The 288,116-nt window shown below is 32.6% G+C and overlaps 6 protein-coding genes and 2 long non-coding RNA genes across 20 annotated transcripts; 4 read left to right on the top strand and 4 right to left on the bottom strand.

Moving 5' to 3' along the window:
* Positions 1-18,543: 18,543 nt before the first annotated feature.
* Positions 18,544-42,647, bottom strand: LOC127737896 (low-density lipoprotein receptor 2-like). 4 transcript variants are annotated; one of them, XM_052248856.1, is made up of 7 exons: positions 42,284-42,647; positions 40,428-40,562; positions 39,800-39,949; positions 35,905-36,078; positions 22,690-22,833; positions 19,373-19,390; positions 18,544-18,814 (listed from the first exon to the last, which is right to left on the bottom strand). In XM_052248856.1, the coding sequence occupies exons 1-7, from the start codon at positions 42,378-42,380 to the stop codon at positions 18,666-18,668; spliced, it is 867 nt and encodes a 288-aa protein (XP_052104816.1). In that variant the 5' UTR covers positions 42,381-42,647; the 3' UTR covers positions 18,544-18,665. The 4 variants fall into 4 exon arrangements, with proteins under 4 accessions (XP_052104816.1, XP_052104817.1, XP_052104818.1 ...); XM_052248857.1 differs by having other exon boundaries at positions 39,800-39,931; XM_052248859.1 differs by having other exon boundaries at positions 18,727-18,814; positions 19,362-19,390.
* A 7,001-nt stretch (positions 42,648-49,648) lies between these two features.
* On the bottom strand, positions 49,649-85,357 carry LOC127737895 (low-density lipoprotein receptor-related protein 8-like). Of its 6 annotated transcripts, none has more exons than XM_052248849.1 (15): positions 85,271-85,357; positions 83,253-83,349; positions 80,695-81,141; positions 79,309-79,431; positions 75,144-75,284; positions 74,359-74,508; positions 73,448-73,597; positions 70,554-70,586; positions 70,089-70,250; positions 68,817-68,846; positions 67,726-67,806; positions 65,020-65,139; positions 53,164-53,280; positions 52,091-52,216; positions 49,649-50,051 (listed from the first exon to the last, which is right to left on the bottom strand). In XM_052248849.1, the coding sequence occupies exons 2-15, from the start codon at positions 83,338-83,340 to the stop codon at positions 49,753-49,755; spliced, it is 2,067 nt and encodes a 688-aa protein (XP_052104809.1). In that variant the 5' UTR covers positions 83,341-83,349; positions 85,271-85,357; the 3' UTR covers positions 49,649-49,752. The 6 variants fall into 6 exon arrangements, with proteins under 6 accessions (XP_052104809.1, XP_052104810.1, XP_052104813.1 ...); XM_052248850.1 differs by having other exon boundaries at positions 73,565-73,597; XM_052248853.1 differs by lacking the exon at positions 74,359-74,508.
* Positions 85,358-108,368: 23,011 nt separating this feature from the next.
* Positions 108,369-115,083, bottom strand: LOC127737894 (uncharacterized). Its single transcript, XM_052248848.1, has 2 exons — positions 115,020-115,083; positions 108,369-112,385 (listed from the first exon to the last, which is right to left on the bottom strand). Exon 2 carries the CDS (start codon positions 112,382-112,384, stop codon positions 111,416-111,418), a length of 969 nt encoding a protein of 322 aa, XP_052104808.1. The 5' UTR covers position 112,385; positions 115,020-115,083; the 3' UTR covers positions 108,369-111,415.
* A 7-nt stretch (positions 115,084-115,090) lies between these two features.
* On the top strand, positions 115,091-148,282 carry LOC127737892 (uncharacterized). 2 transcript variants are annotated; one of them, XM_052248847.1, is made up of 4 exons: positions 115,091-115,150; positions 137,334-138,266; positions 140,808-140,969; positions 141,906-148,282. In XM_052248847.1, the coding sequence occupies exons 2-4, from the start codon at positions 137,410-137,412 to the stop codon at positions 142,060-142,062; spliced, it is 1,176 nt and encodes a 391-aa protein (XP_052104807.1). In that variant the 5' UTR covers positions 115,091-115,150; positions 137,334-137,409; the 3' UTR covers positions 142,063-148,282. The 2 variants fall into 2 exon arrangements, with proteins under 2 accessions (XP_052104807.1, XP_052104806.1); XM_052248846.1 differs by lacking the exon at positions 115,091-115,150 and adding an exon at positions 120,009-120,272.
* Positions 148,283-152,652: 4,370 nt separating this feature from the next.
* LOC127737880 (Na(+)/H(+) exchanger beta-like) lies at positions 152,653-255,737 on the top strand. Of its 3 annotated transcripts, none has more exons than XM_052248829.1 (25): positions 152,653-152,697; positions 182,529-182,601; positions 184,395-184,740; positions 197,731-197,776; positions 199,224-199,265; positions 200,047-200,118; positions 201,271-201,352; positions 202,501-202,528; positions 203,391-203,500; positions 205,611-205,686; positions 216,664-216,746; positions 218,337-218,448; positions 220,396-220,477; positions 221,154-221,249; positions 227,171-227,292; positions 229,201-229,283; positions 230,534-230,668; positions 231,336-231,425; positions 232,636-232,701; positions 235,726-235,835; positions 239,019-239,081; positions 240,674-240,759; positions 243,271-243,359; positions 245,243-245,275; positions 247,935-255,737. In XM_052248829.1, exons 3-25 carry the CDS (start codon positions 184,464-184,466, stop codon positions 248,535-248,537), a joined length of 2,586 nt encoding a protein of 861 aa, XP_052104789.1. In that variant the 5' UTR covers positions 152,653-152,697; positions 182,529-182,601; positions 184,395-184,463; the 3' UTR covers positions 248,538-255,737. The 3 variants fall into 3 exon arrangements, with proteins under 3 accessions (XP_052104789.1, XP_052104788.1, XP_052104791.1); XM_052248828.1 differs by lacking the exon at positions 245,243-245,275 and adding an exon at positions 243,954-243,989; XM_052248831.1 differs by lacking the exon at positions 245,243-245,275.
* LOC127737888 (uncharacterized) lies at positions 206,400-210,518 on the top strand. The gene is made up of 2 exons (XR_007999843.1): positions 206,400-206,558; positions 209,894-210,518. It is a non-coding gene; the product is annotated as an uncharacterized LOC127737888 (long non-coding RNA).
* Positions 255,738-265,766: 10,029 nt separating the features above from the next.
* Positions 265,767-277,091, bottom strand: LOC127737889 (uncharacterized). Its single transcript, XR_007999844.1, has 2 exons — positions 277,029-277,091; positions 265,767-266,324 (listed from the first exon to the last, which is right to left on the bottom strand). It is a non-coding gene; the product is annotated as an uncharacterized LOC127737889 (long non-coding RNA).
* A 292-nt stretch (positions 277,092-277,383) lies between these two features.
* Positions 277,384-284,897, top strand: LOC127737882 (uncharacterized). 2 transcript variants are annotated; one of them, XR_007999841.1, is made up of 5 exons: positions 277,384-277,719; positions 277,886-278,032; positions 278,371-278,623; positions 279,362-279,449; positions 279,910-284,897. XR_007999841.1 is itself a non-coding variant. In XM_052248833.1 (4 exons), the coding sequence occupies exons 1-4, from the start codon at positions 277,473-277,475 to the stop codon at positions 280,670-280,672; spliced, it is 1,410 nt and encodes a 469-aa protein (XP_052104793.1). In that variant the 5' UTR covers positions 277,392-277,472; the 3' UTR covers positions 280,673-282,559. The 2 variants fall into 2 exon arrangements, 1 of the variants encoding a protein (XP_052104793.1); XM_052248833.1 differs by lacking the exon at positions 279,362-279,449 and having other exon boundaries at positions 277,392-277,719; positions 279,910-282,559.
* Positions 284,898-288,116: the final 3,219 nt, after the last annotated feature.

Here is a 288,116-nt window from a genome sequence, read left to right as displayed (position 1 = left end):
TCCAAGAGTTCCAAGTGGTGAAGTTCGAATCATCCCTACAAAAAGTTTACGGACGCCATCACGATTTGGGTGACCGTTATGATAACTGTTTCACAGATGACGACAGACATGTTCCAACTGTCGTAACCACAATCCCGTCCTCTTAACATCGAATGTGACCTACCGAGTTAACTGATCACCGGGTTTGTACTTGCACGAGCAACACGACGGGTACCACAGGATCTGCTTACTCTTCCAGAACACTTGAGATCACCCCCGGGTTTTTAGGTGGCTTTCGTTTTCTATATTGTGTTTTGTGTACTGTTGTTTGTCTTATCTTCCTTTTTTCGTTTTTTGCCATGGCATCATCATTTTGTCAGTTTATTTTCGACTTATGAATTTGATTATCCCTTTACTATCTTTCGTCTCTCTGTTTTGTCCTCTCTTAATCTTTAAGTTAGCTAAATGTTGATAGGCTTTCTAAGCTTATCAAGACAGACGGTTTCACAACAAGTTGTTTTTTGTTTCATGGAATTGTTTTGTTCACCTCTTTTGTACTTTCTGGATTTTATCAATATATTTTGTTTTTTAATCATGCATATGCTTTTAGAGTCCAAAAACGGCTGAACTAGCATAAACTAGTTTGGATTTGACGATAAATCAAACATTGTACTCTAAGACCTAACCTTCTCACTGACTTGTCACGGGCAAGAACACAAAAGAAAGAAATATCAATCTAAATCATATATAAAAAAAGGATACTTTACAGGAATTACCAAATATCTCATAGTCCAGTTAGCTTCACTTATTGCAAGCACAAAATGTGATCGGGTTAAAATAAAGTTTTACCAATGTAACCCTCCCTTTACCTATCAAGGCCATATGCCGAAGTAAACACCACAATAAGAAACCTGCACAGTTCAGATACCAACAGGATGACCACTTACTTGAACCAGAAATTAAAAGACGGCACATAATTTTGGAATGCAGTCTCAAAATGTGGTCGCGATTACAGGAAGCTAGATAAGATATATAGCCACGGCTGTTGTTTGTATATATACAATGTATATATACATACATGTTGTCTCTGAAGAAAACAAACAAAAAATCAAAAGTAACACTTCCTTAATTGTTTTCTCGTCATAAAATTTAATTGAAATCGGCAAATTTGTTAGAGACCAGTAAGTATTTAAAATAATCAAAGCAGCTCATTGTTGAAGGCCGTACGGTGACCTATAGTTATTAATTTCTACGTCATTTGGTCTCTGGTGGATAGTCGTCTCATTGGCATTCATACACATCTACTTACTTTTATATTTAGAATGCGAACGTTTTCTACACAAGGAGTTAATTAACTTAGCTATATTTGGATTTGGCAAACCTTTTGGAATTTTGGATCCTCAATGCTCTTCAACTTTTTGCTTGATTTGGCTTTTAACTTTCTTGATTCGAGCGTCAATGATGAGTCTTTTGTGGACAAAACACGCGTCTGGCGTTCAAAATTATAAGCCTGATATCTTTATTTTTTAATCTTTACTACTAAAACAATGTATACTATGCTTACAATATTTCTTTTCTAACAGATAATAAAATTGTAATAGTAAATACGCAACCACAACAATTACGCACAGACGATTTTAAGCAAAGGGCGTCTCACCTAAACCCTTCCAAAAGTTGACTGTACGTGATACATGTGGGAGGACCTTAATAAATAAATGTGAGAAGGGGATACATAATTTGCAACATTGTTAAATAGTCCAACAAATTTCCTAAATACTATCATGACAAGAAAGAATATAATAGACCATTTTTAACCAATTTAGGGCCTATTTTTAGCATGATTGCAAGCTAAGACCAATATATAAAAACAAATATGTATTACTCATTCATGTATTAATTCCAGTTGCAAGACATGATAGTATGCATTAGATAACATGAACCTGGAGTACAATAACAAATCAGTAAAACTTTGGTTATCTCCCTTTGTACACCAATTTCGAGAAGTTCTATTAAATATCATATTATTCTTTGCCTTGCATGCATCGAGTCAGATATGAATTATTTTTGTTGTTAAGATTATTGTCTGTATTAAATATATGGATATGACAATCACCATCTCCTGTTGTGTGTATGATACTTGTATAGGTGCATTATCAGAATACAGATAATAAAGACATAAATATTATATAAAAGATTGCTCAAGAAGAACGTAATAATACAAGCCATATATGTGATAAGAACAACCTCTGTCACACATGTATGTTCTAATCAATACAAACTTACAGCTTTTATCTATGATATTGTCCATCATAGACGTTTCAGATCAGTGGGCATTAGAAAAGGTGAAACGGAGAAACGATCCTTCCTAAAACTGTCTTTAGCTAAAAAAAAATAAAATATAATAAAGGTATTGCAGTACAAAGCCATCACAAAAACGAAATACGACAAGAAGACGAACAAATCCACAAACCATTACATAGAAAACTAAAGATTGTACAACACGAACCCCACATAGATACAACACGAACCCCACACAGATAACTAAAGATTGTACAACACGAACCCCACATAGATAACTAAAGATTGTACAACACGAACCCCACATAGATAATTAAAGATTGTACAACACGAACCCCACATAGATAACCAAAGATTGTTTAACACGAACCCCACATAGATAACTAAAGATTGTACAATACGAACCCCACATAGATAACTAAAGATTGTACAACACGAACCCCACATAGATAACTAAAGATTGTACAACACGAACCCCACATAGATAACTAAAGATTGTACAACACGAACCCCACATAGATAACTAAAGATTGTACAACACGAACCCCACATAGATAACCAAAGATCGTACAACACGAACCCCACATAGATAAAGAAAGATTGTACAACACGAACCCCACCAAAAACCGGGTGTAAACTCAGATGCTCGGGAAAGGTACTAGTAAGCATATGGATAAATCTGCTTATTGCAACGTAAGCTTGTCCGGCAGTAAAGTTTCCTTGTAATGAAATGAACACTTCTATCAATAATTGTCCTTGGATTTGGCGGACGGTACAAGCCCAACAAAGTCTAATCGGAAATTGTTTTCTTGTGACTTGAACATTTTTCTTGGATTTTTAAAGTGAAAAAAGAAACTTCAAGTCTTTCAAAAGGTACACTATTTGGTGGAAAACGTGACAAGTTGTATTTACTCTGAAGACGGGCGTCTTTTCCAATATGCATATCTGCGAACTGAACTAATACTGCCACCGTAATTTGTTATTTGGCCCTTTAAAATATGAATCCAACAATTTGCCCTTGAACTCCATTTGATAGTCCATCTGAAACATCTAAGTTTCTTGTAAGCATTATCCTTGCTCCAATTTTCAGCTGAATAACTGGTTTTATACCTCCTATGAACCTCTGATCATCAGGTTTTTTTTTTGTTTCATACTCTCAGGTATGTTATTCTGAAGACAGTTCTGACAGTGTTTTTCATTGCATGAGTCACCTCTTGCATTAGTTGTATAGACATGCAACATTTCCCCATCTTCTTTTGTTGGTTCTGTTATTCTTGTTTCTAAAAAACTAGATCCTCGTTTATTTGTGACCCATCTCTAACTGTATTTAACATCTAGCGAATTCTGCGTCATCCCTTTGCCGTATTATTTAGGTTAACTCAAGTAATCTAAAGTTGTCCCAGAGATGAAAACAGAGGCTGGCATAGTCAGAAGAAGGTTGTTGAAAGACAAACTCTTGGCAAACAGGTGGGAGTTGGTACAGGTCCCCGAAAGCTAAAATACTTATCGCTGCAAAATCATTGTTTGACTGGAAAATTTCTTGAAGGCGTCTATGGATCTGAAGAAGGAGGTCACTTCCAACCATGGAAATTTCATCGATTATCATTAATTTGAGTTGAGAGAACTTGCATATGAGAAAGTTAGGTTTTTATTTACCGAGTCTCTGGTAGCTCTTTCCGTGCTGTCCAAGCAGGACAGAATGGACTGTTAACCCTTGGATATTATGAGCTTCTGTTCTTGTTGGTGCCATTAACAAAGCATTCATTGATGTTGGTTCCTCCCCTTCTTTTCGTAGAGTTCGTTATACCATTTGATGTAAAGCCTTAATAAGATGGGATTTGCCCGTTCCTGCACATCCTGAAATTAACAAACAGAGAGAAAGAGGGTGTTCACTTTTTAGTTTGGCAATAATAACATCTTTACACCAACTGAGAATCATTTGGAAGATAGTACGCTGTTCATCATTCAAGGAGCGAATGTGGCATCTGTATTCATCATCTGAAACAAATTGATTGAATATTTCATATGTCACTGGACAAGATTTTTACGAAGAAGCTGTTGGTACATGTGTTGATTCTTGTTGTGATGTTTCTAATTAATTAGTGTCTAAATGTTCAACTGCTATCTATTTCTCCATTTTCCTGTTGGTGTTGAAGGTCTCTCTAGATATAAAAAGAAGATGTGGTATGATTGTCAATGAGACAACTCTCCACAAGAGACCACATGACACAGAAACTAACAACTATAGATCACCGTACGGCCTTCAAGGCCTTCTCTAGGGCCATTTTCTAGGTAATCTTGCATAAAACAATCTATTAAATCATCATATTGCTGGAAAGCGTCTTTTGTAGTAAGAATTGACTGTTTATGGGCTTCATAACTTCCCTGGAAACTTTCCAAACAAATTTTAAGGTCAATTTCCATTCTCCATGGTATGAATAGAAACAGTTCTGTATAGAAGTAACTTTCAGGCTGGCGATCATTCAATACTGAACTTGTGAAAACGTATGACAAATTGTTTTCTCCTTTTCTTCATACTTAGTAAAAACTTCACCATGAGAGGTTGAAGGTCTAGTAGAATGCTTTCATCTTGATGTGGAGGGCTAGTATAGAATGATGTAAAAAGGAGCAAGATTGTAATGACGCACTGCATATTTCTCCTCCATCCCTGTCACAAAAACATTTTCTTCATCATCTTCCATATTGAAAGTAAATATTTTGGTTTAAGGAGATGGACACGTTCATGTAGCATACCAGTTGGAATCCAGAGAGTCTGGAAGTCAGATTTGTGAAGAGGTAAACCTAACAAGCGGTATACAGCTTCTTGAGCACTCACCGATCTTGCATCCTTGAAAGTTTTGGCACATTTTTTCGTCTGTTGTTTGATGCCCTGATCAGCTGTCTCATTACTTACAGCCTGAAGTAGTGTTCTAATATCTCTCTCGCTCTCTTCTTTAGTGAAAGAGGGACAAAAAAAACCAGAGGGACAGTCAAACTCATAGATCAAAAACAAACTGACAACGCCATGGCCAAAAATAAAAAGACAAACAGACAAACAACAACACAGATGACACAACATAGAAAACCAAAGACTAAGCAACACGAACCCCACAAAAAACTGGGGGTGATCTCAGGTGCTCCTGAAGGGTAAGCAGATCCTGCTCCACATGTGGCACCCATAGTGATATATGCAACAAAATATTGTATACATGCACAAGTCCATGTTTGCTCCCTATGCATGTAGTATGACAGTGTTGTAGTTATTTACGAGCACATCAGCTCGAGAACGTTGGTAAAAGATAGTTGTGTCCTTTATTGAGTTCAAGAGAGCTTTCTGGTACACATCATTGGGGATTTGACATTGCTCTGTTGACAATGTGTGTACATTATCTGTTTCTGACAAGAATTGTTTAACTGCAGTGATGATTGCCTGATATGTTGTTTCTTTCCTGAGATTTCTGCTCTGGTGACTCCTCTAGACCATCTTTAGATGGTTGTGACATAAGTGTTGTTGATGTTATTGGCTTGGGGAAATTAGATCTACATATCTTCCCTATTTTACGACAAGCTGTTGAATGAGTGTGACGTTGTAATTGGTTGACTAGAATGAACAATTTCTCATCTTTCTGATCTGAAGACGTAATGAGGAGCATTTTTTTTTAATTCATAATACAACGTATGCTTGGGGTGAATCCCTTGTTGAAATTCGATTCTACAAAAAATGTTTACTTCTCCTTACCATCTGACAAAATAAGATCTTTCATCAAGCAATCCAAACGATATTGGAAGTGACGTGTGTATTTGTTGGGATAGACCTCAGCAAGGAACATTTATTCTCCCATGTTATTCCTTGAATATCAGCTTCTGTAAAATTCACACCTTTTTTGAAACAAAAGCTTGTATAGTGTCCATTTTAAATCAGCAGCAGCTGATAGTGTTATGAACCATGTGAACATACCAAGTTGCTTGATGGCTGCTGACAACTTAAATTGTACGCTTTGCCAGTAAGGGGGAGTACCTCTAACTGGCTGAAGAAAGCGATATCCTGCATCTTTTGCAGGATCGATTGATCATTAATTCAGGATTTCTAACAGTGTTCACAGTTATTGGTGCTGCATCGACAGACCCTAGAGACGATTTCCTCAAAACTATGCTAATACTGTCCATTATTTTCCTAGTTTCAGTAATAGCTTGTGCAGCAAAAAGATATTCTATACCTGTCCCAAAGGTTTGGTTCTCATCCAGAATTATCTGTTGAAAATAATACTTCTTTGCACTCAATTTTATTGGACTTTTATAATTCCATCCAGACTTTCCAGTACAAAGGAGATGAGGGAAAGCATATTCATCAAAATGCTCATTCATGAGTACATGTATTGGTATCTTGCCTTCTCCGGGAAATATACTTAGTATCTTAGCAACAACAACAGCTTGGACTAAATACATGTATCAAATCTTACACCTCTTTACTCAGCTACAGGATCATCAGTGTAATCATCATTTTTATCAGTTAAGGCTTGACCATTTCTAAGTATAGACATAACCTGACTCTCAACTTCTGTTTCTGTATTTACAATGAAGACTTTATTTGTGTGTGCACTTGTTGATGGTAAATCTCTTATGTGTTCATTTGTTGATGGTGTATCTCTTATGTGTGCATTTGTGATGGTTTATCTCTTATGTGTGGACTTGTTGATGGTGTATCTCTTATGTGTGCATTTGTGATGGTTTATCTCTTATGTGTGCACTTGTTGATGGTGTATCTCTTATGTGTAAACTTATTGATGATGTATCTCTTATGTGTGGATTTGTTGATGGTGTATCTCTTATGTGTGGACTTGTTGATTGTGTATCTCTTATGTATGGACTTGTTGATGATGTATCTCTTATGTGTGCACTTGTTGATGGTGTATCTCTTATGTGTAAACTTGTTGATGGTGTATCTCTTATGTGTGGACTTGTTGATGGTGTATCTTGAGATATATTTCAATCATCTACTTTTCTGAGTCATGTTGTGCAGTTTCATTCTCTGTAATGTCTCCCTACATGTCCTTATCATCAGCCATGGTATCACTCACCCAATCTTCATTTAAGGTAGCACTTTGATAAAGATGGTTATTAGATTTTAGCCAACGAACAGCAGCTAATACAGCGTAGTGTCAAATTTATTGAAATGAGTAGTGACTTTTGTACGATATCATCCTTTTCAATCTCAGAGGAATTAGTCCTGTATCTGTAGTTACTACAGTGGGTGTACGGGGTAAAGAATTACATACACTATATTCAAGAATTGGAATATTAACCAGTGAACCCATTATTCCACTCTGTCTTCCCTTTGACAAGGCTAAAAGTTTCATGAATTGATATACATCTAGAATTAAATCTCTTTTCAAGTGATGATAAATTCTTAAGCTCTTCTGGTTGAGGAAGACACTCCATCAATTTACAATTTGCTTGTAGTGGAATTTTGTCATGTTTGATGTATGTTAAGCAAGTATTGCATACCCATTCCTTTTCTCGAACTGATTTTCTTCCAGTAGATAAACTCATCATAGATACCAGGATTGAAATTTTGTACGCCAGACACGCGTTTCATCTACAAAAGATTCATCATGGATGTTCGAATCAAAAAAGTTAAAAAGGCCAAATAAAGTACGGAGTTGAAGAGCATTGAGGACCCAAAGTTTCTAAAAGTTTTGCCAAATACAGCTAAGGTAATACATTTCTGTACAATGTCTGGTTTTGTTTTGGAATTTTTTGTTCTCGGACTAGTTGGACACTTCTTCGATAGACGTTTACAAAATGTGCAAATCTAGTAAGCATACTGCTGAATATCTACCAAATATTTCTTAGTTGCTACATCACAGGATACTTAAAGGGGTTTTCTTGTACTTATTTTTCTATTTCGATCTTTCAATTTATCTGTTGATTTTGAAACGTGATCTTTCTCCTGTCGTAGAGTTGACTAAATTTTGCTATTCTTTTCTGTAATGTTTTGTTGTTCTTCAACAGTGAGAGTGGATTTAATACACCATTTTCTACATAAGGAAATGCCTGTACAAAGTTATGAATATGACAGTTGTTTTCCATTCTTTTGATGTGTTTGAGCTTTTGATTTTGCCATTTGACAAGGGACTTTCCTTTTTGAAATGTCCTTGGAGCTCGGTATTTTTGTTATTTTACTTTTTTCTGGTTTCGTTTTCGCTTTCGATCTTTCAATTTATCTGTTGATTTTGAAACGTTATCTTTCTTCTGACGAAGAGCTGACTGAGTTTTTCTATTCTTTGCTGTAATGCTTTGTAGTTTTTCAACATGCAGAGTGGATATCTGGTCCTGTTTTCGCTTTCGATCTTTCAATTTATCTGTCGATTATGAAAGATCATCTTTCTTCTGCCGGAGAGTTGACCGAATTTGTGTATTCTTTGCTGTGATGTTTTGTAGTTTTTCAACAATTAGAGTGGATATCTGGTCTTGTTTTCGCTTTCGATCTTTCAATTTATCTGTTGATTTTGAAACATCATCCTTCTGTTGCCGGAGAGTTGACCGAATTTGTTTATTTTTGAAATGTCCTTGGTGTTCGGTATTTTTGTTATTTTACTTTTTTCTGGTTTCGTTTTCGCTTTTGATTTTTCAATTTATCTGTTGATTTTGAAACGTTATCTTTCTTCTGACGAAGAGCTGACTGAGTTTTTCTATTCTTTGCTGTAATGCTTTGTTGTTTTTCAACATGCAGAGTGGATATCTGGTCTTGTTTTCGCTTTCGATCTTTCAATTTATCTGTCGATTGTGAAAGATCATCTTTCTTCTGCCGGAGAGTTGACTGAATTTGTGTATTCTTTGCTGTGATGTTTTGTAGTTTTTCAACAATAAGAGTGGTTTTCTGGTCTTGATTTCGCTTTCGATCTTTCAATTTATCTGTTGATTTTGAAACATCATCTTTCTTCTGCCGGAGAGTTGACCGAATTTGTGTATTCTTTGCTGTAATGTTTTGTAGTTTTTCAACAATTAGATTGGATGTCTGGTCTTGTTTTCGCTTTCGATATTTCAATTTATCTGTCGATTATGAAAGATCATCTTTCTTCTGCCGGAGAGTTGACCGAATTTGTGTATTCTTTGCTGTGATGTTTTGTAGTTTTTCAACAATTAGAGTGGATATCTGGTCTTGTTTTCGCTTTCGATCTTTCAATTTATCTGTTGATTTTGAAACATCATCCTTCTGTTGCCGGAGAGTTGACCGAATTTGTTTATTTTTGAAATGTCCTTGGTGTTCGGTATTTTTGTTATTTTACTTTTTTCTGGTTTCGTTTTCGCTTTTGATTTTTCAATTTATCTGTTGATTTTGAAACGTTATCTTTCTTCTGACGAAGAGCTGACTGAGTTTTTCTATTCTTTGCTGTAATGCTTTGTTGTTTTTCAACATGCAGAGTGGATATCTGGTCTTGTTTTCGCTTTCGATCTTTCAATTTATCTGTCGATTGTGAAAGATCATCTTTCTTCTGCCGGAGAGTTGACTGAATTTGTGTATTCTTTGCTGTGATGTTTTGTAGTTTTTCAACAATAAGAGTGGTTTTCTGGTCTTGATTTCGCTTTCGATCTTTCAATTTATCTGTTGATTTTGAAACATCATCTTTCTTCTGCCGGAGAGTTGACCGAATTTGTGTATTCTTTGCTGTAATGTTTTGTAGTTTTTCAACAATTAGAGTGGATTTCTGGTCTTGTTTTCGCTTTCGATATTTCAATTTGTCTGTTGATTTTGAAAAAAGTAAAATCACGAAAATACTGAAACATCATCTTTCTTCTGCCGGAGAGTTGCCCGAATTTGTGTATTCTTTGCTGTAATGTTCTGTGGTTTTTCAACAATTAGAGTAGATTTCTGGTCTTGTTTTTGCTTTCTATCTTTCAATTTATCTGTTGATTTTGAAAGATCATCTTTCTTCTGCCGGAGAGTTGACCGAATTTGTGTATTCTTTGCTGTAATGTTTTGTAGTTTTTCAACAATTAGAGTGGATGTCTGGTCTTGTTTTCGCTTTCGATTTTTCAATTTATCTGTTGATTTTGAAAAAGTAAAATCACAAAAATACTGATACATCATCTTTCTTCTGCCGGAGAGTTGACCGAATTTGTTTATTCTTTGCTGTAATGTTCTGTAGTTTTTCAACAATTAGAGTGGATTTCTGGTCTTGTTTTCGCTTTCTATCTTTCAATTTATCTGTTGATTTTGAAACATCATCTTTCTTCTGTCGAAGAGTTGACTGAATTTGTGTATTCTTTTCTGTGAAAACTTGCAATTCTTGCAGACCAAGTGTTTCCTTCGTTTCCAGCCTACGTTTTCTTTATTGATCTTTCACCTAATTTCAATGCATCAAACCTTTTTCTGACTGAAGACTGAGTATTTTTGTTTGTTAACTGCAGTTTCTCATTTCAATATGGAGAAGTGTGTTCATCATATTGGTTTTTCTGAGTCTGTCTTTCTCCCTGATGACATTTTTGCTGTGGGGATCTGGATTTTCTCCAGGCGGTGTATCTACTGACTCCAATCCTATCAATTTGTGAAATATGTTGTCCTTGTGTTGAAGCCTCTTGTATTTGGTTTCCAGATGGAGAATTAGGATATGAATATTCATGATTCATAACTTTTTGTTCTTCAGTTATTTTCAAACATTATCGCTGTGCTTCAAAGAAAGAATCCATCTGCCTTCTTTTCAGAAACTGTCTTGTGTATCTAAAGTTGTTGAAAAGGCAACCGAATCTTGAACTGAGGAAGATACAGTGTCTTTTTTATGAACTTTGTCTATATGCTATTTTTTTTTTCTTCGTTTGAATACTTATTTGTTTTTATAGTGATTAAGATTATAACACTATGTTTACTGCTGTACCCCAATTTTTGACATTTTTACCTATTATGTCTGTTTGTTTTGCTTACATATTGTTGTCAATATAATGGAATGCTATATTACTGTCATATAAGTGAGAGGTATAGCTAGCTATAAAACCAGGTTTAATCGACCATTTTTTGCATAAGGAAATGCCTGTACCTAGTCAGGAATATGACAGTTGTTTTCCATTCGTTTGATATGTTTGAGCTTTAGATGTTTACCATTTGATAAGGGTACTTCCGTTTTGCATTTTCCTTGGAGTTTGGTATTTTTTATATTTTACTTTTTACTGTGTATTGTATTAATTGTCTGCGGTATTGAACTTTCTCCTGACAATGATTTTCCAACCGTATTCTGTTCTTTTTTAAGGATTTTCTGTGCATCTTCACTCGATGTTATTGCTGCTGAGAAAAAAACATTTCAAATGTTGGTAAATTTGATGAATTTGTCTTTCCGTTAAAGTTATATTCTTGCTTTCGGTAACTGTGAGGATTCATTCTGTCTTTGTTTTTGGTGTTATCCTGATCAGAATACAAGAGAAAGGAAATATTTTAGATAATTTATAATACCTGTGATTGAGCAACTTTGGAATTCAAGAGTGTCACTTGTCTTTTATGTCTTGAATGAGCAGTTCCTACTTCAACACATTGGTTTGGTGAATGAGTTGAATGCACACATCATTTTGTGTTGTCTCTATGGCAGCTGCTCCTTGAGCAGCTTGATGTTCAAATATTTTTTTCAGCACCCTATAAAAATAGATAGTTGTTCATTATAATATTGTTGATTTTAGCATGAGATTTAATGTCAAGGGAACAATAATGCAAAAACATTTTGATAGATGACGTATGTGCAAGCTTATGTCCAATGTAAGTTTATTGAATGTACTGGAAACACTCTTTGGTGGCATCAAGTTATTGTCACTCTAAAGCTAATAATTTTGTGTACACTTTTTTTTTGTGAGTGAGTAATTACACCATTGGTTAGATAATTTTGACTATGACTATGACTTAATATTTTGGCAGATACTGACATGAATTCATATCTTATTTTTTCATTGAAATGAAGATAATATATCTCTTTGAAATTAGATTTCTGCCTTTCCCTTTCCCTTTCCGTTTCAAATCTTTGAGAGATACTTTTTTCTCTTGAGCTTAGGCATGGCTTCAAATCATCTGAATGATAAAAATGGAAATAATAAAAGGATGAACTATAGTGAAAATCAGGAATCAGCAAGAATGTTTTATGCTATGAATGTAAAAAAAGGAAAAAGTTGTGGTCGTCAACTAACTTCCCCGCAATTTAAACCATTTTATCTTTCAGTTACAAAGACCTAGATATTTAGCCTACAGTTTGACATACCAAACATTTTTTTTCCTTTTGAAGAGGCAAACAAATCTTTATGAATTTTGGCATCTTGAGAACCAAGATCATGAGTATCATCAACTTTAGAAATTTTGACACCCTGAGAACCAAAATCATGAGTATCAACAACTTTAGGAATCTTGGCATCCTGAGAACCAAGATCATGAGTATCATCAACTTTAGGAAATTTAGCATCCTGAGAACCAAGATCATGAGTATCATCAACTTTAGGAATTTTGGCATCCTGAGAATCAAGATCATGAGTATCATCAACTTAGGAATTTTGACATCCTGAGAACCAAGATCATGAGTATCATCAACATTAAGAATTTTGGCATCCTGAGAACCAAGATCACGAGTATCATCAACTTAGGAATATTGGCATCCTGAGAAATAGATCATGAGTATCATCAACTTAGGAATCTTGGCACCCTGAGAACCAAAATCATGAGTATCATCTTGGCATTCTGAGAACCAAGATCATGAGTATCATCAACTTTAGGAATTTTGGCATCCCGAGAACCACTATCATGATTATCATCAACTTTAGGAATTTTGGCATCCTGAGAACCAAGATCATGAGTTTAATCAACTTTAGGAATTTTGGCATACTGAGAACAGAATCATGAGTATCATCAACTTTAGGAATTTTGGCATCCTGAGAACCAAGATCATGCGTATCATCAACTTAGGAATCTTGGCATCCTGAGAACCAAGATCATGAGTATCATCAATTTTAGGAATTGTGGCATCCTGAGAACCAAGATCATGAGTATCATCAACTTTAGGAATCTTGGTATCCTGAGAACCGACATCTTGGGGAAAAAGCAAAAGTAAACCATCTGTAATGTCTGCTTCAGATTAACATGCATCTAACCTTCTTTTGAGTGTGAAATTTTCTTTATTACATCTGCCATTTATTTTCTCGTTTCTTTCAATTTACTCTCTGATTTTTTCTATTTACACTCAGTGTCTCTTGTTTTGCTGTCACTTCTCATCAATTTCCGCATACAATGCTGTAATGTGTTCTTTATTTGTAAAGTCGTTTCAATCAACTCATCCAGAGAATAGTTTACAAACATAGCTTGTGCCAGAGGCATTTTTTTTGGACAGAACTCCTTTCAATTGATAGGTTTTTGCCATGAGTGTTTCTCGCATGGAATCTTACTTATTGAGTTGTTGTTGCATTTTTACCTGCAAATAAACTCTACAATTAAAATATCCCACAGCACTAAGATAACCATTGCTCACTTTGTACTAGGCTGTTTCCATGCTTCAAATGAAGGCCACAATCCAAAATACAAGTTTGATATTATTACTTTTGGAGAAATGACAGGGTCTTTTGGTGATAACATATCAGTAACTTATCACTGAACATTTGAAACAGTGTTGATTGGTCAAAAATAATTTATCAATTATGTATGTTCCTCTTATGTCATGGGATTAATTCAAATATTGTTAAAATCTCAATTTTTTTACAATAATTTGTAAGGGGTTTGGTGCATCCCTGTTCCCTTAATCTATGTTTGTCGCAGCGGGTGTGCATTATATCTGCCAATAGTTGGCGATTCTCTTGAATAATGTGGATGGCGCCAGAATTCAAACTGACCGCTGTAATATATCAATTGCTACTGTGAACGTGGAACAAGCTTATAACCATTCAATCTTTTGTAGTAAATAAATTAAGTAAGTGTGCGAGAGTGAAAACCATATTTCCAATGTATTGTCTTAGTGTTCTAATAAATGTGATGCTAAACTGTAAATTCACAAATTAGTATGTGCTTTTAATGTTGAAACCTCCACCCCCTTAAAGAATGTAGGTAGTGAACAGTTACAGAATTTACCAAATAGCCTACAATAAATACAGCATTACCCATATTGAAAGAAAGGATAAAAAAAACCTGAAGCTGGTTCTGGACACTAGGGGTGTACTACAATAGTTTTTTTATGCAAACTTACTACTGAATTTACAGTACTGATAATGCATACGAAGAGACAAGTTATAAAGACAACAAATAAGTCATCGTTATTTTAGCCATCTACTCACATGCTACAAGCTCTAATGGCAGAAATAATCAAGGCAAGATGACGATTTACATAGTTAATATAATAGAAGATACTATGAGTAAATGTTACCGCCACCACCACTGGGGAGGATCTCCTTATGAAGTGTACATATTTCTTCTTAAGAAGACATAACCATGCAAATTGACACTTTTCAATTATGAAATCAAATAGTTAAATTATTATTTAGAATTTAAAGTATTTACATTTACTCTTCATTCATTTTGTTGTGAAAAATATAAAATACTTGAATGATTATAAGATTTAGAATTTAATCATCCAATTACTCAATCACATGGACTCTGTCTTTTTCGATTTGCCAAGTATCACATTCAGCAAAACTTGAGTTTACTTTTGAAAAGAAAAAAACGATCGATGGAAAGAAATCATTGGAATTCCAAGTTACAAGTACACATGTTGCCTCAAATTTTACTTGGTGGCATATACATTGAAGACATGCATCACAAAAACAGATAGTGAATACAAAATAATTACCTTTTGCAACTATCTATCAGTAACTCATCAAGTTGCCTGGAAAAGTGTTTTCATAGCAAAAATCGTAAGCGGAGCCGAACCAAACTTAAACTCGATCTGTAACTCATCATAGTAGACTCACATACTAAAAATTAGTTCAATATGTGAAGGCGTTTAGAAAAAAAGTCCGTATAATTATTTGTTGCGGAATGACGGAATGACAGAATGACGGAATGACAGAATGACGGAGTGACGGAATGACGGAATGACTGACAAGGGTAAAACTATTTGGCCCCGACCACTAAGTGACGGGTCCATAAAAAAATGAAGAGAGCTTGCTTTATCTAATATTTAATTTCCGCTGTGTAGATGATGTCATTCCACTGAATATTTCAAAGATACTATGTTGACTGCATCTATCCCATTGAACTTGAAATAAAGGATACAACAGATTCAGAAAAGTCTGCCTCATTTCTTGAATTACATCAAGAAGTTGACAATGAAGGTCGGTTGAGAACAGAACTTTAAGACAACAGAGAGGATTTCAATTTTACAATTGTGAACTTTACATTTCTACGTGGTAACATTCCTGCAGCGGCTGCGTACGGGGTATATATCAGTTGATACGATATGCCAGGGCCTCAAAATTTCTTATCATGATGTCCTTAATGGGAGATTGCTACAATGGAGCTATTGCGACAAGAGTGTTAAGTGCAAAAGTTTAAGCCATCCCTTCGAAAGTTTTATGGACGTCATCATAGTTTGGATGACCGCTATGGAATATCTGTTTTACGTATGACTACGGATATGCTCCACTTGTCATAACCACAATCCAATCCGCATCTGCGCCTCGATTGTGACATTACCGAAAGTGACTTATTATAGGATTTTTACGTGCTTGAGCAACACGACGGGTGCCACATGTGGAGCAGGAACTGCGTACCCTTCCGGAGCACCTGAGTTTGCCCCCGATGTTTGGTTGGTTCGTCTTGCCCAGTCTTTACTTTTCTATTTGATGTTTAGTTATTGTTGTTTGTTCTCCTGTCGTTTTTATTTTACGGCCATGGTATTGTCTGTTTTTATTGAACTTATGATTTTGAATGCCCTCTTGGTATATATCTTGATAATTTGAAATAAAAGGGATGAACATTAACATCATACAAATAGAGTAGAGCATACATCCAGTTTTGTGGTAATGACTACTGTAAAAACAGTAACTATATATCATTTAAAGGGACGACTTGCCGTGGTTTCACAATTGAGCAGCTTTGTCAGTTTATCAAGTTTACTCTGATTAACAAAGATGAAATGCTGATGATTAATTAAATCCAACATGCAGTTTCTTGTATTTCAATTGGATGCTTATTTGAAAAAATGGTGCGACAAGCCAAATCTTGTTTTGGATGAAGAGTACACCTATATGTAGACAATCTAGGTTAAGAAACATTTCTTCTTTGGTCAAATAGTTTTTGCGTTAAATATTGTGAAATACCAAAATTTCAATTCAAATTTGAGTACCTTAACCATTTCCTTCAGACAATCACTTATTTGGGTTTGCCATACCCGCTCAATGTTGAAAATGAATGGTTTGAGTAAAATTTTGAATGTCAATAATGCAATTTTTGGACAATTTTTTTTTATTCTATCGTTAATATTCATCAGAAATTTATCAAACCATTTCCATGTTAGATGTATCAAGCTGTCCAAAACACATGTTATTTACCGTATGTCAAAATACTTACCATATGTTTAACTAATCCGACATTGCTCTAAGGTCTGGCGACCTTCAATTTTGTACTTTCCAACTTTGAATAAATAATAAGATTGACTTGATAAAAGGATTTGGCCATGCTTTAACCGCCATATAATTGTTTCAAATATTATTCAAACCTTGAGAGTTGTTTATCTTAATTCTTGAAATAGCAAATCAGGGGCGGATTCAGGCGGGGGCGTGCGCCCCCCCCCCCCCCCCCTAAAATTTGCAAAGCATGGATTGTCCTCAGCTTGATAAAGAATATTTCGATAATTTTACTTCAAAAAAAATTTCGCCTCGATCCCCCCCCCCCCCCCCCCCCCCCTAACCTAAAATCCTGGATCCGCCCCTGCAAATGATATATTAGTACCATTAATTCATGTGTCTGATTCAGTAATAAATAATCTAGTTTCTAAAGTCTAGCTATAGTTAATTCATACAAGGGAAATATTCTGGCTTTTGTTCACTTATATATATATTTATATATTTGAAGTGTAACAACCAAGGAGATGGAGCAACAACCGGACTACTTTTTTTTTAACTTTTCCTGTCAATTCAATTGCTAATTGCCAATATTACATAGGGTTATCACCATAAAGAGTTTTTATATTCCACATAAGAGATTGTTCATTGTCTCTACATATAGAGAACTATTAGAAAGTTTAAGTACATTACTTATTCATGTTCGTCGGCATCATTGTGTTATTTGTTTTGGCTCCGTTTGGTGATGTCGCCATGTTATCGACCGTTTAGTTGTCCCAACTAATGAGAAATTTCAATCATTAGAGTCTGCTTTCTCATTCAATGAAGAGATATACCAATAGATAGAGTAGAACAGATAGGGATATGGACGATTACAAACATTCATAATACATATACCTAATCTGAATCAGAAGATACTTGTGCAGTTAAGCCACCACAGACCAAAATATCACCTGCATTCTACCATTAGATCTTTTTAATACATTCCACAATATCGTTATAAAGATTTCTATAATAATGCAACATCTCTAGCCCTTTCAGTGGTCAAAATAGTTTTGTATGCTGACCCATTGGTAACAACATAATTATCAAAGCATCGAGTGTTCAAAACTTGTCAAATATTTCAGGCTTATAACTTAGTTTGTCAGATGCGCGTTTCGTTTATATATATGATAAGACTCTCCAGTGGCACTCGAATTAAATTAGTTGGAAAGCCAAATCACATTGACAATTGATAAATTCAGTAACAGGATGAAGTCAGTCATGTTGTTGCTCCATCTTCTTTGATGTCACACTTCAAAATTATAAGTGAGCCAAAGCCCGATTTTCCATCGTATAAATGGAATAATGCAAGACTACCTACTCTCCTATGTACCTACATACCTACAATCCATAATGCTATGTAACTGCCCCAAGTCATGAAACTCGTTCATGATCGTCTTACGACTATATTTTAGTGTTGGTGGTCCATGAAAGAAACATTGTGTTAATGACAGATCTTAAGACGTCTCTTTTAAAATTTACACTCTTTTTTAGACTCGGGATACTTTATAGCAAGCAGTGTTTAGAAAGTTCTCAATTTTAAACGATTACACGTTTCTCTCTAGCTTCCTTATCTGAATAATGTTTTTTGTGTCAGGTTGCGATCTCATTGACAAATTCCACTAAAATCTTTTATATTCATACACTTGTACTCATACACATTTTTATAAGCTTATAAATTCTATACATTATTTTTCCCTCAACAATTTCTTTTGAAATTTTAAGGTAAATCAAATATAAAAATTTAATATGCAAAGAGATGTTTTATTTGGGTTTTTTATCTCTATTTACTTTATTTGAATCTATTTTTTATTTCAGTACATTTTCTACTCTTTTCAGTGTTCGCTATTCTCAGTTTCTTTGTTTCCAATGACATCAAATAACCTAGGTCTATTTGCTGCTGACAGTTCTACTGGTCGTTTGTTTCTTGTTTCCCGTTTGTGTCTATGCAAGAGATCTTCAAATGACAACACTATTGTTTTGTCTGTAACATAAATTTGTTAAATAGTTTAACATGATAATTTCATTATCATTTACTTTTAAACTTTAATACACTATATCATGCCGCTCGATCTTTATTTGTATATAAATATGTGTGTTCTAAGAAATATGGTTTCTTTAAATGGAAAAAAAGTGGTGCAGTGTAACATGGATGATGGAGGGAATAAGCAGCTTTATATTATTATTCTGAAAAATATAGTTATACAGATAGCTCAGGCTCTCCAACTGTTTCGGTTCTCATATATCCCTACTTCGCTTTCAAATATTTGACTTCAAGCATTCCTTGTGATGGTAAATCAATAAAAACGCTTCTTACGCATGAAATTGTAAAGTGTTGTTTTCATTATTTTAATGGTTAAATTGAAGTTTTGCATATCAGAATTCTAAACTGTCTTGATGTGTGTCTGATCTGGAAAAGGCAACATCTTTAATAGGGGTTTAAATTAAAACTTTGTCATATTCTGATATTATGATCAATTTTGTACTTTCACATATTTGTATCTCTCGAGTAAAAATATCATACATCATACCTAAAACTTACCAGTTTTCGGAACATGGTCTGAAAAATATTTAATCTACAAAAGTAAGTTACATGCACATATTGTCACGTGTTCTTCTGAGAGTTTGTTTCGTGTTTGGAGTCTTTTAATCTGAGGGTATTTTCAATTAGGTCGACACATGATAATTTAAAAATAGGTAATGGTTTTAATTATTACAACACAAATGTATTATGTTCTTCACGCGGTATGTATTAATGCGCCGTTACAGCCGGTATGATAAAAAGTAAAATCACAAAAATACTGAACTCCGAGGAAAATTCAATCGGAAAGTCCCTAATCAAATGACAAAACACATCAAACGAATGAACAACAACTGTCATATTCCTGACTTGGTACAGGCATTTTAAAATGTAAAAAATGGTGGATTGAACCTGGTTTTATAACGCTAAAACTCTCACTTGTACGACAGTCTCATCAAATTCCGTTATATTTACAACGATGCGTGAACAAAACAGACATAATAAATAAAATAGTCAAAATATGGGTACAGCAGTCATCACTGTGTTACAATATCAAAACAAACAATCATTTACAAAAAAGCACAAAAGCATCTATCAAATTAAAAACCGCATTCATTGCTTCGCGTGTCTGACGTCAGAAAATGTAAACGTCACATGAGAAGAAATTTTGTCGTTCAATGTTTATTCAAAACAATTTTATAATTTCACATGGGGAATGTTGGTATACAGGGTTAAAAAATCAAAAGTTATGTTAGAATTAATTTCAGAAATAGACCGAGATTTAAAATTGTGCAGAAGTTCTTTAGAATTTTTAAGAATCCACATATGGTTAATACCACTACGCGAGTAAAATAAATTTGTCGTTTTAAAGTACACTAGTGCCATGGGACATGTTGGGAGAATGCCAAGCTTTGCAAGTAGAAAATCATAGCAAACACGTTCCAAGTCTTCAAAAACATAATGTTTAATCCATTTACTCGACTATTCTTTTGTATAAATTTGTAGGCGTCAGACCTTGTTTAGGTGGTATAAAGTTCAAGCTCAGCAATCCATTTTTTGTCTAAGTCAGAAACCTGTTGTTGATTGGTGGTTGTTTGTTGATGCGGTTCTTAAGTGTTTCTCGTTTCTCGTTTTTGTATATAGATTAGACAGTTGGTTTTCCTGTTTGAATTATTTTACACTAGTCATGTTGGCGTCCTTTATAGCTTGCTGTTCAGTGTTAGCCAAGGCTCCGTGTTGAAGGCCGTACTTTGACCTATAATTGTTTACTCTTTACACATTGTGACTTGGATGGAGAGTTGTCTCATTGGCACTCATACCACATCTTCTTATTTCTATTGTTTTCGAGGTTTTGCAAAATTGGGATGGAAATGCATGTCTAAACAGAAGGGGTTTAAAGCGCAATGAAACACGGTTGAACCTACAATTTTGCCATGGTAAATGCCTTTGGTGTTTTTAAATATGATTCATCCTCAGTTGTGATGTCATGTTATTCGTTTGTTGGTTTTTTGTTTTATTTTGCTGTTGGTTTAGGACTCTAGATGTTTGACACTTTGTTAGAGTTAAGCCTATTTGTGTTTTCCTATTCTTCATTATGATATACCAGTTCGTAAGGGTTCCGCGGGACCCAGTGTCTCGCCTACTTTTGCTGTTGTCTATGTTTTCAGTGTGATAGGGGAATGCACATAATAGATTTACAGTTAATGAAATAAAAATCCAGGATGGTGTATGAATCTCATAAATGTTTTAAAAACTTTAACTGCAGACTGTATGTAATGTTAACTGGAAGAAAAACTAAGTCCATTTATAAGTAATATACAGGAAAACAGGAAATAAATTTTTACAAAATTTCCTTCTAGATACTAGCTTTTGAACATAAACAAGCTTCTGTCCAAGTTTGGTACAAATCCGGGAGTTTAAGAGTTATTAAAATTTTTAAAACTTTAACCACAGAGTGAATTTAATGTTAACTGGCAGAAAAACTAAGTCCATTTATAAGTAAAATACGGATAAACAGGATTTTTGTTACAAAATTTACTTCTGGATACTATCTTATGATCATAAACAAGCTTCTGTCCAAGTTTGGTACAAATCCAGGATAGTTTAAGAAAGTTATAAAAAATTTTAAAACTTTAACCACAGAGTGAATGTAATGTTAACTGGCAGAAAAACTAATAGATATAAGAAGATGTGGTATGAGTGAAAATGAGACAACTCTCCATCCAAGTCAAAATTTATAAAAGTAAATCATTATAGGTCAAAGTACGGTCTTCAACACGGAGCCTTGGCTCACACCGAACAGCTTTTTGAGCTATAAAGGGCCCCAAAAATTTCTAGTGTAAAACCATTCAAACGGGAAAACCAACGGTCTAATCTATATAAAAAACGAGAAACGAGAAACACTTATGAACCACATCAACAAACGACAACTACTGAACATCATATTCCATTTATAAGTCCATTTATAAGTAAGATACGGATAAACAGGATTTTGTTTTTACAAAATTTACTTCTGGATACTATCTTATGATCATAAACAAGCTTCTGTCCAAGTTTGGTAGAAATCCAGGATAGTTTAAGAAAGTTATTAAAATTTGAAAAACTTTAACCACAGAGTGAATGTAATGTTAACTGGCAGAAAAACTAAGTCCATTTATAAGTAAAATGCGGATAAACAGGATTTTTTTTTTACAAAATTTACTTCTGGATACTATCTTATGATCATAAACAAGCTTCTGTCCAAGTTTGGTAGAAATCCAGGATAGTTGAAGAAAGTCATTAAAATTTCAAAAACTTTAACCACAGAATGTAGGATCGCTATGTCTCGCTTTTGCGACAAAAGTCGCAGGCTCGACAAAAAGCAACAACATAAAAAAGCTCAAGGTTAATTATACACACAGTTAAAGATTAACAAAAGGAGTAAGAAAGAAAAGCAATCATGGCAGATAGAAAATTTAGACCTAATTCACCAGATTGGCATTCGCGTGATGGCACATAACCTGTTATTTACTTTCCTAGACCTAGGCCAATGCATGTCGTCATTATAAAGGAAATACTAGATCTAAGATTCGATTTCTGTAGAATAAAACAGTATTTACCGAGACAAGATCCACAGCACTTATTTTTTAACCAAAATAATGCTTCTTCAGAAAAATTCAAATTTTAAAAAAAATACTGGACAATTACTTGTGATAAGGATTATTTCTATATAATAATTAAGATCAGCAACAAAATACGAGCACTCCTGGTAACAAAGGTTAGCCAAAAGACGGACCATTACAAATATTTCCGAGCTCCAATCGAAAGGGAGGGAGAATAGACAAAATAAACAATAGTACCTTGACAATCACTTTCATCAGAACCATCCAAACAGTCTACAATGCGATCACATTTCCATGCATTATACACACACTTCTTTCCATGATCACATGGGACCATCCCTGTAGCACACTGTTGGAGTAATACTGGTGCGTTAGTTGCAACTGTAACATAAAGTTTGATACAGTATTAAGACATCATTTCAACATATTACGTAAGTAAACTTTTCGTTGACTGTAAATGGTTAGGACTTTTCGAAAAAAAGCGGTATTCAGTTTTTTTTTTTGGTAATCAGACACACGTCGTTTCTAGTCTTTTTTGCAGGAAAGGGTACATATCTATTTTAGCATTTGTGTCTTATTTTTTTAAGGAAATTGAATATTTGAATATTTTTTTATTTATTAATAATCTTTTGAATGGTCATTCTTTTTGTTTTATATTTTACATACTGGGTATTTACAGTAAATGATCCCATCTTGGCTTGTTCAACCTTGATAACTCCAAAAACAACTGTAAACCCAGTGTGTATGGTCGGGTTAAGGATCACTATCAACTTGCACGAAACATTTAATGAGAAACTTGCTTTCACGTGCATGGTTTAAGGAAAAAGAGAACTTGCTACCAGAAACTTGTTTGATGCATAAATTATGAGATGTGGTATGATTTCAAATGAGAATATTAACAAGCAAACATATAATTATTCATAACTGTAGTAAATAATGGCACGCGGACACACGCTAATGAATCTACACAGCATAAGCGACAAACCCTGCAAATCAATATGAAAATAAGAAGATGTTTATTTTGAATACTTTAAGGGGACTCATGCTGGAACTTTCTCATATTAGCATTAAGACTGATATAGGTTAATATAAGACTGATTAACCGAAGGATTGCAATATCATGCAGACCTGTGTTGGCACATTGGAAACATATAATATATAAAACAAGTTACAATTGTATAAAGACCCGTAATGGAACTTCAGTATCTTTTGCAGAAATAATTCGACTACTGCTACTTAAAGGTTGTGTATATTTGATCAATGGGTAGATCAGTGATCAGTTTCACAAGAAATCTTACGACTAAATTTGATCGCAAGTCATGAACAAGTCAGTATACTTACGTTCAACTTTAGTCGTAAGATTTTTTGTGAAACTAATCACTGGAGTATGAGAGACAACTCTTACAAATGCGACATTAATGAAGGAAACTCTACAGTCACCAAGTGAAGGAAATAATTTTAATTTTCAAATCTTTTGCACTAGAAAAGGGGAACGGACAACCTATAGTTACATTTTAGCAACATATTATGGAATATAAGTGTGGTGTCGATTAGATTACTTTATATATATATGCTTTTTTATTAATTTTCCTTATTGTATGAGCAGCATCGGGTTCTAATGTTGGGATTCACGAGTCCAATTTCTTGAAGGGGAAAACATTGTCTCATTAATATATTTAGGACATTTTAAAAGTCTATCACTTTTTACAAAGCAAAAGTTCCTGTAAATTTTCGATACCCGCCCCCTTATAAAATTATTTGGAAATTGCCAGGAATCAATTGCTTTCAACTTCTCAGTTGCATAAATTGATTATAAATTTATTAAAATTCCCGGCTTCAGGAAGTACGTGATTTAATTACAAATCACCTCCCCAACTCACCATCTCAGTCGATATTTTCGAACTGCTCCGTGTTCCTTTGTTTCTTTACTAAGTGTCTTCAAGGATTTGTATATACAAATCCTTGGTGTCTTTAATAAATAACAGTGTATAAACCTTCTTTGTATTTTGTTTTTTTATCTTGCATGTATTGTTAAACGATAGAAAACAAAATCATAATGATAAACGAAAATTGTTTTTTTTTTTATTTTTTTTTTTTGCAAAATAGCTTTTTATCAACATTTTCCATGATAAATTTGCCTTCAAGTAATATGGTTTTATTTCGTTTTTTTTAGTGAATTTTCAAATAAGAAAGAAAACTACCCTTTTTAATATCGTGTTCAAATTCTATGTGATTGCATGAACACAACCACGTCATATAGGAAACAATGAATATTACATAAAATATTGCAATCAATATTACAAGTTTAAACTACCTGGAATCAATATCGAATTTTCTTCGTGTTGTGAAATATACCATTCAAAAGACACTGTCAATAAGAAGACATATTTTATTAAAGTAAGTATAATTTAACGGAATATGAAGATTATTGCATATATTAAAAATACACATTAAATAAACAATGAATACCGTCAAAACGGACATAAAGTGGGTTTCTTAATATTAACAGATTTAGAGATGATAAAAATGCACATCCCTTTTCTTAACTAGAATTATCAGAAAAATAATTGTTTATCAAATTTTACATTTATATAAATAAATATGGTTAAAAGGATATTCTATAGGCATTTGCTTGAATCCATATTCTGTCTGATAATTACAAAACTAATATTACTGCTTATTACTAAAATGTTAGGTCTTGTATTTGTTGGGAAAAAAAACAAAAGATAAATAAAACAGTATTATGTTTATCATTTTGAATATTAATCGTCAAGCATAAACAATCACATGTAATTAATTCTTTGTATATCTAAATAAGGTATCAAATACTGTAAATGTGTATAATCGTCTCTTTAAATAAACCGAGGTAGTTAATTAGTTCAAACGCATTGATGCAAATATGAGATAATTATATATCTTATGGTAATATACAACTATATCTCACATGAATAAAGTCTTCGCCTGGAATTTTGGTGATAATCTTTAAATACAAGTTCTGTCTTTATAGCCCCATAACATTCATGTGAGGTCAAAGAAGTATAATACAAAATACAGAACTCCAAGGTAAATTCAAACTTGAGGGGAAGTCAATACAAACTGACAAAATCAAACGTAATCAACCACATGAATCAACGGAACAAGTGGAAAAAACTGTCATATTCCTGACTGGGTACAGGCATTTTCCGAAGAAAATGATTGGTTAAACCTATAGCTAGCTTAACCTCCCACTTGGGCGAGAATTCAAACAGACATAATAGGTTAATGTGACAATAATTGGGATCCAGCAGCCAAAACTGAGTAAACATACATAACAACTGAATAAAAGTTCAAACAAGCGTTCACATGAATCCAACAAAGACGTCAACAAACAATGTGTTGTAGTTGATAGTAAATTGACAAAGACGCCGACAGAAAAAAGTAAAATAACAGAAATACCGAACTCCAAGGAAAATTCAAAACGGAAAGTCCATTATCAAATGGCAAAATCAAAAGCTCGAACACATCAAACGAATGGAAAACAACTGTCATATTCCCGACTTGGTACAGGCATTTCCTTGTGTAGAAAAATGTGGGTTAAACCTGGTTTTATAGCTAGCTAAACCTCTCACTTGAATGACAGTCGCATATAATTCCTTTATATTGACAACAATGTGTGAACAAAACAAACAGAAATAATAGGTATTGGGGTACAGCAGTCAACATTGTGTTATAATCTTAGAAACGTTTTTGTAGTCGAAAGTTAATTGAACAAGACGCCGATAATAAAGATTTTGTTGTTGAAAGTACACACCGTATATAGTATACACTTTCTCGATCAAGTACAAAACGTCAATGCCAATGTCATTAACATCTAAAAGTTAAATTTCGGTCTTCCAAAAATAGACGAATATCAATAAACCATGTGAATCTCAAAATCTCATTTAGTCAACACATGGAAGTAATACCGAAGTCAATATCACCGTCAACATAATACTTCCATGGTCTAAAAAAGTTGTGTAAGAATTAACAGGGACTATACAAAATCTGTTGTCAATATTAATGAAAATAAAACTTTGTAAAGGCGCGTCCTTTTCCTTACGGAAAAACACTAGTTCGTTACTAAAGAGACAACAACTGACGAGATTCATGGACCGTCCCCAAAGTAAACTTTGGACCCATTGGTGGTCTTGGGCTGTTTTCTGCTCTTTGGTCGGGTTGTTGTCTCTTTGACACATTCTCCATTTCCATTCTCAATTTTATTGTACAGAATATCAATGCAAAAAAGAATAAAGAAATTTTAGTCTTGTTACTAACTACAGATACGAAATTGATGTAAATCCCAAAAATATGCAACGATTAAACAACAACAGTATAATTATAATCTGTGTTAATACATGAAGCCAACACAGAAGTGTGTAGAACAACTACTGAACTTGATTTGCTTTATACTGTAAATTCAGAAACTATTGCGAGGTTTTTATTACTGCTAATAATGCGACTAGATGAGTATCGCACTAATAAAAACTCGCATTCTGATATCTGATACATATTTCTGCATGCACATTTTCCTGAAATCGCAATAATTAATCTGCAATTAAGTCCATTCTTCAAAAATCGCAATAATAAATACACGCAATAATTTCTGAATTTACAGAATTTATTTAAGATTATTGCCGTAAAAGATCATTAACAATGGGAAGGCAAAGTTTCCCGTTTATCATAATTTTTTTGGTAAAAATATTCAAATATCGATGTCCATAGAAGGACACTGATTACTCAAAACGTTGGATAAAGTTAGAGCTGGATGTGGATGATAAATAGTATCATTCAAAAAGTTTGTCAAATCTTACTGTTGAATGGAAATTGAAGATGATTTTTTTTTTATTTTAAAAGATATTTACCACACCCTTTGACCTTTTTTAAAAAAAATCACATCAAAGATACCAGGCTTACAATTTGGTCTACATATGTCTCATTCATGGCGCTCGAATCAAAACAGTTAGAAGGCCAAGTCAAATACGAAGTTGAAGAGCATAAAAAAAATATAGGCAATCTATGCATGGGAGTAGAAAACCCTTAATGTTTCGAACGATTCCATATTTTATAAACAGTAAATTTAAAGAAAATAAACATATCAATGATACTTCAAGTCATTAGTTAGTAAATGACTGTGATCGATGTTTTCTTGAGTATAAAATTTCCAAGGTTGTTCTGCAACAGCCACAAGTAAAATTAAGAATTCGATATCAAAGGGTACAATCGTAAATCACCATGACAATAACTGACGAAACAAAAAAATGTATTCTTTATATATTGTTATGTATTTTTGTATACGAAAAAAAAAGAAATAAAAGTTGCATGGAACTATATGTACAAATACTGACCATTCACAATTTTTTCACAGCATGAGATATGTAGCAGCATATATGTTGGCTGTGATGGGTGGCATTGAAAACCCATCAGCCGACGATTTGAAGATGATTATCGGAAGTGTCGGGATAGAGTCGGATAACGATAAGATAGACCTTGTAATATCTAAGTTAAAAGGAAAAAACATAGAAGATTTAGTTGTGAAAAGTAAGTATTTCGATCAACTAGCTTCAATTTTCTGCGACTGCGTATGTTTTTTTTTTTGTCTCTTGAATGTTCTCTGTCTACACTGGATGTAGGAGGATATACCTTTCGATATGATTTGTTTGGTAACACTTCCATGTGTATATTTCTGTTGTGATTTACTTTGGCGTTTGTCTACTATATGTTTATTTAAGAAATTATTTTCTTTTTAAATTTTATCGAATTCTAAGCTACTAACGCCTAAAATTGTTTACAATGACAGAAACAGTTCTGCAACATTTGACATACGATTTTAAATTGATAAAACCAATCTCATTTGAATTATATTAATATCGAAGTCAAAATGCGAAAGTTGATGAAAACTAGTGCAATTTCAATATTTAAGAGTCTGAATATTGTGTTTAAACTCACTAAAAGTACCAGACTTAAAAAGATTGTCCAACAATTGCAGTGCACTTATGGCCAACTAAAATTAATTGGTAGATTTTCATCCAGATTTTTGAAAACGTTTTTTGTAACGTGTTGTTCATATACAAGGATAATAAGCTTATATCATGTATATATAAGGAAATCTACATTATTTTCAAATTCTTAAATAAATATTTCTGATTGGCAACCACGGTTCTAAATGTAATGTAATAGAAACCTATTTTTAATAAATAGCAAAAAAACGTGGAGAATTGTCTCTTTTTGACTACCTACATCAAATTTATTTTTCTTTTAAGCTATGATTTGTAGTGCCCATAAAATGAAGCATATATGCATTAGTATGCAACACAAATATGAGTACAGAGTGAAATGAAAACTCAAACTGTGTTGAAAATACTAGGATTGATGCTTTGAAGATTCTTATGCAAGGTGCAAATATAATTACAATGTAAAACACAAACTGAACCAAAAAGAAGAAGTTGTTTAATGACTCTATTAAGGGGATGGGGACAGAGGGCGTTTGCTGTTTGTCAACAAAAACGACAGCCTTGGGGTAAATCTAAGGGCTTGCTATAATACATATTGTACGTTGGTCGACTCTTTGTACTCAATATACGGTCATAAATCGCACAAGTTCGTGCGTGTGTCAATTAATTAATTCCAGTCATGTTTTTGACTCTGGTTTTTGTACCAATGTGTTCCACGATTCTTGCGCTTTAGATATGGGTCATTTTCAAAAAATGTCGAATTTTGAAATTGCAAAATTGATTTAAAGTTACTTATTCAAATACCCTTGTCCTAAGCAAATCAAAACAAACAGTTCTTATAGAACAACATATAAAAAGATGCAATCTTGATAATGTTATACAAGAATATATTGAAACATTTTTTGATAGGTGGTGCAATATTTTGTCTCTCCTGTTACCATGTTCAAAAGAAATTTCGGGTTATTTAGAAAAGGTTTCGATAAGATTTTAAGCTTGTTTTTCGTAGCTAATAAGATGGTTTGCAAGAATAAAAACTTCTATATATATTCATTCTGTGAAATGATAGATTATTTGCCAATTTTCCATGTTGTACTGAAAAATGCCTCTAAAAATTGGTTTTCAAAGGTTATAAAAATAACCACCAGTAATGCAAGTCTAAGATAGCAATTCATAATGATCAGCATTTGTTCTCTCTTTCAAATAAACCCAACATCAAGTAAATCCCTCACACGTTGGTTTACTTTTGTCTTTATTTTATTGGTAACAGGAACGTACGTTAATGATATATCACTATATTAAGTTCTATCCTGTTACCGATAGCAGTATTGCACCTGCAAATGCTAAATTGCGAAGATTAAGACGTTATAACCTTTGGATGAGTTCAAACAACGAAACATTTCATTACAAAATGTATGTGTGCAACCGATATGTTATTATAAACCTTTTAAAGACGTTTCTGTCTACTATTGTCTATCCTGTTACTGTAACCATAGCAACCATAGTAACAGGATAGACATAACAGGATAGACAAATTTCTTCATTTTTGAATGCTGTTGTGAAATAACTACTCCCTTTGATGAAGTGATAATGTTTTTCTGTTGTGATTTTGGTTTCCAACACGTAATTGCACTTTTTGCAAGTATGATATTGGTGTAATTAATCAATATGTTGGTAACAGCATAGACATGACAAAAAAGTACCCACTATTTTTCTTTCACTAAATGTCTTGAAATTTCTTTTCTCTACACTGTTATACAAAAACGTTAAATGTTTAGGTTACTTTGCGCTTTTAAAATCAACACGGACTAGTTCAATATTCATAGGGAGAAAAATTTAACGGCTGACTTAAGTAGCGGTAACAGGATGGACATGAACTTCATGTACGCTGATTGAATTTAGTTTGTAGAAAAAATGTTACATATAATAATAAAGAAGCTACGATTTTTCGTTAGAGTTATTATTTACTTTCAAAAAAAAGTCCCTTTTGCAGATATCAAGGCGATCAGAAAATAGGAAAAAAATCATTTGAAATGTGTTACTTGGACACTGTACGCACATAAATTACGCAAAAATCGGACTTAAATATATTCTAATCTTATCAAAATACATCTAAATCGTGTTTATTATTAATGCTCTGACGCATAAATCCTACAAACTTTCATTTAAACACTTACAACTGCATTTTCCATTAGAAATACAAATTTTAGCATGGGTGTACTGAAAATTCGACATTTTTTGAAAATGACCCATATCATTCACAGTCCAAATTTCCTGACACAAATTCATTGTATAAATAAAAAAATCCACGGTTTTCTACCGAGTCACTGAAATTTGTGACGTACCGCGATTAGAACGGTTCTTAGACACCGCCTATTATTCGTAACCCGAATATGTCATGCCTTCGAGTAATCAATCTATATTCTCACAAGATAATGTTGTCATCATTGAGCAGCAGAATATGTCGACTTAATCATTTTGGTTATATTACTCCGGAAGAAATACGAAAACCGAAATTTGAAACAGGAAGTTTTGAATGAAACGAAATTATCGGCGGTTACCGGTAACGGAAATGAACAAAATCCGGAAATCGTAAATTTTTAAAAAGTGGGCGGGACGATTTCAGAGAGGCGGCCGGGGATGAAAATCTATCAATTAATTTACTTGGCCTATTACATTCTAGTATTATTAGTTGTTATTGGCTTTGACTGGCTTTCAGTAACTGTGAGTACACTCATATCTTTACTTTGTCTCGTAAGTCCTTTTGTTAGTAGTTTTTTGGGTGTTTTGTTTCGATCTAATGATTCAAGCCTCTTTCAACTGATTTGTTTTAAATGTTTTAATGCTTTGCTATAACCCGCTGTCCGGGGTTATGGGAGGTTGCGTGCCTGCAAACATATTTTATCCCGGAATATTTTATTGGCTGAAAGTATGACGAATGTTTCATTCCGTCACGTGCTTTCATTTTGTATCATAGCAACCCATATCGTATGAAAGTAACCCAAGATTATAGAATTATTAGCACCACCTACCGAATTAATTAACACTGTTTTTTCGGATTGTTCGTGTACTTCGTATAAACCGTTATGCTTTTAAGAAAAATGCAATATTTTTTATTTGGAAAAAGTAAATGTCAATACATCTTGTAAATGTGGATAATTCATTTCGAAGTTTTGTGTTTAAAGATATACTTTCAGATTCTAACTGTGGATAGCATATATGTTTTTTTCTCTAAGATCTGTAAATATAATAATTGGATTTTAGTTTAAACATATTTTATTGTTCAAAATGACAAATAGATCAGACACAAGTTTTACCGACTTCAAAGAATTGATGATGCTGTTGGTTTTGAAAATGTATACTAAATGAAAGGAAGTAGCCATAACATTTTAGCTAGAATTTCATTTCGATTAAATTTTCAAAAAGGACAGCATTCAATTCTATAATCAATTACAGGTCAAGATCTTCTTGCATCTGTATGTGGCGGGTCAGGATCTACTTGTATTCAGACAGGCACACCTCAAGTAAAAGGTATCTTTTATTTCATTAGCTCTTAATATAAAATGATTACAAAAAATTGAAAACAACAAATGAATAACCAAACTGGGAATTGAGACGTCAATACATGAAAAGCAAGCCAAACTAGACATCTATGGAAGAAACGGTCGTCCAGAATGCTCAATCGACCATACCAAGTATATTGATATATTAAACAGGAAGTTCTGAGTCAGTTATACATATCTATCTCTCATAAAGAGTTGAACAGCCCACGAAACACAGATCAATAATACTGACCGCTTTGTTATATAAACTTCTAAATTACCAGGCGCGTAGCTGCCTTTACGCAAAAAATCATTTGCTTGCACATTTTTTTCACAAAAAAAATAATTCTGAAATTAAATTACGAATGAGTAGGAAGACAGGTCAACCGGGCTAACTATCCAGCTGACACTCCAAGTCAGTATTGGAAGCGAGCCTTGTATTTCTCCTTTCTTGACTATTTCATTGAGGAACTCACAGCCTAGGACGTTTACTGGATAACTCCGATCGTTTTCAAGGCCAGAACCTTATACCTGCACGTTTGGAATCTTTGACAGCAGAGTGTATAGACAAACTATACGAAACATTTAGACACGACTTGACGGACAATCAAGAAACCTTCAACTCTGAGGTAAAGAGATGGCAGAGACGCTGGTCCAAATGTTATAGAGTAGCCCAAATCTCTGATGTCCTCTCTAGCAGTGACTAAAAAGGAACTATATCCTTCAATAGTTTGCAATAGTGTCAATCCTAGTTACAATGCCAGTAACTACATCAACTACTGAACGGTCATTTAGTGCATTATGGCGACTGAAAACTTATCCCCGTTCAACCATGGTATAGGACAGACTATCTTCGTTGGCGCTCATACATGTTCACAGAGAAATGAATATCGACACCGAGAGAGTTCTGCGATCATTTGCCTTGGCAAAAAAATAGATATATGGTCTTTGGATATTAACTTTACTTTAAGTCTTACATGCAGTATTAACATTTAGTAATACAGGCTCAATACAATAACCTTGAAAACATCTTAGATTTATATCCCTCACTTATAAGTCAAGACTTAAAAGTCGCCGTTTGATTTCGTATTCCCATTATCCGTTCGTCCAAAAGACTACTAATTCACCTTGGGTATCTGTGTCCCAAGTGACCTTCTACCGTTGTCGTAGAAACCCTTCCTTTGATTCGAAAATGACCTTAGTGAGAAACGCTACGGTCGGGTGTCTTGCAAGAAGCAGGACCTGCTTACCCTTTCGGAGCACTGGAGGTCGCCACATTTTTTTTTTTGGGGTTCGTGTTTTTTTTATCTGTATTTAGTTTTCAATATTGAATGTTTTTGTTTGTTCTTTTGTGTCTTATCTGTTCCCGGGTTGGTCATGTGTCCATTGATTGCCCTTCTATTGATAAACGCTTCGGTTGACTTGTCGACTGAAATTCCTGTTTTATAAAACTTATTCTATATTTGAAAACAACCATGTTAATAAGGAGTAATGTGAATTTCATAAGCATGGCATACCTGGAAAATGACCGAAAAATGATAATTTTCTGCATAAAAAGGTCCCAAAAAATTTTTCGCCTCGCTCCGCTCGGCTTACTAAGACTTATGCTTGCACTTTATTTTAGGCCAGCTACGCCCCTGATTACTTTCCTCTATGTATAATATCTGTATTTACAAAATACAATCGTTGTAAAGAATACATTTTATTGTGTATTTAGTTGGGGGAAAACGGCTGAAAAACCTAACTTAAAGGTTCGGCAATGAATTAAACATAGCATGATTGAACTTCCAGATGTATTGACCAATATGACGTTCACTGTTTTCATAGGGGTCAGTTGATACGAATGAGCAAGACGTCCAATTGGTGGTCGGTGAAAGAATTTAAAATTTGTATCAATGTGCTTTCAAATCAATATTGCTATGTTCAACAAATAATTTTTTATTCTTTTATTCATATAAATTTGTTCAAATATGTAAATCAACGTATACGGGGTAATGACACGAAGGCAGTACAAAGTATCCCGATGCTACACACAAAATAAAAGACATAATTTGAAAATATAGAATTTTGCAGGTAACAATTAAAAAAAACATATTGTTTCCCACAATTTCCGTATGAAATCGGGTCACTGTCCGGGAAATACATTTCGGCAATTAGTCTAGCTTTAGGAATTAATAATGATAATTTCTTGTTGTTACTTTTTGTGTGTAATTGTAGCCGGTACCTATCATATATGCAGTATATATAGAAGTGTTGGTGTAATTGTCAGTGGAACTACAAAGGACAAATACAATGGTTTAAATATAGTGTTTAATTAGTAAGACAAAACATCTACATACATATTACAAAATATATTATGCTGGTCAAGAGGATAGATGATATTATTTAAAAAATGCATTACCGGGTATTAGAATAATGCACGATATCTTTATTCCAGAATAAGATTTTGTTATTGAGATTGAAATAGTCAAAGAGATATATTATAAATGATAAATGATAAGCAGTTTTATACTTATTTTAGTAGTGTCTAGAGAAGACGAAGAAAAGCCTACTGTAGATGATGGTAATGACAGTGATGGGAGTGATGTCAGTTTTGGGTTGTTATTTGATTAAACATCAAGTAGACATTTTTACTTTGAAAAAAATGCGTAATATTCCTCCCCACAATGACTCAAAATTTATCAAATTTACAACATTTGATGTATTCATACGCAAATGTGAGTTTGTTTTTATATTAAAACTACATGCATATGCTAAAATCTTGGTTAAATTATATAAATATGACATCCTTCATATCGTTGTAAATGTATGAGCTTTCGGATGTTATAATGTTTATGCCCCCGCCGTAGCGTAGGGGGCATTAAGTTTTACCCTTGTCCGTCTGTACGTACGTACGTACGTCTCAAAATTGGTTTCCGTTCTCTAACTTTAGTTTGCTTCAACCAAATGTTATGAAACTTATTCACAATGCTTATTACCACAAAACACAGATCAAGTTTGAATTTTGGTGGCGTCACTTTTACTGTTCTAGAGTAATGCCCCTTTACAAATGGAAAATTGCTGAATTTATCGTTTCCGTTCTCTAACTTTAGTTTGCCTCAACCAAATGTTATGAATCTTATACACAATGCTTATTACTACAAAACACAGATCAAGTTTGAATTTTGGTGGCGTCACTTTTACTGTTCTAGAGTTATGCCTCTTTACAAATGGAAAAAATGCTGAATTTTTCGTTTCCAATCTCTAACTTAAGTTAGCCTCAACCAAATGTTATGAAACTTATACACAATGCTTATTACCACAAAACACAGACCAAGTTTGAATTTTGGTGGCGTCACTTTAACCATTCTAGAGTTATGCCCCTTTAGAAATGGAAAAATTGCAAAATTTTTATTTTCTTCTAAATATAAAGTAATTTTATTCAAATTGAAGTTATCTTCCTTTGTCCATGATTATAGTTGAATCAACCACAATCAATGCTTTATACAATGCAATGTTTAATTTTGACTTCCACTGATAAAACACAGATCAAGTTGTTTGCCTTCAAATATTGGCATGCTTGGGATTTTCTACTCTTTCCACAGTTAAAGAAGGACAGTAGATTTCATTAAGCTGAATTGAAAGTCGTTTCATACCTGACAAGGAGAAGCAACATACGTTTATAGACAAAATTTCCTCGTGTTGATATATCCACAAACTATTGCGGACCGGTGTTCTCGATGCATTCGCATTCAATGTTTACACCGGGATAAGGTCCGTTTGAGTTTGTTCTGATTTTTTTTTTAAATGTCATAGATGAGTTTATAGTATCTAATACAAAACACGCATAAAATGTTACGAAATGCATAATTCGTACAATGCTTTCTTATTCTAATTGTCACGGAATATTTATTGGAACAACAGTTTTATTAGACAATAATATCAGTACATTGGTATGCACTCACCTTGGCAATGATGTTCATCTGACCCGTCATTACAGTCAATGATATCGTCACATCTCCATGTATTTGGACAACATCTCTCACCATCAGCACACATAAAATCTCCCTTAGCACACAGTTTCTGAGCAGATGTTGTTGTTTTCGCCGTTGGGGTTGTAACAGTTGTTAGCGTGGTACCTAAAAATCGCTTATAAAGATGTAACTTTAAGTTACTTAAATAATAAATTATAACGAATCATATTGAATGCTTCGGTACAGATATGATTAATAGCACACTTTTCTTAAATTATCCATTGATAAATTTAGAAGTAATAAGGAAACAAACGCTCCAACTCCCTACATACACAATTCATTCATGTCTTGTCAGATTTACTTCAAACTTGCATAAATGATGACTAATAAAAAAAAATCTGAAAAAGCGAACCGTTTTTGCTGTAGGATTTTTCACTTATCATAGGTGGATTTTAGTTGATGTGTAGGGTTCTTGGGTATATGTGAGCTTAAAGGCTAGTGTTTTAACAGTTTTAGATAATTTATACATATTCTTGTAATAATGGTATGGTAATGGAATAATTAGTTATTGATTAGGTGTTCCAACTGTTTTGATTCGGGTGTCAATGATGAGTCTCACGAAGACGAAACCCGTCCCCAGGGCACAAGTTATAAACCTCTTATCTATGACAATTATTTTTTTATTGTTAAACTTTTTGAAATCGATGGACTATTATAAGCTTATTGGTAACAAAACGACTCATCAGAAAAAATAAATTAAAAGAAAGAGATGTGGTCGGAAATTGCGCATCTATAATTTTTATATTTGCATCTAAAAATTGCGTACTTTACAGTATTCCATCATGAAAGATAAAGTTTTCTCCTAGGGGACGAGTAACTGATTAAAGTGAGAAAAAAAACCGGACGATTATCATCTTTTAATATATATACCATCTTCGCTAGCCAAGGGTTACGATCCACTTCCCTCCTCTCCACCCTTGGCAGATTAAGCCAACATTTATAATAATGTTGCGCCATCTATCGGTAGATTAAAGTCACGCCCATTCCGAATACATTATTCTTGAACAATGGTAGCACTTGAACTCTTCAATTTGGAGGTAAACACACGGTAGCGTCTAGATTCTACACACTTGGTAAAGCAGGAAACGAAAATATACGTTGACATTCATGCATTTGTGCAAGAAACATACACAGAAACTTCTATTTGTTGATTAAAAACATTCAAATTGTCACTAAATATAGTCGTATGTTTAGGGATGTAAAGACTTGTTGCACAATACAACAATACAAGTTTTTAACGACCTTGACTGGCTATACAGCCCTTGCACGGTCGGCTCATATATAAGCACGTGGCAATTGTTTACATACACTTTCTACATTTACACGTGATCATGTTATAGGCGCTTTTTGATTGGATGCAGCGAGTTTCGACTGCAACCAATGAAAATCATTACCTTGTGTCTCCGAAATTCTATCTCAATCTGCCAAGGGTGGAGAGGAGGGAAGTGGATCGTAACCCTTGGCCAGCGAAGATGTATATATACTAGCCTAAACGACTCGTAAGGGGTTCCATGGAACCCTGTGTGTCTCGCCTACGATTGCTGCTGTCAGTGTAAAAGTGTAATGTTGACTTAAAAAGTGAGTCCATTTATTAGTAAAATACAGAATTGAAAAGAAAATTCAAACTTTTCTTAGGATGCTATTTCTTGGTCTCGAAGAAAAGCTTTTGTCCAAGTTTCATAATAATCCATGAAGGTTTACAAATGTATCATGTCAAAAAAAAATTAATCCCAGACTGTATGTAAATATTAACTGTAAAAACTAAGTCCATCTTATTCTATACAAAAAATACTGAAAATGAAAATATATTTTCAAAAGTTTGCTTCAGACATTATCTCCTAATCATTAAAAAGCTTCTGCCAAAGTTTCATAAAATTCTATAAAGGTTGACAAAGTAATTGATGTGTAACATACTTTAACCCTAGACTGTATCTACTTGTTAACCGTAAAAAAAACTAAGTCCATTTATCAGTAAAATACGGAAAAATGAAAATAAATATTTTCAAAATTTTGCTCTGGATACTATATTTTGGTCATAAAAAAGCTTCTGTATAAATTTTATAAAATTCCATGACGGCTTGACAAAATTATTGATGTCTAAAAAACTTTAACCACAGACTGAACCTAAATGTTGACGCCGCCGTTGCCGACGCCGACGACGGGATCTAGGATCGCTATGTCTCGATTACGCGACATAAATGTCGCAGGCTCGACAAAAACCTGAAAGGGAAAAGTGAGAAGTGCTTAGAAAATAAGAAAAACTTTAACACCAATTCATTTTGTGGTTAAGAAATTCATAATTGCTTGAAAAAGGGTCTTTCTTTTGATTTTTCACACGTACTTATTGAGTTTACTCTTAGTTGGTATAATGTATGGCAAAAATAATTATGAATGCTCGTCAAATTCTTCCTTTATTGAGTTTTAAATTGATTTAGGGTCGGGTGTCGCTGTCAATAAGACTTTAGACAGGTAGTATTTTAACATTGGCATTTTTTAATTCTTTTTAGTGGTAGCTACGACCTTCTTAAAGAATCGTGCATTGTTGTTATAGACCATACACTGATTATTGATGCATTACATAAATGTATATGTATGCTCAACTTAATATTAAAAAAATTCTGAAATCTTTATGCAGAAGTCAAAATGTTGTTCTTGAAGGTTTTCCTGGCTTTAGTTTAATTGCCGGGAAATGATCAGAATGCAGGATTTTGCAACTTTTATCTCAAAGCTTCTTGTGGCCTTCAACCACCAACCGTTAAACCCCTTCTGCGAGATCAGCAGTTCTATCTTATATAATAAAAATAACGGAGAGAATGTTCAATCAACTAAAGGGACTGCAGTCCTTTTACACAAATTATTATTTCTATGACGTATCATTTGCGTCAATTTTATTCTAGAAAGGTATCAATTGCAACAGAATATGGAATAAATTTTGAAAATCACTTTTATACAGTTTATTCTTATGTTGAGTTGTAACACCACTGCCCCAGGTTAGGGAGAGGGTGCGCGCTCACAAACATGTTTAACTAGCCACATTCTTTATATGCATGTCCCAAATCAGGAGCCTGTAGTTTAGTGGTTATCGTTGATTCATGACTGGCATATTTGTTTTTTGTAAATCGTTTTGTTATAAGCCGTTAGTTCTCGCAATTGAATTGTTTCACATTTTTTATGTGGTGGCCTTTTATAGCCGACTATACGGTATGGGTTATCTCATTGTTGAAGGCCGTACAGTTGCCTATAATTGCTTACATCTTTGGTGGATAGTTGTCTCATTGGCAATCATACCACATCTCCTTATTTTTATGTGTTTAGAAATAACGTGGCGTTGTACAACGATATACCGTACTGCTATCGTATATAAAGATAAACAGCGTATCCACTGTTTTCAATGGATCTCTATCATGTATATATGACAATGACCCACAGAGATTAGATTGTCAAATACTCCGAATGGCCTGTAAATGAAAGGCAACGGATTCGATGCGACTATTTCAGTTCATATGTTCGGAATTGGTCAATATTATATTTTTAATGAAAAGGATGTTGAAAGGAATGATCGGAAATGTGTCCGACAATCACTGTTCAAAGAATGAAGAAAACGGCAAGGAATCACCTCACAAAACTGTCTAACAAATTCAAGGTTTCTGAAAATTATATCTGAATTAAGAGACCAAATTTTATGAAAAGCGGTCGAAACTTTGACACATCGGAGACCTTTCTATACTGTATGGATTTAAGCAAAGCAAAGACTCGATAAAGAATACAGCTCGTCTGGATTGGGGTTTTTCTTTCGGCGGCAGAACATGACTATGCGATTGTATACCTTGACATTTCTGTTCGTCTGTATTATCATAGCAGTCAACAATACCATCACATCTCCACGAATCTGGGTAACATTTGTCATTATCAAACGTAAACTCTTCTTCACCACAATGAGACTTTTCACGTACCCAGGCTGTGTTAATTATCGAAACTAATATATATATATATATATTACAGCTTTTAGGAAATAACAAAATATTATTATTTAATTATTTGCTATTTAACAGGTGACTTAATGAAGTTGATATTAACAATTTCTCGGTGATGATTAGATAAAAATCTAAATGGAACATTGCAAAATCTTACAAAAAGAAAACTATTTGGTTTTGTATTAGTTCTATGACGATAGTCTATAAATCAGAGAATTTGAAAGGACGTTGAAATATAATTCATAACGTGGCATTTGCTTTTTAATAACAATCGACTACTAGTATGTATGTTTTCTTATTTTAAAAAAAAATACGAAATCTTGTTTCAGTTATAAATGTCATGCAGTAAGGAAGGAAGGAGCACTTTCAACAATATTACAATTATTATTTTGACCATAATTTTCTTGATGATTTTTTTTTTGTTTGTATTTTGTCATGTGCAAATCTACCTTATATCTCTCAACTAATTCTTCTGCTTACCATTGCATCCATATTCGTCACTCCTATCCATACATTCAGACTTCCCGTTACATCTCAGACTAATGGGTAAACAAAATGTTCCGGTCCATGAATTTTCATCACACTGAAACTCTGTGAGTGGGTTGCAGGACGATTCTGTCAGATAAAAGAGGCTAACATTTTCGCACCAGCATTTTAGGGATATATCTCAAATTAATAGTGCACATAGCGGTTTAAGCTAATAGAAAAGGGCAGATTGTAAGAATTGTAAATATACTCTACATAACTCAAAGTGAACTTTAACACAGTCTGAAATAAATGATTCCCTTATATTGAAAAGTTGAACTTGTTTGAAAAGAATTGTGTCCAAAAAGTAATTTAATAGTGTATGAAATTGAAAATTATATTACTTTGTAAGGATGCACAAGTGTTCATTTCCAAATGTAGAATCACTAATCCGGGGACGAATGAAAATTATTGGTACAGACTACAAAGTTATATATAAAGCCCGCCTTTTACGATTTACTGTATTAAAAGCACGAAAAGCGTAGCTTTGAGTCCGTTAGATATTTAAATAAGTCAGGCGTGGCTATATATGATTTGTTTTAGTAATGGGTTATGACGCACGTCAAAGGTGAAATACTGACCAATGCAGCTTAACTGTGCTTTTCATGAATTATATGTGTCAGTCAAACAGTGGTGAGCGCACTATGATATGTACAAAACGTCTCTTATTTTCAGAAAATGAACACATGGAGAACATGTTTTCAGTAGGATTTGTATTTCAAATAAATGTACATTTAAATGAATTCATGATTGTCGTGGGAGATACATTGAGATTTACAGACCCGAAAGTGATTTATGTGCTATTGAATAGTTTCCCTCTCCGAGAATTCTTGAGGGGGATAGATGCAAAATCTTATTCGATGTATACATGCTTTCAAAGCCTGAAAAAGACGTGTAGTTTTAGAGGAGTTGAGAATCTGTGATAAGATGGAAACATTTTTTAAATATTTTGTGAAGGTATTGTTTTTCCCTTCAAAACAGGAAAAAGATCGGTTAACTGATTGGTTGTTGATTGCGTTAGGTCCATCGACAAATATTTGAAGCATGCTCAATTCAAGAGATAGATTTTTGTAAATCGGTAGTAGTTGCTGAACATCTAGTGACATATATTTCTGGGGTATTCATTCTGATACGATAATACACTTGGCGGGGTCGCCCATAACAGAGAGAAAAACGATACGTGGTCTCGTTTAAACAATATTATTAGGTACGTGCGCCGTATTTATCTGTATTTAGATTTTGGTATTGTAGAAATTTGAAATTATTTGATAAAATAATTTATCAATATCGCCTCTTCGTTTATAGACCATGTTATTTCTTTTTGTAGCTTCCTTGTCGCACGTATTTGCCTCAAGTTTTGGGAACCGTGGTTTAATTCAGGGTTAGGTTTAGGAGTTGGACAAGTGTTGGGGTAGAGTTACTTTAAAGATCCCCCCTTTCCGAATTTATGTTTTTATAATTTGTTGAGTTTGCAATTTATGCATTTGTAAGAAATTTTAAAGTCATTTATATTACATTTTGTTTTATCTTTCATTATCTACTGGTCCGAGGAGGCGGAGCCAGACAATGCAATAACAACTTTTGAGATGGAAGTTAATGCACTCACCTAAGCTCCTCCCATTCCTTGCTTCACCTTTTATGACAAGCGTTCAACGGCGGGATTGTATAGTGATATATTAAGTTAATGCACTCCTCTAAAAATATAAGTGTTTACTCACTCGAAGATCAAAGGAAAAATTAGCATTCATGTTACAAACGACTTTATCAAAATAGAATAATAACATGATAATAATGATGGATGGCGGTCTTACCGTAATATGGCAAACGTAATGCTGTTGTAATTCCAACCAGGAGTACACAAAGTAGAGCTTTTGTTTTCCAGTGCATCCTAGAAGAACATTCCGACATTCAGTGCCCAGAAAAACAGTAAATAAACTACTTATGTGATGTTCAATAGGTTACTAAATTATGTTTGGTCATTAAGTAAGTATTTAAGCTTTTAAATAAATATGTACAAGTCTATGATTGAGACTATGCACAAATAATAATATCAAGTTTTCAGATAACACTAGGTGATAACTGTTTGTATGATGGTCAGTTTGTACAAAAGTTCAAAGATATACGAACAAATAAGGTGATGTTCGAAGATTATGTCTATGTTGGACAATGTTATTGTTTCAGAGTTCCGCTCTTTCTTTACTTGAAATGTATTTGGATGAATATTGCCATTTTTATATTTTGGTCAGTTCATTTTGTTTGTTATCCGGACCGGAGTTTTCTTCATCTAAAAAGTGAGCTTACTAGGTATAGGGCATACTATGTGTATACAATGCTGAATGCAGTGAATCATATCATGATTTTTGACAAGTTCGGTTGATTTGATCAGGCTCCATGAAAACGATTGAGTGGTTTTTTTTTTCATATTTTTAAAAGTTATCGTCACACATATTGATTGAGACTGAGGCACGATATGTATTGTCTTAGATATTGTGACACGATGTGTATTGGTCCTATAGATATTGTGACACGATATGTATTGGTCATAGATATTGTGACACGATATGTATTGGTCCTAAATATTGTGACACGATATGTATTGGTCCTAGATATTGTGATTTAAGCTAAAAAGGAGTAAGGTTGGGTGATCAAGGAGAATTGAAAAAAAACGGATCGTTTATCACTTACAAGAAAAGAAAAAAATGTGTGCAAATATAGATTCCACAGCATTATCGTTTATGATTCATATTTCTCCTCACAAAACATCACCCTATCAATTTTTGATTTTCAAATATTCCGACCTTGATCATCACTGAAGAAACATTGATTGTTGAAATGCGCATCTGGTGCAGTAAAACTGATACCATTAATGTTATTATTACCAATGGGTTGATACCTCTGCTGTCGGACAGTTAATCCAGGAGGGTATAACCCCGATAGCTCAGTGTTTCGGTACTGGTGTGAAAAATACGGATCTTGTTTTATTGAAATTTGCTGTTATAAATCTTAGAAATTTATACTAAATAAAGAAATATGTCTCCCTGGTCCATTGTTCTGATTCGTTGTCCGGGTTTGTCTATACATAACGGTCCTTGTTTGTTATATCAGCTGTTCCAAATTTGTAATATGTGTTATAGGTGTTCTATTTTTAAATGTTTTGACTTTAAGCATCCCTGAAGAGAAATTTATTGTGGCAATGCGCATCTGGTACAGTAAAATTGCTAACGTTAATGTGAGTAAAAATCACATAATGTTTGCTAACGTTTTCGTTCCTTTTGGCACCCCTTATTCGCCTGAGGAGTGCCAGGAGGAACGAAAATGTTAGTGAATATTATGTGATTTTTATTGAGATTTTTAATGTATGTATTACTAAATGTAGTCTATTGCGATTTTGTTCTTTTTATTAATATATCCGTGCACAGTGGAACTTACAGCTTTATTCTTACAATTATGATTTCGGCTCGTGGTCGCTTTCTTTCGTGATATTGGCCAATCAGAAAAGCAGGAATATTCAACTTCGTAAATGAATTTTGACAAATGAAGAATAGAGATCAAGACACAAACAACACATCGATTATCAAAAAATAGTCAACCGGTCGGCGAAAGTAAAAATTGAAAGATATTTAAAATATATAATGGAATAATGTCGTTTTATTATATTGTTATAATTCTACACAATTAAATTCTGTCCGTTAGCAGAGGCGGATTTAGATGGGGCCCAGGGGGCCCGGTCCCCATTTCTCTTAGGCAGTCAGTGGGCCCCCACTTATGAAAATTTCTGGATCCGCCACTGGTTAGAGCTGTAAAAAGTGCCGAAAAGGGATATAAAAATTAAGGTAAGGTACCGTTTTAAGTGGCTGTATTACCATTTTATTGATTTCAGTGGCGCACTTAAAAATTACTGTCCAATACCACTAATAATATTTCAACAGAAACAGTTAAATTTCCAAACAAATTCGTTGTATCTATGAAAGAATTGAGTTAAGGTTTTAAGTTATTAACGAAACCCCTGACTTTATAAGCTACCAGTTATACGTGATCATAATGGACCACATTCTATGAAATCCTAGGTGTCACTATAAACACGAGCATAGCGAAAAATAAGGTTTGGAAACGCGTACCCGTAACAAGAGGGCACAGGAACATCAACGTCCAAAGAGGAAATTATATCCATACCAAGAAAAAAAATCAATGCTGTTCATATTATATTTATGAGGGCCCCGCCGAATGGCGGACGCCCTATAGTGATCAGACTGTGGTCCGTCTGTCCGTCCGTCCGTAACAAATTGTGTCCGCTCTATATCTAGAGAACCGTTATGATTTCAAAGTTTATACTTGACATGTATTTTAACCAACAACAGAGGGTGTGTCATAATGTATGTACAACTTCCTAGGTCAAAGGTCAAGGACAAAAACTTTTATTTCAGTTGACAACGCCATGTCCTATGGTAAAGATCGTGTCCGCTCTTTATCTTGAGAACCATTACGATTTCAAAGTTTATACTTGACATGTATATTAACCAACAGAGGGTGTGTCATAATGTATGTACAACTTCCTAGGTCAAAGGTCAAGGTCAAAAAATTTGGTTTCAGTTGACAACCCCATGTACTATGGTATAGATCGTGTCCGCTCTATATCTTGAGAACTGTTATGATTTCAAAGTTTATACTTGACATGTATATAAACCAACACCAGAGGGTGTATCATAATTTATGTACAACTTCCTAGGTCAAAGGTCAAGGTCAAAAACTATGGTTTCAGTTGACAACCCCATGTCCTATGGTAAAGATACCAAAATATTCACAGCGGGGTCCACAGAGATGGCTCCTATCTCAATGATATCTAGTTTAAAGTCAGTTAGTTCCTGTAAGGTTACTTTAAAAATATTGTATTTGCAAAATAAATAAGACACAAGTAAAGTTCCAGTAAGTGTCTGCAGTATAAATATATAATTTATATATGGTTACGTTCTTTTCCTTATTAATCCAAGAAAATGCAAAAATGGTTAACAATGAAATGTTAGAAATATTGTTGTGATTCCGGTAAAATTGAAAAATGATAATTGAACTTTAAAATATCTAATGTTGTGATTAAATTTTCAAATTCAAAAATTTCTTTTTTCGACCTTATCTTACTGTTGTTTTTTTTTTTTCACTTCTATAAATTTGAAAACAAGTTCAATATAAAAAAAAATCGAGAATGCGATAAAGCGACAGTATCAAAATAAAAACAATGTCAACATACGGTCTTCATCTAAAAAGTAGTATGAACGGTATGTCAACATGCGGTCTTCATCAATTGAAAAAATAGTCTGTACAGTATGTGAACATAAATTCTTTGGCAATAGAAAAAAGTATGTGCATTATTAAGCGATAGAAACTAGTCTGTGCATATAAAAATAAGAAGAAGTGGTATGATTGCCAATGAGACAACTCTCCACAAGAGACCAAATGACATAGAAGTTTAAAGCTGGCATGTCAGTTAACTGCTAGTAGTCTGTTGTTATTTATGTATTATTGTCATTTTGTTTATTTTCTTTGGTTACATCTTCTGACATCAGACTCGGACTTCTCTTGAACTGAATTTTAATGTGCGTATTGTTATGCGTTTACTTTTCTACATTGGCTAGAGGTATAGGGGGAGGGTTGAGATCTCATAAACATGTTTAACCCCGCCGCATTTTTGCGCCTGTCCCAAGTCAGGAGCCTCTAGCCTTTGTTAGTCTTGTATTATTTTTAATTTTAGTTTCTTGTGTACAATTTGGAGTTTAGTATGGCGTTCATTATCACTGAACTAGTATATATATTTGTTTAGGGGCCAGCTGAAGGACGCCTCCGGGTGCGGGAATTTCTCGCTGCATTGAAGACCTGTTGGTGACCTTCTGCTGTTGTCTGTTCTATGGTCGGGTTGTTGTCTCTTTGACACATTCCCCATTTCCATTCTCAATTTTATTTTATAGGTCACCGTACGACCTTCAACAATGATCAAAACCTATACTGCATTAGTCAGCCCTATAAAAGGCCCCGAAATGACAAATGTATACAAAATAATGAACGAAAAACAAATATGATATAAAGCAAAAAACGACAACCACTGAATTACAGGCTCCTGACTTGGGACAGGCACATACAAAATGTGGCTGGGTTAAAATAGTTTGAAGACCTCCTATCCCCCCCCAGTCCTGGGACAGTGGTGTAACAGTACAACATAAGAACAAACTATAAAAGTATAAAAGTCGGTCAAAAAGGGCTTAAAAATTTGGTTTTGAAGTTTGGTTGTACCTGTAGAAAACTTATTTCAAACGGGATTGCACATCCTCATTTTTAGGGAGATGTTGTTTACCGAGCCCGGAAATTTAGAAACGATCCGGGTAAACTTACCGATCCTTTAAATAAACTTATTCTAAAAGGTTGCCAGTTCAACACTGTAATTAGATCTTTGAATAGTGTTTTTATTTGTATTAATATTGATTTTGTTATCAGTAAATTAAAATAAAATGAAATATTATATACATATGTACATTCATGGCTCTACAATCTGTCGATACCTGTATCTTGGCATTGCACAAGGTCATGTTTTTCTCCGACTTTTTATGACGTTTTAACTCTAAATCCATTGGATGTTGGATGTGTACTGATTGATATTTCAGTGTAAGATGCATGATTTTTTATTAGTTGTTAATGGCTTTGAACTAGCTGTCAGTAACTGCGAGTACTCTCAGATCTGTACGTAGTGTTATTTTGTTGTGGGGATGAATAAGTACCCATCAATATCCACTCTGTGTTTTTGTTAAGATGTATTTCTATTTGTATCCATCTGATGAGTTAAGCCTTTTCCAACTGATTTTAATAGCTTGTTCTTTATATGTTGTACCGTTACACGACTGTCCCAGGTTAGGGGGAGGGTTGGCGACTTCAAACGAGTTTAACCCTGCCACATTCTGCATGTGCCTGTCCCAAGTCAGGAGCCTGTAATTCAGGGGTTATCGTTTGTTGCTGTGTAACATATTTGTTTTTTTGTTCATTATTTTGTACATAAATTAGGCCGTTAGTTTTCTCGTTTGAATTGTTTTACATTTGTCATTTCAGGGCCTTTTATAGCTGACTATGCGGTGTGGTTTTTGCTCATTGTTGAAGGCCGTATGATGACCTATAGTTGTTAATTTCTCTGTCGTTTGGTCTCTTGTGGAGAGTTGTCTCATTTGCAATCATACCACATCTTCTAATTTTAATATTAACTCATCAGATCGATACAAAGCAGAAAGACAGAGCGGACGTGGTAGGGTATTTACAAGTCCACAATACAAAAAAGACACAGATCTGAGAGTATTCGCAGTTACTGACAGCTAGTTCAAAATCAATTACAACTAATAAAATAACTGAAGAACGGTAAAAGTGACGCTACCCAAATTTGAACTTGATCTGAGTTTTGTGGTAATAAGCATTGTGTGTAAGTCTCATAACATTTGGTTGAGGCTAACAGTAGAGAACAGAAACTAAAAATTCAGCAATTTTTCTATTTGTAAACACGCATAACTCTAGAACGGTTGTGTATAAGTTTTATAACATTTGGTTGTGACAAACTAAAGTTAGAGAACGGAAACGAAAAATTCACCAATTTTTATGTTTATAAAGGGACATAACTCAAGAATGGTAAAAGTGTGTCCACCATATTTCGTACTTAATCTGTATTATGTAGTAATAAGCATTGTGTATAAGTTTCATAACATTGAGTTGAGGTAAACTAAAGTTAGACAAGAGTGCACACGCTGAAATGTCTCGCCTTCTTTACTAATCACTGATATTGTGTTGATAGTCCTAAATATGAAGCTTTATTACAACTGTCACATAAACTTAACATTAACCAAGAAAACTAAACATTGACCAATGAACCATGAAAATGAGGTTAAGGTCAGATGAATCATGCCAGGCAGGCATGTACAGCTAACAATTCTTCCATTCAACAAATATAGTTGACCTATTGCATACAGTATACGAAAAACAGACCAAAACACAAAAACTTAACTATAACCACTGAACCATGAAAATGAGGTCAAGGTCAGATGACACCTGCCAGTTGGACATGTACACCTTACAGTCCTTCCATACACCGAATATACTTGACCTATTGCTTATAGTATCTGAGATATGGACTTGACCACCAAAACTTAACCTTGTTCACTGATCCATGAAATGAGGTCGAGGTCAAGTGAAAACTGTCTGACGGGCATGAGGACCTTGCAAGGTATGCACATACCAAATATAGTTATCTTACTACTTATAATAAGAGAGAATTTAACATTACAAAAAATGTTAACTTTTTTTTCAAGTAGTCACTGAACCATGAAAATGAGGTCAAGGACATTGGACATGTGACTGACGGAAACTTCGTAACATGAGGCATCCATATACAAAGTATGAAGCATCCAGGTCTTCCACCTTCTAAAATATAAAGCTTTTAAGAAGTTAGCTAACGCCGCCGCCGCCGCCGCCTCCGGATCACTATCCCTATGTCGAGACAAAAGTCGCAGGCTCGACAAAAACGGAAACAAAAAAATTGTACTTGATCTTAGTTTTGTGGTAATGAATATTGTGTATAGGTTTCATAATGTTTGGTTGGAGCAAACTTAAGTTACAGAATGGAAACTAAAAATTTTGCAATCTTTCGATTTATAAAGGGGCATAACTCAATAATGGTTAAAGTGACACTACCCAAATTCAGCTTGATCTGTGTTTTATCAGTGTAAGTCAAAATTAAACATTGCATTGTATAAAGCATTGATTGTAATTTATTCAACTATAATCATGGACAAAGGAAGATAACTCCAATTTTGAAAATTACTTGATATTTAGAAGAAAATAAAATTTTTGCAATTTTTCTATTTATAAAGGGCATAACTCTAGAACGGTTAAAGTGACGGCCACGCCACCAAAATTCAAACTTGATCTGTGTTTTGTGGTAATAAGCATTGTGTATAAGTTTCATAATATTTGGTTGAGGCAAACTCAAGTTAGAGAACGGAAACCAATTTTGGGACGTACGTACGTACGTACAGACGGACAAGGGTAAAACTTAATGCCCTCGCCGTATAAAAATTATTGATCTAACAAAAGTCCGTTAACGACCGGTTTTCTGGTTCATTTTTTCTGTTAATTATAGGCAAAAGGAAAAACAATAGTTTACTCAAATATTAATCTTTAATAGTAAGGTTTAGAGAAATCATGACGGTAGCAGAAATATTTAACTTGTGATTAGATCAAATCGGTTTAAATTAGTCTTTGATTAATGGGTTGGACTCTGTCTATGACGCCTCTCCATAGAATGCCTACTGGTCATAGCTAGGTTTCTCCGTCTCTCTACCAGCTGCCTCTGAAGTGATTCATGTCTTGCCTTCATAGCTCTCTGATGTCTCTTTACACCCTCACTCTTTTCTCGTCTTAGTGCCTCATGGATATTCCTCTTTACTTGGTCCATTTTCTTTAGAGCTTTCTGTGCAGTTGTCTGGTGATTTGGTGATCTTTTATTTCTGGATTTCAAATGAGTTAAGAGTCTCTGGAATCTCTTCAATGTCATTCTTCTGCCTAAAAAAATTGGTTATTACTATAATTATTTGTTCATGGTTTTGTCCAGCTAATTCCTGTATCTTAAGCTATTGTTGCCTCTTTATGTAGAATTGTCTTTGATGCATCCAGTACAGAATGTGTTGAATGTTTTCCTCGTGAACCATAACAATTAAATGTGTTGAAATATAGTGAAAATGGCATTGAGGCAGCATAGTATAGGAAAAGGATTCAAACATGATAAATTTCGGGTCCAGGACTTTAAAAAGAGGAAAGTGTTCTTAATATTGGTCGTCGAGCGTAAACTGGGGTAAGCAGTTCCATACATTTTTCATATCTAACACTTATTTTTTTAGGTTCCAAGTGTGGCGTGGTCAATTACATCAAAGATTTGATGTTAATCAGTTTAATTATCTTTCTCTTGATTAATGTGACAGTTTATACGGTACATGGGTTGCACAGTACAGTTGCAATAACATTTTAGAAGTTTATCAAAATAATCTAAGACCATAAAATAATTTTTAATCTAATTTAAGAACAGCTGTTTATAGCACGATCTTGTGAGAAACTTTATGTATTAGTCAGTTGTCATATAGACGAGAATGAAGTAACAGTTGTCATATAGATGAGAATGAAGTCAGTTGTCATATAGACGAGAATGAAGTCAGTTGTCATATAGACGAGAATGAAGTAACAGTTGTAATATAGATGAGAATGAAGTAACAAGTTAAATTGGAAATTATATTGTGAACCTATATACTTATATCATACATGTACTGCTATATGAATATCCATACGAATAAACATGTGAACATTAAACGGACTTCGTTACTAGTATATAGACAGTAGTGAGCTTATGGTGAAATATTCAATAGCTAGTTCCCTATATTAACGGGCAACAAGATGGATTACGATCCCGTGTACATAGTTCCGAGATAATGTATAGTCCCAAAACATACACAGAATAAAGCCCCGTTATACAAGATTAAGGTTCATTAAATTTGAGAAAATTTATGTTTTTTCTATTTCATGAGCGCATAACTGAGGTTGGTAGTATTTTGCTTACTTTTTATTACATAATAAATATGGGGAAATACAGATAAATATGAAGACACTATACCACAAAAGAGGTAAATCCATGGCCCAATTTGATAAAAATAGAATTCAGATATTTTGAATCGTTGGACATGTGAATAACAAATACGGATCCATTCTGCTCAAAAATCTAAATTTTCCACCTCCCATATGTTACTAGTATGCAAAGACATAGAAAAATAAATGTAGATGATGTGCTATATAACAATATAATAAAAGGGAGCTCTGCTATTTTTCTATATGTTATACAATATAAATTCCAATGTTAGAAATAACATTGGTTAACATACATCATAAAGTCTATTTGTTTCTTAATCAATCTAAACAGCGCTCACAAACGTGTAATCCTGCCACATTCTCCATGTGCCTGTCCCAAGTCAGAGACTTTTCACAAAAAATCTTACGATTAACTAAAATGTGTATGACTTACGAGTATTTTTACTCTAAGATTTTTTGTGAAAAGAGACTGTAATTCAGTAGTTGTCGTTGGTTCATCATCTGTCATTTTTGTTACAAATTAGGCAGTTAGTTTTGATGTTTGAATTTGTTAACATTTTTCATGTCAGAGCCTTTTATGACCGACTATACGGCATGGGTTTTTCTCATTGGTGCAGACCTATAATTGCTTTTATCTACGTAATTTTAACTCTAGTTGAAAGTTCTCTCATTGGCAATAATGCCACATCTCCTTATTTTCATATAAGGAGATATTTCAATCGGAGTTTTATAACAATTACATTATTCTATAAACTGGAAATTTACAGACCAAATATATTAATCAATTGTCATGTTTTAATGTCAAAATGTGTATACTGCACTTTGTTACTTTTGTCTGCATATGATTTAATAAATTGTGGTTTGTTGTTTTGTTGAGTCATATTTGAATATCTTTTTTAAATACTTTTAACAACTTTCTAAAAGGTAAACAAAAAAGAGCGAGATTTTATGTATTAACATTGACTTACTTGGGTTAGATCCACAGTTAGCTTCATCCGATTTATCAGAACAGTCTGTGAATCCATCGCATGATTCAGCTTTTAGTACACACATTGAACCGTCACTACATCTTTTTTGTGTGGATTTTGGACATCCTGTTCAAGAAAAAAAAAACATAAAATATAGGAGTTTTCATGTTAAATTGTTATAATATTCGAATTAGCTCTCGCCGCGATATAGCCTTTCTGTGCTAATGCGGCGTAAAGCAAACAACAACAATCAATCAATCGTATTCAATTAGAAATAAGAATGACACTTTATAAATTTGGTGCGTTCTAAGCGCTTTTCTCCCCTCCCCCTCACATACCAAGAAAGTAAAATATCGCCGTAGTCATCATATACTAGTTAAACATATATAGCGATTTGTATAAAAAAAAAAATTCCAGAGAAATTAGAAAATCCCAAAATTTTATAAACCTATAAATTTAATTTAAATCCCAAAATTTTATATATCTATAAATATAATTTACTGGACATTGGACCCATATTATATTTGATTACAGCCCTGAAACGGAACTGAAAACCATGAAAACTGCAAAAATACCAATTGCTTCGATATGAAATATTAGATATAATCTGCGACCTAACAAATTGAAGTGAAGATGTTTCCTTCTAAAGTTTTTTCCCCAAATATATTTATGAGATTTTTTTTTAAATCAGCAAAATTACAGAAAAAATTTAGATCTCGAAACTGTCTTTTGATCATAAAAAAAAGCTTCTGTCTTAGTTTTACAAATTTCCATGAACGTTTGACAAAGTTATTGATGTTAAAAAATATATTTAACCAGAGTCTTAACTGTCGATGCCGCAGAGAGACGATAGATTGCAGGATCGATCAGTCTCGCTTCCGTGATAAAATGTTACAGGCTCTACAAAAAGCATAACTTTAAAAAGAATAGTTTGGAATTTTAGGAGCATAATAATGGCTCCTATCACATTTCTACCCTTTTTGCATTAATTTTGACACACAGTACATTCAATTGTTCTGTGTAAATTACGCCATACGTTCGTCTTCTGATACCAGTTTTAAAACTGAACTTACCCGAACAACCATTCTCATCTTCACCATTGGGGCATTCTGGAATTCCATTACATTTACCGCTTTTAGCAAGACAGAAACTGTTAGGACACTTGAACTGTTTACTAGAGCAGGTTGCAGCTAAAAAGCATTATTATTCAAAATCATTTAAATGATACAGTAAAATAGCAAAGGTGTATTCTGTAGTTAAGAAAGTAAATAAATAAAAGTTATGTTTTCAGAATGTCAGAAGATCAACCAAGACATACGCATGTACAGAGGTCAAGTCCCGGTCAGTTGAATTATAATTATATCTATTGCACCCAACTCATGACAGTGGTTACAAAGCAACTTGTCGAAATCAATTTTATTTTGAACCAGTGGCCCACAGCTTCCACAATAAAATACATTATCTTTTGATGTTGATGTAACTGTGTCCTAAAACTATTTGTCATTATATAAATTACATTGTTTCAACTACAACCGCACGCCAATCTTTATCATAAAGAACAGTTGATTGGATAAAAGTGATGGATTGCCACGCCTACTAGTATATTAAACTGCGGTCCTATCAACTGACTTCAGATAGCTGTCAATATGGGAAAACATATTCCAAATGGATATATTTAGACATTTAGTTGGGAACTAGTATTCGATATTTGAAAAAAAAATATTGGTATCTCTAATTGTTTCAGTAGTTTCAGTATTAAAAGTGTTGAGTAACGTTGAACATGAAATTGTAGATTAAGTTTGTGAAAACGTGTACACCCCCTTTTTAAGTCATTCCATATAAAGAAATACAAAAAATCTGCAGGTTTTGTGATTTTATAAGAATTGCAAATATTTAACAAATTCAAATTCTCATACAGAATGATTTTTAAGTTCTTTTTTTTTCTCAACATTGGTTGCTGGAGAGAGAGAGAGAGAGAGAGAGAGAAAGGGGAAAGGGGGGGGGGGGGGGGGGGGGGGGTAGTAGGAGGGATGTCATCCCACATTTCCGAGAAAAAACAAAGGCTGAATACCGAAATCCCGAAAAATAAAGCATTCTTTCCCGAATCCTGAAAAATTATCATTGATTCCCGAGTCCCAATAAGTGTAAACCCCGAATTCCTGCAAAAATAAAGGCCCAACCCGACGTCCCGATAAGATCTGTTCTAGAGTTCAGTTTATATAAATTTTCAGAAATTAAAATCAAACAAAAATATTTAACACAAATTTGTCTTCAGACACGTAAATTGATATAGGTTACTAGCTGGTCTGGATTTTGATAGAAAATAGCCAATGAAATGCATAAAATATCTTATGTCATGGGTCACGCACGGACTGTCTTACTTTATAGGGATGCTTATGCGGCACATCAAAGATAAGGTTAATTTTTAACCAGACATTTACCAATTGTATATAAGAATGTACCACAAAACTTAGATTCACTTGAATACATTGACCTCTTATCTTGTCGACTTTGAAGACCTCACAGAAGAGACCTTGATGAAATTTGAAATTTCAACAACTCTTTAATTTTCACGGGAACGAAGATTTTGCAAGTACGTAGAAGTGATAAGATCATCAATGAAGTAATTTTGAAAATTAGACGCCAAGGTCGAAACTAGCTCTAGATAATAATGAAGAATGTGAACCGTCCCAAAGCAAGAAGGTATAATCATATACCCGAAGTTTTGTTCGTGGACATATGTTGTTGGTGGATAAAGTCGCATGGATTTAAGGGTTCGAGGTATGAATCATTTGAATAAAAATATTATCTATGTAGAATTTTTGCTGTCATTTCAACTTGATTCAAACTCAATTATTTATATTTTATTGTTTTATAATTTTTTTTTGAAATGTCCATCTACCGAGTACAGAAAACCTCCACAAATTTAATAAAATATGCAAATTGATAGATACAATATTTGGTTCCTTTCCATATTCAAAACATTTCGCATTATTTTAGAATTTTCATTGTGTTAGAGATAAATTTAATGATACATTTTGTAAGAAATTAAAATTCATTTTTTAGGGTGAAGAAGATATTATTTTTCCTTTATTGCACAAACCACCACTGGACTTGAGAGATTGACCTGTTAGTTACGGCTGAAAAAGAGTCAACGTTTATGAATCGACATGTCCAACGCTTGCAAGAGAAATGTCGGCAGTGTTTGTGAAAATAATTTTATCTTTTGTGAAAAATCATAATTCGCTGTTGTCCGATAATTCAACCTTACAGTGATTTACAGTTCATTTGCTTGCCATACAACTATTGTCAGCAAAATTATTGCACAGAGAGGAAGCATATCCTGTATTTCGGAACAGAAAAGGAGCTTAAAGTATTTACTGAAAAAGTGATAATTGTTAAAGCCCGTGAAATACATGTGTACATCAAATTAATTTTATCATGAAAATAGAAAATTGTGCACTCAGAATTGTGCATAGCAAATAGTGATGTTATCAGAACTTTTCATTTTTAAAGACAAATTTTCGAATGGTCTGAAATCAGAAAGCTGCATTAGCGATAACTTGAAATACAATTTTAGATTTTGTATTTTCTTTAAGAGCAATTTTAATGCATATTTTTTTGTGATATCAATAATAAATTTATGTAGAAAATACACAAATGAAAGAATTTGGCTAATGTAATAATTCTGTTTAAAATTGCAAATTGTTTTACTTTGAAAAAAATAGTTTTGGAAAGTCGGAATCTTCAAAAGTCTACTTGATACTAAGAAGTTACATACCTCTTTATCAGGCAAATGAAAATATTCATCCTTATTTTGATTGATTGTTAGCTTTAGTTGTTTTATTTGTCATTGTCGATATTTCATATTTGGTTTGCACGATTGCATTGCATAATTAAATAGCTGTTTCTTTTATGTTTTTTCTATTTGTTCTCGAAGGTTAATTTTAATTCCTTCATGTGACCTCATCATTCTACATTTGGGCGCCCACTAACATGTATAGCACTCATACCACATCTTCTTATATCTATATAGCCCCGTCTCATTATTTATGTGCCTGTCCCAAGTCAGGAGATTGTAATTCAGTGGTTGTGGTTTGTTGCTGTGTATCAGGTTTCTTATTATTTTGTTGTTTTGTATGATAATTCAGGCTTTTGTTTTCTCGCTTCGAATGCTTTACTTTTTTTTTTATGTTTGGGCCTTTTATGGCTTGCTATGCGGTATGGATTTTGCTTATCGGTGAAGGACGTACGATGACCTATAGTTACTGTAACATCTACGTTATTTGGTGCCTGGTGGAAAGTTGTCTCATTAGCAATCATACCACATCTCCTTATTTTATTTTGTACTTGTATCAAATCTTAAAATGATTGTTCAAAATTCTATAAGCTTTCTGAAAAGCTTTAAACTTGTATACAGCAAATAGTTAAATAAAATGCTTATACTAGGTGCAGATAATTATTTGAAATCGAATCCTTTCCCCCAAGGATTGTGAAAAAAATTGTTTTGCATTGGATGTTTATGTATTTCTCTCTTCCAATATTTCTTTAAAATCAAACAATTTTTGCGAAAATAAACCGCAATTCCTACATCCCAACATTTGTTGGCCGATGCGAGTCAAACATATTGTTGTGCGTTATAAATTACACCACAGACTTTCTTTATTCAAAGAATAAGTTCGAAAGTACATAATTATAACTCAATTATTTATATTTTATTGTTTTATCATTTTTTCACTCCCCCCCCCCCCCCCTTCCCCCCATGAAATTAATTATTCTTCTTCAAGAAATTTAGAATCAATAAAAATATTTTAAAAACGTGGCAAACTATTGTAAAAATTCACCATGATAAAGAGGGTTTATAATGTAATGTCTTTCGAATTCATATTAATTGAATTTGGTTAGCGATTCAAAATTTTGCAAAAACATATAAAATTTTGAGTTTTGTAACAAAATATGCCTTCATCAGCGATAGATAATAATTTAGATTGGGAAACAATATTTAAGAAAATGATAAAGACTGTTTAATAATCAGATTCCAGTAGGATTTTGCAACTTTGAGACATTTACCTTGCAAGTTAAAAAAAATACAGGGGAAATTGGTCGCATCTTTTTGCATCTAAAAACATCCGGCGAAAACAATATTTTTTTTTATCTTTCACATTTTTGTTTATAAAAGACATCGTGAGTTTTTAATAAAGATTGACATTTAAGACTAGTGTGTGAAATGCATTGCCTCTTTTACAAATATATATTCACGCACGTAGCGAAAATGTATACATTTCAATCGACAAAGAGAGGCAGTTTTTAATGACTTTTATGCAAAAGAAAACTTTCCTTTTATACACAATATTTTCAAGCAAGTACAATGTTATCTTACATTCATACAACTCCTCTGTTTTCATTTTGAAATGAAATTAATAGATTTCGTAAAATTTACGACTCCAGAATATCTTTCACAGTTGATTAGTATTTGTAACATCGTCACAAAATATATCATACTGGAATTTTCTTTCTTATCCAACGATTTTTTTTCCTTTTTTCGAAGAGGGACGCATTTTTTTAAAAATTCGTAAGGGTTCCGCGGAACCCAGTGTCTCGCCTACTTTTTCTGTTAATCGCAGGCTCAACAAAAATGAGGAAGTAAATCAATAAAAATATTCCTCTTGATACTATCTTTTGATTGTAAGAAGCTTCTGTCCAAGTTTGGTAAAATTCCAGGATAGTTTATGAATCTAATAAATGTTTAAAAACTTTAACTGCAGACTGAATGTAATGTTAACTGGAAGAAAACTAAATTTCCTTCTAGATACTAGCATTTGATCATAAACAAGCTTCTGTCCAAGTTTGGTACAAATCCAAAATAGTATAAGAAAGTTATTAAAATTTTAGAAACTTTAACCACAGAGTGAATATGTTGTTTCCTGGCAGAAAATTTTAGTCCATTTAAAAGTAAAATACGGAAAAAATGGATTTATTTTTTTACAAAATTTACTTCTAGATACTATCTTATGATCATAAACAAGCTTCTGTCCAAGTTTGGTACAAACCCAGGATAGTTTAAGAAAGTTATTAAAATTTTAAAAACTTTAAACCACAGAGTGAATGTAATATTTACCGGCAGAAAAACTAAGTCCATTTATAAGTGAAATACGGAAAAAATGGAATTTTATTTTTACAAAATTTACTTCTGGATACTATCTTATGATCATAAACAAGCTTCTGTCCAAGTTTGGTAGAAATCCAGGATAGTTTAAGAAAGTTATTAAAATTTCAAAAACTTTAACCACAGAGTGAATATTTGTGGACGCCGCCGACGACAACAACGACGACGACGACGGAATGTAGGATCGCTATGTCTCGCTTTTTCGACTAAAGTCTAAAATAGAATGTTTGACTGAATGTCTTGAAAAATGCATGGAATGGAAAAAGTAGTTTATTTCTACTGAAAATTATTTTTAATTTAATAAATTTATTTTCAAAATGTTTTCATTTAAGTTGTCCCGAGATGACGTTCAAAAGACGGCTGTCAATCATTCTAAGAAGGTGGGGGCAAACGGTCATTAGTATCCAATGAATGGTCCATTGTACAAAGTGTTGAAGAGCGGTGATGCTCAAACACATCGAATGACATTGTAATAAATGAATGACAATGGTGTATAAACAACAAAAGGTGCTACTACATAATCACGATTGTGTAGTCCTAATTCAAAATAAAGTTGAAATTGACAAGTAGCTTTGCAACCACTGTCATGATGATGGGATACTGTTTAACGATTAAGAATCTGAACTGTCAACTGCTATTTCATGTTTGAAAATACTAAATAATATTATTGAAATGTAGAATACTAACTTAACAAGTCTTCAAAGTTAAAAAAAAAGGTATAGTTTGTACTTGTCAAATACATTGAAAAACGATTTATTATACATGGACTCATTATTGCACTAAATTCAATGGCATATGTTCATTCTTCATAATTTACGACTGAAAGCTAATAATTTGCTGAAATAAACGCAAAGAATATATCTCTATTCTACAAAATTGTTATTTATTTATATTGACTGAGATTATCGCAATATTTCTATGGGTATTTCATTTTTGTCATTGCATTTGTTTTATATATTAAACATTTAAAATATGTCATTTCCTTCAACTCACATTTTGAATTTCAGTGTTTTCATTTTAATTTTAATTTATCTTATTGAATATTCTCTTCAGGCAGATGACAACATATCTTATTTTTGTTTGTCATGTGCGAATAAGAATCATGTGTTTGGCTTACTTTATTCTGCCTGCTTATTTTCCTTTACTCATCAAAAGCAGGTTTTACGAGATAAGAAGAGTACATGTAAACCATATTTTCCTTTACTCATCATAAGCAGGTTTTATGAGAAGAAGAGTACATGTAAACCATATTTTCCTTTTCTCATCGTAAGCAGGTTTTACGAGATAAGAAGAGTACATGTACTAGTAAACCATATTTTCCTTTACTCATCATAAGCAGGTTTTATGAGAAGAAGAGTACATGTAAACCATATTTTCCTTTTCTCATCGTAAGCAGGTTTTATGAGATAAGAAGAGTACATGTAAACCATATTTTCCTTTTCTCATCGTAAGCAGGTTTTACGAGATAAGAAGAGTACATGTAAACTATATTTTCCTTTACTCATCATAAGCAGGTTTTATGAGATAAGAAGAGTACATGTAAACAACATTTTCCTTTACTCATCATAAGCAGGTTTTATGAGAAGAAGAGTACATGTAAACCATATTTTCCTTTTCTCATCGTAAGCAGATTTTATGAGATAAGAAGAGTACATGTAAACCATCTTTTCCTTTTCTCATCGTAAGCAGGTTTTATGAAAAGAAGAGTACATGTAAACCATATTTTCCTTTTCTCATCGTAAGCAGGTTTTACGAGATAAGAAGAGTACATGTACTAGTAAACCATATTTTCCTTTACTCATCATAAGCAGGTTTTATGAGAAGAAGAGTACATGTAAACCATATTTTCCTTTTCTCATCGTAAGCAGGTTTTACGAGATAAGAAGAGTACATGTAAACCATATTTTCCTTTACTCATCATAAGCAGGTTTATGAGATAAGAAGAGTACATGTAAACCATATTTTCCTTTTCTCATCATAAGCAGGTTTTATGAGATAAGAAGAGTACATGTAAACCATATTTTCCTTTTCTCATCATAAGCAGGTTTATGAGATAAGAAGAGTACATGTAAACCATATTTTCTTTTCTCATCGTAAGCAGGTTTTATGAGAAGAAGAGTACATGTAAACCATATTTTCCTTTTCTCATCGTAAGCAGGTTTTACGAGATAAGAAGAGTACATGTATTTGTAAACCATATTTTCCTTTACTCATCATAAGCAGGTTTTATGAGAAGAAGAGTACATAATATGTAGGACTCAAATCTATGGTGGGTTCCAAATCTATGGCAGATTCCTAATCTATGGCATATGTGACGTTACAAACGTCAAAAAAATCAAATCTATGGCAGATTTTTGTTGTCTCCAAATCTATGGCAGATCTTGAAATTGCGTAATTTTCCGGGAAAAAGAGTAACATATAACGTCACAATTGAATAACGCCATATTACATAGTCGCCCCCGCTAACGATGGTATAACCCATAGATTTGAACACCATTCCAGATGCAGGTATTCCCTCTGCAACAATTTGCGGATTGTTCAAAGGAAGATGTGACCTATAATCCGGAAGAGGGACCAAATGTGATGTACCGGCCGAATCCCGCGATGAATAAGGGCGCTGGCGCTGTTTGTAGTACCGTATATTTTAGAAAAGGGAGTTATAGTAAATATTTTACCGTCTACAGCTGGCAAAGTTTATAAAATGAAAGACAACATTACCGGATACCAATTTGATTTCAATCGTCATCAAATAAAAAAGATGAATTAACGATGAAATAAATATTATGTGAAAATTCAAACTGTTCATTTTTATTTTTATTTATTTATTTTTTTATAAAAAAAAACTGCCTTCTTGTTTGTTAAGGGACTTACAGTGGCGGATCCAGAGGGGGGGGGGGGGGTTCCGAGGGTTGGAACCCCCCTTTTTTCTTGACGATCAATGCATTTGAATGGGGACATATAGTTGGAACCTCCCCCCCCCCCCCCCCCCCCTTTATCCTGGGTTGGGAACCCCCCTTTTAAAAATGGCTGGATCCGCCCCTGACTTACTAGTTGGTTTAATGTGAATGGATTAAACGGGTACCATGCACAGATTTAAGGTATATGAAATCATCATTTACGATTTTTTTTGGGTGCCATCACGATGAGGTTGACTATTATGGAATGTTTATTTCACAAATGTTTATAGACATGCTCCAGTTGTTGTACATTTCCACTGATTTAAGACAAGTCATTGGTCGTATATGTACTGCATTGTTTTCCATTTGCACAAAATTTGCCATAGATTTGAAAACAACAAAAATCCGCCATAGATTAAGAAATTACAAAACTTGCCATAGATTAGGATTGTAAAAAATCTGCCATAGATTTCGGATGGCATGACGTCATATTTGCCATAGATTAGGAATCTGCCATAGATTTGGAACCCACCATAGATTTGAGTCCTACACATGTAAACCATATTTTCCTTTACTCATCATAAGCAGGTTTTATGAGATAAGAAGAGTACATGTAAACCATATTTTCCTTTTCTCATCATAAGCAGGTTTATGAGATAAGAAGAGTACTTATCCCCGGCTTAGTATATTTCTAGGATTCTGATTGGTTAACGCACGTCGTTACAAAACCCATAGCCCCTGGGTGTTGCTAACCCATATCCCCGGACGTTGCTACCCATTACATCGGGGAATTTCACGCGCGTTTTCCTTAGTTCTATGGTTGTTCCTTATGAAATATCGAATTCTGTAGATTTTCCATGATGTCTGTATAATTAAATATTTAATCCACTAACGATTTTATCTTATTATATCAATTATTTGCACACATTTTAGTAAATCGTCACTATGCAGCCACATTGTCAATGAATGGTACTACTGACCTAGCTATGCAAATGACCCACGTTGACGTCACACCGTTTATGATGTAACTCTCACAACATTGCGCGCCAAATTCGACCCATTTCAGTTTCTCTGTCTCTAGTTTAAAAACGTCTTATATTTGTCTACCTGTAGGGTTCTACCAAAGGTAGTACCCTACACCCCGTTAAAAATATGTCAAATTCCCAAATTTCAATAAAAGATATTTAAAAAATGAAAAAAACGTTGCTTTCACGTTTAACTTTGTGGTCGAATTTCTCTAAAAATCGCCAGATTTAGACTAAGACCGGGGATAAATTCGTTATCTACGTTCATATCCGTAGATATGGATATTTTAACACCCTTCAGTACCCTGTACACCCTTCGGCTGCGCCTCAGGGTGTACTTGGATACTTCAGGGTGTTAAAATATCCATATCTACGGATATGAACGTAGATAACTTATAATGTAAACCATATTTTCCTTTTCTCATCGTAAGCAGGTTTTACGAGATAAGAAGAGTACATGTACTAGTAAACCATATTTTCCTTTACTCATCATAAGCAGGTTTTATGAGAAGAAGAGTACATGTAAACCATATTTTCCTTTTCTCATCGTAAGCAGGTTTTATGAGATAAGAAGAGTACATGTAAACCATATTTTCCTTTTCTCATCGTAAGCAGGTTTTACGAGATAAGAAGAGTACATGTAAACTTTATTTTCCTTTACTCATCATAAGCAGGTTTTATGAGATAAGAAGAGTACATGTAAACCATATTTTCCTTTACTCATCATAAGCAGGTTTTATGAGAAGAAGAGTACATGTAAACCATATTTTCCTTTTCTCATCGTAAGCAGATTTTATGAGATAAGAAGAGTACATGTAAACCATATTTTCCTTTTCTCATCGTAAGCAGGTTTTATGAGAAGAAGAGTACATGTAAACCATATTTTCCTTTTCTCATCGTAAGCAGGTTTTACGAGATAAGAAGAGTACATGTAAACCATATTTTCCTTTACTCATCATAAGCAGGTTTTATGAGATAAGAACAGTACATGTAAACCATATTTTCCTTTACTCATCATAAGCAGGTTTTACGAGATAAGAAGAGTACATGTAAACCATATTTTCCTTTTCTCATCATAAGCAGGTTTATGAGATAAGAAGAGTACATGTAAACCATATTTTCCTTTTCTCATCATAAGCAGGTTTTATGAGATAAGAAGAGTACATGTAAACCATATTTTCCTTTTCTCATCATAAGCAGGTTTTACGAGATAAGAAGAGTATATGTAAACCATATTTTCCTTTACTCATCATAAGCAGTTTTTAATAGATAAGAAGAGTACATGTAAACCATATTTTCCTTTTCTCATCGTAAGCAGGTTTTACGAGATAAGAAGAGTACATGTAAACCATATTTTCCTTTACTCATCATAAGCAGGTTTTATGAGATAAGAAGAGTACATGTAAACCATATTTTCCTTTACTCATCATAAGCAGGTTTTACGAGATAAGAAGAGTACATGTAAACCATATTTTCCTTTTCTCATCATAAGCAGGTTTTATGAGATAAGAAGAGTACATGTAAACCATATTTTCCTTTACTCATTATAAGCAGGTTTTACGAGATAAGAAGAGTACATGTAAACCATATTTTCCTTTTCTCATCATAAACAGGTTTTAATAGATAAGAAGAGTACATGTAAACCATATTTTCCTTTTCTCATCATAAGCAGTTTTTAATAGATAAGAAGAGTACATGTAAACCATATTTTCCTTTTCTCATCGTAAGCAGGTTTTACGAGATAAGAAGAGTACATGTAAACCATATTTTCCTTTACTCATCATAAGCAGGTTTTATGAGATAAGAAGAGTACATGTAAACCATATTTTCCTTTACTCATCATAAGCAGGTTTTACGAGATAAGAAGAGTACATGTAAACCATATTTTCCTTTTCTCATCATAAGCAGGTTTTTTGAGATAAGAAGAGTACATGTAAACCATATTTTCCTTTACTCATTATAAGCAGGTTTTACGAGATAAGAAGAGTACATGTAAACCATATTTTCCTTTTCTCATCATAAACAGGTTTTAATAGATAAGAAGAGTACATGTAAACCATATTTTCCTTTTCTCATCATAAGCAGGTTTTATGAGATAAGAAGAGTACATGTAAACCATATTTTCCTTTACTCATCATAAGCAGGTTTTATGAGATAAGAAGAGTACATGTAAACCATATTTTCCTTTTCTCATCATAAGCAGGTTTTACGAGATAAGAAGCGTACATGTAAACCATATTTTCCTTTACTCATCATAAGCAGTTTTTAATAGATAAGAAGAGTACATGTAAACCATATTTTCCTTTTCTCATCATAAGCAGGTTTTATGAGATAAGAAGAGTACATGTAAACCATATTTTCCTTTTCTTATCATAAGCAGGGTTAATTCTGTTACATATTCTAACATCAGACTCGGACTTCTTTTAAACTAAGTTTTACTGTGCGTATTGCTGTGCGTTTGTTTATTCCACATTGGCTAGAGATATAGAGGGGGGGGGGGTTGAGATCTCACAAAACATGTTTAACCCCGCCGCTTTTTTTAGCCTGTCAAAAGTCAGGAACCTATGGCCTTTGTTAGTCTTGTATGGTTTTTTTAATTTTAGTTTATTTATATGCTTTTAGTGTGACGTCCATTTTTGAAGAACTAGTACACATTTTTTTTAGGGGCCAGCTGAAATCCGCCTCCAGGTGCAGAATTTCCTCGCTGTGTTGACCCTTTAGTGGCCTTGGTCTGTTTTCTGCTCTTTGGTCGGGTTGTTGTCTCTTTGACACATTCCCCGTTTCCATTCTCGGTTTTATTTATGAGATGAAAAGAGTGTTAACCATATCTTATTAACTTACCTGCACAGTTGGCTTCATCGTCCCCAGCTGGACAATCCTGGTATCCGTCACACTTGGCTGAGTCAGAAATACATGTCAATCCGTCACTACATTTGCTTTTACCTGAAGGGCAATTGAATTCTGAAAAGAAAAACATGAGCCTTATTGTCTTTAATTGTTCTGTGACGAGACAATATGCAATAGAAAATTATATAGCAATGAACGATAAGTTTTACAGAATATGAGTTATCCCTTATTACCCTGTGGATACAAAACAAAGTAATGAAAATTAACAGTAGTATGTACAACTTGACCATATCATATTAAGTACTGTAAATTTAGAATTATACGTTCGATAAACTCATAAGTTATATTTGTCGTCAATTAGAATTTCTGAATCAGTTAATTTTAAAATATTACCATCAAAAATTAAAATGCGAGTTGAATTATTGCGATGTAAATCCTTTTCCATTATTTGCTTCAAGTAAACATCTCAATAACTTTTGTACATGACAGGTACACCCAATTCAAATCCTTAATGTTGTACATGACAGGTACACCCAATTCAAATCCTTAATGTTGTACATGACAAGTACACCCAATTCAAATCCTTAATGTTGTACATGACAAGTACACACAATTCAAATCCTTAATGTTGTACATGACAGGTACACCCAATTCAAATCCTTAATGTTGTACATGACAGGTACACACAATTCAAATCCTAAATGTTGTACATGACACGTACACCCAATTCAAATCCTTAATGTTGTACATGACAGGTACACCCAATTCAAATCCTTAATGTTGTACATGACAGGTACACCCAATTCAAATCCTAAATGTTGTATATGACACGTACACCCAATTCAAATCCTTAATGTTGTACATGACAGGTACACCCAATTCAAATCCTTAATGTTGTACATGACAGGTACACCCAATTCAAATCCTAAATGTTGTATATGACACGTACACCCAATTCAAATCCTTAATGTTGTACATGACAGGTACACCCAATTCAAATCCTAAATGTTGTATATGACACGTACACCCAATTCAAATCCTTAATGTTGTACATGACAGGTACACCCAATTCAAATCCTAAATGTTGTATATGACACGTACACCCAATTCAAATCCTTAATGTTGTACATGACAGGTACACCCAATTCAAATCCTAAATGTTGTATATGACACGTACACCCAATTCAAATCCTTAATGTTGTACATGACAGGTACACCCAATTCAAATCCTTAATGTTGTACATGACAGGTACACCCAATTCAAATCCTAAATGTTGTATATGACACGTACACCCAATTCAAATCCTTAATGTTGTACATGACAGGTACACCCAATTCAAATCCTAAATGTTGTATATGACACGTACACCCAATTCAAATCCTTAATGTTGTACATGACAGGTACACCCAATTCAAATCCTAAATGTTGTATATGACACGTACACCCAATTCAAATCCTTAATGTTGTACATGACAGGTACACCCAATTCAAATCCTAAATGTTGTATATGACACGTACACCCAATTCAAATCCTTAATGTTGTACATGACAGGTACACCCAATTCAAATCCTAAATGTTGTATATGACACGTACACCCAATTCAAATCCTTAATGTTGTACATGACAGGTACACCCAATTCAAATCCTAAATGTTGTATATGACACGTACACCCAATTCAAATCCTTAATGTTGTACATGACACGTACACCCAATTCAAATCCTTAATGTTGTACATGACAGGTACACCCAATTCAAATCCTAAATGTTGTATATGACACGTACACCCAATTCAAATCCTTAATGTTGTACATGACAGGTACACCCAATTCAAATCCTAAATGTTGTATATGACACGTACACCCAATTCAAATCCTTAATGTTGTACATGACAGGTACACCCAATTCAAATCCTAAATGTTGTATATGACACGTACACCCAATTCAAATCCTTAATGTTGTACATGACAGGTACACCCAATTCAAATCCTAAATGTTGTATATGACACGTACACCCAATTCAAATTCTAAATGTTGTACATGACAGGTACACCCAATTCAAATCATATATGCTGTGCATGACAGGTATATACCTAATTCAAATCCTAAAAGTCGTACATGACAAGTACACACAATTCAAATCCTAAATGTCATACATTTCAGGTACACCCAATTCAAATCCTTAATGTTGTACATGACAGGTACACCCAAATTCAAATCCTTAATGTTGTGCATAACCGGTACACCAAATTCAAATCCTAAATGTCGTACATGACAGGTACACCAATTCAATTGCTAAATGTTGTACATGACAGGTAAAATCAATTTAAATCCTAAATGTCGTACATGACAGCTAGGTACACCAAATTCAATTCGTAAATTTCGTACATGACAGGTACACCGAATTCAAATCCTTAATGTTGTACATGACAGGTACACCGAATTCAAATCCTACATGTTATACATGACAGGTACACCCAATTCAAACCCTAAATGTCGTACATGACAGGTACACCCAATTCAAATCTTAAATGTTATACATGACAGGAAAACCCAATTCAAATTCTAAATGTTATACATGACAGATACCCCCAATTTAAATCCTATATGTTGCATATGACAGGTACACCCAATTCAATTCCTAATAAATGTTGTACATGACAGGTACACCCAATTCAAATCCTATATATGTAAACCTACTTGAACACATTGTACTATCTTCATCAGATCCATCAACACAGTCTGCATAACCATTACATTTGTCTGCTTCAGATGTACAATCTATAACAACAATAAAAACAGTTGTGACATTGTATTACAGCCTAACACTGACATTGTAGTACAGCCCAACACTGCATGACATTGTATTACAGCCTAACACTGACATTGCATTACAGCCTAACACTGACTGAATCCCTTTTAAATACTAGCAGTGCAATCAGGTGTTCACATTCCACTAGTTGCATCCTTAGTGTTGCTCATTGTAAGTAAAGCTCAGGTAATAAGTTGGCATCACCAGCCATTAGCCAGTACTTTGGTATTGGGATGAAAATACGGATATTACTTTATTGAAATTTGCTGTTATAAAATTGTGGAAGTCATTTAAAATTGAGAAATTATCTTCCTCGTGCTTGGCTCTGATTCCTCGTCGAGTTTCACTTATCTTCTGATCTTTCTTTTTTTTGCTCTATCAGCTCTTCATCGTTTGTATTAGGTTTTGGATTTTCAAATAGTTTGGCTTCGAGAATTACTGAAGAGACATTGTCGAAATACACATCTGGTGCAGTAAAAATTGTACCGTTAAAAAAGATATTACTACCAGTGTGTCGATGATTCAGCTGGTGGACTATTATATAAATAACACATAGCTGAGAGGGTGATAGAGCAGATTGTTACCCAGAGAAAACATTGTCAACTGAGGCGAAGCCAAGGTTGACAATGTCTTTTCGAGGGGTAACATTGTTTTATTAAGCTCTTCAAAGTTTGTATTATAGGTTATGCAATTTCAAAACATTTGGCATCGAGCTTCACTGAAGAGACAGACCTTAATTGTCAAAATGCATCAGATGAAGAAAAATTGGTACTGTTATTGCATTCGGTGGTCATAATTTAGTTCAATATATAGTGGAACCTTGTGATGATCAGTGGCTGTTGTAATATCTTTCTCTACGTGCCTACGTAGGACGTCAGAATTCACAAAAAAATGTCATATCAGTTTTGAGTGTCTCGATACAATATTATTAGGTTGGAAAATCTTTGGAGTGCGTTTTTTTTAATACTAGTAGCCTTACCCGTTGGTGCTTGAGTAACTGGTGCATTAGCTGTAAAATAAAAAAAAAAAGAATTGTGAAATCATGTCAAATAACAATGATATAATCTTAAATTGTTACACCATTGTCCCAGGTTATATCTTACTATATAGTACGAGTTTTGCTCATTGTTGAAGGCCGGAAGGTGAACTGTAATTGTTCAGATCTTTGTCAAGGTTTTGAGATATAGTTGTCTCATTAACGATCATACCACATCTCCTTATTTTCAAATCTTAAGGCAAAGTATACGTAATTCGGATTTTTCTGAAATTTGGTATACAATTAGAACTTGTTCAGAACTGCATCCGACTATCGAAAATTATATGTGTATCATTTATACTACCAGAGATACAATCTATTAAAAACATTTGTGAAACAGATCTACAAATGTACAGAATGTACGTAAAAAGTTGCAAAACAATACAATACTTTAGATTATATCCACAGTGTGTTGTATAAAGATAATATGTTTTTGCTATGAACATTACCGTTTTAATGATATAAAATGTATGTTGAGTCACCAACTTTTACAGTAGAAATCAATTGGTATCACGTAAAGAATAAAAAAAGGCGTAAAAGGGACAAAAATAAGCGTAACGTCGCAATGGCGTCATGCTGCAAAGTCGTAGTTTTTTTGTTTAATATACACCACACAAACTTAAACAATTTACAGAAAAAAAATCAAAACCATTATATTTTCAATCTTTAAAATGAAAAAAAAAAATCTGTTATAACATATATTTTTTAATAAATTTCTGTGGAGGAAAATCGGGAAATCGCAATTTAGAATTTAGAAAAAATGGTATATGTTCGCCCCCTTTTAACGTACATTCTATAAATTCAAAGGTCTATTACATAAATGTTTAATTGATAGAATCTCTTAATAAGTATAAATGCTACATTTTCCGATTTTCATATGAAGTTCAACGAGTTCTAATGCTTACAAAATTTCATAAAAATCCAAAATACTGCCCAATTACATACACTTTCTTCTGTCAAATTTTGAGTAAAAAAATACAATTTAAATCAGTTCTATATATCATCTTGATATATAGTCAGTACTATTTATATGACAGAAAAACTAATAAAACTTAGTAAAAAAGATCAGATTTCGATTCGATTTAGTACAATAAGAATGGCTAATTAGATTCTTTTTTTTTGTGAAAATCATAATAATAAACTTTTGCATCTGCATTGCAGTTTACAAAATAATAAATACATATATCAACAACAAAATCAAGACAAATAACTCACTTGCACAATTTTTTTCATCAGATCCGTCATCACAGTCGCTGATATCGTCACACCTCCAGGAGTTGACAAAACACTGATTTGTGGTGTCACATTTAAATTCTCCGTCACTGCATCCACCTGGAGCACTAGTAGGTCCGGACGTTGGAACTGGCGTTGAATTGTCTAGAAACGAGTTTGTTTTTCTTTTATAAACATTTTAAATATGTTCCGACTGTGTTATTGCAATCCCATACAACATGTCATGTTATTGTATGATATTTATTGCATAGTTTTATAAATTATGTATACGCTGATTGTTAGGATATTTTTCATTCATAGTCAAAATTTCAATTCCGAGGCTTACCCATTTCAAGATATTTAAGTATCGGGAATGCAGAGAAATTTAATTAATAGGGTGAAGCAGTTAGAAGTAGTGAAATTGTCGTGATTTTAAAATGCCTAGTTAACGTATATAAATAAACTTACCTGGACCACTGGTTGGAACTGGAGTTGATTTGTCTGAAAATAGTGAACAGAGGTTTAAAGATACGACATTTCTCCCCTCGTAACAGTTCATTTTTCGAATTTTAACCGCAAGGCTTGCCGATAATTTATTTTGTTTTTAAAATTGTCCTTAAATAAAATATAGTTTCTTGTTGGTCACATGCGCTATATTTTTAACTGAAACTATCAAATTTTCTAATTGTAGAAACGGTTAATGTACCAAGTCAGTAACTGCAATAATTACAAAATATAGTTGATTTTTTACAACTACATTTTTAGCTTGATAAGTTCATATACAGTTCAAAGAGATCAAGAAAATAAAAAGGGGACAATAAAAATCCAAAAAGTCAAGAATATTGCCCCAAAAAAGAAAAACGACGAACAAACAAACGGTCACAAAACATTGCACAGAGACCTGCAGATTAAGCGAACGCCACAAACTCAGGTGTTTCGGAAAGGTCAGCAGGTCCTGCTCCACTAGTTACAACCGTCGTGTTCTAATTTTGGGGATACAATATTTATTTGGAGACACCCATTATTTTATCAATATAATGTTATCACGCTAGTAAATTTATACTCTCTCTTTTACACAAGTGAATAAAATGCAAACATAAAAGATAATTGCTCAACTCTTATTTTTGTAATATTTCTACATCTTCGGATGATGGAATTTCACCTTCAGATTTACCACTTCGTACCCAACATAGCTAAGATATTGATGAAATAACGGAGGATGAGATTAAAGACGTACTCAAATCTTTGGAAATTGGTAAAGCATCCGGTGAAGATTGTATCAGTCATCAAATGTTAAAATATACTGCTAATAGTGTGCGTGTACCTTTATCATATATATTCGATTGTTCAATGAGAACTTCAAACTGTCCAAGTTGCTGGAAAGTTGCTAATGTTTTAGCTTTTTAAAAAAAGGTGATAAATCGATGGTTTCAAACTATCGTCCTATTGCATTGTTAAGCTGTGTGGGTAAAGTTTTTGAAAGGATAGTTTATAAACATATTTTTAATATCATTTTTGAACACCAGCTATTGTATAAATTCCAGTCAGGTTTCGTTCCTTGTCATTCAACATTTCATCAAATGATTGAAATTTATCACAGAATTTGTTTAGCAACGGAAGACTAATTATTTGTATGATTTTTCGTGACATCTCGAAGGCTTTTGACCGACTTTGGCATAAAGGTCTACTGGCAAAAAATAAATCATATGGTATAAAAGGCAAATTATTGGGTTGGATTGAAAATTACTTAATAGGAAACAGAAAGTACTTCTGAAAAATTAAGAATCCACATTTGGAACATTAAAAGCAGGTGTGCCTCAAGGCTCAGTGCTTGGGTCCTTATTATTTCTTATGTTTATAAATGACATGGCAGATGAAATTCAATGTTTAGTTAGACTTTTTGCCGATGATGGTTCACTTATGTATTCTTCGAATAATGATAAAGATATAGAGAGGAGATTAAATATGGATCTAGAAACTTTAAACAATTGGTAAAAATAGTGGCTTAGAGATTTTAATCCTTAAAAAAAAACCAGAATATATGGTGTTTAAATTCCGTAAGGATTTCCAGCCTATTAATTTGAAATTTAATGGACAATTTATTAAAAAAAGTTTATGACCACAAACATTTGGGTGTTACGTTTTCTAACAACTGCAAGTGGTCATAGATAATATTTGCTGTAGTGCCACTAAACAGATTTTTGTTCTTAGGAAATTGAAATATATTCTTAGCAGAAACAATCTTAATAACATATATCTTGCATACATACTTCCACTTTTAGAATATGCATGCGAGCTATGGGATGGGTGCTATGTTGGAGATTTTGAAAAAAATTGAGCGCTTGCAGCTTGAGGCAGCCAGAATTATTACTGGACTTTCGCAATTTGCAAGAAAAGAATCCCTACTTTTTGAAACTGGATGGGAAACTTTGAGTTCTAGAAGAAATAGACGTAAATTATATTTATTTCATAAAATACACAATAATAATGTTCCAAAATATCTTATGGATTGTATCTCAGATTATGCAGATAATTATTATAATACTAGAAACCGTTCTCACTATAAGAGTACCGAGATGTAGATTGGACATATTTTCTAAATCATTTTTCCCTTCCTCAATTCGTGCATGGAATTTATTGCCTTTAGATATTAGATCTATTCAATCATCTCCAAATTTCAAAAACAAAAATACAATCCGGCGAAATGACATTTCATTTTTGGTACCTAAATATTACCTTATTGGAAATAGGATAGAAAACATATTGCATTCAAAATAACGGCACAGATGTAGTCCATTAAAAGCTGTTTTATACAGAGTTAATTTAGTAAATGACTCAAGCTCAAAGTCCACTCTACATAAATTTTAGAAATCAGTTCTTTGAAAATATCCAACAATTAGTTGTAATTTCCATAGAACATATTTTATTTGGATTGGGTCAAAACAAGTACTAAGGGAGCTACCATTTGATTTTGATAGGGAAGGGGGGTGGGCTAGGATGAAAAATTTTGTCCTGCATTTTTTTTTAGTTGTAATCTCTGTCCTGCCTTTTTATTTTTCACTCTATTCGGTCCTGCCTTTTTTATTAGTTTATCCTGACTTTTTTTTACATAAATTGTCATCCTGCCTTTTTATTTTGCCAAGTTGCTCATCCTGTCCTTTTTTTTACTCAAAACTCCTGTCCTGCCTTTTTTCAAATTTCATCCTAACCGCGCCCTTAAAAATCAAATGGTGGCTCCCTTATAACTATAATAGGAATTCAAATAATTATAAGTGCCGGAATTTAACAATATATACGTATTTGCCACAATCAAATATATCGCGCAAATCTAATTTTCAATTATATTAATTTTTTGTCTGTACCTCCACAGTTCTCCTCGTCAGACCCATCACTACAGTCCGTTACTTCATCACACTTCCAGGAGTTAACATAACATTCATCTGTAGTGTCACATTTAAACTCTCCTTCTGAACACTCACCTGGAACACTGGTTGGAGCTGGGGTTGATTTGTCTGAATGAAAAGTGAACAGAATGAGTTTAAAATGACATTACTCATGTCTTTTTCGTAATCATAGTAAAATGCCACAATTCTGCTACTGTAACCGTTTCTAAGGATGTTTAGATGTCATATCTTCAATTTAAAATACATAAAAATTGATTAGTGCAAGGCTGGTATTCGGAAGTAAAATACTACTCATTTGAACAGATTGGAAGAAAACACGTAAAATTTATAAAATCGGCGATTATATATTTGAAAGATACAAAACTATATACATATACATGAATACTTTGCGTAATGCAGTTACATCATGAATAAAATAAATCATATACTTCACATTTTTCAAGCATTAATATAGATTATCCGTGAATTGTGTCGCAAATAAGGTTATAGGAGTAATTTTGTCATCAACTTCTTTCCCTCAGAAATTCAACTTGATGATAAAGGCAATTGAAACAGTCACCATGTGGCTTGTATGCATGGAACTGCATCTACGAACTTATACCCCGTAAACTTGATTTTTTTTTAGATTCAGGAAGGGACTTCAAAATTTAAAACATGTACAAACATCAATTATCCAAGCCCATTGTCCTTTTTTTTAAATTTTCATTAAAGATACTTGAGTTACATAAACAGTTTGGCTCCACGTTGATATTCAGTTAAAAAAAATTTCGGGTTAAAAAAGTACGGGTTCATTATGGTTGAAAAATGTCAATTTCAATTTTTTAAATTTCTTTAATGTATGAAGTTTTGTAGACAACACCATTCATTACCTTCACAATTCGCCTCGTCAGACCCATCACTACAGTCCGTTACTTCATCACACTTCCAGGAGTTAACAAAACATTCCTCTGTAGTGTCACATTTAAACTCTCCTTCTGAACACTCACCTGGAACACTGGTTGGAGCTGGGGTTGATTTGGCTGAATAATTGTTAAATCATTTTTAATGTTCATTATCTGATTTATGTTGTTTTAAAGATGCCAAGTCACGCTTTATGAGTGTATAAGTAGTAGAAAATGGATGGAAATAAGCGCATTTATTTGCATTCTTTAAAAGTTTATATTGAGCTAGCTACGGGATAAATCATTTATGTTAAAATCATTATTCATAGTGTTTTAAGTAAACTATTTTAATTATCGTTTGTAGGTATATTTTCTTTGTACATAGTTCAGTCTCTGAGACTATTTTTTTTGTCTAAATACATGTATTATATTTAACATCTCCAATCAGACAGACGTGACTGCGTACTAATACTTCCCGTGGATCCAAACACTTACCGGCCCCTTTTCCAGAAGCACGAACAAAAAGATTGAAAAGTCATAGACGAATATACCCTCACAGTGCACCAAACTATTCAGTAAGTTAAAATTAACTATAGTTTTATAGCAACATTGGTAAAGAGAAGAGCGAATTGGTAATCCTCAAGATGCCAAAAATATCTTTCATGTATCAAAGCATAGTTCAGTAAAAATGATGTATAACCATGGTTGAACGAAAGATGATTCTACAACAATAGACCTTTAAGGAAAGAGATACTCTATCTATATATTTGTACCTTCACAGTTCTCTTCATCTGAATTATCACCACAGTCTTTAATGTCATCACACTTCCAGTCCTTAGGATAACATCCCTCGCCGTTATCACATGCTAGTTCATCAGAAGGACATGTCTCTGGAGTTGGGCTTGGATTCGGTTCTAAATTAAAAAGAAACAAAGAAATATAGCTTTGGTCGTGCCAACACAATTTTGAACGGATTGGATATGTTTTTTTTTTATTCATAACACAAAATTTAATGTTGCAAAAAGACACATGAAAATCAAAAGAATAACATGACATAGAAATTGCAAAAAGACACGTGAAAATCATAAGAATAACATGACATAGAAGTTGCAAAAAGACACATGAAAATCAAAAGAATAACATGACATAGAAGTTGCAAAAAGACACATGAAAATCAAAAGAATAACATGACATAGAAGTTGCAAAAAGACACATGAAAATCAAAAGAATAACATGACATATAAATTGCTTTTAATTCCGTAGCTTTGATTGGCTGAATCATTCAAAGAGTTATATTTTATTTCCGTATAAATGTACCATCTACGACTACACGTGCCCTCTGTCACAACGTTATAACAATGCATAGAAAAACAAACAAAAGATTTTTAAAACTCGTAATTTCATGGTGGAAATTTCTGTAATGTTTATTTACTTCTTTTTATGGGTAGTAAAATCGTTGAACGTACGCACATTTTAGTATGAAGAGTTCTTCATACAAAATGTGCTTCGCGAACCCAATAAAATGACAAATGTCATAGGAATTGTCCTAAATTTATGACATCATTTAAGGTGTCTTATGATGGTCTTTACTGTAGGATATATTTTATGATGATTATTTTGTAAACAATAACGGCCACTGTCAGTTTATTTAAGGAGAATCGTATATAGGCAAATATTTTTCCTAGAAATAGACTGCTTATGGACTATGATAATCCACTGGACTATTTGGATGAAATTAGCATTATACGCTTTTATCGATTATATTGAGGTGTCACTATGCTAGGACGGATTCGATAAACAGGTCACAGAAGACAAAGATTTGAACAATTACAGGTCACCGTACGGCATTTAACAATGAGCAAAACCCATACCATAAAGAAAGTTGACAAATATGAAACAATTTAAAAGAGAAAACCAACTAATATGCAAAAACAATAATCGAAAAATAAATATGACAGACAGAAACTCATTGCAACGACAACAGCTGTGTTACAAGCTCCTGCCCTAGGACAGGCACATAAAAGATGCGACATGGATTTACATATTTGTGAGCTTTATCAACCCTACCCCTTACTTGTGACAGGAATGGTGTGTAACAACACAACAACAATAACCAGCAATAAATAAGTAATAAATAAGTTATACTCTGACTCTAGGGTCTAAGCACACAATCAATTAGCAAAATGACCCCGGAACCGATCTAAGAGGACCATGTTCTCCCGGACTTAATGTCAATTATTATCCTATGTATTCACTTTTGTGAAGACCAAAGGGCGAGAGTGTAAACTACTATAGGTCATCGTACGGCCCTTCGACAATGGATAAAACCAATATCTTATATTAAGTTATAAAAAGGCACCGACATGAAAAAATGTGAACCAACTCAGAAGATAAAAACTACGATTTATGCTTAAACAAACTGTAACAGCACCATATGAGAACAAACTGTACAAGTCTGTTGGAAAGGACACGACTCTTCAGATTGACACGAAGCAAAATAAAAAACCGAATAAATAAAACAAAAACATATATATATCCTACTTTCATATATATAAGTTTTGTGAATATACATATTTCTACAAGTCTATTTAAAGATTTGTTCCATTATGTTCTATTTAATGATTACTAAATACGAATAAGATGAAATAATATCGTATTGACAAATATTTCAGCACAACAAGCTATCTTCTTCAGTGTCAATCTTATTTTTCAAAATGCATAATACAATCTGAAAAATCCTTTCATATATGTAACACAAGTAATATACATTTTTGACATTTATTCTTACTCGATGAATAATGTGTGTGCATCACAAAAAAAGACAAGATGATTTAAAAAAAACGTAACATTTGTTGGCAAAAACATGTTGTCAGAACATTTTTAATCGTACACATCGTGACATCGGAGCATAGTGAGGCAACTGGACCAGATGATATACCATCCTGTATACTAAAGACAGCAGCAGACCAACTTGCTCCAATTCTTACAGAACTGTACCAAGCATCCCTCAACACCGGAGAAGTCCCTCAAGATTGGAAAGATGCAAATGCAGTCCCTCTCTTCAAAAAGGATGAAAGACATTTAGCATCAAACTACAGACCTGTATCACTTACATCAATTACATGCAAGGTCCTAGAACACATTGTACACAGCAGCGTAATGGACCACTTTGACAAAAACAAAATCCTTACAAACGCACAACATGGATTCCGAAAACGACGATCTTGCGAATTCCAACTTATCATCACCATTCATGATATTGCATCGATATTAAAAAGTAACAGCGAAGTAGATATCATCCTACTAGATGTCGCAAAAGCGTTTGATAAAGTGCCACACCATCGCCTACTACATAAACTTGAGTATTACGGAGTAAACCCTAAAACAAACAAGTGGATAAGATCATTCCTACAAAACAGAAGGCAAAGCGTTATCATAGAGGGAGCTGTCTCTGAACAGGTACCACTACTCTCTGGTGTACCTCAAGGCACAGTTCTTGGACTTCTGCTGTTCCTAGCCTACATAAATGACATGCCAGAAACAGCAACAGCATCAGAGACCAAATTATTTGCGGACGACAGCCTCCTCTACAGAACAATAATCAACCAAGCAGAAAGCGACCTACTGCAGAAAGACCTAACGTCATTAGAGGACTGGGAAAATAAATGGCAAATGAGCTTCAATGCGAAAAAATGCATTGTAATCCAAATACAATCCAAGAACCGTCCAGTGATACCAACTTATTACAAACTACATGGACACACACTAGACACCATTGAAGCCAGCAATTACCTAGGATAACAATCAGCGATAACCTAACCTGGGACAGACATATTGACAATATAGTGGGTAAAGGCAACAAAACACTAGGCTTCATAAGACGGAACCTAAAAGATTGCACTAAAACGGTTAAAGCAGCAGCATATTCAACAATAGTAAGACCTTCAGTTGAATATGCATGCACGGTATGGGACCCAACAAAACAGACTAAAATAGAGGCAATTGAACAAGTGCAGAAAAGAGCAGCCAGATTTGTAAACAACAACTATACAGACCGCACACCTGGCTGTGTAACAAACATTGTAAAATCATTAAAATGGGAAAGCCTTGAAGACCGCAGGAAACAAAATAGGCTATGCATGTTGTTCAAAATACAACATGATCTAATCGACATAGATCGGCACCAATATCTGACGCCAAACGATAGCCGGACCAGAGGTAAAAACCGCTTCTATCAAGAAAGGGCCACAACAGACGCCTTCGGCCAATCCTTCTTTCCAAGGACCACCATGGACTGGAACCAACTGCCAACATCAGCGACAGCAGCAGACACAGTCGAAGGATTCAGAGCTGCCCTGAAGGCATTCTCTGCTAAAACCTAGACAGTAACATCCTGTACATAGTTTTATTTTGTATATATATATATAGAATGTTTTAAATGTAAATAGCCAAGAGAAAACTTTCTGTGTTGTCCGACACTGCGCAAAGTTTTCGCGGGACCTAATACATTCAGTTATTGAATCCGGTTCCTTACCTGGAAGAAGAAGAAGCGAAAGATCTGATTTAAATCCGATTTGCGAAGAATGGAGTTCCGTGTATAATATATGTATAATATGAACTTTCGAAGAATGCCTTTCCGTGTATAATATATGTATAAAGTGAACTTTCGAAAAATGGTCTTCCGTTGTAATATATGTATAAAGTGAACTTTCGAAGAATGGTCTTCAGTGTGTAATATATCTATAAAGTGAACTTTCGAACCTCGTATTCTCGAAAATTTTACAGATAGTCTGATTTGTTTAAATTTACATTTCACTTTCTCTCAGGATAAAAATAAAAAAATATCGACCTAAAAATATAACGAATTCTTATATAACTATTAAAAATATAGGTTTGAATCATTATCGAACTCGCATTCAAAATTTTTGTTTAACTCACTATCATCACATCCGCATTCGTCACTTCCGTCCAAACAATTGGCGATACCATTACATCTTTCATTTACAGGAATACATGTCGAACCCTTTTTACATTCAAATTCAGCTGCTACATCACACTGTCCTGGGTGACATTTTGGATATAAAGGAAAACAATGTTTTAAAAAGGAAACCAATGCTTTTAAAAATACGCATCAAACAAAACGTTCAACTGGAAGCCTTTATGTAAAGCAAAATATTGTCCTATGAAATATTTTCCCCCAAGACAATATTTCATGACTATGTATCATGAAATATTGTCATCTATGAAAAAATGCCCAGAGAAGGACAAATTCCCATTGTGAAATTTTGTCTGTATATAGACAATATTTCACAGATGATTACTATCAAATTTTGTCCTCTTAAAGGCAATTATATTTTGTGTGTATTGAGACAATGTTTCATAGACAGATTGTTATGAAATTTTGTCTCACGAAGGGGAGTTTATCAACATATATTATGTTGGATAATGATATTGTATTTGACTGATAATAACAAATAAACACAAATTTATATTTCAGTTACATTGTACTGCTGTTCCTCCAAAATACTATCGCAAAAAGATTTGTCAATATAGTATTTACAAATACTATTAGTACATTCAATTTTGAACATAAATAAGATAATGATGGGAGTTTTTAACGACCTTGACTGGCTATACAGCCCTCGCACGGTCGGCTCATAAATAAGTGAGTTTCGGTACATTACTTGTATGTATACAGTATAATGTAGTACAAAGGAACATACATTAGACAATTCTTTAATCTATACTTAACCATTTATAAAGCATCTATGCAAATTTGAAACTAGCTTATGTTAAAATAAATATTATTTTGAAATATAAAATACTTACTTTACAAAATAATTTCAGTAAGAAATCTAAAAATGTGCATACTGCATGCTTGTGTACTATTTTAATTTTGTAATAATTTGATTAAGAAATATTTCATAGACAGTATTTCACAGTATAATAATGTCACAATAGACAGTATTTCACTATGAAATATTATCATGGACAGTATTTCATAGTGAAATATTGTCATGGACAGAATTTCATAGTGAAATATTGTCCTGTAGGAGGTGAAAAAAATTTCATGGACAAGGACACTATTTCATTAAGAAAATAGTGTCCGCGGACAATATTTTATATGAAATTTTGTCCAACTGACAATATTTCATGGGGGACAATATTTTATGTTACATTTACTCCCCCTCCCCCCTTTCCAACTCATAACTAGTATAATTTTGTCTTATACGTGTGTTTGTGCATAGAGATTTAGAATATCAATATACGTCGGGAGTGTATTCATGCTTTAAAAACCAGAAGGGAAAGAACATGTGGTATTACCTTGATTGCAAGGAAACAACCATACTCCACTCTGTGAGTCTTTTGTGGCTATTCCAACGTTAACTACATTCAATGGATTTTTTTTATCTTTCCATTGCAAGATTTTAATTTTATCTCCATTTTTGACTTTGATCTTGTTGTTTTTCCAAGTTATTAGAAATTCGCTAAATTCGTCTTGATTTAAAACTGCACCATGAAATAACGCTTTTATTTTTCCATTTTTACCAGCTTGGATCATTGACACAGTGTTACCTGATCCCCCTAGAACAATTTTATACAAGGGATCGTTGGTATTGTCTGTTGACATTAAGGCGATTTCGGCATCATGACTGGCCTTGATCTTCAACTTAATTTTGATATTTTCCGAGTCGTCAATAGTTATACCATAGTCGGACAAGACTTTATAACCATCTGTCTTGTCTGTTGTAATGCTCATATCTGCACATGCTTCAAAATAGAAATACGCCTATTTGAATATAACATAAACTATTTGTACTTCTTTGGATCCCACTTAGCTTAGAACATTTCTATTATGTTTAAGTAGCTCTTCTTGTTCCTCTCATCAACTACACAGAATTAGTTGAAATTGGTTAAGCACATGAGAGATATATTTGATGAATGAACGTGCTAGGAAGTACATGAGATATATATTTGAATTGTTCGTGCTATGAAAAAAGAGGTTCTTTAAAGACATTTTATAATTTTGTAAGTGGATTGGAAATATAAAAATAAAAAGATGTGGTATGATCGCCAATGAGACAACTCTCCACAAGTGACCAAATGACACACCAAGCCTACAAATCTCAAGTAACATTAAACTTTATCACTCATGATTTAATTGATAAAAATAAAGGTAAAATTGTTATAGTATTTTTTTACTTTAATATTCCTCGATTAGTAACCGTCTGACATTAAGCAGTAGGCTATTTATCAGTAAAAAGCGGAAAAATGAAAATAAATATTTTCAAAAAATTTCTCTGGATACTGTATTTTGGTCATAAACAAGCTTCTGTCCAAATTTCACAAAATTCCATGTAGGTTGGCATAGTTATTGATGTCTAAAATAAACTTTAACCTCAGACTAAATCTGAATGTTAACTGTAAGAAGACTAAATCTGAATGTTAACTGTAAAAAGACTAAATCTGAATGTTAACTGTAAAAAAACTAAGTCCATTTATTGGTAAAATACGGAAAAATAAAAATAAATGTTTTCAAAATTTTGCTCTGGATACTGGATTTTGGTCATAAACAAGCTTTTGTCCAAATGTCATAAATTCCATATAGGTTTGAAAAAGTTATTGATGACTGAAAAAAAATTTAACCACAGACTGAACCTAAATGTTGACGACGCCGACGACGGATTCTAGGATCGCTATGTCTCGCTTTCGCGAAATAAATTTCGCAGGCTCGACAATAATGGAAATAGTTTAACACAATTACTTATTCCCTTTTGAAATTCCTGTTATTAGGTCACCACTCATTGTGGTATTTAATATCTAGTAAAAAGGTAAGTCATTGGTCAGAATACAAAATAAACCAAACAAATTGCTTTTTACCGACGTTTATTTTGACCAGTGCAGTTAAGTTGAATTATGAAAATTCACCATGATGATTTGTTTTAGACTCCTCAAAAACTGTTTAAAAGAGGAAAAATGAAAGTTATACGTTAACGTTTAAATCATGTTTCCTTTGTCGTAACATGGAAGTAATATTACTTCCATTACTTCCATGGTCGTAACCAGTGGTTCCTTGGGACATACAGATCAATTTGTAATCAAAACAATCAGTAGCAATAAGACAAAAAAATTGCTTATACAACGACAAATTGATTTACCAAAACTTTTTTCAACGTTTGTAATTTTTTTTTAGAAAAGACCATTGCTCTGATAATCCATTTCAATAATAGATGGAACACTAAGCGTAAGAAAAAGCTTTAAGGGTATAACAAGGACATTTTAAAGAAATTCATTTTGATTGTGACAAAAAAGGTAAACGACGAGAATGAAAAACAAATTAAAAAGAATCCCAAGACAATTTAAGGCACTAGAAACAAGACTCACTATCCACATTGTACAGTGTATAAACTTACTGATATTGTCAAATAGAAAGTCGACTTATAAAATATTTTTTTCTCCAATTAAATGGCCCATGAAGAGCAACGTAATTTAATACAATGAGTTTTTATAACTTGCATAACTTATAGGTTCAATTAACCGGGTGTACCATTGGTAACAACCTTTGTTGTAGTTGTGTTATATTTATTTAAACATGTTCACAAGTCACTAAAATAAACAATTTTTTTACATGTACTTATTTACTTACTGTCGTAATTTTTTTAAAGGGAGGATTTTCTATAATCAGAAAAAATGAGATTTTCTGTTTATAAGAAAAGTAGGATTCTACATTATAAGAAAAAAAAATAGAATAGTAAATGAGAATATACATGTATTTATTTGTTTTGGCTGTTAGAATGTGTAGTTTAAGCAAATTTCAGAGAATTCATGAAATAATCAAAGTGAAGTTATAGGAAGAGTAAATGATTTTAAACTAGTCTTACCCGATTGTCTTTTGTTGTATGGTATACGTAAAGATAGAGTTGTACCGAAAATACATAAAAGTACAAGCAGTTTTATTCTTCCAATCATTCTCAAAATCTGTAAAAATAAAAATTCAAATTAATTAAAAGTTGTAAACAAATAATCCGGTATAAGTTCAGATTATAACAGGTATTGCAAAACACTATACGGTAACCAATTACTGTATCGATAATACATTTCTACTGTGTGATTTAATTTTATTTTTACATATTGATCTATTAAATTTGACCCACAAAAAGCATATATTTGTCCGATGACTCGTTCAACTATAATCCAAAACCTTTTTTTCTTCTGCAATTGTTTAAGGTTCATGTGGACCCTTTGACTAAACTGGGTGAAAATTTACTCTGAATACAGACAAACCTGAGTATCTGGATAAATTTTAAGGCATATAATGCTCTAGATAAATGAAATTCTAATATATTTTCTCTTTAAGAAAATTAAAAACTTAACTGGATTTTGCAGTGCACTTTTTTTCATTCCTCCAGAAAGTGCCAAAATAAACAAAGTTGGGATAGAGATTTGAGAACATCCCTACAGTTAATAATTGAAGTGAACTGTATTGATTGACATAGACAATAGAGGGACAATAGATACCTAACAATAATTGATGATTTAAACTGTGTACCTGAGTGGACCATATCAAGTGAAACTCAACTGTTTGTTAATTTTATCATCTTCTGCAGGGACGAAAAAAAGTGCATAGCAAAATCCAGTTAAGTTTTAAATTTTCTAAAACATAAAATGCATTTGAATTTTATTTATCCAGGGCATGCTATGCCTTAAAACTTTTCCAGATGAACAGGTTAGTCTGTACTCGGAGTAAATTTTGAGGTGAAAACGCAGCCATTTTAGCCAAAGGGTCCACATGAACCTTAAGGTTCACCACAGCGGGTTGACAAAAATGGCAGTGTACTCTGAGCACCTTGAAAACATTTAAGGCATTACTGGATCTAGATATACAAAAGTTATAAGCAGTTGATGTATTACAGAATTCAAAAGCCGGTCACATTTTATTTCAAGTCTCCGGCAGATGGTAAAATAAACAAACACACGAGATTCTCTTGAAACGGACCACTCAGTTGCATACTTAAGGAGATTTCTAGTGTCCCTTTATTGTCCATGTTAATACTGAGATACCTAAGAGAAAATGAAGAATAAATACAGGTCCATCCATTATTACATAAGCGGAACTTCTCAAAAATCTTTCTCGACTTAGTTTGTTTTGGCACTTTCTTTAGGAACAATAATAAATGCACAGCAAAATCCAAGCAAGTTTATTTTTATTTTCTGAAACATGAAATTTGTTTATTTAAGTCCAACAAAGTCTTACGACTTTATAGGTACACTGGTTTGTCTCTCGATGTTTGTCTGTACTCAGAGCGAAATTTGATGCTGAAATTATCTATGATAAACCTTAAACTTCCACCCTGTATACAAATATTTTCAGAAATTTTCAGACTGTTAAAGAGTTAATTGGATGTATTATCTATAACTCGACTTGTGTGATCTAACACGTTACTGTTTCATGTAAAACAATATAAAATATATGTTGAAATATATCAAAACCATATCTCCGAAATTTTACATGTAATGCGCACAGTCAGATGTAATGCGCCGATGTTGGTAGACCAATAATATGTTTTTTGCCAATTCAGTCTTATAAGAAATGTACTGGTCAATTACAATTTCACAAATAATATAACAAGATTTCAGATTGAACAATGAAAAAGTGTAGTAAAAAGGTAAGACAAATATAATAGATGCAAATTTGAAACAATAACATAGTAAGTAATGCACAATAGTAACTGAACATTTGTTGATTTTGAAATATTGAATATAAGAAATTTATGTAGAAAATGAAAACAGTGGTAATATGGTTCTAAAATAGACGTTCACTTCCAATAGTTATAAAACATATTTCAAATACTGTTAGAGCATAAAGTTTTATGATTGTACATTCTACATATAAACTTACCTTTTGACTGTTCCAGTACTAAGTTTTTCCTTGAGTGGTGTTCAGTACGAAACACATACCTTTTTATAGTCTCCACCTTCGGACAATTTCTCGCCTGGTCAGTTATCGGCTTTTATTAATTTCATTAAGAATTTCTCGCTTGCTTGATTTAGTTTTGAATTGTAGATAAAAATCGTATCACATGTCCGTGAAAACAAAGGGGTATCTCGCGAACACGCACGTATTTTTGGCCAGTTACTTCAATTAAATTTGGTCACTACCAAACCTGAGTTAAAACTGACATGATTTTTATTCAAGTCAGATTTAATCAACCAGTAACAAAAATATTATCGTAAGATTTGGACGTAAGCAGTAGTTGATGACCACTACATTGTAATAGTGGTCAGATGAAGGCTTCAGACGTAAGCATTAGTTCATGACGATTGACGTGATTTCTATAGCTTTACTTAAAATTCATGTCGTTCCAAATAAATTTGGTAGTAAAATATGTAAGTAGTGTTTTGACCTGCGACATGTTAATAAAGGTAATATGGGAGTATACATAAAAAGTGCAACCTATATGTTGTGCAAAATTCTTTTTTTTGGAAAGATAATATCCGAGAAAAACTATTTTGTAACTGAAAGGGAAACTTACTGATAGAATTTTTAAACTTGATTTGTGACATTAATTCAAGAAATTAAGGAAAAACTAATCTCCATTATCCATCATTATGCTACACAAGAAACTAGATGAATTCACAGCACATTTAATGATAAAACTTGTCCTGTCAACGTTCCACCTAACAGAAGCTCCACTGGAAACTTTGTTATAAACAATGTCATAATACCTGTTGAATCTGTTCCTGTTGGAACAAATATTCTATACCATTTTTTCCGTTAGGAACATATACTGTAATATTTATTCCATTTGGAACTAATATTATGAAGGAACTTCTATTTCGTGACAGTCCGAGTATCGCCCTTCATAAAGCAAAATTCCTCAATCCTCAATCTTAAGGCCTGTTGGCAAGAATTTTCCCAATGTGCAGGTTTTTCTTTGGTGCGTTTTTCTCGGCGTATTTTCTTCTCTGTGCTTTAACTTCGGGTTTAATGTGCAGTCAATAAAAAAAAGAAGACTTAATGTGATTATAAAAAAGAAAAAAACTTAAGTTATTACCAAAAAATAAAATCATATTTCTTTGGAATCCTACAAGTAATTTGCATTTCTTCTTAAGGGCATACGATACAGTAGCAAGGGCAGATAATAAAGTTTTCAAAACTTTTCGTGTTGTTTTCGCGACGTTGTTAATCAGAACGGTGTAATTTCGCGATGTTTCTAATAAGAACGATTACATTTCGCGACGTCGCTTTAGATGTAGTCACATTTGCGGAAAATCCACTGACGTCATAATCCCGATTGCGCGAATTTGAAAAAAGTACCTGCAATGAAAATCGGCCAATTCACGAGAATTGTTATATTTATTCATTAATATGGAAGTCAACAATATTAACTTCGAATGGGAAAATAATCAAATCCACATTCTTAACTTTGTATGTCTGTTATTTCATATAGTTAATGAATAAGAGATATGAAAAACATAAGACGTCGATGAGAGAGAAACCCAACTACACAAAAAAAACCAAAACAATAAGTAATTTATATAGTAACTTCACCATTTGGCTCACAAAAAAACGTAATAAATAATGACAGCGCATCTTACTGTTCCTGACTTTGAAAAGGTACAATAAAGAGTTTAACGACATTTTTAGAATTTAACCCGTGGAATATATATGTGTATGAAGAAGAACTGTCAGTTAAAATGACACAGTTATAAGCCCCGTATTATAGCCCAAAAACAAAAACGCACCCGTTGATGTGCTAAGCATATCCTCTATGTACATATTGAGAGAGAAAAATCAGCACACAGGAATTAGGTATTTGACAGACCAGAGTTGCAACTCATTGATGTTAAGTTACTGAACAAATACGAAGTCTTTTTGTAAAGTAGTTTCTCAGATAAGAAACAAAATATTTGTTGGACCGGACAACTTGAACAATGTGGTTGCACTCACTCCTAGATTGAAGGTATAATACAGACAAGTAATTCAATGATTATATGTACCGTAATAAAAAAAAATACCCTGAAGACAAGCTTAGGTAACTTATCTATTAATACAGAATCATTAAATTTCATGCTCTTATATCGACTGCTGTATGAAATGTTATACTACACTGTAATGGACTAAGCTGACCCTAATTTAATGTGGGTATGATTTTGTGTTCATGTAATGCCTAGAGTAGGTCGTTAGTTTTCTTGTTTGAATTATTTCACATTTTCATGTCGGGGCTTTTTAAAGATGACTATACGGTGTGGCATTTTTTTTAAATTTTTTTTTTTTGTGTTGAAGGCCGTAGGGTTAGTGTTAATACCTTTTATAGCGTTTATCTTCGTCATTTGAACTATGGTTGATAGTTTTCTCTTTTGCAATCATACCAAATGTCCTTATTTTTATATCATCCCCCTTACTTTATAAATGTTGCACATTTTGTCATGTCGGGGCCTTTTGAATAATTAAAACTATGTTCAAGCTGTGTTGTCTACATGAATTGTATGACTAATGTCGGAAGTGCAGAGATGCAAATTAATTTTGTTTATTATATATATATATATCTGTTTTGTTACCGAACATTTCTTTTCTATAAGTAATCTACTAGAATACTTTTTCTATCCAAGTTTTGTAACAATTCATAAAGGTTTGGCAAATATGATGCTATTTACGAGGAGCCAGCTTTATTAATTTTCATGATTAATATCATTGGTTTAAAAACAACCACCTTGGCTCTACCACTGAAATATTGACAACGTAGTAGTGAACGGCGGGAAAGATTTCACGACGTTGTTGCGAATAAAACTTATTCCAACGTAGTTTGGCGCCTTATTGGCAAACGTCCCGTTTGCCAATAAAAATTAAGGTTTATTGCTTTTATTGAAAAAACAAGCACATGGACCCCCAGTTTTTTCTTTTGCAATCAATCAAGTTCTGTTTCGAGAACGCTCCGCCAAAATTTTAAGAAAAAAATCAACGATAGAATTTTTTCTACACTTCTGTGTAGACGCAAAAATATTGTCATCTTCTTTATTTTACTTGTATTAAAAGAATTTAGGATATAATTATTTATTTCAACCGTTAACTTGTTACAGCATGCTGATGCCATGGATCAAGGGAACATTTTACAAAAAAAACGGTTAAGTTATGACTGTTCGTTCAAAAGTATTGGTGCTTTCCTTAAAAGTCCTTATTTATGAAATTTCAGGGTTTTTCCTTCAAATATGCAAATTTCGAAACAAATTATCTCAAAAACTAAGTCATGAAGGTATATTTTTCTTTGCATATTTCAAAAGAACACATCAAAATTGACCTTCTACCAAAATTTCAAGAAAAAATCAACGAGGGATCTCTACTGTATCGTATGCCCTTAAATGAATGCTAACTCTGAAAAAAATATACTGATCCTTTGCGCTCCAGACGGCGGAATATTGTATCCAATACTACGTTAATCGTATATATCTCACAGTTAATATATTTCAATTACTATCACAAATATTATTCAGACAAAACTGTCACTTGTTTTTTTTTTCTCTCCCCCTACTGATGTCTGAGGAACAGGATGTTATTTGCAAGGAGGGTTCGACGTTGACATCTACTGCAAACGATTTGATTAGTGATTTTGAGATGAAGAACAGCAATTATACCGCTTTTTCTTTGTTTTAGAGACGATTTACTCTATCCCATGGCAAAGACTCTATCACCCTTCACGGAGACGCTTGCTCATGTGTGCGCTTTAATAAATACGGATGATTGTTATGTGCAAGACGACATAGTTTATTACTTTGAATTTGAAATTTAATAGACAGTAATAACAGAATATTCAGTATGAGAAATTAAATAACACATGTCTGCGAGAGTGATAGGGCAGATTGTTACCCCTCGAAAAGACATTGTCAACCTTGGCTTCGCCTCAGTTGACAATGTTTTCTCGGGGTAACAATCTGCCCTATCACCCTCTCAGCTATGTGTTATTTATATAATATCTTCCCCAAGTATACAACATTGTATGATATCTCCCCTTAGTAAACGATATCGTATTATATCTTCCCCTAGTATACAACATTGTTAGGTATCTTCCCCTAGTATACAGCATTGTTAGATATCTTCCCCTAGTATACAGCATTGTCAACATTGTTAGATATCTTCTCCTAGTATACAACATTACAAGATATCGAAGTTTTATTTTGAAAATTAACTTCTCATCAGTGTTCCTCGAAACCAAGTATGGAAATCCGACAGTTGGAGAGCAAAAAATCTTATTCACGTCAAAAAGGGAACCAAAACTATCCTAGGTATACCTAACCTCAGATATAATTTGTATGTACCCTTGACGATTAGGCGGTTTGTTTTCTTGTCCTATCTGTAGTTTTTATCTCAGAATGCGAGACACAGGAATTGCAATCCGGTGGTGGCGTCGGCGTAATCTATTTGTTTAAAGCTTTATATTTCAGAATTTAGAAGACCTGGATGCCTCGTACCTTGTTTACATATACCTTACGTTACGAAGTTTCCGCCTGTCATATGTCCATTGTTCTTGACCTCATTTTCATGGTTCAGTGACTGCTTGAAAAAAAACCAGTTTTTTTGTCAAGTGAATTACTCACTTATTCACGGCCGACACTCGGCTAACCGAGAGATTGGTCGGTTAATCTATATTGAGTATGCGGCTATATGGGCGGTTGGTCTGTTAATCGGGTCGGTTATACGTCTGTTAAGAGTAAAACGCACAATTTAAATGTTCAACTCTGTTAAATATACAGATTATAAGATTTGGCATATTATAAGAACCAAATAAAAAAAAGAAAAGTGTCTGACAAAATGATATCTATCATAGAACATTTTCCACCTGTCAAAACATTTCATAGTCTGCGCAAACTTCAGTAAAACTAAAAGGCGTCGCGCAAGTATGTGGTATTTATGCTTATACGCATAGCAATTGTTTTAATAAAAGGCGAAACAAACAATTTTAGATATCATTTAAAGGACACAAAATAGTACTTTGGTTCTAAAAAATAAATTGACATTAGTAAATATTTCATAATTGTAATATAACGTGAGTAATACCACGTTTTAGTGACTATTAGGGGAATAAAGTCTGTTAATGGGTTGGACAATTAAAATTGTGTCAGTTAAGAGTTATTTAGCCACGACAATAGTTTTGCTGCCTTTATAATTTCCCATTAAAAAAGTTAAGAATGAGATGTACTTGAGTAAAAAAAAATGACAATACGGTGCAACAGTATCCTTGTAGTAAGAGCATTTTTATTTTGACTTTCTTTGCATTTTATTGAAAGGTGTGTCACTGCAATATAGCGTGATATGGATTGGTCGCTGGAATATGCTTGAATTTATTATTAACGTTTTCAATCAGCCTTGATTTTTGTGTCTGTTCAAAGAAGCACGTTCAAAAATCCGACTGAAATTGTCTGTCTTATACAACACCGGGTACATATAACGTGTTGTCGTTCTCATATGGACATGATATTTGCCACTGGACGTTAAACCCTTATTCGTCAGCATCATCCAATTAGTTCTTTTGTTCTATTACTTAATCATATGTTGTTTACAAAACATTCTAAAGAAGTAAATGGAAAGAAGCGAATGCAGCTACATTTGATTATCTCAAGTTTTAATTCATTTTATTTCGTTTAGTTCCTTTCTACATAAGTGCAGAGAAGAACTGCAGTTGTGCGCTTGTAAAATTCTAGCATTTGTCACCAATTTGAGTACATTGCAATCCGCTACTGTTTCAACCACCCCCTCCCCCTGAAATTTTGTTTTGTTTGCACTTTACAATATTTACTGAGCCATCAGATTCAGCGGTTGACAGGAGGCCAATGTTTTATCGGACTCCAGTCTCAAATAACATAAAGTGATGTACAGTAAAAAAATTGCAAAGCATCTATATAGATATCGTTGTCTATACTATTAATTTAAAAATAAGGAGATGTGGAATAAATGCCAAAACTGTTTTAACAATCATCTTGGAGGGTCTAAATAGTAAAAAGGGGTGTTTCATGTCTGTATTCTTAAACAATTGTTATTTTTCTCTCTTTTTTAGCAATGCATCACTCTCTACTGTCCTTATCTATTATTCTATATTCTGCGTCTCCATCCAGATTCTCGTGTTTACCATGAGGATCCGGATTGAAGGTGTTGTTTATTTCTGTATTCTTTAAATTGTTATGTCACTTTTCTCTACATTTTATTTATTTTTCTCATTATTCTTTCTCTATTCTTTATATTTTAGCATCCCAATATATTTTACTTACTGATGTTTAGTTACATTACGACGTTTATCTCTGATATAAAAAAGCAGATGTGGTATGATTGCCAATGAGACAACTCTCTACAAGAGACCAAAATGACACAGAAATCAACAACTATAGGTCACCGTACGGCCTTCAACAATGAGCAAAGCCCATACCGCATAGTCAGCTATAAAAGGCCCCAAAATGACAATGTTAAACAATTCAAACGAGAAAACTAACGGACTTATCCTCCTCTAACCTGGGACAGTGGTATAACAGTACAACATAAGAACGAACTATAAAAATGATGTATATACTGGTTACTAATGTAGATGACAAATTGGTGTCATTCATAACAACGAAACAGAATTCACATGATATATGCGACCATTCTTGAATGAAATTAATATAACTTTAATATTACACTTTTTGAAACCATTTTTATCAATTTCCAATTTCCATTATCTAAATTTATGTTTCATTGTTCATGTGTTGTTTCCGTATATTTTAGCCACTCGTCTTGAGCCTACCCATTTGATCCGATAACTCCCCATAAAGCAATCAAATTATATTTTCATTGCCATTCATAACTCTTAACAGACCAAATAACAGACCGGGTTTTATACATCCGACCCATTAACAGACCAGGTTTTTAATAAAAATTGATTTATATCACCAAAATACAGATTTTCGTGTAGATTTTTCACACAATGATATTAATATGGTTAACAAACATAATGCCTGTCTTTTTTCGATGTTCAAAATATTGCATGCAAGTAAATTCAGCCAAGTTGTCATTGTGTGTACATTTTGTGTGTGTAAAATGTGTATAAATTTATTGATGAGTAACCCGCCTTTTCATTTTATTGATTGTTTATCGAAGCTAGAAAACAAAAATTACACCACTGGATTCAGTACATTGAATTGTTTTGTCAGACATGAATACATTTTATGATAAAAATATATTTAAAAAGTTATACAATGAAACATACTGAACTTGCAAGTATTTTCTCGATAACACCTGATTAACAGACTTTAGCCAACCCAATTAACAGACCAACCGCCGATATAGCCGCATACTCAATATAGATTAACCGACCAATCTCTCGGTTAGCCGAGTGACGGCCGTGTTATTATGAATAATAGGATAACTATATTTGGTGTATTGGTTCCTTGCAACGTCTTTATGTCTGTCAGGTAGGATTCACCTGACCTTCACCTCATTTCATGGATCAGTGATCAAAGTTATGGTTATGTGATCAAGTCCGTATCTCAGATACTATAAACAGGTCAACTATATGTGGTGAACGTAATGATTGTAAGGTGTACATGTCTGTCTGGCAGGTTTCATCTGACCTTGACCTCATTTTCATGGTTCATTGGACAATGCATGGTTTTTGTCGAGCCTGCGACTTCTGTCGCAGAAAGCTCGACATAGGGATAACTTCTTAAAAAGCTTTTTATTTTAATAGGTGGAAGACCTGGATGCTTCATACTTTGTATATAGATGCCTTATGTTATGAAGTTTCCGTCTGTCATATGTCCATTGTCCTTGACCTCATTTTCATGGTTCAGTGACTACTGAGGGAAAAAAAAGTTAAGATTTTTTGTAATGGTAATTTCTTTCTTATTATGAGTAATAGGATAACTATATTTAGTATGTGCGTACCTTGCAAGGTCTTCATGCCCGTCAGATAGTTTTCATCTGACCTCGACCTCATTTCATGGATCAGTGAACAAGGTTAAGTTTTCGTGGTCAAGTCCATATATCCGATACTATAAGCAATAGGTCTACTATATTTGGTGTATGGAATGATTGTAAGGTGTACATGTCCAACTGGCAGTTGTCATCTGACGTTGACCTCATTTTCACGGTTCAGTCGTCAAAGTTAAGTTTTTGTGTTTTGGTATTTTTTTCTAATACTATATGCAATAGGTCAACTATATTTTGTATGGAAATATTTTATGATGTACATGTCAACCTCACAGGTTTTATTTGATCTGACCTCATTTTCACGGTTCATTGTTCAGTGTTAAGTTTTTGTCGAGCCTGCGACTTTTGTCGCAGAAGGCTCGACATAGGGATAGTGATCCGGCGGCGGCGGCGGCGTTAGCTAACTTCTTAAAAGCTTTATATTTTAGAAGGTGGAAGATCTGGATGCTTCATACTTTGTATATGGATGCCTCATGTTACGAAGTTTCCGTCAGTCACATGTCCAATATCCTTGACCTCATTTTCATGGTTCAGTGACCACTTGAAAAAAAGTTAAGGTTTTTTGTAATGTTAAATTTTCTCTTATTATAAATAATAGGATAACTATATTTAGTATGTGCGTACCTTGCAAGGTCCTCATGCCCGTCAGAAAGTTTTCACTTGACCTCGACCTCATTTCATGGATCAGTGAACAAGGTTAAGTTTTGGTGGTCAAGTCCATATCTCAGATACTATAAGCAATAGGTCTAGTATATTCGGTGTATGGAAGGACTGTAAGGTGTACATGTCCAACTGGCAGGTGTCATCTGACCTTGACCTCATTTTCATGGTTCAGTGGTTATAGTTAAGTTTTTGTGTTTTGGTCTGTTTTTCTTATACTGTATGCAATAGGTCTACTATATTTGGTGTATGGAATGATTGTAAGGTATACATGTCTAGCTGGCAGGTGTCATTTGACCTTGACCTCATTTTTATAGTTCAGTGGTCAAAGTTAAGTTTTTGAGTTTTGGTCTTTTTTTCTAATACTATATGCAATAGTTCAACTATATTTGGTGTATGGAAATATTTTATGATCTATATGTCAGTCACGCAGGTTTTATTTGACCTTGACCTCATTTTCAAGGTTCATTGCTCAGTGTTAAGTTTTTGTGTTTTGGTCTGTTTTTCTTAAACTATAAGCAATAGGTCAACCATATTTGTTGTATGGAAGAATTGTTAGCTGTACATGCCTGCCTAGCATGGTTCATCTGACCTTGACCTCATTTTCATGGTTCATTGGTCAATGTTTAGCTTACTTGGTTAATGTTAAGTTTATGTGACAGTTGTAATAAAGCTTTATATTTAGGCCTATCAACATAATATCAATGATTAGTAAAGAAGGCGAGACATTTCAGCGTGTGCACTCTTGTTGTGTTTTTGTCTGTTTTTCTTAAACTATAAGCAATAGGTCAACTATTTGTGTTGTAGGGAATGATTGTAAGGTGTATATGTCTGTCTGGCAGGTATCATCTGACATTGACCTTATTTTCATGGTTCATTAGTCAATGTTAAGTTTTCATGGTTAAGTTTGTTTCTTAGATACTATAAGCAATCTGTCAACTATATTTAATGCATAGATTGATTGTAAGGTGTACATGTCTGTCTGGCATGGTTCATATGACCATGACCTCATTTTCATGGTTCATTTGTCAATGTTTAGTTTTCCTGGTTAAGTCTGTTTCTTAGAAACTATAAGCAATAGGTCAGCTATACTTGGTGTATTGAATGATTGTAATGTGTACATGTATTTCCCGTTGGTTTATCTGATCTTGACCTCATTTTCTTGGATAATGTTAAGTTTGTGTGATACTTGTAGTAAAGCTTTATATTTAGGACTATCAACATAAATTCAATGGTCAGTAAAGAAGGCGAGACATTTCAGCGTCTGCACTCTTTGTTGTGATTTGGTCTATTTCTCAGACATTATAAGCAATAGGTCAATTATATTTTGTCAATGGAATGATTGTAAGGTCTTCGTGTTTGTCTGGCTGGGTTCTTTTGACCTTGATTTCATTTTCATGGTTATTGGTCAATGATTGTTGGTTTTTGTCGATCCCGCGACATGGGGATAATGATCCGGCGGCGGCATTAACTAACTTCTTAAAAGCTTAATATTTCAGAAGGTGGAAGACCTGAATGCTTCATACTTTGTATATAGATATCTTATGATATGAAGTTTCCGTCTGTCACATGTCCATTGTCCTTGAACTCATTCTCATGGTTCAGTGGTAATAGTTTAGTTTTTGTGTTTTGGTCTGTCTTTCTAATACTGTATGCAATAGGTTAACTATATTTGGTGTATGGAAATATTTTACGATGTACATGTCAGTCTTGTAGGTTTTATTTGACCTTGACCTCATTTTCATGGTTCATTGCTCAATGTTAAGTTTTTGTGTTTTGGTCTGTTTTCTAATACTGTATGCAATTAGGTCAACTATATGTGGTGTATTGAAATATTTTACGATGTACATGGCAGTCTGGCAGGTTTTATTTGACCTTGACCTCATTTTCATGGTTCATTGCTCAATGTTAAGTTTTTGTGTTTTGGTCTGTTTTTCTAATACTGTATGCAATAGGTCAACTATATGTGGTGTATGGAATTATTCTACGATGTACATGATAGTCTGGCAGGTTTTATTTGACCTTGATCTCATTTTCACGGTTCATTGCTCAATGTTAAGTTTTTGTGTTTTGGTCTGTTTTTCTTAAACTTTAAGCAATAGGTCAACTATATTTGGTGTATGAAATGATTGTAAGTTGTATATGTCTGTCTGGCAAGTATCATCTGACCTTTACCTCATTTTCATGGTTCTTTGGTCAATGTTCAGTTTTCCTGGTTAACTTTTTTCTTAGATACTATAAGCAATAGGTCAACTATATTTGATGCATGAAATGATTTTAAGTTGAACATGTCTGTCGGGCAGGGTTTATCTTACCTTGACATCATTTTCATGTTTCATTGATCAATATAGAATTTCCATGGTTTGGTCTGTTTCTTTTATACTATAAGCAATAGGTCATCTATATTCTGTGTATGGAATGATTGTATTAAAGGTGTGCATGTATTTCCATTTTGGTTTATCTGACCTTGACCCCATTTTCTTGGATCATAAATATTAATGTGATACTTGTAGCAAAACTTTATATGTAGGACTATCAACATAAAATCAATGGTCAGTATAGTAGGTGAGACATTTCAGCGTGTGCACTCTTGTTCGTATTTTTGTCATTTTATCAGATACTTTAAGCAATAGGTTAACTATATTTGATTTATGAAATGTCTATCTGGCAGGGTTCATATGACCTTGAACTCATTTTCATGGTTCATTGGTCAATGTCAAGGTTTAATCTGTTTCTCAGGTACTATTAGTATATGACCACAATACTTGATGTATGGAATGATTGTAAGATGTATGTCAGTCTGGCATGGTTCATCTGACTGTGACCTCATATTCAAAGAACATTGAAAATGTTAAACTTATATGATACTTGTAGTAAAACCCCATACAGACTTTCAACATAAATTCAATGATAAGTAAAACAGGCGAGACAATTCAGTGTGTGCACTATTGTTAAAACCCCCGTTTAAAATTAGATAGATAATTATCTTACGTCAATGATTTGGTGATGATTTAGGGTAGGAAAATAGACATACACCAATCTGATATTTTATGATTCTTAATCACTTGATATGACTAATATTTTAACTAGAGTAACATGGCGGATGTCATTAGGGGAGCAGCATGCTGAATCTTCCGGAGCACTTGAGATCTCGACCTCGGTTTTCGGTAGGGTTCATGTTGATCAGTCTTATTTTTCGGAATTCCAGATAGTGTTTTATACTGTTGGTGGCTATTCGTCGTTTTTTTTTCTCGTCTGCGACGAAAGCGATACATAGGTGTTGCTTTCCCTTTGGTATCTTTTTCTCTTTTTTAGCTTATGTGCTAGTAAGTTTTTATTTTGTAATATATTAAGTTTTATGCAAGTACTTAACATATCTGCCCACTACCAGGATTTAAATGTTAATGAACTATTATCAAAAGTGATGTATTTATCTAAACTAAGGTTGTTGCTTACATTTACGTCCTCTGGTCTCTTGTGGATAATTATGATTGACAATAGTGTCACATCTCCTTATTTTTTTTTATATATTTTTTTTTTATGAAATTTTATTTTGTGTTCATTTGAACGATTCAACCGCTCATCTCCTCCAACAGTTAGATGTTTGTTTTGCAGTATGTTGGTATAATATAAATATGCATATTATCAGAATTATGTTTTTCTTGCATTGTTAAAAAAAGTTACAGGTAGGTGAACTAAGTTAATTTTTTTTAATAAATGAAATGATACTAATGGTGAGCATTTTGTTAGGATTTTTATGTTCATGATTTTTTTTGCAAGTACAAACTGTACAAATATAATTTGATACGCTATTTGTTATTTAATTTCAATGCATTATATTTGTACTTATATCAAAAGTTTGCATATTGTCAGGACTATCGTTATCTTAAGTTGTTGAAAAAATATGGTAAGGTGAATCATTTAATTATTTTTTAAATACACGACCACAAACAATGATGTACATTTTGTCAGGATTATAATGAATACTTTACAGAATGACAGATAGTTCAACATTCTCAATTTTTCTTCAAACTGTTGTTTTCAATTTTGGCTCCATTTTTTTATATTTAATGATTTAACCGTGTAGATCTAAGTATTACTTTATTTGAAAAAAATCGTTTTCTCGCATTCAAATTATGTGCAAATACCGAGATCTTATGTACAGTCAGGATAATTCCAATAACAGATTTGGAGATTTATTCCCCAAAATCTGTTATTTGAATTATCATGTCTGTGCATAGGATCTTAAGAATTTGCACATAAAGTGGTGCATATATTATTCACGCAAGTCCTACTGTTTTTTTTATTTACAATAATTTGTATATACAGAATGTTTGAATACAAGTTGTATGATGATATAAGTATAGATGATACTGTTAATTAATTATAGAAGTATATATGAACGAGTTTAACCCCGCCACATTCTGTATGCGCCTGTCCCAAGTCAGGAGCCTGTAATTCAGTGGTTGTCGTTTGTTGCTGTGTATCATATTTGTTTTTCGTTCATTATTTTGTACATAAATCAGGCCGTTAGTTTTCTCGTTTGAATTTTTTTACATTTGTCATTTCGGAGCCTTTTATAGCTGACTATGTGGTATGGGTTATGCTCATTGTTAAAGGCCGTACGGTGACCTATAGTTGTTAATTTCTGTCAACTGATCTCGTGTGGAGAGTTGTCTCATTTGCAATCATACCACATCTTCTTATTTTTATTAGTCCAGAATCAACTGACATTAAGTAACATACAGATAGTAAGGATTCTATATATTCCCCATTACACCACCTTGTTGTTTTGAGAATAGATTTGGTCTAAGGATTTCAATATAAATCATGTTCACAGTTGGGACTTTTATTTTCTTTTTTCACAACTGTGACATGATCAATAAGCTTATCAAATCTTTAAATGGTGGTGAATGAAATCTGAATATTTTCAGAAATTTCTAAAACTCTAGAAAAACATATTAAATGACTATAAACAAAAAGAATTAGATATGAATATATTATATTTCTGTTTATATAATGAACTCTTGACACTGTGTGATTAATTTGGAAACAGTCACCCAACTAAAAAAAAATAAGCTTTATCACCTAATAAAGCTTCCAGTTAGAAAAAAGCATTGTTGACCCTGACAGTGTTGGGGAAAAGTTTAGTGTAATGATAGAAAATTAAAAAAATAACAATAATGAGATATTGTAATGTCTTAAAAAATATGCCATCCAAAATTTTTTATAGGGCAGTTACATAGTATTGTGTATACACGATAATAGACGAATTGACGAAACCGGATGACGTATATTTTAATCTGACTTGTGAATGATATATTTTTTTAAAAGAACAAACTTTATAAATCGAATTTGTTACCTTATTTGTTGCGTCAAATAAACAAATATTTTGAACTTGAAGAAATTGATATAAAAAATACAAGTTATAACAGGAGACTGTACATGTAAGACTTACATGACGTAACATAAACTGGTAGATTCACTCTACTTTAACAGAAAATAAGTAAAACTAATAAAATTTAATGGATTAAACAAAAATAAACAAAGATGAATAATATTTTCGTTTTGGTGAAATGATCTTTCGATTTAATTTGGGTATGACTTTATCTGATTAAGTATTGATAGTTTCTTTTCAATAAACAAACCGTAAAAACCATTGAACCATTGTAGAATTGATCGTGATATTTTTTTCAAAGACAAACGTTACATTCTATTCTTTCAATTTTAACTGCCGTAAATGTGCTGATCAACTTTTTTTTATCTGAAAAGAAAATTAAATTTAAGGTCAATATGCATCTATCGTCCAACTATGATTGATATAACCTCTCTTACAAAAAAAAGACACGAAAAGACAGGAATCATTAAACAAAAAGTGTCAGAAATTAAACTGGCGACATACATATATATATAGTTGGAGAGAACACGTAACAAAAATTACCCCTTCCAAATAGTATTGGTATATGTTTTTCTGAAAATAAGATGTGGAATGATTGTCAATGAGAAAACTATCAACCAGAAATCAAAATGACGAGGATGTAAACAGCTAGTATAGTTCACCGAACATCAATGAGCAACACCCATACCATAAAAGGCACCAGTGTGATCGAAGTTGAAGAGCATTGAAAACCAAAAATTCCGCCAAATCTAGCTCAGGCTGTATATATGATATGTCTGATTGGTAGAAATTTAAAAAGAGGTATGGGTATAAACCTTTGAGACAAAAGTCCAATGATTCAAATATCCAAAAGACATCAACAGGTCAACACACATGTTTATCTATTGTAACAGAATGTGTAAAGACATACACTAGAATCTTCATTGATGAAGAACCGAAATATTGGAACTAATTGTTAACTTTTTGACCAACTCAGGAATTAGACCATTTACAATTAAGTATTTATTTCCAAACAGTTATGTTTGCAGTGTTGACAGGCATGGAAGACGAAAATAATGTGAATATTTTTATTATAATTTAATTCTGACAATTTAAAAACAAAATCAAAGTGTTTGCCGTTGTATGTTCTATCAAACAAATCATGATCATACAAAGCTAGGACCTATATATAACATAAGGAAGTGAGCAAATTACTACGAAGTAATGCATTTGGTAGTCTGGATACATCAACATTCTTAGTATTGGATTAAATCTAAATAAAGTGAAAATTACAGATTCATAAAACTAATTTATAACAAGAGAAACTCAGTATAGATTGTCGATGTAGATACAAGTATATGACTTTAGATTTCCCTCTGGCGAAAAACAATGTTCATGTAAATTGTAAATTAAAGAAAATAGGCCCCTTTTGTATAAAAAACTCACCTTTTGACGGTTTGTTTTGATAAACAACAAAGCGTGGTTACGAACTGTAACGTTTCTGACGACAGTATAGCCTATGGTAAATTTTCACTGTTGAAACCATCACGACTTCGTAACAATTTCAATTAAAGTGTGTTTTAGCTTGTTTTAACATGTACAATCATTTCAATTAAAGACAAATAAATATTTGTCTTCTTTATAACCTTATGTTCATACCACTACGCCACCTTTTTTACAGAAAAAAAGACAACTAAAACATTAACCAATGTTTGTAGATTAACTTGCTGATTGTATATTTTCTGCAGTGCTGCCGAATTTATCTAGTTCAAATTACAAATAAAATATCTCAATCTATACGAATAAAGATATGTCAATTAACACATAACATTTATAAAAATTGATACTCGAATTTGAATTTTGTGGCCTACCAGGAAAAACTATTAAAAGGATTTTGTCTATGCCAGGCGAAACAAGTGTAAAACCTCACTTTATATAAGAAAACTAAAAAAAAAAAAAATTCAAGAATGTTTGTATGTGGAAAATTGACTTAGCCAAAAGACTGCGGATATAAAAAAACATAACAAAACTTAGGAGACTAAACCTTGAGATTAACATACAATCTTCGACAAAATCTGTAACTACTGAATGCACAAAAAAGCAGAAAAATATAACAAGAGTGCACACGCTGAAATGTCTCGCCTTCTTTACTAATCATCGATATTATGTTGATAGTTCTAAATATAAAGCTTTACTACAACTATCACATAAACTTAACATGATCCAAGAAAATGAGGTCAAGGTCATATAAACCAAACAAGAAATACATGTACACCTTACAATCATTCAATACACTAAATATAGTTGACCTATTGCTTATAGTTTCTAAGATACAGACTTAACCAAGAAAACTAAACATTGACTAATGAACCATGAAAATGAGGTCAAGGTCAGATGAACCATGTCAGGCAGACATGTACAGCTTGCAATCCTTCCATACGACAAATATAGTTGACCTATTGCTTATAGTAATAGAAAAACAGACCAAAACACAAAAACTTAACTTTAACCACTGAACCATGAAAATGAGGTCAAGGTCAGATGACACCTGTCAGTTGGACATGTACACCTTACAGTCCTTCCATACACCGAATATGCTAAACCTATTGCTTCTAGTATCTGAGATATAGACTTGACCACCAAAACTTAACCTTGTTCACTGATCCATGAAATGAGGTCGAGGTCAAGTGAAAACTGTCTGACGGGCATTAGGACCTTGCAAGGTACGCACATACCAAATATAGTAATCCTATTACTCATTATAAGAGAGAAATTAACATTACAAAACTTTTTTTTCAAGTAGTCACTGAACCATGAAAATAAGGTCATGGACAATGGACATGTGACAGTCGGAAACTTCGTAACATAAGGCATCTATATACAAAGTATGAAGCATAAAGGTCTTCCACCTTCTAAAATAAAAAGCTTTTAAGAAGGTAGCTAACGCCGCCGCCGCCGCCGGGTCACTATCCCTATGTCGAACTTTATGCGACAAAAGTCGCAGGCTCGACAAAAACTATTTTGTAGATATAAGAAGATGTGGTATGAGTGCCAATGAGACAACTCTCCATCCATGTCAAAATTTATAAAAGTAAACAATTATAGGTCAAAGTACGGTCTTCAACATGGAGCCTTAGCTCACACCGAACAGCAAGCTATAAAGGGCCCCAAAAATTACTAGTGTAAAACCATTCAAACGGGAAAACCAACGGTCAAACTATAGAAAAAGCGAGAAACGAGAAACACTTATGAACCACATCAACAAACGACAACTACTGAACATCAGATTCCTGACTTAGGACAGGTGCAAACAAATGCAGCGGGTTTAAACGTTTTAATGGTACCAAACCTTCACCCTTTTTCTGAAACAATAGTGTAACATCACAACATAGAAATACACACTATAAAATATCAACTGAAATAGCTTAACTCAATCAAAGGACATATTAACACCAGTAAACATACAATGAACAAATAAATTTGACCTATGATACAATGTAAATACAAAATAAACTAAGGGAATAATAATAAAAGTAACATGTTATACCGCTATGAAATGTGAAACTATTTAAGAAAAACAATATGCTCGAACAAAAATATAAGCATTTGCAATAACTTTAAACACAGGTAAATGAAAATAATTTTGTTGATAGGTATACGTGTACAGTTCAAATAGAGAAAGGATATATTTTTTCAAAATAAATAATTTTGATGTTCATAGTACGAAGTGAAAATTTATAGTAATACCAAACACTTATCAAAGCTGGTATATAGACCAGATATAACCCTGAATAACACTAAATAACAAAAAAAGCATTACAATTAGTATCAACAGGTCAAATAAACAAGAAAGTACGATTTGAGAGTACTCGCAGTTACTGACAGCAAGTTAAAAGCCAAAAACAATTAATAATAAAAAATCATGCATCAGAGACTAAAATCAACTAAAACACATCCGAGGGATTTAGTATTTTAACGTCGTGGACAGTCAAAGAAGACATGACTTGTGCAATGCCAAAAATAAATGTATCGACAGGCAGTAGGATAGTTAGTTTAACCTCTTTATAGATCAAAATGAACGTGGGTGTGTCTTTATACATCCCGTTTGAAAAGAATACACATTTGGTTATGTTTTAATTTGCTGATGACAAAATCGATATTTAATGTAAACTATAATCAAAGATCTAATTACAACATTGGTAAGATAACTTTTACTAATAAGTTTGTTTAAAGGTTCGATGAGTTTACACGGATCACATAGTGATTTCCGCGCTTTAAGTACAATATTACCGTAAAATTTAGGATGTGAAATACCCTTTTTAATCAGTTTTCTACAGGTACAGCCAAATTTACTAATCAAATCTTTGTATCTATGAAAGAATTTAGTAAAAGTTTTAGGTAATTTATGGTAACGAAATCCCTGACTTAATAATTTACCAGTGATGCATTACGTTCGTTAAAATCTATGACATCACTACACACACGGGTATAACGAACGAGTTGGGATATATAAACACCGTATGATGGAGCCAAAGGAACATCGCCGTCTAAAAAAGGAAAATTAACAATAGGGAATGAAAAGTCGTCTCTTTTGTCGTAAATTTTCGTATGGAGTTTTCCTTTACAGATTGAAATGTCCAAATATAGAAAAGGACAACTACTGCTGTTTATGTTAGATTTAGTTAAAGTATGTTCTATTGGGTAAATTTCGGTAGTATATTTAGAGAACTCTGGATTATTTAACGAAAAAATATCATCTAGATAACGGAAGGTATTGTTGAATGTATCAACCAAATGTAACAATGACGTGTCTTTACTGAGTTTGGTCATAAACTGAGATTCATAGCAAAACAGGAATAAATCTGCTATTAAAGGGGCGCAGTTAGTGCCCATAGGAATACCTACTACTTGTCGATACACTTTATCGCCGAAACCTACATATATGTTGTCAAGGAGAAAATTTAAAGCTTCAATCATATCTTCACATTTCCAGTAAGTGTATCTAGCATTCTTTCCTTTTTCGTTACAGACTTTAAACGAGTTACAGCAAATAATTTTGTAATGAGATTTTTCAAAAGACCATTTGATTAAATATGAAAACATTTTCATGATAAGATTGTGTGGAAGTGTAGTATAGAGAGTAGAAAAATCATAACTGTCAACAGAATTAAAAGGACCATCAAAAGCATGTATTTTATCTAAAACCTCTAAAGAATTTTTAACACTCCAAAAATTATTAATACCATTATTTTTCATAATTGGTCTGCTTACCCGTGATATCATGATCAATTTTATGTTAAGAATTAAGAGCCACTGTGGATTGTCAACAGGGTCCGGGAAATTACAACTTTCAGTATCCCTTTATGTCATGTGTCCTTTCCAACCATAGTTATCCTTTGTCTGATAGATGATATAGTGAAATTTGGTCAAAATCAAGCCAGCGTTTACTCATTTTTTTATTTCAGTTTTGGCTTGAAATAAGGATAGTGATCCGGCGGCGGCGGCGTTAACTAACTTCTTAAAAGCTTAATACTTCAGAAGGTAGAAGACCTGGATGCTTCTTACTTGGTTTATAGATGCCTTATGATATGACATTTCCGTCTGTCATGTGTCCATTGTCCTTGACCTCATTTATATGGTTCAGTGACTAGTTGAAAAAAAAGTTTAGATTTTTTTGTAATGATAATTTTTCTCTTATTATGAGTAATAGGATTACTATATTTGGTATGTACGTACCTTGCAAGGTCCTTATGCCTGTCAGACAGTTTTCACTTGACCTCGACCTCATTTTATGGATCAGTGAACAAAGTTAAGTTTTCGTGGTCAAGTCCATATCTAAGATACTATAACCAATATGTCTACTATATTGTAAGGTGTACATGTCCAACTGACAGGTGCCATCTGACCTTGACCTGATTTTCATGGTTCAGTGGTAAAAGTTAAGTTTTTGTGTCTTGGTCTGTTTTTCTAATACTGTTTGCAATAGGTCAACTATATTTAGCGTATGGAAATATTTTACGATGTACATGTCAGTCTGGCAGGTTTTATTTGACCGTGACCTTATTTTCACGGTTCATTGATCAATGTTACGTCTAAATATAAAGTTTTACTACAAGTATCACATTTTATATTGACCAATGAACCATGAAAATGAGGTGACGGTCAGATGATACCTGCCAGATAAACATATACACCTTACAATCATTCCATACACCAAATATAATTGACGTATTGCTTAAAGTTTAAGAAAAACAGACCAAAACACAAACACTTAACACTGAGCAATGAACCGTGAAAATGAGGTCAAGGTCAAATAAAACCTGACAGACTGCCATTTACATAGTAAAATATTTCCATACACCAAATATAGTTGACCTATTGCATACAGTATTAGAAAAACAGAACAAAACACAATAACGAGGACTATCAACATAAATTCAATGGTGAGTATAGAAGGCGAGACATTTCAGCATGTGCATTCTGGTTTTTAACGAGGATGAAAAAGAACATAGATAGGTATAAGAAGATGTGGTATGAGTGCCAATGAGACAACTCTCCATCCAAGTCACAATTTGTAAAAGTAAACCATTATAGGTCAAAGTTCGGCCTTCAACACGGAGCCTTTGCTCACACTGAACAGCAAGCTATAAAGGGCCCCAAAAATGACTAGTGTAAAACATATGACCTTTTTGGGATACGAGAACATTAATACATGAAGACTCCGACATGATATACTGACCAATAAAAATGACATTGTGTAGATCAAATGACATTTCTGCTTATGACCTTACAAGATCTGCATGGAGGTTTATGTTTTAGAAAAACTTTTATAAGGATTTGTAAAAAAAATCAAAGTAAGTATTCTCATTTGCTTCTTGTGTTCTGGCTTTTTTCTTTTTAATGTTTAAAAATGTTAAAAATACCAAGTTATGGTAGGATGAAAGTATCGTCAAGGTTAGTTAATAACAGTCATCACATGTAGTCTCTGAAGGAATTCACATTCTGCTGACCTGAGATGTATATATGTGTACTACAATAAAGACTAGAAAATAACATCCTGTATGAATGACAACATGAACATGTCAGTTGATACCTGTGATACTTTACTCAATCAATTTGCAATTACTCCACCTAAACCATGATCATAACAATGTTTTCACTTTTCATTCTAAAGTTTTACAATAAACAATCTCGAGGTCCTCTTCCAGCCAGGTGTATGTCATATGACGTTTTGAAGAATGATCATCGTGAGTAGAATATAACCACTGGATCGTTTTATGAACTCCTGTATCAGACACAATAAAGTTTCAATTTTTATAAGTTCTCAGTTGTGCACCATTTTATATACTTAAAACTGGGTTCATGGCCGTACAGTGATCTGTAATTGTTCACATCTTGTCCATTTGGACTTTATGGATAGTTGTATCGTTGGCTATCATCCCAGATATTAATATTTTCATGCTGACCTTGCAGAAAGACATTTCAACCTTATTCAGCACACATCCTTAATTGGTTTGCAATAATACACGGATACATGTTTGTATTACTTTACCAAGTATCATTAATATCCTTCCTTCAGTAAAAATCATCATTAAAGGAGAATAACTCTATCAAGAGTAAACTGACAATTTCAGTCATGTTTGACATATTTGTAGATCTTATCCTGCTGATAATTTTTCCTTTTTAAAGTTTCTATTTATCTATTGTAGTTTTCAAGATAACAGGCAAAAAATGCATAAAACTGTTAAAAATTATCATTTAAGGGCAATAACTCAAATAACGAGTCAACTGTACATTTCGGCCATTATGGTTTATTTGTAGATCTTGTCTTGCTGATCATTTTTGCATTTTAAAGTGTCTGTCTATCTATTGTAGTTTTAAAGATATTAGGCAAAAAAGGAATTGATTGGTTAAAATCATCATTAAAAAGTAATAACTCTAATAAGGAGTCGACTGAAGATTTAGGCTATGTTGACTTACTTGTAGATTCTGATGAGCTGATAAACAAAACAACGTCAGCCAATCAGAAGACGCGTTACATCCAAAATTAAATTATAAGGCAATAACACAAAAAATTGGTATAAATCGTCATTAAAGGGCAATAGCTCTAATAAGGAGTCATTTGACAATATTTGTTATGTTGACTTATTTGTAGATCTGGTCTTGCTGATCATTTTTACTTTTTAAAGTTTCTGTCTATTTATTATAATTTTCGAGATAAAAGGCAAAAAATTTTAAAAATGGTAAAATTCTTCATGCAAGGTCAATTACTCCTATGAGAAGTCGTCTGACAGTTTTGACTTAAAATGAACAATAGGTAGAGCTCAACATTCTGAACATATTTGCCCCTGTAAGATTTTCTCTATATATAGTGATTTTCAAAATAAATGGCAAAACTTGCATTTTACCCCTGTGGGTAAACCAGTTACCCATTTGGTGATACAGGCACAACATGTGGTGGGGATAAATCAGTTACCCATTTGAGTATGTGGGGATAAACCAGTTACCCCTTTGAGTATGTGGGGATAAACCAGTTACCCCTTTGAGTATGTGGGGATAAACCAGTTACCCCTTTGACTATGTTAAGTTGACATTCTTGGTAAGTTTGTGACCTCAATCTTGCAAACAGACATTCCAACCTTGTTTGTGAAACATTCTCTTGTGGTGGGCAATAATAATACCATATATCATTAATATCCTTCAAGGTATTCAAAAGTTCTGCAATGGACAAAACTTGCAAATACAGGCCGACAATATAATGGTTTACCAAGGACATGAAGTAGCCAGAAAGGTACAAATGATGAAAAGATCACTTGGCACTTAGACATGTTTCATGAAATTCTCTTAAATTGTAGTACTATCAACAGATACTCTAACACAGATGTTTGACTATGTAAAAGGAATTTAGGTAGATTCAATTCACAGGAAGGCATACAGGTGATAATAATCTTCAACTTTGGGGTTTAAATTAAAAACCGACCTTTATTTGAACTGAAAGAATGAAAAGTATTTTGATTTTTTTATTTCTCTTGTTTACAGTTATAATAATAAAACAAGTAATAAACAATAGAAAACATTGTTTAAAAGCAAAATAACAACAAATTTATAAAAACTTGTTATATGGATGTGAAGTAAAATTAAACTTCAGATTTTCTTTAATATTTTTCAAAAGTGAACTTTAAATGTTTATCCTAGTGACATCAATTATCTAACATGAGACAGAGGATCATTATAGCAATTTCAAGAAACTTTTTTTAGAAGCATGAACCTGACTTGGGAACTTGGACTTGAAGCAAGTTATTTTCCTTGCTGAGCAGCCATACTGGTTTACACATGGCAAAACTGTAATAAGAAGAAACAGAAAACCACTGTAAGCTTTTAAAATATGCATTTTCCATCTTATAAAAAAACAGACTTTTCCAGGTTTATAATCCAGATATATTTGAGGCAAATAGATCATGTTAAGTAGCTCTGAAAGTCATTTAAACTAAAATATTACATATATTAATATTTACAGTGTTTAAAACACTTTCCTGCAAGAAAAATAGTGCTCCTAATTTTAGTCAGGTTCATGATTTCAAAAATAAGTTTTGTAAAGATTTTGAAATTTGTTTTCTAGAATACCCATTATATTGAAATCTGTTCTATTTGTGAACATTTTTGAATACCTGGGGGATCCAGAGAATACAATTAACATCATAGTAACTCAAAATGTGTTCTTGTAGTAACTAGTGTTCTAAAGGGGACATTATATTTTACTAACATTTCAGATATCTATGTTATTAGACAAAACAGGAATGTGTGTACAAATATCTGAATGACTAATCAAATATCTGTTCTTTCCAACTTAAAACTTCATATAAATATAGTCAATTAAAATATAACAGTCATTTAATCATTTTGATACCAATTTTCAAGTTAAAGAAAAAATTCTGTTCCTTTGAGTTCTTAGTAGACATGGTAGACACAGGGTATAAATTGCCTACATTGACCAAGAGATAAAAAAAAATTGTTGAAGAAATTTGTACAGCTGTAAATTTTTCATTAAAATACAACAACTTTTGAAAAGAAAAAACGTATAAAATCATGTAAATATAAAAAATGTCACAAAAAAATAACTTATTGAACAAAGGACTATTTAACATTTTTCTCAACAAGGTATGTTTTAAACAAATCTGAATTAGAAGAGAAATGAGATAATTCATTTCAATTATATAATAAGTTTACAGGAATACAAATTAATTATGACCATTTACTCTATTGAATATGTGTGCTAAAAAATATGTATAAATATAAAACAAATAACACAAAAAAATTACAGACATAAATATCACAAAATAGATGTACACAATAAATATAGTCTTTATAAAAAAAATATAGAAAAAATATAAATAAATTTGTACTAAAAAAATTTTTGGACATGCTTATTTATTTCATAAGATTTAAAAAAAGAATTATTGCACCTATATAGAAATATGATACAAAAGTCGGTTAAGACTTCAACTTTGAGATAATCAAAGTAAATTCATATTGAGTTATGTCCCTTTATCCCATAAAACATCATTATTTTTCACTTTTTCAGTTAGTCTGATGATTTTCATTTTTGACATGCATAAGTTTGTTAAAAGTATGAAGGTAAAATAGTCAGTCATTATGAAACTGATTTTTGACCTAACACTTGATTGATATTGCCAAATTGGACTTGATTTTATCAACATTAGTGATTGAATTTCATTTAACCATTTATCAATAAAAAAGTGACAAAATTATCAGGCAATGTTAACAATTATTTATTTATTGTGAAACATATAATGTATGTAATTGGTCATAAAAATGAAGTCCTTTTTTATAGAATAAATCTAAATTCTATAATATTCATACACATAACAATAATAATTACCCATAACATTTGAGCAAATATCATGAAACTTATTTTGGCATATGTATAGTATTTCTTCGACTATTCAAACCAAAAAGATTAATTATCATGTGAATCACAATAACTTTACAATATCTGTTCTATAACTTTATTAGAACAATAACATGTGACAAATGATACTTCTAAATACAGGTAAGTGTCAAAAATAAAGCACCAAAATAATTCTACTATACAACTGAATGTTGTTGTTCATTCAAAATGAAAGCAAATGACAAATCATATTTCTGACTAAAATGTGATTCTTTCTATGCTTTCATTTTGAATAAATTAAAAAAAAAGAAAGAACAGCATTAAACTTTGGATTTACAGATCTTAGAAATTATATTTGTTAACAGTTTGAATCTGAAAGATATTAGCTTTAACACAAAACTCATCAGACAATTTATAGCATTATGATAGCAGTATTATCTCAGGTGAAATCTGACAATTGTAAAATCTTAAAGGTAAATTCTTCAGCCAGTACATCAACAATCAATTTTTTTCTAAAATGATGTTGCATGAGTAAGATAGCAGAGCTATTTCTATTCTTGGTTGCTTATACATAAATTGGAACCCTATGATGGATTGAGATGATTTCTCTTGCAGTCATTTAATATGTCTGAAATGAAGACCTATTGTGAATATGTGAAAATAATGATTTAAAGCATTCTAAAAACCTTTAATAGGCATAAGTAAAAAAATATTTTCTGTTACAAATTTGTTCAAATGCATTATATTTAGTAAAAACTAAGTGCAATATATCTTAGATCAACTACAAACATTTTAAATGGTCCTAACTAAGATTATGTGTAATTTTTCATGTTAATTTGCTTATAATATGCAAAAATCTAATGGTTTATATTTAATTTATTCATAACCTTGATAGAATAAGAAAATTTAGAGCCTGACATTAAAGGGATGTAAATAATGTAAGTCTTATGAAAAATGGACAATCTGCACTGCTTTTGTTCAAACATTTTCCATGAAAAAAGTTACACTGAATACTTATAAATTTCCTGACTAAATCATATAATGTTCCTCCCTTCTTTTCTGATAACCCTTTAACAATATTTGAGACTGTGCACAACAACAAAAATTCATATGAACATGTAATGGTAGAATATTATATGATAAATTATCTTCCAGCTTTAGGAACAAGTGTCATTTTAGCTGAGCTTGCAAATATTTGAGACATCTGACCTTGAGATTTTCTAAGAATATGTTTAGCTTCAGTAGTTGTTGCTCTTGGTGGTGGTCTAGGAGATTTTCGCATTTTACTTCCTTCATGCATGAGCCGAGACATACGCCCTCCTTTATCAAGATTTGCCATTCCTGATGCCTCCTCTTTAACCCTTGGTTCTGGTCTTGGAGATGCTCGCTGGTGGCCATAATCATACTGTAGAGCTTTCATTGCATTTCCTTTTCCTTTCTCAGCATTTTCAGATGCTTCTGGTTTGACACGGGGCTCAGGTCTATCAGACAAGACACCAGATGCATACTTGTACTGATTCTTCATCATCCCTCTACCTTCCTTGCAAGCAATACCTGCAGCCTCTGGCTTGACTCTAGGAACTGCTCGAGCTGATGCAGGCAACTTTTTTGGATCATGCAGAAGACATTTCATATTATTTCCTTTGTGAGGTTCATAAGCACCCTCTGCTTCTGGCTTAATTCTAGGAGCAGCCCTTGCACTCATAGGAAGTTTGCCATACTGGGTAAACAGATTAGATGTTGATTGTCCACTATGACCTCCAGCAATCCCCATTGCTTCAGGACGCATTTTAGGGGCAGGTGCTGGATCCGGTCTAGGTGTTGCAGACCCATTTAATAAATTTGAGACAGTTCCATGCTGTCCAAGTTCATAGTTTCTCATACCTTCAGTTGATGGGCATTTTGGTTCAGGTCGTGGTGTTGGAGCAATTGGTCTTGGAGTCCCACTGCCAAACAGCTGAAGCGATCCTTTATTCTTATCAGCATACTCCTGTGCCTCTGGTTTTACTCTAGGTGGAGCTCTAGGTGTATTGTAATCACCATCTAAGTCAAATCCAGGGTAAGGACAAACCTTTACGTCTTCCCCGTTATCTGGAATGGATGAAAACTTCATTCTGAAAAAGAAAAATTTAATGCTTGATTAATTAGACAATATAAATGTATTTTTCACAGAAGAAAAAGTTTACTTTTGGTTAAAAAACTTCATACTCAAATATAAAGTAGTTATGAATTAATCATATCATTTTTTCCCTTGAAGTCTTTGCTATCCTTTACCCTGATTATTGTTAAAATTTGGTATTGCTCACAGACATCTTCTGCTACCCATCAGTTAGTAGATATATATCCACATTCCACCCTCCATTAGCTCAGTTGGTACAGTGGTGGCTTACTGTGCCTGGGTCCCAGTTTGAATCCCAGCTAGTACAGAAATTAATTTTGGATGGCAAATCATGCTCTCAGGTTACGAAATTGGTGCCCAACAAAAAAAAACCTGTGTTCAGAAGAAATACCTAGCCATACAAGTGATAAAGATGATCATAGTTATCGTCATAGTATAATGACTCTTGAGGTGGGGGAAGTGTAGGGGTGCTTTCCCCTACCTAGTAGATATATAACCACCCTCCATTAGTTGTGCTAGTGAAATACTCCTTTAGCTCAGTTGGTAGAGCATTGGCTTACTATGCCAGGGGTCCCGGGTTGGAATCCTGGCTGGTACAGTAATTTTTTTTTTTAAGGCAAATCATGCTTTCTAGTTACACATATGTGAACTGCAAAAAAAAAAAAACTAATTATAAGTCCTTTTATCAGCAAAATATGAAAAAATGAAGCAAACAAATTCTAAATTTTACTCTGGGTACTTTATAATCTTTTGATCAATAGGCTTCTGTCCAATTTTCATCAAATTCCATGAAGGTTTGACAATGTTATTGATGTCTTTAAAAACTTTAACCACAGATTGAACCTAAATGTTTACACCGCCAATGGAATGTAGGATCACTATGTCTCACTTCCGCAACTGTTGCAGGCTCGAAAAAAAAAGGATGATTGAAATATGTATGTCTGTTTATTTAATTCACATTAGCTAGAGGTTTAGGGGGAGGGTTAAAATCTTACAAAACATGTTCCACCCTGCCACATTTTTGCTCCTGTCACAAGTCAGGAACCTCTAGCCTTTGTTAGTCTTGTGTTTTTTAAAACTTTTGGTTCATTTGTATGTTTCGGAGTTTAGTGTGGCGTCCATTTCGCTGGACTAGTATATATTATTGTTTAGGGGCGAGCTGAAGCCTGCCTCTGAGGAGGGATTTTCTTTCTGCGTTGAAGACCAATTGGTGGCCTTGGGCTGTTTTCTGCTCTTTGGTCGGGTTGTATCTTTTACACTTTTCCCATTTCCATTCTCTATGCTATAGTATAGGAATTCTCATATAAGTTATGTAAGGAAAAAAACACCATACACTAAATCAGTCTGGAATCTACTATAATGTATACAGTTTGAAGTCTTTGTGGTCCAAAACAGATATTCAAAACATTATCTCTTTAATGAGCTTTTGAAAGACTTGTCAGGCTGTGTATCTTCAATACAAATTTAATTCCTGTTTAAAATATTATTCAGATGTGCCTGCTGAAAGACAATCGAGAACAGCTATCCATCGCTTTTCGGAGGTATCCTGTTCTTCTGATGATGTTTGTCCCCATAATTTCAGTTTTTGGATATCAGCTGCATAATTTCCACAAATTGGCTATGTAACTAACCGAAATCCACTCTACTACTGCCAAGGAAGAATGGATACTGCTCAAAGCTTTATGTATAGAGAAGCGAAAGTAAAATTTTCAAAATTTGCCTGTGTCAATATCTTAAGTTAAAAAAGTTATCCACTTTCAGGTTTAGTTGCAAAACTTCAAACAACAGTGTCAGTGCACCTGATAGATTTTTACTTCAGGCAGTGCAATAATTTAATAGTAAGAATACTTTATAAATATATCAGATGTATTTGATCTTTTGGTAGTGCCTTTGTAGGCTTAACTTGTTTCTTCTCCCATTTTCGGTTATTGTTCCAAGACCACAATAATTAATGCTTTTGATTTTGGAGGTGTGCACAACTACTTTAAAAGTATTTTTGTTGTTGAACTCTTTTCTACTAGCATTTTTTGCAAATCAAAAGAAAAAAGTGCAAAATCTAAATATGCAAAAATCAAAATTATGCATCTAATTATTATGGACAAAATGGTTCATTAAACAAATTAAACAAGAGTGCACATGTTGAAATGTCTCACCTGCTTTACTGACCATTGATACTGTTGAAAGTCCAAGATAAAGATTTTACTATGAGTATCACATAAACCTAACTTTTATAGGGATCCATCACAATGAGGTCAAGGTCAGATAAATCCTGCCAGACAGACATGTACACCTTACCATTAAGGCATTATTCTAAATACAGCTGACCTGTTGCTTATGGTAATTGAAAAACAGACCAACAGGCAACACGTAATTAATTGATTCCAGCCCATTTAGATATTTGACGGACTCTGGTAAACTTTTAAATGAAAGATGTCATTCCAAATTTATTTATGTTTTTGCCTATTGAGGCTATTCCCAGCCATTCTAAACATGTAAAGATGCATTGAAGCTTGATTATAGCTTGACATCAGACGAAAGGTAAAATCTAGGTTAAAAACAGTACAGGGGGGTCAATGATTCGTTTGAACTTGAAGTGGTAACTAATCATTAATGCAAGTAAGTACATTACTTTGTAAATTCTTGGGTCCACCGTCAAGTTTCTACGGTAAACAATCGCAGGATATAGTTCCGGTTTCGTCGTCACTTCCTTTTCCTGTTTAGCGGTCATTCCGATTTTCCAGTTGGGGCCTATCAGAACTGGTATGAATGTGTGGTAATTTTTCTTAACATAAGGAAATCTCACAAAACTGAATAGAAATCTTAACAACACAGGCACTGGTCTCTGTAAAAAATATATCTTCATTTTAGTAAAACGCTAACGGGCACCTGTCACTTGAAATTGTAGACAACTCGCCCCAAGACCAGCTCGTCTTCTACTGCCTCGCCACCACTTTTCTTACACTCAGCCCAAATTTTTAAAGAACTCTCGCCTCTGACAAATTTTTTATTTTTACCTGCCTTCCTTGCCTGTTCCAAAAATGGTGATCGTTCTGAAAAAAAAAAACTACAAACATTCCCCTCCGATAATTGAGAACAAAGTTGTCATAACAGTAGAAAAATCAATGAGGGTGGTAAAGGGTTATTTTCGTGCAACGTTTTTCGGCCTTTTTATTTCACGTGTTTTCGTGTTTTGACGCTTTATTTCTGGCTTTCTCGTTTTTGATTCAATGTGCATGCTTCGTGTTTCCCCTTATTTTTTTTTTCCGTGTTTCATGTCGGTACTCTTTATTTCTTGTGCTTGTCCCACATTTGATTAAAAAGTTAATCGAGACTAATTCAAAGTCAGCCCGGATATTGTTTTAAATTATGTATTAATGAACTGAATATTAATTGCTCTCTTCATTAATAGCTTATAAGTACTTAAATAACAGTATCAACAAGTTGAAATGGAGGAAAATTCAAAACAGATTGTTGAATGCATTACATACTTCTATAACAGCAGTGATAGCAGTAAACCGCCTTTAGCAAAAGAAAGGCAACGGGTAGAGGTTAGCATCTGAATACAAACCTGAATCGGAGTATGAATCCGACGAGGATGAAGCTATGCCAGTTACTGAAACTGACCTTCTCAATAGCAAACCTGATTGTCTTTCATTCATGCTTGGTTTTTCGGTCTAGAAGTGGAAGATGCATAAGTGTCTCCTCAAAATTTGATTGAATTTGAGGATTATTGTTACCTTGTAAGGCTTTTTAAACAAAACTGCCAATTGGTTCTGATCAAGTTTTGTGATGACTTTTGCTTAGTACATGGTCCCATCGTACATATTTTGACCAACTATGAGCGCACAAAATAATACCCCAAGATATGCAATCAAAAGTTTGTGGTTTCTTCTGAATATGCGAAGCAGGTACCATCGTGAGAATTCACGCTTATGTGTATTTATATATGTTATGATATCTTCTGAAACTTGTGAAATCTAATAGAACTTGATGTATATTGTGAGCCCATTTAATGGAAATAAAACATCTTCCATGTAATAGAGGATAGGAATGCCCTTTATTGTCAAGCGTCAAACGTCCGTTTTTCGCTACCATCAGTGTCAAATGAGCCATAATTTTTTATCGTCATTTGGCAAATCACATTTTGTAGCTACCATTAGCATCAAATGGATTAAAATGTCTATCGTTAACATTATTTTAACAAATATTTTCCGACATTTGTCATGTGGGTTACCCCATTCCTACCCTCGTAATAGTGCAGTCTTTGTAAAGTGTAGTTTTATTTGAATTTCTTTTATTTCCGTTGGCAAATTAAATTTAATCTGATTTTAAAGATCAGTTAAATTAATTGTACCATTACAATTTGTTGTGCTAGATGATAACTGTGTGTCATGAAAATTAAACAATGACATTTGCACCAAGATTCTCACTCCTAAAATTTACAATATCCTTCATAAATCTTCCTATGAAGTCAGTTATGTTTGAGAACAAGTGTATATAGTATAGTTTATTATTATCCATTGTTTTAGTTCAATGATTCTAAATGTTTTTATCTGAAATTTTCATAGATATCCTTGCAACATATATGAATTGAGATTGTCTCCCTTTGTCCAGTTAAGACTGGTGGTGAAATTTAATGTATGCATGTTTATATGTGTCTATGATTTAATAGTAAAAAAATCAACAATTACAAAGTGACTTTTTTTTCTGACACAGGTGTATCTGACTTCTATTGAACAGAAGCCTTCAGTTGACAGGTCACTTTTACCAAGTTCATAATGCTTCAGGCATTATATACCCATAGAAAGGTTAATGAAGAATTTTCCTTCCAAGGGTCTAAGTTATATGTTAATCTGTTTTGACTTTTGTAAATACTAAACAATAAGCTAAAATATTCAGATTGGTACAAGATAACTAAAAAGGACAGTAAAAGATCAGTAATATAAATAAAAGGCAATATTTCAATAACTTCAGACACCAACCTGAAGAAAAATTACCAAAAGATATTAATCTTGAAGGAAACAGTTTTCAGCAATAAATAGACATTTACATCATGTTCATGAGCTATGTATACAAAATGTCCAGCTCTAAATATAAGCTGTGAATAGATTGAAACAGTTTGCATTTTGTGTTTAATGATTTTTTAATACAAATATCATTTCAATATTATTTTCTTGATATGTAACTCATGGTTTTCAGTATTATGAAGCATTAAAGATGAGGTTAAGAATTCCACATTTTTAGGAGTGGCAAGAAGACAGTTCTGAAAAACTGATTAAACTTTATTTAAGTAAAGCCTTCTGTCACCATTTAAATGTTCTTTTCTAAACAAAATGAAGTATCTGTATATAGATTTAGATTTCTTACTTCATTTTTTTTTTTGGAGGGGGGGGGGGGGGGGGGAGGGGGAAGGGGTCGGGATGTGGGTAATGAGTTGATGAATTGTAGACTCAGTACCATTAAAGCTATATCAAGCTTCAATGGGACTATCTGTATAGAAAATGAGAGTCAAGGCTGGTTTTTATGAGTCCAGGACTCATGGACATCTCTTACTGAGAACCTTTGTACATGTAGCTAAATCAACTCATGGACAGGGGGTCACATTGTAGAACACATGGACTTCCCCTTTTGTTCAAATTTATCTGTTACTGTTATCTGCTTCTTTACAAAAATAAAAACAAGCCAGTAGAAAATATGATTTATTTCCCAATAAAATGCAACTTCAACATTTGTACACCATGAAATATAAAAGCTTTTTTTGTCTTCAAAAGTTAAAATTTTCACTGTTTAATCAAATATTTTCTTGTTCCTCATAACAAAACGAATAGAGAATGCAATCGTTGAAGCCTTCTGAGCTATTGTCAAGGTGAAATGCAGCTTTAAAAGTGTTTTTCTCGGACATATATTATTGATTATTTTCTATGAGTTTTCATCTAGTATATACATTCAACATATATCTTTATCCTTTCATTTCTGATGTATGTTTTTTACCTTGAGTGAGAGGATTGACTCCACCCCAACTGTTACATATGAGAATTTGTTTTGTAGACTTTCATACTTAATACACCACAGTATTACTGAATTTGGTTATTGAATAATATTGAATTATTAATTGTTTGTGAAGATCTGTATAAGTCTGGAGAGTCTGAAGAAGTTAATTGAGATACTTAACAGCATATAATTTGTCTTATTGTGTCAGACCGTGAGATAATTAGACAGTCCAGAAGTGATAAGAGTTTTTTTCCTGTTAAGATGGGAAGTTATAGATCATTAGATAGTCATGATAGTCCAGAAGAGTTTTCTTTAGTTAGGATGGACAATCAGACCATTAAACACTCTGAATAAGTAGACTTCTTGCTGAGGGACAGTTTAAAGTATTAAGCAGATCAAAGTGATAAGTGGCCAACATGAAAATGGACAATTAAGATTGTCATCTCTTTATAAAAAGATTATTGCATAATTGTTTTCTAATTACTTTTATATTTTATGTTGACATTGCTATTAATTTTTTTATTGATCCCCAGTTACATAAGATTTGACTTGTCTCTCCTTGGAACAAATTATTTATCTTGACATTGAACATTGAATATGCTAAAGATTGGATCTTATTATGTTATCAAGGTTATATATGTAGCATAGAATAGAGAATGGAAATTAGGAATTAGTTGAAGAGACAACAACCTGACCAAAGCCACCAATGGGTCTTCAACACAGCATTAAAATCCTTCACCGGAAGGCGGGCTTCAGCTGGCCACTAAACAATAATGTATACTAGTTCAGCGAAATGGACGCCACACTAATCATTGAAACATACACATGAACCAAAATTTAAAAAAAACATACAAGAAGTTTACTTTAAAGCAATTTATGTGTATCCTTACAGCTTTCACAAGTACAGTACAAATAAATTCAAGTTAACTGGTGAGAATTTTTAGCCCTTAGTATATTACTTTTAAGCAAGTGTAGTGTAATATATTTCCAACACCCAACTCCAATGATGACTTACTATCTCATTAATTAGATTTAGGAAAAATCAAACACCTGATAAATCAGACACACTAGTATGAAAATATTTTCATTTTGTAGCTGTGACTTGTGTAATAAGTAGTTTCTGATACAAAAAAGGCATATTGTTCCAGTTGCATACTTTTGACCTAAGAACAATGTATGGCTCCATGTCCATGATGTCACTTACAAAAAAACATGATCTTTTTTAAAAATCAGGAACAATTGTTCATGGATACCTGGAGCCTCTTGTTAAGAAGTGAGTAAGCCAGTAAGTACATTGCCCATTTGTACTTTACAAAAAACCTTTTTGCTCTATTAAGGTTATCATTAGATTTCTCATGTTTGAATTGTATTGAAATTTTATTTTTTTTATTTCTCTATACATAAAATTGAGAATGGAAATGGGGAATATGTCAAAGAGACAACAACCCGACCAAAGAGCAGACAACAGCCAAAGGCCAGCAATGGGTCTTCAATGCAGCATGAAAATCCTGCACCCGGAGGTGGTCCTCAGCTGGCCCCTAACTAAAATTGTGTGCTAGTTCAGTGAAAATGGACATCATACTAAACTCCAAAACATATAAATGAACTATTTCTATGAAGTGGTTGAATGACCACATTAATATGCGAATCACAATAGGTGATGACACTCCTATTTGTAGCAGACAAGATAAAAATAGCCACAGGGTATATATTTTTTCTCCATATTTAATTATTCACATTTAAATTTACAAATCTTGTTACAAATACGATCCATACAATATGTTTTGTACATGTACCTGAGTGAGTAATTCAATATCTTGTGTAGGATGTGAAAAAAAGACTGAAGTTTTTAATTACCTGGATATGTACATGCAATTGATTTCTTTTGCAGGTATGGTTAATTTATGTGTTTTATTTAAAAAAAGATATATATATTATATTTTCTACATAAAAAAATTGGTCACACACAGGAATATCTTAAAAATCTTTATTTTGTTACAAAAAGGGCAAGTCAGTAAAATAAATGTTTTGTCGATTGTACTTTTTCAGCTGTAAAAATTATTCGATGCACCATTAGTAGGGATACATTTGAAAGAGTTAAATGATTACTGTAGTTCAGAATTTTTTTCTCATATGAATCCTTTTTTTGTCACAATCTAGTTCCATTTATTCTGTGTTTATTGGTTTAGTTTGTGCAGTTATATTTGGACATTTAAATAATTTATAAAATGGTGGTTTCTGCCATGCCATTGATGAAATGTGTTGTCTTCTTTAATTACATTATTATTTCCTTTTATATGTATGTTAGTTTTGGTTGTTTTTGTTGGTTTTAAACCTATGATTATATATATCAATCAAATGTCACCATTGTTATCCTTTGAAGTTTGTATCAATTGATTGATGTTTGAATGGCAAAACTGGGCTTTACCAGTTCTTTTTGTGTTGTGAGAACATTTGTTCTCACACAGCATGCAACAACTCCAAAGCTAGCAAATTGATTTCAGTTTTCTTCATCTGTATAACTTCTTTAGAACACTGAACATTGCTTTTTTTAAAGCCAATCTTTCCATTACTGCTGTTAGGTACTTTGATTAATCCAACTGATGCATCTGTTTTTGAACCTTCATCAGCTTGAAAATATAAAATGAAATTTGGTCACAATATTGCAGTTATTCTCTCCAGATATTTTATATCACCTGAAGAAAATTAACAATTCTCTAATTCTGATATATCTGATGTTCTATTATCTCAATACATGTACATATTGTGCAGTTAACATATACTGTAAAACCGACCCGGTTTCATTTTGATTGAAACTGGACAGATATGATCATGCACTGCCATTGTCATGTAGCACAAGGAAGGTATTTTTTGCATTTTTCTTTTTATTTCTTCTCTCCTTGAATGAAATAGACCGTTAATTATTTCAGATAACTAAATATTTTCATAATGACATGAACATAATTAATGATAAAGTACATCACCCATGTGTTTATAGTGAAGTTCATTTAGGGGTTTGACCTCAAAATTTATTTATTTCCCTTTTGCAATCTTAAATGGACTTTCGTTTTTTATATAGATTAGATCGTTGGTTTTCCCGTTTGAATGGTTTTACACTAGTAATTTTTTGGGGCCCTTTATAGCTTACTGTTCGGTGTGAGCCAAGGATCCGTGTTGAAGACCATACTGTGACCTATAATGGTTTACTTTTATAAATTTTGACTTGGATGGAGAGTTGTCTCATTGGCACTCATACCACATCTTCTTATATCTATTTCAACATGATAATAAAAACTCATAATACTAGAGAAAAGAATCCATTGATAGTTCATGTAATTTCAAGGCTAAATTTGATGTTAGAGGAAAGAAAATTTACAAGATAATCCCTGACAATGGTACATCATGGAGCATCCATGAGTAAGGCAGTACATGATGTATCCAGGGTTTTGTTCATGTTTATATTTAAAAACGCCTATTATTCTTATACTTTTTGAACTAAGAAGAAGTTTTACAAGATTACGTATTTCTTCACATAGATTACAAATAGAACTGGGTAGATATCAAGGTATTCCCCGACACAGCAGAATATGTAATAAATGTACATCCAGTACCTGAGTACTGTTGAAGATAAGGCTCATTTTCTTTTTAATTGTACAAATTTTAAGATTGAAAGAGATGATATGTTGTCTAGCATTGCAAAAGTTAATACTTATTTTAATAATTTGAACAGTCAAAACAAAATCATTTGGCTTTTTAGTGTATAGAAAATGTTGATTTACTGAAAATAATATGTAATTTTATATACAAACATCTTCCTTAAGATTATTATATACAATGTACATAGTTTTTACATGTTTCAAATTTTGGCTGTATTTACAAATTTACTTATTGATTTAAGCATCAAACAAAATTTTACTAGCCTTTAAACAAAAATTGAAATGGAAGATATATAAGATATATACTGGTGTCAACTGCATTCAAGTTACCTATGTTGCTACCTTTTATGCTTTTGATAACGTAGGATAAATACATTTTCCAGATACATTTTTAGCATGATAGTCAGTCTTTAAGGTATCATTCCTTGGTGTAAGCTGCATTTACCCGGTAGTATATACTACACTGCTATCTTACTTGCTGCTGACACGGGAGGACTGTAAACATGCTGAATCTTCTAGACTTTATATATATCTGTCAGTCAGTCCCCTGGTGTCAGCTGCATTTAGGATATACCACACTGCTATCTTACTTACTGATGACACGGGAAGGACTGTAAACATGCTCAATCTTCTAGACTTTATATATATCTGTCAGTCAGTCCCCTGGTGTCAGCTGCATTTAGTATATACCACACTGCTATCTTACTTGCTGATGACATGGGAAGGACTGTAAACATGCTGAATCTTCTAGACTTTATACATATCTGACAGTCAGTCCCCCGGTGTCAGCTGCATTTAGGATATACCACACTGCTATCTTACTTGCTGCTGACATGGGAAGGACTGTAAACATGCTGAATCTTCTAGACTTTATATATATCTGTCAGTCAGTCCCCCGGTGTCAGCTGCATTTAGGATATACTACACTGCTATCTTACTTGCTGATGACACGGGAAGGACTGTAAACATGCTGAATCTTCTAGACTTTATATATATCTGTCAGTCAGTCCCCTGGTGTCAGCTGCATTTAGTATATACCACACTGCTATCTTACTTGCTGATGACACGGGAAGGACTGTAAACATGCTGAATCTTCTAGACTTTATATATATCTGTCAGTCAGTCCCCTGGTGTCAGCTGCATTTAGTATATACCGCACTGCTATCTTACTTGCTGATGACACGGGAAGGACTGTAAACATGCTGAATCTTCTAGACTTTATATATATCTGTCAGTCAGTCCCCTGGTGTCAGCTGCATTTAGTATATACCACACTGCTATCTTACTTGCTGCTGACACGGGAAGGACTGTAAACATGCTGAATCTTCTGAGCTAGACAACTTTATATATATCTTTTATTAACAAGTCTAATTGAAAAGAACGTTCAAACCTATGATTGCGTTTGATAAAAACCGCAATTTTTATACGTGTGCATGCAAAACAAATTTCTTGTTAGAGGGGTCTAAATACAGCACAAACAACATTTTCCAAAAGACCAAAAAAGTGAAAAAGTATATTTTAACAAAACGCATTATTAACTATATATTATTATTTTGTTTTTATCAATATTTATAATTACAGTATATAATTATAAACCTAATATCAACCACACTTGCATTGTGTATTATAAAAGCTTGAGCGGCTTAAATATTTATTTAAGAAAGTGTATATATCACATGATTTTATCGAATGTTATTTGTGTTATTCTCAAATTATAATGTTATTGTCATGTCAACTGTTTATGATAGTTTATGCCCTTTGGGATCCTTAATTGGAATAAAATATTCTTTTTATGCCCCCGCCGTAGTGGAGGGGACATTAAGTTTTACCCTTGTCCGTCTGTATGTACGTCCCAAAATTGGTTTCCGTTCTCTAACTTTAGTTTGCCTCAACCAAATGTTATGAAACTTATACACAATGCTTATTACCACAAAACACAGATCAAGTTTGAATTTTGGTGGCGTCACCTTTACTGTTCTAGAGTTATGCCCCTTTACAAATGGGAAAATTGCTGAATTTTTCGTTTCCGTTCTTTACATTTAGTTTACCTCAACCAAATATTATGAAACTTATGCACAATGCTAATTACCACAAAATACAGATCAAGTTTGAATTTTGGTGGTGTCACTTTTACTGTTCTAGAGATTACAAATGGAAAAATTGCTGAATTTTTCGTTTCTGTTCTCTAACTTAAGTTTGCCTCAAATAAATGTTATGAAACTTATAAACAAAGCTTATTACCACAAAAATCAGATCAAGTACAAATTGGGTAGTGTGACTTTTACAGTTCTTGAGTTATGTCCCTTTATAACGTTATATGCAAACGTGGGCATCATCAGTGTCCCATGGACACATTCCCCCTTTATTTTCTTCTTAAAATACTTGTTTCTTACATCTAACCTTCATGCTGAAAAGTAAGGACAATCTATACTTATATTTAGTGAAACAAAGTTGTAGAAATTCTTTTGATTCATATCATTTTTGACAATTTAAACAAGTAAAACATGACATTGAATTGCTAAACCTGCCCATTAAGTTTAAATCTGAAACAAATTCTGGTGAGTTCAGAAATTCTCGATAAAACTAATAGGATTGAAATAATATGAAATAACGATTTCCTGACAGATTTCCTGACACACACTGCAAGTATACAGCAATGCATGATTGTATCTGTTTTGTTTTAACAATATAATACAGATCGGTTCATTGTGCAGTGTGATTTGCCATATATATATAACTGTTTATAATCTAGAAATGGATCTTAGGTTTGATTACCCTGGTATTTAACATTATGCTGTTATGACATCAGATTTTTTTCTTACATGAATCAAGCCTTTCAGTAAGAGCTGATACTCTTTACTTTAGCTGTTCACCGATTTAAATCAAAACCCAATGTGATTTATATCACTAAAACATATATTCAAATTACAAAAGTCCAAAAGAAACTATAAACAATGCATGGATTTGGTATAATGTGTCAGCATTTTGTGTGTAGTTTAGATTAGACACCATCTTATTATCCATGGAGATGATATGACCGAAAACTTCCAAAGGTCATATAACCCTATATAATCATAAATATAAATATAAAAAGTAAATAAACAGACAAGCACATGCCATCATAACAAAACAATTTTTCTAGGTCTGTTTGGTTTCATTTTATAGATTAAAAAGATATGTTTGGAATCGTTTTTTCCTTTATAAGAATGATTATTTGTGGCAGGATCAGTCAACAAAATGGTTATTCCTGGTTATTCCTGGTGTCTCCCTTGTTTCACTTTTCAATGTTGACATTCTTTTCTTTTTAATGTACGAACCACATGCTGAACACATGAACAACCTTCTCTACTAAAGGTCAAATTAAAGGTTGCATGAATACAGATTCAAATGAGTTGAATTATTGAATTGCAAGCCAATAATACATCAGCAATGTCTATTTTAACTTATTATGACTAAATGGAACCAAACTGACTGCTAACAGTGAAAAATTATTTCTATATCCCGCTTTATAATTGACCAAAAAAAATCAGATCTTTATTTGTTGTCTTAGTTCGTAGCTAATGTCCATTAAACAATAGATTAGTACCACCTATTATATAGTAATATTATATAGTAAAACCCTTCATAAAATACATTGCAAAGTACCTTAAGCACCAGTCTACTTAAAAGATAATGAATCATATGACACACCCTTATGATATATATATCTTCAAGCAAGATTTGCATTATTCTATACAATCAGTAAATGTGATGATTACATTGTGTCTGATTGACATCTGTAATTAATTACATGTCAGTTTTTACTATGTCTTATGTTTTTGTCTACATAATAATTTACAATCAACTTGAAGGTATTTGTTTATTATTGTCTAGGACCAGGTGTATTTTAGAAAAGGTATAGTTCCTCTGTATTTCTGAAATATTCAAGTGGAGTTAAATCAGCTGCAGTTATATTTTTATATTTGATATTCTGCTTTAATAATGATATCTTGTCAGTAATGTTCCAGGTTTTTATTCCAAGAGTTGGAAGTCATTTTTACATTATATATAATGCCAGGTTCTATTTTTCTGAATATATATATATACAAAGTACAATGTATACTTTTTATCTTGGAAAGTAAATTTTTAATGGAAAAAAAATAAGCATTTATTAATAAGTTGCAACTATTAAGTCTAAACAAGCATATATATCTTGAAAAAAGTTTGATAAATACACAAACTTTCCAAATATTAATGCAACAGCTTGTGGTGATAATGTTTACATATATATTATGTCATGTCATCTTTGTGATAAAGTCATTTGTTTTCTTGTTTTTCATCTTGATAGTTGCTGTTAGCTGAAATAGGAACCCACTTTAACCCTTTCCTCCATAATGACGCCTTTTGACGCCACCCCCTTTACTCCATAATGACGCCTTTTGATGCCTCTGTGTAGTACCTCAGTTGAAACACTTTGACTACGAAATGTCTGTATCAGACTTAATAAAATTTGTATCCAATATGAAAAGGATATTCATAAGAATATCTGACTTGAATTTCATTGATGAAATATTTGTTTTCGCAATGCATTACTACTTTAAACTTGCTGATTTTTTTTATAAATAGCCGTAGTCATTTTTTGAAGTTCTTGTTGACAACCAAGTTTCAGAACACTGACATTGTCACGTTAACTACATTTATTGTTGGTTATTAATACCAACTGCTTATGAAATACCTAATAATCAATGTTTACGGTACAGTTTGCGTAAATAATGATTTTCCGTAAGACAAACTTTATTTTGAAACTCCGAGTGTTCACTGCCGCTTTTCCCTATTTGGAGTTGTACAAAAAAAGCATTTTTTTTTTAAACTTACGTTGAAATATCAGAAATTTAATGAACAACGCGGAGATATGCAGTCGAGTCCATACAATTCTTTTCTGACCCATTGAGTGAACAAATATAGCAACTTGCAAAATGTAAACATGTGTTTGGGGAATCCCATTATACGACTTCCGGCGAGTCATTAAGTGGGCGGGAACATACAAATTTTAATGACCACAAAAAAATTCATTCAACGTACAACGTTTTTGCTTATAGAAAGTGACATTTAAGTTTCAATCATAATTATTTTAAGTTCTTCAATTAAATTAACGAGAATAGCGAATTATGCAACAATATTCAGCATCCGTAAGTTGTGATTTTAAGCCCCGCCCACCAATAGAATATACCGTTTTTACAGTGATGTTTACACAAACAAAAAATGATGAATATTTTTTCCGCGATGTTTATTTCAACAATTATAAAAGCATATGGTTCCGTGAACAACTTTGTTTTAGTAGTAACAATTTGACTAACAAATTTCCAAGCCTGAACTTTGCGGTTCACTTCCCATTGTCAAAATATGTCAGACTAAAAGAACAGACATACGTGCATTATTCTCTTCACGATTTTCGCCGTATTTCGGGTTTCAGAGAATCAAAATGCGAGATAGAAGTAAAAATGTAGTTACTCATTTGATTAAAAGCTACCTTAGATTTAAGCAACCAACTGATCAGCACATCTTATTATTAATGTTTAGCAGAGGAACAAGAGTGATATTAAATAATATTAGTATCCTAAACTTTGATGAAAGAACATGTCATGTTCCTACATTGTATGTTGCAAATTTTTTTCAAGTTGATTTATGAGGAACTTGTTTTCTACATCCACTGGCTGTTACTGACTTATATTTTGTTAGTCTGGGAGAAAAAAAAAACCTATTAATAGTTATAATTGATTGGCTTTAAACTAGCTTTCATTAACTGTGTACTCTTAGATCAATACTCACTCACTCACTCACTCACATGTTTTGTCTTTTTATTTTTTTTATATGTACTTCTTGCCAATCTAATGAGTCAAGTCAGCCATTAAAGAGCAATAATTTCCTGTTTGGATGGATGCTTAGCACTCCTATTTACATCAATTCAAGCCATTCAAAGCAGACTTTTACATTTTATTCCTCTTTTTGTCTATTTGATTCACTGCCCAAGTTTGTGTTGCTCAGTCTTAAGTTTTCTATATTGTGTTTTGTATACTGTTGTTTGTCTTTTTTTCTTTTTCGTTGTTTACCATTGTGTTGTCAGTTATTTCGACTAATGCGTTTGAATGTCCCTTTGGTATCTTTTGCCTCTCTTTGGGGAGTAATGTGCACTCATAATCATAATTAACACAACCACATTATGTATGTTTCTGTCCAAAGTCAGAAGCCTATTATTCCGTGGTTGTTGTTGGTTGCTGTCTATCATCTTTTTGTTTACCCGTTTAGCATAAATTAGGCCGTTGGTTTTCTAGTGTGGATTGCTTCACATTTTGTCACAACATGCATAACAAGATGACCTTTTAATATTTACTGTTGGGGAGGGGGATCATATTTATTTATACATGTAGGAACAAAATAATTATTTTGGACTTAAATTGCAGGCAAACAATTTTTTTCATCAACAAAAATGCAGGCACATTTAATTATTTTATTAACTCAATGGATTTTTTCCCTCTAATTTTCATTGGAAGCAACTTTTATTTTCACTTCTGAAACCAGACTTTTCAAGACATTATGGACAATACTCTTATTTAAAAAAATAAACTCATGTGATCCCTTTAATACACACATAAACTATGAATGGTCATTGTCTTACATCCACATCATTTGGACTGATGAAAAGTCACATTGGCAATCTTACCACATTTCCTTATTTCATTATTGTATGCAAAACAGTCTACAGAAAGATCTTTAGAAGACTAGCATTGAGAAGAGATAAACAAATAAGGATTTATAAGGACCTCCTTCTGAATTTGCATGAAATATTTGCCACTGGACATGAACCAAACAACCAATCAATGTTATGGCTATCTATTGTAGATTTTGAAAGATATGCATATATGTATGATTCATGTTTTACAAATGAATGGAACCTTTCCTTCATCTTTTTTCTTTCAAATCTTCTGTGTATCTAAAAGAAGGAATGATGCAAAGAAAATACCTAACCCTGTCGAAGGGGTTAGCTGAATTCTTTCAAGTTAATGTATTGTTATTTCTGGAGGGGAAGGGGTTTGCCTTTATAGGAAAAAAACCTAAATTGAAATAATGTTTTTATTTTTTATAAATTCAAATTGTGATGAATGGCACAGCAGGATATCAACATAAGAAAAAGTTTAATACCCTTCTAGATTTCAGGATTGATGTTACATTTTCGAGGAGACTTTACAAAGAGAAACAGGCATATGCATTATCAGCATGTTAACAATAACAATGTCAGTGTTCCATTGAACACAACTAAAACCAGATGCAAAATGGTGTGCAAAAATGTAATAAAAAGAAACTATACCACATGCTATTATTTTCATATTGCCTTTTCAAACTGTGATATTTATCACTACTAGTATACAAAAAGGTCTTTGTTAAACAACTTCACAAACATCATAGATTTTCTTTTAGAAACAAGATATCTGATAACTAATAATGCATTTTCTAATTTGTTGGCCTAACCATCTACTTTTAAGTCTGATTCTTGGGCCTTATTTGGATGCTAGGAGCACACATATGTTAAATCTTTTTCAAGAGCAATGTTGTGATAAAAAGTTTCCATTTGTTATCCAAAATATCTAACTGTCAGCTGTTCATTTTTTTACTTATCATACAGGATTTCAGTTGGTTGCTATGAACAGAAACTGTTGCTAGGGGAAAATAATGTACAATATAATTTTCCATACTATATGAGTCATCTTGATTAACCTGTAAAAACCTTATTTTTAAATATTTTCACCAATTTTTTTTTTGTAAATTCAAAATTTAATCACAATTTTCTTTGGTTGCTACGGAAATACTTCTGTTGCTATGAGGAAAAAAATAGACAATTTTTAAAGAAAATAAAGTTTCCATTCAGATTATTTATGTACATTCAATTCTCTCATTGTTTTCTTAGACACGACAAAAATAACCCAATTCAGACTCAAAACATCACTGTTTGTACATCATTTTACCAACACGACCAAAATAACCCAATTCTAACTCAAAACAGCACTGCTTTTCATGACATTTGACCAACATGACCAAAACAACCCAATTCAAACTCAAAACAGCTCTGATTTTCATGACATTTGACCAACATGACCAAACAACCCAATTCAAACTCAAAACAGCTCTAGTTTTCATGACATTTGGCTGACCAACATGACCAAAATAACCCAATTCAAACTCAAAACAGTACTGATTTTCATGACATTTGGCTGACCAACACGACCCCAAAACAGCACTGATTATATGACATTTGTCTGACCAACACGACCAAAATAACCCAATTCAAACTCAAAACATCACTGTTTGTACATCATTTTACCAACACGACTAAAATAACCCAATTCAAACTCAAAACAGCACTGATTTTCATGACATTTGACCAACATGACCAAAACAACCCAATTCAAACTCAAAACAGCTCTGATTTTCATGAAATTTGACCAACATGACCAAAATAACCCAGTTCAAAATAAAAAAAAAGCACTGTTTCATGATATTTCAATAATTATTTCAGAAACAAGGAGGGGATTTTGGCAATCAAATTTAGAAATAAAAAAATCTGCACTTCCACTATAATCATGATAATAAAATTGTTTTTGAAAAACAAAACAAAAAAAACTGGGTCTGACTGTCCCTATTCGAGTTCTTTACAAATTCCTGGAGAATATTTCAAGCAAATTTTTGTGTCATGATTCTGTTTGGGATCCAAACATTTAAATGATGGTTATCAAAGTCAAGTGGGTAATAAGGTAGACAGCAAATGACACTTGGGTGAGGGAAACAAAATTTCAAGAAATTAGGATAAGACATGTATGAAGTTTTTCAAACTTTATAGTTTTTGCAATTCATTGTTTGCTCAAAACTCAGTCTTGCTCTACTGTAATTATATCTTCAAAACTTTTTTTTCCTTTCAAAATACCAGACTTGGCTTAAATGTTTTCACAAGTTTATAATACAGTTTGAAACCATCTCTTCAATCTGATCAACTTGTGAAAAGTGAAAAGTTTTAGCCATTGCTAGTGAAATGTTTGAAGCAAGTGCAGTGTCATTTAAAATTCTTTCCATCCAATTCTAGTGATTGACTTCTTCTTCTTTAGAATGTTGACAGATTATAGTCAATACCATGAAAAGTAGTTTAAAAGTACATGTAGTATAAAACACATTAAAAAATTTCATGGTGGCACATGCATTTATCTTGAACCCTGGATTCCTGTCTGTTTAAAATCAAATGCTTTTTACACAAGTGTATGTTACCTAGATGTACCATAAAAGGCAGGAGGGCTGCATGACTTTGATTTTTAACAGATTTTATATGAATGAAGTCCAGGTTAACTTTTAATGATTACAGTAGTTGTCGTCTGTTTATGTAGTTTATACATGTTTCTCGTTTCTCGTTTTTATATAGATTAGACCATTGGTTTTTCCGTTTGAATGGTTTTACACTAGTAATTTTTTGGGGCCCTTTATAGCTTGCTGTTCGGTGTGAGCCAATGCTCCGTGTTGAAGGCAGTACCTTGACCTATAATGGTTTACTTTTATAAATTGTAACTTGGATGGAGAGTTGTTTCATTGGCACTCATACCACATCTTCCTATATCTATTTACAAATAATACAAAACAAGCTTATATGTGTACATTTCAAAAGCTGTAGATAAAGGGTAGTATATATAATCAGATGAATAGTAATGACACCTCTTTGTTATTATCCAGTCTGACCAGGTCAGCAGGAGGTTGATTGTTGTATACAATCATATAAACACCTCAAAACATCACACTTATTAGTGAAGGTAGACTTTGGTACACATTGTTGTGTTCAATCGTGGGAAATGTAAGTTTTTCTCCTTAATTACAGTTGACAAACATGACATGATTAGATTTAAACCACATGCTAATTAATGATTCATTGTAGTTGATAGTACAAGTTAGATTTTATATCAAATTTTACGGACTTTACATTTGAAAGCAGAAGTGTGTATGTAAAGCTGTGCAGTTGTTACATGTACATTGTATTAAAAAAAACAAAAATCTGATGTTATAAATTGAAGATGGGTGGTTGTAACTGTTTTCATGTGCAAATTTTGAACAGAGTGTAATCTAAAGGTATAGTTTTTGGAGGTGTGATTATTGTTAAACAAAAATAAAAAATACTATCAACAAAGACGAGTATTTTAACCTAGGATCAGTTTCATTTCTTTTTACACTGTCAAATAAGTTGTTAACCTAAAAAAAATTATTAAAGGACTTATCAAATATTATTGTATTTTCATGTAAATATTTTACATTTAACAAATTTCAACTACTATGCTTCATAATCTAACTCCAGTTAAGATAGTTGTAGGTTTGGGAATAAACATGGACAATGAAATTATTTGATTTAATTTCTGTAGCAGTTACCTAATATATCCATGCTGAAAACCTTTCAACATTCATACTTTCAATATTAATATATTTGATTGCCATCAGAGACGGAGAACTGCTAATAAGAAGTCAGCTTGTTTTAAGTTTTTATATGAGGTTATTATGCGCCTGCCTAGGGGAGGGGGCAGTAAGTGTTACCCTTGTCCGTCCCTTCCGTACGTCCTCAAAATTGGTTTCCGTTCTCTAACTTTAGTTTGCCTCAACCAAATGTTATAAAACTTATACACAATGCTTATTACCGCAGAACACAGATCAAGTTAGAAATTGGGTGGTGTCACTTTTACTATCCATGAGTAAATATGCCCCTTTATAAACATAGAAATTGCTGAATTTTTAGTTTCTATTCTCTAACTTTAGTTTGCTTCAACCAAATGTTATAAAACTTATACACAATGCTTATTACCACAAAACACAGATCAAATTCCAAATTGGGTGGCATAACTTTTACCGTTCATGAGTTTTGCCCCTTTATAAACATAAAAATTGCTGAATTTTTCATTTCCGCTCTCTTACTTTAATTTGCCTCAACCAAATGTTATGAAACTTATATACAATATAAAATTGAGAATGGAAATGGGGAATGTGTCAAAGAGACAACAACCCGACCATAGAGCAGACAACAGCCGAAGGCCACCAATGGGTCTTCAATGCAGTGAGAAATTCCCGCACCCGGAGGCGTCCTTCAGCTGGCCCCTAAACAAATATGTATACTAGTTCAGTGATAATGGACGTCATACTAAACTCCAAATTATACATAAGAAACTAAAACTAAAAATGATACAAGACTAACAAAGGCCAGAGGCTCCTGACTTGGGACAGGCGCAAAAATGCGGCGGGGTTAAACATGTTTTTTGAGATCTCAACCCTCCCCCTATACCTCTAGCCAATGTAGAAAAAACAAATGTACAACAGTACGCACAGTAAAACTCAGTTTAAGAGAAGTCCGAGTCCAATGTCAGAATAGGAAACAAAAGGAAATAAACAAAATGACAATAATAAATAACAACAGACTACTAGCAGTTACTGACATGCCAGCTCCAGACCTCAATTAAACTGATTGAAAGATTATGTCTTCATCATATGAATATCAGGCACAATCCCTCCTGTTAGGGGTTTAGTATTGTACCATCATAAAATATATGAGAAGAACATAACCCTTGTCATGTTAACAACTGGTTTTAGAATAAATATGTTTAATTCCGATGCAAAGACCCTATAAGTGAATCAATATTAAAGCCAAAATATGCAATCTATAATGACCTGACAACAGTATCGTAACTATATCCCTTCTTAATAAGTCTGTTTAAAGGTTATGTTAGCTTTTGAGGTGAATACTGACATTTTTGTGCTTTGTAAAGAATATTACCATAAAAGATTGGATGTGAAATACCCAAACGTATAAGATGTCTGCATGTTGAGTTATATTTACTAATGATGTCCTTATACCAATGATAAAATTTAGTAAATGTTTTGACTTAAGTTTATGATATCGAAAACCCTGGTGTAATAATTTTTCAGTAATACATAAATTTCTCTTGCTAAAATCTAATACGTTGTTACATACACGAGCGAATCGTACAAGTTGAGATATATAAACACCATAAGATGGTGACAAGGGGAAGTCACCATCTAAAAATGGATAATTAACGATAGGAAATGAAAAATCATCTCTTTTATCATAAATTTTTGTATTAAGCTTCCCGTTAATGATATAGATATCAAGATCGAGGAAAGGACAGTGGTGATTGTTAGTATTAGCTTTATTTAAAGTAAGTTCAACAGGATAAATTTCTTTAGTATACATACTGAAGTCGTCATTATTGAGGGCAAATATATCATCCAAATATCTTACAATGCTTATTACCACAAAACACAGATCAAGTTTGTAATTGGATGGCTTGACTTTTACCGTTCATGAGTTATGCCCCTTTATAAACATAAAATTGCTGAATTTTTCGTTTCCGTTCTCTAATTTTAGTTTGCCTAACAGTGCTTGTTCAAAAATGGCATAAAAAGTATTAGGGTAGGCACTAAAAATTAGGGTAGGTAGGGTTAGCGGAAACACATGTATTATTTTTTTTGGCACCACAAAACACAGATCAAGTTTGAAATTGGGTGGCATCACTTTTACCGTTCTTACCGTTCTTGAGTTATGCCCCTTAATAAATTGAAAATTGCTAGATCTGTTTTTTCCGTTCTCTAACTTTATAAGTTTGCCTCAACCAAATGTTATGAAACTTATACACAATGCTTATAATCACAAAACGGTCTTAACTACATGAATCTTGCATTTGTATGTGGAAGTTGACTCATGCATATTAACAAGTGGGGGCATCTGTGGCCCAAAGACACATTCTCCATTTATTTTTTCATTGTATTATTTTTTTCTTCCAGGAAATATTTGATTACATGTGTACATTTCTTGTTCATAAAATTATGCAGTTTTGATAATAATAAGATTGCATTTCTTTCAAGCCAAGTTGTCTTTAAATTAACCATAGATGGTGTTTGCTGTTCTATTTAGGTCCATATAGTTTAATGCTTTTACCTTAAGTTTGATAGCTTTTATTCCAAACTTTTGGTACCCACCGTTACAAACTTTTCATTAATAGCTCCTCGGGATTCTGATCCCTCATTGGATTTCGGATCGTGATGCCCAGTATGTAATAAGTTACTTTAAAAGGTATGAAGAAACCACAAACAAACAAAAGTTTAAATGGTGGTCGAGTTATTAAAACTGTGCATCAATCAGTAAAAGTTTTGGAAACTTGAACCATACAATGTGTAATTCTATTCAAATATGATGCTTATCTTACAATTTATCCACCCTTGTATTCACAATTAAATGTTATTGTGTACATACACATATCAGATCAAGGATTTGTATACTCTACAAATCTTTGATAAGATACACCCATGAGAGGGTTAGCCTATTTGGGTGTATCTAATTTATACCAAGATATTATCATGGTTATTTCAAAATGATAGATTTCTAAAGTTTAGGAGGGTGGTATTTCAGCAATTTAACTTTGTTATGGTAAAGCATGACAATTGCAGGATATCCAATTACATTTAATGACATCTTCATTATTCTTGGTGTAAATATATTTACAAAATTTAAATTATATTTTATACACTGTCATGTTTGAATTGGGCTATCAGGAAAATAAAAGTAAATTCCACAATAATATAAAGTTAATACCTATTGATACTGATAAGAGTGAAAATATCATAAAAATTCTGTATGCATGAATGAAAATCATTATATCAATGAATGTAGTTTAAATGGTTGTATTTACTTGTAAACCTACAGCTTGTATACCTAAGGGGTATACCTTTATTCTTATGTACTATCAAAGAGAAAATTGATAGGTCAAAGGTGTTTAATTGAACTTTTTGTTAGACAGTTATTAAGGTATTGGCAATTTATTGCCATGATAGTTGATGTAATTAAGCAATGGTTTGTTTTTTAAATGATAACAGACAGCTTCTAGTGTCACACTAAGAGACATTAAGCTATTATCTTACAGGTGTAACATAAGGAAACTTTCAAGGTTTTAAGTGATCAAGTTTGTGTATTTTTTTTCAATTCATGGTTTCACACACAGACTTAGATTATATTTTGAATAATAAATTGATTGTTTGAAAACATTTTAGAATTTATTTACTAATTGTATTATACTGCTGTGAAGAAATCAGTTTTTAGTTTACACACTGTATCTAGTGTAAATAGATTGTAAATTTATATTTGATACATTAGCTACCATTATTAAATGTGTTTTTAACTAACAGGTAAAGTATTCAACCTCAAGTGTATTATTCATGAAGGAAACTAACTCTATCAGGTACAAAAAGATGTATTTAGTTCAAATGGGAAGGGAAACTTTTATGTTTAATTTTATATAATATTTGATATTGTTATGTTAAGGATATAATGTTCTCATCTTACTAGCGTTTGTACAAACATTGCAACGAACTTCAAAATAGTTATTCAGCTGATAATTGAAAAGTCTATATTTCATTTACCGGTAGGTTTACTTATTGTGTTTCGATGATTTTTTTATTAGTATATTAAGAATTGTAAGATTAACAGCAATATAAGAATCTTTCCCATATCTTGTCTTTGGTTGGTGTCTGCCTTAATTGTTTTTGTTTATTGCTTTTAGCATCAATCAGATCCTTGGCTTTCTCTTTTTGAATTGTTTTTCATTTTGTTATCTTGGGGCCTTACATAGTTTTCTATACTGTATGAGTTTTGCTTAGTATTAAAGGCTTTGTGATTAGCTGGAGTTGTTCACAACCTTGTCCATTGGTCTTTTATTAATAGTTGTTTTATTGGAAATTACCTTATACCTCATCTCCTTATTTAGGTTGTGGGTTTGATCTGAGGCTTTGTCAAACCAAAGACATTAAAATTGGTATTTGCTGCTTCTTCGCTGAGCATGCAGAATTTAGGAGTAAGAACAAAGACTGATCAGCCCAGAGTTAGGATAATGGTCTAGGTAGGGTGACATGTCTTCCTGAAGACGGCTACCTTGTGAAAAAGCACATTTAACATGTCGGAAATCCAGCTCAGTGTGTCGGTCTAGAACAAAGCAGAGTTTATATTCATATCACATCAACATGCTCACATCATGAATACGCATTTGATTTGCCACTGGACGTTATACAAATATCCATCCATCCATCTTATTTACATACAGATTTGTGGCTAAATTTTCCAGCTCCCAGGTATTAATGAAAAGCTTCTGTCTTGAAGTGACCAATACTAGTATTTTACAAAGAGTTTTCCTAATCATTTTACTTTCAAGAATGTAATTTACGAAAATTTCTATTTTCAGAGTTTAATTCATATAAAGTCATAAATGTGACCAGTAAGGCTACATATTTCCATTAATAACATTCTACACAGACAAGATGTCGGTGAGAGATGGTGTATTTACCCCTAGCCCTACGCCTCCAGCACATCCTAGGATCAGACCAGAGGCGTCAGAATATGCCCGAAAAAATAAAACCGGTTCTGAAGACTGGTATCATCATAACAATAGATATGAACAACCAAGAGCACAAGAACGAATAGTCTCAAATGAGGCTAGGAGTAATTTTGAAAAAAACAAAGGACATATGGATACTATTTTTACTTATGGTAATGGATCATCACAGATTGAAAATGGAACTAACGACATTCCAGTTCATGTCAGAAATGGTGGTAACTCTGAAGCAGAACAAAATGCATTAAAAGGGAGGGGGAGAATAGATCAGTTTTTTGATCAGGAAAATAATAGGAATTATTCTTCTCCACGTCCACAAGGAAGAGCTGTCACAGGAGATAGTGAGAAATTTGCCGAAATAAACAAAGGTTGTATGTCAGAATTCATGCAGGGTTATGCTGATCCTCCTGTAGAAAGAAAAGTTCATCCTCGTGGTGTAAAGGGTGAGGCTTCCGAAACTGCTGAAAATAATAAAGGTGGTGCTATGAGAAACTTGATAGAAAACTATGGTAACTTGAATGTCAATGATCAGCCTCAACCAAAGGTTAAAGGTTATGAAGCAGAGGAAAATGCTGAGAGGAATAAGGGATCTGTGAATAAAATCTTAAACACTTATATTTTAACACCTGGTACCCCTCCAGCACCAAAGGTGTATTATGAGGGACAGGCAATTCAGGAAAAATATCAGGGTAAAGGCATGGGACCAATGATCAGACAGGAAGGTGAAAGGTCAGTGAGGGAGCCAAAAATCAGCAAATTACATCAGCGATCAGAAGGTCCAGGGTGAGTTGGATTTTTTTGGGTGTTTTTTTTAGACAGGGATTGGTTCATTTACATTGGAAAGTAATTAAATACTTTCAATTACTTTTACAAAACTTTTTATTACATTACATTTTCAATTACACTGATTTTTGTCTCGCTTTGACGGAGTCAAAAAGCAAGACATAGGTATGCTGTTTCCGGCGGCGGCAGGGTCAACAATGTATTAGTTTGTGATTAGGTCTAGTTCATCTTGAACCACTAGTGGTAGGTCAGTGATATTTGGTCTGCAGTTGTATTAGCATTGGCACATCTCATTACCATGGAGATTGTTTGGCCCCGCCCCCTCAGTCAAGGTCTATTGACTTTGAAACGTTGCTTAGTTTACATGTATTAGTTTGTGATTAGGTCAGTTTATGGGGAACCACTAGTGGTAGGTCAATGATATTTGGTATGCAGTTGTATTAGCATTGGCACATCTCATTACCATGGAAATTATTTGGCCCCGCCCCCTCAGTCAAGGTCTATTGACTTTGAAACTTTGCTTAGTTTTCATGTATTAGTTTGTGATTAGGTCAGTTTATGGGGAACCACTAGTGGTAGGTTAATGATAATTGGTATGCAGTTGTATAAGCATTAGCACATCTCATTTCCATGGAGAATATTTGGTCCTTACCCCTCAGTCATGGTCTATTGACTTTGAAACTTTTACTTAGTTTACATGTATTAGTTTGTGATTAGGTCAGTTTAAGATGAACCACTAATGTTAAGTCAATGATATTCGGTATGCAAATGTATTGGCATTTGCAAGTTTCATTTCCATGGATTATATAGTCCCCACCCCTCATCATGGTTCATTGACTTTGAAACTTTTACATGTTTGTGTTTAGGTTTGTTGAAAGGGAACGACTTATGATAAGTCAATGGTATTTGGTATGCAGTTGTATTAGCATTGACACATCTCATTTCCATGGAGATTGTTTAGCCCTGTACCTTCAGTCATGGTTCATTGACTTTGAATATTTGCATAACTTACATGTAAAGTATTGCTATTTTAATTTCAACATATGCATTATCAAAATAACAAATAGGCGAGACATATCTCTGTGTTAACAGTTTATTTTTTATGTACTTTAACATGTTTAATATAAGTAATCAAGTTACACAATGCAACAGCAATTTTATAATGTTTGTATATATATCATTTTGTTATTTTGTATTTAAAAGTACACATTTTAACTGTTAAAAAATTGGAAATGTAAAAGAGTTTCCAACACATCAAGACAATTTTATTATCTACAAAGATTAGAAATTGAAAGTCACAAATTAGATTTATTGATTGTCAGATTTATTGTTATTTGGTATTGTCCAGTTGTAAATATGCCATGCATATTCAGGACAAGAACATTATACATCTAATAAGTAAGTTCTGGAAAGTGGATCACAGGGATGTAGGGTTTGAAATTTAAAGTGTATTTCTGGTACATAAAAAGAGATAACAAGAATTACATAAAATAATGCACAGTACAACAGACCACATTAACCTCCAACAACCAACTCCTCTGAAATTAAACAGAGACTAACAACACATTGCTCAGATACCCTGACTTTGTATAGACACAACATGTGGAGGGGTTAAACCAGTTTTATTTGCACCCCCCCCCCTTTCCTTTTTGCTTATCAAGACCATATGTAAAAAACTAAATCACAGAATAAATACCTCCACAGTGCATGTTGGATAATATTCATGTTATAATTTATTTGTTTAAAAAAATAAAAATAGTTATTTGATTTATTGAAACTTTATGAAATGCAATACGTTTATTTCTATAATGTTCTGACAGTGAGTCAGACAGCAACCAGCCACTAGACAAGTAAATTGACTTTTAATCAGCTTTTGACAATGGACAAACTAATGGTTTCTGTACAGACTTAAGCAATTACCGGTAACAAACATATAACAGTTACTTTACAGCCTCCAATAATCAATTAAACATCCAAATGTTACTTAATAATTGTAAATAGTATTTATCCTTTTAAGACAATGCAAGAATTCAAAAGCTACTAAACAACCAATTAATTTATTTAAAAGGTTACTAGATACAAGCTTCAACAACTAACCACAACACATCAACCAAACATCCAATGGTTATTGTACAGCTTTCAACAATTAACCAAACACCAAAGTTTAATACTGTGCAGTCCCATTAAGCAACTTAAGATCTATGGTTAAGTCTGTACAATCAGCAAAACATCTAAAGGGTTCTGTACAGCCTTTGACATCAACCCAATATTCAAGTGTTAGTAGTTGCTCAAGTAACTGTAGACTTCAACATTAACTTATCTAAGAGTTTCTAATGCAGCCTTCAACCAACAATCAACACATTCAAATTTGTTTATTTACATTTTGTACAGTGAACTGTAGGAGACTTTTTGTAGTTATGACAACTATCTATCTTTTTGCCCTTATTAAAACATGAAAAAGAGGGATCAGTTAATGATCAATATATACACAATTTCAATGGATCTTTTTATGACACTATGTCAATGATATTGCATTTACAGTTGGGATGAGGATCCACCAGCAGTAAGGATGAGACCAGAGGCTGAACAGATTGCTGCTAAATATAATGAAACACAGCTCGATAAAGTTGTCAGAGGAGAGGTGGCTCCACCTACAGTCAGAGATACTAAGGTCCCAAGACATCTGAAGGAAGCAGAGACTCCGTAAGTAATCTTGGTATAATATTTAATGTTCCCAACATTTCCTGTAGAGGGATTTTTCTTTTATAGCTTTTTCATCTATGGCGAGTATGCATTGCATTCAATGTTATATTGAATAACAATTACCAATCACATGTACTGGTAATCAAGTGATGTGTTAAGGATGTCAACAATATTTGATATGTGGATAGATTTTGAGGAAGATCTGTCCATATGGTATTTGAGTCATGTTAGCTATTACCAACACGTGGCATCCATCTTCATTGTTCAAACTTTTAAAAATCATCTTCCCTAGAAAATACTGTGCCAATTTGCACGAAAAACTTGGCCACCATCATCCTTAGGGCACTTGTTAAAATTATTGATTATGCCCTTCCATTACTGACCGACTGATGTTGACACACATTTAGCTCATTTTCCTGTAAAAATTGCTTATCTTTCTAAAGAAAGGTAGTAATACAACTATATATCCAACAGTGCTAAGTCAAGTTTTTTCCACCACCATACTCAATTAAAAGACTTAAAAATGATTGAAATTATGCACACAACTGTTCCCATTTTTCTACCTAAGATTTTGATCACTGTGATTAAAATGCATCTCCTCTGAAACCTTTTCAATTGGGTGCATTTTGAATATAAAATATTTAAAATTTTTGATAGAATTTTTTCCACGTCACATTTGCCTGCACTCTTGAATAACCTTCCTTAGGTAGGTTCAAGACCAAAAGCGTAGAAGCCCAAATTAAATGCAGCTAATTTAACCATTTCTGTTTGTTAAGAACCCTCCAAAATATCCTGATTTACACTATATGATTTTAAGCTGCTCAGGTACACTTTTTATGGAACTTCAATTCAAAATGTGATTCATTTTCATATATTATTACACAAATTACTGGTAACTTTGTACTTAACGATTTACGTTTTTTTTTTAAATTTCAGAAGACCACAGACATCACCATTAAGGACACGACCAGAAGCTATGGCTAACTATCAAAAACACAGAAGCTCGGAAATGGGGGCCATTTTAAGAATGGAATCAACGTCAGTAAACACACCAAGAAAGTATAACAGGAACATGCGTTCAGAGGACTGGTAAAGCTGATGGGTCTAGTCACAGTTCATATACTCAGACAGCTTAAGTTTGAAGTGCTTGCTTAAGATATGTTCAAATAGACATCTGATTTTATGTATAATTGTACATTTAGTTTTGATTTATTTTTACCACTGATGAACTATAAGAGAATTCAGTAAGCAGTTTTATTTGTATATTGTAGTCTTTTCACTTAAAATAAATTTTTTGAAATTGCTATAAAAAATGTTAATTTTCAAATTACAACTGCAGAAGTTATTCAGTTTCTTTGAAAATTTGTATGAGTTTTAATTATAAAAAAATAGCTTATTGACATATTGAACAACTTTTCACTTTTTTTTCTTACCGGTTGAATCAATGATATAAATGGATGATTAAGCATTCAAAAGTAAATGAACAGCAAAAGATGTATGAATTATTTGATTTATTATATATTTATAGATAAGTTTGCATTTTTTTAATATCAAAATGGAAGAGAATGCATAGTCCCTAAATATCTTTGATGAGTTTTATAGGTATACCTCTATGTTTTTCTATATAATCCCTCCACAGCCTATATCCAGTCAGCACTTTCAAAGACTTTTGATGAGTTTTATAGATGTACCTCTATGTTTTTCTATATAATCCCTCCACAGCCTATTGCCAGTCAGCACTTTCAAAGATTTTTTTACCCTGTTAAATTGAATTGTAATCATATTTCACAAACTTTTCATTATTAATTTGCATTGGAAAAAATGACATCATTGAATATTTGCATTGTAAGGACTTTTTCACTGAAATTTCAAAATCAGGAAATCTATACTCAAATATAATCTTATAACTGTATGTCTCTGTCATAGTATTCATCTTAGTCTGTTTTCAAATTATTAATTTACTTACCAAATTATAAATTTACTTACCAGGAGCAATGTTCAAAATAAAAAAGAAAAAATCAAGTTGAAAAGTGACATTTTATTGAACTGCAACATGTCAAATGTAGAGTAAAGGTCTGTCATCATCTTCCTCAACTGTGAATACTATGCCTTCTTATACATCACGTGCCTGTATATGTACCTATTATTTTTGGCTAAGTGGTGTATGTTGAAAGTTGTCTTGTTGGATATAATAAAACACTTAATGACTGGTTATTATTAGGGTTATAGCAAGTTTGCTGACCTTTGGAAATCAACTTTTGCCCTGGTCTGCATCAAGTTTCAGGGACAATGAAATTGCCATTACCCTCATAACAGTCAATAAGTGTATAATATTAAATTGCAAATGTCTGCCTTAATATTTTTTTTCAATTTTGGATATCTATCCTCAGTGGTATATGTATTTAAAATGAATCTGTTGTAATTTGTTTGGAATGGTTTTTGCATTATTAGTTAACCTGGTTTTCAAATCATGATTTACTGATTTGAAAGTATTAAATGAAAGGCTATACATTATGATATTTCAAATTATAATATATAAGGGATTTTTCTTATGACATGTCATTTCCACAAAAAGAATTATAGTAAATGAACTATGGTTAGTGACAAATGGTTAAGAATCCAAACTCTTACTCGTTTACATTAAACCTCAGAATTTTCCAAATCAATGTTTTTAAAATCATCATATTCTTCAATGTTTGACTTATATATTTTAGAAATAATATATATTTTTTTTATAAAAATGATTTTAAGCTTTAATCCCACCAGAAATTTGTGAACTATAAGTAAGAGATATTATCTGTTTACAATTGTTACTAGAAAACCCCACCATTTTATTTATATTTATAAGTACATAGCCAATATATACATGATATATTATAAATGTAACAAAGCTTGTCATCTCTGTATGAAGTCTAGTTAATAATTTGCCCCAGTGTTGGGGATATATGCACTGCATGCAATTGATAATATTGTTGTGCAAAATGCATTATAAAATTGTATCACTTGTTTATCGAGTCACAACTGTTAATTATTGTTGTTTTGAGTACGGACCTGGTCTAAGGATTTTTTATTTATTAATCAATGTATATTATGTTCCTAGTTGGGTCTTTTTTTTTCTTTTCTCACAATTGTAACACGATTAAGAAGCTTATCAAACATACAAATTGTGTTGAATGATGTTTTCTGAAATTTATAAGACTCTAAACAAACATATTTTAAATGACTATAAACAGACTGATATGAATATATTTATGTTTAATGATCTCTGGGCACTGTGTGATTATTTTGGAAACAGTCACCCAACTAAAAAAAAATATGCTTAAACACATAATAAAGCTTTGAGTTTGAAAAAAAAGCATGGTTGGCCCTGACAGTGTTGGAGAAAAGTCCAGTCAAATGATAGAAATTTAAAAAAAAATAATGATTATAATATGTACTTACTTTTAATTGTGTTGTATAATTTTTAAGAATTGAATGTATTTATTTGAAGTTTAATTCATTTGTAAAAACTGCTGTCCATTATTTTTTGTTGAGTATAAACCACTTGCCTGCCTTTATCAAAAATGTGATATGATCACTGTTTGTATGCACATTTTAAGTATGTTCAATACATCATACATTGTTAGTGCCTGTACACTCTAATTAATGAACAAAAAATGCATCCACATTATTTGGTCTCCGTTGGATAGTTGTCTCAATGGCTATCATACTATATCTTATTTCTATATTCATGTCTTAAATGAATTAATGTGATTTTATAAGATAATTATATAAATTACTCAAAAATGATAAAAAGTTGAATAATATATTCAATAATTAATTACAACTAGTGCTCACTATTAATTGTAAATTCCGCTAAAAAGGTTAAAACATCAGAAATGCTATAAAAAAGCTACCATCAAGTCATCTATGTATGAGTGCAATGGTGATATGAACAGTCCTATAGGCTTGGAATGACTTCAGCTAATATTCCAATATTACCTCTCTCTCCACTTTTTATATCATAGAGATTATAGTATGTTCTCTCCTATTGTGACTTAAAATTTATTCTGGATTCATGCTTATTTTACTGAATATGTTAATGTTTGGTTTGAAAAGAGCTGATTTTTTGTAAACAAATTTATTTTCAAAAGGCTGATGTAAATGAAAGATAAATTTGACAATTTTTGCTTTGATTAAAAATTTACTGTCTTACCATTTTAAGTGAATTTACTTTTGGTAGTAATTTAAGATTCAATATACCAACACTGTTCTTATACATATTTCAAGCCTGTAGAATGGTAAGTATGTGATATTTTTTCAATGCACTATTTACATTGATGACTTGTTTGTATCTCTCTCAAAGTAGTTTGTTTTAATGTTTTACCTATGGAACAGTTTGCTTGGATGATAAAAATTGTAATTTGATATAATTTTATACAGACTGTAAATAGAAGAGTAAAACACATACAATTAAGTCACAACAATTTTGTTTAGTGTAACCAATATTTTATTTTGAAAATAATAACGTAAACATTACAAAATGACAATTTTATTGGGATTGGAAAACAAGTGAATTTTCACTTTTACAAATTCCTCTCCCATATAATATAATAGTAGATGGATGGCATCAAAAATATTTGTTTAACTGAATAAGAAGCATTTGTTGACCAAATTCACAACTGAACTACAGTGCTATCAAACTACATAGGTGTAAATATAAATATAAATTAACGACAATTTAATTTATACATAATTATATATCTCAATACATGTATATGAAATTCACACGAATCTCTTTGTTTTAAGAATAAAATCTTGAATAATGAGAAAGTTATCAGAATTCTCAATGTCGGACATCAAAGGATTACCATACAGTAAGTTATGTATATTAGGCTGACATGACAAGTTACTCAGCATAAACTCTCTAAGTAATTGGTATTGCGGACAACGCAATAAAAAGTGTTCAGATGTTTCAATCTGTCTACATTTGCAAAAAGGATCAGTAACTAAATTTTTTCTATACAAATGTTCATTCAGACCACTGCTCTCAGTTCTAATTCTAGTGTACAAAATTTGTCCTAGTCTACTACCACTATAAAAATATTTTGGGACAACCCAACAATTTTGTTTCTTCTATTACATTACAGAATTACATTCTACAGTAGCAATTGTTTATTTTATTATTTATTAAATACATATGTATTTTTAAAAGGCATTACCAGTCTTTCAGATTAGAAATGCATTTATTTGTAGTAAAATAGATTTAGGAATCGAAGTGTCAACATTAGAAAAAACTTTAGACAGTGCCCAGTAAAAGGTAGTTTACTAGACTTAAGGTATAACTTTTACTAGTTAACAAAGACTGATTTATTTTTAGAAAAAGAATTCATGATTAATAAATTGAAAAGGATCTCAGAAATGTTTTAAGACTAGACATGATCTTGACATTGATCACATTCTTTAAAATTTTTATTTGTGACTTAATAATATAAGATATAAGATCATCACCAGGAGTTAATTTTCCCAAAATTTAGATTAAACAAGGATTTTAAAAGATAAAGGACTGAAATAAAAATTTTGCTTGTCATTAGAATTCAGGGATTTAAATCTTACTAGACCTATTCATTTTCTGTTGGACTGAAGATAGGACAATATCAATTCAAAACCTAATGTTTTTGGAGTAAAAACCCAAATCCAGGGTTAAGTTCAACAACTATAAAAAGAAGTATTTTATAAAATATGGTAGACTTATACAGAAATTTTTTTTTGAGCATGATGATTTGATATGAACACTAAGAGAAGTACAAATGTGTATAATGGCATGTACAAATATTCAAATATTCTGGGTTTTTTTATATGCATTTTTTTATTGTACATTATACTTATTTCTTGAATAGTTATGTTACCTATACATGTACTGTAATGAATATCATCCTGTTTTTCTTCTTCTGTGAACAAAGGAAAATTAAAACTGTTTATAGATCAGTTAAGTTACACTTAGACAGTTTTATGCATATTATGTAGTATCATCATTGTATGTCCTTATGAGGTTTAATCTCAGTTTTAACTTTTTTAAATCATTTATAAATTTTATGACACTTTATGATGAGTTATACTTAATATATAATGTTATCAAAATAATTCTATTTTTTAGGGGTACAATGAATGGCTTTGATGTTGACAAGAGTTATCTCCCATGCTAAAATTATTTAAATTTTTATAAGCTTTTTCATTTATGTTGAATAATAACACTTGGACCAAAATAAGCACAATTCGGTATGTGTTTTAAAGACCAAACTATTCTATGAACTTGTATTTGTATCAGTAGGAGAAAAAACAAAATCATAGTTTTGTTTTATTTGAAGGTTAAGCTTTCTCACGTTAATAAAAGAGTGAATGGAAGGACAAAATATATAACATGACTCCAGTAATATTTGATGTTTTATAAACTTCCAAAACAACATTAGAATATTTTGATAAAATGTCTATAGAGAGATCGGACTTGTCATGTCTTAACATGTCCAGGATTCTGGAAATGGTAATTTCAAATGTGGCACTGATTCCTTGACAAAAAATTTCTCCTATAAACAAATACATTAAAATCACTTTAAAAAATTAAAGATAATGCTAATAATAAATAAATCCTTTTCAAATATCATGACATATACCCTCACATTATCAAAAGGGTAAGTGTCCAGAATTAAACACTTGGGGCATGGGAGGCACTTTTTTAAGACCCCAACCAACCATAATATAAAACTTTCTTTCAAAATATTAAGGAAGATGCAACCACCCATAATTTATTAATTTGAGTACCTCCATGATAAATTTTAGAATAACCTTAATTAGAATTTTCTAGGAAAATTATGATTATGGAAAGAAATGCCACATGTTTAGAGAAATTCATTTTCTAGTTAAATTTCTATGGGCAGATAATGGTATAAATAATATATGTCTTCTGCATTAAATGCAAATTTTTGTTTGTTCAATAATAAAACATAAAATGTATTTTTAACTGTTAAAAGTTTTATTTCTCCTCATCTTTAATGTCAACCATGATCAAATTTATACGTCCAGTTTTCTACAATTAACTTATATATTTTACATATCATACATATATAAATTTTATTATCTATGCAAATTTTAAAAAGATATGTTTATACATTTTTTTAGAAAACAAATATTTTTGTTTTGTTCATTCCAGAACAGATTTATCCTCCATGTTGTGAATTGTTTTGTCAAATTGTTATCTGCCAATTTAGTTTTTGTATAAACAGATTTTTCATATGCAAAAAAAACAAAAATGAAATAAAAAAGATATGACAAACCGTCTTAATACTTCTTTTATCTGTTCAGTGGATAAATTGGTAATAGATACATGTGTATGCTTTGAAGTTCCTATCTGGATATAATGACCTAGAGTACAAGAACAAAATATATTTTCTATTGTCAAAGTAAATAAGAAGCAAAAGTAGTTTACCAAAACTCAAAATTTGAAAATTCATTTAAAATATACCAACCAGGAGAAAATAACTGAGGGAAATCACATGAACTCCAAATGGAGATACATGTAACATATCATGTGCATCTGCTATTATGGAATTGTTTGAAGAATTTTTTCACATTTTTCCTGACTTTGAAACTTAGTTATTTTCCAGCAAAATTCTTCCCCTTCATGTCATTGCAACTCCATTGTAAACATTTTACGTTCAGTAGTCACAAATATTGCAACCCGCCCATTTGAGACTTTAATCGTAAAATATTACAAAAGTACCATATGTACATAAGCTGAGAGCCAACCGTTTTATATGATGGATAATGTTAGTTTTTGTTTTAGTGTTTTTATCCTCCAGACAATTTATGTCAAATGATGGTGCCAATATTCACATACAGTGAGGTTTTGGGATAGTAATAGCCAGACAAATATTTCCTGACCAAATTTCAGCCAATGTCAGTCTATTCATAGCTGTTATAACCTTGACCTTTGAGTTATTGACCTTAAATTAATTTGCTGTCTTTCTCTTCAGAAGTAGCATTACCCATGCAAGTTTTGAAAAAAAAACTATTTCTGGCTCATAAGATATTGTTCAGAAACAAAACTCTACCAAAATTTGTTCTCTTCCCAAAGTACTTTATCAAACTATTTTTTTTAATGATGATTAACTATGTATTATCAGAAAACAAAAAATTTGCCCAGGTACAGTCTACTTAATGGCTGCTGTGAAATAGATTTTTGACCATGACCTCAAAATGTATTTATACACCACCTCTGTTCTCTTGGTAGTGTGCATGATCACCTTGAGTGTTGGAGGTTGTGGGTTTGATCCCCGGCTTGGTAAAACAAAAGATTTTAAGATTAGAATTTGCTGCTTCTCCACTAAGCACGAAGGCATTAAGGAGTAAGAGCAGACTGGTAGGCTAGGAGTCTGTATAATGTGTCCGAGTAGGGTGTCATGTCTCCCTGCAGACTGTTAACTTGTGAACTAGCACGTTCAAAATCCAGCTCACTGTGTTCGTCCAGTATAAAGAAGAGTTCATATTCATATCGCATTAATATGTTCTAATCCTATGCATTTAAATTGCTGCTGGACATTAAACAGTCATCCATCATCATCAAAATAAATAGGGTCTTTTCCAGCCAAAGGTGCATCATCCACCTACAATTGTAAAGATCTGAATTATAGCTCAAAGACTGATGTCTGGAAACAGGATGAGTCTATTATTTGACTTGACCTGGGAACTTCTGACCAAAAAAAATAAGAGGTGTTGTTCATTCCAAAGAGCATTTTCAATCTAAATTTTAGTGAATGTTGGACATACTTTTCTAAAAATTTCCTCTTGAAATCAAATTTTGACCCAATTTCAGTCTACCAATGCTGCTGTTCGATCCTGACTTAGTGTATGTCTCTGGTATCACCATAGAATAAATATAGCTAGATATTTTTTCACATATGTCTGGATATGTCTGGTGATAACTAGAAAAAATTAAGGACGTAAGGGAGCTACTGTTTGATTTTTATGTGGGGCTAGGATGCATTTTTGTCGAGCCTTCGACTTTAGTCGAAAAAGCGAGACATAGCGATCCTACATTCCGTCGGCGTCGTCGTCGTCGTTGGCGGCGTCCACAAATATTCACTCTGTGGTTAAAGTTTTTGAAATTTTAATAACTTTCTTAAACTATCCTGGATTTCTTCCAAACTTGGACAGAAGCTTGTTTATGATCATAAGATAGTATCCAGAAGTAAATTTTGTAAAAATAAAATTCCATTTTTTCCGTATTTTACTTATAAATGGACTTAGTTTTTCTGCCGGGAAATATTACATTCACTCTGTGGTTAAAGTTTTTAAAATTTTAATTACTTTCTTAAACTATCCTGGGTTTGTACCAAACTTGGACAGAAGCTTGTTTACAATCATAAGATAGTATCTAGAAGTAAATTTTGTAAAAAAATAAATCCATTTTTTCCGTATTTTACCTTTAAATGGACTTAGATTTTCTGCCAGGAAACAACACATTCGCTCTGTGGTTAAAGTTTTTAAAATTTGAAAAACTTTCTTATACTACTTTGGATTTGTACCAAACTTGGACAGAAGCTTGTTTATGATCAAAAGCTAGTATCTAGAAGGATGTTTTGTAAAAAAATAAATCCATTTTTTCCGTATTTTACTTTTAAATGGACTTAAATTTTCTGCCAGGAAACAACACATTCACTCTGTGGTTAAAGTTTTTAAAATTTTAATAACTTTCTTATACTATTTTGAATTTGTACCAAACTTGGACAGAAGCTTGTTTATGATCAAATGCTAGTATCTAGAAGGAAATTTTGTTTTCTTCCAGTTAACATTACATTCAGTCTGCAGTTAAAGTTTTTAAACATTTATTAGATTCATAAACTATCCTGGATTTTTACCAAACTTGGACAGAAGCTTCTTACAATCAAAAGATAATATCAAGAGGAATATTTTTATTGATTTACTTCCTCATTTTTGTTGAGCCTGCGATTAACAGAAAAAGTAGGCGAGACACTGGGTTCCGCGGAACCCTTACAAATTTTTTTTTAGTTGTAATCTCTGTCCTGCCTTTTTATTTTTCACTCTATTCGGTCCTGCCTTTTTTTTATTAGTGTATCCTGACTTTTTTTACATAAACTGTCATCCTGCCTTTTTTATACGCCCGTCAAAATCTTCTGTCCGTCTGTCCATCTGTCTGTCTGTCTGTCCGGCGTAAACATGTGGCACCGTAACTTTAGAACGACTTATCCAAATTTCATGAAACTTAACATAGTTGTTTCTTATAATGGTCAAACGATCTGTATACTTTTTGGTGAATATAAGATTAAAACTTTTTGAGTTACGCGTATACGGGACTTAGTAACTAAAACAGGTGTGTGTTTTTTTTCACATGTCGCGCCGTATCTCAAAAACAATTTATGATTATTGCTTAAAACTTTACACACTTCTTAGTTATATTAATCTAAAGATCTGTATACTTTTTGGTGATGATTCAAAATTTTATTTTTGAGTTATTGAGTATTTTGTAAAAAAAGGGGAGGGGTTTTTCACATGTCGCGCCGTATCTCAAAAACGATTTATTATTATGGCTTAAAATTTTACACACTTCTTAGTTATATTAATCTTAAGATCTGTAAACTTTTTGGTTTTGATTCAAAATTTTATTGTACAGATATTGATTTTTTTTTTTTAAAAAGGGGGGTTTTCACATGTTGCGCTGTATCTCAAAAACGATTTATGATTATTGCTTAAAATTTTACAAACTTCTTAGTTATATTAATCTAAAGATCTGTATACTTTTTGGTTTTGATTCAAAATTTTATTTTAGAGATATTGAGTTTTTTGTAAAAAAAAAAGGGGGGGGGTTTTCGCATGTCACGCCGTATGTCAGAAACTATTTATGATTATTGCATAAAAATTCACACACAAGACGACGGGCGTATCATGCGCTCATGGCGCAGCTGTTTATTATTTTTTTTGCCAAGTTGCTCATCCTGCTTTTTTTTTTTACTCAAAACTCCTGTCCTGCCTTTTTTTTTCAAATTTCATCCTAGCCCCCATAAAAATCAAATGGTAGCTCCCTAATTGGTGTGTGATGCGAAGTTCGAAAAATGTTTAAAATTTATCAATAACGATAATACAGGCAGATAACATGGTCTTCAGTTGTTTTATATTAAATACCTTGTATTCCTGGTACTCTACAGTGCAGATCAATGCTGGGAACAGTATGTCAATATATATGTTCCTGATCAAAGGAAAATAATTTTTGGTAGCAGCAAAAATACAACATAAATATTCGGGGAAAAACAAACTTTAACATAGTCATACTCTTTTCAAATAATAAGCATAATATACAAGAGACTACAAAATAAAATAAAAATCATAGCGAATGGACCCAGGGCAAACAGGTATAAGGGCGAACTGACCCCGGGCGAACAGGTATTAGGGCGAACGGACCCGGATTCCTTTCACAGAATCACTTGAATTGCACATTTTAAAAAAATATATCTTCAAAATTTTAAATTGATAGACCTTAAATTTATGTAACCAAACAAAAACCTCAGATAAGGGGCTCATTTATTCTATGACTAATATGTTAACGTGTAACAGTCCCAGATTTATTGTAGACTGGGGACATATAATTCGGAATTGATATTCCGATTTCGGTTTAGAATAGTATAATAATTCCTAAAAGGGGAGGCTACCCATACGAACTTCCAAACAAGAACGAAAGGTAAGTGCGAAAGGTTTGAAGTATATATTTTAGAACAACTTCGGCACTGGAAGTTACATGATTCTATCCTAAATTGACGTAGGTTCTTGAATTAATTTACGTACATGACAAAAATTGTACATTGTAATGGTCTTGAATAGGATGTGAAACTTTTGTCGAAGTTCCGCATTCTTTCTAACAAATTTAAGTCAATGTTTACTTGTCATACATTTATGCAATATAACATGAACAAGAGTTGTATTGTTTTAATTATTTGTTATCGATTTTTTACACTTCCTAGCGACAAGTTGCAAATTTAAATGCATTTTAGAAATGAAAACAAAAAATTATGGCTGTGTTTACAAATCCTTGGTTTACACCTCAAAACTCACACAAGGCATAACGTGCAGTTGGAAAAGTTTTAAGGCCTAGCATCCACTTGATATGTCATATTAAAGTTAAATGCATTTTGTGTTTCAGGAAGGTAAAACATCTTGGATTTTTATGGGCTTTTTTTCATCACTGCAGTATTAAGCTGCGGAACCATAACTCATATGGCCCTTATGATATTTTTTGATTTTTGCTGACCAGCACAATAAGGTACGAGAGTTCCCAATAATAGTATAAAGTATAAATTAACTCGAGCAGGTTTACAGTTTATTTATACTTTATACTGTTATGGGGAACTCTCGTACCTTATATAGCTGTTCAATAACATTTGGAACATTTGTTGCAGAGAACCTGATTTAGAGTTGTTGCCCATACAACACTTCCATCAATTAATAATCAAAATACGACGACACAACGAGCAAAATTGATCCATTCAGTTGATAGACGTCGAATTATATTAAAAGTGCCGGCACTTTAAAAAGAGGAATGTTTGCAGAAACAAGTCATACCTACTGACCCAAAGGAAATTAAATATTTAATAAATTAGAATTGAGATTCCTCCTAGAATTTAATCTGGGACATAATATATATTGACGTGACTTGACACTTGACATCTATCAAATACATTGTCGGGTCATTTTATAATTACCGATATGATACTGAAACAGAGATATATGTCAAATGCCCGTCTTAATCCAAAGAAGATATTATCTTACGTAAACTCTACTAAACTACTGAACCGGAGATGTGTCAAATTACGTATACGTATTTGCTATTATTTGACGATAATATACGGCCCTACATTGCCAATTCGAAACAGTTTTAAAATAATGATTGGAAATTTTCTTATATTTTATAACAATAATGTAAAAAATAATCAATACCAAAACAATAAAATGAACAATTATAAACAAGGAATTATTTGAATCTGGAATAATTTTGAATTCTGGAAAATTGATTAGAAATGTATGATGAAAACTAACCCAACTAAATAGGGTTAGCCATGCGTGCATGGCTAAGGTTAATTTTACTTTCACTATCATTTCAGTATGAACTAACTAACCCCCCTTAGCCATGCGCGCATGGCTAACCCTATTTAGTTGGGTTAGTTTTCATCATATATTTCTCATCAATTTTCCAGAATTCAAAATTATTCCAGATTCAAATAATTCCTTGTTTATACAGAAACTAACGTTTTTAAAAGAGAAAATGGCAATTGCGATTATAACTTTCTTTCCATTTTGATTCTATTTTATCATTATAATGAAACAATAAAAAACAAACTTTCACTAAAAAGTGCTAAAACATGTAAAATGTGGGTTTTTTTATGAACAGATTATAAAAGAAGAAAAATCTCTGTATCTGTATATATATATACATCAAAAATAAATAATTTGAGCTGCGTCATAGAAATCGACCTCATGCAAGTGCACATATACATGTACATTGATAAGAGTTAGACTTTGATTGATTTTGGAACATTGAAATATGAAGTTAAAGATGAATGTTTGTCTGTTTTGTAGGGTTGTTATATCGCCTCAAATTCAAACATTTACAGACTTTGCATAGAGAATTTTTTCAACCCGAAATAAGTAAACAGATGTATTGATATGCATTTGCATAATGTTGATTTCTATCAGACTCAGCTCATTTCATTAAATATTATTTGTGTTGATCACAAATTATTTTCTCAGTAGAAAATTATTATTTTAATTATTTTACATTTGATTACTGATCAAAGGTACCTGTTGTACAAAAAATGTTGTAGCGGTTGGGGCATTAAGTTTTACCCTTGTCCGTCATATGTATGTACATACGTCCGTACGTCCCAAAATTGGTTTTCGTTCCCTAACTTGAGTTTGCCTCAACCAAATGTTATGAAACTTATACACAATGCTTATTACCACAAAACACAGATCAAGTTTGAATTTTGGTGGTGTCACTTTAACCGTTCTAGAGTTATGCCCCTTTATAAATGGAAAAATTGCAAAATTTTTAGTTTCCGTTCTCTTATTTAAGTTTGCCTCAACCAAATGTTATGAAACTTATACACAATGCTTATTACCACAAAACACAGATGAAGTATGAATTTGGTGGCGTCACTTTAACTGTTCTAGAGTTATGCCCCTTTATAAATGGAAAAATTGCAAAATTTTTAGTTTCCGCTTTTTAACTTTAGTTTGCCTCAACCAAATGTTATGAAACTTATACACAATGCTTATTACCACAAAACACATATCAAGTTTGAATTTTGGTGGTGTTACTTTAACCGTTCTAGAGTTATGCCCCTTTATAAATGGAAAAATTGCAAAATTTTTAGTTTCCGTTCTCTAACTTAAGTTTGCCTCAACCAAATGTTATGAAACTTACACACAATGCTTATTACTACAAAACACAGATCAAGTTTGAATTTTGGTGGCGTCACTTTTACTGTTCTAGAGTTATGCCCCTTTATAAATGGAAAAATTGCAAAATTTTTATTTTCTTCTAAATTTCAGGTAATTTTTATACGACCGCAAAAATTAAAAATTTTTTGGTCGTATATTGGTATGACGTTGGCGTCGTCGTCGTCGTTGTCGTCGTCGTCCGAAGACACATTGGTTTTCGCACTCTAACTTTAGTGTAAGTCAATGGATCTCCATGAAATTTTACCATAAGGTTCAAGACCACGAAAGGAAGGTTGGGATTGATTTTGGGGGTTATGGTACCAACAGTTAAGGAATTAGGGGCCAAAAAGGGGCCAAAAATAAGCATTTTTGTAACTTCCAGACAATAACTTGTGTGTAAGTGTATGGATCTCTCTGACATTGTACCACAAGGTTCCATATCACAAAGGGAAGGCTGTAATTGATTTTGGGGGTAATTGCCTCAAAATTTTAGGAATTAGGGGCCAAAAAAGGGGCAAAAAACAAGCATTTTTCTAGTTTCATGACAATAACTTGTGTGTAAGTGTTTGGATATTTCTGAAATTGTACTACAAGGTTCCATATCACAAAGGGAAAGCTGGAATTGAGTTTGGGGGTAATTGCCCGAAACGTTTAGGAATTGGGGGCCAAAAAGGGGCCAAAAATAAGCATTTTTTCTAGTTTGCAGACAATAACTTGTGTTCAAGTGTATGGATCTCTCTGAAATTGTACTGCAAGGTACCATACCACAAAGGGAAGGCTGGGATTGAGTTTGGGGGTGATGAATCATAAGGGGTTCAAAAAATTTTGGGGGGGGGATTTTTTTTTTTTTTCTTTTTTTTTCTTTTTTTCCTTTTTTTTTTCTTTTAAAATTTTCCATTTTAAGTTGGTTATTTCTGATTTATATTTAAAAGCAAATAATAATGATATGGTAGGAGATACACACCAAACAGGATGTGTAAATTATTATATAATAAGTATTGTGCAATAGCAAGAAATTTTCAATTGCACAGTATTGCACAATAGCAAGAAATCTTCAATTGCACAGTATTGCGCAATAGCAAGAAATCTTCAATTGCACAGTATTGCACAATAGCAAGAAATATCCAATAGCACAATATTGCGCAATAGCAAGAAATTGTCAATTGTACAGTATTGCGCAATAGCAAGAAATATTCAATTGCACAGTATTGCGCAAAAGAAGATACTTCGTATAAATTGCTTATTTCTTGATCAATTTCAATGGGGTTTTATTCTTGAATTCTTGGGGTTCTTTAATATGCTGAATCTAACCGTGTATTAAGTTTTTGGATTTTGGGCCCCATTTTTAAATTGGTCCACATTGAGGTCCAAAGGGTCCAAAATTTAACTTTGTTTGATTTCATCAAAAATTTAATTATTGGGGTTCTTTGATATGCCGAATCTAACCGTGTATTTAGATCCTTAACTTTTGGTTCCGTTTTCAAATTGGTCTACATTCAGGTCCAAAGGGTCCAAAATTAAACTTAGTTTGATTTTAACAAAAATTGAATTTTTAGGGTTCTTTGATATGCTGAATCTAAACATGTGTATTTAGATTTTTGATTATGGGCCCAGTTTTCAAGTTGGTCCAATCGGGGTCCAAAATTAAACTTTGTTTGATTTCAACAAAAATTGAATATATGGGGTTCTTTGATATGCTGAATCTAACCATGTATTTAGATTTTTGATTTTTGGGCCCCGTTATCAACTTTGTCCATATTGAGGTCAAAAGGGTCAAAAATTAAACTTTGTTTGATTTCATCAAAAATTGAATTCTTGGGGTTCTTTGATATGCTGAATCTAACCATGTATTTAGATTTTGGATATTGGACCATAATAGGTGAATGTCCAATTTAAAATTTTTAAGTTCTTAGACCACATTCATTCTGTGTCAGAAACCTATGCTGTGTCAAATATTTAATCACAATCCAAATTCAGAGCTGTATCAAGCTTGAATGTTGTGTCCATACTTCAGACATGTGACAGAGTTGTCAAGCCACAACTGGAGATTTGGAAATTTTCAGCTGGAGTATGGGCTTCATAACTGGAGATTTTTTATCGACCTATTTATCGACGTACGCAATGGTTTTTTGTGTGTTTAAACTGCATATCTTCTTTTTTGTTTGTTAAAAGAACAATAATTCCATACCTTTCAACAACTCCATATCCATTTTTACTTGATAAAAATAGAAGATAAGGGGTTTCAAATATTTATTCATTATATATAATTCAAGATAAAGCGATCAGCCATCATACAGAGTTGGCAAAAAGTACCCCTGATTCAGCTACATTGTCAACTTTGGTACTACTACTGAACATGCTTGTAACAGAAGGTGTTAATTGATAGAGTTGTAGGCTTGCTGGTGGGTAGCTGTCCCCATAAGTTTGGTCAAATCATTAGGGCCACCACAGTCAGCTTTGCATGAAGTGTAGTAAGCATGGTCTTGACCCTTGGTACTGGATCTGCATCATTTGAAATCAGATCTCCAGGCAGAGTTGAATTTGGCTAGATACTTGGTCTTCTTTTATTTGCTGCTGGGGTATTTGGTGATATAAAAATACGGTTTGCATTTTGTCAAATTCTAAAATTTTAGAATAGTCCAAGACAACTGTACTTATATAGGTATTCCATTGGCTTGGATAGAAAACAAGCCATAAATATCATATTTGAGTTGATTTCATTTGTCTTTGAGGTTCAGTAAACGTTCCATGTTTTCAACAGCATCAAATTAAATTGTTGTTTATACAACTTGTACAATTTAATCCTTTGTCAGTATTTCACTTTTAATCAACCTTGCTTGTGTCTTAAACTAGCTAGTTGATCACTAGGTAATTGCCTATTATCTTTTATTTATTGTTGTATATACAGTTTAATCCTAAACACCTCAGGCTAATTTTACCTATTTTAACTTTTGACACAAAATCCATTACAGGAAACTTCCGTTTTTCTCGGACTTTTCCCATATCAATTTCGAGTTTCTCGGACTTTTTCTCTGTCCGTATCGATTTTGTAAACAAAAATGTCTAATGAAAATTTTACGAGGTTGACATTTTCAAAAAGCGGAAGATTTCAAATTTTAACGGGAGGGACGGAAGAGGGTCTGAAATGCGGGAGATTTTGACTCCCGCCGGAAGAATCACATGTATGATACTTGCCCCAACTGTTCAGGGTTCGACCTCTGCGGTCGTATCAAGCTGTGCCCTGCGGAGCATTTTATTAAAATTGGAGTTATCTTTCTTTGTCCATGATTATAGATCAATGCTTTATACAATGCAATGTTTAATTCTTACTTCCACTGATAAAACACAGATCAAGTTGAATTTGGGTAGTGTCACTTTAAGCATTATTGAGTTATGCCCTTTATAAATCGAAAGATTGCAAAATTTTTAGTTTCCATTCTGTAGCTTAAGTTTGCCCCAACAAAACATTATGAAACCTATACACAATATTCATTTCCACAAAACTAAGATCAAGTACAAATTTTTTGTTTCCGTTTTTTAACTTTAGTTTGCCTCATCCTGTTATGAAACTTATACACAAGGCTTATTACTACGTAATACAGATTAAGTATGAAATTTGGTGGCGACACTTTTACCATTCCTGAGTTATGTCCCTTTATAAACATAAAAATTGCTGAATTTTTCGTTTCCGTTCTCAAACTTTAGTTTGTCTCAACCAAATGTTATAAAACTTATACACAACTGTTCTAGAGTTATGCGTGTTTACAAATAGAAAAATTGCTGAATTTTTAATTTCTGTTCTCTCCTTTAGTTAGCCTCAAGCAAATGTTATGAGACTAACACAATGTTTATTACCACAAAACTCAGATCAAGTTCAAATTTGGGTAGCGTCACTTTTACCGTTCTTTAGTTATGTCCCTTTATATCTATATGATATGCAAGCGGGGGCATCATCTGTGTCCACATGTGGACACTATCCACATTTATTTATTTATTTCTTTTATTTTTGTTGTTACTTTTTGTCCAACAATTTGTATTTTTTATTGTTGTTGCAAGAATTCTTTTCATCTGTGAAAATTATGTTCATTGAGGAAACAAGTTATACTATAAAGTCTAAGCTACCCCCCCCCCCCCCCCCCCCCCCCCCCCCCCCCTCCTCCTTTTTCCATTTAATAAAACCTTTATTATTTATATGATACAAATTTGAAGAGTTATACTTATTTTATTTAACTTTGGGAATTTTATTGTTTTCAAAGAGTTTGGACTCCTGTGGTGTACCGGTAGTAAGGAAAAACCTACGAGATTCTAATCCCATTAGTATAATAGTCCCAGATATAAACTAGTGGAAGCTAGACCTTAAAACTTTTCCAACTGCACAGGTTTATCTGTTCTCAAAGTAGTTTTTGAGGCGTAAACACAGCAGTTTTTTGTCCATTTGTATAATGAACCTATATTCAGAAGGACAATCTGTCTGTCTCTGTATATATATATATACATGACGATGATGTATACGTCGAAGATACTTTTGACAATGAGAGAGTTCTTACACATGTATATGGATATGAAATATATATATGACAATAGATATCTAGTGTCACAACAAAAGGTGATTTAAAGATTGTAAATAAGTGGAAAGTATCAAATATAATTCAGGAGTTTATTAGTCCCGTACCGACGAAGTCGAAGGGGACTTTAGGTTTGCACTCCGTCTGTCTGTCTGTCCATCCGCCAGTCCGGCAAATCAGTTTTCCACACTTTCTTTCTTCGTGCTTGAAGATATTGATTTGATATTTGGTATATTGTTTTATCATGACAAGTTACAGATCAAGTTGGAATTTTGTTGCGGTCTGATAATTTTGTGCAGAGTTATGGTCCTCGGACTTTGAAAATTCACTCAAATATTCATTTTTCCGCACTTTTTTTTGTCATGCTTGAAGATATTGATTTAGTAATTGGTACATTGTTTTATCTTGACAAGTTACAGACCAAGTTCGAATTTTGTTCCGGTCTGATGATTTTGTGCAGAGTTATGGTCCTTGGACTTAGAAAATTCACTTAAATAATCAGTTTTCCACACTTTTTGTCATCATGCTTGAAGACATTGACATGATATTTGTTATATAGTTTACACCATGACAAGTTATAGATCAAGTTAGCATATTGTTCCAGTACAATTAAGTTTTAACCGGTAGCGGACTATGTATTGCCATGCAATACTCTCAGAATGCTTGTTTTACCATCTTTTGTAAAAAAAATGCCCATCAAAATCCCAAAAAAGACTCTTTCCTAAATACTAAATACAACATGTACATTTCACATTAACTCCAATTAAATGCACTGGTCTAAGCTCCCACTCTTTACTTTCCTATATATATATATGACAGGCGGTCAATACAGGATTGAATAGTGCAATAATTAAAAACCATTCAGTTAAAGCACTCCTCTAAAAATAAAAGGAGTTAACTCACTTGAAGATCAAAGGAAAAATAACCACACATGTTACAAGTAAATTTGTAAGAATTTATTTTTCATTTATAAGTAGAGGACTAATTGCCAATGGAAGACAATTTTTACCCATTTGAATTTTATGCAGAAACTATAATATGTTGAGATATCAGAAACCGTTAACAGCCAAAATGTACTACTAGTTCAGCATGGAAGAAATTCATTTACCCCATTTCTTAAAGAAGTTATTAGTCTTGAAAGACATCTTTTACCAATTTTTTTTTTTAATTTTAGGCAAAAAAATAATCTACAAAAATGCAAACATGACAAAAACCATTGAATGACTGCTAAAGAAGTTATAATGTATAAAATGCACTGCACAAGGCACTAAATCTCCTTAAGATTATAAATCAGTCAAGTCTTGTTTTTACAGGACAAAAAAGAATACCAAAAGATTTATAAGCTAATGCTTAAACCAGAAATACTGGCTTGACAGTTGACACATCAGATCAACACAAAACAAAAACAACTAACAAAAGGACTTAAGACACAAATTACAGATCTGAGATTTACTCGTAGTTACTGAAAGCTAATCCAAAGCCAATAACAAATAAAAAAATCATGTATCTAAGACTAAAATATCAATCAGTACACAACCAATGGATTTAGTATAAAGATGTCATTAACAGTCTGAGAAAAAACATGATCTTGTGCAATGCCAAAATATACATGTAGGTACACAAAATGTAGGACTGTAAATGTTCAAAGTTGCATACATTGTAGCAAGAATATTTTATAATAGTTATGATTTTATATATTTCTTTTATCAATAAAAGTATTATTCAAAGATTCAGTTGCAGTGAGGGACAGTGTCAAATAGATACATGTAGCCTTTTAGAAAAAGTTTATTTAAAGGATCCATCAGTTTACATCCATGGACTGTACATGTATATAAATTTACTAGTAAAAATAAGGACGTGCTATCCTGTTTGTAATAAGTTTTCTACAGGTACAGCCTTACTTCCAAACCAAGTCTTTGTATCTATGAAAGAATTTAGTTAAGGATTTATGTTATTTGTGGTAATGAAATCCCTGATTGTATTATGCTGTTTTTTTCTCTCCAAATTCTAAAAAAATGTCTGTTATGGATTGAGTGCTTACATTTGTAGTTAAAATGTAACTTTGAACATGGCTTCAGTTAACGTTGGAGACATTAAGATTTCCATGAAAAACAGAGGAAGCAAGTTTATGTTTATAGAACAAGCAAAATATACCTAAAGTTTATGATTACTAAGTACAAATGTAGCTGCCTTACAACTGAATAAAGGACCATACTAAGTCATTAATCTGTTAAACATTATGTGTTGCTAAACATTGATGTAATGTTTTTTCTTTAGTCGTATGTCTTATTTTTATGCCCCCACTGCAGCGGAGGGGTCACATTTAGTGTTACCCTTGTCGGTCTGTACATACCAAAATTACCACAAAACAGGGATCAATTTTGAATTTGGGTGGTGTCACTTTTACCTTTCCTAGAGTTATGCCCTTTACAAATGGAAAATTTGCTGAATTGTTAGTTTCCGTTTTCTAACTTAAGTTTGCCTCAACCAAATGTTATGAAACTTATACACAATGATTATTACCACAAAACTCAAATCATTTCGAATTGGATGGCGTCACTTTTACTGTTCTTGAGTAATGTCCCTTTATAACGTTATACATTGTATATGCAAGTGGGGGCATCATCTGTGTCCACTGGACACATTCTCCATTTATTGCATTTTGAATTGTCAGTTTTTATACGACCGCAAAAATTTTTTGCGGTCGTATATTGGTATGACGTTGGCGTCGTCGTCGTCCGGCGTCATCCAAAGACACATTGGTTTTCGCACTCTAACTTTAGTTTAAGTGAATGGATCTCTATGAAATTTACCATAAGGTTCAATACCACTAAAGAAGGTTGGGATTGATTTTGGGGGTTATGGTACCAACAGTTAAGGAATTAGGGGCCAAAAATAAGCATTTTTAAAACTTCCAGACATAACTTGTGTGTTAGTGTATGGATCTCTCTGACATTGTACCACAAGGTTTCCATATCACAAAGGGAATGCTGGGATTGAGTTTGGGTGTAATTGCCTCAAAATATTAGGAATTAGGGGCCAAAAAAGGGGGAAAAAACAAGCATTTTTCTAGTTTCCAGACAATAACTTGTGGTCAAGTGTATGATCTCTCTGAAATTGTACCACAAGGTTCCATATCACACAGGGAATGCTGGGATTGATTTTGGGGGTAATTGCCTCAAATTTTAGGAATTAGGGGCCAAAAAAGGGCCAAAAAACAAGCATTTTTCTAGTTTCATGACAATAACTTGTGTGTAAGTGTTTGGATATTTCTGAAATTGTACTACAAGGTTCCATATCACAAAGGGAAAGCTGGAATTGAGTTTGGGGGTAATTGCCCGAAATGTTTAGGAATTGGGGGCCAAAAAGGGGCCAAAAAACACATTTTTCTAGTTTCCAGACAATAACTTGTGTTCAAGTGTATGGATCTCTCTGAAATTGTACTGCAAGGTACCATACCACAAAGGGAAGGCTGGGATTGAGTTTGGGGGTGATGAGTCATAAGGGGGTTCAAAAAATTTGGGTGGGGGAGGATTTTTTTTTTTTTTCCTTTTTTTTCTTTTTTTCCTTTTTTTTTCTTTTAAAATTTTCCATTTAAAGTTGGTTATTTCTGATTTATATTTAAAAGCAAATAATAATGATATGGTAGGAGATACACACCAAACAGGATGTGTAAATTATTATATAATAAGTATTGTGCAATGGCAAGAAATTTTCATTTGAACAGTATTGCACAATAGCAAGAAATCTTCAATTGCACAGTATTGCGCAATAGCAAGAAATCTTCAATTGCACAGTATTGCGCAATAGCAAGAAATATCCAATAGCACCAATATTGCGCAATAGCAAGAAATTGTCAATAGTGCAGTATTGCGCAATAGCAAGAAATATTCAATTGCACAGTATTGTGCAAAAGAAGATACTTCGTATAAATTGCTTATTTCTTGACCAATTTCAATGGGGTTTTATTCTTGAATTCTTGGGGTTCTTTAATATGCTGAATCTAACCGTGTATTAAGTTAATGGATTTTGGGCCCCGTTTTTAAATTGGTCCACATTGAGGTCCAAAGGGTCCAAAATAAAACTTTGTTTGATTTCATCAAAAATTGAATTATTGGGGTTCTTTGATATGCCGAATCTAACTGTGTATTTAGATTCTTAATTTTTGGTTCCGTTTTCAAATTGGTCTACATTAAGGTCCAAAGGGTCCAAAATTAAACTAAGTTTGATTTTAACAAAAATTGAATTCTTAGGGTTCTTTGATATGCTGAAAATAAACATGTATTTAGATTTTTGATTATGGGCCCAGTTTTCAAGTTGGTCCAAATCGGGGTCCAAAATTAAACTTTGTTTGATTTCAACAAAAATTGAATATATGGGGTTCTTTGATATGCTGAATCTAACCATGTATTTAGATTTTTAATTTTTGGGCTCCGTTATCAACTTTGTCCACATTGAGGTCAAAAGGGTCCAAAATTAAACTTTGTTTGATTTCATCAAAAATTGAATTCTTGGGGTTCTTTGATATGCTGAATCTAACCATGTATTTAGATTTTGGATATTGGACCATAATAGGTAAATATCCAATTTAAAATTTTTAAGTTCTTAGACCACATTCATTCTGTGTCAGAAACCTATGCTGTGTCAAATATTTAATCACAATCCAAATTCAGAGCTGTATCAAGCTTGAATGTTGTGTCCATACTTGCCCCAACTGTTCAGGGTTCGACCTCTGCAGTCGTATCAAGCTGCGCCCTGCGGAGCATTTTATTTGCATTTGATTAAGAAATCAATAGATTTTAATTCTCTTATTGGTTATACTAATTATTCCAATGCTTAATTGATAACTTTTAATTTGCAAAGTTTTAATCAGACCCTGTATTTATGACTTCTTTATCATGTTTATGGTCAGATACAAAAATTTGAACTGTTTAATCTCTCTCCTGGGAGATGCACAGATTAGTAGGTCTAATTTTATTGTCTTTATTACTGACAGAACAAATTAGTGCAATTCCCATCAGTTTGACTGGTTTTTAGGTTGTGAATGGCATAGACAGAAGTGGAGACTTATAATATAATTATTTAATATTCATATGAAAATAAGAAGATGTGGTATGATTGCCAAGGAGACAACTCTCCACCAGAGACCTGAAATGCCTTCATTTTTTGTCTAGCATGCAATGAAAATCACCAAATATGAGTGATAGATATTTTGGGTATCCAAGTGGCAGTGATGCTGCTAACTAATTGTATAATTACATTTGTGGAGGAAGAAGAGCATAAACAATCTGTTTTGATGTATTTCCCATGTACATGATAATGTCAGTGAGAATTGATATCCTACAGCTAATACAGATTTCACAGTTTGTGTTTATTTAATTTTGCTAAAGTGATTTTATGTTTGTTACATTAAATCTTACATAACTTGGAAAATTACAAAGTATGCTTAATTAGTCAATACATTAGGGATTTCAAATCCCAGCATTTATGATGATAACACTGTCAGTGATCCAGGTTTAAATATAAACCACATCCAGCAAATGTCAAAGCTTAATAATTGTTATTTATAGAATGCTACATATGTATTTATATATAAATATGGTCACATTTACCTCTCTTGATATAAGACCCCGGACAAAATGTTTGTCACCATTATCTTCCCACATTGAAAGTTGAAAAAGTGTAAAATTAGGATAAGAAAAAAAAGGCGAATGTGTGAGACATTATTATGAGTCCATAACTTTTTAACTTTTTGACTAAAATGACACAACACCTACAGAAGGAACATATAACTACAGTTAATGAAAAGAATACTTTACAAATATAGTGAGTCCAGAGGGCGTTTCAAAAAAATTTGATACATGAAGAGCTCAGTTCATACATAAAAAAGAAACATCTTCTTGCTAATGATATGACTACCCACCTGGATCCAAGAATGTGGATGTAAGTAAGTTCAGGTCACCCTACAGCCTTCTACAAGGAGCAAAGCCTGTACAGCATAGACAGCTATAAAAGGCTGTGACATGACATAATTTGAAACAATTTAAAGGAGAATTATACAATCAGTCTATTTTATAACAAAACAATAAATCATTAAAAACAAATATGACAGAGATCAACAGATGATAAACTGCTGAATAACAGACTCCTGATGCTTGTGAGAGGTCAACCCTCTTTTTAACCTGGGACAGCTTTGAAACAGCATACATAACATACGAACAAACTTCAAAAAGATCAGTTGGAATTATCTTGACTTGTCAGATGTGCACCAAGCACAAAAACCAACATACAAAAAGACAAAAGACCCAAAATACTGATCTAAGAGTACTCACAGTTATATATATAATTAATTACAGCAAGTTCAAAGTCAATTACAGCTAATAAATAAATCAACTTCTCCGAGATTAAAAGATCACTCAGTACAGATACAATGGATTTAGCACTAAGGACATCAGAAACAGCCTTACAAAAGCATGACCTTGCGCAATACCAATATATAAGTACATTTTTGTGCAGACAGGACATAGTCCGACATACATGTAGGATCATAAGTTTTCAAATCTCTTAAGCTCATCTAGTATATGCTCAGCTTAGTTATATATTAACCTTCACCATGTCGGTACGGCCTCTACCCAAAATACCGTTTTTTGGCTTCAATGGCTCTCCATACTTTTAGAGATCAACTGTATGACATTCATTTCGAAGTTGATGAATGTCCCTTCAACCTAAGGCTATTTATTGTCATGTTTCTCAGGTTTATGGTGCATTTTGAGCTCAAATACGAACTTGGAAAATTGAAATGGGATAAAACTGGTTTTTCTGGAGGGGTGGGCTTCCCTTCGGTGTCTGAAATATGCAGTTAAGAAGCCTTAAACTTCCAGAAATAGTGTAAACCTGCAGAAATATAACTACTGATTGTGTTTATTATTGAAATTCACTTAGGGAACAACAACTTCCGGTTGCAGGTCCAGTTGAAGCCAAAAAAACGGGAAATTCCAGATTTCTTGTGCAAATAACCTTCTTTAGACTGCTGTAGCCAGATAAGTTTCACTATGACCTAAAATTTGTTGTGGTTGATGTGTTCATTGGGGTGCACTCTACATGCAGACTACAGTAGGACACATCTACATGTATCAGCATCCCTCAGTCTTCCAGGTTAAGTCAACTTAAGAAATAGGATGAAAATTGATGCTTTTTGCACCTAATGACCAACTTTGGGGCCGATTCCCGTCCACCCAACCCAATGTCGTCCCCAATCTTAGCTTAAATTGAATCAATATGCATCAGCAGCAAGGTATAGCTCATTTGCAAATAATTTGCATATTTTTGCAATTAAACGAAAATTAGACATTTTCTGAAAACTATTCAGCATACATGTAGTAAGAGTTTATTAAAAACAAAAGTAATGTTGGTATTGTAAAGAAACAATATTCAAAGATCCTACTACAGTGTTTAATTAAGAACTTTTAAGAATTAGTTTATTAAAAGTATCAATGAGTTATTATGGATCGTATCTTAACCTAGGGGCTCTATAAAAAACATCACTAAGAATTAGAATGTGATATCCCTTTGCAAAACAAATTATACAGGTACAGCCAAACTTCCAAACCAAATCTTTGTATCCATGCAGGTTTGGCAAAGTATTACCCAGTTGGGAAAACCTGGGTTTTCCTGTGTTGGGCAATACTCCTAGAAACGGGTAATACTGGGCAATATTGGGCAATATAATTTTTAAGTCTCCCAAACGAAGTTTCGGAAGACTTATTGTTTTTGCTCAGTTCTTATTATTAAGTCTCCCAAACGAAGTTTGGGAAGACTTATTGTTTTTGCTCAGTTATTATTATTATTATTCTTCTTCTTCCGCCGCTTTTAAATTTGAACTTGTCCGCACCGGTTCTCCAAAACCGCTTGTCAGATTAACTTAGGGTTTCACAATATGTTAGACTAACATGTCTAGTGGTGCAATCAGGGTTTTGTTTATGCAATGGGGTTTATAAAGGGGTACTTTGAGGGGCAAAAAGAAAAGAGGGTTTTACTATAGAACCCTATGGGATTTTATTTTTAAAAATTTTCAAATGATTATAAATTGAAAAGTGTTTGTGATAGACACAATCTTTTTAATTGAAAATGTTCTAAATGATAAAGCCCATTAAATGAAATACAGGGTTAGTCCCCAGGGATCACCCCACCCCCTGCCATTTAAGAAAGTTCTAATATCTTGTAAGTGGTCAAGATCCCCACCCCTAAACCATATATATTCTGGTTTGTCATGCTAAAATGGTTTGAATGATATACAGGGTTAGTCCCTAGGGGTCATCCCAACCCCCTGCCATTTGAGTAAGTTCTAATATCTTGTAAATGGTCGAGATCCCCACCCCTAAACAATATATATTCTGGGTTGTCATGATAAAGCACATCAAATGAAATACAGGGTTAGTCCCCAGGGGTCACCCCCACCCCCTGCCATTTAAGAAAGTTCTAATATCTTCTAAGTGGTCAAGATCCCACCCCTAAACCATATATATTCTGGTTTGTCATGCTAAGATGATTTGAATGATATACAGGGTTAGTCCCCAGGGGTCATCCCGACCCCCTGCCATTTGAGAAAGTTTTAATATCTTGTAAATGGTCAAGATCCCCACCCCTAAACCATATATATTCTGGTTTGTCATGATAAAGCACATCAAATGAAATACAGGGTTAGTCCCCAGGTGTCATCCCCACCCCCTGCCATTTAAGAAAGTTCTAATATCTTCTAAGTGGTCAAGATCCCCACCCCTAAACCATATATATTCTGGTTTGTCATGCTAAGATGGTTTGAATGATATACAGGGTTAGTCCCCAGGGGTCATCCCGACCCCCTGCCATTTGAGTAAGTTCTAATATCTTGTAAATGGTCGAGATCCCCACCCCTAAACAATATATATTCTGGTTTGTCATGATAAAGCACATCAAATGAAATACAGGGTTAGTCCCCAGGGGTCACCCCCTACCCCTGCCATTTAAGAAAGTTCTAATACCTTGTAAGTGTTCAAGATCCCCACCCCTAAACCATATATATTCTGGTTTGTCATGCTAAGATGGTTTGAATGATATACAGGGTTAGTCCCCAGGGGTCATCCCGATCCCCTGCCATTTGAGAAAGTTCTAATATCTTGTAAATGGTCGAGATTCCCACCCCTAAACCATATATATTCTGGTTTGTCATGATAAAGGACATCAAATGTTATACAGGGTTAGTCCCCGGGGGTCACCCCCACCCCCTGCCATTTAAGAAAGTTCTAATATCTTCTAAGTGGTCAAGATCCCACCCCTAAACCATATATATTCTGGTTTGTCATGCTAAGATGGTTTGAATGATGTACAGGGTTAGTCCCCAGGGGTCATCCCGACCCCCTGCCATTTGAGAAAGTTCTTATATCTTGTAAATGGTCGAGATCCCCACCCTTAAACCATATATATTCTGGTTTGTCATGATAAAGCACATCAAATGAAATACAGGGTTAGTCCCCAGGGGTCACCCCCACCCCCTGCCATTTAAGAAAGTTCTAATATCTTGTAAATGGTTGAGATCACCACCCCTGAACCATATATATTCCTATTTGTCATGTCTCGAACATTTGAATGTCGTATATGGTCAGTCCCCAGGGGTTCCCCCCACCCCCAATGTTCTAATATCTTGTAAATGGTTGAGATCCCCACCCCTAAACCATATATATTCCTGTTCGTCATGTAATGAACATTTGAATGACGTATAGGGCCAGTCCCCAGGGGTTCCTCCCCACCCCCAATGTTCTAGTATCTTGTAAATGGTTGAGATCCCCACCCCTAAACCATATATATTCTGGTTTATCATGCCAAGATGATTTGAATAATGTACAAGGTTAGTTCCCAGGCATCACTAATGCATATAACTTTACTGGACCAAACCAATTTTCACTGGACGTTGCCCAATGTCAGGCGACCCTGGGAATTACGAATTATGGGAGCTTCGTTTGGGAGACTTCATAACAGCATCCTGTTACAATCATTTCTTGTTATTATTCTTCTTCTTCTTCTTCTTCTTCTTCTTCCTCTTCCGCTGCTTTTAAATTTGAACTTGTCAGCACCCGTTCTCCAAAACCGCTTGTCAGATTAACTTAGGGTTTCACAATATGTTAGACTCACATGTCTAATGGTGCAATCAGGGTTTTTTGTTTGTGCAATGGGGTTTATAAAGGGGTACTTTGAGGGGCAAAAAGAAAAGAGTGTTTTACTATAGAACCCTATGGGATGTTATTTTTTAAAATTTTCAAATGATTTTAAATTGAAAAGTGTTTGTGATAGACACAATCTTTTTAATTGAAAATGTTCTAAATGATAAAGCCCATTAAATGAAATACAAGGTTAGTCCCCAGGGGCCACCCCCACCCCCTGCCATTTAAGAAAGTTCTAATACCTTGTAAGTGGTCAAGATCCCCACCCCTAAACCATATATATTTTGGTTTGTTATGCTAAGATGGTTTGAATGATATACAGGGTTAGTCCCCAGGGGTCATCCCGACCCCCTGTCATTTGAGAAAGTTCAAATATCTTGTAAATGGTCGAGATCCCTACCCCTAAACCATATATATTCTGGTTTGTCATGATAAAGCACATCAAATGAAATACAGGGTCAGTCCCCAGGGGTCACCCCCACCCCCTGCCATTTAAGAAAGTTCTAATATCTTCTAAGTGGTCAAGATCCCCACCCCTAAACCATATATATTCTGGTTTGTCATGATAAAGCACATCAAATGAAATACAGGGTTAGTCCCCAGGGGTCACCCCCACCCCCTGCCATTTAAGAAAGTTCTAATATCTTCTAAGTGGTCAAGATCCCCACCCCTAAACCATATATATTCTGGTTTGTCATGCTAAGATGGTTTGAATGATATACAGGGTTAGTCCCCAGGGGTCATCCCGACCCCCTGCCATTTGAGAAAGTTCTAATATCTTGTAAATGGTCGAGATCCCCACCCCTAAACCATATATATTCTGGTTTGTCATGATAAAGCACATCAAATGAAATACAGGGTTAGTCACCAGGGGTAACCCCCACACCCTGCCATTTAAGAAAGTTCTAATATCTTCTGAGTGGTCAAGATCCCCACCCCTAAACCATATATATTCTGGTTTGTCATGCTAAGATGGTTTGAATGATATACAGGGTTAGTCCCCAGGGGTCATCCCGACCCCCTGCCATTTGAGAAAGTTCTAATATCTTCTAAGTGGTCAAGATCCCCACCCCTAAACCATATATATTCTGGTTTGTCATGCGAAGATGGTTTGAATGATATACAGGGTTAGTCCCCAGGGGTCATCCCGACCCCCTGCCATTTGAGAAAGTTCTAATATCTTGTAAATGGTCGAGATCCCCACCCCTTAACCATATATATTCTGGTTTGTCATGATTAAGCACATCAAATGAAATACAGGGTTAGTCCCCAGGGGCCACCCCCTACCCCTGCCATTTAAGAAAGTTCTAAAATCTTGTAAATGGTCGAGATCCCCACCCCTTAACCATATATATTCTGGTTTGTCATGATAAAGCACATCAAATGAAATACAGGGTTAGTCCCCAGGGGTCACCCCCTACCCCTGCCATTTAAGAAAGTTCTAATATCTTGTAAGTGGTCAAGATCCCCACCCCTAAACCATATATATTCTGGTTTGTCATGCTAAGATGGTTTGAATGATATACAGGGTTAGTCCCCAGGGGTCACCCCACCCCCTGCCATTTAAGAAAGTTCTAATATCTTCTAAGTGGTCAAGATCCCCATCCCTAAACCATATATATTCTGGTTTTTATAAGACCGCAAAAAATTTTTGCGGTCGTATATTGGTATGACGTTGGGGTCGTCGTCGTCATCGTTGTCGTAGTCGTCCGAAGACACATTGGTTTTCGCACTCTAACTTTAGTTTAAGTGAATGGATCTCTTTGAAATTTTACCATAAGGTTCAATACCAAAAAAGGAAGGTGGGATTGATTTTGGGGGTTATGGTACCAACAGTTAAGGGATTAGGGGCCAAAAAGGGGCCAAAAATAAGCATTTTCTAGTTTCCAGACAATAACTGTGGAACGGTGTATGGATCTCTCTGAAATTATACTAAAAGTTTCCATACCACAAAGGGATAGTTAGGATTTGCTTTGGGGGGTTATGGCTCAAACCGTTTAGGAATTAGGGGCAAAAAAGGGGGAAAAACAAGGTTGTCCTGGTTAATGGACAAATACTTTAGTACAAAACATAATTTAAAGCAGTGTAAGGGAGATAAATCAAATACATCATTGAAATTATCTCCCTTACACTGCTTTTAAATTATGTATAAAGTAATGGTTAATGAACAATTAAGATAATTTAAAACAGTGTAAGGGAGGTAATCCAAATACAACGTTTTGGTTACTTCCCTTACACTGCTTTTAAATTATGTTTAAAGAAATGCATATTTATAAAGGAAGACCAGTAAAAATATCTGCAAATGTTGCATCTTTTTTTTTACAAAAAAATCCATATGAAAGATTTGACACTATATTTTAAATTCTATTATAAAATAGATTAAGTTAGCACTATGGTAAATTTAAATGGATAATTATGGTTGCAAACTCCATTGGAAATTTGAATTGAGATTATGACCATATCTTGAGGGAAAGAATTTTTTTGTGGGAAAAAAGGGGGAGGGGGGTAAAAAGAAATTTTGGGGAGTCAATTTTTTCTCATTTCAGATTTCAGAAATTAAAAAGAATTATTCTTCAAATATTTTTTTTTTTTCAAATTTCAAATATTGAAAAATTTCAAGAAGTAATCTTTAATTGCACAGTATGGCGCATTAGATTTGTAAAATCTTTGACCACATTTATTTATTTGTTATGCCGAATCTAACCGTGTATTTAGATTTTTAATTTTGGGTCCAGTTTTCAAATTGGTCTACATTAAGGTCCAAAGGGTCCAAAATTAAACTTTGTTTGATTTTAACAAAAATTGAATATATGGGGTTCTTTGGTATGCTGAATCTAAACATGTATTTAGATTTTTGATTTTTGGCCCAGTTTTGAAGTTGGTCCAAGTTGGGGTCCAAAATAAAACTTTGTTTGATTTCAACAAAAATTGAATATATGGGGTTCTTTGATATGCTGAATCTAACCATGTAATTAAATTTTTTATTTGTGGACCCCGCTATCAAATTGGTTCATATTGAGGTCAAAAGGGTCCAAAATAAAACTTTGTTTGATTTCATCATAAATTGAATTATTGGGGTTCTTTGATATGCCAAATCTAAACGTGTATTTAGATTTTTAATTTTGGGTCCTGTTTTTTAAATTGGTCTACATTAAGGTCCAAAGGGTCCAAAATTAAACTTAGTTTGATTATAACAAAAATTGAATTCTTGGGGTTCTTTGATATGCTGAATCTAAACATGTGTTTAGATTTTTGATTATGGGCCCAGTTTTTAAGTTGGTCCAAGTTGGGGTCCAAAATTAAACTTTGTTTGATTTCAACAAAAATTGAATATATGGGGTTCTTTGATATGCTGAATCTGAACATGTATTTATATTTTAGATTTTTGGCCAATTTTCAAGTTGGTCCAAATTGGGGTCCAAAATTAAACTTTGTTTGATTTTAACAAAAATTGAATATATGGGGTTCTTTAATATGCTGAATCTATCTATGTATTTAGATTTTTTATTTGTGGGCCCGCTATCAAATTGGGTCATATTGAGGTCAAAAGGGTCCAAAATTAAACTTTGTTTGATTTCATCAAAAATTGAATTATTGGGGTTCTTTGATATGCCAAATCTAACCGTGTTTTTAGATTTTTAATTTTGGGTCCTGTTTTTTAAATTGGTCTACATTAAGGTCCAAAGGGTCCAAAATTAAAGTTAGTTTGATTTTAACAAAAATTGAATTCTTGGGGTTCTTTGATATGCTGAATCTAAACATGTGTTTAGATTTTTGATTATGGGCCCAGTTTTCAAGTTTGTCCAAGTTGGGGTCCAAAATTAAACTGTTTGATTTCAACAAAAATTGAATATATGGGGTTCTTTGATATGCTGAATCTAACCATGTATTTTGATTTTGGACATTGGACCATAATAGGTAAATTAAAAAAAAATCAAGTTCTTAGACCACATTCTTTCTGTGTCAGAAACCTATGCTGTGTCAAATATTTAATCACAATCCAAATTCAGAGCTGTATCAAGCTTGAATGTTGTGTCCATACTTGCCCCAACTGTTCAGGGTTCGACCTCTGCGGTCGTATCAAGCTGCGCCCAGCGAAGCATTTTATTCATGCTAAGATGGTTTGAATGATATACAGGGTTAGTCCCCAGGGGTCATCCCGACCCCCTGCCATTTGAGAAAGTTCTAATATCTTGTAAATGGTCGAGATCCCCACCCCTAAACCATATATATTCTGGTTTGTCATGATAAAGCACATCAAATGAAATACAGGGTTAGTCCCATGGGGTCACCCCCACCCCTGCCATTTAAGAAAGTTCTTATATCTTCTGAGTGGTCAAGATCCCCACCCCTAAACCATATATATTCTGGTTTGTCATGCTAAGATGGTTTGAATGATATATAGGGTCAGTCCCCAGGGGTCATCCCGACCCCCTGCCATTTGAGAAAGTTCTAATATCTTGTAAATGGTCGAGATCCCCACCCCTAAACCATATATATTCTGGTTTGTCATGATAAAGCACATCAAATGAAATACAGGGTTAGTCCCCAGGGGCCACCCCGTACCCCTGCCATTTAAGAAAGTTCTAATATCTTGTAAATGGTCAAGATCCCCACCCCTAAACCATATATATTCTGGTTTGTCATGCTAAGATGGTTTGAATGATATACAGTGTTAGTCCCCAGGGGTCACCCCACCCCCTGCCATTTAAGAAAGTTCTAATATCTTCTAAGTGGTCAAGATCCCCACCCCTAAACCATATATATTTTGGTTTGTTATGCTAAGATGGTTTGAATGATATACAGGGTTAGTCCCCAGGGGTCATCCCGACCCCCTGTCATTTGAGAAAGTTCAAATATCTTGTAAATTGTCGAGATCCCTACCCCTAAACCATATATATTCTGGTTTGTCATGATAAAGCACATCAAATGAAATACAGGGTTAGTCCCCGGGGCCACCCCCTACCCCTGCTATTTAAGAAAGTTCTAATATCTTGTAAGTGGTCAAGATCCCCACCCCTAAACCATATATATTCTGGTTTGTCATGCTAAGATAGTTTGAATGATATACAGGGTTAGTCCCCAGGGGTCACCCCACCCCCTGCCATTTAAGAAAGTTCTAATATCTTCTAAGTGGTCAAGATCCCCACCCCTAAACCATATATAATCTGGTTTGTCATGTGAAGATTGTTTGAATGATATACAAGGTTAGTCCCCAGGGGTCATCCCGACCCCCTGCCATTTGAGAAAGTTCTAATATCTTGTAAATGGTTGAGATCCCCACCCCTAAACCATATATATTCCTACTTGTCATGTCTCGAACATTTGAATGACGTATACGGTCAGTCCCCAGGGGTTCCCCCCACCCCCAATGTTCTAATATCTTGTAAATGGTTGAGATCCCCACCCCTAAACCATATAAATTCCTGTTCGTCATTTAATGAACATTTGAATGACGTATAGGGTCAGTCCCCAGGGGTTCCTCCCCACCCCCAATGTTCTAGTATATTGTAAATGGTCGAGATCCCCACCCCTAAACCATATATATTCTGGTTTGACATGCCAAGATGATTTGAATGATATACAAGGTTAGTCCCCAGGCATCACAAATGCATATAACTTTACTGGACCAAACCAATTTTCACTGGACGTTGCCCAATGTCAGGCGACCCTGGGAATTACGAATTATGGGAGCTTTGTTTGGGAGACTTCGTAACAGCATCCTGTTACAATCATTTCTTGTTTAAGCTTATTTTTACACTGAGAATAGTAAAGACTTGTTGTAGTTTCATGGTATTATAGCTTAATAAATAAATTTTATACAGATAACAATTGAGAGTCATTTCTAGAGGATTGAAAATTCAATATCCAATTCCTTTTATCCAATAATTCTATTTAGACAGAATATTTTTATGTTTTGCACATTTCTGGTACCTTAATTTATTTCTTAGCTTTGTTTCAATAATCCAAACTTTGAAAAGATGTATTTTATTGCAGCGTTTAAGCAGAGACATATATACATGTCCCTGGTTTAAGTGAATTTTAAATTTTAATTAATATACGATCTTATTGCTAAATAAACAACCTAAGGGGACATATCATGAACACTTGTAGAAATTAAAAGGCTGATTATTGTTATATAAACAAACATGTGTTGTAATCTGAATAATTTCTTATTAATTAGTGATGTACATACAAGTATGCTAAAATTTAGTAATTTTTTTAGCAATGAACAAAAACTGTTTTCTTAAAAGTAATTTTCCTTACATATAATTGTTAATGTTATATATACATTGTATATTTAAAAAAAAATGAATTCTTTAGCTTTTATTGACTAATCTAGACAGAATGTCTTCATGTTTGTCTTGATGAAACAATACTTTCTCAGATTCATACACTTTATAATAAGTGACCCGTGCCCAAACAAGTGAACTTATAAATTAAAATACTATGTCTTATTTATACATGTATCTTTCATGTATGGCATTTATGATTTATCACTGAATCCTCTTTAAAATTCAGGCCAGTATTTTATATTACCCAGTATTACCCGGTAAAACCCAGTAAAACCCAGGGTTTACCCAATACTCATAAAACCCAAATTTTTGCCAACCCTTTATCTATGCGAGAATTTAGTAAAGTTTTCTGTAATTTAAATTTGTTGTAATGAAATCTCTGATTTAATAACTTACCTCTTACCACTTGTTCATTGAATTCTAAAATGTCACTAAGGGTATACATGTAACGAACAAATGTTTGTTAAAAAAGGAATATGGCCATAACTTGAGAAATGTGAAATAACAACTTTCTGGAAATATCATGCAGGCTGCTGATGAAAACGAATTGTATGCTTCATTGTACAACAATGATAATTGGAACATTTCACTGTATACAATTACATGCAAATTATGGAGTTTATAAATGTTTAACATTTCAGATTTAAAAAAAAAAGTGAGACATAAGGATTGTAGTTGACCACTAGATGTCTTTTGGTTATTTAATTTGTGACATGCTACATGTTTGTTGTCCAGCAGTTCAATTTATTAATGTTCCTCCCAGACCAGCAAAGTTAAGCTGATGACAAGTAAATTAATTTTCTAACATGTTTGGAAGGCACATCAATGGTGTTATTACATATGAGCCCTTTTGTCAATCTAAGCCTGTTTCTCATGTAATCACTAAGACTCAGACAATTAAATGTTATGTGATAAATGCTGTTTTGATGAGCTCACATAGATTGAATATGCAAGAATACCATTAAAGAGATTGATTAAATATCTTCATTCATCTATGTTTCCAAATGTAGAATATGAGCTGTCCCACACAGTAACTTTTCATCCTGAGGAATCTCCATGATGAATGGTTCCACAAGTAATATTTGTATTACTGATTAATTATTAATGAAGCATTTTTTAATACCTGAAAATTTTGTTTATTTCTCTATCTCTGTAAATATTTGATGAAATATGACTTATAGTTCTGTCTGTTGAATTATGTAAAAGTAGTCTGATGATTATATTTCTTCTTGCAGTCTGGGATTCTTGTGGGAGTCTGGTGTTAAAGTTTTTCATTGGATAGATCATTTATACACATGTATTTTTTCTAATCATGCTAATTGCATTTACAGACACATTTTTTTTAATAAAATGCTTAACCAAAAAATAAACTGAATTTTTGATTTGGATTAGTAGTACTTACAATGTATGTTTTCATTGCTAAAGAAAATCCTTTTACAGGGTAATTTAAATAAAATGATTTCATATCTTTAATGTATTTAGCTGATACTCAGTTGTTCTCTTATTGGTGTGGCCTGTTATCTATTTCTTGCATGATGAGATATTTCTCATATCACACTGCAGGGAGTGTGATATGAAAAAGTGATACGAAAACTGCATTAATTTGATTGGCTTATCCAGCATCATGAGACCATATTACGACATTTTCATTGGTTATTCATTAGGTCATTGATAACTTTCAAAGGTTAAAGACGATGTACAATGTCGTCCATGGAAACGGACATATGTGATTTCTTTAATAATATACAAATTAAAACACTCACACTTTTCACCTGAAAATCTTCTTTTTGACAAATTTTATTGCATTCTGAAGCATACAAAAAAAGTTTAAAAATGTCTGATGATAAAGTTTGACGCCGGAACAGGACATATGACGTCATGCTGGTATGTGCAAAAGACTAGATCAACAATTTGCAGAATTTTTACAATTTAACACGATGAGAGTGTTTACCATAAGTTAAACCATTGTGGTGACGTCAGCCTATTCATTTACCGTGGATTCTTTTTCTAGAATCAACGCTTCCTAAATCTGCCACTGAAATGGACTCACCAAATTATATTCAATTGTTTCCTTTGTGCGTCTAATTTCATTAAGTTTGAATTGGTTAATTTACTGATTTCTGTTCACTAATGGAATTAATTTAAAAACTTACCTTTAATTTTTGTAATTTGTATATGTCTTCACTGGGAATCGAACCCTTCATTGAAATCTGTTATGAATGACTGACATCAACACATCGACAAAACCTCTCGGCTACCAATGGGTTACAACTTAGATGTCTATTATATATATATAAATGAACATCGATCACACAGGGGTTGTACCTTTATATATACACAATGGGCAGTCGTATAGTATAAGTTGGTAGCCGCGAGGTTAACATGCTTAAAATCAACGAGTTAAAAGATAGGGATTTGTCGGTTTAGGTTCGAATCTCTGTATTATCTCTGTTGTCCCAATTCTGTTTTTTTTTCTAATTTTGCATGTTATAGTGGACATTTTGTTTTAATAATAGCGAGTTTTACCGTTAATTTTTGGATTATTATTGGCTATTTCACATGTTTGAAACAAAAATGATTACATTCTATTTGTCAAGAAAAAATCGTGATGTGCCTAGAGTGCTAGAAATTTCGGTAACATACTTATTATATATACTTTATATATGCTCTTTGGTCGGGTTGTTGTCTTTTTGACACATTCCCCATTTCCATTCTCAATTTTAATAGAAATAAGTTCGAATATGTCTTATTTTGTAAAAACAGATAATATTCAGATGCCTGATAATATAAAGATCTAAAGTGTTATATTTGTATTTTGTTAACCAATTAATTGTGATCTGAGATTTATCAATGCATCGTTAGACACGATAACATGGTTATTTAAACTCACTTACAATACCTCCTAATTAAGAAAAGGCTTTAATTTTGAAAAGAAATTAACACAATAGTTTAAGTTATAGATACAATGGATAAGCGTAGATTCATGAAAAACAAACCATTCGCCCTCCGGGCTCATGGTTTCTTTTTCAAGAATCCACGCTTATCCATTGTATCTATATAACAGAAATAGGTTTAAGAACTTGTGAGAATTGGATATTGCTAATGATATCAACTCTTGTTATTTAATTTAGATAGTATTAATAAACTTGCCAAAGGCTCGTATATTATTATATTGAAATTAAATAACTCGAGTTGATATCATGTGATATCCAATTCTAACTCGTTATGAAACCTATAATTATCAATCAGCAGTAAAAAATGTCAAATCAAAACAGCTAGTTCATTACCTTGTGCTATCACTTAATATTAAACCACTTAGAGGGTTTGATGGATAAGTGTCGAATTGAAGTTAATTTAATCTATCAATTATTGTAGGATTTCTGACTAATTAGTGATCGGTAATCAGCTTGAATAATTATGTGTCAGGGTTTCTAGTAACCCAAACAATTCAGTCCCTCGAGCTCCATGTAATCGATCTCTCCTACTTACTAAAGTTGCCTTCCTAGAGCAGCAAAATATAAAGACTGAAATATTCAGGTTAGGTTTCTAAGATAATTTAAAAAGCTGAATACTATATATGTGAACTATGAATGAAAGAATCAATAAATCAATGAATGACCAAACTTTTGAAAAAATGAAAAAAAACCCAATAAAACGAACAAACAAACAACTAACTAATGAACAAATGAAAGGATAAACACTTTATGTCAAAGTTGAAGAGAATATTAATATATACAATTACATCAGATATATCTACATCTAAACATCCCCATTTAAAATTGTATCATTTGACAAAAGCCTGTTAGCCCTTTGAAATGTAAGAAAACATATAAAAGTTTCTTTTTAAATCATTGAGGATTTGGCAATAGATTTTTCAATTGCTTCTCTCTTCTGCCACAATTCATGTAAGGAGAGATGTCGGCAGATAGGTGTTACTTTTGGTGTTACCTTTGGTTTTACAAATTTACAATAGCCTAAATATCTTATCCCCACTTCGCCACTTTTACCTAGGAAGGCTAGGATTACAAAAAAATGTATGGAGGAAGTTAAGGATGAAACCTTGTAATTAGCTAGTCATTGTCACCTGCCCTTGACATCATTTTCATGCTCCAGTGGTCAAGTTAAGTTTTCAGGATGGTCTTCCTCAGCATTTATGCATGAAAGGTCAACAATATTTGGTTTATGGATCCGTTTAGAGAAGAATATGTCTGTTGATGTATGTCATATAGCATTGACATCATTTTCAAACTTCAGTGTCAATCAGATCATGTTAAGTTTTTGTAAGAAGATCTTTTCCATAGTACCTATACAGGACAAGTCAACACTACTTGGTTTTGATGATGGATGGAGCAGTATTTATCCTTCTAACATGTTTCTGTCTTTTGGAGCAGTATTCATCCTTCTGACATGTTTCTGTCTTGTGGAGCAGTATTTATCATTCTGACATGTTTCTGTCTTATGGAGCAGAATTTATCCTTCTGACATGTTTCTGTCTTGTGGAGTAGTATTTATCCTTCTAGCATGTTTCTGTCTTGTGGAGCAGTATTTATCCTTCTGACATGTTTCTGTCTTGTGGAGCAGTATTTATCCTTCTGACATGTTTCTGTCTTTTGGAGCAGTATTTATCCTTCTGACATGTTTCTGTCTTGTGGAGCAGTATTTATCCTTCTGACATGTTTTTGTCTTGTGGAGCAGTATTTATCCTTCTGACATGTTTCTGTCTTGTGGATCATTATTTATCTATCTGACATGTTTCTGTCTTGTGGAGCAGTATTTATCCTTCTGACATGTTTCTGTCTTGTGGAGCAGTATTTATCCTTCTGACATGTTTCTGTCTTGTGGAGCAGTATTTATCCTTCTGACATGTTTCTGTCTTGTGGATCATTATTTATCCTTCTGACATGTTTCTGTCTTGTGGATCATTATTTATCTATCTGACATGTTTCTGTCTTGTGGAGCAGTATTTATCCTTCTGACATGTTTCTGTCTTGTGGAGCAGTATTTATCCTTCTGACATGTTTCTGTCTTGTGGGGCAGTATTTATCCTTCTGACATGTTTCTGTCTTGTGGATCATTATTTATCCTTCTGACATGTTTCTGTCTTGTGGATCATTATTTATCCTTGTGACATGTTTCTGTCTTGTGGTCAAGTTGTGGAGCAGTATTTATCCTTCTGACATGTTTCTGTCGTGTGTATTAATTCTATTGAACCTTATAATTTCTGTATTATTTATCAACATGAATGAGCTTATTTTCATTATAAGTTGTTAAGTTCTACGGTCTATACATTTGAAAAGAATAAGAGTGCATGATATGCTGGAAATATTTCCATGTGCACATTACAGATATTATTTGACTAGTGAGTTAAATAACCTAAGTTTGAGACTTCATTACCCTTTAAAAACAAATATTGCAGCAGGAGAGATATTCTTATGTGTCAGTCAACTCTTCTTCTTCACCAACATTGATTTGAAATCATTATGTAGTGTACATATTTTTTCAGATAATTACCTCCTTTTAAGCAAAATGATTTTGAGAAATTACAATATTGGAAAAGTCCTTACGACATATGTGCAAATTTTCACATATAGAATGTAATTTTGTTACCTTTAAAAATATTAGTAATTTCTACTGATTTACTGTTTTATCATATTTGATCTTATGGTTGTGTTTGTAATCTTTCTATGGTGTGCAGTTGCAAGCATTTATTGACATATTTTTAATGATGTTGATATACCTAAATTAGTATTTCTCTGCATAAATAAATATTGACTGTTTAAGGAAGAAGAACATACAGATTAGGATATCATCAAAGGTATTTATTCAAATTATTGGTAATTGATTGGTTGCCTTAAGTGAGATGATAATGCAGTAAAGATAATTGTGATGTGGTAAAAGCCATGTAGGTCTGAAATATTGAAATTTTCCTTTAGAGTGACCCAGCAGCTCTCTTGTGTATCATGTTATGTATGAATCTGTCAATTGCACTAAGTAGTTTATATTTGTTTCTATCTGCAGATGATTGGTTGTACAGATGAGGAAGCATTATTTGCTAACTGAATAAATGGAGTATTGATACTTGCAATAACAGGTCAGTAGGTTTTGTTTTTAAGGATCATATGATCACAAAAATTTAAGTTGAAAGTTGTTTTTGAATATGTTAAGGGTCGTCTGTTTGTCTATCTGAAAGAGCTGGTTAGAAATCTTTCCTCAAACTTTTCTTGGCTTCTATGAAAGGGAATGATTTTATATCAGGTCTGCAGCTTCATAATGTTGAGTTATAAACGTCAACGTTGACATCTGCCTTGCAGCCACTTACTGTTTGCCGATAATTTGAAATTTTACAACATGCATTGTGATAGGAAAACTTTTGTCACACTTTTGTTTTGCTTCTATGGAAGGTAATGATTTCATATTTGGTCTGCAACTTCATTTTGTTGATTTGTAGAGGGTAAGCAACAAAGGTGGATTTAGTGGGGGGTTGCATATTAAACCACTGAGCAATGTTTACATCTACTGTGCAGCTAGTTTATGTTTCCTTTTATAGTTTGAAATTTTAAAACACTCAATGTAAGCAAAATTCTCGTCAAACTTTTCTTGCCTTCTATGGAAGGAAATGATTATATATTTGTTCTACAGCTTGATAATGATGAGTTATAGTTTGTAGTGTGTAAGAAATTTGTACATCTGCACTGTAGCCACTTCCTGTTTGCCGATAGTTTGAAATTTTACAATACTGTAAATTCAGAAATTATTGCGTGCATTTATTATTGCAATTTTTTAAGAAAAGACAAAAATGCGAGATTAATTATTGCAATTATAGGAAAAACTGCATACAGATATATGTATCAGATATCAAAATGTGAGTTCTTATTATTGCAGTAATCACCCAGTCTTATTATTTGCAATAATAAAAACCTCGCAATAATTTCTGAATTTACTGTACTCATTGTACAAGGAATGTTCTTGTCTTCAGAGAAAGGGAATGATATGTAATTCTTCAATATACATGTTACCTCAATCAATTGCAATTTTTTATATGCCCCACCTACGATAGTAGAGGGGCATTATGTTTTTCGGTCCGTTCGTCAGTCCGTCCGTCCGTCTGTCCCGCTTCAGGTTAAAGTTTTTGGTCAAGGTAGTTTTTGATGAAGTTGAAGTCCAATCAACTTGAAACTTAGTACACATGTTCCCTATGATATTATCTTTCTAATTTTAATTCCATATTAGAGTTTTGACCCCAATTTCACGGTCCACTGAACATAGAAAATGATAGTGTTATATTATATATATATATATATATATATATATACAAGTCTAAATTGAAAACAACGTTCAAACCTATGATTGCGTTGGATAAAAACCGCAATTTTTATACGTGTGCATGCAAAACAAATTTCTTGGTAGAGGGGTCTAAATACAGCACAAACAACATTTTCCAAAAGACCAAAATGAGTGAAAAAGTATATTTTAACAAAACGCATTTGACTAGCAGGTCGAACAACTGATGTTCTTAAACCCTGCTGACTGCCATTGGCGATTGCCAAATAAACGGATCACAAGATGTAACAAAATAGATATATATATATACATATTTAAAATTTCAATAAAAACAGTGCAAGTACAAATATAAAAAAATATTAAGAAGAAAATGCAAATTTTTTGCTGTTAAAAATAGTTTACATCATTTCTACTGGTATCACTCCTGACAGAAGATATTCATGGTAAACATTTATAATATATGATATTAAGATAGGTTGTCTCTTTTATCATCATGTTTAAAACATGATATAAGCATGCTTGAAATAATATAAAATGATTTTAGATACACCAAAATATTTGCATTTTCTCCTATTTTATTTTCTATGTTAAATTTCATTTCAGACATATCCTAATATGTGAATGATTAAGTTGAAAGTTAGTTAGATTTAGAATACTACTAAGCCAACATTAATGATGGAGTTTACAAATATGTTACTGTCTTTGTTCTTCATTTGGACATTATGTTTCTCCATGTGTGATTGTAATACTGGAGGACGAGTGGCCCACCAACCCAAGTACAATACAGATAATAGTAGTACAAAAAGTAATGAGACACACCTCGATGGAAACAATACAGATCACCATCGTCATATTCATGGTGTAGAAATTGCTGAATGGAAATTTCAAGAGTTACGAGAGCCTTTCATTTTTACAATTGTTGTTTTATTAGCTGGACTCAGCAAAATTGGTAAGTAACCTTAGAAAGGGGGGGGGGGGGGGGGGAGAGAAAAAAGAAATGTTCGTTTATTTCATTTAATATGAAAATTATCATCAAAGAGACCTCCTAAAAATTACTTAATGTTATAGAATCTTAAGCAACGGATGGTACAATGTAGCTGCTTGAAGGGTTACAAAAGATTCTGGTACATTTATTGATCATGATTACTGTAAATTCAGAAATTATTGCGTGCATTAATAATTGGGATTCTGAAAAAATTACAAAAGTGTAATAGTAATTATTGGGATTTAAATTTTTTTTTACAAAAGTGTAATATTAATTACATTTGTTGTATTGCGATTTTAGAAAAAATCTGCATACATATTGAAAAACCTTGCAATAATTTCTGATTTTACAGTATGTCATGATGAGTGTCCAAGTATGGTACAGGAATCACATGTTTGTTTCCATAAGTAATTCAAAGTAAAAACTGCATCAAAATCAAACTTAAATTATAATTCCAAAATGTGGATTAACCCCCAAAGACACCTGAAGCTCAGAAATGGTAACATCTATGCAAAATCTGATGACATTTCACATGTCTGCAATTTACTCTTTATACCAAGAGATACTGATGCAATTATAAAGTATTAATGCTGATCTTTCATATTTCCATTTAATGTCATTGAAGCTTCCATGATTTGTTTGCATTAACAAAGAGTAATATTTCATACAATTCTAGAATATGCATTGGAAGACTTAAGTCTCCTGGATATTTATAAAAGGAGATGTTGGTTGATGGTTTGATTGATTGACAGTTGAGTGGCAATGTATACATATAGAAAGCAAGAGAAAGATCAGATCAGAATTGCATTCAACATTTTAATACCTGAATTACAATATATATCTTATTTGAGAAAAAAAAAATGGCCATTGCTTGTGGAGAAGTCCAGTTTTCATTTCAATTAAATTTACCACTATCAATTATACCTCTTAGCATCTTAGACACTGTATTTTTTAGGGTTAACAGTCTTCTTTAATTCTAGGATAGTTTCCTTTTTGTAACAGTTTACTTTACTATGTTTAAATAGTAAAAGTCTGCAATGAGTAAAAAAGGAGAGCCAATGAATTATTTGAGGGATGCCATCAGCAAATCATGCCAATAGACAATTGCTGAAAGAGTGTTGCATTATGGGAAGGTCACTGTTTTGTCTTTAACCTGAACACTGAGCATGAGCAACATAAGTTTAGAGGACAGAAATTTATTTTCTCAAAAAATCCATTCAAACAAAAAATATTCTAAAAATTATGGGAAAATGTTGTATTTTATTCAGGAAGGAAATGAGAGACCTTGTCAAAAAAATTTAATGATCAGAGATAAATATGATTATTAAATTGTTTATGTCAAAGATCTGTGAATGATATCTCTTATCTTAAGTACAATTCTGGGTTACCGGTATGTGCATTTTATGATCAAACCATATCTTTTTGCACATTTCCTGTCATTGACTGTGTGAGATTGTAGGACAAACAACTATATCGACTAAAGGAACTAATGAAAAACAACTGTCATATTCCGTACAGGCATTTTCTGAAGAAAATTTGGGGGTTAAACTTGGTTTTATAGCTAGCTAAATTTTACCTCGCATGAGAGATGTTTAAAGTTCCTTTATATTGACATTTTGGGTGAGTAACCCAAACAGACATCATTGGTCAATGTGACAGTAATTTGGATCCAGCAGCCAAAACTGTAAACATATAGCACAGATATACAATGAATTAACACAACTGACTAAAAAAATGCATACAAACATACAAAGAAATCTGACAAAAAAGTTATCGTAGTTGATAGTAAATCAGACATTTGTCTGCAGACAGCAAAAAAGTTTTTGTATTTTATGCCATACTATTTTGTCGAAGACAGATGAATTGCTCCATTTTGATCTCATTATAGAAGCTGACATTCCAAGCTTCTCCTTTTGTTATATACCTACTATATTTGCAAATGAATTAAATTTATTTCATGTGTGATCATGATAGATAGAACCATCCATGATATATTTCTTTTCTAAAATGGTTTCCGATTCTTTAACAAATTAGATTGGTCAAGTACATTGTAGTTGCATGATGTAAATGTTTATTTATGGTCTGTGAAATTGAGGTTAGGTTGACAAGAGCCTATTAAAATCCAGACAGGAAACCTTATGTAACAGCAAGTGAGGTATATGTTACACCACAATGTAGCAAATTGTTCTTAGCCTTAGATTGGAAAATTGAATTATTGATTTTATTTTGACCAATATTAAAGAAATGCTGAAGTCATTAGAGCTAGTTGTATATATATATATATATATATATATATTTCTATCATTCTATCATGCTATAGCATGGTGGACATCTGATGGCAATATAGACTTTAAAAATAAGAAAGATTATAATTATAAAGGTCACCATCAGACTGTTTTGGCAAGTATTCCCTTTTGGTAATATATTATGCTACAACAAATGTCAACAACAGTTAGTCATTTATAATAAAAGGTATAAAACCACTAATTCATAGCCCCATTGCTTTCTGTGTTAAATTCTGCAATTTCAAGCATAAATGGCTACTTTGTCTTAAGTTCAAATAAAGTGGCAGTTATTTCATATCAAAACTGTACCTTATGCTGACTTGTGCTGAAAAAATCAACAACAATTTAATTGCATATTAGAGCGTACTGGTTCCCGGAAGTTTGATAGTACAAAAACAGGAACTTCTGATCTGAACAACAGGCCAAATGAGCCCTCCTATTAAAATTTCATATACTTCTTTATTATTCAAATAAAACTTTCAACAAGGGTTTTACAGTGATCCCAAGTCCCCAAACTTTCATTTGATACTAAAACTACCCAAATATTCCCACTATTGACAAAAATACAGCTATGCGTAGGAACTATTTTGTTTAAAATATGTACTACTTTCTTGTATGTTCTTTCCGACTGGGCCTGAATTAGTGGTTCTATACCATAAAGCACTTGTTAAATTAACAAAGTAATAAGCTTCTTATACAAAATAATAAGTGTCTTGCAAATTCAATGTAAATTTTATGACAAATTTAATAGTCATGATAGTCGAAGTGGTACCCATGTGTTTGTTTAAAGCTTCTACTCTGTAATGAAAAGGTCATGTCTTTTGAAATTTTTTACTAACAATGTTTGGGAAACCCAAATATTGACTAATTTCATGATGAATCAGAATAGATGGCAAACATGGCAGCAGAAATGTCAGAAAGGTTCCCAGTAAACCCTATGGGAAATAGCATGTTTTGTGTCTTCATTAGGCATAGGTGTCCACATTGCTGGTGGAAATTTTGACTCACTGGTTAGGTGATAATTTTTTTTTTTTTTTTAAAGTTATATGTATAAGTAAATTTGTTTAATTTTGGAAATCATAATTTGTTTATAAAAAATCAAGGATTTATTTTATATATATATTTTTTTAAATTAATCTGCACAAACGTAGTGACTTTTCAACAGGTAAATTTCCCACAAACGTAATGCGTTTTGTCCCGCAAACATAACACGCTGGCTTACATAACATAGAAATCTTGTGTTTCAATGTGGGACTCATCAAATTAGTATGCAGGAAATGTTTAAGCTATGCTGGTAGTGAAGTGGGCATGTTTCGGTGGCAATATTTGAAATATAATTGTTTTTCTTATCTGGTAATGATAAAAAAAAAGGAATTTGTAGTGTAAAGTACCTAATGTAAAAGATGGTGGGCATCATGACAATACTCTGATTTTTTTGGATTTTTTTTTATTATAATTTTCAAAACTCCTGTGTATTTAATATTAATCAAATGGAATGCCTATTAATTATGGTGCCTCCTCATAGGATTGATGATTTAGAGACCCTCTATGAACAAAAATCCTCATTTTATACTGATTGGTTGACAAACATGGCTGCAGTGATGCTGCAAAAGTGTGTGATTATCAACTTTGGAAATCACCTTTGTATCCTTTTCTTGGAATCTATACAAGGCCAGTGTGGATCAATCTAATCCTGTAAGATATATATGGATGGTCTTACATAAACGTATCTAATTTTATTTTGTTTTAAGAAAAAACATGACGACTAAAGGCAATTTTTTATTTTGATTGATGCATTTTTGACTTTCTCCTCCCCCTTGAGCTCTGTTGGAAATCTTAGAAACATCTTAATCTGGCCATTGTAAACATGGCATGGAGAAAAAAATGTACTGTAGAAAATTCCTCTTTTCATTCCACCTGAAAAACCTAAACCATTCTCCCACCCTTATGGCCTTATAAGATGTAATTCTTAATTATGATTAAATTTAAAATGAAATGGAAATATTCTAAAAAATCCTGTTAAAAGTTAGGCTAAGAGCTTCCAAACTCCAGGAGACTGAACAGATTTAAAATGTAATTGTTCTTTGCATTCTCAATATTTTCTAAGCTTGATTGATATTTTATTTGTTCTTTTGGGTTTAAGAATTAATGGTGTAACATGCACTTTAATGGTATTGATAGTGTCATGCTATTTTAAAAGTTATTCTTAGAAGAACTTTTTGCCTGTAGCTAGAATAAAAGGTTAGACTTTCCCCTTGGGATATAATTGATATTTTAAAACTGTTGTTTTGATATAGTGTGTTATATAGGTTTTTCCAGGTATTTTCAAAAGTCTGGAAGGCATCAATGAAGTCTTCCTATTCATTACCATGTTCAGACTTCAGGTAATTCATATTCCGAGTTCTAACAGTGGTTTTAAGAAATGCACATACAACAGTTTCAAGGAAATTTAGAAAGATAGAATGAACAATAAACAATTCAAGGAATGTATGGGGAAAAAAGGAATTTTTTAACTCTTTGTGATATTCCTTGTTATAAAATGTGTTATCTCTATTTCTTTTATTCCTGAAATATCTTTTACAAAATCAATAGTCGAATAATATGCTGATAATAACTCAAGCAGCTACATTTATATGCCAATAAAGTCCTATAAAACAGATTCTTAGAATCATTCTTTTGTACTTTATTGTGGACAATGTAATCAGCTGTGGACATACAAATCATGTGTATTTATTATCTGCCAGTTAAAAGGAAATTTATATGGTTATAATTTAATAAAGATGGCTTGAAATCTTTAATTTGTTGAATTATTTAGAATCTCTTGGGGATGACTAATCTTAAGAATTCTTGTGACTTCATCAGAGCCTATGTAATTAACTAGACAATGAAGATAAAAGAATACCAGTAAAGATTCAGAGACAAACATCCATCTTAGTAAAATAAAAGACAAATTGTTTATAAGTTTAAAGCCCAGTTATCACTAGCGAAGTTAAGTTGATCAAAGTTTTCTTTGACTAGGTAAACTTGGTAAACTTAATTGGTCTAAGTCATTGGTTGTCACTACTATCAAAGTTGTCAATCAAAACTTGGTCAAAGATAAGAACAAAAACTGATCAGCATGACAAGATCTAAAAATGATTAAGACAGCATGGTCTATTAGTTTGACAACTGCTTATTGGAGTTATTGCCCTTTAATGACAATTTTTTGGTGTTTTTGTCTTAGATCTTAAAAAGGATAATAGATAGGTGGAAACTTAAATTAGCAAAAAGATCAGAAAGATAATATCTACAAATAGTTTACATTATCAGAATCGTATGTTGACTCCATATCAAAGTTCTTGCTCTTTAATGACAATTTATACCAATTATTTGCATGTTTGCCTATTGTTTAGAGAACTAAACACAAATAGATAGACACTTTAAATGGAAAAATTGATCAGCAAGACAGTATTTAAGTTTGCATGGCCTGAATCATCAGTCAACTCCCTTTAAGAGTTATTGCCCTTGAATGATGATTTTTTTTATCATGTTTTTGCCAATTATCTTGAAAACTATAATAGATAGATAGAAACTTTAAAAACCAAAAATGATCAGCAGGATAAGATCTACAAATTTGTCAAACAAGACTCAAAATTGTCAGTTAGCTCTTTATGGAGTTATTGCCCTTTAATGATTTTTACCAATAATTGCCATTGTTTTTGATGCAGGTGAGCGACAGGCTCTTTAGAGCCTCTAGTTGTTGTCTTACCTGCTACAAATGTTGTGTGGCAAGACATTGGTGTTACTTTTCATGCAAGATTTTGGTGTTACTTTTCATGCAAGACATTGGTGTTACTTTTCATGCAAGACATTGGTGTTACTTTTCATACAAGACATTGGTGTTACTTTTCATGCAACATATTGGTGTTACTTTTCATGCAACACATTGGTGTTACTTTTTTAATATTATGGCATAGTCTATTTCAGAATAAGTTATCATGATACTGCATTCTCTATATTGTTGCATTACAGTCGGTGCATATCTGTGGAATCCTGTATGAGGCTAGACTGTTTCTGCTGCCTTAGTCATGCTACTTGACTTCAAAATTTTACTAGAAAGTTTTCTAATTAAGTGAATCCATGTTGAAACTTATGATAGGATATTGATATTTGATAGGATAAGCTGTTACATCAAATCCACCTTTTTTAAATTGAAGAAGAGTGTGAGGCTCAGTTCCCATTCACACTCCTTTGGTAAAGGTTAAATTTGCTTGTAACTTCCTCAGTGACGTTTTGGTTACATGCTTGCCTTTGCCTACCAATGCAATGATACCATAAGTTTTCAGAGCATACTATTGGGCATACATGTGTTTTTATTAATTCTGATAAGATTTTTTATTACTGTTTTATTAATTCTTATTATATAAAAAATATTAGAATATGCTAATATGCTAATAAGCCCCTCTTTTAGAAATAACAATAAAACCTGTATGTTTTTTTTAGTAGGCTATGAAAGCTTATAGTCCATAGGTAGGCAAAATTTGTCTTTCTAAAACTGACCTGGTTAATGTAAAATGGTCAGTATGTTATATGCAGGAACTTTTTTGTAGAAAAAGCACTTCGATTTTTGTGAACATCAGAAAAAGTTAAGAATTTGCACATTTGATAACTGTCCCTAGGTGTTTGAAGTATGAAACTTAAGTAAAGAAAATAATTTTCAAGACATCACTGTCTTGAGACTTATTACCTTTTTACGAAATAAAAGGAGAGTTCCAGAATAGTTGTTGTTTCAATGTTGAGATTGAAAAAGTCGTATCTCATGATATATATATATCTTTTATAGATTTCTGACGTTATCACATGAAGTTTCTGTGTAAAATAAAATTGCACATGGCAAAAAGGTCGATCTCGGAAGTAAAGTATTAGTTAAGTTAATGTTTATGCTAACAATAACAGACTGTTTTTGGAATCCTATGATATATATCAACAAAACGTAAGACAACTGAGTATCTCCATTGATTAGAGAATACATACTGCAGAATATAATTAAATCATCATGGTTTGATCTTGTCTTTTAATGAGAAACCGAAGAAAATTTTATGGTATGTTCACTGTCTTTAGCAGATATTGTAACATGACAAATGGCAGCTTCTCACAAACATTAGCTATACAATTAGGAACTATTCAATGCAGGATGGTACTTTGGTGATGGTAAATTGTGGTTTTGCTGAATTTTATTTTATCTGGTCAAATTTTTGAATTAATACATGGTATGCAATTTGTCAAGATTCTGAACATTTAGGGCTAATAGTTTTGTGACTGGTTGTTGTTTAATACCAAGTGTATGTTATTACCTACTCCATAGATCTTTTTTTTGTAAATTTTACATCATGTACATACATGTATGAATATTGCTTAAAAATTCATACCAGAAAATATTTTCCAAAAAAATTGGGGGTAATTACAGTTTTGGTTTTTTGAGATGCAAGTTGTTGAAATTAATAGGTTCATATATATAGTTGTGAAATAATACAATTATACAGGGAAAATCATTAGAATTGGCAGATATTTTTACATTATAAGCATTTTCTGACTCATCAAATATTATTAGTTACTGATTGAGTTTGGTTTGTCCTGGTTTGTCCTGGTTTACATAGATTTGAACAAATTATGACGTTACAATATTTTACTCATTGCAAATAGGAATATATAGTTATCGCATTATTGCATTGACACATTTTATTTTTTGTTTTGTTTTGTTATTTCTAGGCATTTATTCATTTATCATAGTAAGCCTCAACTTCTGCAAACCTTCAGATATATTATTTTATCTGTCTGAAAATCAATTTGAATTTTATGATGTTGCATAAAATATTTTACTTTTACTGGTTACACACATGCACATGATGTAATTTTGCAATAAATTTCACAAAATATTCTGCCTTGAATCGCTTTTAAAAATTACTCATCTCTTTAACTTGATGTCAATCCACAAAGTAATGTCAAACAAACCTTTGAAAGAATTTGCACAATATGCTTGCATAATTAAACCAAAATATCAATATCTATATATAAAGCAATCCCATAAACCTCCTCAAATTTAGAATTTACAGATCATTTAGTTATGTTGTATTTTAATCTCAGTTTCGACTGAGCTGCGGAACTGTAGCTCATAAGTCCTCGTCAAAAAATATCATAAGGACCTATGAGCTACGGTTCCGCAGCTAAGTTTCAACCATGATTCTAAATTAAGATGATAACACCTCTGAAAAAATTGAGATTGGGATAAATAAAACCTGTTTATTTTCTACACAACATAATAAATCTTTTCCTTTGATAAGATGAATGTTAATTTTACCTATTCTGAGATGAATAATAAAAAACTCAAAGAACTCATAGAAATTATTGATGGAATGAAACATAAGGGACATTATTTTCCTGTCAATATTTATTATGCATACTCACTTCAACAGAAGATTAATAGTTTAGTTCTAAATAAGTTTTTTTCTCTCTCAGCATACTCGGGAAAATATTATATTCTCTCTTAAATGAATCCCCTGAAAAGAAAAAATAACACTTTAAGGTTTTTTTATGGTTTAGTATTAAATTTCCTCATGTCAATCTATGTTCCTTCCTGTAAATGTTGCTTCCCTGAAGACAGCATGTATGGACAATATTCACACTTGATTTATAGCAAACAACCCAGCCAATCTTTTTCCCCAAGCATAATCTATTGTAACAGATGGAAAGAAACTTTTTTATGGACCATTAATTGTTAGTAACTGAAGTAAACTAAATATGTTTTTCTGTGTGATATAAATTTACTTTTACTTACACTTTGCTCTACCTCTCTTCCAAAATTATTTTTTCTGACAATTAAGCTGAACCCATCCATGCATTCTTTCCTGCTCAGAAACAACTACTTAATGTGCACAATATATAAAGCCCCACCCTTTAGTCATGGTTTATTGACTTTGAAGCTTTTTATACGACCGCAAAAAATTTGAGTTCGTATAATGCTATCATGTCGTCATAGTCGGCCGAAGACACATTTGGTTTCTGGACAATAACTTAGGTTAAGTGAATGGATCTCTATGAAATTTTACCAGAAGGTTCAATACCACAAAAGGAAGGTTGGGATTGATTTTGGGGGTTATGGTACCAACAGTTTAGGAATAAGGGGCCAAAAAGGTGTCAAAAACAAGCATTTTTGTAGTTTCCGGACAATAACTTGTGTGTAAGTGTATGGATATCTCTGAAATTGTACCACAAGGTTACATATCACAAAGCACAAAGGAAAGGCTGGGATTGAGTTTGGGGGTAATTGCCCCAAACATTTAGAAATTAGGGGCCAAAAAGGGGCCAAAAACAAGCATTTTTATACGCCCGTTTACGGGACGTATTATGGTATACCGTTGTCCGTCTGTCCGTCCGTCTGTCCGTCCGTCTGTCCGTCATCAACAAGTCCGACATTAACTCAAAAATGCTTTAACCAATTTGCATAAAACTTTGGTGAATTGTTTATATCTATTGACGTAAGCTCCCTTTCGTTTTTTATAAAATTTAGATTTTTCGTTTTATATTATATTATATTTATATATAAAGTTATGGGGTTTTATTCATTAAAAAAAGGGGGATTTTCCAGTTTTCGGACAACAAGTCAAGAATGCTTTTACCAACATGCTAAAAATTGTGGTGAATTGTTAATATCTATTGACATGAGCTCCATTTTGATTTTTATAAATTTTAGATTTTATGTTTCTGAGTTACAGGGTTTTATTCATAAAAAAAAGGGGGGATTTTCCAGTTATCGGACAAAAACTCAAAAATGCTTTCAGCAATTCTTATGAAACTTTGGTGAATTGTTTGTATGTATTGATGTAAGCTCCCTTTAGAGTTTTATAAATTTTACATTTTACATTTCTGAGTTATGGGGTTTTATTCATTAAAAAAAGGGGTGATTTTCCAGTTTTCGGACAATAACTCAAAAATGCTGTCACCAATTCTCATGAAACTTTGGTGAACTGTTTGTATGTATTGATGTAAGCTCCCTTTAGAGTTTTATAAATTTTACATTTTACATTTCTGAGTTATGGGGTTTTATTCATTAAATAAAGGGGTGATTTTCCAGTTTTCGGACAATAACTCAAAAATGCTGTCACCAATTCTCATGAAACTTTGGTGAATTGTTTATATCTATTGATGTAAGCTCCCTTTTTATTTTAATAAATTTCTAATATGACATTGAGAATTAATTGAACTTTATTTGTTTATAGTCTGACAACAGATTTACTAAGTATTGCACAACAGCAAGAAATCCTTAATTGAACATAAATTCAATTCATATAACCAATTTCAAGTTCTTTGAATACATTTATTCAGAAACCGATAATATGTCAAATATTTAATTACAATCCAAATTCAGACCTGAATCATGCTTGAATATTGTGTCCATTTTTGCCCCAACTGTTCAGGGTTGGACCTCTGGGGGCGTATCTAGCTGGGCTCAGCGAAGCAGTTTATTCTCGTTTCCAGACAATTACTTGTGTTAAAGTTAATGGAACTCTCTGAAATTGTACATTTTTCCTAAAAAGAATATAATCATCAAAATTTTCAAAAAAAATTGGGGTGGGGGAGGGGGAGGGGGGAATTTTTTTTTCAAATTTTTTTTAAGGGGTTCATATTTTATTTCTTCAAAATTTTGGAACTACTAATTGTAATTGATTGACATTTGGTAGGCATTAGCACTTTTATTAGCATTGGCACATCAGATTTGCATGGAAATTATTTGTTCTAGCTGTCCCCTCAGTCATGGTTTGTTGACTTTTATACTTTTGCATAGTTTTCATTTAAAAGTTTGTGAACCACTGATCATGTTTATGGTATGTAAGTTATTGATATTTGGTATGCAGTTGTATAAGCATAAGCACATCTCATTCCATGGAGATTATATTGCCACTCCCCTCAGTTTAGGTTTATAATTTAGTTTGGAACTTTTTACATAGTTTACATGTTAAGATTTTTGATTAGGTGAATTTATAAAGCATTATGGCATATCTCATTTTCAGGGAGATTGCTTTAGCCCGCACCTTCAGTCATGGTTCATTAACTTTAATAAATGTTTTGCATATTTTATAATGCTGAAGTAATACAATTTTAATTTCAACATTCGTATTTTACTATCAAAATAACATACAGGCAAGACAAATCTCTGTCAACAGTTTATTTTATTGGAATGGTCTTTTTTCGTTAGCTGCTGAATGAATTTAAAGCAAACATAACCATGACAACAGGGAGGTTTCTTTAAAGGTTATTGTCAGGTGTTACTTTAGTGCCATAAACAAACAATAGTACAGCTACAGGTAGGTTACTTATAAACATTGAACTTATCTGAACAATAGTACAGCTACAGGTAGGAATTTATAAACTTTGAACTTATTTGATATGCGGTACCTCCTAAACATTTTTTTCTTTTGGAAAAAGACTAAAAGAAATCAAAATACTTGTGCAGTGGTGCTAGATTAAAGTCCTTGCCAATTGTGTGTAATATTGATAGTTAGATAATGATTAATAGCTATACCATTTCTCTGAACTTGTTTACAGGATTGTTTAGGGGCCAGCTGAAGTCCATATCTGGGTTAGGGACTTTGGTGGCCTTGGGCTGTTTTCTGCTCTTTGGTCAGGTTGTTGTCTCTTTGACACATTTGTCATTTCCCTGTTTCCATTCTCAATTCTATTAGTCTGATTGATTGCAGTGTAGATTTGATCTTATTATATCTTTTACCCCATGATAACATTATATATTTCACTGTATTACTATACCCACATGAGTGAAATTCAGAGAGTATATAGTGGAATCACTTTGTCTTGTCTTTGTAAACATTATTCAGATATACATATTGATCTAATGGTATTCATACTGGTGTTTGGCTCTTTAAACGTTGGATGCCTTGAAGGAAATTAATGATACTGTGTATAGTATTGTTGTTCGTTGCTAAATGAGGAATTATAGGTAAGGTTGAGATGTTTCCTTGTAAGGTCACATGTTTAAAATCAACAAAAAATGCTGTTTTTTTTCAAATATATACAAATGTCTGATTACTTTGAATGGCTTTAAGAATTAAAAGGATACTTGGTATAATTGTAGCCACCTTGAGTTTTAAGTAAGATTGGAATAACAATTTGCAAGTCTTCTTAATCTAGAACTTGAAAGGAATTTTTTGTTCATTACTTTCCAATGCTTTGAGGGATGTAAGTGATACTTGGTATTATTGTAGCCCACTTACACAGAGTGTGCCATGAGTAAGGTTGAAATATCTGTCTGCAAGCCCAAGGTCACAAACTTATTTCAAATAAAACCTCTCAAATTTAAATTCAAATATTTTCAAAGGCAACATCAGTTATGTTTAAATATACATTATTTTATTGCAAGATTGGAAGGGGGGTGTCATATATCATAGGCTTGTTCACAGTATGTCTAGTTGGTATTCTATGTGATGACATGCTGAGTTGCTTACATCCACATCCTTTGGTCTCTAGTGGATAATTGTCTCATTGGCAATCAATCCACATAGATCTCCTTAAAGAACATGCTAAAACAAAGTTCAGGCTCAGGTGAGATTTTATGACAATTTGAATAACATTAAATGTTGAATTAATTTTTTAAAACACTAATCTTTTCTCTTTCCAGGCTTCCATTATACAGACAAGCTATCTTCCCTTGTTCCAGAATCTTGGTAATTCTATAGCTATTAGACATCAAGTTAAGCTTGCTAAAACAATTCATCACATGTTTATCTTTAGAACCAAATAATCCCATTAGTGATAGTGCTTCTTTTGGCATTATTACGTGTTCTTTTGCATTTGTTCAGCATGAATAACAAACAAAGTGCTTAGGCAAATTTGATTTTAATCAGGAGCTTTGATTTATATTTATTAAAAAAAAAAACAATTGTAATGATTCTGGAACTAAAAAATATTACTTGGAAAGCTGAAATGTGTCAGGTTAGATTATGAAATGAAATGTAATTTAAATCAGAATACAAGGTTATCTTTCAGAGTTTTGTGAACTGTACATAAACATAATTCCTGGTCAGGAATATTTATAGTATTTTTTTAACACTTCTAGATTTGTCTGGGTTCAAAGGTCATCATACCAAATTGGTCAAACTATACTATACTGCTGCTATGTTAATTATTCTTTATTGTCTAGTTAAATAGATTTAGTTATGTCTAATGGCCTTGAGCTCAGTTTCATGATCCAGTGGAAAGGTTAAGTTTGTGTTCAGCAGAAGGTCTGTTCCTCAGTAACTTTGCATGATGGGTCAACAATGTTTGGTATGTGAATTGTTTGCCAGAAGAATATGTTCGTCTGACTTCTGTCTTATTACCTTGACCTCAACTTTACATTACAGGTTTCAGGTCAAGTTTTAAAAATGAGGTATGTTCCTCAGTAACTTTACATGAAATGATAACAATATTTGGTATGGGGATTGGTTGGAGGACTAAACATGTATATCTGTCTGACAAGATGCATATGGCCTTGACCTCAATTTCATGCTCTAGTGGTCAGATTAGTATGAGTTTGTTCCTAAGTTGAGTAACTATACATCATAAGTCAACAGTATTTGGTATGTGGATTGGTTATAAGGAGATTATGTTAGCCATGTCCATTCATTCTTTTTTGTCACCTTGTACTAATTTATGGTCAACAAGACTTTTTTTCTCACTTTTTATGCCCCACCTACGAAGTAGAGGGGCATTATGTTTTTCGGTCTGTGTGTCAGTTCGTTCGTCTGTCCGTTCGTCCGTTAGTCTGTCTGTTCCGTTTCAGGTTAAAGTTTTTGGTCAAGGTAGTTTTTGATGAAGTTGAAGTCATATCAACTTGAAACTTATTACCCATGAACCCTAAAATGTGATCTTTCTAATTTAAATGCCAAATTAGAGTTTTGACTCCAGTTTCACGGTCCACTGATCATAGAAAATGATAGTGCGAGTGGGGCATCCGTGTACTATGGACACATTCTTGTTTTTTTTATGTTTTCCTTCATTTGACTCAGTTACAGCCCTTGGGTTATACAATTTTAAAGGATGTGTCTGAGGGATCAGACATCCTGACAAACCTAGTGATAGTTATCTAACTAATATTCTGTGTTTATAAAAACTTGTATTTCTATTTTGTAGTTTACTAATTGTTATTGGAACTGCTTTTGGTGTTATATTTTTGTAAGTAAATAGATTATTATTACTTATGATTTGAGTCCAAATTGTTTGTCACAATTTGTAAACAAAATATTTTAAAATTACAATAAACTGATTATTGATAAACATAACAGAAAAGATATTACTGTTTCTAGTGAAGATATGGTATAGTAGCTCTATATAAAAATAGAGATGTGGTATGATTGCCAATGAAACAGCTACCATCATAAGATATTTCTGGAAAAGTGATGTACGAACATAAGAGACTATGATGCAATTTCCACTGAAACAGCTACCATCATCTATTATAGAAAAAAGTGTTAAAATATTCAGACTTTTACAGTAAATAAAAAGAAAATTTTCACAAATCAGGAATAATTTACTGTAAAAATATATCCCGTATAGAGGGTTATTTTCGGGGTGTAAATTTTTGCTTATTTTCACGGATAGAACGAAATCATCAAAATAAATTCCGCAAATTTAAAAGTGCACATGCAATGGTATTGTATAAAAGTTTTGAATTCACCAAAATAATAACCGCCAAAATATTTTGTATACCTTGTCATTGCAACTCCTCAAAGATGCATATGGTTCATTAAATATATCTATATGAAACTTTGTATATTGTTAGATCCTGATATGCAAAATATGCATGTATGTGGGATGTATTTGAGACAAAATAGAATAACACTGAAAAAAGTCCAAAGTTATATCAACTTATTTAATTCCCTGTATTTCTGTCACTAGCATACTCAACAAGGTCATTCAGTAGAAATAGCATTTTAATTGTTTTTTTGCCTTTCAGCTTGACTGGGATTTCTGAAAAATTGCCAGAATTTTTTACACCAGAAACCTTCTTCCATTTTCTTCTTCCACCGTATGTAATTTATTTACATGAATAAAAGTATAGTATAGTATAAGTGATTTGATTAAAGGATATTCTTAGATTATACAAGCAAAAATGGTTCTTATTCTCAACAACAAAAGTGATAAATAGATAAAAAGTTGCAATTGATGTTTTAAAATACTTGAGGGCCACCTAAAATTAAAAAAAAAAGAAATAAAATCAATATTTTGAAATACTCATGCGGTACTTCAGGCTTGCATTCACAGATAATTTTTCATATTTCATTATAACTTTATAAGGATAGGACATAAAGTTATACTTTTCATAATTTTCTACATATATGTAGAACAAAATTTCACAGTTACCAGTAATTGATGGACACTTTTGATACTTTTCCCACAGGGATAGTACAGAAAAGTCATAATTATTAATATTTTTATTGAGGGATAGAAAAAAGTATCAATTTATTTTTCACACTTTCTCCATAATATACTTTTTTAGTTACTATATTGAATAGAGATAATCTGTAAATATAGCAAAAATGGTTAGCAAAACAAGACCTACATTTTAGTCAACATGGCAGAAAACTCCAGTAAAGGAGAATTTGTTTATCGAATGAAGTTTTTACCCATTTTTGTGGGTTTTTTTACAGAAATTATAATAGAGAGAAACTGTAAATAGAAAAAACAATTAGCAGGACAAGATCTACAAATAAGTCAACATTGTGGAAATAATTAGTGTACACCTTATAGGAGTTATTGAATGATTTTATAAACTATATTAGATAAAGAGAAACTGTAGTTATCAAAAATTATCAGCAGAACAAGACCTACTAATTTATCAACACAGCTGAGAGACAGTCAACTCCTTATAGGAGTTATTGCCCTTGAAAGAAGATTTTTACTCATGTTTGGGACTTTAACTGAAACTATTGTAGATAGAGAGAAACAGTAAAAAGCAAAAATATTCAGCAGGACAATTTACCAAAAAGTTACATGACCAGAATCATTAGTCATCAGTTGACCCCTTTGAGGATGATTTTTACTTTTTTTTTGTTTTTGCCAGAAACATTTCATTGTTTTTTTTAATTGCACTGTATCAATTTTATGCAAAAATGCCAAAGGAGCCATATTATGATATTTATCTAACCTTTTTTTCATCTAATTGTTCACTTTTTTTCAGTATAATTTTAGAAGCTGCCTTCAGTTTATATGACAGAACATTTCTACATAACTTAGGAAGTATTCTCATATTTTCAGTAATAGTAAGTTATTTTTATTTTAATAGACACACACATGATTTCTTGCTTCTTTTTTTCAATGTTTAAATATAATAAAATATAATAATTAATTTATGTGGAAAATAAAGAAAATTATATGTTTATTGATTGATGCATGGTATTTTAATTATGTGCCATGGTCTCTGAACTAAGTTGGGCACATCAGTCAGACCCAAGCAGAGTTTAAGGGTTTATGATTGGTGGATGACGTGTCAAATATAATCAGGAACATGTACTGATGTGGCATCACTTTATTGAGACAACAAAAATAGGATAGTAGTCATTCACTTTGTGGCCCTGGACACAAAGTGTTACCCATATAAGAATAAGAAATCATCTGTCTTTATTTCAATCCTTATTCTAAAATCAAAAGGTTTTCCTGAATTTTTTTCTTATACCTGCAGTATTGATTTGATTTTCAGTACAATGATGACTAATAGATCAGTTTTGAGTTTCTTTCTGGTTGATCAACTTTTTTTCAGAATTATGCCCCTTTCATGTTTATAAAAAGTGTACTTGTTCAGACTTTTCAGCAAACCTGGTGTTAATTTTTGTAAATTAATGTAAAACGACAATTGACACATCTTGTTGCATGAAAATTGTACTTCCGTGGACTTTTGTTGGAATGCCTTTAGATCTGGAATTGAGTTATTGTACATAAGTGTGTAATGATGACTTATAGATGGAATTTACGTATTATTCCTGTTAACTAATTTTGAAATAGGATGGAGGCTTGGTCATTCTACCAATACAATTATTACAGCTTTAGTTGATATTTTGTGATATAACATGAAGAAAAATTGGTACTGTGGGTTGTAAGACACCAGTAGTATTCTTATGGGAAAATTTCAAAAATCAAAAGTTCATTTCTAATTAAAAATCAACTTTTGCATAAATTCTTCCTATCAGGAAGCTTTTTGTCTACAGAGAATATATGAAGCATACTAAGTTTACTTTATTATAACACATAAAATTGATAACAAGAATTACCAAAAATATTGAACCGAACAAGAGACCACAACAACAACCAATTCCTCCAAAAAAAAACCAACACTTGATCCAGGTAAAACACTGGTTAAATTATGTTTTCAGTATGTTAAGCATGCTTAAGATGCTTATTTTTATAATTACAGGGAACATGTTGTGCTGCTTTTACTATAGGTAAGAATAGAATGTATTAAGATAAGTTTTTTGAAGAAATTTCTTTTTTTAAAGTATGTAATACATTAATTATTATTTAAAAAGAAGAGGCAGAGTTTTCTATATAACAAAACTGTGAATTCACTATACTTAATTTCTATAAATGGATAAATACTAATTTTATCTTCTTTCTTATTTGCTGGAGACAAATAACAAATTAATGTAAATTAAAATACATATTTTTCACTCTGTTTTGTTAAAATTGATGTATCAATGGAACCAGCTTAGTGTGCTATCTTCATAACAGCTTAATTTTCAAACTGCACAAGTCTTTGTGAAAAAAAAAATTTAATGGTTTCATGGTGTTGCAATGCACTTATATTTTAATACACAAATTATAAGTGTCAGCATGTCTACATAATACACCAATTATAAGTGTCAGCATGTCTACATAATACACCAATTATAAGTGTCAGCATGTCTACATAATACACCAATTATAAGTGTCAGCATGTCTACATAATACACCAATTATAAGTGTCAGCATGTCTACATAATACAACAATTATAAGTGTCAGCATGTCTACATAATACACCAATTATAAGTGTCAGCATGTCTACATAATACACCAATTATAAGTGGCAGCATGTCTACATAATACACCAATTATAAGTGTCAGCATGCCTACATAATACACCAATTATAAGTGTCAGCATGTCTACAGGAAAATAGTTGTGAAATTAAAAGATGAGTAAAATTAAACTATAGTGGATAGTTGTCTCATTAGCAATCATAGTACATCTCCTTATTTTTATATTGAATGTATCCTTTAGATTAAATGCTAAAGAAAGTGAACACAGTATTTATATTATGTATTTTCAGGTTTATGTTTGATTGGTTTACATAAAGTAGGTGCCATGGAAGATATAGATGTAACACCTATACAGCTTTTAGTCTTTAGTTCTCTAATAGTAGCCGTAGACCCAGTTGCAGTAAGTATCAGAAGGGTATCACTTGTGGAGGAAGACGTTTTTGTCACATTATTCTTAATTACTAGTTCATATCTTGTTTGGACCAAACCAGTCAAGCATTAGAATACAAAATTTGAATTGATCCATGCTAAAGAGATGCAGAACAGTGTTAGCCACACATGTTGGTCACAATAGATACTAACTTTAACGTAATCTTACTCAATTTTTGAATGTGACTGTTTTTTTCAAGTCTTTGTTTAGTATCCTGTATGACATTCTTTTAGCTCAATAAACCAAAGCGTTCTTGTAAAACCTCCATTTGAAGTTTACAGAATAAAATTTTGAAAAATATATTATGTGCTTCTTTTTTCTTCAGAGTATGCATATAGTGCTCAATACCGCCAGGTTAGGAGACATCAGGATTTATTATAACAATAAAGGTTATTTTGAAGGAATTTATTGAAGTCTAAACTCAACTGACTCCCTAACAAACTGGATTAAGTCAGGAGGACTTAATGTCAAGTTTTTGAATGAAACACTGAGTTTACACATCAATAAATCTCTGTTAAAATAACCTTTTTAAGTTTGTAATACCATGGAAGTAATATTGAAAGGAATAACTACGTCGTCACTTCAAAAGTTTCATCTGCGTTACCGCCCATCTTTGGTAACTCGTTAATTGATTTAATATCTGGAAGTTGATTCTCCGCATGTGATCGATCAAATCACTGACACTTTTCGGTCATTTTCGTATTCACGGAAAACTACAAACAAACAAGTTTTTGTCGTATATACGTGCGAAGTAACCCGAATAGTCCATTCGTTACATTCCGTTGATGTACGCTGACGAATAGAGTCATTCGTTCAATTTTTATTTTAGTCCAATTTTCCTATTTCTGGTTAGTTCGATCTTAATAGTACCGACAGCTATCACATATGAAATTGGAGAACAAGGCTGGGTCATTTTCAATTTTAATATTTACAGACAGTTAAAAGGCCATTTCCGTAAGTTAAGAAGATGATTGTACAAAAAATACGTTTGGACTCCCTTTTATTAAATACGAATAAGTCTAAGTCTTTCGTGTATTAGTCAATTAAAATATCACAATTCTAAACGGTTCTATCCTTTAATTTATAGTTCTTGATACATAAAATAATTCGTGTAAAAATGAATTTGCCGTAAGACAGATAGCGTCAAGCTCATTTTGTCGGTTTGTTTTAATTTTTGCTGTACCTTGTTATATTAATACAAGTATTCCACAATAAACACTTCTTAAAAAAATATATGTTTACGAACATATTATCCCTATTTTAGCTGTCCAGTTTCAATAATGTAATCAATGACATTTATGACATATACATAAATTTAGAATACTTCTCGATAAACTTTGCACATTTCAACAGTAAAAAAATCTATGTCTAGATTTGTCTACATTATTTTGTTAAACATCATGTGAAACCTGATTGATTCATCAGTATTTAACTGTTTTACTCGGGATCGCTTTTAACCGGAAAATACTTTTGGAACAGTTTAAAACAAACGGTAAAAAGCAAAAATATGCTAAATTAAATACAATTTTCCATGCTAAACTGTTGCAGGTTGAACAATTCTCGTCCGTTTTTCAAGTTTTTTTACATCATACGACTTCTTTTTGAAGGTAGAGGTTTTATATGATACAGCGCCACCGTCTTATTAATAAACCTCGGATTTCACACAGGTGCTTTATAATTACCGGACTCGATAAAATCACGTGACTGATAAGAAATTCCAGATGCCATTTTACAACTGCGGTATCACAGATAGTAACCAAAGGGGTCTTGCCGCTGAGACTATAATTGGATAAAATCATATGACTTTAGTACAGAGCTCTGCAGGCTGTTAATACATGCTAATTAGTCGTTGTTATTCCTTTTAAATATTACTTCCATGGTAATACCAATAAAATGCACTAGAAATTATGTTCAGATAAAAACAATTTCATCAACACTTTCAGAACTATTTCCCCTGTGTAGGAACTTGTAATCATGACATCATGAAACAGAGTTATTCCTGTTTAAAGTTTTTGGTTTGCCCGGAATAATTGAGATCAGCAACATTTTCTCCAACAATTGATTAACTTATTTATTTCAGGTGTTAGCTGTATTTAATGAAGTTGGTGTAAATAGAGTTTTATACTTCCTTGTCTTTGGTGAATCCTTGTTAAATGGTTTGTATAGATAAATAACTTAAGGTGGCTCACCCCAATAAGGACCCCCGGTAGAATTTTTTTATTTTCACATATTTTGTAGATTTTTTTATGCTGAATCCAAAAATGCAAAGAAAAAAGGGGGTCACCAGGCTCGTTTTCCCCTCAAATGGAAGCGAAATGTGCGATTTTGACCCTATTTCCAAACTTTTACACCCTTTCAACAATAACGACTACATCAAATTCAAAGACTTTTAGAACCATGTCAGTATGATTATTATGTGAAAAAACAATTAAATTTGAAATGTAAACGTTCTTCTTGGTTGTTTTAGACTTAAAAATCCTTTTATTTTCAGATTTATGTCTAAATTTGGCATTTTTAAATTTCAGTTTAAGGCTAAAAATATTGGTTAAATCGATTTTTCGTAAAATTTCCCCGGTAGTTTTTTTTTTAAAACGGATATGTCAAAGCTATGAACTTTTCGAGCATTTTAAGGTAAAATAAAATGGGGGTCACCAGGCTTTTAAAAAAGTTACGAGCTTTTGTTTAACCCCTCTACCCCATGAGGTCTGATTTCAATGCACTCCATTAATTACTTTATTGTGATTTTTTTATTAATGTCTTTACATAAATAATGTTTGTAATTATATCAATTAACGAAATCTGAATATAAATGTGATGAACATTTTACTGTTTGTTATAAAAAAGCGAAATTTTGATTATTTTGGTGAAATACGGTAATTTTGTCTAGCGCGAGTTGCTTCCCTCTAATCTGGCGCCATAATCGGACAACAGAAATTTCAGGGTCGCCATTGCTGAGCAGCATACTGCACTGACAAATACGACCATGTGCATGAATAACAGACATAGTGGCGAATAGACAACGATGAAGGTAGAGTCATTACATAAGAAAACATAGATTTTAATATATTAGACAGCCAAATGTTATCAGTATCACGAAAAATACAAAGTGGGGGGTTATCTCAAAATACTCAATACTGTAGAAAATCACTGCGGCTGAAACCTTGCATGGGCTAAATTTCTGTTCTATGTATAATCGTTATGGCTGGTATCTTTTTTGTGTGTTTACTTGACCCTTAACCTGTTAAATGGCAAGTTGTGAACATGTATAGCCTGTTTTGAAAAAATATCCGTGTCAAAGAGGAGGGGATGGTCATTTTCAGCATCTCATGATCTGCGCTATCGTTAGCAACAAATGGAAGTTTTTAACGACCTTGACTGGCTATACAGCCCTTGCACGGTCGGTAGCCTCAAATGAGTCTTGATTTTATATCGTCATTCGTAAAATCTAATTTAGTAGCCACGTTAGGGAGCTACCATTTGATTTCTATGGGGGGCTAGGATGAAAAATGTTGACCTGCTTTTTTTTTATTTGTAATCTCTGTCCTGCCTTTTTATTTTTTTACTCTATTCGGTCCTGCCTTTTTTTTTACTAGTTTATCCTGAATTTTTTTACACAAATTGTCATCCTGAATTTTTTTTTTTACCTGTGTTGCTCATCCTGCCTTTTTTTTTTACTCCAAACTCCTGTCCTGCCTATTTTTTCAAATTTCATCCTAGCCCCCCCCCCCCCCCCCCCCCCCCCCCCCCCCCATAAAAATCAAATGGTAGCTCCCTTAGGGTCAAATGAAGTTAAATATTTATCGTTAGCGTCTATAATGACTAGTAAAACAGGTTGGGAACAAACCCTCTACATGGTGTTTATACCTGTATAGAGGAATAATCCTATAGAGGGATAAAAGAGGGGTATTTTTGTTTAAACTGGATTTAAAGCAAAAAAGGGCAGAATGGCATTTTCTAGTTATATTTGCTATAATCTATAGCACTATATATGCATCAATTATTGCACTTTACTGTATTCTGTATTTCTTTACCAAAAAATGGCCTGGGATGCCCAGTTTTCTGCTAAAGTGACAGAACTTGCAATCTACTGTATACCTATCTGAACACCTGATCAACAACAAAAGGGACATGCAGTTGACCTTTAAATTTTATGTTAAATCTAACAATAGAAATTCTGTTCAGTGAGGCATAACTGAGTGGAATTTACCTGATCATCACTGCTTTCAATTATGGTGTACAATAGATTGTATATTCAGTCAGTTTAGCAGTAAACTGGGCATGTGAAATGAAATTAAGTACATCAATTGGTGCATCAAATGTAGCAGGTTACTGCCATAATAAGTAGAAAATGCCATTCTGCCCTATTTTGCTTTAAATCCAGTCTAAACAAAAATTCCCCTCTATAGAAGGATTATTCCTCTATACAGGTTTAAACACCAGTGGTTGGAACCCCCCCTTTTTTTTGACGATCAATGCATTTGAATGGGGACATATAGTTGGAACCCCCCCCCCCCCCTTTATCCTGGGTTAGGAACCCCCCCCCTCCTTTTATAAATGGCTGGATCCACCCCTGAAAACCATATAGAGGGTTTGGTCCCAACCTGTAAAATGGGGTACCCCATAACTTCCCTCGGACAGGGGTTCATGATTACCACTCCCTATCCCCAACTGCCATTTCTCTTCCCTTTTACTCTAAAATTTTCTCCCCTAACTTCTACTTCCATCCCCCTTGCTCCCAGACAAAAAAATTGCTTAATATATTCCCCAGATTATTCATCCCCCCCCTCTTTTCGAATTCTTGTCCTTTCACCCAAAATCATGTTCACTCCAATTCACGTTCATCCCACCCTGAGTCTGTTTGTACCCTTCCTTTTATCTAAATCAGGCTTTTGTTAGTATAGTTCTATAACAATAAATTAAAATAAAGATATATTAAGTTTATTTTTATTTTTTAAAAATAAAGTGACTCACACGAGATCTAAGGTTTTTTTTCTATTTATAATCTTCATAAGATTTACTTCTACCAAATTGGTTACTTTTATTTTCACTCAGACCAGGCTAATTAACGGTAACGGACCTGCACATGATCCCTCATTCCCATGTTCCCTTATCCCTGTCCACCCGCTCAAGTAGAAGTTCAAGTGAACTCGGGGGCATTATTTTCTATTTCTGTTTTCTTTTTACTGATTTTGCTATTTTTCTTTTTTTTTTTTTTTATTGTCAATGTGCCTCCAAAAAAAAATAATTAAAATATCAGCATGAAAACGTTAAATAGTGAATATATAATGCGAAGGCATATATTATAGGACTACCCGCTCAAGGGGTTCGATTGTTTCGTTTGTTTTCTTGAGAATATATAAATGGCCTGATTTGTAAATTATAACCACTACAGTACGAGGCAATACATTTTATTGATGGATTCGTCTTGATCACAATTTGTTTACAATTAAACACCCTCCCCCCTGTCTCTCTTTTGTATAAAAAATTTCATAATGTCAAGTATCAGGTTTAAACATACACGTAGGGCTTATCTTGTTTACCAAATAACACATACATTTGAGTTGAAAAATTCTTTATTGTTTTGTGCTTAGTATTTTTAAACACAAAATTTGTATATCCCATATTCCAAACAGGTTACAAGACACCTCAGCATAATTTGGTTGAGGAGGAGTACAAATGTAGCTCAGCTGCATTTTAGAATTTTTAGGCATAGAAATAACTTGTCCCTGGCATCGAAACAGCATGCCCTGAAAAGTCTGTATTCAACATATATATAAAAACAAAATCACTATTTACACTTGCTGTGCATGTAATTTTATTTTGTTTGCTCATTATTGTTGCCACAAATTCTTCATTTTTTTACGCTGTAGTGGAGTGGGCATTAAGTTTTACCCTTGTCTGTCTGTACATATGTCCCAAAATTGGTGTCCGTTCTCTAACTTCAGTTTGCCTCAACCAAATGTTATGAAACTTATACACAATGCTTATTACCAACAAACACAGATCAAGTTTGAATTTTTTTTGGTGGTGTCTTTTTTACTGTTCTAGAGTTATGCCCCTTTACAAATGGAAAAATTGCTGAATTTTTTGTTTCTGTTCTCTAACTTTAGTTTGCCTCATCCAAATGTTATGAAACTTATACACATTACTTATTACAACAAAATTCAGATCAAGTAAAACTTTGGGTAGTGTCACTCTTACCGTTCTTTAGTTATGCTCCTTTATAACTTTATATGCAAGTGGGGGCATCATCTGTGTCCCATGGACACATTCCCCATTTATTTAAAATATGAACTACATTATGCTTTTAAATGTCAATCATGGTTGATTTTCTGACAGATTTACCCTGACATTTAATTTCAGGCTTCAAGTACATGTAAGAGGAAGGAGTGATTTGTTGTGAAAGATCCTGGAATGTTCAACTTTACTTGGAAACTATTGGCAAAGAACTGACAGAATTTACACGAGAAGCCAGTATCATCTTGTCTTGCAATTGGGAACTATATGTAAAGTGCAGAAACTTAAGAACAACATTAGAAGCCAAGATCAACAATACTTGGAACTACATGTATAATCAAAGTACTGTCAGAATCCATATGAGAGAACCCAAGATCATCTACACTTGGTGTCTATATGCAAAGTGTTGTCAGAATCCATTTAAGAAGCCAAGATCAACTATAATTTGGAACTATATGCTTTAGTGCTGTCAAAATCCATAAAAAAAAATCCAAGATCAAAAGGACCTACTTTACCTACCTGTCCCAATGACGAATACAGATTATTGAGTCTTATAAAAAACACTGATGAAGAATATTGATATAAAAATAATGAAAATATAGAGCTGATCAGCTAATGATTGTACATGTACATGATGTATACATGTCAACAATTACTAGTATATTGAAATTTACAATGCTAATAAATGTTTTATAAATTTGATCTCATAGACATTTTAGGAATAAAAATCAAAAATGTTTCAAAAAATGAATTTTAATAGAGCTTTTTTTGCTGTCTGTAGTGAATTTTGCTGCAAACACAATTCATGATATGCCAACTGCAATATATGCAGTTGTCTTTAATACAGAAGGTAGCTATGAGATTTGGAAATTTTGGAAATCATAATTCCAAGTGGCAGTTGTGGTAAATGCACATGCCTTTGTCTCATCTTTTACCTCACCAACCCCTGACCTAAATGGCCACTTGAATTATTTTACATCATTTGGCATTTGTTTTCCATCCATATGCTATTCAGTTTCTATTTCAAAAGTTATATTTTCTGGATAAAAGGAGAAATAAAATACAGTTTTGTTCAATGAGACAGCAACCAAACAAAACAACCAAAAGAATTATATATTGTCTGGGAAAACTTGTGTCTCACTATTAACTGACAACATTTTTACCTACTGTAAATTCAGAAATTATTGCGATTTTTGACGAATGGACTAAATTGCGAGTTTAATTATTGCGATTACAAAAAAAATCTGCATAAAGATCTATAATTCAGTTATCAGAATGCAAGTTCTTATTATTGCGATATTCACCCTGTCGCATTATTTGCATTAATAATAACCTCACAATAATTTCTAAATTAACAGTATCACAATAATCCAGATTAATTTTGTTTTGTAAATTTAGATATGCACTCAAATTAATACAGATTGCTACAAAGATCTCAAGCACATTTCATGGATCAGTGATCAAGGTTAAAGTTACCTGATTAGGGTTGTTTATCAGATACTGTTAGCAATACTAAGGTCATTTGACAATGTCATGTTTTTGTGTTTTTGTCTGTTTTTTCTAATACTAAAAGTACATGTAGTAGATAAACTATATGTATGCAATGATTCACAAATGTAAGGAGTACATGTCTGTCTGGCAATTGTCATTGACCACATTTGCATGGTTCGTTGGTCAATGGTAAGTCCTCTTTTAACATGCTACATTGTGTAATCAATGGGTTATTATATTTGGTGTATGGTATGATTATTAAATGTATATATTGAAATATTAAGTAAAAAGATGTGATATGATTGTAAATGAGACACTCCACAAGAGACCAAATGACACAGAAATAAACTAACTAAATGTCACCATACGACCTTCGACAATGAGTAAAACCTATACTGCATAGTTGGGTATAAAAGGCCTCCAAATGACAAATGTACAATTTAAAACAATTCAAATGAGAAAACTAATGGCATATTTATGTACAAAATAATGAATGAAAAACAAATAGGCCTGTCTTGCAGGGTCTATCTGAACTTAACCTTATGTTCATGGTTTTGTCTGTTACTGGCATACTATATACATGTTTAAAATATTTGGTTGATGGGGTGATTGTAACAGAGGCGGATTTAGGGGGAGGGCCCATTGGTTGATTATATAGGGAATCACTGAAGCATGACTGGAGCAAGCCTCTCTTAGGCAGTCACCCTCCCCCCTTTCATGAAAAATTCTGGCTCCGCCACTGTGTAAGGCTGGCTTGGATTGGTTAATCTGATCAATTTTCTGATACTTGTAGTGAAACTTTATCTTTAGGAATATCAACATAAAACCAATCATGAATGATGATTAGTAAAGCAGGTGAGACATTTCAGCTTGTGCACTCTTGTTAACACAAAAATTATATGGACTGTCGCTAGAAAATGAATGGACAATGCATGCTTGGTATGGACAAAATTCCTCCTTTTTACCATACGAGGCTGCGTATTTATCTCAGGTGAGGGTGGGGTAGGGGGCACTTCCTATATTCAAGGTGATGGGACGTGCCGCTGGAATAGGTCACCTCTTCAAGCTTGAAAATCTGTGAAAAGGTCGGGAAAACTATCAAAAATATATGATAAGGTCAATAAAGTTTCCATAACTTCTTCGTCTGTCATCTTTCTTGGTGTTCCCGGGTGTGATTTTATCAACCAAATTTTCTCTTTTGACACTTTAGTATTCTAGTCTTACATTACACTACATGAAACCCAAGCATTATAGGGAAAAGGTTACATTTTTACCTACGCAATATATGAAAAGGTATACATTTTTGAAATATAACTTTTTGAAAAAGGTGGGCCCCAGCGGCACCCCTTATCAATTAAGTATTGAAGTGCCCCCTCCTACCCCCCCCCCCCCCCCCCGGAGGTATTTATACATCCAGCTGTATGAACACCCTGCCATAGCAAGGGATTATCTGTCAGATTAGGGAAGTCATATTTCTATACCCTACGATATGAAAATAAGGAGATGTGGTATGATTGCCAATGAGACAACTATCCACCAAAGTTCAAATTTAAAAGTCAATATTAGCAGGTGTGGAAGAGGGGGGGGGGTCCTCATTCATTCTTTTTTTTTTTCTATTTGTATACGATATTTATTTATTTTGCAATACACATAACCAGTGTTCACACATCATTAAAAAAGTTGTCATGCATATTTCTTGCCGCAATGACACACTCCACTTTAATTTTTTTAAATCAAGAACTTTCCTTATTGGCTTCCCTTTTGAAAAAAAACGCATGTCAAAAAGTAAGACAGAAGTTAAAGTTTGCCAATATCACCGACTATTATAGCGTCCCTGTGTACTGGGCGGAGTTTTAAAATTACAATCCCAACTTTTCCTGAACCTAGTAAGTAGTATAGATTTTGTGTATATATAATGTCTTTAACTGGTAGTGTTTGGAACTGCCCGGTAGACTGCGGATGTGTGTCCTAGGCAAAATCCCGACTTGGTCAAGCCAAATATTTTGCGCCGCAAAGCATGTGGTATTGAGGGATAATAGCATATACCGATATATAAGGCCGGAATACTAGTAAGGTCCCGGTTGCTATTGACCAATGTTCATCTACATGATCAAAGGTTGAAAACTGCAAATTATTGAAATGTCCGGTTTTTTTTCTGCGTAAATCAAAAAATGTGTTGCTCGAGTTCCGTTAGTCTATTATAATAACTCATTCTTAATCAATTATTTTAGTTTTTACGCTGATATTTCCTCTTTCTTTTTTTAAAGCGAACTCTGTTGGCATATTGATAGATACAACAGAAAATAGAAAATTAACAAATAGCAAAATAAGTAAAAGGAAAATATTATAAATAGAAAACATTGGCTCCGAGGTCTCATGTTATAGTACTAGAGTTCCAAATTTCATAGAATCATGATAAGAGAAAATTTGTTGGATATTTTTGTGCCCATTATTTGATAAAGTATATAAATCTTTAAATAAAAATGTTATGTGTGACTGTCACGTATTTAGTCTTTGTTTGAAAATTGTAATGTCCAAAAAAAATTTGAAAATAAAAAATACTTAACTATTATCAAAATTTTGCAGTGTTAAAATATTTCCCATACTCCGGAATTGTTATGTTCAAAAATTTTTGGCAAATAAAAAATACGTAACTATATATATTATCAAAATTTTGCAGTGGGAAAATATTTCACATACTCCGGAATAAGATCCCAGCAATACTTGGAAATGAAGATATTTCAAGTAAAAAAGAGATTTATGACAGTAACAAAATGTTATAAAACGCCAAACGGATAAAATGGTTAAAAGCTCTTTAGAGCTTATGTTGACTCTGTTTGTACACTTTGCCGACTCTAAATAAAGCTTATTTATTATTTTTTATTTATTTATTATTTATAGCGTGCAGATGAACCCCGATGCCGTTATACTATAGCATACTATATGGATTTTACTTGTTTTTGAAAGCCGAAAGGTGACATGCAGTTTACATCGCTATCCTTTGTTTACGGTTAAACATTGCGTCATTGGCAAAATATTTTCATATATATACTACCTAATACATCTAAAAGACATCTTTTGATATATTCAACCAGTATTTGAATGAAAATAGGGTGCGAACGGATCCAAGGGGCGAACGTGTAGGGTGAGAATGTGTTTTTGGAGCGAACGCACCAGATACCGTCGTACAAGTCAATATTTATATTTCCTTTTTTTTAATGTTATGCTTTAATATATCATGTATAATTCTGTCCTTTTTATGTGAAAAATGAATAAACCACTCTGTAGTCCTGACCGTACGTATTTCCTGTTTGTGGCTTTTGTAGAACGTTTTGCATGGTTTGTTGACATTGGGAAAGGGTGCTTTCATACATGCCCGCGTTCCAATGTCGTCAAAACTATTTTTGAGAAAACCCCTCAAGGCGACCGTTTCCAAGGCGCTCGTCGTTAGTAACATGCGTTAAAATATGCGCACTGTTAAAGGGCCGAGCCACCTTAACTGTAAGCTCAGAAATTTTTTCTATATATAAATAAGAAGATGTGGCATGATTGCCAATGAGACAACAACTCTAAACAAGAGACCAAATGACACAGAAAGATTTTTTTATTGTGGACTTTGTGACAGAATAACTTTCTCCAAAATGATAACTTGCATTTGGAATTTTAAACTCCTCCTAAACCCCTGATCAGAATTTAATGAAACTCCTCAAAACCTTCATCTAATAATGCTATTGTAATAGAAAAACAAAAGATATAGGGTATCCATCCATGACACAAAATCAGTAAATGCACAACAAAAAAACATACAAAAAGCAAAGGCACAGTGCTTTTATTGCTGTTTTTCATCTCAAAGTCACAGTGAGACTTCAACACGGAGCTAAAAAAAACTCTCACCTCACTGCAATTTTAAGACGGCCCCTAGCACCGACTTAAGCTGAATTCTTTGCAAAAATAATTTAGATAGACTTTGTAAGATGTAACACCACCCAATCGGGCCCGATCGAAAAAGAACATACTGGAAAGTAGTACATATTTAAAACAAAATAGTTTCTACGCACAGGTGTAAATCTTAAACGATGTAGCATATATTTTAGTAATTAAGGTATCCGATGAAAGGTGAAGGACTGGTGATCCTTGTAGAACACTTAATTACTGATAATTTTGAATAATACAAAAATGTATGAATGAATTCTAAATTTGAGGGCATATATAGCCTGTTTCTCAGATATGAAGTGCCTGGTTTGGTGTATCAAAAATTCCGGTAACCAGTGCAGTACGGTCTGATGTATAAATACAAGTATATTGATCCCACTTCCATAAAATGTTTTGAAGAGAAAAATTTAACGTGGATAGGAATGAGGGCCAAAAATAGGTGGTGTTCGTCTTATTAAAATTTTAGTAAATAAACTGTCTTTAAATTGAGAGAACACATAAGAGAAGTTATCTAATGAATAAATACACCATAACTTTAAAAATACAGAATAGCATACATATCAAGCACAGGGAAACTTTCTATGGCCTCCTCACGGCAAGAGAAACAAACTCTGTTAATATAATAGAAAAAACAAAAGATATGGGGTATCCATCCATGACACAAAATCAGTAAATGCACAACAAAAAAGCATACACAAAGCAAAAGGAACTGCTTTTATTGCTGTTCTTCATCTCAAAGTCACAGTAAGACTTCAACACGGAGCAAAAAAACTCTCACCTCACTGCAAGTTTAAGATGGCCCCAAGCACCGGCTTAAGCTGAATTCTTTGCAAAAATAATTTAGATAGACTTTGTAAGATGTAACACCACCCAATCGGTCCCGGTCGAAAAAGAACATACTGGAAAGTAGTACATATTTAAAACAAAATAGTTCCTACGCACAGGTGTAAATGTGACATTATTTAAAATAAATATTTTTGGGGTTTTCCTTAGCAAATCCAGGAATTAATCATTGCTTTATCTGTAGGTACTCCTTTGGTATCTAACAGCTCCTTCTAAACCCCTTATTAGAATTTACCAAAACCTTCTCAAAATCTTCACCATATAATGCTTTTGTACAATTCTTATTTTGCTTATGATCTGAATTATGTTTTGGTGTTTCCCTTAGCAAATCATAGAATTATGCTTTATCTAGGGTACCCATTTTGTGTCTGCAACTCCTTTTAAACCCCTTACTAGAATTTATTGTAACTTTTTCAGAATCTTCACCATATAATGCCATTTTTCACCACCTATTATGTTTTGTTATCTGATCTGCGAAATATTTTTAGGGTTTTATTTACTAATCAGGAACTTTGCTACTGCTTTATAGTGGGCAGGGGTATCATATAGTGAGCTTTGCTTGTGGTACCTCTAATTTTATATATCGTAAGAAAAAAAAGAACGTATAAGAAATAGATTTTTTTTTACAGATGGTGTGACTGTAGTGTTGTACAATGTATTACAGTCTTATAACAGTATAGCTTTACAAGGTGGATCAATCACAGCTAAGGAGGTAAGGTGTAATTTGCATTACAGAATATTTTACTCATGTTCTTTGACGATCCTTATATTTTACAGAAATGAGTTGCAGTTCAAATCAGTTTTGCAGGAATGTACAATCTCATTAAATCAGCTGTTAGTTGTCTCTACAATACTTTCTGTAGTGTATCACAACATCAGATTTTAATCAGATTGCAGGAATGTATGCACTATGGAAGTATTGACAATGAACAAAGTGAAAAAAAACCCAACTAAACTGTAAACTAAAACAAACGGAAAAAAATAATAAAAATCAAAAGGGAAAAAATAATAGAACATAAAGGAAAATAAAAGATGTCAATTGACTAGGTATATGATCCTTTCAGATATATATATGATTTTAGTAGGGTTAAAAGTAAATGTCTGGGGATAAAAGTATTCAATTTACTTTCAAAGCTTTTGAGAAGATTCCTCCTATGCATAACTAAACCTATTTAAGGAATGACTGTAATATTTTTTCTGTCTATGAAGAAATAACATCAAAAATGTGGTGCACACTGAATAACCCGCGTAGCGGGTTATTTTAAAGTGTGCACCACATTTTTTATGTTATTTCGAATAGACAGAAAAAATATTACAGTCATTTCTTATAATTTAATTCTAAATTCCATTTTAAACCGGAGTAAACCATGAAAAAACGTTGATGACGTCACGGTCACATGACAAAATTATGTCTATGAGCTGATAAACAAAACAACGTCAGCCAATCAGAAGACGCGTTACATCCAAAATTAAATTATTATTAAAAAAAACAATGAATAACTAATCCAGTAAACAGAAAAATGATTATCATATCAAATAATAATAATACATAATAAGGATAATGGAAATTACCAAAAAATATTGGACAATACAACAGACTAACTCCAAATACCGATACCCTTGGAGAAAAAAATGTATGAACAACACATTGTACAGATAGCCTATACTCGTACAGATATAAAATGTGATGGGGTTAAAATAGTTTTACCTGTGAACAAAGTGTGCCACAAACTGATAAACTTGACTTTAGAAGGAGTCATTCACTGAAGGCATCTTAATCAAGTGGAAATATCATGCCACTATCCTATTTAGTTTGCATATGAATTTATGATGTGGATTCGTTATTATTCGTGGGCTACCAATTTTCGTGATTATAAGTTAACCACAAATTTAAATGTTTAATGAAGTACACATTTTCTATGTGATTGTATGCTGACTTTGGCAAATCCATGTAATCAAATATCATCGAACATACAATTAATCATCAATCAACGAAAATTGGTACCCACGAAAAATAAAATGAATCTTTACTATATGAATAGGTTATACATCTGTATTCAAAGAAGAACTTTTCACAAAAAAAAATTAGTGATGACTAGGTGAATTCAAAGAAAAACTTTTCACAAAAAAAAATTAGTGATGACCAGATGAACAGGTGAGTTGTGAGTTTGACAGCATTTGGCAGTAACAGTACCTCAATAAAACCAGGTGAAGGGTATACATCAATGAACTTTAATTACAACTTATTTATTATAATGCCGGTACAATAAGGCTATTATTGTTTGAAATATTTGTTTTCCAGGTGATATTAGGAATAGTGAAATTTTTAGTTGTATGTATTGGTGGTCTTGCTATAGGTGTAATATGTGGAATTCTATCATCGATACTTACCAGATTTACTGATAAAGTTAAAGGTTAGAGATGACCATTGTTAATTTGCAGTAACACAAACATATATATATAAAGAGTATGACAAATAATAAATGCTTTCTTTCAGTATACCATCTGTAAGACTTCCATGTTAGTTCAGAAAATGATGTAGGATGGTTGTGTAAAAGATAACAATTCAGTGATTGTTAAAAAAAATATTACAGATGAAAAATATTTTGTTCATTATCCTGATAGTTGCTGAATAAGGAAATCATTGAATTGAATAAGTTGCTGAACAAGGAAATCATTAAATTGAATAAGTTGCTGAATAAGGAAATCATTAAATTAAATAAGTTGCTGAATAAGGAAATCATTAAATTAAATAAGTTGCTGAATGAGTAAATTATTAAATTGAATAAGTTGCTGAACAAGGAAATCATTAAATTAAATAAGTTGCTGAATAAGGAAATCATTAAATTAAATAAGTTGCTGAATAAGGAAATCATTAAATTAAATAAGTTGCTGAATGAGGAAATCATTAAATTGAATAAGTTGCTGAACAAGGAAATCATTAAATTAAATAAGTTGCTGAATAAGGAAATCATTAAATTAAATAAGTTGCTGAATGAGGAAATCATTAAATTGAATAAGTTGCTGAACAAGGAAATCATTAAATTAAATAATTTGCTGAATAAGGAAATCATTAAATTAGATAAGTTGCTGAATAAGGAAATCATTAAATTAAATAAGTTGCTGAACAAGGAAATCATTAAATTAAATAAGTTGCTGAACAAGGAAATCATTAAATTAAATAAGTTGCTGAATAAGGAAATCATTAAATTAAATAAGTTGCTGAATGAGGAAATCATTAAATTGAATAAGTTGCTGAACAAGGAAATCATTAAATTAAATAAGTTGCTGAATAAGGAAATCATTAAATTAGATAAGTTGCTGAATAAGGAAATCATGAAATTAAATAAGTTGCTGAATAAGGAAATCATTAAATTAGATAAGTTGCTGAATAAGGAAATCATTAAATTAAATAAGTTGCTGAACAAGGAAATCTTTAAATTAAATAAATTGCTGAATAAGGAAATCATTAAACTAAATAAGTTGCTGAATAAGGAAATCATTAAATTAAATAAGTTGCTGAATAAGGAAATCATTAAATTAAATAAGTTGCTGAATGAGGAAATCATTAAATTGAATAAGTTGCTGAACAAGGAAATCATTAAATTAAATAAGTTGCTGAATAAGGAAATCATTAAATTAGATAAGTTGCTGAATAAGGAAATCATTAAATTAAATAAGTTGCTGAACAAGGAAATCATTAAATTAAATAAGTTGCTGAACAAGGAAATCATTAAATTAAATAAGTTGCTGAATAAGGAAATCATTAAATTAAATAAGTTGCTGAATGAGGAAATCATTAAATTAAATAGAAAGATACACACTTTACAACATGCTATAGGTTTCATGTTTAGTTATAAGAACCACAACTTTTGATATCAATATATATATAAAAGTAATCAAATTGATAAGAGATCATGCAAACCATGTCCATTATATCCTAGTAATAACATTGTCATTTTTGTCTCACCTGCAATGAATGTGTGTGAGATATTGGGTGTGCTAATCAATGGCTGACATAAACTATTTGTAAAGACTACATTTCAGAAAATAAAAGATCTGTATAATTCATATCTTGTCAATCTGACGTTCATCTGACTTTTACCTCATTGTCATGGTTCATTCATAATGTTAAGTTTATGTGATATCCTTGGTAAGACCTTGATTTTGAATACTGTCAACACAAAACTCAATCATGATCATTAAAGTAGATGAGACATTTCAGCTCTTGTTTGTCAAAAACCTCAGTTTAGTTAAATATTAAATGTACCTGGAGTTCTGGGATAACACTTATATTTTATGATAAGGTTGTAATACCAAAACCAAAGTTAATTTTAATTATTTTTATTTATCTGTTTCAGTTGTAGAACCTGTAGCCATTTTTGGTATGGCTTATTTAGCCTTCATTTTGGCAGAAATGTTCCATTTCTCAGGAATTATAAGGTAAACTAGATTTTCTGCAATACTTTCAAATTTTACTTGTTTCAACTTTTATTTTAAAAGTTCATTTTTCAGACCAATTGGCTTTAATAGATGATGAATATCTGCCATACAGACACTTTAATTTATAAACACATTTGTGATTTGGGTGTGAGCTTGCCCAATATGCTGGATATAACCTTTATTGGTTTTGATATATGGTTTTTCTGAGTCTGCTTGTGTATATCATGGTTGGATATTACCAAGGAATTTAAGTTTCACCATTTTCTTTTTAAACAGATTGTCATGAGATAATAAGAATCTACAGGTTATGTCATATCTCATCATTCAGTTAGCCTGCAGTACTAGTGTATGATTGGAGCATCTAGTAAATGTAACATGTTCTTCAAACTGTTCATACAATTAAATAGAAAAACTTTTTCAATAGTTTCCTCTATAATTTTCTAAGTGTATTGTGTTGGTTTGTATTACACATATTTTTGCCACTACAAATGAAATACACAAAATTTAGCATCTTACAAAGAATAGTGAATACACAAACTGTTCTGGCAATTTAAATGCTTACCAATGAAGAAAATGTAGATAGTAAGATATATATCCAACATACTGTTTATATGTTTAAGTAGTCTGCTTGTGTGAAACTTAAAACGGGTTTGTTTATTTACCTCTATGTTTGTAGCATAATAGCCTGTGGTTTAATACAAGTGGCATATGCCTTCAACAACTTAAACAGGAAGTCCTGCACAGCAATAAAATACTTTACCAGAGTAATGAGGTAATTATGTCATAGGTTCATGTTGCATCAAAATACTTCTCATTTTTATAGTCTTTTCAGAAAGCTTACAATCATCTGTAATCTTTTGATATACATGTTATAGCCTTGAAATTAATTGAATTAAAAAAGTACAAAAATACCTCAAATCAACATGACTAACTGGTGAAATGTATCAACAGACAATTGAGTAATGTTGGTATACCCCAATCAACCATAGCAAATTATTTAGAATATATTGTATGACTGACTAAATGGTGATGTATGTTTAAACTTTTCAATAGCAAACTCATTACATCTTTTTAGCAGTAGTTAATGTCAAAATATAAGACAGAGTTCATTTAATACCATATTAAAATCATAACATAAATTATGTTTTAATCCAAATTTCTTCTCATTAAAAAATGATTTACTCTATGTATTGTTTCTAATGGCCTCTTTGGCTTGCAAGTAGGTCATGAAATTTCCTCTTTTCTCTTCAACCATCTGGCAGTCATCTTAAGATTGTAAAATTTTGGAAGATAACGGAATAAAATATATGAGATGTTGTGTGAAAATGGGTCATTAACAGTATCGGACATATTCATCAATTGCTTACAAATCATTTAAAAATGACAATACAGATCTTTAAAAAACATTACTGTTAAACGATTGCTGTAGACTAGTATATATAATTTAAAGTTGACTATTGAATTGCAGAATTAATGGAGGTAACTTGCATCACTGTGATTATTTTGATGAGAGTACACTGTAATCAGAATGTAATTTAACCCTTGTTAGCTATTAACATCATTGTTGAAGGTTTTCATTTTATTTTGTGTTGGTTTTTTTAACAAGTTATCAAGAAAGCAATGCCATTGTTTTGTTATTTACGATTAGCATGTGAAAAAGTTGGTTTAGATGGGAAGCTTTTAGTAGTTTTTAGACTAATTTTTTATTGCAAATAAATTAATTGCCTGAAAGAAACTTAAAGATTTGTTTGGTATATTTTGGTTTATCAATTCCATTATAACATATGAAAATAAAAGAAGAATTTGTCTGAGGACACGAATGCCCCCCCCCCCCCCCTCAAGCTTTGCAATTTTCCAATTTAAAAAGGGCATAACTCTATAACAGAAAATGACTCACTGCCAAAATTGGAACTCTATCTGTGTGTTATGGTTCTTGAGTTTCATAAAATTTTGTTGATGCAAACTTAAGTTTGAGTGTGGAAACTGAACAATTTGTCATTTTCCAAGTTATAAAGGGGCAGTGACTTACTGTCCAAATTCAAACTCTGTCTGCAAGTTTTGGTTCTTAACATTGTGTGTAGGTTTCATAAAGTTTGAATGAGGAAAAGCTAAGTTTATAGAGTGTGGAAACGAAAATGGGACGTACGGAAGAACATACAGAAAGGCTGTCAAGAGTAACACTTATTGCCCCCTTCACCTAGTGGCGGGGGCATAAAAAAGAATTCATTTATGCATGACCTATGCATGTGCATTGCTTTTTTTTAGCATATCCATATAGATATATTTAGCTTGCAGTCTGTTAAAAATACAAACAAGGTAAAGGAAAACTATGTGTAGGTTAATAACATATATTCAATAAAGAATATTATTACTATTATTCCTACCACTCAAATTTATTTTAACTTCTAATAGTTACTGAATTATAGGTACACTTAAGGATTTAGTTTTTGTATGGTCTTCCAACCTTTACTAGTTAACTAATTACTGTTTACTCAAGGACTTAGATTTTGTATGGTTTTCAACCTTTGCTAGTTACATGTGTAGCTGATAAGTGGTTTACCAAAAGACTTAGTTATTGTATGCATATGGTTTTTCAACCTTTGCTAGTTAACTAATGAAAACATACTAAAAGACTTAGTTATTCTATGGTTTTTCAACCTTTGCTAGTTAACAGATTAGTGTATACTAAAGGACTTAGTTATTCTATGGTTTTTCAACCTTTGCTAGTTAACAGATTAGTGTATACTAAAAGACTTAGTTATTCTATGGTTTTTCAACCTTTGCTAGTTAACAGATTAGTGTATACTAAAAGACTTAGTTATTCTATGTTTTTTCAACCTTTGCTAGTTAACAGATTAGTGTATACTAAAGGACTTATTCTATGGTCTTCATGTCCATCAGAATTTTATTGCATAGTATTAACACATTATACATTATTATTCTATTTGTGAACTTAACTAGATACAAGATACTTTTTACATGACCTTATATTCATATATCAAGGTCACATGTGGACAAAAAATTTTGAAAATTTATTTATATTTTGCTTTTAGTTATTACCCATGATATATTGTGAAAGATCAGAAAGGAACCTATTGTGTAAATAATTCTTGTTATCTATAGTTTGAGCCAAGACTAAAATGTCATTTTTGTTGTTTTGCATTGCTTAATGTTGTGCTTTCCTGTTTTAATTATGACTTTTCTGTATGAAATCTATTGGGAAGTACAGTCATGGATATGAGTGTAAGATTTCATATCAGTATGCAGGTTAATGCTTCTTATGGTGTGAAGCTGTTAGTTTCATTCACGTCATCTTGAAATTACTACTTAACAAATATTGGTTCTGATTGGTTGCTGTATGATGTGGCTGGAACTCAATTGGCTAGAATGAGATACATGTATAGAATTTGGAACATGTCCCAGACATGAGAAGATACAGTATGGGTAATCAAGACCCAATCAACAATTATTGCTTCATATTGACATAATTTAGGATACTGTGAAGTGCTCTGTACCTTCTTAGAAGGTTAAACTTGTTATCAATAACTGCAAGCATTCTTTAATACAGTTTTTGTTTATTAATTGTTTGTTTGTTCTTATATTTATGTTATCAGACTGTTATTGAAATATTTTTGAAATGAATATCCGAGCCTTTTAAGAACTGAAAATTAAGAATATTGCCCGAATCACATAAAAAACTAAAATTTTCTCTTACAAAATGCAGGAACTAATTCTGTACAAAATCGAAATCAATAAATATTTGCCAGACTTTGCAGTTCAAAATGAATAAGCTGTCCTAGTACCTGCCAACAGGTGGAAATGAAGATTCAATCTGCAAAAATCCACCTAGATGCAGTGTCAAACAACACATAGTGGTATATATAAACATAAACATACCGCTGCAATTTCATAATTTTTAACTGATATAAAGATTCTTTAAAGTTTTCGAAAAAGTGATGGTTTACAGTTTGTGTTAATAGATTCAGGTCATTTTTGCAAAATTTATTTCTCAAAAGTGAGATATAGCAATCCTAGATTTCGTCGTCGGCGGCGTCAACATTTAGGTTCAGTCTTTGGTTAAAGTTTTTTTGGACATCAATAACTTTGTCAAACATACATGGAATTTTATGAAATTGGGACAGAAGCTTGTTTATGACCAAAATACAGTATTTATTTTCATTTTTCCGTATTTTACTAATAAATGGACTTAGTTTTTTTTTACAGTTAACTTCAGATTTTGTCTGAGGTTTTAAGTTTTTGAGTCATCAATAACTATGTCAAACCATCAAGGAATTTGATAAAATTTGGACAGAAGCTTGTTTATGACCAAAAGACAGTATCCAGAGCAAAATTTTACAAAAATTTATTTTCATTTTTCCGTATTTTACTGATAAATGGACTTAGTTTTGTCTCGCCTTGACGGAGTCAAAAAGCGAGACATAGGTATGCTGTTTCTGACGTCGGTGGCAGCGGTGACAACAATGTATTAGTTTGTGATTAGGTCTAGTCCATGGTGAACCACTAGTGGTAGGTCAATGATATTTGGTATGCAGTGTGTATTAGCATTGGCACATCTCAATACCATGGAGATTATTTGGCCCCGCCCCCTCAGTAAAGGTCTATTGACTTTGAAACTTTTCTTAGTTTACATGTACATGTATTAGTTTGTGATTAGGTCAGTTTATGGGGAACCACTTGTGGTAGGTCAATGATATTTGGTATGCAGTTGTATAAGCATTGGCACATCTCAATACCATGGAGATTATTTGGCCCTGCCCCCTCAATCAAGGTCTATTGACTTTGAAACTTTGCTTAGTTTACATGTATTAGTTTGTGATTAGGTTAGTTTATGGGGAACCACTAGTGATAGGTCAGTGATATTTGGTATGCAGTTGTATTAGCATTGGCACATCTCATTACCATGGAGATTATTTGGCCCTGCCCCCTCAGTCAAGGTCTATTGACCTCGAAACTTTGCTTAGTTTACATGTATTAGTTTGTGATTAGGTCAGTTTATGGGGAACCACTAGTGGTAGGTCAATGATATTTGGTATGCAGTTGTATAAGCATTAGCACATCTCATTTTCCATGGAGATTATTTGGTCCTTACCCCTCAGTCATGGTCTATTGACTTTGAAACTTTTGCTTAGTTTACATGTATTAGTTTGTGATTAGGTCAGTTTAAGATGAACCACTAATTTTAAGTCAATGATATTCGGTATGCAAATGTATTGGCATTTGCAAGGTTCATTTCCATGGAGTTATATAACTCCACACCCCTAATTATGGTTCATTGACTTTGAAACTTTTACATAGTTTACAAGTTAATGTTTGTGTTTAGGGTTGTTTAAAGGGAACGATTTATGAAAAGTCAATGGTATTTGGTTTGCAGTTGTATTAGCATTGGCACATCTCATTTCCATAGAGATTGTTTAGCCCTGTACCTTCAGTCATGGTTCATTGACTTTGAATATTTGCATAACTTACATGTTAAATTATTGCTATTTTAAGTTCAACATTTGCATTATCAAAATAACAAATAGGCAAGACATATCTCTGTGTTAACAGTTTATTTTACAGTTAACACTCAGGCTCAGTCTGAAGTTCAAGTTTTTCAGTCATCAATAACTTTGTCAAACCTTCATGGAATTTAATAAATTTGGACAGAAGCTTGTTTATGACAACAAGACGTATCCAGAGCAAAATTTTACAAATACCTGTTATTTATTTTCATTTTCCGTATTTTACTGATAAATGGACTTAGTTTTTTACAGTTAACACTCAGGCTCAGTCTGAAGTTAAAGTTTTCCGTCATAAATAACTTTGTCAAAGCTTCATGGACAGAAGCTTGTTTATGACCAAAATATAGTATCCAGAGCAAAGTTTTGGAAATATTTATTTTCATTTTTCCGTATTTTACTGACAAATGCACTTAGTTTTTTTTACAATTAACAAGTAGATACAGTCTGGGGTTAATGTTTGGTACACATCAATTACTTTGTCAAACCTTCATAGAGTTTTATGAAACTTTGGCAGTAGCTTTTTAATGATTAAGAGATAATGTCTGAAGAAAACCTTTGAAAATATATTTTTTTCATTTTTAGTATTTTTCTGATAGATGGACTTCATTTTTTACAGTTAACATTTACAGACAGTCTGGGATTAAATTTTTTTTAAATAATAAATTTGTAAACCTTCATGGATTGTTATGAAATTTGGACAGAAGCTCATCTTCAAGACCAAGAAATAGCATCTAAAGAAAAAGTTGGAATTTTTTTTGAAACTCTGTATTTTACTGATAAATGGACTCACTTTTTAAGTCAACTTTACACTTTTACACTGACAGCAGCAATTGCAGGCAAGACACAGGGTTCGCAGAACCCCTTATGAATTTTTATATTTCATCAGCACTTTAATTCTCATCTCTTCATATAGTACAAATTCTACATTTTGATGTTAGATTTGCCAAAAAATGCATCTTACATGTTAACATAGTACCTATATCTACATAAAGATAAATGTTTAATTATGTGAATTTTAAAATTTCTATATACATGTATTTACTTATTGTCATAAATGATGACACATGCATCAACTAAGGCAAGCTAATTATTTTTATTGGTAGCAAGTCTTGTCAGTAATCATTAAAAAATGGCAGTGTTTTTATTCAATATAAATACTTTATCATTACAGCTCAACAACAGAAATTATTATATTTATGTTCCTGGGACTGTTGTTAGTGAGAGATAACCATCGATGGGAGACAGGGTTTATTTTATGGACATTGTTTCTTTGTATAATCGTTCGATTCTTTTGTAAGTATAATCATGTTTATTTTGTTGACATCTGCAGGATCTTGGTAAAGTTTAAAGAGTAATGAGATTATTGTTATTCTTAGAAAAATAAAGAGATGTAGTATAATTATAGATAAGACAACTATCTGCCAAAGTTCAAATGAAGTGGATATAACCAATTATAGGCCACTGTGCTGGCCTTCAATAATCAGAAAAACCGATACTGTATAGTGGGCCAGAAAAGGCCCTGACATGAAAAATGTGAATCAATTCGAACAAGAAAACAAATGGCCTAATTTATAACAAAACAATTTACGAAAAACAAAAGGGAGAGACATGAGCCAAAGACAACCACTAACTACAGGCTCCCGACTTGGAACAGGCACATAAAGAATGTGGTGGGGGTTAAATTTGCTTGTGAGCACTCAACCCTCCTCTAACCTATAACAGTTGTGTAACAGCACAACATAAGAACAAACTGTAAAAATCAGTTGCAAATGTCTCAACTCAAAAGATCTTAACCAATCAATACCTTCCTTTACCAGCTGATTGTTTTAATAACCAAGTGTGGTTTGTTTGATCTCAGTTTTTCCTTTGTCAAAATTCTATTATGATTTCAAATTTTCTCGCCTTATATGAGTTGCTATTGTGACTTCATGTAAAAAGTCAAACATGCCCGATGACGTCTTATAGAAAAGACACATGTTTTTGAAGATCATTGAAGAAGAAAGATAAACTTTGCCTTCATATTGTCTAACAATCAGTTAGGAAACAGATTTCACATGCAAATCTTGTGCAATATGAAATTTCTCAACTCTTGACAGTTAAATTATAAATTTTAAAATTTAACTGCCACAAGTGCAGAAATATCTTATCCCACTCAACAGAGGTAGAATCTATATTTGTACATTAATATTAAGAGATTTTGACCTAACAGGATACATATTTTGAAGCTAATTTTGAATCAGTCATCTTAAATGTGATTGTAGTAAAATGATGATGACTAAAATCAGAACTTTATATAGTCAGGTTGTAGAATAAGAGAATAATAATTAAACATTTGTTCAAGACAATGGTGTGAAATATTTTTTTCACAATTTAGCAGTAACTGTAGCTTGAAAAAATTATATTTAGGGTTAAGGGGATGACCATTTGATTTTCTTGAGGTGGAGGGGTATTTTGGAAGGGAATTGCCCAAGACAGGATGAAAATGAATATTCTCCAACACAAAATGCAGGAAATAATAGTGTACAATTGTGAAAATAAATTCTTGCACATTGTACAATGTAGATGAAAAAACAAAGCATGAGTAGCAACATATGAAAAGGAACATTCCATATGTAAAATATACACCTGGCCATCCCCTAAATGTTGGTGTAAATATATTTGGCTCACCTATTAACAAAAAAATGGGTATTTTATGATTGATGTTCAATGGCATGAATGTCTTCTCCTTTTACTTTATTAGCTCACCTTTGTCTATGGACCATGTGAGCTATTGCCATCACTTGCTTCATATTCACATCACATTAACATTTTCACATGATAGGCATGCAGTATTTTTCATTGTACATTAAACACCAATTTATCCATGATTATTCTGGGCATTTTTTTATGCCCCAGCCATCACTGGAGGGGGCATTAAGTGTTACCCCTGTCCGTCCGTCTGTCCGTCCGTCTGTCAGTCCATCCATCCGTATGTACGTCCCAAAATTGGTTTCTGTTCTCTAACTTTAGTTTGCTTCAACCAAATGTTATGAAACTTATACACAATGCTTATTACCACAAAACACAGATCAATTTGAGTGGCATCACTTTTACCATTCTCGAGTTATGCCCCTTAATAACGTTATATGCAAGTAAGTGCATCATCTGTGTCCCATGGACACATTCTCCATTTATTTTCATATGAATCTATTTTTTTTCCAGATACATACTTATTTTCTTTAGCCATAAATAGATTTGACCGGTCAAGAGTTAGAAGAATTACCTTAGATGAAATGTTTATCATGGTAAGATTGTATTTATTTTTACTGGTGTAAGCTTATATGATCATTGTAATTTAATAAATAATAATCATTGTCTTGTATAATGCTGTTAACATATCTATATATCTTTATCTAGTCTTAAGATATTTATTTTTTCAAGTCACTATAAGCTCACATGACTTATAATCTGTTATCTGATAATTTTCACATTTCACATTTTTACATTCAATTTATTCCTCTGAAACTACTACAATGCCATTTAGAAAATATTTAAGGGAAAATTCACCCACAATAGGCAATCTCTGATTTGGATAGGTCAATTTTAAAATTCCTCTTCTGAAACTTCAAAACTGCAAAAGATAGTGTCGACAAATGAACATTTAAGTTCAGTCTATAGTTGAAGTTTTTTTTAAACATCAATAACATTATCAATCCTTCATGTTATTTTAAGAAACTTGGACAGAAGCTTATTTATGATCAAAAGACAGTATCCAAAGCAAAATTTTGAAAATATTATTTTTCATTTTCCCGTACTTTTCTGATAAATGGACAAAGTTTTTTTTTACAGTTAACATGTAAATAAGTCTAAAATAAAAGTTCTTTAGAAATGAATAACTTTGTCAAACCTTTGTCAGTATTTAGATATAAGAAGATGTGGTATGAGTGCCAATGAGACAACTCTCCATCCAAGTTCAAATTTGGATGGTGTCACTGCTGTTCTTGAGTTATGTCCCTTTATAATTGGAAAAATTGGTGAATATGTTGTTTCCACACTCTTCCTAAACTTTGCCTCAACCAAATGTTATGAAACTTATACAGAATGCTTATTACTTCCAAACACAGATCAAGTTTGAATTTGGGTGGTGTCACTTTCACCATTCTGGAGTTATGTCCCTTTATAAATGGAAAAATTGTTTAATTTGCCGTTTCCACACTCTTACTTTACTTTGCCACACCAAAATGTTATGAAACTTATACAGAATGCTTATTACCTCCAAACACAGATCAAGTTTGAATTTGGGTGGTGTCACTTTCACCATTCTGGAGTTATGTCCCTTGATAAATGGAAAAATTGTTTAATTTGCCGTTTCCACACTCTTACTTTACTTTGCCACACCAAAATGTTATGAAACTTATATACACACAATGCTTATTACCATCAAACATTTATTATTGCTGATATTCATCCAGTAGGATTTTAAGATAATGTAGCAATAAACATTAAATATTTTTATAATTATGATTTTGAATATATTTATTTTGATTATAAACAGAGTTATGGAGGCTTGAGAGGTGCAGTGTGTTTTTCACTTGTTGCCTTATTAAAACCAGAGGACTTTCCAACTGAAACCAAAAACCTTTTTGTAACAGCCACTCTAACTGTTATCTTATTCTCAGTGTTTGTTCAGGTAAGTTTCCATTACAGGTAAGTTTTCATTACACCTCAGTGATTGTTATTTCTTACTTTCTCTAATTTTTGTTTTAAATATTTGTACCTAATTTCAATACCAGCAAACCTTATGTATTTCACCATAAATGTATATGCGAAAGTACAGATCCTTGTTTTTGGAACTGTGGGGCTTCACAGAATAGCATGAAATTGTCAGTGTAACCAGAACCAATAAAAGCTACTTCTGTTTATGATTTATGACATTTTGTTCCAGAGTTTTTTTACTTCATCCAAAAAGTAACTGTCCATCTACACTTTGTATACTATCTCTAATTGGCTTTAATTTCCTGAAATTTTAATACAAATAAAAATTTGCAGACATGAAGCTCCCTTTTGATTTTAATGATTGCAATAACTGTCAATTTGATTTAATTAACTTTAATTACAAATTTAAAAAAGAGGAGTCAATTTTTTTGCTTGTTATATGTTGACTCGCGATTTCATTGAAGGACATGAAATTTTATGGTAAAAATTCAGCACAAATTTACCATAAAGTGACTGTTAATTAATGTTTTGATTTTTTTTTTATATAAACAAGATATGAATTCTTGATGTCATCGTTTATTATGAATGGTTAAAGATACACAAACTTATTGGTATTTAATTCCTACTGTTCTGTACTTTAGGGGGCAACAATCAAACCATTGGTGAACAAATTAAGAGTTAAACTTGCTACCTATGTTGAGCCTAAAATGTATGATGAGTTGAACTGCAAGGTATGTATGATGAGTTGAACTGCAAGGTATGTATGCTGAAAAATTTCTTATCTGGTAGAAGAATGTTTACTGTATATATGTCAATACTGGTCATATAGGGGTATATTGTTAAATAAAAAAAAAAGATTAAGTAATACAGATTTGTACATGATGCCCTTCTTCTATTGTTCAACCATTATCCCTATTAATATAGAAATTAGGAGATGTTGTATGATTGCCAATGAGACAACTATTCACCAGAGAGAGCAAGGAATCGCACCTGCTTATATACTACAATGGTAGTCATACCATTCTTGAAGGAGGGGTGTTCTTCCTAAGTGCCTAATTACTCGCAGTAGTGATTCCTTTGGAACACCCCTTCACATTTGGCCTGACCCAAGGTTTACCCCCCAAATATCTTATTCTTTTCTATGTTTTATCAAAGTATATACAAATACATAAATAAAATAAGGCTTCTGCCGAACTGTAACTTATATAAACTATCTAACCTAAGATATAAAATCATCACACAAGAATGATTATGGTTATGTTTTGGGTTGAGGCATAGATCTTAGCAACTGAAAGTCATAGCTGAAATATGTATTTATCTTTGCTGAAATGGAGCTATCAATACAAATAAGGTGATCTTAACTTATACTTTATGCATTAGTTGCCTGGTTAAGTTCTGCAGTAAAGTGGAGATCTGAGTAACAAATGAATTATTTTATTGTCAGTGGACATGTCCATGTTAATAACTAAGTTCTATAAAAAGTTAAAGTATCCTTGAGATGCAAGATCTAGATCTGTGCTATAAATGGCATATAGGATTGACATTTTATCAAAGGACAGGATCTTGGATGGTAATAAAGTCTTGTAGAAAACTTAGGTCACTTTGGCCTAAACTTTATGTATGAATATTTAAAATTTTGTATTCATAGGGACAGCCACTTTTCATAATGCAAATATCCTGACATAAACTAAGTGAGTTCTGTTCAGATTGTTTCTATTATATTGGAACCTTTAAAAAGTAGACAAAACAAATGCATGCACACATTACTAGAATGCTAAGACCAGTAAATAATCAACAGCTGATATTTAGAGGAAATGGTTTCTAAAACAATCTGAAAAGAACCAGTTTCTGGAATGATCTATGTAGAAATGACCATTAGTATGTAATTTGTATGAAGTAGATTGGTCCTGATTGTAATATCATATAAAATGTATATTTTAGGTAACAGATCATATGATGGCAGGAATGGAAGAGATAGTTGGACATGAAGGCAACTTTTATTTAATGGTAAACACAATTTACTGTATTCCTTGGTCATAAATGTGAATTGTCCTGCAAATTAAGTTATTTGGGGGTGTAATAGGTCTTTATTCAAACTTGTAGGATGTTTAACATGAAAAATGTAAGTGATAATGGTTGGGTCAGGATCAAAGAGGTTCTTTAAATGCTTTTTTCACAAGAAACTATGTCAAGAAGAATATGAATTTTTTGACAAAAAATTAGATGTAAGTATAGAGCAGAATAATTCAATAAATTTTCTAGGTATATCGAGCAAGTCGATTTTTTAATGTTTTAGTTTGTGATTAGGTCACTTTAAGGGGAACCACTAGTCAAAGTCAATGATATTTGGTGTACAGTTGTGTCAGCATTGGCATATCTCATTTCCATTGAGATTATTGAGGCCCCTCATGGGGGTGTCCAAGTAATCACATAATCACAAATTTTTTGCCAATATAATCACATAATCATTAATTATTTTTTTCAAACAAGATAATCAAATAATCAAAAAAACAGTCATAATTATCAAATAATCATGAAATATTTGGTCTGGTAATCAAATAATCACTATAAAAATGGCCAAATAATCACATAATCAAAAACCCAATGAGGAGGCTCATTATTTTGCCCTGCCCCCTAAGTCATGGCCTATTGCATACCTGTCAACCTATGAAAATGAAAATGCATCTCATGACCTGCATTGAAGAAGAAAATCTCAGGTCATAACGCATACAAACTTTTTTTCAGCTGAATTTAAGTATTTAGGGGACATTTCTTTATATTTCAAATCGGAACAGTTTCCTAAATATGTTCACATGGTGAAGTATTAACTGAAAATAATTAAAGCTTTAATTTTTAAGCCATTGAAATATTTTTGTGTTATACTTTATCATGACAAGCCAAGCCAAGCCATACCCCCTCGCCTTGTTTAATTCATAGTATTATATCTATTCCCAAACTACTTGTTTCCTAGTATGTATCATTCTGTGCAACTTCTCTAAGCTTGTTGATATGTAAATGTAATAAAATAATTACCCGTAAGCATTTAAAGGAAGTAGAGATAAAAAAATTAATTTTCAAAATAATTTTTGAATCGTTTTAAGGTAGAAAAATAAAAGAAAATAATATTCTGATATGTATTTCCATTCAATTTGTTTTAGATTTAATCTTTTTACAAAAAAAAAGAACATAAAATTAAGGAGTATATTGTGAAAAGTGGCAAAAAAGGGGAAGTAACTCAAATTTATTGTCAAACAACTTTGAAATAGACAAATTATTTATGACCTTAAGCTAAGGTAATTGGTGTTAACAGTATGTTTGACACCAAAGCTGTCAAGTGAAGCCATGCACTTAATAGGTCATTTAATTTGACAGTTAACACAGCTAGTTGAACTTCCTGTCCAGGAAGAATTACGAATTTGCCGGTATTTCAAAGAAAAATCACTTCTGAAATCAGTCTAAAGGCTCAAGAATCCGGGTGAAAATGGGTCATTTTCTGAATTCACAGGTTATTTAACGATGCGGCGGGTATTTAAAAAATACCGGGTATGGGGTGAAATTCTCTGGTGTGAACTGCAGGATACGTGTCAGTTGACAGGTATGGTCTATTGTCCTTGAAACTTTTGCTTAGTTTACATGTTAAAGTTGTGGTATGGTCAGTTTAAGTTGAACCACTTCTAGTAATACAATTAAAAATTATATTTGGTATGCTGTTGTAAAAGCATTTCTATGGAGATTATTTGACCTTGCCCCCTTATGGTCTATTTATTGACTTTGAAACTTTTGAATAGGTTACATGTACTGTAAGTAAGTCTAAAGGGAACCACTTATGATAAGTCATTTTTGTACAGTTGTATTAGTGTTGGCATTTCTCATTTCCCCTCAGTTTTTTTTTGCCATACACCTTCATTCATGGTTTATTGACTTTGAATGTTTTGCTTACCTAGCTTAATAAAGTATTGACAATATAAATTCAAACCTTTGCATTTTATGCTATCAAAATGATATAAAGTCGAGAAATATCTATGTCATCAATGAAAATAAAATTTTTCCTCAATCCAAGAAAATTTATCACCATGAAAATAAGGGAATCCACAATAAGTCATTCTTTGAGAAAATTTTTTTTTTTTTAATTTTCAACAATATATCGAAATATCTTTAAAGTCATGAAAAGCTTCAGAAAAAAATCTTTTCTTTTGATTAAATTCAAAATCACATAAGTCTGTCTTGATGTATCACACATAATGACAATTAAATAGCAAATTATGTCAGGGGCGGATCCAGGATTTTAGGTTAGGGGGGGCGCAAACTTAAATTTTTGTAGAGCGGGGGAAGGCAAAAAATTTTTGGAGGTAAAATTATCGAAATTTTCTTTATTAAGCTGAGGACAACCCATGCTTTGCATATTTAAGGGGGCGCACGCCCGCCACACCCCCGCCTGAAACCGCCCCTGTATGTAATCATTAGCTTCTTTTCTTGTTGATGAAATTAACATTGAGTATGATGTTTAAACATTTTAGCACTTACATCTTGAAACTTGAAAACATATATCTTAATTTATTTCATTAAAAAATTCTTTAAAAAATTTCTTATTTTTTTTTTAGTTTATTATTTCCTTCTGATTTATTTACTTAGCCATTGACGCTGTTAGGATGAGTAAGATAAGTATTGAATTTTGGTTTTGATTGCATTTAATAGCAAAAATGAAAGAGAACAAGTTTAACCTTCCCAAAAAAGGTATGAAGTGCTTAGCATTACCATAAATTCACTTCAGCTTTTATTTACATCATATAGCTGTTATGATAACAAATATCTTTCTCAGGCAAAAAATAAATTAATTTGTATCTAGACTTCATCAATTGCTTAATGTATTAATAACTCACTGAAATCAGAAATATATATATATGGATGATTGTTGAATATTAGATGATTAATCTGAAGTGATGCTGGGAGAAATGAGCAATTGAACAACGAAAAAAAGTAGGGAGGGGACATCTGAGATGATTGATTACCAATTTATGTTTAACTTTTCAGGAAAAAATGAAAAGATTTCAAGATTTATATCTAAGGAAGTATTTACTGAACGATCCTGAAGGTTTTGATCAGTCAGAGTTATTACAATATTATGAGAAATTGGTAATGAAGTAAGTAAGGAGAGAAGTTCTCACCATATTTTCAACACTCTCTAACAGTATGAAATTAATTGTGATTAAAATCATTGAAAAATAAACCAACCTGTGTATAAGAGGTTATTAATTTTGGGACGTTTGACTGAAGAATGTGTAGGTTGGCAGCTCCATCTGTTGCCATGCAATAATTTGAGTACTGTTCAAAAAGTGCTTTTAAATTTTCATATGTTGTTACCGATGACAAAATGTAGTCAAGTTCAATATTGACAATTATCATTTTTGTCATTCTGGAGTTATGGTTCTTGATTGATTGGGAAATGGCTTATTGTCTTGTTTCCATGCAGTAACTTGAGAACAGTTCAACCAATCCTTTTAAAATTTTGAAACATTGTTTTTGATGACAAAATGGAGGTCAAGTTCAGTAATGATGATTTCCTCATCTAAACTGGAGTTAGGTTCTTCATTGATTAGAAAATGGAACTTTATTTTGATTCCATGCAATAAATTGAAAAGGTATGGTTCAATCCTTACACAATTTTAAGAAGTTGTTTCTTATGACAAAATGGAGATCAAGGTTGGTTTTTGCAATTTTCACTTTTGCCGTTCAGGAGTTATAGCCAATGACTCAAATAAATTTAAGAAACAGATTTGCTGTCATTTTGACAGCATCTTGTTCAGTTATACGTAAAAGGACAACTATATTTTGTATTTGGTATCATTCCAAGGTATGCATGTCTGTCACACAGGGTTCACCTGACCTTGTAATCATTTTATGGTTTAGTGGTCAATATTAAGTTTTCATGATAAGGTCAGATTCTTAGGTACTATAATTTTTTCTGATTAGGTCTGTTACCTTGTTTAATAGATCATCTATATATTGTGTATAAATTGATTTTAAGGTGAACTTGTCCATTTGACAGGGTTCATCTGACCTTGACCTCATATGCTCATGGTTCATAGGTCAATGTTAAGTTTATGTAATACTGTCACATGTCACTAAGAGTACTGGTTGACTCAGAGTCAGAATAATATGTCCTGGTTTTGTGACATATCTTTCTGCTAACTGTTACCTTGTGAACTAACATGTTAAAAGTACAGGTGTAGTACAGAGCAAGGTTCGTATTCATATTCATATAACATTTGTGATATTTGCCTCTGATTGTACAACAACAATCCATCATCATCATATTCATCATACTACATAATTATACCCCACACAATTTATTGCGTGGGGTATAATGTTTTTGACCCGTCCGTCCGTCTGTCCGTCCGTCCTTCTCTCTGTCCGTCCGTCTGTCTGTCTGTCAGTCAGTCAGTCCTGTTCTTGTCATCGCACCTCCTCTGAAACCACACAACAGAAATTCATGAAACTTTGTAGATAATAAGGACATACTATGCAGATATGCATATCGACAGGAAATTATGATTCAATTTTTTTTCTAGGACTTATGCCCCTTTAAACTTATTGGTCTCAATATACTACAGTCCGTCAGTCCTGTTCTTGTCATCGCAACTCCTCTGAAACCACACAACAGAATTTCATGAAACTTTGTAGATAATAAGGACATACTATGTAGACATGCATATCGACATGAATTTTATGATTCAATTTTTTTTCTAGGAGTTATGCCCCTTTGCACTTATTGGTCTCAATATACTACTGCAACAGTTTGTCATCGCAACTCCTCTGAAACTACACAACAGAATTTCATGTCACTTTGTAGTTTATACGGACATAATATGTAAATGTGCATTGCCACAAGAAATTTTTATCAGTTGAATTTGTTGGAGTTATGAGTCTTCGAACTTAGGAATCTGGTGAGATTTTGTTTACCCAGTGACAATGTTGGGGCGTGGGGTATGTGAGCGTGCTCACTAAGGTTCATTAATTCATTAAAATTTCTATTTGTTTTTACAGAATACATTACAATTATAATAAAAACTATGATATTTTATGAAAGACTGCTCGATTTCTGAAAAGCAAGCTCTAAATTGATTTTTGTCGAGCCTGCGACTTTTGTCGCAGAAAGCTCGACATAGGGATAGTGATGCGGCGGCGGCGGCGTTAGCTAACTTTTTAAAAGCTTTATATTTTAGAAGCTAGAAGACCTGGATGCTTCATACTTTGTATATAGATGCCTCATGTTACGAAGTTTCCGTCAGTCACATGTCCAATGTCCTTGACCTCATTTTTATGGTTCAGTGACTACTTGAAAAAAAAGTTCAGATTTTTTGTTACGTTTAATTCTCTCTTATTATAAGTAATAGGATAACTATATTTGGTATGTGCGTACCTTACAAGGTCCTCATCCCCGTCAGACAGTTTTCACTTGACCTCGACCTCATTTCATGGATCAGTGAACAAGGTTAAGTTTTGGTGGTCAAGTCCATATCTCAGATACTATAAGCAATAGGTCTTGTATATTCGGTGTATGGAAGGACTATAAGGTGTACATGTCCAACTGGCAGGTGTCATCTGACCTTGACTCCATTTTCATGGTTCAGTGGTTATAGTTAAGTTTTTGTGTTTTGGTCTGTTTTTCTTATACTGTATGCAATAGGTCTACTATATTTGGTGTATGGAATGATAGTAAGGTGTACATGTCTAGCTGGCAGGTTTCATCTGACCTTGACCTCATTTTCATGGTTCAGTGGTCAAAGTTAAGTTTTTGAGTTTTGGTCTTTTTTTCTAATACTATATGCAATAGGTCAACTATATTTGGTATATGGAAATATTTTATGATCTATATGTCGGTCGCACAGGTTTTATATGACCTTGACCTCATTTTCACGGTTCATTGCTCAGTGTTAAGTTTTTGTGTTGTGGTCTGTTTTTCTTAAACTATAAGCAATAGGTCAACTATATTTGTTGTATGGAAGAATTGTTAGCTGTACATGTCTGCCTGGCATGGTTCATCTGACCTTGACCTCATTTTCATGGTTCATTGGTCAATGTTTAGTTTTTTGGTTAATGTTAAGTTTATGTGACAGTTGTAATAAAGCTTTATATTTAGGACTATCCACATAATATCAATGATTAATAAAGAAGGCGAGACATTTCAGCGTGTGCACTCTTGTTTTTATTTAAATATGAAATGATATTTCTTTAATTTCAGCAGAGGATGTTGGACACACAATAAAGATTTCACAGTGTTATTAAGTAAGGGTTTAAACTTACATGTTTATTTATTATTTCAGAGAGCATTACAGAAATCTTCATTTATGTGGAGCCAAAAATATACCAGATAAATCAGATCATATGTAAGTTGTATTTTTAGAAAACAACTGAAAATCTTTCCATCTATTTCAAAGTTTTAACTTTAACACGTTTGCTTTTTCCATATAATTTTACTACCCTCCTTTTTAGGGTATATACTTAAAATTGTTGTGCCCTGATTTTAAACCAACATGGCATTGTTTATAGAAATAAAAAAAAAGATGTTATTTAAAAGAAAATAATTCCATAAAAGAATTCTGAAGAAACCTGTAAGGAACCATTGCCCTCAAACTTTTAAATGATACATATATGATACCCTTTAACCTCCTGCTGATGGTAATTTATTATTTACCACAATTCACAGTTCAACATTAAGTTTTTATGATAATGATGAAGTGATCTTGTCAGTTTTAAAAAGTTTAAAAGCTGGATAGAAGCTATGTAACTATTTAAAGGTGGCATGGAAATTAAGATCACAGATTATCAGTTAATATTTTGTATGTGTTATAATAAGTTATATCTGCATAATTTGATTGTTATGTGTATTCTGTCATATTTTTCATTCACAAATTTTTGTTCTTCCCTCAGCGGGATTTGAACCCTTGCTTCTGTGACATTGTGGCAACATCGCCTGCACTATGTCCAGCTCCCTAGGCCACTCGACCAACTATACTATATAAAGATATAGCTTTTGTTAGTCAAGTAATGCCTTTCCTCGTCGGCTTTATCTAGGGCTGTAACACAGTACATGATGTATAATGGCAAGTAGGATAGTATATCTTTCAGATCAGCTATGTTTTGTCCGTCGTAAAGGATAATAATGTAATCATGCCGTCATATCAAAACATAATTTTATTTTGTTATAATATATATATACATCTGAATATATGACAACTTTATGATATACATATATGGTGGCATGGTTAGTAAAATTATTATCCTTTGCGACAGCCAAAATGCAGCTGATCTGCAAGATACACCATCTACTTGCCTCTATACATCATGTACTGTGTTGCAACAACCCTAGATAAATGAGGAAAGGCGTTACTCGACTAAGAAAAGCTTTATTTTCATATAGCCTATTTGGTTGAGTGGTCTAGGGTGCTGGACACATTGCAGGCCATGTTGCTACGATGTCACAGAAGCAGGGTTTCAAATCATGCTGAGGGAAGAAAAAAATTTGCTAATGCAATTTTGCAGATCTAACATCTTTAGGCTAAATTTGAGACGAAGTACATCTAAATTAAGATTCATTCAATAATTAGTAATAGGTCAACTATAGTATATATAATCATGTTAAAGGCTCAAATGGCAGTGTTAGTCTGACCATGACCTCATTTAAATGGTTGTGATTTATCAATGTTAAGTTTTGAGTGATCATGTCAGTTTCTTAATCACATTAAGTACTAGGATTTTTTTTAAGTAAAAAACGGACTTATTTGGATAAGTTGACATTGTTTTTGATTTTGTAAAAGTCAGGATGATAAAATTTAATACCAGTTTTGTTGATAAAGTTACTTCATCTGATTCATTAGATAAGGACCATGGAATCATCAATAAAGATTTATATACTAAAAATTTCATACTGATAAATCCAAAGGTTAAATGTTAATGCATTTATAACTTTTCAAATCAGGCGTAAGATAGATAGTTCTGCCATGCTACTGAAGTTAGCCAGTGGAACAGATGCTGAGGAGCCTGAAGAGGAAGAGGAGGATACAGGTAGATGATATATGTCAATGAAATTAAAAACTGACAGTTATTGCAGAATGCCAAAGATATCAATAATTCACTGATAGCTATTTAAGTACCGGTAGGCCTGATATCAACAATTCAAAAATTCAGTCAGTTATTTTAGAAGGCCACATATATCAATAATTCACTGACAGCTATTTCAATAGGCATACCTGTCAACTGACCCGTATCCTGCGAGTCACACCCAAGAATTTCACCCCATACCCAGGATTTTTTAAATACCCGCCGGGTCATGAAATAACCTGTGAATTCAGAAAATGACCCGTTTTCACCCGGATTCTTGAGTCTTTAGACTGATTTCAGAAGTGATTTTCCTTTGAAATACTGGCAAATTCGTAATTCTTCCTGGACAGGAATTTCAAATAGCTGTGTTAACTGTCAAATTAAGTGCATGGCTTCACTTGACAGCTTTTGTGTCAAACGCACTGTTTATTAACACCAATTACCTTAGCTTAAGGTCATAAATAATTTGTCTATTTCAAAGTTGTTTGACAATAAATTTGAGTTACTTCCCCCTTTTTGTCACCTTTCACAATATACTCCTTAATTTTATGGGTTTTTTTTGTAAAAAGATTAAATCTAAAACAAATTGAATGGAAATACATATCAGAATATAATTTTCTTTTATTTTTCTACCTTAGAACAATTAAAATATAATTTTTAAAATTATTTTTCTTATCTTTACTTTCTTTAAATGGTTAATTATTTTATTACATTCCAATATCAACAATCCATGAAACAAAGAAACTGATATGGCTTGGCTTGAGATGATAAAGTAAATAAAGATTAAAAAAAAAGATGGAAACTATTCGATTTAAAATATAAAGAAATGTCCCCTAAATACTTAAATTCAGCTGAAAAAAGTTTGTACGCATTATGACCTGAGATTTTCTTCTTCAATGCAGGTCATAACCTGCATTTTCATTTTCATAGGTTGACAGGTATGCAATAGGCCACATATATCAATAATTCACTGATAGTTATTTCAGTAGGCCACAGATATCAATAATTCACCAACAGTTATTCCAGTAGGCCACAGATATCAATAATTCACTGACAGCTATTTATGTTGGCCACGTATTTCATTAATTCACTGACAGTTATTTCAATAGGCCACATATATCAATATTTAGTAGTTATTTTAGTAGGCCCTAGATGTCAAAAATTCTCTGACAGCTATTTCTATATGCCACATATATCAATAATTCACTGACAGCTATTTATGCTGGCCACATTTTTCAATAATTCACTGACAGCTATTTCAATAGGCTACATATATCAATAATCCACTGACAGATATTTTAGTAGGCCACATATATCATAATTCACTGACAGCTATTTATGCTGGCCACATATATCAATATTTGACTGACAGCTATTTATGTTGGTCACATATTTCAATAATTCACTTATAGCTATTTCAATAGGCCACAGATATCAATAATTCACCAACAGTTATTCCAGTAGGCTACATATATCAATAATCCACTGACAGATATTTTAGTAGGCCACATATATCATAATTCACTGACAGCTATTTATGCTGGCCACATATATCAATATTTGACTGACAGCTATTTATGTTGGTCACATATATCAATAATTCACTGATAGTTATTTCAGTAGGCCACAGATATCAATAATTCACCAACAGTTATTCCAGTAGGCCACAGATATCAATAATTCACTGACAGCTATTTATGTTGGCCACATATTTCATTAATTCACTGACAGTTATTTCAATAGGCCACATATATCAATAATTCACTGACAGTTATTTTAGTAGGCCCTAGATGTCAAAAATTCTCTGACAGCTATTTCTATATGCCACATATATCAATAATTCACTGACAGATATTTTATCAGGCCACATATATCAATAATTCACTGACAGCTATTTATGCTGGCCACATTTTTCAATAATTCACTGACAGCTATTTCAATAGGCTACATATATCAATAATCCACTGACAGATATTTTAGTAGGCCACATATATCATAATTCACTGACAGCTATTTATGCTGGCCACATATATCAATATTTGACTGACAGCTATTTATGTTGGTCACATATTTCAATAATTCACTTATAGCTATTTCAATAGGCTACATATTTCCATAATTCGCTGACAGTTTTTTTACTAGGCCCTAGATGTCAATAATTCTCTGACAGCTACTTCAATAGGCCACATATATCAATAATTCACTGACAGATATTTTAGCAGGCCACATATATCAATAATTCACTGACAGCAATTATGCTGCCCACATATTTCAATTATTTACAGACAGCTATTTCAATTGGCCACATATATCAATAATTCACTGAGTGTTATTTTAGTAGGCCACATATATGAATATACTTTTAGGTGAAGAACATAATTGGTTATACTATATACTTTTAGGTGTAGTACTTACATGGTTATAATACATAATTTTAAGTGTAGTACTTAAATTGTTTATACTATATACTTTTAGGTGTAGTACTTAGAATAAAATCCATTGATTCACCAACGCCATCAGATTTAAGAAAGCTACTAGAATCACATGCAACTCATAGTAGAATGGTAAATATTTTAAATTTTGAATGAATTTCTCTTAATGAATATATCTACATGAACAATGAAGACCACTTTTCACTGAAATAAGACGAAAGAATTTTATTGATTGATTGGTGTTTAACGCCACTTTCAGCACTATTGAAGGAAGTCAGAGTGCCAGGAGAGAACAATCAACCTTGGGTAGGAAAACTGACTATCCTAGTCAATTAAGATTAGAGACGAGCACACCTGACACATGCATGATTTGAACTCACAAGTCACAACCTCAGTGTTGACAGGCTAGTGATACTGTAGTTGGACTACTTAGACCACTCGGCTACTGAGGCCCAAAACGAATTTTAAATTGTACAGTTAAATAAACTTCTATTGCATTTTATATTATGAAATTCTTGAACTTTAAAAAAACTGGTTTTCAGCAGGTACATATTTTCATGACAAACAACAGTGTCTACCATAATGGGAACGATTGCTGAGAAAGTCAAAAAACAACAATTATATCATGAAAATTTGTGGGGCTCCATTTAGGGAATGACTTTATATAACTGAATGAAAAGTACAATTATAATGACTTGTCTGATTTATAAACTTCTTAATTTAAAGCCCAAAATTGAAGTAGGCCAGAGATTTTGTTCAGCGGTAAGATGTTACTCCCCCTATTGCTATATTTGCATGATTGTATGTGTTTAATTCTATTAAAAAAATCTTACTTGTTGCAGATGAATGATGAATATTTTAATATACATCTCATGAAGAATATAGCTCTCTTTATTGTTAGTCTAGTGGTTATTTATTCATTTTGTGCCACAATATACTTTCATAATTATTTTTTTCAACAAAATATTATATTTTCTTCTTAAACTTTGCTACATTCTTAGAAAAAAGGATTTTATGTTATTTTGAAACAAATAGACCACTGTGCCATTCATAATGCAAAAAAAAACCAGTTAATTTGAATTATACACATTTAGTTATAGTTTTTTGTCGAGCCTGCGACCTCTGTCGCAGAAAGCTCGACATAGGGATAGTGATCCAGCAGCAGCGACGTTAATTAACTACTTAAAAGCTTTATATTTTAGAAGGTGGAAGACCTGGATGCTTCATACTTTGTATATAGATGCCTTATGTTATGAAGTTTCTGTCTGTCATATGTCTATTAATATTGTCCTTGACCTCATTTTCATGGTTCAGTGACTACTTGAAAAAAAAGTTAAGATTTTTTGTAATGTTAATTTCTCTCTATTTTGAGTAATAGGATAACTATATTTAGTATGTGCATACCTTGCAAGGTCCTCATGCTTATCAGACAGTTTTCATCTGACCTCGAACTCATTTCATGGATCAGTGAACAAGGTTAAGTTTTGGTGGTCAAGTCCATATATCAGATACTATAAGCAATAGGTCTACTATATTTGGTGTATGGAATGATTGTAAGGTGTACATGTCCAACTGGCAGGTGTCATCTGACGTTGACCTCATTTTCATGGTTCAGTGGTTAAAGCTAAGTTTTTGTGTTCTGGTCTGTTTTTCTTATACTATATACAAAAGGTCGTCTATATTTGGTGTGTGGAAATATTTTACGATGTACATGTCTGGCAGGTTTTATTTGCTCTTGACCTCATTTTCACAGTTCATTGCTGTTAAGTTTTTTGTGTTTTGGTCTGTTTTTCTTAAACTATAAGCAATTGGTCAACTATAATTGGTGTATGGAATGATTGTAAGGTGTACATGTATTTCCAGTTTGGTTTATCTAACCTTGACCTCATTTTCTTGGATCATGTTAAGTTTATGTGATTGTCGTAGTGAAGCTTTATATTTAGGACTATCAACATAAAATCAATGGTCCAGTAAAGCAGGCGAGACATTTCAGTGTGTGCACTCTTGTCTTTCAGAATAAGGAAAAAACGTTTTTACAATCACAGTTTGTAAATATAATTGAATATTACATTTAAGCCTTTAAATGGCTTGATGAGCTGCTTTTGACCAAAAATAAGCCAAATTAATAACTGATAAAGGAAATGCTAATCAATGCTTAAGCATTTGTAAGTCCTGCTACATTTAGGCTTTCATAATAACTGATGTGAGCAGATTCATCTTTGAATATCTAAAGACCCTAAAGAATACCTCGAGTTTTATTTCACATTATTCTTGACTCAGTGGGTGTATAGTTGTTGCATGAACTGTTTTTGTTTGTCAAAATTTTAGTGACAATATTTATTCTTTGTTGTTTTTTTTTTCATTCCTTATAAAATTTGGCTGTTCATATATATTTCTACTTGTTCATTTATATGTGTGTCACTATGTTCATAGATAATATATACATCCACCAGGATTGTAAGATATGCATTATAAATGCTTTAAACCAGTAGTGGTATATCAATGATATTAAGTACTATGATCCTCTTAAAGATTCTTATTAAGCAACAGCACTCATACATAACCACCAAAAATTAGAAAATCTCTCATGATGCCTTTATGATGTCTCATGTTTACAAAATCTACATTCGTCATAGATAGTACAATAACATTTCCCTACATTTAGGTACTCATGACCTACTACTTTTTTGTATCACAAGAAAAATTTTCCCCCAAAAAATCCTCCAGATCAAAATTTTTATTACACAGCAAAAGTGTAATAAATTTTTGTTGAAGTGTTTAAAAAATCCTATAGACTTAATTTAGTAAATTTTTCATGAAAATTTATCGTTTTTAAGAGCAGAAACATTTTTAATATGTAACCATTAGTTATAAGCATTTTCTTTTTCTAGTTTTGAAGAATACAAATTAAACTTAAAATTTTTGTTGCATTTTTTAAACCAATCTTGAATTTTAACTGAGAAAAAAGTTAATTTTGACTGAATTGCCAAAAAGGGCAGGTTGTGATATGGCCCTATTTTGGCCTAACTTTTTACTGCAATTTGAATTACGTTTTAAGATTTCAATTTATACCTGTTTTAAAGTTGGTGTGGCAAAATTGAAAACCAAGCCTTTTTTAAACCATGACGTCACAATAAAAGTAGTTAGACGTCACGAAAAAGGCCTTTCTTCTGTCTATTCGAGAAAAATTCAAAGATCTGAAAAAATTTCTTATAAGGCTTAAGCTTGGTATCAGATCTTACATACACATCAGACACTTTTATTTCTGATTTTTAGCTTGCATTTACAAAAAAGCTCTTGCTTATATACTGACTATTAAATCATAAATGTGACGAGCTGCAGGTATTCTTCTCTATAAAGTTAATCTTCTCAACTTACAGCAGGTCTCTTTTATTGGCCTTGTACATCATATACCTTCTTGGAAAGGAGATGATATTAACTATAAACTTTTTGCAATGGAATGATATTTGAGCTTATTCATTTGAAATTATGAATATTTCAAATATACTTTTATTTTGATTTTTGTGTTGTTATTAAAGATGAATTTTTGATATAGTTCAAAATTCAGATCTAGCGTAGACAATATTTTATTCTTGTTTCAATTACTGTCACAATGCAAACACCACTTGCAGTCAACCTATTGACATTTTATGGTTTCACTTTACCAGCGGTATACATTCAATCTGTAGTTTATATTAGATTTAAACATAGTTTGACAGCAACATTTAATGATCAATGCTTTTTTTCTTCTTGTAATCCAAATATCTATTTAGGTAAACAAATCAAGAGAAATACCCAAATATATTAGCAAAAAGGGGGAAAGAGAACTACACCTCCTTCACCCTTAATGAAAACAATAAAAGTAAATTTACAGTGAAATCTACCATAGTTGTATTGAAATCAATTGTGTCATAAACATGGATAAGTGTATATATTGTGTCATTTTTTGCAAAATTCTTTTTTGTTCAATGTATTTAAGCTTTCACAAGTCATTGTTGGTTTCATTGGAAATTTTGTTAGTTAGAGAACATTTTGAAGTCATTAAAAGTAAACATGAAAAAAAATTTGTTAAACATTTCAATTTGAAAAAATGAATTGAAATTAAATAATGTATCAAAATGAGTTTGCTAAATAAATAACAATTACTGTTAATTCAGAAATTATTGTGAGGTTTTTATTAATGTGAATAATACAACTGGGTGAGTATCCCAATAATAAGGACTCGCATTCTAATATCTGATACATTTTATATCTGTATACACATTTTCCTGAAATCACAATAACTAATATCACATTTTTGTCTATTCTTGAAAAATCTCAGTAATAAATGCACTAAATAATTTTTGGATTTACAGTAGGTTGATGGGTTTATTAAGATCAATTATCATAGTGTTTGTTTTGTTTTGTTTTTTTACTTCAAATAATATCCAAACAAAGAATAATGCTGTTCATCGCTACATCTTCTAACAATTTACTCAATAATTGAGGAATTAATAGTATGTTTTAATTGATCTGAGAAGTGTGATCGGTTGTACAGTGGAATGATAAATATCGTGTAATTTGTGCTAGTAATATACATGACCAATAATTGCATAAATCTCACATTATTGTTTTTTGTCCAATATTTGCATCAATAAATTCATGCATTCTCAATGTTTAGTTTTTGTTTTACTGCTGTCCTAATGATTTGTCCTGGTATATTTCCAGATACCCCAAGGCATGTTTGACAGAAACATGGCAAAACATACAAAGTTCTCTATGATGCAGCATTTGCAAAACAAAAGATGTAGTAACATGAGACTGCAGAGAATGAAATCCATCAGAACCATGCCAGAGAGGGCATTATCTTGGTCAGAGGAAGACTCAGACATTTGTTTTATGAGAGGAAATCAAACAAGGTTAGGTAAGCCAAAGACCAGGTCAGCTACTGTAGACATATCACCTACAGATGATAGACACAACGTTACTTCTGTAATGTCCAATATAATGGATACAGTTTTTGAAGAGGATGAGATAGAAAACAGACCATTATTGCAGAAAGGTACCAGTCTTCCAGTATATGCTGAAGGAACCAGTCGTCCAAAGGTGGAGTCGGGTATAACTGTCATATCACCTGAAGAATTTGGAGACACATTTTGTGTACCAAATAAGAGTAATGAGCCAGAAAATGTGGCTTCTGTAACTGATGATTCAGATGAACCGAAACCAGGTATGCCATCTGGAAGAAAAAACAGCAGCCACGTTTTAACCAGACAAGGTGCAATGGACGACATTCCAATGAAAAAGATCAGTAGATCAACATCACAGTAATGTTTCTTTTGTTGATATATATTGATAAGAAGTATTGAAAGAGATAAAGTCCTATTTTTATATATTTATTAATGTACTAATTGCTGCCTTTGTTTTATATATAACTGCCGTAGGCTGATGAAAACTAATCATGATATTCATGATTTTAGCAGCAATTGAAGCCATACATGTGCAATGTCTTTCATAGTTTGTTAGTTTTTATAATTATTTTCGCTCATAGAAATATATTGACTTGAATTTTAAATTTTTGAACTCTAAGATGGTTTGAAAATTAAAAAAAACATTAAGCAAATCATAATGGCTGCAACATAGAACATCTTACAGAAAGTAATTATATTTCTGTGTAACTGTTCTTTATTTGTCATATTCTTTTAGAAGAATGATTTTGTTTAAATGACTTTACCTTAACAATTTAAACTTGTTATCTTTACATGTTAACGTGTTACAAGTTGTCAAACTACAAAAAAGAACATTAAGTAATGTATCTTCTAATGAAACATTCCTTTTTTAACAGAGTTTTCCAACAAAAATCTTCGTATTGAATTAGGATTGTACAGCTGGTGGGCGGGCTGCTCTTGTTGTTTCTGAGCAATAATTTATGAACCATTCAACTAATGCTCTTCAAATTTTAATATGTTGGGTACTGATTACAAATATCAAGTAGGATATTGATGATTTTCACTTTTGCAGTTCAGTAGTTATGACCCTTAATTGCTTAATAATGACTCTAATAAATGTAATAAAATCCTGGTTTACTGTCATCTTGACAGCCTCTTGTTTACAGATGAATCAGATAATTTGAATGAGTTTTTTTAGTTTGTATGAATGCTTGTTACTTGAAATCAATTTCAGCATTTATAGTTCTCTTTTAAATCAAAATCTTTTTATTATACCAGCAATTATATTGTTATTTAAAAAAAAACTTTTTCTGAATAGCAATTTTGCATTCTGTTTAAAGTCCTATATTCTATGATTTAGTAGTAGAATGAGTTTGTTGGTCTATATAGTCATTATTCAGTATTCATTTTTAGGTATTACTAGTTAGACATTAAGTAAACAATTTAAGCTTTTATTTTTTTTTTTTTTTTCCATTAATTAAAAAAACAGTAGTGATGTATATATTAGTTAAATAAGCAATATTAATAACAGGAATAAAAATTCTACTTAAATCTTTGATTTGGCTAGTAGAAAATCTTATTTCTACAAGTAGAGTGAATGTTTTAGCATTTTACTTTAAAGTTTAATTATACATTTTTACATGTATAAATGATTTGATTTAATTTAAAGATTGGTATAAAAGCGGATCTAGGAAAATTGTTTAAAAAGTATAATGATTTCCAGGTGGAAAATTTCTTAGTTTAACCTTAGGTTTTTTTAATTGGTAGAAAATATCTTATATTGTTATGTTTAACAAAATGTTTTTAGGGTAAGTAAATTGTACCTATATGGTAGTGAAATGTTATTTTAGTCAAAATGTGTAAACGATTTTAATATATTTTCATATTGTTTTTATTATAAAGAGTGTATTTATTTTTGATTTGGTTTGTTAAAACATTATTAATGATGTTAAATTATGTGTGTTTCAGATAGTGTCGTGTCCGGTGAGAAATATTGCAACATTGTTTTAATGATGTGAAAATAACCGATCCTTAAGCACTTTACATCTCTATGTTTAAGTATTACATTCTCAGTAATTAAAGAAGTTGACCAATAATATAGAAATCCTTTCTCATTTTAAATACAGGTATTAGTATAGTTCTAATGTATCCCCTTTAAGCAATATTTGATACAGGGTCTTGCTGAAGTATGTTAATTTGAAATTAGTACCAATCTGCAAAGGCTGAAAAATTTGAAACTCTTGCATCAGTTACTCTATGTATAGTATATATAAAACATGATGTTTTGAACTGTTTTTTTTTTTTATGGAAAAAATGTTTTTATAAATTTTGGGTGGTATCATAGGATTGCGGACTTGCTGGTGGGCAGGCACTCCAAATCCTTACTGTACAAACAGTTAAACCAATTCTTTTCAAATTTTTGTATGGCATTTCTCATGACAAAGGAGGTCAAGTTTGATATTGATAATTTTCACTTTGTCATTATGAAGAATGGTATACTGTGCATTAATTTAGAACCATGGACCAATTAATTTCAAAATGTTTTGTTGTTTCTGATGACAAAGTGGAGGTCAAGTTTAATCTTGACAATTTCCTCTTATGTTAGGAGTTGTGGCCCTTTTATTGCTTTAACAATGACACTAATAAATGTTATGAAAACTGGGTTTGCTGTCAGCTTGACTGCCCCTTTAAAAGAAAGCTGAGGAACTTAGTATAGAAAGAAATCTAATTAGCATAATACTAAAAGAAACATGAGGAGCTTAGTATAGAAAGAAATCTAATAAGCATAATACAAAAAGAAACATGAGGAGCTTAGTATAGAAAGAAATCTAATAAGCATAATACAAAAAGAAACATGAGGAGCTTAGTATAGAAAGAAATCTAATAAGCATAATACTTAAAGAAACATGAGGAGCTTAGTATAGAAAGAAATCTAATAAGCATAATACAAAAAGAAACATGAGGAGCTTTGTATAGAAAGAAATCTAATAAGCATAATACAAAAAGAAACATGAGGAGCTTAATATTAAAAAAAACAGAATGCTCTGTCTAGCCTTATAATGGAAACAAATTCCTCAAGCTATCTAGTGTGGTAATCTCAAAATTATACACTCAAACTATGATTAGGATGAAAAGAAAGTGAAAGGTTTTTTTAGTCCCCTACCGACGAAGTTGAAGGGGACTTTAGGTTTGCACTCTGTCCGTCTGTCCATCTGTCAATCCATCAGTCCGGCAACTCAGTTTTCCACACATTTCGTTCTTGAAGATATTGATTTAATATTTGGTATATAGTTTTATCATGACAAGTTATAGGTCAAGTTCGAATTTTGTTCAGGTCTGATGATTTAGTCTAGAGTTATGGTCCATCAAAAAACTCCATAACTAATGTGAGAGTACTATGTTAAACCATATATCTGTACAAAGGGAGATAACTCATTTTTAAAAGACATTCTTTGGTAAATTGTTTGAGGAATTTTGTGGCAGGTTTATATGTTATTTTGTATAAACTAATTTTCTGAATGCTACATGTATATATATATATGTTTTTTTTTATTAAGTTAAATCCTTTAATTAGATAATAATCTATTTTTATTAAGGTATATATTTCATTACATTATATTGTGTAGATAAAAGTTGTTGACATTTTATAGATAAGTTACAAATCTATATTAGTTTGTGACAAATGAAAGAAAAAATATTTGGAACTATTAATTATATTTGATTGTTATTTGAAAATAGATATACATTGTATTACATCACATCTAATTTTAGAGAACTATAAATCATATCTAATGTTAGAGTGTTATAGGTTTTCCACACTATTTTTCATCATGCTTGAAGATATTGATTGACAATTGGTCTATAGTTTTATCATGACAAGTTACAGATCAAGTTCAAATTTTTGTTTCGGTCTGATAATTTTGTGCAGAGTTATGGTCCTTGGACTTGAAAAAATTCACTCATATATTCAGTTTTCCACACTGTTTTAGTCATTTGAAGATATTGACTTGATATTTTCTTTTTGTTTACACCATGACAAGTTATATAACAAGTTAGCATTTTGTTCCAGTATAATGAATTTTTACCCGGTAGGGGACTATGTATTGCCATGCAATACTCTCAGAATGCTTGTTTTACTAGCTATGCTACTGAAAGATGTTATGTAAAACTGATATACTCAGAAGGAAATTGTGTTCTGTACTAATTAAAAGTACATTGTTCATTTTTAAGCTTTTTCTTTTGTTTTTTGTTGCCTATTTTTTGTATTATTTATTGTATATACAGATATTTGTAATTGTTGAGAACAATCATTTTATTGGATTTTTGTCAAGCCTGAGATAAAAGTTGTAGAAGTGAGACATGGCGATCTACTTCCAGTCTGCATCATCAACATTTAGGTTCAATCTGAAGTTTAAAGTATTTTAGACATTAAACGCTTTGTCAGACCTTCGTTGAATTTAATGCAACCTAACTTCTTTGTGATCAGAAGACAGTATTCAGAGCAAAATTTTTAAAATATTTTTTTTCCATCTTTCTGTAATTTATTGATAAATAAACTTAAATGTTTTGCAGTTAACATTTTGATTCAGTCTGGAGTTATTGTTCTTTTAGACATCAATCACTTTGTCAATCCTTCATAGAGTTTTATGAAACTTTTACAGCAGTATATTTATGATTAAGAGAACAAAAATGAAAAAAAAAATTCTTTTAATTTTCCAGTAATTTACTGATAGATGGACTTAGTGTTTACAATAAACATTTACATACAGTCTGAGGTTAAACTATTTAAAACATCAATAAAAAATAAATTTGATTTTGAATGTTACAAAACTTGGACAAAAGCTTCTTCATTTTCAGATTTTGGCATCTGAAGAAAATAGTAATTTTTATTTGACTTGTTCATATTTTTATTATCAATGGACTTAGTCTTATTTTACACTGACAGCAGCAATCCTAGGCAAGACACAGGGTTTAGTGGAAAACTTTATGATTATTTCTAATATTTATAAGTATTTATATCCTGAAATATCATCTGTGATCCTATTATAACCAATCAGATTTGGTTTGATATTTTTAATGCACTTCAATATAATTTGTTTTGCTGGTCATTAGAACTATCTTGTGGTCTATCTGCAGTATGAACACCACTAACAAATTTAGATATTGGGAGTGATGTTTTTATAATGTTGATATACAGACCCTTTAACTCAAATGATTCATAGAATTGAACTTGATGGCATGGGTAAATAATCTATTCATAAACCAATCATTCAGATAGTTTGAGACCCATCCAAAGTGTCTTCAAGAACTAGCAAAGGATTGTTACATTAAAATGCCAAACTGGCCAACTGATTACTCCAATGATGCAGTGTCACTTTAAACATCTGAATACTAAATTTAAAATGATTGATGACTTGATGTTTATTGAGTCTTGTTATTAGCTAATATCTATCTTTAAAGATGTGCACAAATCACTAAAATTATTAGACTTCAGCAGATGTCAGATTTGAAGGTTTAAAATATTTGCAAACAATTTTTGATGACAGAAAATTTTTGAATGTTTATCAATTTTGTCACAATGTTTATCAATTTTTGTCACAATATGTTTTTTTATACTTCCTTTTGCTTTGAATGAATGTGTAAAGTTAATAAAAAATGTATTAATTTTCTATGTAAATACATAAAGCCCAGTCATTGGTGGTCATATCACATTGTTAGATAAATACATAGAACAAAAACAATTTGAAAAAAGAAGAAACATAATAATTCAATTGAATCAGATGTTATTCTTTTCAATTCAATGTCAGGTTAAACTTTATCTGGAGATCTTTGAATAAGACAAAGGAGAACTAGTTGAGGTAAATTATTGTAAATGAATTCAATGTTTGATCTTTACATTGAAATAAGAAATGAAATTGGGTAACTTGTTTTGTACAGCATTAGAGATATCTATACCTTTATTGGAGGGAGTTTTTCAGTATACATTCCTATACTGTTATCATTTTTACATACTGAGTTTAGGTGCATTGTTTACTTCAAATGAAGTATCTGATGATCTTGCAAACAGTTTATGTATTCACAAAGTTAAGTACTATGAAAAAAATGCAAAAGAATCCTTTTTTAATGAACCTGTACCATATTTGACTTTTGGGTTTAATCTAGGAAAACTTAATATTGGCAAGACATAGTTTATTTATACCATTGCTGCTATCAATAAAAGAGAGGCAGCAGATACCAAAGGGAAATTGTTTACTTCAATTGAAGTATTTTATGATCACTATTATCATCTTGCAATTAGTTTATTTATTCACAAAAACAGATGGTCTACACCTAATGTAAAGTTTTCAAAATTAATATACTATTGAGTTAGTACTTATTAGAATAACATATATTAACAATGATTGATGGTAAGCTATAGAACTGAGTCAACCGGCAGTAGCAGTAGAATTGCCCTAGTACATGCATATATGATATCCATTTAAGTGTGCCTGACATGTTCTTTGAAAATCAGGTACATATGCAGATAAATTGTCAACTTAGCTGTGGAAAGTTGCAACCTGAAGTTTAGTACAAAAACATATATAAACTGAAATGTTTTTAAATGAAATATATGGCTGTCTTACAATTATTCTAAAATAATAAAAAGGCCTTTGGCATAGATCTTTAGTTATTGACACACTTGCATTACAACAGAAACATCTGTATGACAAGCTGTATATGAATGAATTTAGTCTTTCCGTGAAGTGACTTTTGAATGTCTACATTGTTTTAATTGTTAAGTTTTCTGATTAGATGTGATAATGTAGAATAATTTATGATTGAAGATAAGTTTGAGGAATGCTGTTGTGTTAGTGACTGAATTTGTTTTGTAAGGTCCTTTGTTTTATTACTTATTTGCATTTACTGAATAAGAAAAAAAAAATGCATTGTTCAATGTAAAATTTAACATTCCATTTTTATTTTATTTAAGGAAGACAAACATATCTTTGTTAATATTTTTATTGTCTTTATAAGGCTTTGTTATATATTTTTTGTTATTACAAATGAGGCAAGATCATAGCTATTACAGAATGTAAAATTCATTGCTTTTTAAATTTTAATTAGAAAACTTTAGACAATGAAAAGAAAGTAAAAGAAGTGAATTTATTTGATATTATAGATTAATTAAAAGAATAAACAAGGGATAGAATATTAATCAACTTAGCAACTTCATAGAATTTTTGCAGGTAATTCCCGATAACCAAAAAAAGTTTTAACTTAAGGTTATTAGGTGTCGAAATTAGTACAGAATATGATATTGTACTCAATAAAGTGATCATTGTATTTATAGTAAAAGAAGTCACTTTTTTTGCTTTCATAAAACAAAAATATTTCTTGAAATAGAATAATGCTAGGTTTATAATTTTGCCTTCTGTTAGTTGAAACTGATGCTGAATAATTTTATCGAATCATTTATATTTAATCCATTTTCGTTTCCTGCATAATTTATATCGAAATTTATTATTAATATGTTAATTAGTTATGATTAGTTAAGAATTATAAGAATATAGTTTATTTTGATAGAATAAATAATGATTAGATAGTTTGTTTATTTATCAAATAAATGACTGTGTGTTGACAACTTAGTTTGACAAAGAGAGGCAAAAGATGCCAAAGGGATATTCAAAATCAGAATTCGAAAACAAACTTACAATGCAATGGCAAGAACTAAAAACGACTAAAAGCTTAACAACAGTATACACAACTAAACTTAGAAAACTAAAGACTGAGCGACAAGAATCACACTCAAAGCCTGGGTGATCTTATGTGCTCCATAAAGGTAAGCATATCTTGCTCCATATGCAACACCTTTTGAAAGATGTCTATAACAGTAATAAATTGTAAGAAGGCTTACATGAATATAAAGTATAAATCTTTTTAGAAGAAATTCTGTTCCAATTTTTGTCAAATGGTCACCTTCCATCTGCATGTATATTTGTCATAATGCCACAAATTGCTTCCATTAGTGAACTTTTGAATATTGTTTGTAATCTTACTTATATGTGTGATATGTTTCTTTGGGTTGCTGTTTCATTGACTTATACCCACCTTATATCCTGTGAAGTAATAGCATTCGGTATCCATCTTTCTTATTGTTGTTCAATAAAGATTATTGAACTTACAAATTAGATTTAAAGATTTATTATACCCCACGCAACGAGTTGCGGAGTGTATAATGTTTTTGACCCGTCCGTCTGTCCGTCCGTCTGTCAGTCCGTCCGTCCGTCTGTCCATCCGTCAGTCCGTCAGTCCTGTTTCTTGTCATCGCAACTCCTCTCAAACCACACAACAGAATTTCACGAAACCTTTTTAGATAATAAGGACATACTATGTAGTTGTGCATATCGACAGGAAATTACGATTTAATTTTTTTTCTAGGAGTTACGCCCCTTTGAACTTATTTACTTTAATGTACTACTGCAACAGTTTGTCATCTCAACTCCTGAAACCACACAACAAAATTTCATGAAACTTTGTAGATAATAAGGACATACTACGTAGGTGTGCATATCGACAGGAAATTACGATTCAATTTTTTTCCCAGGAGTTACGCCCCTTTGAACTTATTTGCCCAATATACTACTGCAACCTTTTGTCATCGCAACTCCTCTCAAACCACACAATAGAATTTCATGAAACCTTTTCAGATAATAAGGACATACTACGTAGATGTGCATATCGACAGGAAATTACGATTCAATTTTTTTTCTAGGAGTTACGCCCCTTTGAACTTATTTGCTTCAATAAACCTCTGCAACAGTTTGTCATCGCAACTCCTCTGAAACCACACAACAGAATTTCATGAAACTTTGTAGATAATAAGGACATACTACGTAGATGTGCATATCGACAGGAAATTATGATTTAATTTTTTTTCTAGGAGTTACGCCCCTTTGAACTTATTTACTTTAATATACTACTGCAACAGTTTGTCATCTCAACTCCTGAAACCACACAACAAAATTTCATGAAACTTTGTAGATAATAAGGACATACTACGTAGATGTGCATATCGACAGGAAATTACGATTCAATTTTTTTCCAGGAGTTACGCCCCATTGAACTTATTTGCCCAATATACTACTGCAACCTTTTGTCATCGCAACTCCTCTCAAACCACACAATAGAATTTCATGAAACCTTTTCAGATAATAAGGACATACTACGTAGATGTGCATATCAAACAGGAAATTACAATTCAATTTTTTTTCTAGGAGTTACGCCCCTTTGAACTTATTTGCTTCAATAAACCTCTGCAACACTTTGTCATCGCAACTCCTCTGAAACCACACAACAGAAATTCATGAAACTTTGTAGATAATAAGGACATACTACGTAGATGTGCATATCGACAGGAAATTATGATTTATTTTTTTTTCTAGGAGTTACGCCCCTTTGAACTTATTTACTTTAATATACTACTGCAACAGTTTGTCATCTCAACTCCTCTGAAACCACACAACAAAATTTCATGAAACTTTGTAGATAATAAGGACATATTACGTAGATGTGCATATCGACAGGAAATTACGATTCATTTTTTTTTCCAGGAGTTACGTCCCATTGAACTTATTTGCCCAATATACTACTGCAACCTTTTGTCATCGCAACTCCTCTCAAACCACACAATAGAATTTCATGAAACCTTTTCAGATAATAAGGACATACTACGTAGATGTGCATATCGACAGGAAATTACGATTCAATTTTTTTTCTAGGAGTTACGCCCCTTTGAACTTATTTGCTTCAATATACCTCTGCAACAGTTTGTCATCGCAACTCCTCTGAAACCACACAACAGAATTTCATGAAACTTTGTAGATAATAAGGACATACTATGTAGATGTGCATATCGACAGGAAATTACGATTCAATTTTTTTTCCAGGAGTTACGCCCCTTTGAACTTATTTACTTTAATATACTACTGCAACAGTTTGTCATCTCAACTCCTCTGAAACCACACAACAAAATTTCATGAAACTTTGTAGATAATAAGGACATATTACGTAGATGTGCATATCGACAGGAAATTACGATTCAATTTTTTTTCCAGGAGTTACGTCCCATTGAACTTATTTGCCCAATATACTACTGCAACCTTTTGTCATCGCAACTCCTCTCAAACCACACAATAGAATTTCATGAAACCTTTTCAGATAATAAGGACATACTACGTAGATGTGCATATCGACAGGAAATTACGATTCAATTTTTTTTCTAGGAGTTACGCCCCTTTTAACTTATTTGCTTCAATATACCTCTGCAACAGTTTGTCATCGCAACTCCTCTGAAACCACACAACAGAATTTCATGAAACTTTGTAGATAATAAGGACATACTATGTAGATGTGCATATCGACAGGAAATTATGATTCAATTTTTTTTCTTATACAATTTTTTTTTCTTACAGTTATTTTATTTCTCCAGTGACAATGTGGGGACGTGGGGTATGTGAGCGTGCTCACTAAGGTTCATTAATTAATTTATGATAATTATGTTACTATGGTATAGAGAACAAAAAGATTTTAAAAAAATCCTAAAATCCATTTATTTTCTGTGAAAGGCAAGGTGTCAAGTGCAGGTCAAACACTCTGGGGTTTTATGTTACAACATGACAATCTACTTTCTGTAATCAGCAGTAAAATCCATCAGTTATAGAAAATATTATGGTGACTTGAACAATCAACTGACTCTTTATAAGAAGTGCCATTAAATAGCGATTTCTTTGGCCATTTGACATTTACCAACTATCTTGAAAACCATTACTGATACACTGAAATTGTTTACATCATGATACACTGAAATTGTTTACATCAAATTTGATAAGCAATAGAATTATCAAACTGTATTCATCAATCTTCTGAATTTCTTCAAAAGTCTATAAATGTCATCAATAAATTTGAAAATGCTCAATTCGCCCATTTCGATTTTCTGTCAGTGGCTGTGAATTCGAATTTCCGTTTTAGACATAAATATATGTAAAAAGATTAAGTAGTAAAATTAAAAACATTCTTTATCTCTTCTCAGTTCAAAAGAACTTTCCCAGGTGTTAATTTTGTACGATGTTAGTGTATAATAGATCTACTCTTTTGAAACGTTTCAAAATATTTGTCAAAATTTAAAAAAAAAAAATGATTTGTAGATATTGTGAAATGCTTTAACAGTAGGGAAAATATATTACAAATATTTCAGTCAGTAGTATTAGAAATAATATATCTTTTTTTGAAAAACCATTGTACAATTCAAGAAGCACAACGAGATATTAATTTAAACAGTATTTAATATTGAAAATTATTTCAATGGAATAGTTTTATTTTACATAGCAGTCAAATGAGAGGTTCGGAAACAAATTCTGAATCTTTTAAAATACCGTCTTCCTCGTTTCTATGTCCATTATGGATATTGACCCATCTGAATGGTAGTTTCTGTCATACTAGAAGTTGTTCTTTATCTATTTCTGTCATGCTTTTCCTTTGCATTAGCCGCAATATTTTGTTTACAAAACCCGTTTTCAAAGGCCCTTGATGTAATTCTACCTGTTGTCTTTCTGTATTCCAAATGCTACATCCATTGTTGTCTCTATATCCTTTCTGAACATCTGTGACAATACTCATCAAAGATACAAGAAAAACCTTAGTGTTTCGACTAATTCAACATTTAGTAAACACTTAATTTACAGAAAATCATCATATCAATGATATTATATGTCAACATTTAAGTCGTGACTACTGGGCTGGTGATACCCTTGGGGACGAAACGTCTACCTTCAGTCGCATCGACATCGTGTTTTTATAATCTGATTAAAATACAGATCCTGTGTCCACGTTCCGCTTACAAGGATCAGACAACTATGTTTTACTTTCTGTTTTAGACCTTTCGGATGCTTTGGATTTGTCGTACTGATACACTATTGAAAAATTTGTAGGCAGGCATTTCTTTGGCTGATGTAATAATTTTCAATACAGAAATTAGAACGGATCGTTGTCAGATCCTTGTAAGCAAAGCGTTGGCACAGGATCAGTATTTTAATCAGGTTGGTGTTTGTAAAAACTCATAGATAAAAGGCTTATAATTAGGTTCGCTAGACGCACCGTGTAGCTTATATGCGATTCATCCTTAGCGCTCGAATCATAACAGTTGGAAGGCCAAATCAAATATGTAGTGCATAAAGAACCGAAAATCCCAAAAGTTGTGCAAAGTAAGACTAGTGTAATCTATGTCTTGTTGTGATACAAACGTTAGTGTTTCGAATAATTTAAAGAACCGAAAACCCCAAAAGTTGTGCAAAGTAAGACTAGTGTAATCTATGTCTTGTTGGGATACAAACGTTAGTGTTTCGAATAATTTAAAGAACCGAAAATCCCAAAAGTTGTGCAAAGTAAGACTAGTGTAATCTATGTCTTGTTGTGATACAAACGTTAGTATTTCGATTAATTTCAAGAACCGAAAATCCCAAAAGTTGTGCAAAGTAAGACTAGTGTAATCTATGTCTTGTTGGGATACAAACGTTAGTGTTACGAATAATTTAAAGAACCGAAAATCCCAAAAGTTGTGCAAAGTAAGTGTAATCTATGTCTTGTTGGGATACAAACGTTAGTGTTTCGAATAATTTAAAGAACCGAAAATCCCAAAAGTTGTGCAAAGTAAGACTAGTGTAATCTATGTCTTGTGAGGATACAAACGTTAGTGTTTCGAATAATTTAAAGAACCGAAAATCCCAAAAGTTGTGCAAAGTAAGACTAGTGTAATCTATGTCTTGTTGTGATACAAACGTTAGTGTTTCGAATAATTTAAAGAACCGAAAATCCCAAAAGTTGTGCAAAGTAAGACTAGTGTAATCTTTGTCTTGTTGTGATACAAACGTTAGTGTTTCGAATAATTTAAAGAACCGAAAATCCCCAAAGTTGTGCAAAGTAAGACTAGTGTAATCTATGTCTTGTTGTGATACAAACGTTTGTGTTTCGAATAATTTAAAGAACCGAAAATCCCCAAAGTTGTGCAAAGTAAGACTAGTGTAATCTATGTCTTGTTGTGATACAAACGTTAGTGTTTCGAATAATTTAAAGAACCGAAAACCCCAAAAGTTGTGCAAAGTAAGGCTAGTGTAATCTATGTCTTGTTGGGATACAAACGTAAGTGTTTCGAATAAGTTATTAAGAAATTTACAGAAAATGAACGTTTCACTGATATGTCAACAAGAAAGTGCTGTCTACTGGTTTGGTTATACCCTTTGGTGAGAAAGTGGCATTGACCCAGTGGTGGTTGTAAAAACTCATCAAAGATACCCGGCTTAGAGTCAAGTACAGTAGGCGCTGGTATATGCAACCATAGAGCAGTTATATGCATTGAAAAGGATCATACAAGTGTCCCCAGCATGCAAGGTTTGTTTTGAACCGTTCGCACATTCTATTGCCCTTGGGATGACAACTGGTTGTGTAGGTAAAAATATGATAAATAGACAGAAATTCGGAAAAGCAAAATAAAAAATTTATCAGCAATGCAAGACTTACAAGTATACCAATATGACTGAACCCGTTTATTGACTCTTTATTGGATTTATTGTCATTAAAAGAAGATTTGTTTTACTAATGTTAGTACTTTTGCTTAGTGTCTTGCAAAAATTATTGTATTCAAGAAAAAGGTTTCAGAATAACATTACAAAATCTTCAAATAAGCCGTTATATGACTAGCACATAAGTTTAGCATTGTTTCCTTCTATCTAGAAAACAATTATAGATGGACAGAAACTGTAACAACAATGATGGTCAGCAATACCGATTCTACAAACAAACTCTATAACAAAAACCATGAATCAGGCGGTTACCAAGTTGAAATTAAACAAAAGAAATGGAACTCTTTGTTAGAGAAGGTAAAAAAGCCAAATTGGTATATTTGAATCGTTTACATCTATGGACTTTACAAGTTTTATAAAGGTGCATAATTTAGGATTTAATGCATTTAATATACGTGTTATTACTTAAATTATAGTATGGAGCTCCGAGATATTTGTAAACGTTTAAATTATAGACATATTTTTATAAAACAGACGATTGTAGTAGGTGCAAATACAAGTGGATCTTTTTTGTGCATAAGCATAAATTCCGCCGAAAAAAAATCCACAGACAGATAATAGATTAATCTTTTTAATGCATAATTTGCATCTCTGCCCCCGCCGACAACTTTTTAGGAAAAAATCCTAAAAATGGGCAACAATTTCATAAAAAAAGAGAAAGTCGAGTACACCTTTTTATGTTCGGGCCTGTTTGAGCTGACTATTCTGTCTTTAAAACGTAAAAAGTAAAATTTTTTGATAAATCATGTCGCTTCAGATTCTATTATTTTATGTATTTAGGCTACAGGTTGATTTAATAGCATTAAAAATTCACAGAAATAAAATATATGGATCAAGTGAAATACCTTTCTAATGAGTCATAACAATAGATTAGGTGTGTTCGAATATCAAATTTTTACTAAAAGTACTTGACGACAGACTTTTCAAGTGGATCTTAAAAATGCATAACTTAAAAAATACTTCATATGTTTGTGTGTGTGTGTGTGTTATCTAGGGTAATTATAGTCTTCGACCTAAATTTTTAGTCTGCCCTTCCACGAAATATTTAATTAGAATTTTTTTAAATATTTTTGAACTTTCAAAAATTCCCCCTGACAACCGATCAGACAAAAGTTTTAAGTTGACCAAATGCATAAAATTACATTAAATGATGCTCAATAGCTAGTAGATAAATTGTCTTTTAAAATACAACGGGCATAAAGGGATCGTGATGATGCTATGTGGATAAATTTATCGGTTTTCAAGAGCTAAATTGGTGTATAGCGCGTCATCACTACTATGGCTTCCATTTTTACGATTATAAAAATCAGGTGGCGTTATGGGGAGATAATTTTGACGAAGTAGAATCCTGAGTGGGAGATGATTTTGACGAAGTAGAATCATGACTGCAATTGACTTCTTAGTGTCCTTAAACGATAAGGATTTACAAATTTTAATGTTTTGACTTATCATCATGACATTTTAATAGAAAGACTGCAATGGTACACCACAAATGGAATAAGCAATTCAATATGTTTAAAATACTTGTAACAGCATCGTTTTTAATGTGTAAATCACATTACATAGACTGCTAGATGAATGACATAGGTATTGACAATTCAATTTGAAACTCAACATAAACCCCAAAAACGTTACGACAATTACCAAGGAGGAAACCTGGATAATCATAGGTCAGTTCTATGTTCCTTTGGAATGTCAACAAAAGATGAAGAACTGGATCTTCCTTCACTGTATTGGAAAAGTGTCATTACAAACAACGTCATGTTGCTGGGTTTTCCAAGTGCTCCACGAAACCTCTTTCTAAATTATAAACATTAATAAATCAGCAATCAAATCCGGGCTTCAAAGTTTTTGTAAAACTACCTACCCTAGGGGCGGCGTGAATCAGATTTGGATACTAAAAAATTCGAAAGATCTGACAGAGTACATACAATCTAAGTCTCTTTCATCTTGCAGTAGTATTTAAATTTGACTTTTCTGCACATTACACAAGTATTCCCCATGCCAAACTAAAAGACAAACTGGAAGAATTTGTCCTGCTTTGTTTCACAAAAAAGAATAGCCAACGTAGATACAACGTATCTTGTCTTGGGGAGGAATAAATCCAACTAGGTAAAAATCGCTCTCTTTCAAACAAAAAATTCTCTGAAACTGATATTATCAAGATGCTTGATTTCTTGGTTGACAACATATTTGTTACGTGTTTTTCAACAACCAATCGGCATTCTATTTGAAACCTACTGTTCGCCTCTTCTTGTAGAGAATACGTAACGCTCTTACAAGTTCACACTATTCGAACTTTATTAACAGGGCTGTGCTCCTTACACAACAACTGCTCCTTGACCAAGAGAGTTATGAGAAAGAACGACTGAAATCGATACTACATCAGTCTTGCGGTAACCATGACGAATTGGTGGACCGATACGATGTGTCGGTGTTTCAACTCACTAGCGACATATTGTTTTCTTTATCTTTATATACCAATATAGTCGACTGATCTGTAATTTAACCGATTGTGACAATTGAACCGAGTGTGAATTTGCATGTAGACGCTCCCGGTCAAGCTTCCTTTCGAGTAAATCTTATTCCGTTACTTTTGTTTGTTACTTTGTCATTTCCTGATCGTTTTACGAGATTTGAAAATCGGTAAACAACTGTCGCCTTTATTTACAGATGGACAATGTATTCAGAAATTTTAAACAACAAAATGATCGGAAATACAAGATCTAGCGTTAAGTCACACGAACTTATCTGACAATATTGTACTGCGTATTGGATTTAATGACCATTAGTTAAAGACGATTTTCATAAAATAAAACACAATCTAAAAAAAAAACAGCAAAAAGACTACAACTTTCTTCCTTATATCTTGAAAACTATTAGAAATAGAAAAGACAGACAGATACTAAGATCTACAATTGAGTCACACGATCTTATTTGTTAAACTTATGATTTTATTTAAGAATTGAATACTTCTTTTATAATTCTATTGGGGTGCAAATGCGTTGACCGAAGCACATTTTGTATGAAGAGCTTCATATAAAAATGTGCACATGATCAACGCTTTTACTACTGTATAGAACTATAAAAAGAAGCATTCAATTCTTATAATTACAATTCTATCCTACAACCATAATTAAGAGTTTTCAAACTTTTATTTTTTTTAAAGTACATTATTTTAACATTGTCACGGATAGCACGTGCAAATATGACATTGGATTGCCTTGCGATTGTTGTCAGCCAATCAAAATTACGAATTCTAATGAAACATATATTAGGAATTATTGCCATTTCATCTTGAATGACCATTTCTTTTTTTACCTTTGAAATAATTAAGCCAATTTTGATTGATCTTGACATGAGTGTGGCTGTATATTAATTTATATATCATATAACGATATTTTAACAAAAACGGACTAAGACACGACTAAAATTAAAACACAGGGTTACAACGGAAATAAAAAGAAAAACTGTATGCAGCAAAATTGCAAGAAATTTGAGATCTACAAATCATTCCTTTGTCGTTGATATACAATTCATTACACATGTTACATGGGTTGCTGATATTCAAATAATATAATGGTCGTTGATATTTTGATGACAGCTTCGGGAAGGGCTATTTGAGTAGGGTTTTTTTAGGGGCGTTGCGGGTGGGGGGCTTATACATATGTTTTAATCCGAATTCTTTCAGTATATTCATATTGATTATGTAGGATCGGTGATGTTTGGCTGGTGGAATCCCAAAACTATTTATCAATTTTAAACTTTTGCAGCTTATCGCAAATCTTTACAAGTTGCTCTTTGGTTGAGGTCATTACTGATGAAGTGAAGAATCAATTTTGTATTAATATATCAATTGTAACGGGGCTTTCTTCTTTGTATTTTGTACCTAGTCATATTTCGGATCTATGTATCCGGGACCGGTTACTCCATGCTTGCCTGTCAGCATAAGGAACCAGCAATTGTAAAGTTTCTCCGTAAGCTCACAACTAAGTCTATTTAATGTTCACATGTTTAATGTTAGTAGAAATTCATATAACAGTACATATATAATATATATAAAGGTTCACAATTAAAATTTTCATCTATAAAACAACTGACCAATATAAAGGTTCTCACAAGATCGCGCTATTAACATCTGTTAGTTTAGATTAAACATTGCTTTATGGTTTTAGAGTATTTTGATAAAAGAGGGACGAAAGATACCAGAGGGACAGTCAAACTCATAGATCGAAAACAACCTGACAACGCCATGGCCAAAAATAAAAAGACAAACAGACAAATAGTAGTACAGATGACATAACATAGAAAACTAAAGACTAAGCAACACGTTTACGTCGGATGAAGAGATGAAAAATGGCTTACAAATCCCTTGAACAATGTACTACTACTTTGCTTTGTAATGTTCGGTAGAGTCTGAAACCAGGAGAGTACATTTCCATCAAGTTTTAGTTGCATTGCACTGACAGCTTTGTCTACATTTTCTAACCATCCGTTAAACACAATCCATGCCTCAAAATTGTCTAGCCATTGTTTTGCGTCATCTGATGGGTGTCCTGAAAAAATATCCATAGAAATATTTGAAGTAATGTTACCACGCTTTGTATTAATTTCCATTACATGTGTCATTTTATTAAGAGTAATTAACAGTTCCTTTGAATCTGAATTCCGCCACTAGCTTCTGCGGATTTATTTTCGTCTCCAGGCATTTCAGTTAATTTAACTTGTCTATTTCTTAAATTATGTGTCATTAAGTCCGACTCTTCCACCACATGTAACGGGGCTTTACTCTTTGTATTTTGTACCTAGTCATATTTCGGATCTATGTATCCGAGATCGGTTACTCCATATTTGCCCGTTAGCATAGGGAACAATTGTAAAGTTTCTCCGCAAGCTCACAACTAAGTCTATTTAATGTTTACATGTTTAATGTTTGTAGAAATTCATATAACAGTACATGCATAATATATATAAAGGTTCACAATTATAGTTTCCAATTAACGTTCGTGCATACAACTTGTTACTTCCAACTCATCTATAAAACAACTGACCAATATAAAGGTTCTCACAAGATCGTTCTATTAACATCTGTTCTTAATTTAGATTAAACATTGCTTTATGATATTAGAGTATATTGATAAACTTGTAAATTTTATTGCAACTCTACTGTGCAAACCATGTACCGCATAAACTGTCACATTAATCAAGATGAAAGATCATTAAACTGATTAAGTGTTGACCATCAATTCTTTGATGTAATTGACCCCGCTAAACAAATTCGTTTTCACTCGCATTATAAAATCAGATCAAAAATTGTTACACAAGTAAAATAATAAGGGGAGGCAATATGAACATTACAAAAATAAACTTTTTCTTTTACTAAAACTACTTTAAAAAAATCTAAACTAATGATAGAAAAATATAATAATTGTTATGCCATGTAATTTATCAATTTACGTCGTGAATAGTTGTGGAAAACTTGCAAAAAGAGTTCTCTTTAAAATCTAAATTAACAATTATCCTTTCAACTTCAAACTCTTGATATTTATAACAATTTATAATAATGAGGCATTAAAACAAAAATCATTAAAAAAATATACACAAAATAAAATTTAATACAGAAGTTTGACTATTATTAATCTATTCAAATACATATGGAAAGGACTATCCGGAATTTTGACAATTAATCCAAGCGTAAACTAAATGATCAAATAATTAAAAGCGTCAACTATAATCAACTTATCATTATCTCGGGGCAATCAACCTAATCATTTTACAAAGAAAATCAGCGTCTCATTAGCTGCAATTTTCACTTCTATGTGACATTATCACCTAAGAATGACCAACACTGTCACTCAACTTCATGGGCACTCCCATGTACATCAAAATAATATAAGAAACCCTTGTTCTTAACAACACACAACACGCCCACTCTCTTAATGACAAGCGATTAAAACTAGCTTATTAATAATCAAACATGCGTAATAAACAAAATCAAACAAAATTGAATGCAAAAAAAAATAATATACAATGAGAAACTAAACACCGGCTAAAAAAATAAAAAATGAATAAAAATGAAAATTTAAATTTTTTTTACAAAAATGAAAATTAATGAATCAGGATACTTAGATGAAGTTATTTTGTTATGCATTTCCTTAACATATTCCTGGCATTCCGGGTTCAAGTCCTCAAAATCTACCCACGAATTTTCAGCTGCATCATACCCTAACCATTTTACTCTGTAAGTCAATTTATTTCCAACTTTCTTCTTTTTTTTTTTGATTTTTTTTCTATTGAGTTATCTTTATTTTTGTTAATATTGTCGACATATATAGATATAAGAAGATGTGGTATGAGTGCCAATGAGACAACTCTCCATCCAAGTCACAATTTGTAAAAGTAAACTATATTCATTTATGGGAATTTGATCGGGTTGAAGGTCCGGTTCCACTTGTTGAAAATTATCAACAGGAATGTCGTTTTCATTCAATTCCAACGGCTCCAGTTGATTGATTTGTGGTTTCGGATCGCAAGGTTCACCGGTCCAAACTAAACCAGGTTTTATCCTGTCGAAGTGTACTCGAATTTTAAGCAGTTTGCCGTCACACTTTCTTCTCAGTCGTACATGTATTTGGGACAATCTTTCAACGATACAAAAAGGTCCCGTCCAAGGTCGTCGTAGCTTCCTACTTAAATTTGGAGTTGTGACTGGCGTATACAAATAAACAATATCACAGACACTAAAGTTTGAAATACCACGGTTTTTATTAGCTTTTTTCAACATCTCTGTTTTGTGTTCTTGAAGATTTTCACGTGCTACAGCTCTGGCTTTTTCAATGTTTTCTAAAGTTTGTATAATATACTCTAGCGCAGTAACAATTACATCCATATTTGGCAAATGCGTATCTAAAAACGATTTCGGTGACGACCATTTACTAAGAAAAAAGGAGATTAGTCTGTTGAATCTATTGACGGCGAAGTATTATATGCGAATTGTATGAATGGAATATATCTGTCCCAGTCGGAATTGTCGTCAATATACTTTGACAACATATTTTTGATTGTCGACATCATTCGTTCACTTTGTCCATTACACTGCAGTCTATAACTTGTGGTTTGAGTCTTTTTAATGTCCAGTAATTTACAAGTCTCTTTAACAATATTAGACAAATAGTTCACACCTCTATCTGAGTGTAAAAATAATGGTCTTCCGTGTCTACACACTACGTTGTGTAAAAATGCTGTAGCAATAGTTGCTGCTTTGATGTCACTTAACGGTATTAGTTCGACATATTTAGTAAGATAACAAATGAACACTAATACATACTGGTTCTTTGATTTTCCGAAGTTTAATACCGGTCCTAATATATCTGTACTGACACGTTCAAACGGCTGTGAAGCTATTGGCATAGATGTAATTGGCGATTTTGTTGACTTTTGAGGTCGCTTACGCTGACTACATAATTCAAAAGATTTAACCCAGTCCGCAACATCAGATCCAATTGAAGGCCAGAAAAACATTCGTTGAGTTCTTTGTATTGTTCTGTTTATTCTAAATGACCGGATAAAAGTCCATCATGTGTTTCTTTCAATACAACAGGTACTAACTTGCGCGGTACTGCGATTTGAATTGTTACTTCAGTGTCTTTACAATGTCTCTTATATTTCTTGTTGATATGGTAAAGTATTCCGTCATTGGTGAAGTAGAACGGTTGTAGAGTTAATATGTTTCTTCGCCGCTTAGCATTTCCGGGAAGTTCACCGGATTCGAGAAATGTAATAATGTATTAAAGTACGTGTCTTGTCTCTGTTCAACTTTTAGTTGCGCCATAGGGAATAAATTCACACTTTCCTTAGTAATACTGTATAGTTCGATATTGTCACTATTCGTAATTTTACGTACAAACGGTGAATGCTTCTTCACTATTTTTACGTTATTACCAGTTCTGTCAATTACCGCATCATACGGCAAAATATCTATTAACGACTCCATGTCCTGATCAGTGGCATTCTCATATTCACGGCGACTCACTCCGTCTGCATTTCCATGAGTAGTCTCGGGGCGATATAATATTTCCATATTATAAGACTGTAACAAAGCTAACCATCTAGCAAATTTTCCAGTTGGTTCAGTTAATAGTCACTTTAGTGCCAAATGATCTACATACGCAGTAAATTTGATAAAACGCAAATAACAGTCAAATTTCTTCACAGCATACACCAACGCTAAATATTCTTTTTCGGTTATGCCATATTGTTGCTCTTGTTTACTTACCGATCATCCTGAATGACAAAATCACTCTTTCTATCCCGTCTTGTGTTTGACATAAAACGGCTCCGTTAGCAAATGAGCTTGCATCCGTATACAGTTTAAACGGTTCGTCAAAATCTGGATAAGCCAATATAGGTGGTGAAATCAAAGCTTCTCTTAGTAATCTAAACGCATTGTCGCACTGTTCAGTCCAAGTAAAATCTACATTCTTCTTAGTAAGCGCATATAAGAAGGATGCGATTTTAGCATAGTCTTTAATAAATTTGCGATAGTAACCTGATAGTCCAAAAAATGCACGAACTTCCTTGAGACGTTTTTGTATCGGATAGTCTTTGATAGCACTTTATTTATCCGGGTCCGGTGATATACCGTCACTGCTCACAATATGTCCCAAATACTTAATTTGTCGCTTGGCAAAAGTACACTTTTTAGGATGCAGCTTCAAACCTGCCTTTTTCAAACGTTCAAAAACTGCTGTCAAGTGTTAAACATGATCTTCAAACGTTTTTGAGAATACCATTATATCGTCAAGATATATCAGACAAAATTTAAATGTCAACCCATGTAAAACAGTTTCCATGAGACGCTGGAACATTTGTGGTGAGTTTTTGAGACCCATGGGTAAACGACGAAATTGAAACAGTCCTAAATGACATCTCCATGCAGTATTAGGTCTGGACTTGGGGTAAATAATGGACTGATAAAAACCACTCTTCAAATCAGGGGCCGAAAAGTACGTCGGTTGCTTAGCGCCGACGCTTTCTAAAGCATCTTCTGTAGTTAATAACGGATGTGCGTTTAATTCAATGCATTCATTCACTCTTCAAAAGTCAACTACGAAACGATAATCTGTATTTGTAGTATATCTACTCTTTTTAGCGACTAATAAACATGGTGCTGCCCACGGACTAGTGCTTGGTTCTATAATACCATCCCTCAACATGTCCGATACTACATTTTTTAATACCTCTTTTTGTTTTGCACCCAGTTTGTATGGCCTTTGCCTTATTGGTTTACACGTGTCGGGGATGTGTATTTCATGTTCATTGACCTAACTTGCCCTCTTTATTCACAAATACGTCAGAGTATTTCCTAAGTGAATCATTCAGCTGACCACGCTCCTCAACCTTCAAATCACCTGATATATCTGGCAAATCAATGTGTCCCTTGTTATCTCCGCCCACTGGTTGTGTATTCTCCAAATTGACATCGTACAACTTATCATCTCTTGAAATGCATACAAATTTCCCAACATTTTCTTAATTTTCATAGGCTTATCAAAAATATTACACAAGCTATGCATAACTATTCCATTGCTAACATGTGCATCGAATTTGCGGCTAATAACGCATAAGTAGCAAAACTAGATGATTCTGACGCTAAACCTAGAGCACCTTTACTTTTTGCCGCAATTACCACCTCAGACTTTGGCGGAACAGTTATATCTGACTTGGCAATCAATGCACGTCGGGGGTCAAAAGAAATTTTCTGTGCATTAAAATCGATAACAGCGCCCTGATGATTTAAAAAATCTAAACCTAATATTAACTGTGGGGTCAAACAAGGTACTAAATAAAATTTAACATCTGAACTTTCATCGCCTACTTTCAAATCAACATTGACTATTTTATTTATAATGTCTGTTTTGTTCACGCATCGTTGTAAATATAACGGAATTTGATAAGACTGTCGTACACGTGAGAGGTTTAGCGCTATAAAACCAGGTTCAATCCACCATTTTCTACATTTGAAAATGCCTGTACCAAGTCAGGAATATGACAGTTGTTGTCCATTCGTTTGATGTGTTTTGTCATTTGATTTTGCCATGTGATTAGGGACTTTCCGATTGAATTTTCCTCGGAGTTCAGTATTTTTGTGATTTTATCTTTTAATTGTCCCTACAATTTCTACATGTTCATCATTTGCAGTAATTATAACTTTCTTATTAGATGGTTTAACAACAACTTTAATACCCGAGTTTAGATAAAATTGACGGATTAGCTACACTAATGTCCGCACCTGTGTCAATCATTGCATGCAGTGATAAACTACCTATATTTACATTAATAAAATTGTTCAATAAAGATGACTGACACATTGATACATAACTATTGTCAAAATTTCCATGCTTTTCACTTACATAAGGGCGACTGTTGTCCATTCTTTTGCGAATTCCACATATTTTCACTCACGTTATACCTTCGGCATGCTTTTGCCTCATGTCCAAATCGGTGACACAATTGGCATTTAATTTTAGAGTTTCTTCCACTAGCGGAATTTATACGCGCACCGTCATCTGTTCCATTTCTTGTATTGACTTTGTAAGCAGCTGAATTGCTTCCTGTTGTTCTTCAAGTGTTTGCTGGATAATGTTATTAGATCCAGTATCGAAAGTAGGAAAAGCTGCCAAAGACTCCTGCGCTAGTCTTGCAGATTGTATAGCTTCCTTAAAGTCCTTTTGATTCTTCTGGATAACAAATAAACGAATAGATGCGGGGAGACCACGAATAAATGCTGTCACTGTCTCCTTGTCGGTTTTCAATTATCTCTTGCATCGTCTTTGCATGTCCGTAATATACTCTTCTAGACCCTCGCCTGAACTTAATGAGCGTTTGTATAGCTGTTGCTCCAGCGTTTACGTCGGATGAAGAGATGAAAAATGGTCTAAAAATCCCTTGAACAATGAACTACTACTTTGCTTTGTAATGTTCGGTAGAGTCTGAAACCAGGAGAGTGCATTTCCCTCAAGTTTTAGTTGCATTGCACTGACAGTTTTGTCTACATTTTCTAACCATCCGTTAAACACAATCCATGCCTCAAATTTGTCTAGCCATTGTCTTGCGTCATCTGATGGGTGTCCTGAAAAAGTATCCATAGAAATATTTGAAGCAATGTTACCACGCTTTGTATTAATTTCCACTACATGTGTCATTTTATTAAGAGTAATTAACAGTTCATCCAATTGTTGTTCCTTTGAATCTGGTTTTCCACCACTAGCTTCTGCGGATTTATTTTCGTCTCCAGGCATTTCAGTTAATTTAACTTGTCTATTTCTTAAATTGTGTGTCATTAAGTCCGACTCCTCCACCACATGTAACGGGGCTTTACTCTTTGTATTTTGTACCTAGTCATATTTCGGATCTATGCATCCGAGATCGGTTACTCCATGTTTGCCCGTTAGCATAGGGAACAATTGTAAAGTTTCTCCGCAAGCTCACAACTAAGTCTATTTAATGTTTACATGTTTAATGTTTGTAGAAATTCATATAACAGTACATGCATAATATATATAAAGGTTCACAATTATAATTTCAAATTAAAGTTCGTGCATACAACTTGTTACTTCCAACTCATCTATAAAACAACTGACCAATATAAAGGTTCTCACAAGATCGTGCTATTAACATCTGTTAATTTAGAGACATAAGGAACATATCCGATATCATCTGTGAAACGGTTATTCCATAACGGTCAACCAACTTGTGATGGCGTCCGTAAAATTAACGAAGGGATGATTTCAACTTCACCATTTGGAACTCTTGGTTTAATAGCTTCCTTGTGAGCAGCAATCCTCTATCAAGGAAATCATGATAGGAAATACATGTTATAAATGTTATTGCAACTCTACTGTGCAACCCATGTACCGTATGAACTGTCACATTAATCAAGATGAAAGATCATTAAACTGATTAAGTGTTGACCATCAAATCTTTGATGTAATTGACCACACCACACAATTATAACATTAAGACAAACATGGATGAACACCTTCAATATGAATTATAAATCTAAATGGAAAATTGTCAAAAGGGATAGGATACAAGTTATAGCAACATATTTTCTTAATTTAAAATGATTTCCAAAACTTTTATAACAGCACATTTCAATCCAACACTATCCGTATTTTAATGCCAGTTCCAAAGTAATGGCTAATAGGCAGGTGATAACCTAGTGGATTAACAGTCCACCAGCAGAGGTATCGACCCAGAAGTAGTAGTAACATTAACGGTACCACTTTTACTGCACCTGACGAAATTGTCCTTCAACTCATTAACATAATGTTTCAAATTAAATGTAACGGTACAATTGGATGTGGCTCTTTGACACGAAACCACTTGTCATAAATACAGCAAGTTAAAGCCTTTGCTGAGTTCGATACAGTTTTATCATAATCATTATACGTATTTTTTTCTGTTTCATAGACCTTTCTGGCATGCGGTTACCACACGGTGGAACCAGATCTCAGGAAAAAATGTCTTTAGTAACAAAATAGTGACATGACCAACAGTCACTTGTATGATATACTACTAGTGTGATTTTAACCTAAACTTCCTGTTGTTTTCAATATTGCCAGTTAAAGGTTTGAAAACGGTGCCAATATAATCATTAAGGTATTTTTAATTCACTGGTTTTTAATTCACTGGTTTAACAAAATGATTAAAAAAACTACAATATTTTCCTTCCAAGTTTAATATGTTACATGAATATTGTTTAGAATGGTGTTTTGACGTTAATCTAAAAAAAGACAGTTGATTTTAGTCTCTAATGCATGATTTTTTATTATTAATTGTTTTGGCTTTTAACTAGCTGTCAGTAACTGCGAGTACTCTCAAGTCGTACTTTCTTGTTTATTTGACCTGTTGATACTAATTGTATTGCATTTTTGTTATTTAATGTTATTCAGGGTTATATCTGGTCTATATACCAGCTTTGATAAGTGCTTGATATTACTTTAAATTTTCACTTCGTACTATGAACATCAAAATTATTTATTTTGTAAAAATATTCCCTTTCTCTATCGGAACTGTACACGGTTATCTAACAATAAAATTGTTTAAATTTATTGCAAATGGCGGATAATTTTGTTCGAGCATATTGTTTTTCTTTATTGTTTAACATTTCATACCGATATAACATGTTACTTTTATTATTCTTCCCTTAGTTTATCTATTTTGTATTTACATTGTATCATAGGTCAAATTTATTTGTTCAGTGTATGTTCAATGGTGTTAATATGTCCTTTGATTGAGTTAAGCTATTTCAGTTGATATTTTATATTGTGTCTTTCTATGTTGTGATGTTACACTATTGTTTCAGAACAAGGGTGAAGGTTTGGTACCATTAAAACGTTTAAACCCGCTGCATTTGTTTGCACCTGTCCTAAGTCAGGAATCTGATGTTCAGTAGTTGTCGTTTGTTGATGTGGTTCATAAGTGTTTCTCGTTTCTCGTTTTTTATATAGATTAGACCGTTGGTTTTCCCGTTTGAATGGTTTTACACTAGTAATTTTGGGGGCCCTTTATAGCTTACTGTTCGGTGTGAGCCAAGGCTCCGTGTTGAAGACCGTACTGTGACCTATAATGGTTTACTTTTATAAATTTTGACTTGGATGGAGAGTTGTCTCATTGGCACTCATACCACATCTTCTTATATCTAAATAGTATAATTTTTAACAAGCCAGGAAAATTTTTAAAATGCTGTTTACATTTTGGAGGTAAAGAGATAGAATTATATAGATATCTTGGAATCACATTTATATCTAGTGGTATATTCAAGCAGTGTAAAGATGATTTATACAACAAATCTTTAAAAGCATGTTTTAAGCTACAGAGATGCTTGTCATCGTCTAACCCTAGTATTGCCACTTTTTTACATCTTTATGATCATACAATTAAACCCATACTATTTTATGGCAATGAAATATGGGGAATGTTTCGTACTGATTCAGCTGCTTGTAAAAAAGATAATGATTATATATTGGAAAAAGTTTTTGGTCAGGATTCCTCTGAAAAAGCTCATAACAAATTTATGAAATATATTCTTTGTGTAAACAGAAAGTCCAGTAACATAGCTGTGATGTCAGAGCTTGGTAGATTTCCTATTTATTTTACTATAATTTTATCAATGTTAAAATATTGTCATAGACTGGAAGGTTTGAAAGAAGGATTTTTATTTGATGCATTCATATGTTGTAAACAATTACATATTTCTAATGTAAATACATGGTACTCTAGTATAGATTATATTCAGAGAGAGATTGATTTACCAAATTTTGACCAATCAATTGGTTCTTTATGTCAGTATGTTAAAAATAAACTATGTGAAAGTTATTTAACATTTTGGAATAGGCTGAAGTATCAAACAATTAACTCTGAAAAAGGGAAGCTTGGTACTTATTTTTCTATGAAAAAATGTTTTAAAAAAGAACAATATTTAGAACTACAGGATTTTAAAAAAAGACAGTCAATTTGTAAATTAAGAATAAGTGCTCACTCTTTAAAAATTGAGACAGACAGATATTCAAAAAAGTATATAGAAAGATCTGAGCGTCTTTGTTCAAATTGCTCACTTGGTAAAGTTGAAGATGAGCTTCATTTTTTGTTAGAATGTCCTCTTTATGATACTCAAAGGGAAGACTTTTTTCAATACATATCTGACAATTGTTATAATTTTAAAAATTTAAATAAATATTCTAAATTTTTATGGCTCTTGACTCAAGAAAATGTAACTCTTATGGAAAAACTGGGCTGTTATATTTGTGACTATTTTGAATTAAGGAGATCAGGTATGCATATTGACACTAAGTCAAGTAAATGATTTGAGAATGAATGCATATAATGTAATTTTATTCTTTTATTCACAATATATATGTGGTTTTTGGCTCTGATTCTGACCAATGCTAATATACTAAATATATATTTTCAAGTGACTATTATTGTTGTCGTTACCAATTATGTAAATCAATTGTATCTGATTATATGCCCTTTATGGGCCCTGTAATTTGGGAAATAAAAATATTCTAATCTATTCTATTCTAGAAAGTGATGTAATGGAGTCGTCTTAACAATTCGATTGGATAAGATCATATTGGTTAACTTTTAGTCTGCTGAAATTCTTCATGCATGTTAGAAAATGATTTGTATATAATACTTGCATTACTTTTGGTATTTTGCCTCTTTCAAAATACGGTATTTTTGATAATTCATACCTTAATCATTACATCATTTTATGTTTGTGTCCCAACCTATGATCACCTATATATATGTTATATTTCAAAACGGTTTTACCCATTTCAATTCAACCCAAACGAAAGTAGATACTAGTTAATCATATGAAGAAATAACTGATCTGCGTGATTTTAATCAATATAATTGGTAGTTTAAAAACCGGTTGTTTATATCCATACGGTAGGCACTATAGCTAGCTTAGGATCATTGCATAGTATTATAATATTATTTTATGAGTTGGCAATACACCAGTTAAGTTTAACTTCCTTATTAAGAAAACAATTATCAGAAACAACTTAAGTCACGTGTCAAAATTATAATACCCTATAACAAAGTCATATTTCAACATTCTATAAATAAAGCGCTGATAAGATTCGCTTGGAATGAAGCTTATATAGAATGAGGAATTGGTCAAGAAAGTAACAATGCTGGAGACTATTAAAACACTTGTGATATCTTATGATGTTCTTTTCTACATTTTTCTGTCACGTGCTGTGTATTTATTGATATACTCCACTAATGAAAATATTGTGGAAAATAAAATTGTCTTGGACAGACTCGATCCAGACTACCTAACGAAAAAGGAATTGTTTTCCCTTCTGGATATTCGCGGAGAAGTCTATCGACGTAGTGCAGATCGAAGTCGACTTGTAACATTAGCCAAATCAAAAGGTACTAATGAATAGAACAGAAAACTTTAATTAATGCATCAAAATTGTTAATATAATCATATTGCTAATGTGTTCAGAACATTTATACTCGTAGTGAATCTTGACTTTTATTAATTATAAAACCTTCAATATTGATCGTGAATTATATAGTGCATATTTATTTTCAGTTGACGTAGAAGAAAGTGAGCCTCCAATATTAGCTGATCTAGAATCACTAACCATATCTGATCTAAAACAACTGCTAGATCAAAGAGGCATAATGTATTACAGTAAGTCAACAAAACCAGACTTAATTGGATCCGTAAATATATCAGGTATGTGTTATAAGTATGTCAAGTTGTTCCAATACAAAAAAAAACATTTTCAGAAGACATAAACATTAACTGCAAATCTACTGTGTACACATAAATCACAATTTCATCCGCTAAATTTTGGTATAAGATTCGATTGTGTTAAACATTTGAAACCAATAGCAATAGGCTTCAGTCGTATTTTTACCAGCAATTATACAGGGTTAATGACATCAAAATATCCAAATATCCAAATATCAGAATATTACGTAATGTATTATAAGGATTAAGTATATTTTATTATAACATTTCCCTTTTGATTATGTTGATTAGATCAGGACTATTTATCTATATTTTTATAGGACCAGTAACTACAGAGGCTTTAACCCACATGAAACAAGCTGGAGAACCAAAGATTGGACAAGTCCATGAATTCAATGCCTTCAACTTCATGAATACTTTAGATAGGTACAACTATAGTATATTTCTCTTAAATATATTGCCGCCGAGAATAAAATCTTCATATTTCAACGAATCGTCATGGAATGCTCTTAGACGAAAACTTACATACATGGACTTCAAATTCGGAGAACTTGACTGTGATTTTGAAAAAAGGTATAGTTCAAACTTTGTCACAATATTAAACAAAAACCATTTTCTTACAGATCTGTTGGTAAGTAACTTCCTATTTGACTATGATTTTGTTTTAAATCGACTAAACATATCTTGCCTTGTTTTATGCAAACAATTTTACGATTGCCAGGGAGGTACTTGACGTTCGACAATACAGTTAATTATGACCACTGAACATGGAATTATTTTGTTACATATCACCCAGCTTCTGTGTTAAGGAACGATAACTGTTCTAGAACTTTATAATGTTGAGTTGGGCCATGAAAGTGATTTTCATATTCACAGGACAGTAACTTCCTGTTAAATTATACCTTGATTTTTTTTAAGTGGTATACCCATTGACCATGAAATTATTTGTCAATGTCTAATAGCGTGTAGCGTATACTCCCGCATGAGATAGCATGTCACGCCTTGTTGAAACTAACGAATGTAAAAACAGAAATGTAATCATTTGCATGGGATTTTTCTCCCTAAAAGTTACAAATATTAACAAAGCATGTTACTTGTATCTGAAAAACCAAGAATTTATGTATGATCTTGTAAGTTCCAAACAATCAAGTATTGATATCAAAATTTCCATTTTTTCCAAACGTTTTTTTATATGATTTATCTTTTCATATTTTTAATTCAATTATATCATTGTGTTCCCAATTTCACCATAAAATTTTGCCAAAACGCATTTAGTTAAGTATTTATCTTTTTTTTTTATTCCCAAATTAGGTAAAACCTTACAATGCTCTAACATTACAAACTCGAAGGGCTGACTGACGTATAGAATAATGGTCATCCCGTGGATATCTCCAATCAGGTAGTTAAACCTATGCTTAAATGTCTGATTTTGTGTGAGGGATATATACATACGCAACCACGTTCCGTCGGAGATGGAACCTTACATCGAAAGCTTCGTGTATGAACAGTGTCACGCATGAACCCTTACAACAACTATTTGAATGTTCCGTAGGTGGCCTAGTGAAAAACAGCATTTCTGCTCATATCCAACACACCAAACATATCTTTTTTCTGTGGCAGTTTATATTTCCTTCCTTACACCCCAGTCGACCCACTTAATAGAACATACCTTGATTTATTATCAATATGTGACGTCCAGAATTTGCATGAACTATTTGCAACTGGACGTCAATATCAAAACAGATATGTGTTTAATTTACAGTACACAAAGAACACAAAAAGGAAGTTATCTCTATACAGTGTTTTCAGTTTTTTTTATGGATATAACAAATGAACAGTTATCTTATTTTGCTTTTCAGCATTTGCCTGAAAAAGAAATGGAATATATCGACACTTTTTCTATATACTCCAGGGAAAAAAATCCACCGAGAATATCATATAAGAGATGACTACAATCTTCATATTATATTTTCAGATATTCAAAAAGAAATAAATTATAAAATTACACTTATTTCGTCATGGGACATATTTACGTCATCAAAATGGGCCTTTTATTATGGTCCTAAAGATAAAATTGCCGTAAGAATAATTCTTTTTACAAATATGACGGTACCGCCCATGTTTTTGTCCTCATTAAGCGTTAAATACCGTGATAAAGTAAATTTTGGAATGGTCAACATGGCGTCCAATAAAGGAAGGAGTATCCTAAAAAAATTAAAACAGAAATACTGGCCACTGTGCTTAGTCGTAACAAAACAAGGAATATTAACCTACGGAAAGTTACCAGGAGAATATTTTACATATCGGGAACTGGATTTCTTTCTTTCTAATTTACTACAAGATTTTCAGCCTACAGAAAAATGGTATTACAAATTATCAATTTTTCTAGATCCAACAGTGATAGGGCTACTCATTGTTCGGTTCGTAGCAAGATATCTGATATCGAGAATGTCGTGTAAGAAAGAGGAAAAAATCAAAAGCAACCATGATGGTGTACAAAATATTGATAATGATTCAATGGAGAGTAGAATACACGAAGCAAGTCAATCACATATTATTGACCAACAAGTTGGTGAATTATTATTAGCAGAGTTACTACGCAGGAGAAACAACGAACAGTAGAATACACCAGAATCTCTAAAAATAAACAAGCACCATTTTACGTTAAGTTTTGTATATGATCAGTCTATGTTATGTCACTAATTATTTTGAGAGAGAGAGAGAGAGAGAGAGAGAGAGAGAGAGAGAGAGAGAGAGTTTGATTTCAGCTATTTCAGATTTCAGCTTTTTCAGATTGTTTTCTAAACATCGAAAACCGTTTAAAAATTTAACCGTATATAATAATGCAAAGAGAGGATTGAAACTAAAACAACACTTTTAAAAAGCACCTTTCTTGTTATTTTAAAGTTTTCATATTTAAACAAGTTGAAAAGGACAAGATGTTAAAAATAAATTACATAACTAAGCTATATTCCAGGTCTTCATGCTAGTTGTGTCGAGCTGATGAGACAAACCATTTCCAACCGATTTTAACAGTTTGTTCTTATGCTAAACTAGCCTCATTCTAAATGTGATTATCCTAAGCCTGGAATCTGTAATTCAGTGGTTGTCGTTGGGTGCTGTCCGTTATATCTGTTATGTGTTTATCGTTTTGTCATAAATCAAGCAGTTGTTATTTTGTCTGAATTGTTTCACTTTTGTAATGTAGCGGCCTTTTATAGCTGACTATATGGTACGGTTTTTTCTGATTATTTAAGTCCGCACTGTAACCTTTTATTGCCTACTATAAGTCCAGGTTATTTGTTTAATCCTTATAATTCTCAACCCAAACATTTTTTTTGTTTGTCTATTGACCGTCAAATCCACAATTGACTTGTCTTAACTTTGGAGAGAGCCGCCATGTTGACTTGCTAAAATAAATAAATGTGCGAAATATGCAATAGAATAGACATGTTTTCAAATAACGTGTATGCGCCAAAAGCATTTATGAATTTTATTTCACCTTTATTTTGTAGATTTTTCCAAGCTCTTGGACTAATGCATTACTTATTTTTGTTATGCATTAGAATAAGAATAACAGTTCAGAAGTTTTTTTTCAATTTAGATTTAAACACAGCTAAATTGACATAGACTTTGCATATAGGTTACCACGCATGTGGATTTACTAGGGAGGTTAATTGTAATAGTCATTAATATGTACATCCCTGAGTCTGCGCTAATAACATTAACGGTACCAATTGTAATACACCAGAAGGGTATTTCGACAATAAATGTGTCTTCAGTGATGCTCGAGGGCAAACTATTTGACACACCAAATCTTATACAAACGTTGAAGAGCTAGTCAAACAAAAAAGGACCTAACGTATAGCCAAATCTGGACAAGGAATCAGGGCTCTGCATAAGGGAGTTATATTCCTAAATTTTAAATGATTATATTAATAACCTTGAAAAAATTAGAAAGACTCAAATTAAATAGTATCACGTCTGGGGAGGTTGAAAATAAGATATCAGAAATAGAATCACTAATTAAAAAACTAGTATGAGAACAAATCAGAGGCGTAAAAAAATAGGGCGAGTGTTAAGAGCAATTCTCTGTAACCACCAACCATTTCATATAGGGGGGTCGGCACGCATAGTCACCGATTTCCCTGCCACTTAGCCTTAACAAGTAATCAGGTAAAAAAGTAAGAAATTAAATTTCCCACCAAAATGTTGCTAGGCCATGGTTGCCATGTCAACCAAGTCAATGAGCTTTCCCGTACATTTTAGGGAATTTAGCATTGAAAAAAAACAACTACTTTGCAGTCATTTGGAAGCAAAACCAGATTTTATATAAGGATATTTGTTAATATTTTTCAGAAAGTTGATAGTTAACAAACAAAACAGCAATGTCATATATAAAAAATATTTTTCTGAAAATTGTCACAATTGCAGGAGCAGAGGTCAAAATATACATTTTTGCATACAACTCCATTTAAGCTGTGGTTATAAATAAAAAGTATCAATGTTTCTAGTCAATAAATTATAACAAAATGTTTGGGATTTAGGGTGCTAGGATGGTTGCTATGGAAACCAAAATGTGTCAATTTTGCCTTTTTACCTTTGAAATTCGACCATGTTATTAAGATAATCCCAAAAAGTCATAACTATTGAATGACTATGATGTGCAAACTATTGGCAATTAAATTACAAAAAATTTGACCCAAGGTCAAATGTCATTGATGACCTTGACCTTTGACCTTGTGTATATTAATTGAATTTTGTAAGAAAAGATAATAGAAAGAAGCAAACAATATAAGGGGGAAATGTTTAGGACGTTTAAAGCCACTTTTTTGTTAACAGATCAACATTTAGAAGAGGTAAGGTCAAGTCAAAAGTGCTTAGCAACCAACCGTATTTGATGAAAAAGTACCTAGTAACGATACATGTTTTGATTCAGGACTATATAAACTATTACATAGACCCTACCTTAAAGGTCAAGGGGGAATGCTCTCACATAAGTCCTAAGCAATCATTCATTCATAGTGGAAAAGTGCATAGCAACCATTTATTTATATTGGAAAACTGCCTACCAACCATTTATTTACATTGGAAAACTGCCTAGAAACTATATATTTTCGGTTTCATTGGGACAACAATCAGACAAAAATTAATATTAAACATGCAGTTTGTCTTAAAATTAATAACTCCTTTAAATAACACATGTATAATCCAGAATAGTAAATTATATGGCAAATTCAATCTCAAGGGATTGAATACAAATTCAAATACAAAAATTAAAAGATGTGTATGATTGCCAATGAGACAACTCTCCATAAGAGATCGAAGGTTATTTTTGAGACCAGTCCTTTGAAACTACAAGAACGAGACAAAAGGAACAAAATCGCTAAGAGAACGACAAATTCATTTCTTTGGTTGGGGTTGGGCTTTCGGCCAAAGGTTTTGCATAAACAGAATAATCATTTTCACCCGTCATAAGGCTGGTTTACTTATTTCATTCTTTTTTTCGGCGACAAAAATAAATTATTTTTCATCGTGTACACACCTATTCCTATTTCAAATCGTATGTGGCTGATGTACATCTGAATGTACAGAACATTCCTTATCAGAATGTCTTGGGCAATATTAATGATCTTCAATTCTAGACACCATCACATTCATTTCATTTAGCATCTCTTATCCCCATCACAAAATATAAAATGGTCCGACCTAGCCAATAGAACTACTCTGAATCCGCTCAATTGCTAAATATTTGTATTATGTGGATAATTAAAAAAAAAAAAAAACTTTCTTAAAAAAAATACATTGTGTGTTCTGCAAAATTTAATTTTTTAGCTCGCCTGGCCCACAGGGCCAAGTGAGATTTTCTCATTATATTACGTCTGTCGTCGTTAACTTTTACAAAAATCTTCTCCTCTGAAACTATTTGGACAAATATGTCCCAAAATGGTTGACATGGCTGAAAATAGAACATGCAAGTTTTGTCTATTATCATGAAAACTATTATAAATAGAGAAAAATTTAACTTGGTTGAAATCGTCAGCTGATTCTTTATTGGACTTATTGCCCTTTAATGACGATATCTATTTTTTTTTTGCCTGATGCAAAATATATCATAATAAAAAGAAAGAAACTAAATTACAAAAATTATCAGCAAGACAAGATTACAAATAAGTCAGCATGGTTGAATTCGTCTGACGATCCCTTATTAGAGCTATTTCCCTTTAATGACGATTTTGGTTAACAGTACTCATTTAGTGTTAACATATCTTAATAAAGAATTTGCTATGTATAGCTACAAGAGTAAATACATAAGAAATATACAAGTAATTTAATAATTGGGATAAAGAAACAAGAGCAGTGCTGTTATTTAAATCCGTCTCCATTAGTAGTCATTTAAGGGCAAAACGCCTATATGGAGTCAAAAGACAATTCGGCCATGTTGAATGTGACCTACCGAATTAGATTTTTTACCGGGTTTGTACTAACATGAGCAACACGACGGATATGGAGCAGGATCTACTTACCTTTCCGGAGCACTTGAGATCACTCCCAGTTTTTGGTGGGGTTCGTGTTGCTCAGTCTTAAGTTTTCTATGTTGTGTTTTGTGTATTATTATTTGTCTGTGTCTTTTTCTTTTTTAGCCATGGCGTTGTCAGTTTATTTTCGACTTATGAGTTTGGATGTTCCTTTGGTATCTTTCGCCTCTCTTGTATAGATCTCCTTTATTCAATACATATACGTTTTTGTACAACACATTCACTAATTTATTAATTAAGATATCATACAGATACATGTTAAATACCTCATACTAGTATGTACATGTAATAAACGTGTTAAAATCTGATGATTCTTGATGGTTTTCATTATCAATGAATCGACATAATATGCTCAAAGGATTGATCAATATATTACAAAATGAAAACAATACTTTATAATATTCAGGTGTCCGAAACGCTTTTCTGGATATATCTTCATAAGGAAAGATCAAAACCAAAAATTTGAAAGCCAATGATGTATAAGAACCGAAAGTGTTGAAGAGCTATATGACCAACCAAATACCAAAAATAATAGCCAAATTCATGTAAAGGTCAACTTTCTCTGAGGGAGTTGACAATTTAAGAGAGGTTTGTTATAAGTCATGTCTGTAACAAAGTACTAATTACTGAGCTGATGCTACCAACGGGGACTGATAGTCCATCGCTACAAGAAACACTTTGATTGTTTTTTTAATATTGCCGACACATAGTTATATAGCCATTAAGGTCGATACAAACTTTGGGTCTGTCACCTCAGATTTTCTTTTCATAGAAATACGTTAAAACTTTTTTTTACATGACAGTTTTTTCTATGCAGATTAGTACACGTTTCATTTTCTTCCAGAGCCTAGTTTAAGGTGTAATTAACTACTAATTGAATGCGCTATGAAGAGCGTAATTTTTGTGTGTGTCTGTCCAACGTCAGAAGCATCTATTCAGTGGTTGTCGTTGGTTGCTTCCCATTATATTTGTTTTAAGCTCATATTTTTGTATAGAAATCAGGCCGTTGGTTTTCTTATTTGAATCGTTTTACATTTTGTCATGTCGAGGCCTTTTTCAGCTTAGTAAATGGTATGGATTTTTCTCATTTTTAAGGCCGTACGGTGACCTGTAGTTGCTTACATCTACGTCATTTAGTCTCTGGTGGATAGTTGTCTAATTAGCAATCATAACACATCTTCTAATTTTAAAATTTATTTTATTTTTATGTAATTGAAAGGTTTAGAACATTTAAGACAATAGGTTGATGTCATTCATTCCAGAATCGTAAGTCATACAGGAATGCACTGTTCTTCCGGTGTATGCTTAACTGACTTAATTTAGGATATTATTAAATATCTTAAAGGACAAAAGGAGTATTGTTTGATCTGATATTGAAGATGCAGATGCTGAATGTGATTTTTTTTTACCAAAGATAAAAATAGTGTATATAAAGGCAATAGTAGTATACCGCTGTTCAATAGTCATAAATCGATTTAACTGAAACAAATCTGGGTCACAAACCAAAACTGAGGGAAACACATCATCTATAAGAGGAAACAAAACGGAACAACAGAAATACTGAACTGCTACAAAAACAAACGCCAAAATACATATAAACAGACTATGTGATAACAACTGCCATATTCCTGACTTAGTACAGGACATTTTAATAATATATAATGTCAGAAAGGGGTTGACAGGCTAGCTGTTCAAAATGTAAACTAAGTTGTCATAGATGAGTAGAGTTTAGAATATTAAATACAAGAAATGTCTTAACATTGCATATTTTATGTATGAATTAAATAATTGTATTGATTTTGAAGCCCAAACTTTCTGTTGTTATTTAACCTTTTAGTTCTTGGCTTTCCAATATTAGTTTTAGGCGTTCCTGCTGAAGGTAAATAAAAAACAAATGCTTCAGGCGCATCTAATTAATTATTTTCGCATTGAAAACAGGGGGAATGTAAACATTTCGGTATAGTTTAGTAAGACAAAAAGTAAAATTTATGTTTGTGTGATTGTTTATCAAGAGGTTACTATAAACAATTCTACACTATTCAAGTGGATTTTATTGAGTGGAATCGTCATTGGTATTGAATCTAAAATACTAGTTAGTTCGTATTGTTTGACCTCAAGGCGGATAAAAGTCTGCATGCATGTCAGAATAATATAATACTTTGTAGAGGCGTTTTGTTTGTACTTTCCAAAATATTGTATTTTTGAAAATGCACACGCTTACATGTATAACTGAAATGGAGTTTGTATGCCAGTTTTCTGGACAGATTGATCTAAACCGTTACTTATTATATCTATCTACAATTATTTTGAATTTTTTTTTCAAAGGTTTCATTTCACGTGATCTTAAACTCATTTGACTTCAGACAACAGTGCTTTTATATTTTTACTGCCTTACCATTTCCATCGACTCTGTGGTCTATTGGCAGCGTGTACACATAGGGTGCGGGAGTTGTAGTTCGATAGGGGGCCAGATCTAAGCAATGTCTTAAACAATTAGAATTTCCTGCTCCCTAGCTCAGCGTGCCATTTAAGGGAGTAAGAGTAAAGATTGTGATGATTGGAGTGAAAATAATGTGATCGGATAGGGTTGCATGTCTTCCTGCGAACTATTACCATGTGCACGATCACGGTTAAAATCTGGCTCATATCAATCTAGTACAAAGCAGGATTCATATTCATATCTCTTAACTAAGGTCAGCTATGATGAAGCCATCAGTACAGATCTAAGCAGAGTCATCTATATTAATTCGCTCAGGCTTTTACATATCCTCAGACAAACATGAAATTATAAGCTGATGTATGTGTACCAACATCCGCTGATGATGTTGCTCTGATATCAAATAATCTACAACAGTTACAGACCATCACCATTAAGCTGCTGGCTTTCGAAAACAAACTGACAATGCCATGGCAAAAATCGAAAACGACCAAAACATAACATAGAAAACTAAAGACTTAGGAACACGAACCCCACCAAAAACCAAAGCTGATCTCAAGTGCTCTGGAAGAAAAAAAGGGAACTTGATTCTAAATATGTAAAATATCTATGGGGATTTGCAGTGACTAGTACAACGTTCTGTCCGATAGGTGTGCCTTGCATGACAGAATTGTGTATACAGATACCGATTAACATGTTATCACACTCATATACATATAATGTTTTCCTTGAAGTTGGACAATAATCAATCTAGGTATTTCCAGCACAAAAGATGCGTTATATTGACCTCGTCCTCTTTTCTCAACCCTCCTATGATCAATGTAAATACTATGTAAAAACAACATGCAATGCAGGACGTCTTTGATGATTGAGAATAAGTTCATCAAAGTAAGTTTGACGGAATTTTCAGGTATACCTCGGATCTGGGACTGGGACTAATGCAGCTATCTATTGGACCCAGATTCGACTTACTTTACCAATTTTACAAAACTAAAAGCGCATTCCTTAAAAACACACCGAGAAACCAGAAAGGTTCTGCGTTTTCTCCCTTCTTCTATATTATATTATTCGAACAAGAATCATCGTAACG

Source organism: Mytilus californianus, unplaced genomic scaffold, assembly GCF_021869535.1.
Source record: "Mytilus californianus isolate M0D057914Y unplaced genomic scaffold, xbMytCali1.0.p SCAF_4, whole genome shotgun sequence".
NCBI classification, from domain to species: domain Eukaryota; kingdom Metazoa; phylum Mollusca; class Bivalvia; order Mytilida; family Mytilidae; genus Mytilus; species Mytilus californianus.
This window is presented reverse-complemented; position numbering and strand designations above follow the sequence as displayed.

Excerpts from the sequence above, each read along its gene's own strand:
- LOC127737896 (XM_052248856.1), bottom strand. The coding sequence starts at position 42,380 with ATGTCGGAATGTTCTTCTAGGATGCACTGGAAAACAAAAGCTCTACTT. Across the intron at positions 36,079-39,799 it reads AGACGAACAGAAATGTCAAG|GTACCACGCTAACAACTGTT; the intron begins GTATACAATCGC and ends AGCGATTTTTAG. Across the intron at positions 22,834-35,904 it reads AGATGAACATCATTGCCAAG|TTGCAACTAACGCACCAGTA; the intron begins GTGAGTGCATAC and ends TTTATGTTACAG.
- LOC127737895 (XM_052248849.1), bottom strand. The coding sequence starts at position 83,340 with ATGATTGGAAGAATAAAACTGCTTGTACTTTTATGTATTTTCGGTACA. Across the intron at positions 70,251-70,553 it reads AGTTCCAACCAGTGGTCCAG|ACAATTCAACGCCAGTTCCA; the intron begins GTAAGTTTATTT and ends ACTCGTTTCTAG. Across the intron at positions 50,052-52,090 it reads TAACTGTGGATCTAACCCAA|GCAGAAGAATGACATTGAAG; the intron begins GTAAGTCAATGT and ends CAATTTTTTTAG.
- LOC127737894 (XM_052248848.1), bottom strand. The coding sequence starts at position 112,384 with ATGAAGTTTTCATCCATTCCAGATAACGGGGAAGACGTAAAGGTTTGT.
- LOC127737892 (XM_052248847.1), top strand. The coding sequence starts at position 137,410 with ATGTCGGTGAGAGATGGTGTATTTACCCCTAGCCCTACGCCTCCAGCA. Across the intron at positions 138,267-140,807 it reads CAGCGATCAGAAGGTCCAGG|TTGGGATGAGGATCCACCAG; the intron begins GTGAGTTGGATT and ends TTGCATTTACAG. Across the intron at positions 140,970-141,905 it reads CTGAAGGAAGCAGAGACTCC|AAGACCACAGACATCACCAT; the intron begins GTAAGTAATCTT and ends TTTAAATTTCAG.
- LOC127737880 (XM_052248828.1), top strand. The coding sequence starts at position 184,464 with ATGATGGAGTTTACAAATATGTTACTGTCTTTGTTCTTCATTTGGACA. Across the intron at positions 199,266-200,046 it reads GCTTTTGGTGTTATATTTTT|CTTGACTGGGATTTCTGAAA; the intron begins GTAAGTAAATAG and ends TTTGCCTTTCAG. Across the intron at positions 231,426-232,635 it reads ATGATGAGTTGAACTGCAAG|GTAACAGATCATATGATGGC; the intron begins GTATGTATGATG and ends TGTATATTTTAG.
- LOC127737882 (XM_052248833.1), top strand. The coding sequence starts at position 277,473 with ATGCTGGAGACTATTAAAACACTTGTGATATCTTATGATGTTCTTTTC. Across the intron at positions 278,033-278,370 it reads TGGATCCGTAAATATATCAG|GACCAGTAACTACAGAGGCT; the intron begins GTATGTGTTATA and ends ATATTTTTATAG. Across the intron at positions 278,624-279,909 it reads GACTGTGATTTTGAAAAAAG|CATTTGCCTGAAAAAGAAAT; the intron begins GTATAGTTCAAA and ends TTTGCTTTTCAG.